Genomic DNA, 244,997 nt, shown 5'->3' with positions numbered 1-244,997 from the left:
AGACTCATTTCGGATAACAAGTGTGTCCTTGATATTCTGTTTCAAAGACTCATTCTGGAAATGATTAAAAGGCCCGTTTTGTTTTGCTTGACCACTTCCTTGGGCTCTTCTGTCTGTGTCTCTCACACACACTCACACAGTCCCTTAGCAAGTGTGTTTCCTCCAAGTAGTTGATTGACCTGACCCAAAGAACTGCTAATGCTTGACTGGAGAGCAGCCAGTAAGATCGTCTCCATCAAGAATCTGAACTAAGCTAGAGCGACTTGCCAAGAAGTTGAGAAGTTAGCGATGATCATGCAGACTTCACACTGGGTATCCATTTTTAGCCACATGCATGTTGATGAGTACAGAACCAAAAGAATGGAGCAAAGTGGTGGTCTTAAGAAACCACGTGGTCTGAATAATGAAAAGCTGTGGGGAGTAGCTGCCTGGGCCTTGAGTCTCTTCCCAGTGCCTACTTGCCCACCAAGGGCCAGCTGTGTGTCCTTACAAGCACATGTTCCTAAAGCTTTGTCCTAACAATCCACCTTAACTGGAGCTAATAGCACTATTGGGTCGGCCAGAAAGTTCATTTAGTATTTTCCGTAAAATAAAAGACACATTTTTCATTTTTACCAATAGCTTTATTGCTTTAGACACTTTGAATATGTTGGCTATCTCCCACTGTTGGCTTCTAGTGGGCAGAGGCCAGGGTTGCTGCTGAACATCTTCCAATGCATGAGACAGCTCCACAGCAAAGAATTATTTGGCCATGATGTCAATAGTACCGAGAAACTTCGCAAACCACTTTTGACGTGTTTGATCAGTTGCAGCACCTTCTCCATACACTGCACAAATCTTTTTTTGCGTTTCAGTTGTGTTTTTACCTTTCTTGAAATAATAAAGCATAATATGCCAAAAGTGTTGCTTATTTTGTTCCATCTTCAGTATTAAAATGGCTACACAAGAATTCACCGATTTTGGTAAGTTTTTTAAAAAAATGCACGCTAGTACGACAGCTGTCACAATACAATCTAACAAAATTTTTTCAAATGAAGTTAAAGACAACTAAGCGCTACTAGAGCCATTGTACAAAAAAAAAAACTGAACAAACTTTTTGGCCAACCCTATAACAAGCAGTAATTTCTGAACCAAAGTGTAATGAACAAAATGGTCAATAGATTCAGAAGAGTATATGTTCATTTTATCTTTGCTGAAAAGTCCTAATTTTACCTCTTTTGAGGTAAAATTATACATTAGCTGGTGCCTCTTACCTAATAGAAAGCAGAGAGCCATGACAGCTGCGAGAGCTTTCCCCCAGGGGAGGGAAAATTATGACACCCCCATCCTACCACCCATCTGATAAACCTTAAGTGGTGTTGTGACGCCAAAAATAGAATTATTTTGATTACATCATCGATCATATTCGTTCAGGATATTGGATGCATAAGGACATCCCCCAAACTTGATCTCTAGCCCTGGGAACTTTGTCAAGGAATCACGAGAGACACAGCTCAATAGCTCGGTGACCTTGGGCGTGTTTACTCCTATTTCTGAGTGTCTGCTTCTTCGTCTATTGCGTTGGGTTCGTTTGGTGTTTTTCCATATGATACATATGATGGCTCTAGTAGCGCTTGGTTACCTTTTATTTCATTTGAAACAGTTTTGTTAGATTGTGACAGCTGTCATATCAGCATGCATTTTGAAAAAAACTATAGAAATTGACGAGTTTTTGTGTAGCTATTTTAATATCAAAGATGGAAGAAGATATGCAACATTTTCAGCATGGCATGCCTTATTATTTACCAAGAAAGTTTATACCAAGAAAGGTATAAACACAACTGAAATGCAAAAGAAGATTTGTACAGCGTATGGAGGAGGTGCTGTGATGGATTGAGTGTATCAGAAGTGGTTTGTGAAGTTTTGTGCTGGAGATTTCTTGCTGGATGATGCTCCATAGTTAGATAGACTGGTTGAAGTTGATAGCAAATCAATTGAGATGTTAATTGAGAACAATCAAAGTTATATCTCAAGGAAGATAGTCAACATGCTCAGAATATCCAAATCAATAAAGGTATTGGTGAAAATGAAAAAAATGTGTCTTTTATTTTACAGAAAAAACTAAAGGGACTTTTTTGGCCAACCCAATAACAAAATGAAGTGGTGGGAGAGAGTGGTGGCTCTCAGACCCGACTGCACATCACAATTCCTTAAGAAGTTACTGTACTTTTTGAACTATAATACTCACTCCCTATAAAATTTGGGAGAAAATGGAGGCGTGTCTTATAGTCCAAATGTAACCCGTCTGGCTCGCTGTTGGGGGGAGAGCTATGTTATTTATGTTATTAAATATTTTACCACATTTTTTTTGCTTCAAAATTCTTTCCTATTTTCCTCCTCCAAAACCTAGGAGCATCTTAGGATCTGGTGCATCTTGTAGTCCTAAAAATTTTGTAGTTATAACCATTCATAGGCCCCGATCTCTAGAAGGTCTGATTCAGCACATTTGAGGTAAAACCCAGAGATAGGTATTTTTTTAACAAGCATTACATCAGGTGGTTTTGATCCATGCACTGATGTCTGGGCACCTAAAACCACTTTCAGCTTTAGCAGTCAGTGGTTCTCTATTCTTCACCAATTGCTGATATCTGCGTGCAGGGCTTAGGTCCTAAATATGGCCTGGTCAAAATTATACATGGAGATCTCTCAAATTGCTCCTGCACGCTTTCGCATACATAGCCCTCTTCAGTAATTTTTACACATACTAAAGTTTGGAAGCAACTGGGCAAGACTAAAAGGTGGAACAAATAAAGGCAAGCCCTTACTGTTGGATGCTGGCTCCAGAAAATACCGGCAAAATAAGCTGTGGAGAAGGCAAAACTGGGTTCATCGTACACCGTGGTAGGCAGAGCCCTGACTTCACAGTCTTAGTAGCATCTTGGGCTGAGGATGGGCAATGGCAAAGGAGGGGTATTTGTCAGGTTTCAGAATCTGGATGAAGGCAGATCTTTCATAAGTTGGTGCTTAGTTAATTTTGGCTAAAGATTGATAAAATGGTTTCGGAATCGTGAACAGGAGCCAAGGCTTTCAAAGAATTTTAGAGATTAAATTGTCTTTTTAATGCTCTCTATTCACAACCATTATGGAAAACAGTATGGAATTTTCTCAGAAAAATAAAAATTGACCTGCCTTTTGACCCAGCAATTCCACTGCTAGGATTATACCCCAAGAATCCTAAAACATCAATTTCAAAGAACCTATGCACCACAATGTTCATAGCAGCACAATTTACAATAGCCAAGAGTTGGAAGCAACCTAGGTGCCCATCAGTAAATGAATGGATCAAAAAATTGTGGTACATATACACCATGGAATTCTATGCAGCAGAGAGAAAGAAGGAGCTACTACCTTTTGCAACAACATGGATGGAACTGGAAAGCATTATGCTGAGTGAAATAGGCCAGGCATTGAAGGACAAATACCATATGATCTCACCTTTGACAGGAAGCTAAAGAATAAAACAAACAAGCAAACAGAATAAAAACAAAGACGCTGAAATAGAGAACAAGTGGGCAGCGACCAGAGGGGGAGAGGGAAGGGAACTTAAGGGGAAAAAGGGGGAGGGATTTTGAGGAACAAGTATGAAAGACACAGAGATGAGGACTGAGGGGGGGAATGGGGGGTGGGGTGGGATGGGAGAAATAGATTAAAAAAAATGTACTTGAAAAGTAACTAAATAAAATTTAATATTTAAAAAAAAAGTTGAAGAGTTTTATGTTTGTTTCAGTGAGGTTTGAAGGGAAGTTTCTGAAAAGAACAATAAAGTTATTGGTGCCCTGACTGGTGTGGCTCAGTGGGTTGGGCGTTGTCCTGCAAACCAAAAAGTCACTGGTTTTTTTTCCCCATCAGGGCACAAGCCTGGGTTGCAGGCCAGGTCCCAGGAAGGGGGCATGTGGGAGGCAACCAATTGATGTTTCTCTAGCACATCCGTATTTCTCTCCCTCTCTTTTCCTGTCCCTTCCTCTCTCTCTGAAAACACATAAAATCTTTAAAATATATATGAAGTTATTTTTAACTTTTATCATTTATCTACTCTGTGGAAAAGTAAAAGTCATGTTGATAAAGACGGGGGAAGGTAAAGTCCTATTACTGTAGACAGTGAATTGTTTCCAGGGTCTCAATATTATGCAGATGTCTTGTTACTCAAATCTCTCTGCCTACAAGATCACTATTATTCTGTCTTGAAAGGCCAAGGGGAAATGGGTGGTACAGTATAAATCACTGGTACTCAAAGTGTAGTCTAAAAACCAGTATTGAGCAGCAAACTGTGTTATTGGTTCTCAATGATATAAATGTAGAAACTGAGCGTGTTTATAAACTTTTATAGCAATTGAACAATGCACTTTTATATTGGTTTAACTGAATAAAAATTGGAAGCTTATATTTCACCTGTCTTATTTTTCTAATAATTCACTTTTATCACATTTTACCAATGGTCTATGAGAGAATGATCCTGCCGTGTAGATTGTTTGAAAAAACATTGCTCTAAATGGCTCCAATTTGCTTGCAGAATTTATATACTCTCCTATGATATTATGTTTTTAGAGTCCTTATGGATATGAAGCAATCTGGATTTTAGTCAGAAGATTAAATAATGTATAGGGGAACACCTTGCACAGGACCTGACCCTGACTGAAATGGACTGAGTCAAAATGGAATTTAATCAGAAATGAACACCACACTCTGTTCTTTGATGAAGGGCAGCGAAGACCCCACCTTGACCTTCTGCAGTCTACATAGGTGTTTACCGTTATGGCCCCAATAATCAGTGTCCCCTCTTATGCCTGGTCATTACTCTCATCTTACCCAAGGCTTAATGGTAAGAACATCTTACAAGGTAAGTGTGTGTTACATGAGACTCTGCTGCATCTCTGCGTCAGTCTGTCCTTGAGATCAAGGCCCAGACAGACTGCACCAGGAGAGAATTACCCCAGGTTCCGGTCCTGACTCAGGAGCTGGCTGACCTTGGACAAACCTCTGCCCTTCCTGTACTTCCATCACCATCATCAGTAAATCGAAGCCAAGGCAGCACCACATGATCGACAATTACAATCTGGGTTACACCCAACAAATATAAGTACAATCGTACACCCAGATGCACATTTTAGAAAGTTCACAGAAGCACCATTCAAATGACTATGAATGGCTAAATCAATAAATAATTGTAATAATCACACAATGGAATGTTACACAGTGATGAGAATGAATAGTTTGCAACTATAAGTCATGATAAGAATGTACCTCACAAAATAATGTTGAGTGAAAAAAATCAGACACAAAGAACATATACTCTATCATTCTGTTCACAGAAGGTTCAGAGACAGGCCAAATGAGTCTGTGACGTTAGAAGTCAGGATCACGAGGAAATGAGTATAGCCTTGGGAGGGGCAGGGACGAGAACTGGGCAGAGGGGTGGGGGGATGAGGGAAGCTACTGGAGCTGCTCACGTTCGGTTTCTTGATCTGGGTACTTGTTCTGTGGGCATATTGATAATTCACAGAGTGTGCACTTAACAATTTGAGCAGTTTCCTGTATGTATATTATACTTCAGTAAAAGTGTATAAATGTATCACAAAACAGATTAATTTTTAAAAATAAAGCTGTGGAACTACATATACTGCAGGGTCCCTTTTAGCTCCATGGTCTCCTTCTCCTGGGTGGCCCACGTCACTCAAAACCCCACAGATTGGAGGAGCGTGGTGGTGCGGGGTGTGGAATGGAGACAACTGAACTGGAACAATAAAAAAAAATGTGGAAAAAAATCCACAGGTCCTGAACTAGGCCAATTCTGTCCCCAGTCTGCCCTTGGGAGAGCTTTTCCTTCTGTTTTCCCCCATTTTTTAATCAATAGACTATATGCTCCCCTCGGCCACCCAGGATGGTTCCAGTCCTGGTCCGGTGCCACCTTCCCTCAGCAGTTCCAACACACACAGGGTTTGTGATTTATAAGCTGCGATCATGCCATGGTCAAGGTGCGGGGTTCAGGTCAACCCTCTGCAACCAAGTAGCTGTGTAATCACATGCAGGTTAAGCTCTCTGCGCCTCAGTGTTCTCATCGTAAGATTCTTGGGAGGGCCAAGAAGTTCGTATAAATGAACTACTCAGCCCAGTGCCCAGCAGATAACAATCCTCAGCTCAATAAATGTGCATTGTTAGTTTTTCACTTGAGACTCATAAATGATGTGATCATTATCTCCATCATCACAGATGAGTGACTTGAAGCTCAGAGAGTTTAAATAACTTCCTGTAGGTCCCATGAACGGCCAATAACGGAGAGACTAATACTACAGCCCCTAGAATCTGTTCTCCCAAATATCCACAGAACCCACACTCTTCAGCTAGGATGATGGTCCCTCAGAATAAAGACAGTATTTTCCAGCTAGGTGTGGTCACATGATCCAACTTTGCCCACTAGGATGCAAGCAAAGTATAATGTGACTGCTTCTGGAGTCTTCCTAACAGATAGGTGGAAAATGACTGTTTGGCTTCTTGTATTGTTGACTATGTACTAGAGGCCAACCCTCCCACTGAAAACATTTGGAAAAGCTGGACACAATGTAAAGATACATCTGCTCGAGAGCACTGGAAAGCTAATGAAACGTGTTAAGGCCAAGATTTGGGGGAAGGAGGAACCCCAGAGAGGTGAGCCGGTCCCTTGGGACTCCTTTGCCTGTCCGTAGGGCACCTGCCACTCTCAGAAGAGGCTGCTGAGAAGCTGAGAGACTGAGCAGGGCAATTGCCAAGCTCACAATGACAAGTCCACAGAAGTCCAGGTGCCTTCAAGCTGGGGGTACCTGGTAAACTCCCCGCATGTGGGTTTGGGAGTCCAAAAGACTCCACTCTAATAGAGAAAAATAAGGGCATCTTTAGTAAAAACAAACAAGCAAAGAAACAAAAACAAAACTAAAACATTTGGCAGATGGAAAATTCTTCCCGATGGGAGCCTAGTGACACTGGGAGGAACACAGCACAAAGAAAACGGCACATATATGGCTATATTTAAAAAAATTTCACTGCACAAAATAACAATAATAATGTCTTAGAAGGTTTAAAAATATAATATATAAGAGCAAAAGTGTTCAAATTGAGATGTGGAGGTAAGTGTTCGATGGCACTGTCTGGAAAGAAGGAAAAGTAACGATTTCCATTAGACTTCGATAAGTCAAGGAATCATGTCGTAACCTCTAGGGTAACCATTGAAACAGTAGTGGGAGCAACTATAACTCCTTTGATAATGGAGAGAAAATTGGAGTCTGTGCTCCATTCAGACGGGTTTCATAAACTGCATTTGTAATTTATATCAGTCATACTTATTTTTTGTGTTCTGTTTTCTCTTTAGTTTGCTGTGTTACTTTTTTCTTTAAAACCCAGGATCGAGAGAAACCAAGCATTTCAAATCAAATTAAGGTAAAACTCAAACTGGAAGAGGCTTTACTGGGGAAAGTCACATTTCCAAATGTGAGTACCATCTGTTACAAGTTGAACTGTGTCCCCCCCCAAAAAAATTTGTTGAAGCCCTAACCCCCAGAACCTCAGGATGTGACCTTATCTAGAAATGGGGTCATTGCAGATACAATTAATTGTGTTAAAATAGCATGTTGGATCATGCTAGAGTAGGACAGGCACCAAGTCCAGTAAGACCAGTGTCCATGGGGGAAGAGAAAAATGTGGATGCAGACCTGCACAGAGAAAGGCGGTGGCCACAAGAGTGACAGGAATGCCTGGGGCAGCCAGAGGCTGGGGAAGACACAGCGCATGACAGACACCTTGGCTTTGGACTTCTAGCCTCTGAAATCATGAGATAATAAATTTCTTTTGTTTTAAGCCACCTAGCTGGTGGTACTTTGTGACAGCTGCCTTGGAAATGAATCTACCACCCGAGGAACAAAACAGGAGCTCCTGCAGATCATGAAGAAGCTTTTGCAAAGGGTCCGGGTTCCAATCACTAACTGGCGATTGTTTTATCACATCAGAGCGAGCCAGAGCCTCGTGGGGATCTCTTTGATCCCGGAAAGCAAGGTGCGCTTCTCAGGGTGGGAAGAATGTGTGAGAGATGAAATGGCTCTGGAGTGAGAGTCTTAAGTGAGAATTCTCATTGCATTCGCCCTTGGGAACTCTGGGATACTAGCAGTGGCCTTCAAAGGCCAGGCTGCCGATGGGCCTGTCCGTCAGGAGTCCTGCTTGCCTGGAATAAGGCACCAGCAGGCAGGGGCGGGCAGAGACGGCATCAGGGTGGGGGGAAAGTTGAGCAACCTCAGCCTTATGACGTGGTGGACTGAGGGTGGGGGCGTTTTTGAAGACCACACCGGATGATGCCGTTCAGATGGTTTCCAATTCAGCCAAGTTCTTTGAGACAGGTGACCTGCTTACCTATCCCTCAGAAGCCTAGTAATGAACTGTAGACATTAGCGGGAGGGTGGCCTTACCTGGGCGTGACAGCTGACTCAAGCCAGTTATACACGAAGGGGAAACTAGGGACAGTGGTTCTCACTTGAGGCAGCCAGCAGAGGAATGAAGAAGACTCCCGAGAAACAGCAGCAGGGACTGAGCTCTTAAGGGTAGAAAGGAGCCGTCAGCTATTTCAGACCCAGCAGGGCAGCGGTACCTGGGGTCCCACCGATTCTGCTGGTGTGTGGTCCATCTCAGTCCACTGAGCTTCCTTCCAAGGTGCCCCTTCTCCATTCCCAGACCACTGTGGAAGGTCTTCTTTGTCACAGTCATAACCTACCTCCCACGCACACGTACCTCCAGACTTGTGTGCCCCAGAGGGGCAGGAGTCTCACTTCCATCTTTGCTGGGAAGGATATTAAGGTGATTCCTACTTCCACGGTTTCCTTTTAGGGAGGAAGGGCACAAGTATTACACCTGACAAGTTGCAACCAAATCACCAGGGCCAGATGGTGTCTTCAGGGTGAACTTGAAGAACCACTGACCAAAGGGGTCTGCAAGAGACTGGCCCTTCGGTGGGCAGAGGCCAGCCCAGAGAGGAAGTCCCAGAGGGAGGCGGCAGTGCTCTGAGAAGTGCGTTTCCGGGCCCAGTGTACTGCTTATACCTCCTCTCGTGGAAACTTGCCGTTCTTACCGGTTCTGCTGAGATTTGAAATGGGTTTTTTTTTTCTGCTGTTGGAATTTGAAGTTTGAGATTTAATGTGGTCATTCCAATTACAAAGTTATGATCTAGCCAGTTTCTTTTTAAAATTGGAACCCACGCACAACAGACTGACTCTTTCAAGGAACCTGTGAGGAGAGGGGGAGAGAGGGGGAGGAGGGAGTGTGGGGCGGGCGGCCCCACTTCACAAAGACACACGCTGGGGCCCAATGGAACTGCTCGCTGTCACCCAGTGAGCAGCGGCAGAGCCGGAATAAAGGCCCCGCCCGAACTAGTGACTCTTAGGCCAGTTGACTGTGTTCAGCGTGATTAACGAATTGGTTTTTTTCTTGAGCTATTGATTTTTTTTCTTCCAATCATATACTTACATGTTTGAGACTACTCTCCACACACATACACTTCCCCCAATTCCTATGGAAACACTGTCTGTCATTCTGGGGATGGGAAGGGAACTGACTCATGTGCCCCAGCTGAGGCCCAGCACCAGGGTGTCTGTTTCACGCGGGACCACGAGTGCCATTCCTGTTTCCGGTGACTCTTGTCCTGCTCCCCACCCTCCCTGCCCCTCCTCCCCCACCTCTGCGGGGTGGCAGAAGCTGCCTCACTCTCAGCCTGTCCCCACAACACTCCCTCCGTCCTTCCCCTTCCATCCCCACAGCCCTGTGTTCTTGGTTCCTACCCTTGGGACTGGACACTTGATTATGTAATGCCATGCTTTTCCATTTGGGGCAAAAAAATGTGACCTGGGGGGGTTCGTGGCCAGGGTATCAGGGGCACTTGGTCATTCTGAATAAACAGGGTGCACCTTCCTAGAGTATCATGTCTATGGAAAGATTCCTGTGAGGGCTGGCAGAGGTTGGGTGATTCACCTGTTCTGAACGATTGTTTTCGTGTTAGAGCACATGAGGCAGCACAGAAGGTAACACAAAGCACTGCAAAGTGGCAGCTTTCGCTCCTATTCCCAGGTTTCCCCTGAGTAGGGCCCGGCACTGGGGTGCTGGGGGAGGGCGACAATGGGAGCCAATCTGGGACAGGAAGGGAAGGAGCAGGCAAGCACAAGGCACAAGTCCAAGCGGGGACACGGAGCGAGGCCACACAGCCTGGTGGCCGAGGGCCTGGGCTCTGGATGCCAACATCTGGGTCCAGCCTCAGTTTCACTTCTGTGTACCTGACAGCCAGGTAAGCTCCTGAGCCTCTGTGTCTTGATCTTATCATCTCAGAATGGGGATGTTGACCCTAAGGATTCTGCTTTCAGGATTAAAAGGAATAAGGTACATACAGAGCTTAGGCCATCTCCTGGGAGGGGAGGCAAGCTGAAATCAGAGGATCGATTACCATCATCGGGGCAGAGGGCTTCCCACAGGAACCAAAACAGTGTGGGTTTTCCTTTTTTTTTTTATTTCTAGAAACGAGCTGGGAGAGAGAGTGAGTATGAAATGACCGAGTGTGCCCTGAAGGCTGAGGGACAGAGAGCTGCAGCTAACAGGTCAGCCAGAGGCCGAGAGGCCGCAGCCTGGAGACAGGAGGAAGGCACACGAGCCCCAGCAGGGGCACGGGCAGGACTCACAAAGCGCCATCAAAGGTGGCCGGCCCTCCCTTGGCGCTTTTCCCTGGGCATGTTAGCGCTTGCTAAGCGGGAGCTCTCCTCTGCACTTATGTTTACTCTTAGTGGCTGTTCTGTGGGGGGAAAATGAGGCATTTCAAATATTCCATCCGCAGACAAAAGCCTTCAAACAGTGGGGAACGTAGTGTGAGACAACAGGGACTGACTCCTTTGTTAACCCGATGTGGCCACTCGGTGTATCACGCTCTCACAGTTCATGAATTTGCACGCACTGGGGTTAAGAACAAAACAACGATGATGACAACTCAGTTCTTAAAGAGCCAGGTGAAGGAAGAGGCCAGTTCTGTGCAGAGCGGAGCATTCCTGTTGAGTGAATGAAATACAAAACCAGGCTGCTCCAGGTAAGAAGGTAAGAGGAACAGGAGGTGGAACTAGGCCAAGCCCCATCTCTCCTCCCCCCGCTCTCAGAATAGCTTTCTTTGTTGGGCGAATACACCTGAGGTGAGCCTTCCTCACTCCTCCTCCATGCGAATCCAGTGTTCTGTCCAGGTAACTCCTTCCAGGTGCCCCGGTGGGAATAAAGCGGCCACCTTAACTCGAACTCCCATGCCAAATCAAAGCTCTGCCCAGGTCCTTTCACGGAACAGACAGAAATGAAATGGACGCCACCCTCAGAGGTGCCAGACCAAGCCCACATGAAAATGTTTCAATTTCTTACACACAAACCCATTTATTTTTGGTTCATTTCAGTATTTATAGCAGCGCACATGTAACCTATTTCAATCCATATGAATAGTACCCAATTGTGGGAGCAAATTAATCTTTTATGAGCTACTCAGCAGTGAGGTTAGAAGATAAACAGTAGGTGAAATAGCACACGCTCCTCTGCACGTGAACCTTCTTATTACAATAAGCTCCCGCACTGGAGCTCACCACATCCAGCGGCTGCCGCTCGCTCTGATCATGCGGCAGCCCGAGTCGCCCCCTGCCACCTCTGCCGTGCTGCAAGAGCTCTCTGATCAACCACCTGGGTTGGACAGGCTGCCATTTCCAGGCTGGAAGAAAAGGCCTATAAATCTGCTTCCTGGGAAGACAGACATTGCTGAATTGTCTTCGGCCTCCAGAATGCAGAAAACATCAATTTCACTGCGGCTCCTCCAAGTTGGAAACACCTGCCACTTCCTTTCTCAGTTGCAATTAACATGCTGCAGCTCAGGACTGATTGATTCCAAGCAGCCTAACACAGTCAAATCGAGATTTAAATGAAAGAGTGCAACCGGATATTTTTTACAGTTTTAGAAACACGAACTTATTTGTGTTTTTATTGCCAAAGGACAGCTACAATAGTTAGGGCTATAAGTCTTTATGCTTAAGATAAATGTGAGCAGGCTAGGCTGATGCTTATAATAAAAACAGCTCTTTATCTTGGTATTTATTTGGAAATGGTACTTGTTTATCTTTGGTTTTCATTCTTTTTTTGTGTGGACAAAGTGGAGGAATAATATTATTTCTGTATCCCAGCACCTAGTGCAAGGCTGCAGAATCCCGTGGGTATTTGGAGAATGTTTATTAAACAAATAAATGAATGGATGTTTTGGGAAAGCAAGCTTAAGAACTGTTCCCTTGGTCCAACTTACGTAAAATTCTGGACTTAAGACCGTTACGAGCCCTTTGGTTTAACTTAAAAGCTGTGAGAGGCTATGCAGTATGACCTGAGGTGGGGCTTATGTCTCATTCTGAGCCCTAAACTGCTCAGCCTTAATCACCAGTGTCCCTTTAAGGGACAGCGAAGGCTGTGTCTGTTTTCACCATAATCTCACTCATATTACATACAAAGAAACTGTCTTCAAAACGTATAATATTACACATCTGAGAGACATCCTCTGTTGTGAATAAGGAATGGAATCATTTTGAATACTTTAACAGCCACAATATTTTGTGTTCTTGTGGAAATGATCTTTGAAATAGTTTTATGTACTGGTAAAACTGAAAGCCACTGTAAGTAGAAGCCCATTAAGTATGAGATTTATGTTTTCACTTGGCCAGATAAGACATAGTCTTAAACCACAGACCATAGTCTTTGAAAGAAAAAGTCAACAAATTGTCTCTCATATGTTAGCAGAAAACCAGGGCCAAGAACTCCCTTCTTTCTGGGCCTTCTTGGGAGAATCTTTTTTTTTTTTTAGATGGAAATAGAACAAATTAAAATAAGTGGCAATTAATTATTTTGTGCAAGAACAACCCAGACCCTGCACACCTGAGCATCACAACTGTGCGAGCATCCAACAAAGCATTTTTATGTGACTGACCAAAAACCCCAAACTTAAATATTTCTGAATATTCTAGAATGAAAACTGAAGTTATATATCCTCTTCTTTAAATGAGCTAATATTCCTGCACATCCATAGTCTCACCTCCAAATGCTTGATGGCTGAAAATATTAGTCTATCTCCATAAATATTTAATACTATACAACTCACTGCCATCAGCATCTGAGTTGTTTGTATGTTAAATAGCTTATTTGCCAAAATCGTAGTGATAATAGGTCTTCTACAAATTATAACACAAGGAAACCAGAATTATGAGGAAACCATGTTAGTGATTCCCACCAAATAAATAAAATAGATAAATAGCCATAAGTGACATAGTTTTGATAGATAGGTAGGTAGATAGATTGATGCCAATACATATTTCCTAATAATAGAATTCAGACACTAAATGACTTGATTCTTTAAAAAAAAAAGAAAGAAGGAAGGAGAAAGAAAGAAAGAAAGGAAGGAAGGAAGGAAGGAAGGAAGGAAGGAAGGAAGGAAGGAAGGAAGAAAGAAAGAAAGAAAGAAAGAAAGAAAGAAAGAAAGAAAGAAAGAAAGAAAGAAAGAAAGAAAGAAAGAAAGAGAAAGAAAGAAAGAAAGAAAAAGAAAGAAAGAAAGAAGGAAAGAAAGATGGAAAGAAAGATGGAAAGAAAGATGGAAAGAGAAGGAAAAAACCCTACAGCCTTAGGAACTTGCTATGCCATGGAAAGATTGCATTTGATATAACCCGAAACGTCATCTGACTCAGGAAATCCGGTTACAGTTCTGATTTCTGGCTCATCAGAGGGCCGCATTGGGGAACTCAGACGGAAGCGGTTCATGGGTCACTTACACTGAGGGAAGTCCGAACCAACTTTTGCAAAGCCCCTTACGTCCAGTGACATATTTAAGCACTTGGAGAAATGAGAGAGGCCAAACATACAACAGCAAAGGGTTCTTCAGTCTGTCTCTCACCAACAGCAGCCAGAATCTTCAAAGAATCCCATAAAGGGAAAATAATAAAATACTTTACGACCACAGATTCCCACTCAAAATCTTTTCTTTGGTTCCATGTGAACTATCAAAACATCCCAGGAATTTCACATCAGTGAACAAAATCCACCTCCCAGCTTTCCTGTACATTGAAAATGTCATTGAAAAAGATCCATGACCCCATTTGGAATTTGGTAAATGGGGTCACTGCACTCAGCTTCACCCTGAAGTCGGAAGTGGTTTTGTCCTTGTCCTGTGGGGTTCCTGGGCAACCCCCGCAGAGTCTCGCAGTCCCCTCTGTGCTGGGCTAAGAAGACCACCACTGGAACACATTGCTTACCTGGCATCACTGGCGCGTTCATTTCTACAGCAGCACCAACCTCACCCATATTTTATCAACGAATGGAAGAGTTTCTCTGTTTGCCATGTCCAACAGTTGTTTGAAAATTATTCATTTCCTAAAAAACACTTTCCAGTATGTTCCAGGGGCCACAAGGACAGTACTCAGAGAATATAAAGCTTTTCTAAGCCAACAGTATTTGGTGAAAACTAATGATCTTGCTGGTATAAAGTTAAAGTTTTATTTCCTTTCTCTCTTTCTTTTTTTAATAAAATTAAGGCTCAAATGTCCTATTAAACTCTCATTGCTTATGTATATTATATTAAGGCTTATAAATACACCTGGTAAATGAAATTCACCCTGGATTGAATTAACACCTGCTATGTGAGTTATTTGCTCTGTATAATCAGCAATCTCATGGTTTCCCCTCTTTCTCTGGAAACACAGTGTAAGTATTAACCTAATCTTTAAACTGCTGCTGCTTCCTTCTGACATTTGGAAACCAGTCATCCGTGCAAAAAAAAATTAAAAAGGGCAAATATGGATATATTAATGAAAAGGCAGCTTCTTAAAAATCTTAAGATGTGTAACTCAATGAATTGGGCTGAGAAATGATAAAAAGCAGAAGGAAAGTCAATCTCTGTGTCATTTCTAGGGAAAGCAATGCCGGTCCTCTGCCAAGGTCACCTCCAACCAGAGAGACCTGCTGAAGCTGACGGCCGGTTTCAAAAGCATCTTTGTATTTTCTTCATTATGATCTCTGGGAGGATCTGGGGCAGCTATAGCATATATAAGAGAATTTCAGTTTTTTAAAACATATTGCATATGGTATAACTTAAGTTTCAGGGATGACAAATCCTGCAAAAGGACACAGGAGTGTGTGCGGCGGGTGTGGTAGCCGGGTCTGGTCCTTGGCTGGCTTCGAGGGACAGAGCCCCTGCTCACGTCCTGCTCAGCTGACAGCCCCTGGAGAATATGAAGCTTTCAAAGTGCTGGTCTTCAGCCCTCTCTTTTATGCGTTGTGCCTCTAAGGAATCCACGAGTTTGTCCCTCTGCTCGATCACTTGCATCATCTCGGTGAATATTTCTCGCTCCTCATTTAGATCGTTCTCATCTTTCTGGCTCTCTAAAGAAAGAAAAAGAAAACATTGGACCTCAGGTAAGATTTGGCCCCGGGAGAGCTCTTGGCCTCTGCATTCTTGATTGTTCTGGACTTGTTCTGCCCTTTAATTTCCATGGAGAAAACAAGGAAATGAATTGAACACCAGGGAGCTGCTCTCAAAGCCGCAGATTAGAACGGGGAATGCTTTGTGCTGCAGTCAGCTCACTTTCCATCTTGAGAATATATATAAAGCGACAGGAGAGAACCCCTTTGTAAGAAAAAGAAGTTAATACCAGCCAAGCCCTATCAAGGTCTACAACCTCCCCTCTCCTGGAAAAAAAAATCTCACAAACAACAGAAAGGCTGTTTTCTCTAAACATGTCTGAGATACAGCAAGAAGAGTTTCTAAGTAAACTGTGCACCGGTGGCTAGTATTTCAATGACCAGAATCCTTTTTCAATTTGTAGTTAATGACAAATTGTAGGCCTTTGGGGCAAAAGCAAAGTGAGGCTACAGATGGACAACAGGAGGACATTTCCAAACTATGACTGCTTTTCCCTTTAGCCTTTTGGAGTATGTGACCTTCTTCTTAAATAGCCAGAGACAGCAGACTGCCTGGGGGAGATGAGACTTACAAAAGCAAGGGCAAGAGTAAGAAACAGGTACTGCAGTCATGATATTCTGACATTCAAAATAGAATTTTAAAGCTAAATTTAAGTCTTGTCGGCCAGATTATTGCCTTGGGACAGAACTTCACGAATTCCTTTAGCCCCTTCCTTTAAACACACTGGGACTAGTCCGAGAGCCCACCCCAGAGTGGAGAAGGGGCAACTGTCTCTCACATCAGGCCTGGTTCTGAGGCAGAGTCAGCACGAAGGCACACAAGACAACAGAGAGATAAAGAAGCACCATTCCCTTTGCAGCACACAAGAGCTCTCTCTCTGTTCCAGCCTCTCCATTATGGACCTTAGAAGCCCCCAAGGGGGCAGGAAATGTCTTATTATTTGCTAAGAATACCCAAGGATTCTTGTCTTGCCTCTTGCTTGGAACTCTGGGAAGAAGCCAGCTGGGAGGGGCCAGACTTGGTGGTTACCAGGGGGCAGTACTTGGTGGTAGGGCAGACAAGTAGGGCATGAGTGTGACTCCCCAGATCTCGATCAGCTGTGCGTGGCATGGGTGGAGCCTACAAGGGTTTACTTTTCCCAGAGCAGCCAAAGGAAGCTGGCCAGTGGGCCCCTGGGGCTCCCTGCGGATGAGAGTGAAGTGGCCCCCCAGCTGAGACTGGATGGGGAACTGTCTAGCCAAGGTAACTGGAGGACATGCTGAGGAGAGGCCAGTGAGCCAGGGAACACCGCCAGGCTCCAAGCACACCGAGAGAATGGCAGGCTGTGGGTTACACTAGCTACACACTTTAGCTGCAAATGCCAGAAGAGGGGGGCGGCGCTGGGCGGGGGCGGGGGAGATGACAGGAGATAGCTGAGAGGGGATTTGGTGACTCAGGACAACCCACGCAGATTCCCAGTGCCAGAAAGTCATACAAACAGGCCTCTCCCCATTACCCGGCCATCACCTTAGGGAGCAAAGCAGAAGGAAGGGGTAGCCATCTGCAAGATTGAACACTTTCATTCCAAAGAGACTGAGCATTTCCTACAGGGACTGTTTAAAATATTGCATCAGACTAAGTTTACCAGAGAAGGATATATAAAGTTCTTTTTTTTTCCCTTGTTAATTAGGGGGGTGAAGCTCTCGTGGAAGATGAGCTTAGGCACAGACAGAATGAAGAAGCTACATATTTTTTTGTACACCTGAGAGGAGAAAGTGTATGACCATCACTCCTTAGTAACAATTTTGTACTGAACGTTGGCTAATAAAGTCCTTGGTGGTATTTATTTTTGCACCCTGAAATGGAGGAAATTAAAATTGTTATCAGAGGTATAAATCAGACATTACTTCTCTACTATGGATTCTTAATTTAGGTGTATTCCAGTTCTAGTGTTCCTTATTTGATCATCAACAAAGAAAAAATTAAATTCCTGTCTTAATTTCAGTTTGTTGAGCCCTTTCCAAGTGTACAGTACAGCTCTATATGATTCTGTTACAAGTAGAACTCTGTTGCTATAAAGAAACCATCTACAAATCATTACTAACAGGAGAACCTGAATCTCTGGTAATTTGTTCTTTAATCTTGGCCCTAGGTTTTACCTTGAGCGTGCTTGTTAAGTGCTCAGACTCAGTTTTCTACTCTGTAAAGTGGGGATGAAATCCCTAAATAAAAATATTCACGATGATGATATCTAATAGTTACTGAGTGCTTGCCCGGTACCAGGCAATGCCGTAGGTAGGTACAATGTTCTGTCCGTGAGGTGTAAAGAAACTATTTGATTTGGTTTCTTTTTTTAGATCTAGGTCTTTTTTTTAATTAAAAAATATGTTTATTGATTCTTCAGGAGAGAGGAAGGGGGAGAGAGCAAGAAACATTGATGTGAGAGAGAAACGTCAATTGGTTGTCTCCCATACCTGCCCCCACCGGGAATTAAACCCACAACCTAGGTATGTGCCCTGGTTGAGAATCGAACATCCAATTTTTTTGTTGTACATGACAACACTCCAACCAACAAAGCCACACCAGCCAGGACTAGACCTAGGTCTTCATGTAAGAAAGCCACGCATGAATGTGCCCCAATGAACACACAGGTGCAAAACAGAGTGATTGTGCCCAGCTGGCTGGAGCCAATGAATGTATAAGTCAGTATAGCATGTCAGATGGGTTTATTTCGGTTCTTTGCCCTTCCTGGTAAAAAACTTTTCTCACATACAACACCCGAGCCCAGCCCGTGCTGGGAAGGATGTTTCCTTTGTCACCTCCTCTGTGGTCCCCAAGCACCTGTGTTGCAGCCCTCATCTCACTGCCCCATGATTACGGCACTGGGTGCTGGTCCCCACAGTGAGACCACAGGGCACAGTGGATCTTCTCCATATGCCAGGAACACGCTAGACTCTCCACAAATACTTGTTAAAGGAGCGAATGAATAAGTGAATGAATGCGTGGATAAATGACTTTGTGTTCTGTTCTGACACTTGGGATGGAGCCAAGCGCCGCTCTCATGGCCCACATGAATGAAGCTAAATAGGGATTTGCTGTGCTGGGGGTGGTGGGCAGAGGGCAGGCTAGCTCTGCGCTCCCCTCTGGCTCCCAGACGGAAGGGCACGCTGCCGTGTGACCTGCAGCGTGCCCTGCTCGGGGGGCTTTCTGGGGGGAAATGTCTTTAACAAGGACCCAAAATATATCACCATACTCACCCTCCTTGAGCATTTTCTCTCTTAATTTCTGCTGCAGTCTGCTTTGGTGATCTTCCAATTCTAATTCTTGAGCCCTAGGGATGAGAAAGCATTCAAACTTTGAAATACTAGAGATCTGTGTAGACACATTGATAAATAAGCCCATTGGCAGAAGCTACTACATTCTTTTTTCCTTATTAAAACTGGAATATCTCTAAACTGAAAGTTTTGCTGCTGTGGGGGTCATCGAAAGTACCAAGGAGGATCGCTGAGAGATGCTGAACTCAGGAGAGGATGGGGAGCAGCTGGTTGAGATGTGCCCCCAGCAGGTTTTGGGAAGGCAAGTCATGCTAACCTTTTACAGAAGGATCATAGAGGAATGACTAGAACAGCCTAGAGGTAGGGAAGCAATGACAGGCTTAAATTCTTCTCTATTTGGGGGGCAACATGGCTTCAAGTCCCCTCGAACCACTCCCAAATGTCTGATTGTGGTGGACAAGAAAATGAGAAAGCAGGAACGGGAGTGAGACGTTCTGTCCAGATGGAGGCAGTAAAGCTCAGACGACTATCTGGTAGTGAGAGCTGGGGAGAGAAGAGGCAGGGATGCTTTGTCCAGGTCAAGCTAGATTGCTGGGGACTCAGCGTCTCCACTGAGAAGAACAGCAGAGGAAGAAATGAAGTTCGCCCTTGGTGAAGGTCAGTTTGGAGCTTGCCCTTTGAGTGCCTGGGAATATCTCATGTATATCACAGAGTGTGCAAGCCCCCCATGTGCTAGGCCATGTGGAGCTCCCCCAAACCTTTGGGAATGCAACTCCGGAATTCTTGAGAGAAGTGAGGATCACAAAGAGAGGTGACAAGGGTCAGAGGTGGTGGTAGAAGTCATGATACCCCTAAAAAGGAGACTCTAGAGAAGGAAAGTTTTGAAGACAAAAGATTTGTAATGCCTACATTGAGAAGCCAAACAAAAGAGGTGGAGCCAGGGAAGAAACATGTAAGATGTTGGAAGGATAAAACAAGAAATGCTGTGTCACAGAGACCAAGAGCGATGTTTTGAAGGGCAAGAAAGAGGTGAGTGGTTCACAGAGACGTTGAAGAGGTGAGATGAGACTATGCCCCTGGGTTTGCCATGGTGCCCCCCACCCGCTGCAGCTTACATGTGTATCTGCTATAGAGTCGGGGTCATTTCACTAAACCTTATTGTTGCTCTCATTATTTTTACTACTTCTAATACTTGGGCAAAGGTCCCTGCCTTGTTTAATGTTCTACCTTTCATTATTGACACTGAACTTCTCTTGGCCCAGTGTGGTAGCCCACAGAGTTGAGCCTCTCTGCCCTTAAGAGAGAATTTTCTGGGAGGAGTGTAATGAGCTGACTGCTGCTGTAGAAGCCATTCAGTGTCATGCTGAGGCCACACAGTCCCCCCACAGGTCCCAGACAATGGCAGTACTAGAGCTGGGCCATTCCACCCAACTTCAGACTCCTCTGACGGGCAATCTTCGCTCTGGTGTGCCCCACGGCCTCTCTGATGCTTTCTCAGGGCTCTGATGCCAAGGCTCCTGCAGCCCAGTTCTCAGTCAGTCTGCTCCTTTCACAGGCCTCAGGACTGCAGTGGGGCACAAATACCTCCCTCTTACTCCTGCTGTCTCTCCCTCATCCTCCACAGGCACTTTCCCAACACCTCTCTTGTACTTCAACCCTGTTTTGGCATCTGCTTTCCAAAGACCCAGATGGACATTTCTCTTGTTTCTCCAGGTCTACCTCCAAACTAAAACCTATCCTCTAACAAAGCTCCTGCCTGCCTTTGTCAAGCTCATCAGCCCCAGTCCTTCTGTTTGGCCACTTTGGGAAGAGAAAGCTTCCCCTGCCGTGTGCTCATGGGAAGCCCCAGCCACTGAGCAGCCTTGGCAGCAGCCAGTGCCCCCGTGACTCTCCCAGGTCGGCCCTATGCAGGCTGCTCCTTGTGCAAACCTCCACGGAGCCCTTGCCATGTTTTCTTATCACTATTGTGCTATGTGTTTGCAGGTCTGCCTCCCCTGAAACCACACGAACCTAGAAGAGAGGGACTGTGGCCTCTTTCATCTTTATTTCCACAGCACCCAGCACAGTGCCTGGCACCTAGAATATAATATGCTTCATACATTTTTCTTGAATGAACTTTATAATTCAGACCTGACACCCAGGCAGATAGCATGGTTGTGTAAAAAGGGCTTTGTAGTCAGGTCACCGTGAACAAATTGCTTAGTATGTGAGCCTGAGTATGGGCATCAACTTAAAAAATAGTGATAGGAAAAACAGTGAGGACAAATAACCCCATCTTCCCCATTCCTAGAATTTTCTTCCATGTTAGTGGAGCTCAATGAGCATAACTCCTCGCCTCCACCCCGCTCCCCTCTCTTACTTACCCTCTCCCCAAGGAGGGCAAATTTGGAAAGACTAGTCTAAGTAAACTCAGCTTGCACCCTTTCTCTCCTGGGATCAGCCTGCCTGCAGCAGACATGTGTTCTTGATCACACTGAGCCCTGCCTTAGGTCTAGGGCAAGGTTCCTCAATCTTAACATTATTGACATTTCAGGCTGGATAATTCTTAGCTGCTGGTGAGAGGGGTGTTCTGTGCATTGTGGAATGTTTACTAGCACCAATGGCCTTTACTTACTAAATACCAGTAGCACCTCTTAGTTGTGACCACCAAAAATGCCTCTGGACATGGCCAAATATTCCCCGGGGAGGCAAAATCATTCCTCATTGAGACCCACTGGTCTAGTGTAAAAGCTCTGCCCTCAAGAAGTAAGTGGTCCATTACATTTTGTGATAAGTATGTCTAATTCTGGAGTTTGGTTAGCATCGTGAGTTGAATGGCGACCCCAAAAGAAATGTCCACGTCCCACCCTCTGGAACCTGTAAATGTGAACTTATTTGAAGAAAGGTCCTTGTAGATGTAGTATGTAATTAAGTTAAAGACCTTGAGGTAAGAGCATTCTGGATTACCCCAAGAACTCTAAGTCCAATGACAAGCACCCTTACAAAAGACAGAAGAGGAGAAGACACACACACAGAGAGGGCCACGTGAAGACAGAGGCAGAGATGGAGTGATGCAGCCACAGCCCAGGGACGCCTGGAGCCACCGGGGCTGGAAATGCCGTGGGAGCATGGCCCCCCTAACATCTTGATTCAGACTCCCCTCTTCCAGAACAGTGAGAGAATAAATTTCTGTTATTGTAAGGCACACAGTTTGTGGTAATTTGTTACCCCATCCTTAGGACGGTAACACAGATGACAAGCTCACCCGGACTCTCACATTAGAAAAGCCATTATCAGTAATAAAGGTCATCTTTATGTTTCATCTGTTGGCTTGGTCTTACTTCTCACCTGGTTCAGCACCCAGCCAGGGGAGAGGAATAGAATTCATTATACCTCTTCACAGACCTCTCCCCACCTCCCCGCAAAGTTACCTCTTGGGACTGGGGTGAAATCAAATGAAACGGCAAAAGTAAAAGCACCCAGTACAACTTGTGGCACTTAGTTGTTTTATATTAAGTGTTTCTTTCTCTCCATAATGGTGATAGGTATAGTGACCTTCGACTTGGTCAGAGTGTGTTGAGCTCCACGTCCACTTTCTGATCTCCAAATCAGGCTGCAACCCCCCATTTGGAGAGGACAGACAGACAGATCTCAGTCCTTCAGTTCGTTAATGCCACAAGGAATTGCCCGGGCAGCTCTCACCCAGCCTTTCCCGTGGTTCATGTTCGGAGGTCAGAGACATGCTTCCCCACTGCAGCTGTGTGATTTCAGGTGGGTCCCTAGGTCTAGGCAACGGGCATGGATTGAAAATACTTTTTCCAAATGCCCTCTAGCTCCAGACCCATCACCTGAAATTTATTTTAGCTATGGGACTTCACAGAGAGAATAGACAACTGAAGACTCTCTACACTAATGCCAGCATGATATGCAAGACATCAAATATCAATTTGCCTCAATCACTATTCTGTATGCGCAAGGCGAAAAAATTCTGGGACCGCAACCTAGGAGGGTGAGCCACCCCACTCCCACCCCGCTTTGCGTTTAGGACTCACTGTTATCTGTGTTGCCTTACTTACATGATCAGTAGCTCCGACTCATATCGCATTAATTTATTCTTCTCCAGAACCAGCTTAAACCATTCCTGCAAAAGCTGTGCTTCATCCTGTGTGCCTGAATCTGCTTAAGAAATCAATGACAAATGGGTTAGATTGGCGTTTCTCTCCACATGATCAAACTGCTTTGGAGCTACTTTAACAGACCATGTTTGTAGCAAAAAGGGCTCAGCAGGCAGCAGCTCCCTGATGGCCTGTTGATGCCTCAAGGTCAGGGACTTGGCAAATAAAACCCACCTATGCATGCTCTAAAGGAGGTCCTCTTTGATGTTTAGGGCGTGAATACTTCAATCCCAAGGTCATATACCCTTGCTAATGTCCTGCCACAAGTGACCCTTCTCCTGTCTATTTGTATGTTCTCAGTAAAACTTCTACACGTTTGTGCATCACATCCTTCACCCAAGAAAGCCCTAATAACCTGCCAATTACTACTGCCTTCTCCTCCTTTTTCTCCTCCAGAATCACATCCCACTGAGTGCCCAGGTAGGGTGTGGCTCCCTGCATGGGGCAGAGAAGCTCATTTGCTCACAAAGGAATGGTGACTGTCATTTAGATCTTTTGCAAATGACAAGGCAAATGATGGGAGGGGAGTGTTACTAGCTTTCAGACTCATAAGGAGAAAGTTATATCTACATATTCTTACAACTTAGATTACAATCTTTATTAAACAGAAGAATAACCAGGAGAAAATAGACACTGCTTTTAGATGATCAGTGTTAGATGCTAAATGTCTGGATACCAAAATGTTAAAATCTGGGCATAACTGAGAAGCAGCAACATGGAGATGGCTTTCTAGAATTTCACCCTGAGGGGAGAACACAGGCTGTGCTGCAAAGCTCATAGGCATTCTGGGAGGATTCGTCCTGGAGGGTCCAGTAGGCAGAGTGCAAAACAAGGCAGACAGAAGATATGTGTGCCTTTGGGCAAGACTTTTGGAGTCTCTGCTTCTTCTCTGGTTAAACTGAACAATAAGATATACAGCTAATATAATAATAATAATAATAATAATAATAATAAGCTACTGTTTATTATGCAACTCCTATGTGCCAGTCTATGTGCCTTATAAGCAACATCTCATTTAATCCTCACAACAAACTCACCAGTAGAAAGTATCACCCTTATGATCCCCACTTGCCACCTGAAGAAATAGAGGTTTAAGAGATTAAGTAAGTGGCAGAGGCAGAGCCTGAACTCCAGTGAGCCTTGCCCTAAACCGGTGCTATTTCCACTGCGTGCGTGGCACTCCCCCCTCTTTCTCCCTCCCTCTCACCTCCTCATAGGCATGTAAGGTAACTAATGCCCCCAGCACATTGCCTTGCAGATACCATAGCAAGTCATCCATCAAAATGAGTTCCCTTTTCTCCCTGTCTCTTTGACCACCTTTTTATTGATAGAGAAAATGGGGTTCAGAGAGATTTATATACAATGCCCCCAAATTATATACTTAGTTAATGTGCAAACTGGTGCTACAATGCAATCTTAACCTCTGGTGAATTCATTCATTCATTCATTCATTCAACAATCCCTATTTATGAAATAGGCATTGGGAACTGTCTTAGGTACTTGGGCTACAGTGATATATGATGCTACATATCACAAGAAATTTGGAAATAATAAGGCATAGTACCAGCTAAAAAGTGTCTTTACTGTTCGATAATCTTTTGGATCAGATGGGCACAAAGAGCTGGAATAAAATAGAACATTAGAAAACTGTCACCACAACAAAGCAGCAGGAGAGGACTCCGGGAATAAACAGAAGGGCAGGTTTTCCAGGTCAGGGCATGAGGATGGGCTTGAACTAGGAGGTTGAAAAAGGGATAACCCTTTGAGAGGAAATAATGAGGATGACAGATGTCTTTTATAAAATGAGGGAACAATATGAGTAGAGATGAGGGGATGGGAAAAGGTGGTAGGCACAGAGATTGGGAAGGGCTGAGGAGGCGAGGAGGGGTGGATGATACGCCTGGGGAGTGTGTGATGAGCTCCTCATAGAGGCCCCTGGACATCATGCGAGGGCTCGTGTACTCTGTTCTACTCAATACAAAGAGACACTAAAGGTGGCTGGATAGGAGAATGATATGTGAAGTTCTACACAGGAAAGATTAGAGGGGGAGAGAGAGGAGGGAGATAAGTAAGATGTCATTCTTTCCTAAGTTTCTTGACTGACTTAATAAATGAATGAATGTGTGAGCAAACTTATAAACATGTGGAGTACCAACATCTCCTAAGCATTGGTTGTGGTGCTGAGGGACAGGGATGAATAAGCATTGATTCCAGCTCTTCGAGAAATTGGGAGCTTGCAGTCCAGTGGGTGAAACCATCACTACATGGCCAAATAGAATATGATGTGCCCCTTGCTGTGCAACACAGAAGAGAAACAATTGATCTGGTGTTGGAGGGAGTGGGGGACAACCCCAAAGAGGAGACAGCAGGTGAGTTCTGTCTAAGTGGATGAATAAGAGTTTTCCAAGGAGAGAAGGAGGTCAAGATCAAGGCATTCCAGGACATTAGCTGATGAGCAGAGGAATGAACTATATAGACTAGGAATCACACATAACATAGAAGTTAAGAGCATATATTTTGAACTGAGACCTGGGATCAAATTTCCACTCTTCTACCTACCACTGTATAGGCTTGAGCACTTAACATAGCCTCCCCGAACCTCAATCTCCTTCTCTGGTATGAAGAAGCAGTGGGACTGTCCCCACAAAGAACTTAATCCAGCTCTGGTACCTGGTATAAGCTTAGTAAAGGGTAATGGTCATAATTCAAACAATATACCATGTGTCATGCAGCAGCCCTAGGAGTCATCTGTTGCGTATGCAGTCATGCAGGAGTTCCCTGCCTCTTCCCAGCCTGCAGCCTCCCACTCCTTCCACTGAGGGTGGGACTCCTGGCTGTCTGAGAAGCTCACTGCAGGGCACTGTACTCTTAAGTACTGAAAACTTCTTTCTGTTGGAATTTGATGGGTTGGCTGCTAGCCACCCGGTCCAGTTTTGCCCTCTAGAGGAACACAGGAAATACGTACTGTCTGTTTTACATGAAGGACATCCGGACATTGGAAGACAGATCTCACGATCCACAGAAGTGTTCTTTGTTTTTCAGAGACAGCACCTCTAGGTTATTTATCATAATTTTGTCATAAAAGGGCTGCCCTGGTCTGCTTGCCCTGTAACTTTCTGGGATACATCTTAAGGAAAATGAAGAAGCAAAATATCAATAGCCCAGAGTGGAGAGATCCTCTTGTGCCTCTGCCCTGTGCCCTGGGATTGCAGAAGCCTTGTCTTCACTGGATTCTAACTGGCCTGCAACCAAGTGCGGTCTTTCCACCCCAGTGGTGGTGGAATCTGACAAATGGCTCTGCCTTCTGTTCATGCCACTGATCTTTGGCTTAGCCTAATTCAAGACTTTCTATGCATCTTGCTTAATATCTTGCTTCTTTTGTTCCATCAGGGGAAATCTTTTGGCCATTTTATCCACCGGACACATCTTCCTGGATTTGGGATTTCTGTGGAATTGATAAATGGCCATGCTGTACCTTTATGTGGTGCTGAAAACAAAATGTCAGATGGGACTGGACCAAGGACAGAGCCATCCGACCCACTGAGTTACAAAATAACTTCGCGGGGTCTGCCACGTTCACCAGCCCCACAGACCCTGCAGCCGCACTCAGAGAAGGACATGACATTTGTTTTTCATAGCTTCTCAGTAAACACCAGCAGTTCCTCAGTAATTGTTAAATTACTAAATATGTACAATTTAAAAAATAATCCTATCCGGAATTTTGACAAGGGCTCACAATTTATGTTTCCTTCCCATGCAAAGAGTACAAAATGCACTTATGGGTAATCTTTTGGCTCTGGACTTCTCCGTGAGTTTTCAAAGACTGAGGTTAGACCAGCACATTTTTTTCCCCTCCAACACCAGAGGGTTAATTTGGTTTGTTCAACAAGTTCTGATTGACTAATGTCACATCCAAGACTTTATGTTTGTATCATCTTTTACCGAAGCTTAGAAACCTGAATTCATTGCTTTCCTGTTTTTCTCACCTATCCAGATTCAATTTTCCCTTCTAGATGGTTGTTTAACATTTCTAGATTGAGGACCATTTGCTTCCATGAAGAAAACAGAAAAGCTGAGAGCTGAGAATCCTGTGGCTCCCCCTCATGTAACATGACACCATCTGCCTCAGCCCCGCCCACCCTTCCCCTGGCCCCCACCCAGAAGAAGCAGCTCTGTTTTGCCGTCTTTAGAGTATTTTTTTTTGTTGTTTGTCAGATTCAGCCTCTTTGCTACATTATACTCACAAGCTCTAGCCAGACTTTTATCTGGGATTCCATGTCCCTTTGTCTTTCTTATGTGTCCTTCTAAACTCTGGTCCATTAGAGACTTCCCTGTGCATCTCACTGATTTCTATTGATGCTGGACTCAACACCAGTTGAACCGAATTAACTGATTTTTCTTTTTTTAATGGAATAACTTGTAATTCTATAGCCTGCAGTTCATTTTTTGCCAGTCTTCCTTTCCTCAAACATCCCTTTTGGGGACCTTTGAACACGGACGCATGTGCTGATTCCTAGGAAATCCGCCTTTCCAGTGACTGCCGAGCCGGCTTGCCTTGCTCTCCACCCCAGCCCCGCACTGAGACTTCACTCCACGATTTCCCTCAACTCACTGCCACGGTCAGATAGCTTCCTTCGGGTCCCGATGAAGCCCAGACCAGCCTCGCCCTCGTGTAGATGCAGTGGGGTGAGCGGCAGAGGGCCTGGGCTTTGAGATTGAGCAGACCTGGCTCAACCACGTACGAATGTGTCAACTTGGGCGAGTAGCCTCTCATGTCTCCACCTTGCTCCCTTCCTGTGAAAAATGGGGATGATGGTAGTACCTGTCTCGTAATTAGCTATGGGGACTGCATTAGATAATGCATTTAAATGCTTACCATAGTGGTGGGCACACAGGAAACATTTAATAAATTGCATTATTGTTCTTAGTACTTGTTTCTTCTAGTATCTACTTCTATACAGTTCCATGTCGATTACTTTCTGTTCACCTTCACAACTCAGCCAGAAGGTAATCCCTGACTTCATGACGTATGCCTAACTTTACCTTGTAACCTCACCTGAGATTAATAAAAACTCTTGACTAGTTCTCTTCTTTTGTCCCCACCGAAATGAAAAGGCCATGTGGCTGGCCAGATCTGCAGCACCTGCTGGGGAAGACCTCAGTGCTCTGTGCCCACACGGATGGTTGGCTCGGCCACTTCTCCATCTGGTCCCGTGGCTGCTATTGAACTGAAAGCCTTTCCAGGGCAGGCATGGAACTGCTACATCTGGGGACCAGGATGCAGCTGGAACAGAGCTTCCAGAAGGCGAGCAGCCGCTGGCTATGACTGGAATGACTCTTACCTACCCCTTGCAGCCACAGTTACTTGTGTTTATCATCAACTGGCTCTTCGTGAGCTCCCAAGGATGCATATCATGCTTTCTTCTGGATGAAATGCAAGGTTCCCACTTGCCCAGGTGAAGCAAAGCAATCAAAGCTCAACACAAAACAACTTTTCATTAATGGAGTTATTTAAATTGACATGCTCTTCCCCGAGTTCTCAAAAGTACAAAGCAAATTCGGTTACTCCCTACTGAAATTCTCCAATTGCACTCCACAGTCGAGTTCAAATCGCCTAACCTGACAACACTTAGTCCTTGCTTGCGTTACAGGGACTTGCACTTAATGGTCAATAACTATTTTCCCTGTGAATAACAATAATACATGAACAATCTAGTCTTTCAAGTCATGGCTTTTTAACCATTTTCTTTCATTGGTGATGCTGAATACTTCTCTGATGGCATATTGGTGTGTGGTTTTGTTTTTTAACTATCCAATACCTTAGATGTGATTCCCTGCCTCCACAGAATCTGGGAGAAGTCCTAATTTGGTGCTTGCTGCACATGTGTCAAAGCCTTCAACATCTTCACTGACAATCTGAGGCACACAGGGCATTGAAGTATAGCTGCAGCTGGAGCCCTCGGTGGGATGGCGCGGGGCATCTCCCCAGAAGGGCTGGGTTTCAGCCTTTGTTTCTTGTTCTCTGGCCTCTGGTCAGCTCTTAGCACCTGTGCTCATCCACAGGCCTATTTCATTTAAATCTCTAGGCAGGCCTTCTCTATCCAGCTCTCTGGGCACGCTGGCCTCCCACAGGTGCCTTGCATAGGAGAGTGATAACCCAGAAACCTGCACTGTGGGTCTGGCCTGATTCAGCCTTGACAAAGCCAGGATGCTGGGGGGGACCGCGTGGCTCCATGCAAGGAGCTGGGGGCTGCTGCTGAGACACAAAAGATCTAGTGTCCTTCCTTTTTTAAACACTTTTTTTTGTTTTGCTTTTGGCTACATATCTCTTCACTATAAACCAAGTTTTTCTTGCTTTAGAATATTATTGAAATATTATACTACATGTAATCTGCTAAAACTTGCATGTTTTGAACTCCATATTACTGCATTTCTAAAATGCATCCATGTTGCCGATCATTTTTATTGCTGTGTATGTCGTTTTCAGTATATGCCACAGTTAGCTGGCCCACGATTTACCCATTTCCTGTTAACGGGTATCTAGGCAGTTCTTAGTGTTTTGCTATTATGAATAATGCTGCTGTGAAAAGTCTTGTATAAATCTTCTGGTCCATGCAGGCAAGAGTGTCTCTGAAATATATGAGGAATGAAATTCTGGAGTAGTAAGATATGCAAATGTTCAGTTTCACAGCATGAAGCCAAATTATTTTCCAAAGAGTTGTGACTCTTTACATTTGCACCAATATCAAATAAGAGCTTGCCTTATTTCTCATCCTTGCCAAATAATTAGTATTATCACTTTTTATAAGTTTTTTTCTTTTTTCATTTTTGTTTTTATTTAATTATTGTTCAAGTACAGTTTTCTGTCTTTTACTCTCATTCCAGCCCATCCCCACCAGTGCTCCCCACATCCCTCCCATTCCTCCCCCCCACCTTAGTTTTTGTCCATGTGTCCTTTATACTTGTTCCTGTAAATCCTTCCCCTTTTCCTCTGAAATTCTCTCCCCTCTCCCCTCTCCCCTCTGGTCCCTGTCAGCCTGTTCTCTATTTTAGTGTCTTTGGTTATATTTTGCTTTGTTTGTTTTGTTGTTTAGCTTCCTGTTAAAGGTGAGATCATATGGTATTTGTCTTTCACCGCCTGGCTTATTTCACTTAGCATAATGCTTTCCAGTTCCAACCATGCTGTGGCAAAGGGTAGGAGCTCCTTTCTTTCTGCTGCATAAAATTCCATTGTGTATATGTACCATAGTTTTTGGATCCATTCATTTACTGATGGGCACCTAGGTTGCTCCCAGCACTTGGCTATTGTAAATTATGCTGCTATGAATATTGGGGTGCATAGGTTCTTTTGGATTGGTATTTCAGGGTTCTTAGGATATACTCCTAACAATGGAATTGCTGGGTCAAAAGGCATATTCATTTTTAGTTTTCTGAGAAAACTCCATACTGCCTTCCACAGTGGTTGTACCAGTCTGCAATCCCACCAACAGTGAACTAGGGTCCCTATCAAAACTTTTTTATAAGTTTTGATAATTTAATAGTTTAAAATAGTTTTTCATTATAGTTTTAATTTGCATTTTTCTAATTACTCATGAATATTTTACTGTGAGTGTACGTTTATATCATTTGCCTATTTTTATACTGAGTTGTTGCCTATTGCTGATTTATAAGAGTTTTTTACATATTTCAGAATATTGATAATTTTGGTTATATTTGTTGCCACTATGTTTTCCAAATTAGTAGGTTAGCTTTTCCTTTGTAGTGTTATAGACTACCAAGTTGAGATAAAAAAGATTCTTGTTAACTTTTCAGTTTAATTTTTCATGTTAAAGTCTTTAATTTTTAGGAGACATTTACTTGCATGGTGTAAGGTAAGACTCACTTTCGCTTTTCCCCCCGAACAGAGCGCCGCTTGTCCCAGACCACTTGTTTCCTGTTTTTATGCTCATGTTAGCAATATCTTCTTTGCTATTTCATTTGTTATTCTTTTGAATCCTCACCCATGGCCATGTTCATTGGTTTTAGAGAGACAGGAGGAGAGAGAGAGAAACATCCGTGGGAGAGGGAGACATCAGTCAGTTGTCTTCTCTACACACCCCAACTGGGGGGTTGAACCCGCACCCTAGGTATGTGTCCTGACAGGGGATCGAACTCACGACCTTTTGAAATACAGGACCGGTGCTCCAATCAACTGAGCCACACTGGCCAAGGCCATTTTGTTATTTCTTTGTCATTCACTGGATACTGAGATACAGAATGCAATTTCTTTTTTACATTTTGATCTTCTATTCAACCAACATCATATAAATTCTCCTTATTTTCAATAATTTATTTGTACATCTTTTGGGTTTTCCATGTGAATAATTCTATCCTCTGGAAAAAAAATTTTTTGTTTCTTCCTTTCCTAGCTTCGTGCGATGTTTTTGCTTTGTCATACAGTATTGACTAGGGTCTCCTGTACATGCGGGATAGAAGTGATGATGGAAAGCATCTCCCTCAGATTCCTGATTTTTAAAGAAACATTTCTCATATTTTACCATCCAATAATGATGCTTGCTTCAGGGTTTTGGAAGATATCCTTCAAATGTAGAACATTCTAGTATGTTCTATTCCCTTTTTGCTAAAAGTTTTTATCCCAAATGAGTTATTGGACTTTGTTAAAAGATAGTCTCTTTTTCTATTAAAAAGACCATACGGTTTTCCTCTTTAACTTGTTAATATGGTGATTGTTAAATCACCCTTAGATTGTCAAGTTTTGACTGTAATTAATTAAATTATATGTTCATTATATTTTTGTATTTTTTAAAATCTTTGCTATATTCTGGTTATGTCTGCCCCTTTCATTGCTAATGTAGCTATTTCTGTCTTCTATCTTGTTTTTTAAAATCAATTGAAGAGATTGTCTCTAGTCTTTCATTAGTCTTTTTAAAGGACCACTATTTGACTTGTTTGATCCTATTTTATTTTTATTGTCTATATCATTTACTTCTGCTCATATATTTATTATTTTCTTTCCTTAAGCTTATTTTGTTTCCTTCTTTCCAAATTAAGTTTAGACATTAATTTCAGCTCATTCATTTTCAACCTTTCTACTTTTCTAATAAAACTGTTGAAGGCAGTACTTCTAAGAACCACATTTGGTGCCTCTCATGAGTTTGATCTACTGTTTTCCTTTGCTTTTTTAGTACATTTAAATTTCCAAGTATTTTTTAAATATCTACTTTTTTGATTCATGAGAAACATATATTTTTACTTTCTATATGCATGGTTTTAAAACATATCTTTTGTCTGTTGTGTTCTAAGTTAATTACACTGTAACATAGAATGGAGTCTATATACTATAGATCCCCTGAGATTTACTTTGTGAAGTTACAGTTAATTTTTGTAAATCACCATGTGAAACTGAGAAGAATATACATCCTCTAATTTGAAGGTGCGGGGTTTTTTAAGTGTCCATTAAATTAAGGCTATTAGTTGCATTGTTCAGATTTATACTCATGTTCTGTCTGCTTGGCCATCATCACCTGAGAGACATACTAAGTCCTCCTGTGATAATAATAGAAAATTTTCCCTGTGGTTTCATCATTTTTTGGTTTTATATATTTTGAGCCTTTTATAGTCAGTACATACACATTTAAAACTGTCATACTTCTTGGGGAGTTGATCATTTTAGAATAATGCAGTGATTCTATTTATCCCTATCCATGGTTGTGGCAGTAAAAGCTGTTTTACTGCTTTTAATATAATTACTCCAGCTTTATTAATTGAGTATGTATTTTGCCATCCTTTCCCTTTAAAACTTTCTGTGTTTTCATGTGTCTGCTAAACAGCATGTAACTGGGTGTTGTTTTGGTCATGAACTGCCATTGCTATTACTGAGATATTTGGGCTTGTTTCTTCCATCTTTCTTTACGCTATCTTTTCATCTTTCTTTACACTATCTTTTCATCTTCTTTCCTACACTTTTTTATTGCTACTTAGAATTGAGTTAGAATTTTTATTTGGCTGATTATTTTTTTTCTTATTTCTTCTCCCTCTGTTTCCCCAAACTGATTTGAAATGTATACATTTTATTTCTATTCTTTTGGTGACTACACTTAAAATTTAAATAGGCATTTTAAAAGTAGGCTAAATCAAGCCCTGGCTGGTGTAGCTCAGTGGATTGAGCGCGGGCCTGCAAACCAGACAATCGCGGTTCGATTCCCAGTCAGGGCACATGCCTGGGTTGCAGACCAGTTCCCTGCAGGCCAGTTCCCAGCAGGGGACGCATGAAAGGCAACCATACATTGATGTTTCTCTCCCTCTCTCCTTCCCTTCCCCTCTAAAATAAATAAAATATTAAAAAAAAAAAGTGGGCTAAATCAACACCTTAGCCTACTTTTAAATAATATAAGGACCCTGAAACACTCTTCCAATCATTCCACTTCCACTTACATCTATTTTATTTTTTATTTAAAAAATTGTTTCTTTTTTAAAAATTCATTTCAGAGAGTGGGAAAGGGAGGGAAAAGAGAGAGAGAGAGAACAATCAGTATAAGAAATGTCAATCGGTTGCCTCTCGCACGTGCCCTGACATGTGAGGGCAAACCCGCACCCAGGGTTTGACGTGCAAACCCGTTACTGAGGTGTGTGTCCTAACTGGGAATCGGTCCTGTTACCTTTGGGTTTACGGGATGATCCCCAACCGGCTGAACCACACCAGCCAGGGCCCCACTTACATCTATTCTAGTGACAATATATCTTTCTTATATATCACAGCAGGAAGCTCATGATGTTAAGTTTGATTATGGTTAAAGTGGGTTAAGTTTAAGGTGGTGTTTGTTGCCTGTTCGCTTTTACAGTGTTTTTCTGCTTGCTCATTTTTATATGCAATTTTCTATTTCTTTAAATATTTCACACATAGACATGGACATAGTATTTTCTGTACTTAATAATTAATGTAGTTGAAGTCCTTGGCCATCTAAATGTGTTGTTTTTGCTGACTCTCATTCTTAGTGATTGACTCCCCTGTGTTCGGGGTGATTTTAAAAATTATTATTAAAAAGTCATAGTTTACTGAACTTGATCTGTCAGGATCTCAAAAGTCTAACCCGAGGCATGGTTTCTTTAGAGCACAGGTGGCAAACGCAAGGCCCACAGGCCCAATCCAGCCTCTACTTTGTTTTATCTCACCCGGCACCTTGTTTCTGCCCATGGGCAGCGCCGAGCTCTTGCTTCACTGTTAAGAAGTAGTTACACTTACATAGTCCTACAATTACATTCGGCCCTTTGAAGGCAACCTCAAGGCTGATGTGGCCCCCCTGTGAACATGAGTTTGACACCCTTGCTGTAGAGGACCTATAAGTGGTTTGGGGGAGCTAGACACTTGGCTTACAGGGGGAAGAATCTCAAGGTCCGCTCCTTAACTTTTTGTTAGTTCCAAGGCCTAGACTCTAAAGCATTGATATTTACCCCCACGGCCGCCCTGGATTTCTGCTTTTGCACTTGCTTCTTTCCCGGCACATGTGAGGTTCAGCACACCTGCTTCTTCTTCTTGACCCTCAGAGCTGTATCTCACTTACTCAAGTGCATAGCAAGGGTTTGACAAGAATGCTGGTAGTGAATGGGCTTTACAGTGCCCCATCCAGCACTGTGCGACCCCATAGTCCTCAGGAACCTCATGCTGGGTCTGTGGCCCAGGCAGCCTTCTGGTTACTTGGTTTTACACATTTTTCCAGGTAAAATAATTTTCATGAGTGGAGTCACAAAATTAATTTTATGGGTTATAACAAGCACTAAAAATGGGGCAGAATAGGAAGTTTCAGTCTTTCAAATGAAGCAAAATTCAGTATTATTTCTTGAAACATTTATTCTATTACACTTTAATGTGGACTGATTTGTGAGATAAAATATGCTTTCTTGCTGCTCTCATGGTAATTTTCTGTGTGCAAAGCAGTGCTCTGAGGCATATAACCCTTGAGGCCTCAAGGATGCTGGAATCCATGCAGTGAAAAGAACCCAAGTCTTCTTCCAGGAGACAGTCTTAGTCTTGTCTGCACTGGGCCCATCGCTGTTATAAGGCCATTGAGGCTGCTGAGGCTGGAGACAGGTTACCGGTATGTGAGTGAGGCAGTCTGCCGTAGATGTTGAGCGTCCCTGGGTCTTTGCTGAGTGCGTCAAACTGAAAAACCTAACAGCCACCCTCTGACCTTGAGCTGTTCCTACAACTAGTTGGGGAGGCAGTTCTGAGAGGTGGGTCAGGATGCCGCAGCAGGACTACTATGAAACTCTTTCTCCCTGGGAAAGGGGGCTGGTGAGTTGGCTGCTTGCTAGAAAAGCTGCTGACTTCTTTGCCCTGAGCTCCTCAGGTGTGGTACAATCCACTGTGTGCACAGCTACCGTCTGAGCCTATTAGGTCAAGCCACAGAGCCTGGGGACAGGGCAACGCATAGCATGCGCCCACTCCTGCTGCTTGCTGTGCTGTGAGTGACGAGGTCCCTGCTGGGATGCAGTGCACCTCGGCATTCACTTTGGCACCTGCAAAGTTCCGGCAAACCCACCCCAATGCCTTGCTTCCTTCACCATCAACTTTGCAGACTACCTTATTCCTGGCCATTCTCTGTGACGTTGAGTTCTTTCCTGACCCTATTCCGTTGTATTATGTAGTGAAATAATGTTACCTGAGTTTCCAGTTTTATGGCCTCCCCGTATTCGTACAGTCAGACTCCTTCAGGATCACAGAAGGACCTCAGCCTTTCCCCTCCTCTGCTGACCTTCGAGAGCACAGCCGCCAGTCACTGTGATGGCTGACAAGCCTTGGACTCACTGCCTCTTAGCACAGGCAGGGAACAAATCTCTGTGGAAGGTTACCCAAAGGATGTTCACTCCCTGAAACTGACCCCCAGATTATGGCATGCCGTCAGAGAGACATGCCACAGAACCAGTGTTTGGTCCTCTTTGCTAATCTGCTTTTCCTGAACTGTTTTGGGGGCGAGGGTAACAGCGTGAGTCTATACTGAGATCCTAATATGCACCAGGCATGTGAGATTCATGTGTTTTTATTTATTTACACACACAAACTAGTTTAAATCTCTTCTAGGGGGTGTAGTTATAAATGAATGTGAAGCAATGAACAAATTAAATGCAATCTGAAAAACGGTTGCCCATCCAGCTGTGATTTATAATGATAGGAGCAGGAAAGAAAAGAGGAGGTATGTTTATTGCAGTGTTATTTATAATCACCAAGATTTGGAAGCAGCCCAAATGTTCATCCGCAGATGAGTGAATAAAAAAGCTGTGGTACATTGCTAAATGAAATACTACTTGGCTGTAAAAAAAAAAAAAAAAAAGAAGAAGAAGAAGAAGGAAATTTTACTTTGCAACAGCACGGATAGACCTGGACAGTATTATGCTCAGTGAAATATGCCAGTCAGAGAAAGACAAATACCATATGATTTCTCTTATATGTGGAATCTAATGAACAAAATAAACTAACAAAAAAAATAGAAACAGACTCAGATACAGAGAACAGACTGACAGCTGTCAGAGGGGAGGAGTTTGGGAGCTGGGTGTAAAAGGGGGAGGAGTTAAGCAAAAACAGAAAAAAAGAAGGAACTAATTTTTCTGAACACCAATTGTATGCCAGGCAGCCTTTTTAGGTGCTTTACTAACACTATTTCATTTAGTTTCTTCTTCATATCATCCCTGTGAGGATGGTATGATTAGTCCATTTCACAGGTGAGAAAGTTTGACGAAAAGGTCCTTGTTATCTAATGGCTATTTGGGGTTCAGACTCAGGAGTGTCCTATTTCAGCTGAACCATGGAGGTGTGGCAAAGTGACCCATATTCTTTTCTTGCTTAGCCATCATTTTGGAGGCTTGTTAATCCTTGCCATTCTCTATGAAGGGTGTCAGGAGTTCGACTCAGGAGTGCCTGACTCGAATATCTCTGTCCTTTTCAGGAAACTTCGCCATTACATTACCCAGAAAATTATTATTCCTTCTGTTCCTCAGCAGCAGTCAAGATAAAAAACCACAGTGTGAACCAGAGTACATCCCTCTTCCCACTTAAGTTTTCATTGCAATTTCTAGTCATAGTGTGTGCTCCTGCTGCCACCTGCTGGCAGCCTCACACACCCTGATGTTCTTTGCAAACCCCTCTATAGGATGGAGGAGCCCTACAGCTCCAATAATAATAATATTTTTTTTTTTTTTAAAAAAAGGACAGGAAACTCAATGCAGACAACCAGCTGGTAAATGCTCCCAGAAGCTGGTAAATTCCTAAGGGAGGAATAATTCCCATATACTTCTCTTGGGGATAAATCCTTTCTCTTTCAAAAAGTCACACATTTTTTAAATCAGATTTCATCTGTCTCTAGGTATTAAAAGAAAGAACAAATTCTGTTATCCAGACCATCTAAGTTTGAATGGCAGTCTCTTGCTAAGTGGGGGTATTCCAGGCCCCCAGCACAAAACACTGAGCACCACGCTGACAAGCAAGCAACTGATAGGTAACAGGGTCCTGATTGAGAAAAATCTAAGTGGCCGCCTAGGCTGTGGCTGGCCCCCTGACAGAAGGTGGGGCCCAGGGCAGTGGGGACTTGGCATGTCCTGGTCTGTTACTCCGGGCAGCCAGGACCCGCGGGGGAGTTCATTCCCTCGGACAAGGACATCCGTGTGTAATGTGCACATGCACATGCGTGCACTCTACAGAACATAATGACTTGTCTTCTGGGGCGGATTCCTGGATTTTTGTTTTTCTCAGTTTCCCCTTTCTTGAGAAAATGGGGAGGGAAACCCTTCCCTGGGGGTGGGGAAGCTTATTTCTGACCGTTGGGGGGGAAAAAAAAGAAAGCAAGAATTGTTGTCCCGACAATTAGGAGCTCATCAAAGCCTCATTTTGCTCATCAGCCATCAGTGCCCTCCGCCCTGAACCCCCGCATGCTCCTCTAATTCAATGCCTGCCTAATGAATAACTCCGGAACAAAAGACCCTTTCAGGCTGGCTCACATAATTATTGGAGGAGACTTGCCTAACCGGCACAGACGACTCATGTTTTCAGGCCTGTCTCTAAATTTGGTTATTCACAACCTTTATAGCTCAATATTATTGCCTAACTGTGATCATTTTCTAATTATCCTAATAATACCTATTAAATAATTCCCATTAAATTACTTGAACCAGAGCAGCACAGGCCAGCTCCAATATAACTTAACCTAATAAGCATTGGTCATTCATTAAGCACCAGGGCAATCCCTTAAAGGGGCTGGATAGAATATTAAACTGGAAAGGAATATTATTGTTGCACAAATGTTATTACAAGTCAGAGTGTATTAATTTTGGTGCCTGGCTTGCAAATCTCCCACACGGTCCCCTTTGGGGCTGTTCTCCGTGACTTGACTCTTTGCATCTTCTGTCCCTGGTTGACTTGCAGTCATAACCCACACGGGGACAATCCAGGAGGAAAAGGGGAATTGAGTCACAAAGGACGTGAAGAGAATGAATGGAACCCATTTCTGGCCAGGCCAGCACACCTTTGAAGACAGCACAGGCTGCCTGGGCTTCTTTAGCTCATAACTCAAAATAGCCTTTCTTCACATTTGGGGTGAGGGAGATTTTCAGAAGTGTCAAAAATTTGGTTTTTAGAGTTTAAACCTGAAGTACTGAAGATCAGAGAGACAATTGTTAAAAGTGTATGTATGTGGATATTAATGTCTTGAACAATAATATCAGGTAGCATTTATCACCTACACTCTGGGAGACACTTTGCCCACCAATACCCTTACTTCTCCAAATGACCTGGTACTGGGGAGACGATCCACCTTCAGGGATAGGAATATGGGACCAGGGAAGTTGAGTGAGTTCCTAGGACCAACACAGCCTGAATGCAGAACAGAATTTGAACCCAGTGCTCTTTGATGCCTATAACTCTACCTCCCCCACTACCTCCCACTTCCTCCCCAGCAAACTGAAACATGCCCTAGCTTTACTGGTGTGTCCTTTTTTATTTCTAAGGCTCTCCCTGGAATCGGTGGATTCCTAAAGAAAAGTGCCAGAGCTTTCTTAATTGGGAGTGTGACCAAATGTCAAACAAGGGCAGGTGGCTGTGCCAAAGGCCCCCAGAGCAGCTGCAAAGACAGGCAGTGACTCTCACACCCAGTGGCCAGAAATAGTTACCACTTTTGCAATGAATCCTACTTCCGATGAGTGGACTTGGGTTTTCTTTGCAAAAAAAAATGCGTAGCGTATTTCAGTAAGAAAAGGCACAAGCATTTATTACTCATCTATCCCATCCATCCCATAGTCAAGGCACCATGCTAGAGCTTCCATATACATTGTTTCAGCCAATCCTCACCACAAATCCAAGAAACAGATGTGATTATTGCTCTTGCTTTACAAACATGGAAACTAAGGCGCAGAAGGATAAAGTCAGACTCCACTGTCTCCCTGTTCTCCAGAAACCAATTTACCATATGGCTCATACATCTGAAACCACGGGCCCTCACTTGGATGGACCCTTGCAAGGCTCTGGGAGCCGCCCACGCGATATCGCATGCACGACATTGTAGGCACTTCGGGGCTCACAAAACCTGGGTCCGCCCCTGCCAGTACCATCACTCGCAAATAGCTGCACTTTTAAGAGAAGTGAAATGCTAACCTCGCACTCTGTTGTTTAACAAGGAACACATTTTCACAGCTGCACAGAGAGAAATGTGTTTTCAGTGTTCGGTTTTTCACAGTTTATATTCAAAATATAAAGGGTTAAAGGCATCATGTCACAAAGCTAAAGAGACAGCACTTTCCACAAACTCTAAGGACCCCCTCCAATTCACTAGCCACCCAGATGCCAGGTGGTTTCCCAAAACGGGGAAGGTTTCTGGAAGTGATCCCGCCCCTCAGAACCCTCCATGGGCTCCTTGTTTGTTAAGGCATTTAACATTTTTTTCACATATGGCCTTTGTAGGGGCTGCTCCCTCTGCCAGAATAATCTCCTCACCTCCCCGTTAACCCCTGTTCCTCTTCTGGTTCTCATCTTAATAGGTCACCCCTTCCAGGAAGCCCTGCCTGACTGCCTCTCCCCCAGAATCAGTTAGGGACCCCATGATTCTTTTCCTGTGCACCCTACAGCTTATTCCCATCCCAGCACTGGTCCTCCTGTGTGGAGGTTTATTTCTCTACATGTCTGGGCCCTTCAGTGGCTATGGACTTCTCAAAGGCAGAAACTGTGTCATTTTCATCATTATAGATACACTGTCTTCATGGCCAACACATAGTAGGTCTTCACCAGATGAATTCTGTTTGGATCTGAGAATCCGAGGCTATCAGTAGAATAGCTACCATTGAGTGCTTTATCTGTGCCAGGCAATGTGCTAATTTATATATATGTGTATAAATGTTATTTATATGTGCACATGTACAGATATATACATACATATCTAAATGTACACACACTCATATATATAAATAATTTATCCTCCAATTTTTACATCAGTTCTATAAGGTAGGAAACCACTATTATTTCCATTGAGAGGAGAACACAAAGTTCATAAAGATGAAAAACATGACTGGCCCCGTGTTGCACAGTGCGTAAAGGGAGAGACCGGGATTTCTCCTTTAGGTCTGGGCTTTGAGTCTCTACCAACATTGCTTGAAGGCCCAAATGTTTCTCCCGAATTTATACTGAGCCCTGAACGGCAAGGAACACGCACACAGCAAACCCCTGGTGGACTGGACAGCCAGTGGCCAGGCCCACAGGTCTACCTGAGCCCCTTGGACTTTTAGATGAGGCCGCCAGGCTGACTGTGAAGGTGCGAAGTGGTTGTGGATTTCACACTGTCCACTGACGCTGACAGAGGGTGACAAAGTCTCACTGTTTGGGCCGGACCGGCTAGACCAGCTCTGTCCTCAGACCACGGCTGCAGGGTCCCTCGGGACGCCTACCTGCTTCTCCTCGCAGCGCCTTCTCCAGCCTCACGCCCTGGATCTCAGAGGCCCTCTGCCGCTCCTCCACCTCCTGTAGCTGCCTCTGGATGGCCTGCAACGCCAGGGTCTCAGGTCACATGGGGACTCCCAATGTGCAGAGTCTCACACTTCCAAAGAGGAAGAAGCCCCTTCTTGTGGGATGTCACCTCCTTGATGAAAGGGGCCAGGACCTCTGAGTTCCCAAACAACTGTACCTGGACGTCTCCCTTCTTTAGCATAAAGATATAAGGCAAGGGGTCTGTGTGTCAGCTCAGTTTGTCCCGAACTAGAAGGTAAAACGGTCCCCTTCAACCAGGCCGGTCACACAGACATGCTCTCAGGCAGAGGCTGCCGGGCCAGGCTGGCGGAGACTCAGCCCCCAACTATGGTCTTGGCAGAAGCGCCGGAGCTGCAGCCATGACTCAGAGCAGGACAGGGGCTCCAGGGGCAGACACGGAGCATGCTCATGTTCCATTTTCCCAAGAAAACCCAGAGGATCCCTCCGGAGAAGCTGGTGTGGAGCAGGAGTCCTTGGCCAGCTCCTGGGGGCAGGGTGTCCTTTCCCCATCAGTCTGGCTGCCGTCCTGAGCTACAGATTGTACCTCTTCCTTCACTGCACCACGGGGCTGATGCTCAGGGGCCTTTACTGTGGCCGTGTATGGTAGCATTGCTACTAGCAGGTTATTAACATACAAGATGTTTATCCCATTAAGGAACAACTTCACACCCTCCTTGAACTGACTATCGGCACTTATTAAGGTTTGGGCTCATGAGTGGATTTGCACTTTCATTCTTACTTTCACTCCTAGCTTCTTCTCTTTTGTGTATATGAGGAAGGAAAATTAGGGGAAAGCCTTTCCCATGTGCATTCTATTCGTCCCATCAGTTTTCTCTGTTTTCAGACACCTTGCTGCCAAAAGGCACACCTCTGGGCAGAGCAGACTTTGCACCTGGCAGACCAGGTAAATTTAAGGAACAGGCAGCTGTCAGGGCAGACAGAATGCGTGTGTTCTTCCCCCTCTGCACTAATTACTCCAACTTTGTCTCTCTCCCCTTCCTCCTTAACTCCACATCTTTGTCCGGCTCCCCTGGATGCAGGGGTACAGCTGCCAAAGCACCTCCAACCTGGTGGAGAGGCCGGAGCAGGAGGGGCCTGAGCTGCCTGCCACCTGCTTCCTCTTGTGCCAACTAAACGCGCTTCAGCCCCAAACACAAAATCTGAAATAGATGGGAATTACAACTTGTAATTTCATGCCCCCTTCCTCTCTGTCTCTCTTTTAAAGATAATTATATCTTTATAAATCGGTCTCTTGCTGGCATGGTGTAGAATTGCAAAAGGAAGGAAAACATTGAAATAACTTTATTACTGATTACTTGTGATTTTGGCTGTGTGGTTGTTATGGAGTTAGCGGAGCCTCCTCCCACACCTGCCCCCCATTCATATGTTGAAGCCCTTACTCCCAAAGGGAGTGTACGTGGAGACTGGGACTTTGAAGGAGGTAAATAAGGCTATGAGGGCGGGGCCCTAACCTGATGGGACCTGATAGGACTGATGTCCTGATAGAAGAGGAAGAGGAGGTACCAGAGATTGACCTCTATTTCCCTGCATCTGCACAGAAAGAGAGGGCCACGTGAGGACATAGGAAAGCAGCTCTCTACCAGCCAGGGAGAGAGTCCTCACCAGAAACCCACCCCAAGGGCAACTTCATCTCAAACTTCCAGCCTCCAGAACTGGGAGAGAATACGTTTCTGTTACCTGAGCCACGCACTCTGCGGTACATTGTTATGGCAGCTCAGGCTGGCTGCTCTAATGGTCATTCTTTAGAAACTAAGGACAAAAATCTCCAAGATTAAAAAGGAATGCAAATCGAGACTCAAAAGGCCATTGTAATTCTTCTCTTACCGCCACCTATTGTCTGGAGTGAAAACAGGAGGAGGGGCCATTGCTGAGCTGGCCAATTCACAGCACAAAGACTTACCTTGTTCTGAGGAGCGGAAGTGGAAATGCTTCAAAGAGACCTATTTTAGAATTTGGGAGAGGACAGAGGACCTTGACAGGAATTTTCCCTGTCTGCTCAGTGAAAGGGGCAGCTCCCAAGTTAGTCACTCTGAAGGGTAAAGGAGGGTAAATTAAATTTACCTCCTTCTCAGAAACAACTTACAGGACCACATGGCCAGATCCAGGGAATAACTGGAGAAAGGAAGGTAAGGGTACATTGGATTAATATGAATGGTCATTCAAGGCCTTTTGTCCTAAAACCTAACTGTTCTTCAAGGCTAGCTCTGGCTCCCCAGGGAGACGGGGAATGCCTTGCCTTTCTGCTTCCTTTGCTGGTCTGTGGCAGAGGTGGGCAGATCAATCTGGGCAGAAATGTTTGGAGTAGGCCGGGAATCTGTATCAGAAAGCTGGGTTCTTATGCTGTCAACTAATTTGGAAACAGAGGCAGCCCCTAATAGTTGTCAGTGCAGCAGAGTCACTGGCAGAAAGTTGAGGGAAGGTCATGCCCTCACAGAGGACACACCAAAGACCACTGCCATGCAACCGTCAAGGCCTGGGATGTTCCCAAGGCCACGTGCTGGCGGTCATTTCAGGCTCATTTTGCTGGGAACATGCCTGCAGGTGGAAAGGTGGTGGGAAGCCAGATCAACACCTGGGCTCTCCAAGCCCCCAGAGTGCCACCAGGGATTGAGCCAGCACCTTCAGCATTGCCACAAACCTGGTTGCTCAGAGAGGAACTGCCTGTCTCCAGCCCACCTCCCCGATGCAATACAGACTCCCAAAGGGCTGCCAGGTCCAGATCACCAGGCTCCCAGACCCACTCACTGATATCCAGTTTGTTTTCTGACCTGAGCTTTATGAAGTCTTTTCAGTTCTTCTTGCTTAACCAATTGTTGTGTTGCTTTTTCCAGCTTCCTTCTTCTTCTAAGCATCTTCCTCTCCTACAAAAGCCAACAGAGAAGAAAACAATATGTTGGAGAAATGGGGGTTGAAACTTACAAAATACCCTCATGGGCTTCTGCCCCCTCTGCAACTGAACCACTGCCTAACTTCTAGAACAATGAAGGTCCGATAGAACCTTCTGCTATCGCGGGCATGTTCTGTATCAGCAACTCTCTAAAATATGGAAGCCACCAGCCAGGTGGGCACTCGAAATGAGGCTAGTGTGATTTAGAAGTTGAATTTTAAATTTTATTTCATTTTAATGAGTTTAATAGCCACGTGTAGCTAGGAGGCGCTAGATTGGGAAACTGGTGTCTGTGGTTGTGTTGGGATGTGTGTGTAGGTATGTGGTTGGGAGTGGCTTTATAGAGCACTTGGTTCAGTTGAAGGTAGAAATAATGCAAGAATTATACTCTCTATGGGTGCTACCGTAAAGCCCAAAGATGATGAGCCTAAAACACACACACACACACACATAAGTACACTACTTGAAAACAAGTCCTTTAAACAGTCCTTAGGTTCATTCTACACTGCCTAATTAAACCTGAGAATACAAGAGCAAATCAGAGGAAACGTTTTCTTGGCTGGAGAGAGGCATAAGATTGCTTCTCCTCCTACTTCACATTGCTGTACAAATGCATCATTCATAGCACTGGGTTCTCTGTGTGCCTGGGCTTGTAAAATACAGAACCTTCAAAACTGATGCATTTAAAAGAGGTGTCTGGATCCTGATGGTGCCATTTCCGGGTTTTAGACACCAGAGAAAGGGTGGGGGATGCCGTGACCTGCTCCACATAGTGGGAAGTTCAAGGGACACTTCTGCCTGGAGAAAGGGCAGAGGGTAATGGTTGAGCACAGAGGCCGGAACCTTGCAGAGCTGGCATCAGTTCCCAGCTGAGCTGCATGCACTTCAGTGCAGCGCATACTTTCCAAACTTCAGTGTCCTTTTCAGAGTGATAAGAAGGACTTCCTGCCTACTTTGTAGAAATGTATTAATCCTTTAATAAGGATTAAATGAGATAAGGTGGGTAGAGCTCTTTGCAGAATAATTGAAAGAGATATAGGACAGAAATTCAGTACATACTATGATTTTGATTATCAGCATTATTATTACAAATGAGCACTATTATAATTCTTCACTAAAATCTATTATTTTTCATCTATTACATGAGTGAATGTATGTAGGAGTATATAATTATACATATGCATACACCCTGTATTCACAAAGAAAGTGTTCAAATTGGGCCAGTTTTACTATGAGTTTGCCCTCTCTGAGCATACACATAAGTTTTTCATAACAGCATGAGGATGAGAGTGTGCTAGAGACTCCTCTTTAATACTGGCAGAAACAAACGAGGAATGAAAAAATTATTACGGTGAGGCTGGAGCCTGGGTATTCAATAACCATGGCTGATTCGAAAGTTTGCCCATTAAAAGGACAAACTCCAGATGGACGCATCCACAACTGGGAGTAGACCTACCAGGCCTGACCCTAGATCCTGCCAGAGGAATCTGGGTGCATAACAGAGGTTACAGATTGAGTCTCAAAAGCCTCAGCCTTTCCAGGGTTTCATAAACCCTTGTCATTTGGACACCCATTCATTGGAGAGACCACTACACCCTTTAGAAAGCATCCAGGTTTTGGGGTTCTGAACATCTACATATCATTGGTGAAAGCATTTATCTCAATATGAAGCTTGGTTTTTGTAGAATTCCCTTGAGGATCTAGAATCCTAAGGGTCTCATGCTCCCCTTCATCCTTGGAAGGAAATTCTGGCTCTCAGAACTCAAATTTATTCCATATCACATCATTTTTATTTCTAGGGAATGACTTCCCGATTGACTGTCAATCACTCTGAACAGAGGTTCCTGGCCATTGGAGTGGGGGAACCCCACTATTAGGCCACCAGGTCTTTCTGGAAAGGCTGGGGAGGAGCATGGTGGAGATCACTGGTGATTGTTAACCACGGACTGTCTAACTCAGTCTGTGAAGAGTCAGTTCATTTAACAACCATCTCTGGAGCTTACACTCTCCTAACCTACATAAGAAATCCCAGCATTTATTGAGTGTTATGTGCCAGACACTGTGCTGATTACTTCACATGTATCATCTTGACTATCCCTCTAATTGGACTTATTTGGCAGGTAAGGAAATCAGAACTCAGAGAAGTTAAACTAACTTGCCCAAGAGGACACACTTAGTAATGGGCAGGGCCAGGACGTGAGCCCAGGTAAGCTGAATCCTGCATCCACATTTTCATCTGTCTGGTTCACCTTTCCTGTGCCAAATACTGTGTATGCACAAAGAAGACTCTTGCTTTATAGAAATGGCGAAGTTTTCCCCTGAATTAGGAGCATTTAATACAATATCAAGGGAAGATGCTTCAACAGCACTTCCCAGCAGCAAAGCTGCTGCCCCGCAACTGCCTTCTCAAGAATTGGCACAAACAGAACCTACAGGAGGAAAGAAAGTCCTTTATTGCTTTTTATTAAAAGACATAGGTATGGAAATGATGGATGATTTATTAATGCTCAGATGGCCTCACGAAGTGTCAGGCATGGTTCTTATGTCCTCAATGACGGTGATGACATACGGAGAGGAAAAGGAAGAGACTGAGGGATAAGGAAGAAAAAGATAAAGGACAGAGAAAGGAGAACCCTGGTAGGATGAGGACAAGCTGCTTGCCCCAGTCTCAGACCCAGAGCTGGTTTGGGAGCAGAGCCAGCCAGGAGGGGCAAAGCAAAAGGAAGACCTGGAGTATGTACATCCCGTCTCCAGTGTCCTGTGCAAAGGTTCCTTTGAGCTGACATGGGTTCTGTGCCCCACATCTGGGGATGCACCTGTGTGGGGCAGAAGAGATAAGGAAACCAGAGGGGGAACCTCCCCTTGTTCCTTCATCGTGAGCCCAGGGGGAGTCCTTGGCCAGCTTTCCCTCCTGTGAGAGTGGTCACATCAGCAGCCAGGTGAAGCAAGCAGGCTTTACCTCGCTGTGAGCCAAGCCAGAACTGGCTCTGTCCTGGCGCAGCAGGAGGACAAAGAGCTACTTGCAAAGCATGCCTTAGATATCATGGCCTTGCAATTTGGATGTGTTTGGGCCATGCCATTCTTTTATTTGCCATAAGTGTCAGGATGGCTGATGCTCATTTGAATACAGAAGTAACTTGGAACCACTCAAATAGATGAGAGGGGCAGTAAGGAAACCCTAGAAGTCAACACACATAGAATTCATTTGTGTTGAGTAATGAACTAATCAGCAACACCCACAGTTGCACAATTAGGACTCTAGACATAGCCTCTCATTCTTATTCTTTCTCTCACTCTCTCTCTCACACACACACACACACATGCACTCAAGCCGTCTCCCAGCCCCCTCCTGACTTGCTCCAGACTGGGCCTTGGGGAGCTGGAACCCCTGAGTGACTTGAAAAGACGCCAAAGCTCCTAGTGCCAGATATGGAAAAGTTGAGTCTCAGTAAATAAATCTGGTTCTCTCCCTTTCTCCTCTGATCCTCAGTGCTCCAAAAAATAAACATGGCCAGAGCAGTGAACTGCATCTCCATCCACCAGGGAAGCATTTTAGGTCCATCCATTTAGCACGCTGCCCCAGTGAAACTGCCCCAGCCCCAGTGGACAAAAAAGAAAAAACAATGGTGGGCTTATGTCATGGGATGCGTGTCTCTGTGTTTGTGAAGTACAGCTGCATTTAAAGACATACGACATTTGTGCTCTTTAGTGGGTATGGGAGTTATTTAAAGCGGTCTCCAGAAATATTAATGTTCATGAGGCAAGGAGTGGGGACTGCCATCTCCCCCATCAGCACATGACTAGTCCCTTCCACAGCGGGGCCCTCGGAGTCTCCATACCTCCGTGCAACTGCGAGGTTCATGTCATATTTCTAATTAGAATAAACACAGCACATTGTATGCGACCTGTCTCGAGTGCTTCTTAAATGAAGCTGTGCTTCCCCCAGGGAAAGAGGCATCTGCGTGTTGTGATTTTTTCAATAGTTTGCTTGTTGGACCACAAATGAAACCCACTTTTAAGAGCTGCAGTCACCAAATGGTTCCAAGTAGACACGTCAGGTTTTTTTCCTCTCCCCTGTTTTTACAACTCTGACAGAGGCAAGCTTACAAAAGTTAACAACAACAACAACAACAGTAACAAAGAGATAATTCTCGGGGTATTTCAGGTAAAACGAGCAGTGGCCGTCAGATGCAATGACACGTGATCCTCCCAACGAAACCACCGCAGCTGGAGCCCACATTGGGTCTCAGATCTGGAGGGTAAACAGCCCTGCAAGCCAAGGCCCCCTTTGGTTTGCCAAATGTTTTTTACCTTCGACTGCAAGGAAAGCTGGGGATCAAATTCTTCGTCTGCAGAAGAGGAGGAGGTGGAAGAGGCAGCCCCTGTCACCTGCGCCCTGCTGGGGATGTGCTTGGGACCTGAGAGGGAAACAGAAAAACTTGCTGAACTCTAGCTTCTTTTCTCACTTAGCGACCCAAAGCCGCCTCTCCCTTCTTCCCTCCACGCCCTTCGCTCCCCCGCCCTCCCCTCACTGCACCTGCCAGGAGCATGAGGAGGCAGTACCTAAGGGCAACTGAAAATTTGGCCCTCCACGTTAATTACATTTCTGGGTCCCTGCCAAGGGCTTTGCAGCTCTCTCTTCACCTTAAAAAATAAAGGTATTATGCAGAAATCAATTAATTCCTTAAACACCATTTATACGGTGTGTTGCTTGAATGCATTCAGAGATGAAATCTATTATTAAAATGCTTGTCTGAAGTTAGCTGAGTTACCTAAATGCTTGTGTAAGGTTTGTTCTGCAGAGTAATTGAATGCAAAAAAAAAAAAAAAAAAGTCAGAGCCAGCTCTTAAACAAATCGCTCTTCTGCGGCTCACAGCATCTGGTACCCATTTTTACTACATGACATCTGCTCAGTGTAAAAGAGCTGGCGTCAGAATGTCTGGTCATAGAAAAAAAATCCCAAATGTAATCAGAAGCAAAAGGACTCTAAGCCTAAGGTTTTATCACATAGTCTCATGCAACATAAATATTTCATTAATTATGGCTAAACAAATGCCACTTTTATTTTCTCAACTTGCAGATATTATCACATCATCGAAGTGATGATTCAAATGCCAGGAAAGGCAGTTCAAGATAGGGAGGGCTCGGCGACGCAGGGCCCATGGGACAACCAGAATCGAGGGGATGTGCTGGCCTCCGGCCAAGAGGTGGATGGTGAGAGGCAGCAAAGTGCCTGTGCTCACCAGCATCTCTTTGTGATCTGGCTGGGGACCATGTGTGAGAAAGTCTTCCAGGTGCCACAGGAGGCTTTTATTCCTCTCAGCAAGAACATCTGCCCCTACAAATCAACCTGATGCAGAGTTAATGATTAGTAGCTGTATTAACGCACCCTGGACACTGCATATCAGAAGCAGGTAGGACTGCCTCCCTGACAGGAAATTCACTGAGTTTCACTCTGCTGTGGCAGCTTATAGCTGAGTAGAGATATGTGTTGGGTGGGGAGGAAGGTAGAGAAGCAGTTCCAAGCCAACTAACATTCCCTCCCATCTGCCTTTTTCTCTCCATAATTTTCAACTATTTACCTCATGGGAGAGGCCAAGTTTATAAAAATAAAAATAATTTTAACCTCTAGGAGCACATTTACATATGCTGTCATTTGAGTCAAAATAATGCAAAACAACTATATAATAACACAGCCTCTCTGGGGAGGGAGCCGACTGTTTTTCCACTTTAATTTGCCAGATGGGAAAGCTCAGGTGCGGAGGGAATCAGGGAGCAGCGTAACAATGGAGGGAGGCCTTGTTCCCGGTGAGCTGAGATTGTTCCCCAGTTGCAGCAGTAAATTACCACCACCCAGTAATTTAGTCTGAGTGTGTGAGCCCGAGGAATTAACTTTTACCTTCCTGAGTTTCTGGGAGTCATGATTTTCTAACGTGCAGATTGGTGCTGCAAGGTGAGGAAGTGTTGCTGTGACGAGCCTAACACCATGCTTGGTTCACAGGAGGTGCTTGTGTGTGTGTGTGTGTGTGTGTGTGTGTGTGTGTGTGTATGCTGTTATCAGCAACAGCAACAGCTGCAGCCTCACCATTGTCATTGATGAGAATTAACAATACTGCAGTATTAGTAAAACTGCCTGATTCACCTTCATTCAATGGAAAAACTATAATAAGCTAAGGGTAAAACACTTTTGAACTCTCAGAAACAAATTTAATACTCCCACTGAATTTCATTTTGAAATTGAGGAGAAAATGTTTCCAAATATAATATATTTCTCGAACTTCTGGCAAAGTTCTACAAAGTGATAGAGGTGCCTCTGAATCTCTTCGCCTTTACCCTGTTCCTTTATAGAAGCAACCATTCTAGGCATCAATTCACTTTTCATTTGCAAAGTTTAAAAAAACTTGGCAGGGTTGTTTCACACCGGCCATAATGGAGGGACTGATTCTGGGGTTGATCTGCCATCTCAAAGCCCTAGAAACAGCGGTTTCCAGGCATTGGACAATGGGAAGTGCAGAACTGTGATAAAGGTGAGGACAGGAATAAACAAGGTAAGGCCTACAATCCCAATAGCTTCCTCTGCCTAAAGGCACTTTCTTCCAGATCCCAGTGCTGGTGGGAAGAACCCTAACAGAACAAAGTTATTGGGCTGAGAAGACAAGAGATCATCAGAGTTTGCAAAGGAAATGTGTGAGAGAGAGTACTGGTGAGGAGGGAGCTATGCAGAAAAAGAACCTCAGAAATGGGTGTAGAGGTCCCCTGGAGTCTATTGCTTACTCGTAAATTATCGATGCATGAAGAGAAAATGCATGAGGCTGGGCAAATAACTGCTGGGGAGTTATAGGCTAAGTAAGATCTAATGCTTCTGCAGGACTGGGGCACGTTCAAGTTCCAACTCACCAGGGAGGAGCAAGCGGATGGGGCAGTAGTAGACACCACGGGAGAGTCCCACTTTAGTAATAGGAACAAACAAGCCCTAGAGTAAAGGTTATTAAAGACTCATCTTAATACACTTGCAAACAAGCCTTGGAAGACATGAAGTGATCTGCAAGTATTTTACTGACTTTCCATACACTCTTTATTGTCTTTAATATTCTTTAAATAAAGAAAGAAAACCTAGACGCAAAATCTAGCAGCTTAACCCAAACCCTAACCCTAACCCATCCTCACACTCAGAGGGTGTTGAACCCCACTCCACAGAAACAGAAGCCCCTGCACTTGGGACCCTCCTTAACTTCATCCTCTGTAACTCTTCATCAGCTGCTCATCTGTAGTCTTTATCACAGCCTTTATAAGTGTGGGTTTTGTTTTGTTTTTTAGTTCTGTGCCATTCCAGCAAATTATTGAACCAAAAGAGGGGTTATGGGAACCCTGATTTAGAGCCAGTTGGTCAGAAATAAAGATGACAAACCTATAAGGATACACAAGATTTGAGCAAACTCTGCTAATACATTTGACTTCGTTGATAAGAATATGTAGAATGACACCCCCCCAAGAACTAGAGAATATACATTTTTCCTATCTACAGCCCATGGCACATTTACTAAGTTGGTGCTATGGCAAGCCATAAAGTGAGTATCAACAAAATTCAAAGGACTGAAATCAAATCTAGTATGTACTCTGATGACAGTGAGATTAAGCTAGAAATTAATCATAAAAAATCACACTAGAAAATTCCAAAATGAGATTGCCAGATGAGAAAGCACAGGTGAACCAATACTTCTCTAACAACCTATCGGTCAAAGAAGAACTAAAAATAAATTTAAAGTGATTAGAAAGAGTAAAGCAAAATGACTAGGATGCAGCTAACATGATGATTAGGGGGAAATATAGAGCTTTAGTTGTACAGATTATGCAAAATAAAAGTTGAGAATTAATGCTCTAAATTCTATTTCAAGAAGCCAGAAAAAGAACCATTCAACTCTTTAGTTGAATGTAAAGAAACTAAAATGGAGAAAATAATCAAGAAATTATGAAAGCCAATAAAGACAAAGAAGAAATAAAATAGAAAATTAACAAAGCAAAAATTTGTTTCTTTAAAAAGACATAGTTGATAACCTGCTATAAAAAATGACTAAGAATTCCAGTCAAAATGGAGGCATAGGTAGACAGGCTTCACCTCCTTGCACAACCAGAGAGAATTACAACTAAACATCAAACCAAATAATACCCAGAAGTGTCCAAAAATCGAACTGTATGGAAGTCTAACAACCAAGGATTTAAAGAAGCCATATTCATTTACCCAGCAAAACTATCATTCAGCATGGAAGGGCAGACAAAGTGTTTCCCAGACAAGGTAAAACTAAAGGAGTTCATCATCACCAAGCCACTATTATAGGAAATGGTAAAGGGATGTATTTAAGAAAAAGAAGATCAAAACTATGAATATTAAAATGGCAACAAATCCACAACTATCAATTACAGAATCTAAAAAAAACAAATTAAGCAAACAACCAGAACAGGAACAGAATCATAGGTATGGAGATCATCTGGAGGGTTATCAGCTGGGAGAGGGAAGGGGGGGAACGGGGGGGAAAAGGCGCAGGGATTAAGAAGTATAATTGGTAGCTACAAAATAGGGGGATGTTAAGAATAGTATAGGAAATGGAGAAGCCAAAGAACTCATGGACATAAACTGAGGGAAGGATGGTTGGAGGGAAGGGGGGTATCAGGTAGAGGGGGAAAAGGGGAAAACATTGGAAAACTGTAACATCATAATTAATAAAATATCCTTTAAAAAAGAATGACTTTGAAAAAAGAGACAGAACACAAATTAGCAATATTGGAAATGGGAAGCTATTATATAAACTATTTTATGACAGTAAATTTGAAAATTTAGATAAAATAGATACATTTATTGAAAATTACCAAAACTGACATAAGACTAAAGACAATTTGAATAATTGTATCTATTAAAGAAACTGAATTCAATATTAAAAAACAACACCCTACCAAAAAATTTTAGGCTAGATGACTTGATTTGTGTTCCAATGTTAAAAAAATAAATAATATCAATGTTAAAAAAAGAAAAAGAAAAACTCTTTCAGAGAATGGAGAAAAATGGAACTCTTCCCAACTTGTGTTGTGAAGCTAGCATAAGTTTGATAACATAACTAGACAGGGATATGCAAGAAGGAAAAATTTCCCACCAATATCTCTCATGAGCATACCTGCAAGAGTACTAAAAGCAATTAGCAAACCTGATAACAGTGGTATATAAAAAGGTTATACATTATGGCCAAGTGGGGACTCCCCAAGAACTCATTAGTGATTTAACATTTCCAAATCTATATAAAAATGCAATCAACATAATTCAGCACATTATTAATTGAAGTAAAAAAATATGATGATCTCAATAGAGGTAGAAAAAGCACTTGATTTAATTTATAATTTATCATAGTAAAAATTCTTAGTAAGCTAGGTTACAGTGAAATGTAATTCTATCAACAGCAAAAAAATACTTCATATGCTTAATAGAAAAATATTTTATACTGCTTCAGTTTTAAATTTAAATCCATTAACATTAAATAAAATGAAAAACTCAGTTCTTCACTCACACTAGCCAAAGCTCAATTGTGAAACAGTGGTTACTATATCAAATAGCACACTTCTAGAAGGTAACATAAGACATCTTTATGATCTCAGAGTAGGAAAAGATTTCAAAAACAGAATACAAAATCAGGAAAAAGGATTCATGGACATGGACAACAGTGTGGTGATTGCTAGGGGGAGGGGGCATAAGGGGACTAAATAGTAATGGAAAAATATAGTAAAGACTAAATTAAAAAATAAAGAAAAATATTGATAAATTTTGCTCCATAAAATAAGTACTTCTTTTTCTCAAAAGACACTTTCAGGAAGTGAAAAAGTGTGCCAAAGAGTGGGAAAAGAGATTTACAATGCACATATCTGACAGACGACTTATATCTAGAATCTACACAGATTATAAACCAGTAAGGAAAGGACTATCTACACAATAAAACCATGGGCAAAACACTTGAATAAAGACTTCATACAGGAGAATATTTAAATAAACATGTGAAAAGTAGTACAACATCATAATCAGGTAAATGCAGATTTAAAACCAATAACAAGATACCACTACACCGCCATAAAAAGGGTGGCATTAAAAAAATAAACGAAACCCTGAGACTACCAAGTGTTGATAAAGATGTGGGTCAGAAGGAGCTCTGATTTCCCGCTAGAGGGTACATTCATGGGTAGAATCACTTTGGAAAGTGGTTTGACATTGTCTTCTAAAGCAAATCACACATGCCTGCGCCATGGACTATAAATCCCACTCCCAGGTACATATGGGGTTGGTGAAAGTAGGTTTACAGTTGTGAGTGCACAAAACACCGTTTATTCTTGTATTATTTATTCAGTATGGTATTATTTTCCATGAGAACAGCTGTAAACCTACCTTTACCCACCCCTGTACTGACAAAGCTTCTCTCTGTGAACAAACTTCAGCCAAACTCCTCTGAGCCCTTTTCTTGACTAGGCCTTAACCTTGGCTTATAAAAACTACAGACCCTCGATTAGCTACGAGCTTCTGGCCAAGATGGAGAAGTAGGTAGATATGCTTCATTTCCTCACACAACCAAAAGAAGGATAACAACCAACTTTAAAATAAAAAAACTACCAGATCTGCCAGAAAGTTGAACTGTATAGAAGTCCAACTAAGGAGTCAAAGAAGAAACATTCATCCAGATGGGTAGGAGGGATGAAGATGGGCAGCTGGGGCGGAGAGGACGTGCAGTGAGATGGCAGCTGGCTGACTGAGTGGTCCCATATTCATGGGCAGATAAACTGGGAGGAACAACTGGGGAGTGAGACAAACCCTGCAACCCAGGGTTCTAGTGTGGGATGGGAAAGCTTCAAACCCCCTGACTGTAAAAACCTTTGGGGGTTGTGGCAGCAGCAGGAGAAACTCCCAGCCTCGGGAGAGTCCTTTGGAGGGACTCATGGGGTCCTAGAACTATACAAGCCCACCCACCTGGAATCAGCTTCAGAAGGGCATAATCCATCTGTGGGTAGTGGGGAAAGTGACCAAAAATGGGGTGAGAGCTGAGCAAGTGGCATTGCTCCCTCATTGACATTTCCCCCACAGACAGTGCCTCAACACAGCAAAGTGGGTTGCCTCTTCCTGGTGAATATCTAAGGTTCTGCCCCTTAGAATGTAACAGGTACACAATACAAAGAAATATGGCCCAAATGAAAGAACAGAGCAAAACTCAACAACAAAAACCCCACAAAAACCACAACTAAGTGACATGGAGATAGCCAAGCCATCATATGCAGAGTTCAAAACACTGGTAATCAGGATGCTCACAGAAATGACTGAGTATAGCTGCAAAATAAAGGAAGAAGTGAAGGCTATACAAAGTGAAATAAAGAAAAATATACAGCCCTGGCTGGTGTAGTTTAGTGGATTGAGCACCAGCCTGTGAACCAAAATGTTGCTGGTTCTATTCCCTGTCAGGGCACATGCCTGGGTTATGGGCCAGGTCCCTGGTTGGGGACATATGAGAGACAACCAGTTCAGCTACATTGATGTTTCTCCTTCCCTTTCCCTCTTTCTAAAAGTAAATTAATAAAATCTTTAAAAAAAAGAAAGGAAAATATACAGGGAACCAACAGTGAAGGGAAGAAAACTGGGACTCAAATCAAGAATTTGCAACAAAAGGAAGAAATAAACATTCAACCAGAACAGAATGAAGAAACAAGAATTCAAAAAAATGAGGAGAGGCTTAGGAACTTCTGGGACAACTTTAAATATTCCAACATCTGAATCATAGGGCTGCCAGAAGGAGAAGAGGAAGACCAAAAAATCGAAAACTTATTTGAAAATATAATGAAAGAAAACACCCAATCTGGTGAAGGAAATAGACATACAAGTCAAGGAAGTTCAGAGAATCCCAAACAGGTTGGACCCAAAGAGGAACACACCAAGACACAACATAATTACATTGCCCAAGATTAAAGATAAGGAGAGAATCTTAAAAGCAGCAAGGGAAAAGGAGATAGTTACCACAAAGGAGTTACCATAAGACTATCGGCTGATTTGTCAAAAGAAACTTTGCAGGCAAGAAGGGGCTGGAAAGAAATATTCAAAGTCATCAAAGGCAAGGACATAGGTCCTAGAGTAATCTAAGATTACTCTATCCAGCAAAGCTTTCATTTAGAATGGAAGGGCAGATAAAGTGCTTCCAGATAAGGTCAAGTTAAAGGACTTTGTCATCACTAAGCCCTTAATATATGAAATGTTAAAGGGACTTATCTAAGAAAAATAAGAAGATCAAAACCATGAACAGTGAAATGACAACAAACTCACAACTATCAACAACTGAACCTAAAATAAAAATAAAAACAAACTAAGCAAATGAGTAGAACAGGAACAGAGTCACAGAAATGGAGATCATATGAAGGGTTATCAGCAGGGAAGGGAAGGTGGGAGAACAGAGGAAAAGGTTCAGGGAATAAGAAGCACAAATGGTAGGTACAAAATAGGGGGAGTTTAAGAATAGTATAGGAAATGGAGAAGCCAAAGAACTTAGATTTGCTACCTGTGGACATGAACTAAGTGGGGGGAAGGAGGGAACAGGGTAGAGAGGGATAAAGGAGAAAAATTGGGACAACTGTAATAGCATAATCAATAAAATATACTTAAAAAAAAGATTTTATTTATTTATCTTTAGAGGGGAAGGGAAGGAGAGAGGGAGAGAAACATCAATGTATGGTTGCCTTTCATGCATCCCCTGCTGGGAACTGGCCTCCAGGGAACTGGCCTGCAACCCCGGCATGTGCCCTGACTGGGAATCGAACCGCGATTGTCTGGTTCGCAGGCCCGTGCTCAATCCACTGAGCAACACCAGCTGGGCAAAATATACTTTTAAGAAAACAAAAACTACAGACCCTGAATATAGATGATTTAGCCCACTCACTCCTCCCTACATTAAAAGACACTAACACACTTGTTGACAGTCACGTCCCTGGGATGGTCATACATGGTCACATCCCTAGGATGAACCCAGCCCTGTTTAAAGTAGCTGAGAAAACTCAAGGCTGACAAAAAAATTTACTGTTCTAGCCAGCACCTTCAGACAGGCCCCTGGCTACCCACCCTTTGTCAGAGTTTCTTAAATGACTTCCAATTGAGAATCCTTCCTCTGTCCCTTTGAGATAAACGTGTATCTGCTACCACTGAAGAGTGTCTTTCGAGAACCTGTAAGCCGTTCCTTTAAAATGCAGTCATCATGAGGAAGCATAGGGCCTCTGTCTCCCAGTCTCAGTGGCAGGCTAGAGTCCTAACATCAGTAATAACCAGCTAACAGAGGCAGTATACTCTGTAACTTTTTTCACTTCCCTCACTCTGCTGATCTCCCCACTTGGCCCCCTCCCTACCCCCTCATTCTCCCTGTAGAACACCATGCCTCTCTGCAAAAATCAAAGCTGAGTTTAGGCCATGCTAGACTCTCTTCCCTACTGCAGTATTATACTACTAATTAAAATCTATCTTTATTACTTTAAGTAGTATCTGCCTTTGTTTATCTTTGACAATACCCAATAGAAAGAATACGTATGAGTGCTCAAAGCTGCATTGCTCACAATAAAAACAACTGAAAAGAGCCTAAGCACCCAGCAACAGAACGCACAAATAAATTGTGGCCCGTTCACACAAGGAAAAGAGTGAACCACTGCTGCCTACAATAACTATACAAATAAATCACCCCCCACCACACACATAGTGTTTAATGAAAGAAGTCGTGCCCCAAAGAGTGGATACTTGTATTAGTTTTATAGTGTTGTGGAAGCAGCGAACACAAATTTAGCAACTTACAATAGCACCCATTTATTATTGCACGGTTGTGCAGGTCACACGTGCAAGCGTGGCTCAGCTGGGTCGAGTGTTCACTGTCTCCCAATGCTGCAGTCAAGGCCAGATTCTCATCTGCAGCTCAGGGTTCTCTTCCCGCTCATTCAGGTTGCTGGCAGAATTCAGCCCCTTGTGGCTGCAGCACACAGGGCCCTGCCTTCTTGCCTGCTGTCAGCTGGAGGTTGATCGTAGCTCCTAAGGCCTCCTGTTCCCAAGGCCCCTCACAACGTGACAGGTTACTTCTCCAAGGCCAGCAGGGTCATGTCTCTCTCACACTGCAAATATCTGACTTCAGGAATGGTCCGCCCCCTGTTAACGGCTCACCAGATGAGGTTAGGCCTACCTAGGATAACCTTCCCTCTGATTACTTCAAAGTCAGTTGGGTTGGCACTCAGTTACATTTGTGAAAGCCCATAACCTAATCGCGGGGGTGGAGTCCATCATGCCTACTTCCCTCCATACTCACGGAGGAAGACAGGATGATCCCAGGCAAGTACACCAGGGGTGGGAAGCAGGGGGACCTCTTAGAATTTTGCTTAGCCCAACACTGAATGATTCGATTTTCATCAAGTCAAAAAACCAGAAAAGAAATCTATGATGATAAAAGTCAGGTGGTAAATGCTTTTGTTTGGTGGCCCCTGTATCTGGGGCGCAGCATGAGCGAGGCTTCTGGGGGCTGGCAGTGTTCTCTGTCTCCATCTCAGAAGTGGTTCCACAAACGTGCACTTTGTAAAAATCCACCATGTGTGTACTTAGTATTTGTGTACTTTGTTGTATGTATGGTGCACTAATACTGCAAGAAAAAAGTTCATGCAAAAATAAAAAGGAGATGTTCTCAGGGTACCTTCTTTAATTATACATAAGAATAATAATTAGCATTAAAATTGTATAAAATAGACACTGGTAAGTATTTGAAATAGGTATATATTCCTAGGTAATTTAAACACCTTGAGTTTATGTATATTATAGAAAGTTGTGTTGCAAAAACATAAGAAAAATTAAACTTCCAGCTGGCTCTTATTCAAGGGATCACAAATTCAAGGCACTTCAATTGGAACAATTTTTGAAAGTTTCTCACTTTCTATTTGAGTAGTTTTTTTCTGCTCCAGTGCATGGGTGTGCACAAGTTAACTGTGGAGAGAGCAGTGTCTGTGTGTGGTGTGTTTGGTGGGTTGGTCAGCAGTAGGGAAATAAAAAGAAACTAATGAGTTTAATCTGATAGGGTAGGTAACACCATAACATTGTTACGATATTGACCTAAACTCATTGGAGAGAAACAAAGGTTTCCTACCAGATGGGCCCAGACGCTATTCCATCCCGGGTCAGCCTTACCCTAGCTCCATTCTCTACATTCCCATTCTGTCCCAGCCAAGGAAGTCACAGGGTTTCCTAGTGAATATAAACAAAGGCAACCAGCTGGCCAGAACCAGATCAGGAAAACACATGCACCCCAACTTGCTGTGATGAGCACAAACAGAAGTCATATGTGGGAGGTAAATGAACTGAAGGCTAATCTTACTAGGAATTTGATACAACAATCTTAAAATATTAGAAAATAGAGAAGTATATTGAAACAATAAAACATCATAATCAAGTGGTATTTATTTCAGCAATGCAAGGATATTTCAATATCAGTAAATCTATTATATAATTCATATTAATCAAAATAAGAAAAAAATTACATAGTCATCTCAAAATGTGCTACAATGACATTTAATTAAATTCAACATCCATTGGTGATGAACAACATAGTTGACCTTGATAGGGGCACCCAGCACCTTCCTACACAGTGGAAATTTGGCGTCTTACTTAAGTTGACCCTCTGACACTTGGATTCCCATTTACCAGCTGACCCTGGAACAACATGGGTGTGAACTGCTTGGGTCAACTGAGAAAATCTGCATATTAGTGAATCTGCAGCGCTCCAACCCCTGTTGTTCCCGTGGTGTTCGAGGGTCAACTGTACTTTTAATAAGATATGACTAGATGGTTCCTTTCCTTAAAATGGTTAAGGATATATATCTGGGCCGACCCAGGGGCCAGCATCGTGAGTAAATGAGAAAATGTTATCGTCATTAATGAGATGCATTTCCATTAAAGTTCGAAATGTAATGATGAAATGATTATCACTTTTTTTGTTTAATATTGTTTCTGAAGACCCTGGAAACCAAAGAAACTAAGGAAACAGCACAAATAAGAGGTACAGGACTTCAAAACAAGAGGTGAAATTGTCACTGTGTGCAAATATTATGATTGTGTATTTTGGGGAGGACCCAGGGGAATTCACTGGAAAATTTTACAAGCAAAGAGAATTCAGTCAAATGGATTATGGTATAGAAATTAATAACTCTCATGTACACAACCAATAGTAGCAAGGTAAAACTGAAATATTTTATGTACAACAGCAACAAAAATTAAACAAATCTAATAATAAACTTAATGATAAATATGTAAAAGCTACTTCATTTACAGTTTAGGATATTCCTGAGGCTCACAAAAGTATAAATAAAAAGTAAATTTATATCATAAGGTTATAAATTCTTTCAAGTTAGTTTGTAAACTTAACTCAATCCTGTAACAGTCTTGGTAGGATTTTTCTTTGTGGAACATAGACAGGCCGAGCCTCAATTCATACAGAACATCAAACAACTAAGCAGAACCAGGACATTTTTCAAGGAGATCAATAATGGAATATTCTTTTTATCTGATAGTATGATATAAAAATTTCAAAATAGATATAAGTATAAAGTAAAATAATTAAAACAGTGTGGTACCAATACATAAAAGACAACTCAATAGAATACAATAAATGGTGTGGAAATCAATCCAGGTACTGAAATCTGATATACGATAAAGATGTCCTCTCGCGCAAGGGAGGAAAAAGATGAATTATTCACAAAATTATTTAAAGATAACTGGGGAAATACCTAAAAAAATAACGTTGGATCCATATCTCATATTTTACACTAGGAAAAAGGTAAATATTTAAGTGTAAAAAATTAAAAACAAACAAAAGACTAAAAGAAAATTCTTCTGTAAACTTGGATAACACTCCTTCTGAACTACTATGTAAAGCCCAGAAACCATAAAATGAGAAATTGCTTACAACTACTATATAAAAATAAAACTTTCACAAGACAAAAAACCACCATAAATGAAGTTAAACACTAACAAAACACTGGGAGAAGTATCTGTAATTCACATCACACAAAAAAGGGCTAAATTTCCCTTTGAAAATAGTCCCTACATATCCTTAAAAAAATACCAACAACCCAGCAGAAAACTAGATAAAGAACAGAAACAACAGTTCACAGAAAAGAAAATATAAATGACTATGAAAAACACTTGCCCTGGTCGGGTAACTCAGTTGGTTGGAGCATCGTCCCGGTAAATCCAAGGTTGGAGGGTGATCCCTGGTCAGGGCACGTAGGAGAATCAACCCAAGGATGCATAAATAAGTGGGACAACAAATCGATGTTTCCCTCTCTGTCTCCCCCCACCCGTCTCCCTTCCTCTCTCTCTCTAAAAATCAATAAACAAAATTAAAACTAAAGATGCTTAATCACCTATAAGATTGGTGAAGATTTTTTTAAAGGTTGGGTAACAAGCTTTATAGAAACAGCACTCTCATACTGCGCTGCTGGGAGTGCGAACCACACCCCTGTGATGGAGGGCAATTTGGTAGTTGCCATCCCCATTCTCAATCCACACATCCTTTGTCCCAGCATTTCCATTTCTGGGAATTTACCCTACAGATAAACCCTACAGATACATCAAATGGCCTAAATTCTCCATTATTGTGTGCAGTTTGCAATAGCAGAAATTTGAAATGACTTAAACTTTCCACCATAGGAGACTGACTACTTAAACTGTGGCACGCACACACACACACAACGGAATACCATGTCGCTATAAAACAAAGCAGAAGGCTCTCTAGGCACTAATATGGAATGACCTCCAAAACAAAATTAAAGTAGAAAAAAAGTGTGTACAACATGCTAGCATGCTAGTAGTTGTGGAAAAAGGAAAATATGTAAATTTGTGTATTCGTAAGTCCTGTCTGGAAGAAAGCCAAGGAACCTGGTGATAATACCCAGCATCAGGGATGGGACCTGGGCGGCTTGGGGACGAGGAAGGAAGATAGGACATTCTGTGCCTTTTGCACACTTTTATTTTGAACTATATGAATGGATTATCTACCAAAACATGTGCAAAACACATTCAAGTTCATGCTATGATATATTGGCTGTAGTTATATTTCAGCCTGTGCATGCTTATACTGAACTTGGCTGGAAATAAAATCTCTCATTAATCTATGTAGCTTTTGGGCTAAGTCACCAAAAGAGATAAATAATTTTTTGCTTGAAAACCTAAGTTCTAAAATAAACATTAAATAAGAAAAGGAAACATCAAAAAATAAAGAAAAACAAAGTTGCTCCACAATAGGAATAGTAGATTCACAGTTTGTTTAAAGCAATCAGACAAATATCAACAGCAGAAAAGAAGTCATGTGTTTAACTAAACTGTCTCTAAGGAGACACATGCACACAAACACACATCCCCAAAACTTTAGCCAGGGAGTGTGAGAGAATACAAGTTACTTTTTTGAGATAGTTACATATTGTTGAATTGCCTTGATTCCTTAACATATTAATTAATTTTATAATTACAAAATCATACAGCTTTTAAACACAAAAGCCTAAGGTTCAACTGGTAAACAAATATAAATAAACATGTTTTAGCTAATAATAAAAGAATACAAGTTTAAAAGTGGCACCATTAATAGAAAATTGGTTTTCGCTTACAGCTTACATGCAATGTTATTTTGAGGCACCATTTTCTGGCTGGTAAAGTAGGAATATTTGAAACCTATGATACCCAATGCAGAGTGTGCTGGAAAAGGTACTTCCCCACTTTAGTGGTGGAATACAAATTGGCACCTTTTCTAGGTTTTAATTGAAATTTATAACATGCGGTTGTAAGAAATAACACAGAGAGATCCCACGTATTCTTCACCCACAGGGTTCTCTTTTAAAGAGCAATTTGTCAGTGCAAATTGAGAATCTTAAAAATATTCACATTTTCATCCAGAAATCTCATTTCTTGGAACCTATCCTAAAAAAATAATTCAAAGGAAAGGAAAGGCTATATGCATAAAAATGTCCGCCCAAGACCATATATAAGTATATTTATATGTATAATTTATATATATATCTGCAAGTTTAACCATAAAAATCAGTCCATTAAATAACACAGCCCCTAGATAGACTGACTATTCTATATCCACTAAATCGTATTTATGTAAACTATGAGGTAATTGGCTTAATACCCATAATATAATGTTGATTTAAGAAGATGCAAAATGTAATGCATCTTTTATACCTATAAAATTTGTATGTGAACAGTGAGTGGGAATGTGCTGACACCATGGGTAATTATCTCTTCCAAAACCCTATAACCTAATTTCGAATTTTATTTTTTCATATTTTTCAAATCCAGGTTTTTCTACTTTTGTCAGAATTTAATTTGAGAAGCAAAACAAAGTGCGAGATGCCCGTTTGTGAACCCAGGAACGGACACTACCTGCCCGGCGCAGACGGTAGCCTTTGGTGAGGAAAGAGCCACTTACTTGCATTGAGCTCTGGAGAAGGAGGACCGGCCCGCTGCCCCAGGTGGCCGACAGGTGGCACCTGCTTCTCCAGGGCCGGGGCATGGTCCATAGGCAGCACCTTCCCCTTGGGGAGGCTAAAGAGGTCACGGAGGTCCTTTCTTTGTCTGGAGTCTTGGAGGGGGCTCTCAGAGGGTTTGTCTTTGAGTCCGAGAGCCGAGAAGAGTGAGATTTTTTTCTTCGGACTCCTGGAAGCATCTGGGAAGGTCTCCTGCAGACTTACTCTCTCAAGGAGCACGGGGACATCTTCCATCTTGTTGCAGGGCGGGGACGGGAACGCAGGGAACGTCCTGGAAGACCGGCTGGGCAAACTGCGGGAGCGGAGGGCAGGGTGAGGAAGGCCAGGGGCGGAGGTCTGGGCAGCTCTGGGGGGCAGGGTGCCGAGGGAGAAAAGCGCTGAGGCCCTGCTTGCCATGTCTCTCCTGGGGGCCTGCTGGTCCCCGTCTTTACTGGGGCTGGTTTTCCGAAGGCTGAATGAGCGAAGGCAAGCTTGTGGCTGGCCGGTGGGCAAAGCCGGTGATTCCGGTTTGGTCCAGGGCCTCCTCCCACCTTCGGAGTTGGGGAGGAGGGGCTCCAGCGACCTTCGGATGGCATTGGCAATGAGCCTCAGTGGGGACTTGGGGGGAGCCACGCTTCGCTCCCCTGGAGTCCTTTCAGCTGGGGTCCCCTCCTTCTCCTGAGCCTCCGCCGGGGCTGGAGGGGTCTCTCTCCCCGCCCTGGGGAGCACCAAGGGGCGGACTGGTTTCAGCACTCGGCCTCCTCTACCGTTCTCAGCACTCTTCTGGGAGAGTTGCGGCCCACCTTCCATGTGCAGGCTCTGGGGTTTGAAGTCACTCCAATCCAGCAGCCTGGTCTTCTGCTCCTGAGTGAGCGCCAACTTCTTCAAGCCCAACTTCTTGCCCTCTGCCAGCTCTGACCCACCCTCCTCTCCCTTCTGGGCATCAGCATTGCCTTCCCCTGAGTTCTCTCCAGCCCTGGGAGGCAGCTCTGGGTCTGGCAAGCACCCATCCTTCCTTGCAAGGACGTGTGGGCCTCTGTGGATGCTCCTGGGGTCCTGACAGCCATCGGAGGCCATCTCTGCAGGGCTGGGTGGCCTGGGGCCTGCAAGGCCCTCTGCACCAGGCCTCACGGGGCAATATTCTGCCCGCTCCAGCACCCGACCGTGAGGCAGATATAGAGGGATTTTCGTGGGTGCTTCTTGGGCTCCGGCTCGCCTCAGAAAGGTTGGGGTAGGACTGAAATGACCTCTTGAGACCTGCTGCGGGGAAAATTGCAGGGATTTAGAAATTTCTACCATTTATTTTTATGAGGAAGGTACAGCTCAGTCTATAGCCCCCACACTCCCTCTTTCCAGGTCTCAGATATACAAAGTAAAAAAGAATTCTGCCTAGGATGATTTCAGAGGGCAGCTCTTCATTCACATGGCTACCTTGGGACTTGCTGGGATCTGCCTGGAGCCCCGTAGCAGCACTGATCAGAGGCTTTCCTAGGTCTTGGATCAGGTGGTTAGGAAGCCAGAAGGTAAGACAGAGAGATGGACAAGCTCCCGGGCCAGTGATGGTGGGGCCGGCCTGGCCCCTTTGGGTGGTCAGGCACACAGGCTTGGCTTGCCCAGCCAGGGTCCCTACCAGCAGGCACGCTCCATGCACAGGTAGGTTCCTCCAGCTACCAAGAAACAAAGACTTCCTCCTTGAAGCCCCCCTGGGCTGCAGCTACAGAAGCAGGATGGCCGTTACAACCTTCCCGTGACTTTTTACCCCAATGCATGTTCCTGCCACTGAGAAAGTAGTCATTTCTAGCTTGCAGAAACTTGGCCCTTGGCAAAGGCAGACCACAGGTGGACAGTAGAAGGCGTGGCTGTGCCCTGCCCAGAGCCGTGGCTGAGGGGTGGGGCAGGGGGCAGGGGCTTCGCAGGAGCATGCGCTCTTCTGCCTCATGCACTCTCCTTCCAGAGCCCAGAGCAGGGGCCAGCGGGTCCAGAGGCCTGATAAACTCACGTTAAAGGAGAGTCCAACTTTGCATTTCTCACAGATGCCATTATCTATACAAGGGAAATGCTGCTTCCAAGATCCTCAGCTCCTCCCAAAGGTACCCTGAGGTCTGCGCCTGCCCTCAGCACCCTCGGGGAAGGAGCAGGGTGAGCTTCTGGGAAAGGGACTTGGAAGGAGGCCCTGGCTTTGCACGTGTGGTGAGAAACCTAACAGCACTGACAAGCGGGAGTTAGGTGTCGAAGTGGAGGTGCAGAGGCAGCTCACTTTCCTAACAGGGCCCTGCGGGGCGCCTACCTGGGGCAGGGAGGAACCGTCCGAAGCACTGCCTGTGACGCTGCCCAAGGAGGACGCTGGGGACGTCGTGGCAGAAGAGGACGAGGAAGGAGAAGCAGAAGGGGAAGCTTCCCGTGGAGGTGACGCAGTTCTTGTGTGGTTCACTGGCGTCAAACCTACCAAGGAAAGAACACACGCTCGGTTAGAGTGGTTATTACCTTATCTCATGGTGAAAAGAGGAGGCTGGGAGCACCAACTCTGCAGGTGCAGAGGGAGGAGGAATCAGAGATGGGTTCGAGGCCCCGAGGCCCACGGCCTGAGACCTGCAGGGACTCGAGCAGGACTGGCAGCGCCTGCGGGCGAAAGGGGTCTCAGGAAGAAAAGCCTGGGAGCCTCAGTGCTTTGTTCTCCTGTGAGAACAATCCCGAGAAGTGAAACAGGAAGTCCCGCCCCTGGTGTTCCTTAGAAATGCGCGGGCCACTGTGGCTGGAGACTGGAGCCGAGGGAAACCACTTGCTCAGTAAACCACCCGCGGCCTCTTCCTACAGGAGGCTGAGGCTGAGGCTGAGGCTGAGGCCGCACCGCTAGCGGTGGGCACAGACAGGATAGGCAGTCGCCGCTTGTGAAACAGCTCTTATTTCTCACAGGGGTGCCAAGGGGCTCAAGATGAGAGGGCCACTGTGGGATTTTCAGAGAACACATGGGAGGGAGGTTATGATGAGTATCAGATCATTTGAAGCTTATGGAGTGAGGCTCGTGCTAGGCCTCTGTTGGTCCGGGAACAGATGAGGTGCAGTGGATGAGCTCAGAGCAACGTGAGAAAGGAGTGTGGACAAGGCCAAGAGGATGAGCCTGGTTCTGCGGGGGATGGAGGTGGGGGGTGTGTGAAATTGACTCCTTTAGCACCAGCAGAATTCGGACAATGGTAGCCTAGAAGGTCAATCTTGTTCTCCCGCTCTCACCTTCCCTTCTCTCCTGAGGGCACACACCCGCGCACAGACACCCCCTAGAATCCCCACACCTAAAGCTGCAAGCATCTCGTTTCCATACTGAGCCATCTCAGGAACATGCCCTCAGAGAAATTCAGAAGGCACCATGCCTCGTTCGGATTCGCCCGTCACTGTGTGACCCTGCAGCCGAGCCAGCTCTCCCACAAGCCCTCCCAGCATGCAGGGCTGCCCGGGGTCACGGTCTCTCACTATCCACTCCTGCCTGGCTCCCTGCTGACCCATTCCCACATTCCTCCAAGGTGCCGGCCTTCCTATTTTAGCTCGCTTGCTAACTCAACACAATCCCCTGGCTTCAGTGTCCCCAACGCTGTGGGTAAGAACGGGGTTCCTCCTCCGGGAATCGCCCAGGCCAGGCCAAAGCCACGGCCTGACCCAAGAAGCATTCCTTTCGGGCCCAGCTTCACAGGGCACCAGGCGGGGGGATTTTGGCATTCTGTCCTGCTTTGCTCACACACATGTGCAAGCCTGTTGGAGCAGGTTCCCCAGTCCTGGGCTCTGGAAAGACGGCCACTGGGCACATGCAGTCAGGAAGTCCCCAAAGGGAAGCCCTCCGGAATGCTTCAGTGGGGAAAGGCAACTCAGGGGAACAGATCTGGGGTGGCAGGAAGGAGCTGCTGGGGAGAAAGACTGCTGGCTGCCCAGAGCTGACGCAGGGGAGGCAGCTGGCCAGTTACCCAAACCCCCGTCTCAGCCCACGGTGAGATGGTTCGAACCTAAAAAGGCAAGAGTTGTGAGCTGTTGCCCAGCTCCCTGTGCTCGGCTTGCCAAATTCCTTCTCCTCCTCTTCCTTGCCCCTCCGTCTCCTCTCTCTGCCACCTTCTGACTCAAACCCTGAACTTGTCTCAAAGTCCCCTCAGCTCAACACATGGCCTTTTTATTCCACCAAGGAGCCTTCTGGGAACCTTCTGACACAGCGCCAGGGCCACCGCGGCAGCCGAGCCCAACAGGCAGGCCTCGGGGTGCACGAGGTCCCGACCCGGCAGCCGCTGCCTCTCTCTGCCTTTCTCTAGTCCCCACCCTTGCCCAGCTAGTGGGGTCCCTTGCCACGCACATTCCTCACACAGTCTCCAGGAGAACGTGGGGCAGGGGGAAGAATTTGAGGAGATGGGCTAACAAAACACCTGCCGTTCTGGCCTCTGCTTGGGAGGTGGGTGCCACCTGGGAGAGGAAGGTGAGGCCAGAGCAGAGCTGAGCGGTGAGAGGGAATCTCACCTGCCCGAGGTGGCTGATGTCTTTGGGTTCCCTCAGAAAGTGGTAGGGGGGAGCCCGGAACCTCACCTCCTTTACATCCACACCAGCTTCCTGACACTGAGCAAGTTTCTTAACCCCCCACCCCTGTTTCCCCCACCGGTAGAAAACAAGAAGTCTACTGCTGCTTCAGGAGAGACTGAAGGGATAAAATGAGATAGAGATGCCCAGTGCAGGATGCAGAAATGCTACATGCTGGCTAACCAGTAATTCCATCTGCCCTCCCTTTCCCACGTACACATGTGGTGTCTAACAAATACACCACTGAACACTGAATGGCCGACCGGTTCCAGAGGGCGCTGCTCACCCACCACCGCCGGGATTTCTCTAACCTGTGCACCCACTAAGTCCCCATTCATCATCTCAGATCCTTCTCTGCCAGCCCTATCTTTTCGTTAAACCCTGGCATGGGCCAGCCAGGGTGTCCTGCCCTGAGCAGGGGCCTTAGTCCTGGGTGCTGCTGGTCCTTCCAGTCCCTTTGTGCAAACAGGGCTGATGAGCCTGGGTCGCAGTCCCACAGCCCATCTGGATCAAGTGCCTGTCCTCTGGGCCCTCTGAGTCCTTGAGGTCATTCAGATGAACATGGTCACCTAGAGGAGGGTGCCAAGGGCAACCACACAAGGGCAACCAGCCTTATGAGGGCAGTAAATGAACAGAGAGGCTAGTTCCCCATGTTTGCCTCCCTTTATGACAGGACTAGACTTGCCCATTGAGGTTTCCTCTTGGGGAATATGAAAATGACAACAACAACAAAAAGATAGCTCTAGCAGCTTTCAGCTCTGAGGATTTTAAGAGACTGGGGCTGCAGGGCGTACCTTCCCAGAATTTGGAGCTCAGGTAATGGTCCAAACGCTCCCAAAGTCTTGGAGCGCCCTCTAGGGGCAGCAGCCTGCACAGGCCTCAATGCCTGTGCTTCGTTTCTGCACTCAGTCCAGCCTGCTTGTTCCCTGGTTTGTTCATTCATCTTCACTCCTAAACTCATTCATTCATTCATTTATTCATTCAGCAAGGAAGTACTTGGCGCCTCCTTTGGGCCAGGCTCATGCTAGGCATTAGGCCCATAGAAATGGTTCAAACTCAAGGCCTGCCCTCAAACCTCCTTCTACCAATACCTGATACTCCTGAGATAACTAAAGACAGGCTGAGGTCTCCAGGCCCATCCCAGCAACCGTGCTGCTGGCTCCCAGTCCCCTCTGCTGGTACTCAATACAGATGACTGGAAGCACTGGGTTGGAATCTGCACCCAAACGGACCCACCCATAGAAGCAGAAGTCCCGTGACTGGGGGAGGGTTTGTGGTGGGGGTAGACGAGATGGTTTGTGGAAAAGGCTGGGCCCAGGTCCTCAGGAAACAGTCCTTGGCTCCTTCCCCTCACTCTTACTGCCTGGGGCTGTAAGCTGATCAAGTTATTTTAGGTTGTCTCAGGTGAGGGGTCCTACCCAGGTGTGCAGCCCTGATCCAGCCCCAGAGGCACCCACGTCCCCACCTGACCCCAGTGGAAGAGGCAGCAGGTCTGGGGGTTGCAGGGAGAATGACTCACTGGCGCTGACTCAGAAGGAAGGAGTCAGCTAAATTAGCACTCTGTTCCAACTTCAATAATGTTTCATTTTTAGAAAACTCTGTCTGACCCAAGGCTTTCCTGGGACCATCTCTCCCAGAGCAAGGTCCGGAGAGGGGTATAAGGGCAGGAAGAGGTGGGAGGCAGCTATGGACTTGGAATTGGAAGAATCCCTGGCCCTTTCTTGGGCTCAGCGAGGAAATCCCTGCTCTGTAGTTGCTGCCCAGGGAATAGGGGCAGCCCTGGGATGCTAGGCTGTGGTCGCTGCGCCCCCTAGTGGGAGCCTGCTGCTTTGGCAACCACCGCAGGCCCTGGTCCTCATCCACTCTGCTCTTCTAAGCGATTTGCAAGACCAACTCTCTGAAAAACGGAGCAGGGCAGTGTGTATTTGCGCATGTGCGCACACTTGCTTGCAAGCACCTATGAGTACGCCTGTGTGTGTGTGGCTTCCTTCATTGCTTTGCCTATAACCGAATGAAGTTAAGCTCCAGCTCAACTCCAAAGTACTGAATCAAAACATACAGTGACCCAGGGCCTCAGAATCCTCATCGGTGCTTCAAAAAGCCTGGAGCTGATGCAATAAGGTCTCTTCCAAGTGGAACTGAGTTCTAAGGCTCTATGACTCTGGAGTGGAGACCTGAGGGGGAAGGGAAGGTCCCAGATCCCTTGGGAAGTGCTTCCTCTAGTCAGCAGCGGAAATAGGGTCAACCTTGTATTCCTGTCCTTGCCCCTCACATCCAGAAGGCCAGGTCAGAGAGGCCATGTAAGGGATGAGAACAGCTGTCCCTGAGAATGAATCAGAGAACTCTCCCCCCCCCCCCCACACCTCCACCCCCAGAGAGCTCATTACTCACTCGACTGGAATTTTCTTCTCCAGTTCTGGTATCTGCTGGGAGAGGGAGACTGGAAGCTGCTGGCCCGCTGCAGAGCTGTAGTGGAAAAAAGAACGGGGCAGGGAAGATGGGGAGGGAGGAAGAATGTTAAACATGTAGGAAAAAGTAGAAAGTTTTCTCCTCCGGTTCATTTGCCAAAAGTTAATCGGTTAATGATCGTGATTGACTTGTTGTAGACTGCTCTGCCTGGTTTTAGGAATTGTATCTCGACCCCTTGTGGCTAAGGGCAAAGGATGACCTTTGGAATTCTAACCACAGGAGACAAAGCTTGTCTCTGGTGGCAAATGCTGCCTCAGTTTCCTCTCCCTGCCCCCAGTGCTTGGTCGGAAGTCAATGACGGGTAAGACCCCTCACAGCGGGGGGCAACCTAAGCCAGATTTGATCACTTGGGAGGCCTTCATGGAAGGACTTGGGGGGCTGCAACAAAGAGCAATGGACTCTCACCCCCAGCTTTGTCAAAGCCCGAGTCCCCATGTTCTCTGGGAGAAGCGCTTCCTGGTTCTAATCCCCTTCAGCCTGAATACCTGATGGGGAGGGATGCAGCTCCTTGCCTGGCCAGAGTGTGCCCTGGGGAAAAATCTGGCATCACAAAGACTTGCTGATAAACCTGTGAAATCTGCTCTGCCAAGAGTGCTTTCATTCACATGTTAAGGGTTCGAGCAGGAAACCCTAAAACTCTGTTCCTAACAGACTCGGACTCACAGTAAGCACTCAGATCTCTTTGAAATGTTATCTACTGTTTGATCCTTGTTGCCCTGTATTCCTGTGTATTACAACCCAATAAAAGGCTATGGAGCAGGGGCTCCTCGGAGATACTGGCTGCAGCTGGCCTTTTTCCCTGAGAAACTGGCCACTGCTCACTTCTCCTCCCCAAGCAGATCACATCATGTCTTGGTCGTATTCACTCATGACTTGGCACTTGGGGGTACTTGCGAGAAAGTCGCTCCTGCACTGACTGAACCCCTTCCTTCCTTCACACTGCACCTTCCTGTCCCCACAACACGCACCTCCAATTTCTCACTCACTCATGCATTCATCAAATATTCATTGAGACCCTGCTATGGGGCCTCAATAAATACCAGAGGTCCTGCTTGAAGTGCTGCCACCTTGCAGAAAAGGGCTCATATTATGAGCCATCATTAATAAGCATACATATGTATACATGTTTATTTGCCTACATGTATGAGCCTACACATGCATGCCCACCTACATGCACTTACTTGTTTATAGCAGAGCTGAAGTCTCACATCAATGCCCCGTATTTGCAATAGATAAAAACAGGGCTGCTCTCACTGAAACCTGGAAGCTGCAGAAAGCTCTAACCTCTTTCCCCCTTCTCAGAGCCCTGGATATCCTCTGGGGACCAGTTTTAACTGCATCTCTGCATCATCCATTGTCTTGAACATCCCCTTGGCCTTGGTTCCAATAGGAACATGCACAGGAGGCTGTGGGTTATGCACTGGAGACCCCCCTGCCATCTGGGCCTTGAGAATTAGCCGAACAGAGCGAATACCACATGGGGAAGAAAATGTCCACACTGGGCCCTCAAATTTGGCCTCAGGCCCCAGGTCCCTGTGGTGGTTCCTTCACAGCCTGGAGAGAAAGAATGGGGGTGGCGAGCTGCAACGCTCACACGGGCGCGGCCGGGAGGCATGGGAGGAAGCGAGGCCCAGGGAGTGCTGTGGGTGTGGGAGAATGAGCGTAGGGAAGCCCGAGTGCGGGATGCTCTGAATCCGAGGCCCAGCTGGCACAACCCTGTCTCTCTCGGTACAAAGTCCCAATGCGACTCCCCAGCTGGTGCTCAGAGCTGGTGTCAGCTCTTCCCAGACGGGCTGTGCAGCACGGGTGCCAACCACTATCCGGGGCTGCCTTTCCTTGGGACAAGACCCTTCGGCTCCTGACACCCCTCCCCCCCTTACTCTACTCAGAGAGGCCTGGAGTCTGCTCTGACTGGCGGGTCCCCACCCCACAGGCCTGCTTCCATAATCACACCCACGGGTCGAGGGCAGCCTGTGGGGACAGGCACAGGGTGCAGGCTCCCCATCTCCCCATCACAGGGTGAATGGTCCGCCTAGAATTTTGGTCCACTCCCTCCCACCAGTGCAGGTTGGGGTTTCCCAGGCTGGGTGTTTGGCACAGCTCTGTCCTGCTAAGTGAAGTTGACCTGTTCGTCAGCTAATGGAGGAGCTACTCCAGGAACACAGAAGGATGCTTTAAGCTCTTACTGCTTCTCCCTGGCTTCTAACTCTGTAGACAGGAGCTTATGAGAAACGGCTAAAGTTCATGAGAAGGTTTCCTTCTCTGGTGCACACAGGGCAGCGCACACACATTTTGCCACAACAGGAGCAGCAGGGTGGACAATGGTCTGACCTGGTAGCTCTGAGCGGAGTAAAGCAGGACTGTTCCCCCACCCCTGCCTTTTTAATTTTTTTTTACTATTCATTTATCCATTCACTCATTTATTTATTTAATTTCTTCATACCTATTTTAAGGGAGTGCTTTTGGAGATCTTAAAGGGTATTGTGCCATATGGCGCTGATGTCATTTTATTGTTACAAACCAGGAGTGCCCTCCATAGATGGAATTATTGTCAGAAAGATACCAAATTCTCTAAATCAGAGTAATTAGGGGGCTGATGTCCTCCTAACTCTAATTGGTTTATGTCCAAAAGCCCAGGGGGGCTACACCAACCCATGTAGTTGCTCAGGCGTGCATTTTTACCACGAGCTCACCCAGCCAGGCCTCTGGGAAGTTTCTCTTCTGAGACTCCCATAGCGGGGGACACAGCCCGCCTGCTGGGAAGCCTCGGCCGGTCGACAGAAAGTGCAGGTACTTGGCCCTACTCTAGACCCACTGAGTCTCAATTTCTCAAGGCGGGAGGATAGACACATGCCTTTTAAACAAGATTCATTCTTAAGAATGAATAAGTTAGGTGTTATAGGAGAGCATGGCTGAGAGTTTCCTCTGGCCTCCATAACTCGGGGCTGAGGTTCTGTTTCAACTGTCACCCTGGGTGTGCTCTGTGCTGAAGAGCTTTGAGGAGGTGCTAGGTTCCTTGGTGAGCTGAGGTAGTCCCAAATTGTGGTAAATACATGTAACACAAAAACGACCATTTTAGTCATTTTGAAGTGCGGAGTTCGGTGGCGTTGAGGACCTCCATGTCGTGGTGCCGCCACCCTACCCTCGGTCTCCAGGAGTCTCCCCTCATCCCGGGCTGAACCTCTGTGTCCATTAAACAGCTCCCTGCTGACCCTCTCCCCCGGCCCTGGTAGCTCCGTTCCACTTTCTGCCTCCACGAATCTGACTATTCTTGCCACCTTGGGGACGTGGAGGTCACACCACATGTGTCCTTTTGTGTCTGGCTTATTTCACTTAGAATGATGACTTCAAGACTCATTCACGTGGCAGCGTGCGACAGAATTTCCTTCCGTTTGAAGGCTGAATAACATTTCCTTGTGTGGATGTAACACAATTTGTTTATGCATTCATTCACCTGCTGACGGACAGGTGGTCATTTCCCCTTTTGGCGGCTGTGAAGGATGCTGCCGGGAGCACGGTGCACCGACAGGATTCTTTGTGAAGCAGTTTATCTCGCTCTGGTCCAGCATTTCCCTGGCTGTCCTCAGAACCATGGATCCGATGAACACTGTGATCCATCCAGCTCCCTGACACCCACAACCTGATGCTAACTCTACATTATCTGGCAAAAGGATGCACTCACCACAACCAGCAGCACACAGCACAGCACTTACACCACACTGGAGGCTTGGCCCTTACAACACGGATGGCTTTGAGGTGATCAAAGCCCTTACAGGTGAAGACAAAATTGATGGAAGATGGTCTGAAAGTCACGTGGCCTATCCCCTTCTCTTTCTGCTCTACGTTTCTTTCCGGATTAAACTGGACTGTCAGAAACACAATGCTTTGGCTGCACGGCCCCGTTCTCTCTGCCAGCCCCCGTTCCCCTGGGAGAACTGCTCCCGTTGAGCCCTGCTCTGTGGCCAGGCCCTCAAGTCCCAGTGAAAGTGTGAACGGAATGGCTGGGGCAAGGACTCTGGCTGCGCGGTTTGCAAAACCACTGTTGGGGACGTATCCAGTGCATCTCTCAACATCCTCTGTTGATGTGAGCTGGAAAATTTCTCCTGGGCAGAGCGTTAGTGGCGCTTGCTCTGAGACCTGCCGCTGCAAACCAACATGCTTTTCCCTCCTGAACAATGAGAATAAAATCGTCTATTTCCTTGTTAACGCTGGCCACCAGGGAATCTGGAATCAAATGTATGATCCCACTATACCAACTGTTTAGGATTGTGATACTCTCTCTGAGGGCTGTACCTTCTCAATTGATTTACCAACCCTGATCTCGAGGCTTCGTCTTTCATGTATACAATACATACATACAATTTTGCTTTATGTCTATCTTATACGTTGCCTGAAATCCCCTGGCAACTGAAGGGAGAGGAGAAATAGGGGGAAAGAATAAAAGGCAGGTAGGCTTTATATTTATGAGTGAGGAGGCTGGAGCCCCAGGAGGCATAGGGGCCAACCGAGGCCAGCAGTGCCCAGACAGAGGCAGGCTGCACCCAGCTGGGCACAGCTCAGCACTTGCTCCACTGCAGGTGCTAAGCCTTTTTTGAACAGCTCCACAAATGATACTTAGCAAATGGGTCCTTTAAAAAACAGAGGCTCACGGAGGGTGGTAAATTCAGAGTTTGCAGGATTCAGGGCCTCAGCCTTGGTCTTCCTGGTGCACCACTTTCAGGGTTTCGGTAAAACTAGCCCCCACCCCCATGAGAACATTTCTAGGATCAGGTGGAGAGTCTGCTCTCCGCCACCAGAGGGCAGTGCAGGACAAGTTGAGCTCCCACTCTCCCAGGCCAGCCTACAAGTCCTGCTCCTGGCAAGTTTCCTCTATTAGCCGGTTCTTCCCACCCAGAGGATGCATGTTGAAATCCAAAATACCCATTGAAGCCACCTTTCTGAAAACAAGTTGGGTTTCTAAGGACAACTACTTCTTAGGGTGCGGAAGCACCCAGCATTGGACCACACTGCTTACTTGCAAGGAGCCCCCAGGAAAGCAGTCGGTCCATTTGCTCACCTGTGCCCAGGGCGTCACGACACTTACCTCACAGGGTCGTCCGAAGATGGCCCATGCATGGGGCAAACCCCTGCCTGTCCCAGGTACTCAGTGAAAGTGTGTTTATTGTTCTGTAGGTCATTCTCCTGCATCCCACAAGCCCCAAGCACTGGTACTGGCCCTGTGCTGCCCCCAGGTCTCCCTGGGGAAGCTGCCCTACCTGGGGTGGCATGTGCTCCCACAGCAGCTGAGCCCACCCCCCTTCCCTTGTGGAATGACGGAAGGGCCCCTCCGGAGATACGGAGGAGGCAGGAAGGAGACTGCTCCAGGCAAGAGGGTCCTGGGGCCTCCTGGGTCAACCGAGGGCAGCCAGGCCCCTCGGCCATTTTCCTAGTTGAGATTCCAAAGCTTCCCATGAAGAAGGAGGTGGGCCTGGGTTAGCCCGACTTGCACCCCAGCCCCTGAAGTCCCAGCCTCACTGCCTCTGAGCCTGGGGGTCACATCGCCTATCACTGGGGCCGCCCGTGCAGGAGGGCTCACTGCTCACCATGCAGAGCTCTGGGCTCCTCGGGGCTCTGGGCCGAGAATGTCCTGGTCTGGGCCTCCCTCAGGGAGCTGTGGCGAGTGAGGGGATGCGTCAGGGGGGCGGGTTCTGGCCGAGGGGGTCTTTCCTCACAGGGCTGTGCGGTGGAGGCCTCGCTGCTGCTGCCGCCACCAGGGTCCGACTCTTCGTCCGAGCTGGAAGGAGAGGAGAGAGGGGGTGACGGAAGAGCCCTGCCGTTCACCCCCCCAAGGCCACAGTGTGCCCTGCCCACCACCACCTCCAGCAGGCCGTGGGGTTCAAGGGCAAGAGTGGGGTGGTTAGTTAGCCCTGCACCCAGCACCTGCCTCAGGCTTTGTTGTGGGCTGAACTGTGTCCCCTCCCCAGATTCATATTAAGTCCTAGCCCCTAGTACCTCAGAAAGTGGCTGCATTTAGAGATAAAATCTTGTAAAATGTACTTAAGTTAAAATGAGGTCATTAGGGTGGGCCTTAATTAGTCTGACTGGTGTCCTTACAAGGAGAGGAGATTAGGACTCAGCTGGGCAGAGCAGGAAAGACATGTGAAGACAGCCGTGTACACACAGAGGAAGGAGAGGAGCCTGGAGCGGGCCCTTCCCTCCCTGGGAAGGAGCCGACCCTGCCCACACCGTGACCTCACACTTGCAGCCTCAGAACCGAGAGGAGAAATCTCTGTGGTGTAAGCGGCCCGGCCTGTGGTTCTCTGTGGCAGCCCGAGCAACAAGTACAGGTGCGGGTCAGGGCAGGGGAAAACGGCCCGCAAATGTGCGGCGAACTGTTGGTCCTAACCCTTCCGACCTTTAAGTACTGCTTCGGAGTGGAAGGGGGAATGGAAAAGACTGTCTGGGGGTGGGGGAGTGGGAGTGTTTAACCTGGGCTTTAAACGACTGATGACCAGCCCAAGCACGGCCCCAGGGTGAGAAAGTGACATGGTAGTAAATACATATCTCACATACTTCCTCTCTCTCTCCATATATATATACATATACACACACAAATATATGTATACACATATATATGTGTGTGTCTATATGTATACTTGGTCTGTGTTTATGCATATGAGGCCTATCCTTGTATATTTGTTCTCTCTCTCCATATATATGCACACACATGTGTGTGTGTATATGCGCGTATACATCAATATGCTTCTTTTTACTAGGTCGCTGCCCCTCATCCATCTGTGGGCTTTGGTCGGCTGCCCATCCATCAGGCTGCCCGAGCCTGCCCGTTAACCCTCGGGAAGCCTGCCTTGAAATCCCGGTATGTGGACACGAATTGCCGGGTGTGGGCTGAGGGAGGCCCGCACAAAGAGACGGCCTCTCTGTGGGCTGCTGTAACGCCCCGTGTGGAGAGGCTACAAGGGACAGCAGCTACCCGAGGCTCTGGCTCCATCCTGAAGTGGGTACCACCCTGCACCTCCCCATCAGATGGACCAATGTATTCGCCTTTGTTACTTAAGCTAGTTTGAGTCGATCTACACAGTCTGCATATTAATTCTTTGATCTTATGCACTCTGTAAAACAGGTGCTGCGATTGTCCCCATTTTACAAACGAGAAAGTGGTGGAACAGAGAAGTTGTACTGTAAGTAAGCAGGGAGAAGACCAGCTTCTGTTAACACCCCCCGCCCTTCCCAGCCCATTCCGCCCCGCTCCCGCAGCGGCCCCAGCACACCTGCTGTCGTCACTGGTGACGAGGACACACACAGCCAGCACGTCCTGCCCGGCCACATCCTCCCCGGGGCTGATCCTCACGGAGGTCCACTCGGCAGGTGGGGGAGAGGTGGCTTTGCCTTCCCCATCACCAAGCTCCGGCTCCTGGACGCTCTTGGGCTTCTTGGGGGAGGTGGGCTCATCTGCTGAAAGGAGAAGAGGGTCTAGGGAGAGGCGGCATGAGCAGCCCCGCAGGCACCTGTTCCTCCGGCAGAAGTTTGGGTAGGCTCCCGGCCGGGGCTGGAATCTGCCCCTGGCTCCACACTCCCTCCCTGCAACAGAGCTGGGTTTTGCCCTGTGACCTTGTTGTTTGTCGCACCACAGAGCTGGGAGGCACCTGCCTGCACAATGGACTTGAGGCTTGACCGGGAAGCTTGTTTTGATCAGTGAAAATCAGTGGATGCAATGTGACTGGCGGCTTTCAGTGGCCTTGCTGTGTGGTGTGTCCACCCACACTCCTGTTACTTGGCCATAAGAAGAGCTTGTTCCAGATGGCCACTGCCCCTCACGCCTAGGTCCCTGACTGTGGGCACATGGAGCAGGTCTGGAGCCAACCTGTGGCCGGAAGCCTGGCCAAGTCCATGAGAGCCCAGGCCTCCCTTAGACCTGCAGCCTGAAGTGGAGCCACCCAGACAATCTGCAGACCAGTGGGCAAAATAAAAAAAAAAAAGATGCTACAAGCCACGGAGATGTTGGAGGCTTTTACACAGAATTACTAGAGCAGAGACCTGACTCCGTGCGTGGCTCATATCTGAGCTCACGTATGTGTGCTCGTGAGCTGCTTGTACAAATACTTATACATTCAACAGATGCTACTGCTCCAGGCCCGTGCTAGAGACTTGGAGATGAATCAGCCATTGTCTCATGTATGTGTGTATATGCGCGTATACATCAATATGCTTCTTTTTACTAGGTCGCTGCCCCTCATCCATCTGTGGGCTTTGGTCGGCTGCCCATCCATCAGGCTGCCCGAGCCTGCCCGTTAACCCTCGGGAAGCCTTCAAGGACCTTTCGGTTTCACAGGGGAGATGAGGCACATTCGCAAATGTCTACGTTAGAAGGTAGACCACCTAAGAGTGAAGCCGAGACAAGGTGGAAGGAGACAGATCTGACTTTCGTGCAGCAAGGCACCAGTTTAACTCGGTTTGAGGAGGAATAGGATTTGAACACACAGAGCAGAGAGAGGTGGTGCTCCAGGGGTGGTCTCCTGAGAGCAAAAGCAACGTGGGGAAGCCCTGCCATCTGCGTGGGAACAGAAAATAAGTCCTCGGAGCTGGAGGGCACGATATAAAAGGAACCAGATGGAAATGATGGCCTCCACGTCAACCCAGAAGGGCCTTGAGGGGCAGGGTGGAGGGTGCAGTGACTGCAGCAGCAGCAACCAGTGAGAAGTGGAAGGTGGGGGTGGACCGTGTCGGATTTGCATCCTAGAAAGACTGTTCTGGTTGCAGAGTGGAAGCTGGACTGCAGGACACGCGCGGAGCAGCGAGAGAGGCTGGTGGGGAGACTAGGGGCGAAGAACGTGCAGCTGGAGGAGGGGAGTGAGGGAGCCAAGAGGGGTGAGGCAGGATGGGGCCGCAGCAGGCAGAGGCCACCTGTGCCTGGCTGCAGTGGTCCCTGCCCCCCTAGGCCCCTGCAGCCTAGGGGGGCAGCCAAACCGGCACAGAACATTCCTGTCCAGTAGGGCTGAGAGGTGGAACAGGGTGGGGCCTCTGAGCAGCTTCCTGGGCTTCTGGAGGTCTGGGGACATGGCTGACTGATGACCCCCTGAGTACTGCATGGTCAGGGCCAGCATCTCTCACAGCAGAGCCCAGACATCAGTGGAGGGGCTGGGTGGGGGAGTGGCCACTGGGAGGCAGAGACTTTGTGGATAAGAAGCTGGTGCTTTCTCTGATCAACACCTCGCCCAGGCAAAGGGCCTCAAAGGAGGCCTTGCTCTGCCCTCCCTTCTGCCCCATGTTCTGGACCACAGCTGGGTTCTCTGGATTCAGTGCCGGCCCTCGAGCTTGGCCTTCTAGACACTTCCTTTTGTCCCCCAAGGCTCCTGCCCACATGCACACACCCCGAGGGCTAGCCCCAGTGGTACTGGTGGGGGTCCTCGCAGTGACCTACAGGCAATGCCAAAGCAACACCAACTCATCGCCCAGCGCCCACATGCTGGGTTAACACTTCGTGTCCATCACCTCCAGCATCCTGGCAACTGAAGGACGGGATTACCATCTTCGTCGCCTGGGTGGAAGAACACGGAGTCCAGAGAGCAACTCAGCCAGGTCCACCCAGTGAGTCAGCTGGATCGGCCACTGCTGGGACACGGAGCGGCCCGGGTGAGGGCCCAGAGTGTGCCCTGCCAGGCCACCTGCCCCAGGCCCGGCTGGACTTTGCCTTATCTGCAGGCATAGGGGCTGCCAGGGGAAGGAGGTCCCATCCCACGCCACCCTGGCCAGCTGCCCGGCCTCCGGGAGGGAAGCAGGCCCGGTCAGAGCTGAGCATCGCAGGCTCCTCCCAGTGCCCTGGCCGAGCACTTGCTCCCTGGTGAAAGATGAGGCCGCGGGGGCAGAGCCAGGCACTGCCCTAGGAGGTGTCTGTCCTCACACACCACGCCCGGCAGCCAGGCCCTTTCCGGACTAGGCCCCGCTGCAGAGTCCGGGTGGGGACCCTCGTCCCGGTGCCGCTGGTGGGATTGTTCTTGTTTCAACCCAACTCTGGAGACCCTTCCGCTCTCCCCCAGAGCCAAGGGGGACAACATGTTCTCCTGTGTCTTGCTATTAACCCCATGTTACAGGTTAGGAAACTGGAGATTGTAGCCCTGGGAAGGTGAAATAGAAGCAAAATCAAAATCCCCCTCTCCCAATTACTCAAAGGGCTCAGTGGAGGGGGCAGGACAGGCCATGTGAGGGTCCTGCCAGGCTCTTCCTCCCGAGCCATGAACTGACGTCAGCCAGCCCTTCCCTAGCCCAAGTCGGCCACAGGCACCCCAGTCTGAGGTCCAGGCCAGGAGGCAGGGCCTGCCCCTCCTTTATTAACTCTACAAATATTTATCGAAGGCCCCATATGTGCCAACCATGGTGCCATCTGTTGGGGTTATGAATGGTCAAAAGAAACAAAGATTTCTGGCCTTGAGGAGGTTGTGTTCTAGCAAGAGGAAGAATAAACAATGTACATAATCGCTAAGTGAATTACATAATAGGTCGGAGCTGATAAATGCCACGGAAAACTGTCTCCCCAGGAGAGCTGGGGGTGCAGGTTGCAGTGTTAAAGGTGGCTCTCACTGGGAGGGAGACACGGGAACAGGGACTTGAATAATGGGCAGGGTCAGCCACGTGGATGCTGGGGAGGGAAGGGCACTCCTGGCAGGGGGAACGGAGCACAAAGGCTTGAAGACAGAGAGGGGCCCAGCGCGGCTGGGACACAATGTGTGAGAGCAGGAGGACAGCAGGCCCCAGTTACAGGGGCCAGGCCACAGGGAGCTGAGTCCATTGCAAAACTAAAGCAGAACTGAAACACCCGCTGGCAGATGGCAGGAGGCAGGAAGCAGGAGGCAGGAGGCAGGAGGCAGGGAGGGTTAAATATTATCGGCAAACTGGAGACAAACAGATGGTGCCTCCCAGTGTGCACGGAGACCTCTGTTTAGTTCCCAGCCCAAGGTGTTGCGTCAGGTGCTCTGAAGCCCCGCCGATCTAGAATGCCCAAGGGAGTCTCCCTCAGGATATGCCCTGCTGTGAAGACCAGGAAAGTGCTAGCTAGAACTCAGCCCGAGAGCTCCTGCTGCCCTGTGAGTCTGGCAGGCGTGCTCACCAATTCGACCTCCACGGAACCCTGTACTGCTGAGTCGGCACAAAGGCTGAAGTCCAAGTCCAGCTCTTCCCACGTGCCAAGGCTGTTCTGAGAGCAGCACCTGACTCCTGGCCCAGGCCCCTGGGACTCTCTGTTCCCATACAGTTGAAGACACCACTCCAGATGACCTCGCTGGTATCGGTGAACTTCTCTAGTATCAGTACCGGCCTCCGGGGTGCCACAGGGAGGTGAAGAGTTTATGAGATGCCGCACATACAGCGCTTGGCCCCATGCCTGGTGCAGAGGAAATGCTCAGGCGGTAACAGCTGGCCTGGGGCTTCCTTTACTTGTTTAAGGAATTAGAGAAAAAGCTGTAAAAGTGAATGAGTTTGCAGAAATAAAGGAGAACAGCCCACCCACTCTGCTTGACCTGCTTCCTCTACTTAACATTCTGGTTGCATGGAGATCTGTTGCTTCGGCTGGGTTCTTTCTTTAGGACCAGTTCCCTGGGGCAGGATTACTGGGCCAGGAGGCCAGCGCCCTCTTACGGATCTCAGTGATCGTTGCCATATTGCTTTCCAGAAAAGATGGTCCTCATTTGCTTGTATTCGATTCCAGTTACTCAGTTCACATACATTTTTTTTACCATCTCTTTTACTTTTTTTCTTTATTAATTCAGTGGGTAGAGCATAGTGTTGACATTCCTCTTGTACATGCTTATTCTTTCTGTTCAGCGCTTACTTTTTAATTTGCTCAAGTGTGAGCTGCCCAGGCCTGGCCTCTGCCCACCTAGCATTGGGTTTTAAATCAATGAACATCAAACCGACCAGTGACAATGGTGCCAGGTGTCTGGAAACACCTGCTTTGCCTGAACATTTGAAATGTCACAGCGAGGTCCTTCTTTGTTATCACATCTAGTTCAGAATTTTTTCTCTTTCTGACTGCCTGTTAAATATTTTCATTTTTATTGTTCCATATTAAGTTTTAAAAATGGACATAGATTTGCGCCATGTTTTTCCTATGCAATTTTTTCTGGCAGGGGTTTTAAAGCTTGGCAAGTTAGCTCCCCAAGATATAATCAATGCTCGGTTCTACTGAATTCTGTTGTTTTACTTTTTCTTGATTTTAAGTCTTTAATCCAATGTTTCAGGAATGAAGAATACTCTAGTAAATGCTTATGTAAAGTATAATATGCAAAACAAAAACTCCCCCCAAACAAACACACCGATTCAGTGAGGTGTGGGGAAGCCCGCCTGACTGGAGCTCATTGAGCTCCTTTACTAGAGAACTCGTCAGGGACTTGGAGGTGCCGACAGATGGAAACTTTGGGAGGACTGGCAGGGGCGTTGTAAGACATTTCTCATACTGTGTGACTATGAAACCTTTTACTCACAAAAGCTCGTCTTGGAGCTGGTGATGTTCCATTGCCACACTTTGGAAAACGTTACTTTAACCCACCAACATCAAACGAAAAAAAAAGCAAAGCCAAACCGTAAGCTCCATGAGAGCGAGGCTGTATCTGTTTCACTCCCTGCTACAGACCTAGCACGACGCCTCAGATGCTCAGTAATGAGTTGAGTAAACAAATGAGCACACGTCAAATGAGGCAAGCACATCAAGTCTAGTCCATAATACTGGGATACAAACACTCCAAGATGCAGGGAGAGGCAGGGGCTGTGTGTGGCTCACTGCTACATTCCCAGGACCTAGAATATGCCTAGAGCATGGTAGACATTCAGCAAATACCTGACCAGATACATGAATCAAGGGATGAGTCTCTCGCCCAATGCAGCTCCTGACTTCAGTCCCTAATACCCTTTCATCCATGGGATGGGAAGTGTGTCTCACCTTGGTCATGACCCCAGGGAGCTCTGAAGCTGCTTCAGGAGCCTGCAGCTGGGCTCAGGGGCCCAGGGGCCTAGAAATGCCCCCTTGGAAGTACAAGGGCCCTTGGGAAGTTCACAGCTGGGTTTTCACACCATGGTCAGACGCCCGGAAACACTCAGCCTGGCAGTGGCAGGCGTCCCCGCCCCAGGGAGGATGAGGACCAGACTCTGAAGGCAAGTGGAACTCCAAATCCTTCCTTTGAGGGCATCCTGGAGTTGGACCAGAGTCGGCCATGAAACTGTCCTCAGAGAAGCCCCATGACCAGAGCCCTGCAGCCTAAGACACAGAGTCATTGAGCCTTTGGGGGCAGGACAGGTCTCTCAGGATCACAACTGGCTCTTCATCTAGATGAGCACGCCTGCCATGTTCACTGCCATCCTGAAACCGGTGTGTGATCCTGCCTCCTGACCTTTTACCTACCACTCAGCTGGGCCAGCGAACCCCTTTCTGGAGCAAACTTTGCTACACAGGAACCTAAATAAGCATACAGTTCCTAAGTACCGCCCTCCGACAGGTCCATGCTTGGATGTATGGGGGCGGTTAGGGTGAGTAGCTATTAAGACAGTCTGTTCCTTTAAAAAAAAAAAAGGAAAGAAAGACAGTCTGTACCCAACAGCTGAGGTGACACCGGCCCTCACCCGCTGTGTCCCACATCTAGAGCAGAAAAGTGCCATGAGAAACAGACCCCAAAGCCTGGCCCAGGAGCAGTGGTGTCTTTTTCCAAATATTACCCCTGGGTAATATTTACTTTCATAGCGCCCAGCACAGTCCCAGAGAGTCCCGGTCACCACCAGTGCAGGTCCCGCAGGCAGTTTAGGGAAGCCTGACCCCTAACCTAACTCCCATGTTTTAGGTTGGAGCAGCTTCCATGGCAAAGAAGAGAGGAAACAATGAGCTTTAGAAAGAACCATATTTATTTTCATTTACAGCATCAAATACCATAAATAAAGCTAAACATTGGTTGCTGTGTGCGAAATACAGGGTTCCATGTGGCACTGTAAATGACTGCTAAAGGTCCCAAACATGCATTGCGATGGGTGGGGCAGGCTAGCTAAGGAGGAGGCTGAGGGGGGAGGAGGACACTCTTTGGTTGACATTCTATAAAGGGAGGGAGACTCTGCAAGAGAAGATAAGACAAGAGCAATGACTTTGTGCTGGCTAGGGTCTGCACCGATGCAGGGGGCGACGCAGCATGCAGGGTAGTGCAGATGGGCCTAGAGGTCAGCGTGGCTCTGGGCCCCGTGCAGCCGCATGCACCACCTGCAGCCTGAGACCGAGAGGCCTGGCCTACAGTAGCTCCACGGTACTTGGCGTGGTGTTGCTCTTTAAAAGCATTTTGAATGTCCTGCTGCTCCCTGTAAAGAGTCAGCAGGGAAAGTGTGCTCTGCACAGAGCCAGGGGGCCATTGCAACTGGCCGCTGCGGGCCTGGGGCTGAGCTGAGTCTTTTCTCAAAGTCATCCCTGAACTGTGACGTGATTGCTCTCGCGGAAGTTTCTCCTCATCTGAGACTCTGGGAGCCAGGGGACATACGAGGGGCCACGGCCAAACCGTTGGATCTCTAGTATAGACTGCAGCAGAGGAAGGATTTGCTAGGGAAATTGTAACGATGGGTTCAAAATTCAGAGTATGGATCAAGCTGATGATGAAACCTGGGAGTATTTTTTGAATCTCTCCAAAAAGAGACACTTCTGGTTTTGATCAGTGACATTAATCATCTTCATGTTAGAACAAGTTGAAGAAGATGCTTGTATGCATGTGCTTTTTCAGAGGCTCCAAGACAAAGGAGTTCTTTTCCAAGGTGACAGAGCCCACCCCCCGGTACTGTCTCACGCTCAGAGGTGACCCTCCCGGGGAGGCAAGCGGCTTTGTAAGTGCAACTGGAGAAGCAGAAGCGCAGGCCACAGGGGAACAGAGGGCAGGCGGGCGTGCACCTGGCGTGGGCCGGGCTGCCAGCTCGGAGGTAAGTGGAATCAAAAACACCTTTTGAGCTGGACACCACCCCACGCTGTTCACCCCCCATGCCCCTGAATGAGTCCGTTAGTACACAAGACACTGCGGTTAGCACAACCGATGCCACGGCGGGGAGGACGGGGTGCGGAAAGCAGCTTACAGGTTAGTCCCATTCTCTGAAAATTGGCAAGAAAACCAGTCACCTCAGAGCAGAAGTGTGTCAGCCAAGAAGTGGGTGTAGCACTGGAAGGCTGAAATGGACTGACGGCCACAGTGTAAGGTTGGAAGGAGAGAGACAGAAAAGAGAGCTTAGTTTAGGAGGAGAAAAGGGAAAAGACGGACAACAAGGGAAGACACAAGAGTTGACAATAAGGCAACCATCAAACAAGGGGAATCCTCCCCAAACGAGTCATCACTTCCTTTGGACAGATGAACCTTTCTGGCAGTGAGCAGCCCCTCAGCTCCAAGAGCGAGGGGGTGTGGTTTGCATTTGCAACAACCCCCGGCTCTCTACTCAGAGCTCCACGTGCCCTTCGGACCCCAGGCCCCCAGTAGCCCTGACCCCTTGCTGGCCCCAATTTTACTCTAGAGTCTCATATTCACTTGTGAGTCCATTGTGGAGGCTTAGAGGCCTCCACCCCCAGGACCCACTGTGTGTTCGGTGCTGCCCACCAGGAAGGTTCAAGGTCTCAGAACAGTATACACATCTCAGGCTTCAGATGAGCACAACCTGTCTCACCAGAGCAATTCAAACCAGTCTCTGTATGGCCACAAATGACATCCTCAGAGATGCTAACTGGGGCTTCGCGGGGCGTCCCACAGAGCGTCCCAGATTGCCCCGAGCTGATGTCAATGACAATGGCACAGCTGTGCTTGTGTTCACATTATGACCTGCAGAATTTACTTTCTGGAATCAAACATAAGATGAATCAAGGGCTCCTCCAACCTGCTGAAAATTTGGGAAAATGCAACGCAGGTTGTTGGACTAAGAACAGCTCCAACAAGGACGGACGTGTCAGTTCCCATAGACTTGGCCACAGCCGTGCCCTGTTCTGCCCAAGGACTTTGGGGAAGTGTTTCTAAAAATGCCTTTCCCCTCTTCTCATCATATAGAAACTTGTCATCTCAAAGCTCTCAGGAGCTCTGGTTCCAGATGCACACCAGGCTGCCCCCTTGCTAGATCTAGAGGAGGTCGCTAGGGTGACAAGTGCATGGAGCTGTCTCCAGTTGAGCTGAGCAGGGCAGAAGGCCTTTTTCTATCAGCCTCTCCATTGTTCAGCCCGACTCGGCAGCTGCGGTGTCCAGGCAGGGAGTGGGGGGAGCTTTGGCCTCCTCCAGACTCCCGGAGGGAAGAATGCAGGTAGGCCAATGCTTGTTTTTGTCCCGAACAGGGCACATTTCTTTGCATCAGTCAGTAAACAGCTTCCACTCCCAGTTTCCCCTGCCAATCAAGATACAGGGGATCTTCCCCCTGGAGGTCAGGCACATTCTTTTGCTAGGACAGTGTGAAAATAAGTGGTCTCTGACAGTTCTGACCAAATAAGCACAGCGGCTGCGTGGCTCAGAAGCCAGCATGTCTGAAGCTGTGCTCACTGGGTCAGCCGTGCTTCCCAGAAACATTACCCTGAGCTGTGAACAAATGCCCTCAGTCCCAAAGGACGTGAAATGGGAGGGCAGATTCTTCCCTCAGCCTGACAGTTATGGACCCTGAGTGGCCTTGGCTCAGACTGCAGCCGCAGGGGACACGGCTCCTCCTCAGCAGGCGCTGCGCAGGCTTGAAAGGGCCCTGCGTGGTCTGGTGCCACGGGCTTCTGCTGCCCTTCTCACTAGTGCCTGTGTGTAGCCGTCTGTGTGAAACCCCATGGTTCTAGGTCATTGGGCTACGATCTGCTATGGGGCTGAGCCGGGGGGACATTAAGCTACTATTTTACATCAGAGCAAGAGAGCAACACAGGCTTCCTCCCTCTGGGAGGCCATGCGACAGCTGAGTACACACTGCTATGTCCTGTGTGATTTTTAATTCTGCTTTGTTATTCTGCTCTGCCACGCTTCTACTGTTCTTCTGCAGTTATGACACTTCCACCGCTGCAAAGAAATTGCCCCCTCTCGACAAGTGGCCTCTTGGTATGCAAATCGGAAGGCACTGGTCGGTAGAGGGCGCGCTCCCTTCCTTTATATAAAACCCTGATCACTGACGTGGCTGACTGGGGCGTGGAAGGGGTTTGTAACACCGGTTAAAAACTTCAAACTCGTGTTTAAAAAATTTGACACACAGGATAAAAAAGCTCTTTTTCTTGGCTTATCAAAAGTTAAAAATTGAAATGTAAACCTAGACATACAGCTCACTTTGGTATAAAAGAAATGCAAATCTATAAAAAAACATCCTTCATGTCGTGCTGGTCCCAGCACTGTGAGTAGACGGTCGCCCTGACCAGGCCGGGGCCTGTGGCCAACTCTTCGGCGGTGAGCTAACTGGTTCAAGGATGCCCGGCTTCCCGACCAGCGCCTTAGCTCACAACCAACAGGAGACCATCTGCCCTGGAAATGTGAAGGCCCCTGGGGGCGGCGCCCCTCAGTGGAGCTTGACCGGGAGGTACCGCAGCACCCGGTCGCGGATGCTCTCCAGGGACTCCTCGGACTCCCGGTACATGGAAGCCAGGACCTCGGAGAGCACCCACAGGAGGGGCAGCCCGAGGCTCAGGAGCTCGTACGTGTAGCAGTAGTTGTACGCATTGTCCCTGAAATGCAGGCCGACGGAGCGCAGCAGTCCCCGAATCCGGTTAAGCAGGCCCCGGGGGACGTGAAGCAGGCCCCAGGACAGCCTGAGAGGCCAGCCTAGCGCCTTCCTAAAGGAGGATGTGGGGATACCTGGGGGGCTGCCCGCCGGCGGGCCGAGCGCGGCGGCTGCACAGGAGCTTTCCGTGGGAGGGTCTGGCCGAGGGGCTTCTTGCTCCTTCCACATCTCCTTCTCCTGGGAAAGATCAAAGGAAGTGCGGTTAGTCCAGGATGCTCAGCAGACCCCTCTGATAAAGCAGACGAAGAGAGCCACTAAAAATAGAACTTGGCAGACCCAGCCCCACAGAGAATCTCAGCGCCCTTGATGAAGCGGGGCGGGACTGGGGCGGGACTTGGGCGGGACTTTCCTGGGGGTAAAGTGATGGAAGGACTTGCTGTCCTTCAACACACACACCCCTTGATTCCAGCTGCATTTCCGGTGATCCATCCTAAGTGAGTAATTCGAAATATGGATACATATGCACGTACAAAGATTTTCACTGTAAACATAGTTGTGAGGTAAAAATATTAAACAATATAAATGTTCGACAATATGGGACTTAATAAGTAAATTATTGACCACTCTTTATAAGCACCAAAGATTATGCTCCAAAGGAATTAAAAAAAAATTTTTATTTTTATTTTAGAGAGAGTGGAAAGGGGTGGAGAATTGGAGTGAGAAAGAAACAGCAATTGGCTGCCTTCTGCACGTGCACCAGCTGGGACCCAAAGCCCACCACCCAGACACCTGCCCTGACTGGCGTCAAATGCGTGACCTTTCAGTTCGCAGAGTGACGTCCAACCAACTGAGCCACACCAGCCAAAGCACTTTGAAGGAATTTTTAATGTCATGGGAAACTGCTGTTTCTTTTCTTAAATTATATTTTACAGATTATGCTATTATGGTTGTCCTGATTTTTTCCCCTTTGACCCCCTTCACCCTGCACCCTCACCCCCTCAGGCAATGAATGCCCCCACCATTGTTCATGTCCATGGGTCATGCATGTAAGAAAATTGTCCTTGATATAATGCTAGTAAAAAAAAAAAAGAGAACAGTAATAGTGATAGGATTTTTTAAAATATATTTTATTGATTATGCTATTACAGTTGTCCCATTTTTTTCTCCCTTTTATGCTGCTTCGCCCTGTACTTCCCCACCCACTGACATTCTCCCACCTTAGTTCACATCACGGGTCGTATGTATAAGTTCTTTAGCTTTTCCATTTCCTATACTATCCTTAACTTCTCTCTGTCTATTTTCTACCTACCATTTATGCTTGTTATTCCCTGTACCTTTTCCCCCATTCTCCCCCTCTCCCCTCTGATAATCCTCCATGTGATCTCCATTTCCGTGATTCTGTTTCTGTTCTAGTTGTTTGCTTAGTTCATTTTTCTTTTTGTTTTTTTAGGTTCAGTTATTGATACTTGTGAGTTTGTTGTCATTTTACTGTCCATAGTTTTGATCTTCTTTTTCTTAGATAAGTCCCTTTAACATTTCATAAAATAAGGGCTTGATGATGATAAACTCCTTTAACTTGGCTTCATCTGAGCAAGCACTTTATCTGCCCTTCTATTCTAAATGACAGCTTTGCTGGATAGAGCAATCTTGGATGTAGGTGCTTGCCTTTCATGACTTGGAATGCTTCTTTCCAGTCCCTTTTGGTCTGCAAGGTTTCTTTTGAAAAATCAGCTGATAGGCTTACGGGAACTCCTTTGTAGGTAACTGTCTCCTTTCCCCTTGCTGCTTTTAGGATTGTCTCCTTATCTTTAACCTTGGGTAAGGTAATTATGATGTGCCTTGGTGTGTGCTTCCTTGAATCCAACCTCTTTGGGACTCTGAGCTTCCTGGACTTCCTGGAAGTATATCTCCTTTGCCAGATTAGGGGAGTTCTCTTTCATTGTTTTTTCAAATAAGTTTTCAATTTCTTCCTCTTCCTCTTCTCCTTCTGGCACCCCTATGATTTGGATGTTGGAACTTTAAAGTCTTCCTGAAGGTTCCTAAGCCTCTCATTTTTTTTTTTTTTTTGAATTCTTGTTTCTTGCTTCTGTTCTGGTTGAACATTTATTTCTTCCTTCTGGTCCAAACTGTTGGTTTGAGTCCCAGTTTTCTTCTCATCACTGTTGGTTCCCTGTACATTTTCCTGTATTCCACTTTTCATAGCCTTCACTTTTTTCCTCTACTTTGCTACCATACTCAACCATTTCTGTGAGCATCCTGATTACCAGTGTTTTAAACTCTGCATCTGATAGGTTAGCTATCTCTTCATTGCTTAGTTTTATTTTTGGAGTTTTGATCTGTTCTTTCATTTGGAACATGTTTTTTTGTCTCAGCATGCCTGTTACACTGTAAGAGGAAGAGCCTTAGGTGTTCACCAGGGCAGGGTAATCATGTCAATACGTCATAGCGCTGTATATGGGGAGGAGTCCCAGAGGGAATAATACCATTTTCTTGGCTCTCAGCTGGTTTTCAGTCACTTCCTCTACTACCCACAAGCAAATTGGGCCCTTCTGATGCTGACCCCCAGGAGGGTGGGTTTGTGTACATTCTAGAACCCTGTGGGTCTCTCCAACAAACTCCTGTGAGGCTAGGAGTTCCTCCTGCCACCTCAACCCCCACAGGTTTTTTCAGTCAGAGGTTTTGAGGCTTTATTTTTCCACACTGGAACCCTGTGTTGTGCAGTCTGATTCGCTCTCCAGTTCTTCCTTCCCGTTTATCCACGTGCAAATGTGGGACCGCCCAGTCCTCCAGCCACTGCCTTGCCGAGCATCTTCTCTGCCCCGGCTGCCCATCTCCACCCCTCCTTCTAGTCTGGATCAATGTTTCTTTAACTCCTTGGTTTTCAGACTTCCATATAGTTTGATTTTCTGGCAGTTCTGGTTATTTTTTGTCTTTAAATTTGGTGTTCTTTTTTTGGTTGTGCAAGGATGCAAAGTGTATCTACCTATACCACCATCTTGGCCAGAAGTCCTCACCATCTATAGTAATAGAATTCTGACTAAGATAAAGTATATTCATATAGGAAGAAGTCTAGAAGGAAATGTTTGTTACAAAATTATGGTTTTCTCAGGATAGAGTGATGATGAGTGATTTAACTTTCCCTCATTATATATCTTAATTTTTTTATGCACTTGTCTACATTGAGCCTATATTAATGTGTAATAAAAAAAAAGTTGTACATTGTGGATCTTTGCTGGTTGTTGTGATTAGTCAAGCCATAGAAGGTATTTACTAAGAGCTGCCAGAGGGGGCACTGTAACTAACTGTCCACAGGCCCTGATGGCTCATCCCCTTGATGACATCTAAGGACCAGGGGAAAGGACTTGGAAATCTCAGCAAAGGACAGCCCCATACCAGGCATCCCTACAAACAGCGCCCAATGGTCTCATGGTGAGGAGCAGTGGGGAGAAGACAGGACTCAGAGGACCATGGGAAGGTAATCAGTAACTTTTGCATTCCTGGCATATGAGAAAGCTCTTCTGGGCTCCTCATGAGAGGCCAGCATGGCCACTCACCTGGGAACTGGCATCTGGTGGGATGTACCCAAGGGGCTGGCTGAACAGACGGAGGCAAAGGGACCCTTGACACCAGGGAGTAGAGCTCTCTTCTCCATCTGTGGGTGTCGGTCCTTCTGGGGTCAGAAATGTTGGCCTAATGTGGAGGAGCCCTTGGAAACCTTCTCCCGTCTAGGGGCCTTCCCTGTTCCAGCAGTTCTTTCAAGGCAAAACGTACCTCTCTTTGTTGCTTCAACTCTGCCCGCCTCTTTCGTTGCTGGCTATTGGTTTTACAGTGAATGAAATGAGCCTTGCAGAAGAACTTGCCTGTAAAAAGAAACACACACACACACACACACACACACACACACACACACAAATGTTTTCTCCTGTAAGCCAGAGCCACAGTAGACCTGAGCCAAGTGCCCACCACTGACTAGGTCAGAAAACACCAGTAATAGAAACAAACCCAGGACAGTCACCCCTGGGAAGGCATTTCTGTCACCTGCCTTGAAGTGGCCATGAGATGAGGCACAGGACCCTTTGCTGCCTCAAGTCAGGGTGTAGAAATGGGGGGCTCCCAGGCATGGGGCCAAAACCCTCAGATAATTCAAAGGCCAGGTCTCTTCCCATGACCAGTTGTCAAGCAGCAAAATGGACAGCAACAGCATTTCTAGCTCCTTGTCCTTTCTGAGGCCCTGGGGGTGGGAAGGGCTGTAACTGAGGGCAGCAATGATAGGTAGGAAAAGCCCAGGTGAGACACACACTGAGCCACTGGCTACTGCCCAGGACCTTGGGCACTTTCTAGAAAAGCCTTCTTTGCTCACCATTACATCAGTAACAATAGTGATGGGAATAATGATAATAGGAAAAACACATCACATAGGACTCACAATATATCAGGCACTATTCTAAATGCTTCCCATGAATTAACAACCTTATGCACTAAGTACTATTATTATCTTGATTTTACAGATGAGGAAACTGAGCAACCAGGAGGTTAAGGAACACACCCAAGGTTGCACAGCCAGTAAGTGCTACAGGCTAGATTTGAACCCGGCACTTTAGTGTGAGGGTCTTAACCTAGGAGCGCTGCACTATACTGTCTCTCATTATACCTGACAGCGCAAACATCAAGGGCTGAAAACTGGAAAACAACCACACGTTGTAGTGCAATTCCTTTATCCACACCCTCTGATCAGCCACATATCAGAGCAGATGTCATTACAACGTTCCTATGCTGTCATTTACTGAGCCCTTATTGCAAGAGCAGCATGGTGCAGAGCCCACGTCTCTTGACCACACAGGGGGCGTGGAAGATGGTGAGACTGAACGAGAAAACATGCACAGAGCACAGAGCACACAGCACACAGCGGGCGCCCTTCAGTGCCAGAGCTCACCAGGTGCGGGCAGCTTCCTCCTCCCTCGGGGGCCCCTGCCCACCACAGGTGGCCCCCTCTCTATCCAGAGGAGCTCCAGGCTCCCTGAACTGTTTCCAGATGACACTGTGCTCCCTGGGAACTGTCGGGGGTCCCAGAGCCTCTAGAGGACCAGGAGCCCAGGCCAGACACCAGCACTGTCCCTGGGGGACGGTGGCTACCTTCGTCAACATCAAAGGCGTAGGCAGCCAGGCGCAAGGTGGTGGCACAGACGCTGCAGCGGAAACACTCCCGGTGGAAGAAGTGGCCCTCTGCGCTGAGCCGCTCCATCACGTACACGCGCTTCTTACAGAAGTAGCAGGTGTCGCTGCCACCCAGGTTCAGGGGAAATGCCTTTCGCATCGTTTCCTGCAGGGGACAGGGCAGCAGGAGAGAAGAGCAGTGGGTTGGGGCTTACACAGAGTCTTCCAATGCAGGGCTGGGCTTTCAGAAGTTCTGGCCTGAATCATGGGGATGCCATGGGCTCCTGTTTCCTGCTCACAGCACTGCAGGTGCTGCAGCCAAGAGTGAGTGTGGGGAGATACGCCCCCAGCACAGGCCCCAAAACTGCAGGGGCGGCTGTTAATTTTATGCCCAGGCAGGCTAGCCGCAGGGTGGGCCCAGGATGGGCGGGCTGTCCCCTCACCTGGCTGCTCTGGTTTTGATGGTAGTGATGTCCCCTGGTTTAATGGAGTGGGCATCTTTTACAAACACGCCTGCCCAGTGACACCCTCTCTAGGAACCTGTCCCAGGGGTTAAGTGTTGTCTGGATGTGGAGTGAGCTCACTGAAGGCATGTTTTCTACATCCTTGTCCCCCTGCAGTGACTTAAGTCAGGCAAGGAAGACAAGGAAAGTCTGTGGCATCCAAACTGTTTAAGAGAACTGCAGGAAGGGAGAGGCCGTGCACCATAGCCCACCAGGCTGCCAGGCGAACCCCCAAATGCACGGGGTTGGGGGAGAGGGAGCAGGAGGCCAGGGTGATTCTAGGGGAATGTGCCAAAAGGAAACCAAAGGAACTGCCAACTCAAATCCCTGGTGACGGCAGAGAGTGCCCTTGATTGGAGAAGGGGAGACCCAGAGAAAAGGGATGTTCCTCCATTACTGAATGGTCAACCTGGTACAATGGGCTGCTTAGTTAGGACACGAAACATTGACAGTAAGGCATGGCCGACTGTGTGGACAGCCTCGCCTGGGTTTTCACTGAGATCCCCAGAGCCCCAGGCAGGCTAGAAGAGGCTCTGCCTTGTGAAACAACCCCAAGGTTGCCAAGTGAGGTTTGTCTTTAAGGAAATGTACCCGCTCCCACCCTGGCCCGCACTCTGCTCTGATCCAGCCCATTGTCAGCCCCTCTTGTCCACAGGAAGGGGCACCTTGAGAGAGGGCCAGGTGTCCCCTCTGCATCCTAGGCGCCCTCACTGGGAGTCCAGGGCCGGAGCCTGTGGGAGAAAGCTGAGGGATGTGCATTCTTACCAGGTCTGGAGAGGTAGCCTGGGCCTTAGGTCTGTGATCATTCATGTACAGATTGACCAGGACTTCAGCTGCAGCCCCTATTCCGCTGGACACTTTCCCTACCGTCAGCTACCCAAGAGCAGAGGTAGAGGAGACAGAGAGAACAGTAAGGCCAGTGAGCACCGAGAAGGAAAACACAAACAGGTTGGATGTGGGAGAGGGCTCCACACCCACATGCAAGGAGCGCCTGACAGGCAGACCCAGCCAGGAGCGGGCAGCAGGCACTCCGGAGATGCAGCAAAGGCCGGAAACAGAATCCTGTGACCCTCAGTGAGCCAGGTGACTCTGCAGAACTACATACCCTGGGGGTGCGGGGCCTTCAGTAGTCATTGAGCTTCTCAGTGCGCAGATGGGGTGAACTAATCCAGAGAGAGGAAGGATCTATCCAAGGCCACTTAGCAAACAAATGCAAGATTCGGGACCATACTCAGGTCTCCTGACCCCACCCCTGCTGCACAGATGCCTCCCCACTGTCATTCTCCTCAGTGGCTGGGACAACTTGAAATGGGAGTGAGGCCGCCCCACACTGGACAGGTGGAGGGATCGGGAGGAGGAGCCTCACCGCAGGCTCCAGCAGCAGTGCCCAGAGGGCCCGGGGCTACTGCTGGGCAAGGCCAGCCCAGAGTCGAGGAGGCGGCCATTCCACTTGGGCCCTAGGACCCCCGCCTGATGATGGTGATGACACCCCAATGTGTCAGGGAGCCGGGGAAGGGTGGGAGCTGACAGCCCAAGCAAACGGGGTACAATCATACACACACTGCCCCCCAGAAAATGCAGCCTGATCCCCCTTCCCCCACCAGCTCTGCAAGGCCACCCCAGGAATGCCACAGCCTCCTGTGCAGGGCACCCAACATGCACAGCATGAGATTCTGTAAACGCTGTTCCTGACCCCATGACCCTGGAGGGAGGGAGGCTCCAGGCCCTCCCCCAGCCTCTGAATCCAGCTCCTGGGAGATGTGGCCAGAGACAGCTGTGACTTAGGTTGATGGCCCTTGGGCACAGACTGACAGCCATTGGGAGAACAAGTAACAGGCACTTGTGTGGAGGTAGAACACCCTCAGTCTAAACCCAAGACTGCTTTTGAGAGGCTATATCTAATCCCAGAGCAGTAAACCTCTAACACACAGCAGGAAGTTCAGGGAAGAGCTGCTCTTACAGCTCCCCACCCCCTGTAGCGACACCCGCCCTTGAACTGAGTTGGATTCCAGCAAAAGCACAGGCACTACTAGGGAATGAATGGGAGGGGCCGCCACACAGGCTGGAAGAATGACACTTGCCCCCTTCTCACTAAGGTAACCTCAACCTAACAGCAACCTTGGACCCACCACTCCAGCCCATGTTTGTGGTTCTGGGGCTTGTAGAGAAAGAGGCGATGGGCACCCCACCCCACGACTCAGACAGATGGGACCTCTAGCTGCCAGGCTGTTACTCCGCTCCCAGCCCCAGGTTCCCCTCCCCTGCTCCAGCTGGCCAGGCCTAGGAGAGATTAGGATTCTGCTTTCAAGCACGCTTTCTGCAACTTTCAGGGTTTCACAAATGCCAAAAAACTTGGCTCCCGCTTTCCAGAAAGGTTCAGGTGCACTGGCTGAGGACAACCTGCCACTGTTTGCCTGGTGTTCCATCCCCTGCTAAGTAAGGCCCCCAGGACAGGCCTGGCAGATAGGGGCTGGAGAATACTAACCACACCTCCTGGGTTTACATCAAAATGAAGAGAGGAAGTCAGATTTACCTCCCTGCGGCCACCTCCCCTGGCTTCTCTGGAAAGGCACGGCGGTGCTGCTGCTGCCATGATAACCACGTGCAACTATACCCCCCACCCCTGAGTTAGCAGAGATGGAGACTGTGCTTCCTGGGGCTTTGCATACGAGTCGCTAATGAGACCTTATTAACCACTTAGCTAATAAGCATTTCGCATCACTGCGCTTCTGCGCAATCACGACTTAGGGAGCAATTAAGGAATCATGCAAAGGCCTGGGAGGCTGCTGGGGGTGCTGCTGAGGCATTTCTGTGCCATTGTGAGCCTGCTCAGTTGCTGCACGAGCAAAGGGCACCGTCCAGTCACCTGGACAGGGGATGCAGGGTGAAGACCGCACCTGGTCACTCATTATGAGCCCCAAAGGCTCATTCTCCCAGTTGCACCCACTCCCTACTCTGTGACAATGGCCTTCTGAAGAATGATGGAATGAGAGCCTCCTTAAGGGAGGCAGCAGTGGGTCGCCGACCCGCCCTTCCCAGCCTGATGGAAACCATCCCAGAATCACCACTGGTCATCCTCCAGAGGTGGACGGGGACTTGCTGGAGAGGTCGCAAGGAGACCAGGTGACAGAGACTAAAGGGTGAAAGGGGGCCCATGAAGCACACCCCAAAGACCAATGTGAAGGTGACTGTTAAAGTGGGGATCACAGGTTATCTTCTGTTTTCTGACAGCAGGACGCCTTATTGGCTCCCCGAGAGTACAGGTGAGCCCGGCCAGCCCTGTGCTGGCTCGGTGCTCCTCAGACTCTCAGTGGTGAACGTTTTCTTTTGAATCCCTCATCCCTGGTGGCCAGATACTTTGGAACACGATAAAAATGAATTAGCAGAAACGCGATCACGCACGTGGGTGTGTGGCGATGCCACATTGCTTTGCCCGAGTCTAATGTGTCCTCTCACTGGCTGTGCTCCCTGAGTCACGGACTTGCACCTCCCCGGGGGCCACGCGTTAAGAAGTTGGGCTGCTCTACCTGACCAAGGAATTACCAGGCTCTCTGGACCCGGAGAAAGAAACGGATGCTCAACTCGTGGGGAAACTTCCAGAAAACTCAGCCTGGTATGGACCTCAGAGTAAGATCTGGAGGTTTTCCACGTGGAGCTTCGTGCACTGAAAGGGACCGTCACCAATGGGCCATCGGGGTGGGAATAGTTTGTCAGATGTGAAGGTGGGTAACTGAGGGTGTGACCAACGACGATCACGCCCCCATCTCTGGTCTTTTAAGAGTTGTTGATTTTGGAGGGCATGGGACAGTTTTTCATAACTGTTTATGTGTCTTTCAGTATTCTTGTAAAACTACAGAATTGGGCTACTTTTCACCCCCTTTTCCCATTGTAAAGTCTAATTATTTTTCAGCAAATTCGAGCAGGCTGGAATGGTTAAAGAATCTGGGGACTCCATCGTCTCACATGACATTCGATTCACCTCACACACACCACTTCTCTCTGTGAGCCTTGCTCTTGACTCTGTACAATGGGGAGGCCACCACCATCCCAGCAGGGCTGCAATCGGGGGTCATCAAAGATCCTGGGCTGTGCCTCGCACGGCCCTGGGCTCCTGCGAGCCCCTGGAAGGTAGTTAATGAGTCCAAAGCAGCTTCACATGTCCATATTCTGGGCCTTCTCTCCTCGCTAGGCGGCCATCACTGGGAGAACCCCTGGTTGCTTGGGTTTCCTCCTCTGCACGAGTAAGAACAAGGGGCTACCTGGGATGAGCATCCTGGCTTTGCTCAGCCCAGATGCTAACATGGTGATGTACCTGTTGTGAGGTAAGAAGTTCCACCATGGGCTGCCCAAGATGCCTGGACCTCTGCAAAGAGGCATTCCTGAGGCGATCTTATCACCCCAGCTTGGGATGTGATGTCGCTGCCTGGCTCCTGGAGCCTTTTTGACCTTGCTCTGAGCCAGCCTCTCTCCCCTGTGGCTGGCATTCCCCGATGTCATGACTCTGTCTCATTTACCTCTATACCCCTGGCTCAAGGCAGATGCTCTGAATGAAGGAGGAAGCAGGCACCTGAGACCTTTCGTGTGCAAATAATGGTACTGACCCACCCTGGGCCTGGAACTCTGCCACAAATACCAGGTGTCCAAGCTTTGCTTCCCTGCAGAGCTGGGCCACCTGTGGCCACCTGGCCTGCTTTGAGCATCATAAAGACCACACGGGTCAGGCAGGGGGGAGAGTGAAGCTTCCGGTGCCTCAGCCCTGGGGGCTCATGAGATGGGGAGGTTTCCACAGGCAGGGCCAGAGGACATTCCTCACTGAAGAGTCCCTGCCTGAGAAACATCGGACAGCAGGCTGGTGGACCTGCGTCCTCAGCCATATGCCCAGGGTAGGAAAAGGGAGGCCAAGGATTGAGACTGCCTTCCTTGAAGGGGTCTGGATACTACATAGTCAGAGCTGGGACACAGGCAGGCCTTTGGGTCTGTCACCTGCCCTCCCTCCAACCAAGGGGAGCCCATATCTGCGCCTTCGTCCCCTCATGCCAGGCTGATCATCATATGCATTTAACACTCATGGCCTGCAAGGTGGGTCTTATAATATGTCCCCCCCCTCCCCCCTGCAGCTGAGAGCAACTGAGGTCCAGGGAGTCACCAAACTCACTGGATGCCTCACTACTTCTCGGTGGCTGGGATGGAAATGAAAACCTAAAGGTGACTTCTTTGCCTTTAGAAAGAGAGGAATCAGCCTGCATTTTAGGTAAATAAATTTTTTTCTAGAAGTCTCTACTGGGGAAAGAGCATATTCATCAGATACTTCAGGCATTTTTGACACAGGCTATGCATTGCATTATTCCAATCACCCTCCACTCTACAGGCTACAACACTAAGGGCCTGAGAGGGCCACTGACTTGTCCAAGGTCACACAGCAGTTGGTGCATTGACTGCAAGTGTGACTCCGAGCCCACATCCTTCTCCCTGCAGCACCCTGCCCCCCTTCCCCCCGAGACACACCAGCACTCTGCACATGACAATCCCCAGGCTGGACTGCACAGACAGCACGTCCACAGAGCCACCGCGCTCTGTCCCTGGGATAGGGAGGACGATGAGGTTGGAGGCAGCCTTGAGAACTGTCTTGTATCCTTGGGACAAAGGCGGATTGCCCCTTCAGATTGCCCAACTTCTCTCTGATATGCAAATCTCTAGAGTAAACCCGGCAGATCCAGTTTTAAAACTACCTGCAAGGGTAGAGGAAGCTCCCTTTGCAATGCACCTTGCTTTTTCAACCGGGAGGACTAACCCAGTCCCCAGGCCAGTGAGGCCGTCCCTCTTGCTCAGCTGTGCACCTGGCCTTGGCAAATGGCGAGCAGCCAGGGCAGAAGTCAAATGAGCAGTGGCCTCTCTTCTCAAATAAGGAAGTTAACTAATGAATGATAGGGGCTGACACCACTACAGGTGGGCTGGTTGGAGGGGCTGGTGGAGTCAAATGGTGCGGAGGATGTAAGAGAGGGCGTGGCTCCACAGTCTAAGGTCTTGAAAGACAAGACTCTGGGGTAAGAATCTGGGCCCTAAAGGAGCAGACCTCAAGGTTCTCTGTAACTGTTCAGTCCAAAAACCAACAAATGAACCAAGGAACGCCCAGCAGGATCACTCTGAAATCGAAGGCGGAACATGGATCTGAGAGGGTGGGCTCGTGCGGCCTGGAGGCAGAGTCGGTGACCCAAGGTTTTGTCCCTGTGAGTAACAGAGGCTCTTCGTGGCCCGTTTGGCAAGGTCTGTTCCCCAGACCCTCAGAGTTGCAGTGTAGGGCTCTAGGGCAGGGACAGGGACATGCCGCCTGCCCGGAGGCTGCTAAGGACCGAGCACCAGTTCCCGAGGGCACCTTCCTTCCTCGGGCTCCCCTGACCTGAGGCAAACTTGAGTTGCTGGGCAACGAGGGCAGTTTCTTTCCAGTCTGTTGGAAAGGAACATGAAGGCCCCAGGCTCTCTCTGGGAGGGAGGCTCCTTGAGCCGCACCCACACAGAATGAGGTTGTTTGTCCCCAGGTTGTCACCTGCTTTAAGGGACAGGCAATTCTCTTCTCAGAGGAGACCATCACTTAGAGGAGATTCTGCTTGTGCATAGCTGAATCAAGGGTCGGGTGTGGTTGGGGAGGGAGGGAAGTTGTGGAGTGGGGGTGGCGGTGCAGCTGGTGATATCTTTTCCAAGAACCTCACCACTCCAGCCCTAACTGCCTACGAAGGCTTCACAGTGGATCTGGAGGGGTCTGGGTGTCAGGTCCAACCTGGGTCCTTTTCACAAATGGAGAAACTAAAACACAGAGAGGGCAAGTGGCTGGCCCAGGGTCTCGTGGTGGCCCTTTCTAAGAGCTCCCCAATCATTCCCAGGCACACTGTGAAAGGCACATAAGGGTGGAAGCTATCAAAATACCCCAATTACACCATCACTTGATGGCCAAGGTTGGCTAAGGAGATGGGGTAAGAAAAAACAGGGCACCATTGTTCTAGTACAACTGGGGAGAAATAAGGAACAGAGCTGTAGAGGTGGTGGCTGGGGACTGGGGCTGGGCATCCCAAAGGCCGCCCCACTGGCAGCCATCCCTGCGCCTGGGTGTGGAGCTCCACACGGACGCAGCCTCTGGGCTGCTCCTTCTGAGGAGCCTCCATTCACACAGGCCTCTGTGGGAGAGAGAAGAGAAGGCCGGGCTGGAGCCCGGAGCCCCGGGCACTGGTCTCGTCCTGGCACCTTGCTTTCTCTTCTGCGGCTCTGCTCCTGCTCAGGTCACACTCTCCCAGGAAGAACCTCCCACTGCCCCAGTAAACGGCTCCTTTTCCCTTAGATGCCGAGTCCCTGCTATCCGCTAGTTTTCCCATGGGAAGGTCATCTTAGCTTCTGGCATGTTATGTAACTTACTTCTATATTATATGATTGTTGGCTGTTTACTTCCCCTGCCAGGCGGCGAGCCTCATCGGGGCAGGAATGTGACTCCTGTTCACTGAGGCACACCCCAGGACCTGACACGCCTGACACCAAGCTGTCACTCAACAAATATTGTCAAATGAATGACTGTCTACCATTGGCCTAATGAGTGACTGGTACTGGGTAAAGTTGATTGAAGAGCCCATTGGAGAAGCAGCAGCCAGGACCCCCTGGGATGACGTGTGGTGCTGATGTGACAGGAGACATGCCCAGTGACCAAAGTGCCTGGGGTCAGATGTGGCTGTCAGACTCTAAAGGCCACACATGTTCCCAGATGAGGCTGCCTTGGTCCATCGCCTGGAGAACTAATACCAGGGACTAACACCCGCTGGCAACCTCACCAGGGAAGGCTGGGGAGCATAATGACTTTACCCCCAATGCTGATAAGGCGGCAACCAAGCCAGGCTGTCCTGAGGTCAAAAGAAAAGCAGGGGCAAGAAGGAGCCTTGACCAGGTCCAGCCAGAGGGAGGCCCGGTCAGAGACGGCCAAGGGGAGGGCCCACTGCCCAGGCAGGAAGGAGCACGAACTGCCTGTCTGGGCCCAGGTGCCCTCACCTGTGTCATCCTGTCAAGGGTGACAATGACCTTTTCCACAGCAGGAAGTACTCCCCAGGGAAGGGCAAAAAGGCTACTCGGAAGCCTTTTAGTGAGAATGCTGACAAAAACGCCAGTCTCCACCCACACAGCTCGCTGTCATGCAAGCCAGGAATCACTCTCTTATTGATGAGAAACGTTGGCCCAGCAGGTCGGGGCACTTAAGATCAGACACCGACCAAGGGCTGACCTGGGACAAGACGTGGGCCTCTCAGCCTTGGCTGTTTTCGGTGAACTCGAAAGCAGAAAGTGTTTGGTTTCTCCATGTCACTTCCTGCTGCCAGTCCAGAGATGTGTTGGGGACCTTGCAGGAGGTGGGGCTGATAAGATTCCTTGCTCCTTTCTTGGAGACCCTACCCTCGCCATCCTTTCCACAGCAATGGGCATCAAAGGGCGTGGCACCCCCACTACACAAAAGGAGGCGACTCCTAATTCCCTACTAATGTAACAGCAGGGAGCTGGTTTGTGCATCTGCCTAACAGCATGGAAGCAAATGAGCAGTAACCGTGATAAGGGGCCCTCAGCACTGCCCACCAAGCGGAGCCCAGGTGGCAGCTGGACAGACTGGATGTGCTCAGAGCAGCAGAGCCTGCGGGGAGGAGACTCCGAACCCACTCCCACGTGCAGCAGCGGAAGTGGGCTTCCCGTCCATTTTTAGGCTCACGCGTTCCAGGGGCCAATTTTCTCAGGGGCTGCCCCTCTCCCCGCCCAGCCTGGTAGTGTTCTCAGCATAGCAGGTAAAAGGAAGACAAGGGAAAACATAAAAGGTGCCCCAGAACCCAAACCCATTGATTGCTCATGCTGCATTTCATCATCAGGTTAAGTGGAGTTGGTGCCCGGCCTCCTCCCTCCAAGCCGAGCTCTGCACTGCTGCCTGAGTCCCGCTGCTGGAACACGGAGAAGAGCCTTCGGGGGCTCTTCGTAAGAGGCCAGAATGAAATTCCTTAGCACAAAAAGAGTGGACTCATGTTCATCCTCATGCTCTCTGCACCCCCATGAGTACTTTCACCCCCAAGTTCAAGTCACACCAGAAGTCTGACCTTCCATTCCTGCAAGTCCCGTCTGCCTTCCTTCGCACATGCCGGACCCTTTCTAACGTGCCCTCACCCTCCACTTCCTCCAGCACATCCTGCTGTACAGCCCTCAACTCTCAGCCCCCTTTTCCCTGCTCTGTGATTCCTTCCTGGCTTCCCCTTCTGGGTTCCTACAATCTTGCCTTTTACATCTGTCATAGAATTAATGGATAGGATTGTATTAGGTTCACCATGTAAAACTGCCCTAATGTTAGGTCAAAAGCAGCCAAACATTGGCAATCTCATATGGTAAAAAGTTACGTATTTCTATTCTAATGTGCTGTTTGCCACCTAAACTGTACTGAGAAAACCGTACCACCTCCTTTTTAGTTCCTTGGCGTCTGGCACTGTGGTTGGCACACGGCGGGTACCCAACTAATGACTGCTGGGTGAATGAGCGACATTGGACAGGTTTTTCTGTGCTGCCTGTTCCGCTATGTTGCTGGGCCCAACACAAACACAAAACCAACTCCTGTTGTGAAGTATCTGACAAATTTCATCTCAGCCAAGCCGGAGCTCCCGACATTGGTCTGTGCTGGCCGAGCAGGGCAGGGGGGGCATCTCAGAACATGCAGGAAGTGGGGCAGCAAATTGTTCAGGACGACTACCTTTCTGGCAGGAGAAACAGAGTCAACAGTCGATGGAGAGGAAGTGGCAGCTGGACCGGGAGATGGAAGGCAGGAGGGAGGAGACGGAGGGTGAGATTGAGACAGGTCTTTAGAGAGTAACTTATTCTGCACAGAACAGAAAAGAGGAAACTGTGGTTACCCCAGGAAAGGCACAGCCACGCTCGCCTCAGCACCCTCGTGCCCACGCACTCCAGGAGGGGCAAAGACATCCAGGCCCGCCTCTCGGGATCGAGCAGGAGCCTGTGTCTTTGGAGCTCAGCAGGACTGTCTGGCTCCTGGTTACATTTTCTGCTACAACTATTCCAGCTCCCTCCTCCCACTCTAACAGCTGGAGCAAGTCTATCTTATTGCTGCCCGATGTCTGCCACAGGCGCCAGTGCTGAGTCCTAAAGCCCTCCCTCTAGAGCTTGGTGCAAAGTGGCAGGTGCAGACTTAGGAAAGGAGGATCCTGGGCTACTTGGGAGTGGGTGACCCTAGCAGGGGCCTCTGTGGCTGCAGACAACTGTGCCAGCCTCCCAGCAGCTAAAAATGAACCGAGCCCCCTTCCCACATCAGTGACTCTGCTGAGTAGCAGAGGCTGCAGGTCTGGAGGAGACTGAGCGAAAGCATCAGGGGAGGTTGGGTTTTAAAGACCAAATCTGATGCAAGAGAGTGAGCGCCTTCCACATACATGTACTCCAGGACCTCACGTCAATTCCTTCATCTCCTTGCCAGCACACGCTCTTCTTTAGCAAGTTTCTAAATGAGCATCTGCACTTTGTACTCCGAGGCAAAGCCATTCTTCTCGGCTCCATACAGAGCCAAGGTTATGGTCTCTGGTCGACTTTTTCAACAGTGTCTCCCCGATCAAGGCCATGAGGAGATTTCTCCATCATGCCCCCAAATGGCTTGCTGTCACCTTAAAGGCACCGTGATGTAATTCTTGAAACTGACCAGCTCTCCCTCTTTGTGTTGGCCCCAAGAAAGCTCCCACCCAGAAGCTGTCTGGGATCTAACAGCCTGCGTTTCTGTTCGGTAACGTCTTCCTTTGATCTGACCTTACTGTTCTGAGCCTTGGTTTTTCCCTTTGTCCTGATTTATCTACTTATGAATGTCCTCATTTGCATATTTTTAGATAGCACCTTGAAGTCTTTAGCAGTTTGAAAAATGAATTGTGCCTCATGCTATTAAAGCAGGAGGAGCTCCAGAGACAGAGTTGAGGTCACTTCACTGGCTGTCCAATGCCCAGGTCCCTGGGGGGCTCTGAAAGCCCCGTTTACCTGTGGGAAATCTCCATGACCAAACATGGAGGCAAGGTGAGCCGCCTTCTCCTTAATGTTCTTTTTGTGGAATTCCCTGTTGGCCAAGTTCTGAGCCCTCTTCTGCAGTCAAGGCAAGAAAGGAGAGAGAAAAAAGAGGCAGTGACAGAGAGTGGGACGGTGGGATGCGGTGGGGCAGGCGTGTCTCACCGTCCACACAGCAGGCAGGGGACAGAGCAGGGGATGGGGCAGGCGACAGGGCATGCACAAATGGGAAGAGGGGGAACCCAGCCCAGGCAGGCAGAGGAAGAAGGGGAATAGGAGGCTCCCCAGACACAGGCAGAGGCAGGGCAGAGGGCGAGGCTTTCACCTGGAGAATCTTTTCCTCCACTAGCTGCAGCCTCCGCAGCACCCCGGAGAGGGCCAGTGCCCCCTGGCGGGAAGGAGGAGGGGCAGCGCGGTTTTCTGGCCCCCCCAGCTGCAGGTCAGACTTGGCTCTGGCTCTCCAGGGCCGGCTCGGGCACCCTCCACCAGCAGACACTTGGTTTATCTCTCGGAGCACATGCCCCGTCATAACCACCGTGGGGAACTGGGGAGAAGGAAAATCAAGCTTCCTTTCCTACTACGGCCCTTTCATAGCCCCCACCCCCCACAGAACGTGAGGAACCCCCAGGAGGACCAGGGACCAAGGATGTGCCAGGTGCTGCCTGGAGTGAGCATCCAAATAAACCTTAGGTGCTGATGTTCTGTCACCTGCACCAGAATCACCTGGCATCTCCTTTTATTTATTTGTTTTTAATTTTAAACATATTTTCTTTTTAAATTAAACTGCCTAGCCCTGGCTAGTGTGGCTCAGTTGGTTGGGTGCCAGCCCGCAAACCAAAGGGTTGACAGTTCGATTCCCAGTCAGGGCGCATGCCTGGGTTGTAGACATGGTCCCTGGTCGGGGGCATGTGAGAGGCAAGCCATCAATGTTTCCCTTGCACGTTGATGTGTCTCTTTCTCCCTTCCTTCCCCTCTCTTTGAAAAATAAAATACATAAACTAAATGGGGAAGAATAGTCTTTAAAAATTAAATGTATCAGGGTAACGTTGGTTAATAACATTACGTAAATCTGACTTCTCATGACCATTAGCCCCGGGCCTCCCTCCACACCCACCAGACGAGGCCTGGGTGGCCCTGGTTCTCCATCCTGGGTGCACACCGAAGCCCCCCAGAGTGCTTTCCGTGAACAACACAGACTGGGCCTGACTTCCAGGGGTTCTAATTCAGTTGGTCTTGGGATGGGCACCAGATATTGGTATGTTTTTTAAACGCCCTCTTTTTAATTGAAAAAAAAATGGCTCTTTAATTCCTATATACTCCGACAAAAACTCTGCTTCATATCCACACTGGCCTCATTCAACTCCCACTGCCTGGAAGCAATAGAGAATTTCTTATGCTGACCAGACATCTTTGAATGCTGCGATCAATAAAAATGATGCTGTTCAGATTCTAAACCCAGAGATGCTGGCTGGAGAGAGCCACAGTCCCTGGCTGCCAGCCGCCTCCCTGCACACCGAGCAGCTCCTCGTCTACTCAGGCACCCGGGGAGGGCAGCACCACATCCCATCCTTCAATGCATGTGGCCAGTCAGCCACCTGAACGCATCCCACCATCGCTGCCACTTTTCATTAGTTTAGAAACCAGCCTCTTTAAGTGCTCTGCAACAAAAGCTATGTGTTCCAGGGGCATCAAAGGAGACCGCAGACCACGTGGTGTGGTCTGTTTTTCCCCAAGCAAACAGAGTACCAAGCCTATAGCAGTTGGTCATTCCATACCCCTGATTGGCTGAAGGGTCAATGGCATGTATTTCAGGATGCTGCATATTTGGTTATGCTTACTTATAAGGGTGGGGACCTCAAGTTGTGTCTGCCTTCCCAGAGAACCTATGATCAGCCCTACTTAGGGTATGCAGGGGGCCCACGGAGCCCCCCTCCTCTGCATCCAGGTCCCCTCTGGCTTCACCAATACCCCATCCACTGGAAGGAGCCCTACCTGCCTTTTCAGAGGAGGTGATGGGCTGTTCGTGGGCTCTTCTGGCTCGAGACAGCGAGAGTTAACAGGAGGGTCAGAGGACGAGCGCAGGACAGGCTTACCTATCCCCGAGACGCTGACTTCCTGGGAGGAGGAAGGTGAGTCCCCAAAAGCAGCCGCAGGAAACATGAAGGAAAAGGCTGAGTCAGACTGAGACACTCAGAGGGGGGAGAGTAAGAGAGGCAGAGAGTGAGAGTTTTCAGGTACAGAGAGAGACAGAGACAGTGCCCTGGGCTGAGCTTAGGCTGGGCCCTGCCAGGAAACCTGACCCCTGGCTCTCTGACCGTGAGGATAGCAAGTCCCAGAGTCCTCTCCTCTGGGACAACGTGTGAATTCAGGGAGGCCGTGCTGTTGGCTCAGACCCGGGGCACTGGACAGGCACTGCCGGAGCCCATGCCAGGCCTGGGTGGCTGGCCCCGGAGTCCTGCTGGAAACAGAAAAGCTTGCTGCCTACTAGGGGACAGGATGCTACTGTCCATCAGCAACACTTGGGGGCTGCAAGGACCCAAGCCGCCAGAAGAGGCAATTGAAAAAGAAATTCAGAGTGACAAGTCTCAGGAAAATGACCCCCTTCAATAAACCTGGCTTCCTGGGAAGGTCTTTTTCTTTTCCTGGACCAGGAAAACACCTACGATTACCTCTAAACACACAGTTAACCTGACTCTGCCCTCCTGCTGAGAGGAACCTAATTCCGTCACGTGACAAGTGTTCTCCAAAGGAAAACCAACTCCTGCCCTTGCCCTTGGCACTGTGACAGCTGCACCCCAGAGGAATTAAGGGTAGCAAACCAAGCCACACAGCGCAGACCCCACCGGAGTCCAAGAGAAGTGAGCTCAGTCTGCCGCCTCGCCACGGCGCTGACCACTGGCAGACGCACCGCAGGCTGGTCAGACACGTGGCCCTGCCGCCTGACCCGAGGGAACATGGGGTGGGGGCACCACAGCACTTGGGAGGCCGGTCCCCATTCCTGCGGGCCCACGTGGGGCAATGACCCATTTTTCCCATGTTTGGTTGGGGCTCCCACCGCGAACTCAGGGCTCCCCCAGGCAGCAGAACCTTCCAAGCTCCCTCCAGCTGCACCGTCTCATAGGTGGGTGCAGAGCAAGTCGTGGTTGCAGAGTAAAACCAAACTAGGGGAAGGGTTTCTTTTCTCATGCAGAACAAGCATGACAAACTACTGTCCTTGGGCCAAGTCTGGCCTGCTGCCTGTTTTATAAATAAAGTTTTACTGAAACACGGCCATGTGTATGTGTTTACGTATTGTTTATGGCTGCTTTCGTGTTATCACGGCAGAGCTGAGTAGCCACAAGAAAAATCAGATGGCCCCCCCAAGCCTGAAGTATTGGCCATCTGGCTCCTTTTAGAGAACTCTGCCGACTCCTGGTCCAGAAGAAGGCTCACCTGGGCCGGGCCTGGTGGGCATACCTGACACCCATCCCTAGCCCAAGCACTTCTTCTGGCTTCTCGGTTCTTGGTCGCCAAGGAGGCAGGTCCAGGGAGCAAACGGTGGGACTCACCTGCTTCAGGAGTGAAGGGTTCCGAGAGCTCTCCTCAAACTTGGCCAGCAGCTGGCTTGCCATGGACTTGACTTTGTTCTGATTGCCACCTTCTTTATTGCTGCCACACTCTTGACTGGAGCCCAGACTCCGGCTGGAAAAGGTGGAAGGCTGCAAAGGCCAGAGCAGAGCATTGGTGGTTGGGTCCCAGAACCCAGATATCAGGGAGGGGATCTGGGGTCTGTGGATGGGGCAACCAACTTCCCGAAGAAGGAGACCCTCCGTGTTCTGAAGAAGTGAGACACAAACAGAAGGCGATGCCCAAGTGGAGACAACACCCGTGGGAGGGTCTGCGTCTTCCCAAAGGTGGGCCCGCCCAAGCTGGAGAGCTGGAGAATTAGGGGCTCGGTCCTGACTCTTTCACTTTCCAGCCCAGTGACCTTGGCAATCGACTTCCCTGAAGTTTCCTTCCTCCTTTGTGAAGTAGGAGCATAACCTACTTTACACAGTTGTTGCAAAATAAAATCAAATATAGTAACAAAGCAGTGAGCGAAATTATTTTCAAAACACATCCTGAGGCTTCCAAGAGGTGAATAGTGCGAGGAGGAGGGGAACCGGAGACATGTCGGTCGCGCTCAGGCTGCGGGCTTCTCTCCCCTTTCTCCTCTGCACCCCACTCCCAGCTCCGACCTGTCTGGCTCTGTTGTTGCTGTTGTCTTTTAAAAACAACTTTAATTCTGAAACTGTTTTAGAGTCCCAGAAAAGTTACAAAGATAGCACAGACAGTTCCTGCACACCCTTCACCAGGGGCACGTAACGTCAGCATCTGGAGTAATCATGAAACCGTTACCATAACTAAGAAATTGAGGCAGGACGCTGTTAACCATGGACTTGATTTGGACTGCACCGCTTTTTCTGTACTTGTCCTTGGGTGGCTCCAGGATATAACCCAGAATCCTACACTGAATTAAGTCATTATTTCTCCTTGGTCTCCTCCCACCTGCAACAGTTTCTCCATCTTTCTCTGTCTTTTGTGACTTTGACAGTTTTGTAGGGGACTGGTCAGCTACTGTGTGCAAAGTCCCCTCACCTGGGTTGCTCTGGTGCCTCCTCATGCATGATCAGACCAAGGTCATGGACTTGGGAGAAGGGTGCCTCAGAGGCGAGGTGCTCCTCTCTCTGCTGTGTATCAGGGTGCGTGGCACCAACGTGCCTAATGACTGGGCGACGTGGGCTGTGATCACTCCGTTATGTGTTTTATAAAGTGGGGTTCCCTGCAAGGCTTCGTTAGCTCACTGGCCAAACGTAAGACTTGGAGAACGACCAGGGTTCATGGAATGTCCGTTCCCCTTCCACAGGATCTGCTCCACAGGCCTCGAAGTGTAAAGGGCACTGTGATGTCAGGGAGGCAGCCTGCTTTCCCCAGGAGACAGTGAATCTCCCCCACAGAAGCGGAGATTCTCAAGACAAACAAAGATGTGTTCACTGAGAAGAAATTTGTGGGAAGCAGCAAGCTAGAGTCAATGGTTTTAAAAAAATATTCCCAGGAGCAGCAGCTGCATGGGAAGCCTTGTGTGCACAGCCACTGCGAAGCGCTGGGCAAACACCGGCCGGAGTCACTCCCCACTTCAAAGTGGGAAATGCAGCTCTCATAGCAACGCAGCCTAGAGTGCGCACAGGCGGGTTCACTGGAGCGGCCACTGTTTGCCCAAGGTCGAGGCTGGCCAGGACAGCGGGTCGTGCAGACAGCACTTCCCAGACATGAGTCCCAGGGGCTCCTTCGGAAGCATATTGGGTTCCGCTGTTGGTTGGGGTTGGGCCTTGAGACTCCACATTTTTAACCGGCTGCCAAGTGATGAGAGTGAGACTGGTTTGGTTAAATTTGACTTGGAGGCAAACCAGCTGGCCCAGAAAACAGCCCAGCGCCATCTCAGAAGGGGCGGGTGCTACCAGATTTCTTCCCACATTCCACTCCTATGCGGTCATCAACAGAAAGAACACAACCACCCCCCCCAGCCCCCCAGGTAAGCCCTGGATGAAAGGCAGGGGGAGACTTCCCTGAGAAAACGTGCCTGCACGGGAAGCTCCTGAGGTGGAGGTCAGAGCCGATCACCGGTGGTGAGTGCCAGTGCCCATTGCCAGGGAAGTAGGACACCTCTCCTGCCCTGTTGTTCAGTCTCTGCTTCCTCCTCACTCAGTTACCAGCATCTCCCTATCCGCTGGCTTCTGGCTCACACCAGAGCCAAGAGACAGGGAAGCAAGCACTCTTGAAGGGACCACCCAAAGAAGTTCTAGAAAAGGTTCCAACAAGCCTGAGTGGAACTCATGGGATAAAATGAGTTCTTTTGTGCTCATTGTAAGACATGAATTAAACTCCAGGCTTTTTAATATCAGCGCCTCCCTTTGAGCATCCCAGGAAATGGGTTGAGCGATAGGCAGCTCCCCTTTTGCCCAGGGCGGGGCTTTGTGGCTCAGCTGTTACAAAGTCCAGCTGTGAGAACCAGGGGCCTGACTCCAGCCAAGGTTTCCACATGCAGTCAGTCCCAGGTGTGAACAACAATGTCACAAAAATATACAGCAATGAAACCTCTTCGACCATGTAAGGTGGACATCTTCTCTAAGCCCCCTATAACTCAGGTATCAATGCATTATGCAAACCAGACTATGCCATGTGCTTCTACGTCATAATTATGACAGCAGCCACCAGGTGAGCTGAAGCTGGTGTCCCGCAGCTCACTGACAGTCTCTGGGCCGGCTTTTGAGGGACGAGAACGGCCTTTTCAAGTGAAGGGGGTATCTCGGGTTTCTTTAAAGAGCTGTCTGGGGAAGCAGAACTGATACTCTCTTTTTCTGCTGATCAATTTTTCAGTAGGAGGAGAGAAATTCGTGCTTGCTTTTGACAAAGTAGCCTGTAATTTTCTTCTGTCACCAGAAGGTGGCACTTGTGGGCACTGGGACATTGTCCTTACAGACTGAAAGTGCAGAAAATACAAATAAATGGTAGAAACAACGTTGAGGAGATAAGTGGGTCAGCTGGTGCCTCTTTACAACTCGCTATTAATAGTGGTTATCTATTGATTAGCATAGGTGCCATTTATCATGCCCGGCGTGCTATATAACATCTTCTTAGTTAATCTTTAAAAATCCTGCCAAGTTTCAGACATTTCAAAGGTATCGTTTGTATTTTACAGGCATGAACCCCACCCTGGGAGGTTCTGATTCTCAAGGTCGCAGAGCTGGGAAGTGAGTGGAGGAGGGACCAGAACCCGACCGTTTTTCCATCACGTCAAACTTGGAGCAGAGTGGTTCCTGAGAGGGGAAAGTCAGGGCGGGCCTGGGCCTCCGGCTGTCAGGCCACAGCCTTTGCTGAACCTGACCCTGTGCACACAAACCTCATCCAGGTTGTTGAAGCCTTTCCGCCTCCGCTTGTTCATGTCATTATTCTCCTCGGTTTGGCTGTCCACCTGCAACAGCCAGGAAAGCACAGTGAGTTCAGGGCACGAAGGACTGTGGTTCTGTGGACAGCCCTGCACCAGCGCTGGGCATGCCCAGGAGACAGGCGGACGTGACCCACCCCACGCCGTGACCCATGCTGCACAGAGCTCTGGCCAGGAGCAGTGCAAGATGCCTCACTCCACCTGGAAGCCATGCCTGCAGTAGGGGTGGGAGTCACACCCCAAACTGTGCTGAAACGTCCCAAAGTGCAAAGACTCCCTGTGACAAGGCAGGGGTCATCCCCATTGTGGATATCATCTTGGGCTCAGGGCAGTGACAGCCAGGCCTGCTGGAGCCCCTTGGGGTGCTGCCTTATGGGACCACCTCCTACAAGGCGCTGACACTGGCTCACCTCATAGGCTGGATTCTTGGGACTCAGCAGCCACCCAAGGATTTGATAGTGAATTACATCTGCCATTCAGGCACCACCTCAGCTGTATTTTAACTTCATGATGTTTTAACTCCCACAAAGCTCCAGATTTTCTCTGAACACTGCCATGAGGATAGAACCCAGTGTGCCCAGGAGAGTTTTGATTTATTGCTCTTCCCCCCTGGCATAATATAGTGCTGCCTTTCACTCTAAAAAGCACCCAGGTTTAGAAAATAAGTTAGATGGTTGCCCTACCAATGCTCTTCCATAGTCTACTTTCTGATACCGGAATCCGGACATCTAAATCGCACTACCCAAGCCCATCACATCACCCCTGTATGGACCACCCAAGGCCACCCACTGGCAGGCTTGATTCTCAAGGGCAGGAGTGAAACCGCACAGGCTGTGCTGACGCAGTGGGCTGGGATGGGTTGGGGGCTGAATTTTGCACCTCCTCCGCATGTCCTCCGCACCCAGCGGGGGCAAGTCCATTCTCAACACTGAGGTTAGACCTCTCTACCACCGTGCTCCAGCTGGGGCCTTTGCCAAACTGCCAGCCCCCTGAGAACCACAGAATCATCCCCACCAACTAGATATCCCTCTTGCTGGGGGCCTCCCCGCCCCACAGGGCCCTCCCTCATGGGCCCAGATTAAACCTGGCCTTCGTTCCACCTTGGATGCAGCAGCAAGGGCTGCTAGCCACTCTCTCCCCTCAGCCCAGGCCTGGAATCCCATCTGCCCCATACAACCTAAACTTGCCCAGTCACAAGAGGATTCTTTTATCTCCCAGTGGTTCTGGACCAATACTAATAATTTTGGATGTTATCATAACATATAATAATGCACTATATATAACAGTTAACAGCAATAACACTGGAGTCCCTAGCACAGTCTGCTGTGAACTCACCTGCTTCCGACAGAAAGCACCCGCTTCCCCAGTTCTTACGCTCCCCTCACCCCCGATCCCTCCCCGTATTTACCAGAACCTATACTATTTTTAAAGACAAGATCAGCCAGAGTTTAGTCACTGATATTTGTTGAACACTCTGATCCTCCCCTTGCCCAGGCAGCAGAGAATCAACAGATCAAAGGGCCCTGCTTTCCCTTCCACATTTTCTTCAGCTTCCAATAAATCATTATTCTGTGAATGGAAATTCTTTCAGCCCCGACGCTTGGGCAAACATCAAGAGAAACAGATGACCTTATTTGCAACAACGCCGGGTCTTAGAGGCACAGGCCGTCTGGGTCCCCAGTCCCCCGTCTGGGAAAGCCTCGCGGGCCAGGAGACGGACTGCGGTCTGGGAAAGGACAGGCTGTCCCCGCCAGCAAGGACTCTGGGTGCATAATTGAGCATTTTCTGTTGGATTTTTGTTGCCGCCTTAAAGGAGGACTTGGCTTTTCCCTCAGAGAGCAACACATCTTCTCTCTTTCCCATTAAAAGCCCGGGTGTGCCTGACTGTTCCGACCCTCAGGGCCTGGTTAGGTCCAGACCCAGGATGCTAGCCTCAGCCCATGGAAAGCACTCCTGGGGAAAGTGTGTCCAAAGGCCCCGAGGCCTTCAGAGGGAATAAAGAAAATGCGGGGGGCAGCCGCAGCTCCCCCACTTCTGCCTGACCCACAGGCGGTAAAATGGGGTCTCTGAGGGGAGGCTAGCAACAAGCTCACCAAAACAGGCTCTGCTCTTCCTGGTGGGTTTATTCACTTGATTCTCAATTAAGAGCCAGGTTAAAATGAAATGGTGGAGAAAACACAAACCTAGAAATTTACCGATTATTTTCTTCTCTCGGGTATCTATCTCTATTCGGGAAGTAAGGTTGCCTCCGCACCCCCATCTCCTTGGGCTCTATATTGTTCTACCAAGAACTGGGGTGCAAGGAGGAGGAAAATACTTACTGGGCCCATTCAGACAGAGCATGAGACTAAACCAATAACTCACTTTGTTTTCCTATTAATTGTTCCATCCCTTCCACCCAGACTCTCACCATGATTATGCAATGATTTGTAAGAGTCTACATACCAAGACTCATTTATTAAACTAATTGGTATCTCCATTAAAAAAAATTAGATATACACCTGCCAATGTGGTCATTTATTTGATTGACACAAAATAACCATGTTCCCATACTACCTGACATAATGTGATTTTAGCCTGAAGCAAACACGCTTTATATTTAGTTAGCTGGTACTGGAGAAATTTAGGTCAGGGTCACAGGAAGAGAGTTGGCCATTGTAGGCATTGACCGGCTTGAGCAGGGGGCCTTCAGGAGACACAAAAAGAGGGCTGGCCACACTGGCAAGAGAGCTCTACTCTTCTTCAATGGCAGTAAGAAGTCAAGGGTTCAAGTTCTGACACTAGTGACTTCCTGGCTGTGTGACCTTACGGAAATCACCCAACTTCTCTGACTTCAGTTTCCTCATCTATAAGATATGACACTATCTAGCTCATGAATTGTTGTAGCAACGAATAAAATCATGTACGTCAAACACTTCTTATAATATAAAGTACTGTATAGGTGTTAGACACCATCACTTAGGTTGATGCCAGTTAGCAGAAATTAGAAAATCTGAATTCTAGTCCTGACTTTGACATTCCCCACCACATGACCTTGCAATTTAACCTCCCTACATCTGAGTTTCCCCATCTGCAAACCTGGGGTGAGAATACACGTCCTGCCTTCCTCCAAAGGCGGCACAAAGGGCAAGTGAGATATACAGGCAACTGTTCATCTGCTGTAAAGTGCTTCGTAAATCATGATCGCAGTACCGAAGCAAGTGTTCAATCCAGCCAGTCCCACCCGTCTCTTCAGAAGATGCACCTGTTCATTTAACCAGTGCTCACAAAGGGCACGGCCCATCATTTCCAGAGCCCCTTCTGTGTGCCAAAGAATGTGCTCCAACTTGCAGCAGACATTTATTTATGGTGTCTTCATAGCAATGTGATGTTCATAATTATAATCATTCTTCATACAAGCAAGGAACTTCCTGAGAGGTTTAAACGTGTGAATCCCCAGCAGACCTAAGGCTTCGACACGCAGGGCCATTCTGTAAGTCAGCACAGGACCTCGGGCTGTGGCTGTGCGGGGGCAGGGGAGACCAGCCCGCAAACCACAGGGGCTGGGGGCTGCTCAAGGGCGCTGTACCTGCTGAGCCAGCAGCATCAGCGCCTGGTCCTCCTGCCTCCCCTAATCCTTCTTCTGATCTCTGACTTGAGAGGCACTAGAAAGCTCGTGGGGGGCTTTGGCTGCTGGGTAGGTGGTTCTGAGAGACTAGTCAGAGAAGGGGAGTGAGAGAAACTTAAGAAGCCCTCCAGAAGGCCAGGCCCCTTGGGCAGGGCCCCTGCTGGTCTTGTTCCTGCTCTACTCCCCAGCTCCGAGAAGAGAACATGAAATAGGCACTCGGTGAGTGTGTGTTGAACGGTTGGTGGAGGGAGCACTTTCTTGCAGAGCAACCCCTGGCTCTTTGCAGAGTATATGTGCAGGGGGGTTCAGGGGAGCAGAGTTGGGAGGGAGGCCCCGACTGTCCAGGCCAGACACTGGCATGAGTCCCGTGCACTCCGCTCTACCAGGAGCAGTGCTGGAGATGGGCCTGGGTCAGGGTCAGTCCGCTGAGCAGGATGAATATCCTGGGGCTGCTAGGCTGGCTTCTGGGATGGGCTTTTCAGGGATGAGGGACAGTGTTTACGCTGCCTTGTTTTCCAAGGAATGGGCTCACGATGGAGAAAAGATCAGGTACCCTGAGTACACGTGTAACGTAACGCGTGTAATGGCCGAAGTGGCCGCACGTGCAGGCACTGCCCACATGTGGCAGGTCCAGGAGAGTGAGGACAGAGACCATATGTGTTCAGGTGTCACCTGTGGTGCATGGAGTCCCCAAGGATTGTTGCTTGTCCTGAGGCTTTTAGATCCTGACCAGGATCTGAGGCAGATCTGCGCAAGGAGACCAAGGGCTTATTCAGAGGAAAATATAGCCCTGGCCAGGTGGCTCGGTTGGTTGGAGCATCATCCTGTGCACCAGAAGGTGGCAGGTTCAATTCCTGGTCAGGGTACATACCTAGGCTGTGGGTTCAATCCCTGGTGGGGGCATATGATAGGCAACTGATTGATGTTTCCCTCTCACATGGATGTCTCTCCGTGTGTATGTGAGTGTGTGTATGTGTGTCTCTAAAATCAGTAGGCATGTCCTTGGGTGAGGATAAAAAATAAAAGGCATAAATATAATCTCAAGCTCTTCTTTCACAAGCCTGGACTGTCCAGTCTTCAGAGCCAATCAGTCAACTCCATAGTTACCACTCACTAGGACAGCCCTCTTGGTGGATGAATGGGAAAATGACTCTAAACATCAGCATGGTCCTTGGTGGAGGAAAAGTCTTATTTTCACTAATGTTGGTCAGTCTTGCTGGGATTTTGACATTATCAGCCTCAGGGATGAGAGAAAAATTTAACACAGTGAAAACTGTTGAAGGAGAGATATTTTTACAACTGGCTTAGCAGAGAAACGATGAAGCTTCTTCAGGTTAAGATGCCTCGTTGTGAACAAACGTGGGCTGTTCAATTCCCTCGTCACAGTGCAACCCTGGCGGTTGGTGGGAGGAGTGCAGGGAGGAACGGGAGAGGTCGAATACAGATGCACCTCTGTGCAGACACTGTGGTGCACCTACGGGGGAGAACCATGCAAGCGGGGCCAGCCCTGCCTCTCCAGCCCACAGGGCACATGAGCCGGGGCATCGAGGGTTAGAGATGTAATTACCCTGGCACAGAGAAGTGGACAATTGCTGTGATGACCAAGGGAGCGTGTGACCCACTGGCCTTGCTAACTTGCCATCCCACCCAGAGAAGGCAATTAATTGGTTTTAAGAGAGGACAAATAAGAGACTTCAATGACCTAATGGTCTCTCTCCCTATCTGAAGAGCAGGGCACATTGGGGGCATTAAATGGGGTTGTGGGGGGATCGGATCTGTGGCTCTTCAGTTCTCTCAGGATGGATGGCCTCTGGGCGCACCCTCGAGGAGGCCGGACATGGTTCAGAATCAGTCCAGGCTGGTCAGGCAGGGCGCCCCTGCTACCCTGCATCTCCTAGCAGAGCCAGCAGACAGTGGAGCGAGGCCCCAGCAGCCACTGAGGGCCTGGCTGGCCTTGCTGACTACTGACCTTTGACCATCCCCCCTCCTGAGCCAGAGCTGGCCAGGCCCTTTTGTTTTGGTCACTCTTTAAACAGAGGTGCGGTGTGTGCAAGGTTTCAGTAGTCCTCTCTGGTTCCCCCTGCTGTGCCCAGTTGTGGTGGGAGAAGCCAGGTGAATGGAGAAAGGCAGTAAATGCTTGGCCCAGAGAGCTTCCAGAAAGGCTACGTCAGCTTCCCTGGGATGGGGCAGCCCAGAGTGGGGTCCTCGGGCTTCAGAGGAAACACGAGTGGCGTGGGGTGAAACGGGCCTATGGCGGCCCCCCAGAAGTCAGTTCTCATTGTTGGGACGTGTGGTAGGTGACGCGGCCCTCACACAGGGATGGGCAGCATGGGGCGCAGAGCAGGACAGAGCAGCTGGGTCTCAGCCTCTCAACTGCCCTGCTGGAAACCTCAGCAGACCTGCACACACGCCTTCCTCCCCAGGCCTGGCTTGGCTCGCCCATCCCCTCCCCGATCTAGGGCGTGGTGGGGCATTAGGCACCGACCCACTCCTGGAGTTAGCACAACTGCTTGCAGCCTCCCAGGGAGTGCAGACGGCAGTGGAAAAAGTGACCACGGCACACACAACGGAGAGAAAGGGAGGAGGCCGCACGGCCCCGGCCCCACCCTGGGCGGAGGGGCTGGCAGGACATGGCATGACCGGCCAGGGGTTAGGAGACTGTCTGCAGCTCAGAGAGACTGAGACATGCACAGGCCTGCCGAGCGAGGGAGGGCCACCCTGCGTGCTGGAGAGGGAGGGAGAGCTCGGGGCCACCGACCATCCCTGGGCCTCCTTTGTAAAATCTGCACCATGAACACAGTGAGCAACGCAACTCATGTTATCCGTCCACAAAGATGCGGTCGCTCAAATGAGGTTATGTTTTCTCAGTAGGCCCATACTCCCCAGACCGGGTACCAAGGCGACCCCTGGTAAACTCACAGCGGAGCCTCAGAAAATTGTAAATTTTCTTGGAAAGCATGGTGAAGTCTGTACATACCTTGCAAAATACCCCTACTAAGTTATTGGAACTTCACTACTTAATAAGAGGAATATCTAGGTATTTCTTTCAATCTAGGGGCACTGTGAACAAAGATTACAGAGACTCTCAGGTACTGTAAGTCAGGAGAGTTTGGGGACCTCTTTCTTAGGTTCTGAGCTCTTCAAAGGCAAGGCCCGTATATTATTCATCTCTGTATATCTTCTCCCCTCGTCGAAATCAAACAAGAAGTTCAGCCCTAATGGTGGCATTTGGTAGGACTCTATAAACATTTGTTGGACAAATTTTAAAAATGGATAGAACAGACTGGGAATGTAGCAACACTGTACACACCTGCCACTACATGGCCACTGTGCCCCTGATTGGAAGAAACTGCTTAACAAAGTGACAAAGTGTCTCCTCCTCCTCTCCTAGGAGGTGGAGCTGATCTACCGTGACCTTCCCTATGACCACTGTCAAGCCACTGAAGCTGGGCAAGCCAGAAAATGCCCGGGGAAACTTCCAAAACACTCAGTTACTGAACCAAATCTCACTCGTGTCTCCTGCGAGCGCTTTCCGTGTGACTGATCAGCGGAAACAGACCAAGAGCAGGACTTTCTCCAACGTCCTCGTCCCGGGCGTGTGCACAAAGAAAAGAAACAACAGCCAAGCCCAGACTTACCCGTGGGGTCCTCTTCCTTGGAAACGTGAGGTTGAGATAGTTGTGAGGGAGGGATGATTTGGCCACGCCGAAGTCAGCATTTTCTCCATAGTTTTTGCCCCAAGAGTCTGTTAGGAAGTAAAAGTATGACTGAGTTTGGGATCCTGCCACGGCTACCCGAGGGCTCAGAAGTGTCTTTGCTGCAAGCTCCCTCCAAAATAATTCTCTCCCCCAACTAAAGATGTAAATGGCTTGGATTGGAAGCTGGTGCAGCTCTGTCAGAGACCTCCCAAAGCAGGGGCAGGTGCCCAGCGTCATGTGGCACCGCACACAGACAGACCGACATGCATGGGTCCAGGTGGGTAGGGCCCACCCCATTTGGCCTCACGGCAAAGGGAAGACGTGAGTCAGCCCCAGAAGACACCAGTGTGAAGAGCAGCCAGACATGGGCATGGAGCAGAAATGACTCAAGGGCAGCGTGAAGCCTGGTCCAGAAGCAGGTCCTTACCCACAGGCCTCAGCGGGGTGCCCCGGAAGAGCTCGTAGAACTTGGAGAGGTACATGACCATGCTGAGCTTGTCAGGCTCCTGAGCTGATGCCATCTCCTTGCCTGTGGTCACTGGGGGGATGCCAAACTCACGCTCGGCCACATCAAACGCCAGCTGGTTGTTCTCCACAGCGTCATCTTCATTCAAAGAGTCAAAGTTGCTAGAGAATCAAAGCAAGGTGGCAATCAGGCAGGGGAGGCAGAGATGGGAGGTGAAGGAGCAGTGACCCCAACCCTTGTCCCAAATCACACCCCCTACCTCGCGCCCCAGGAGGCTCAATCAGAAGATGCTAACACTGTCCTGCTCAGGGTGGGACAAAACCAGATTTGGGCCATGACAATGTCATTGTTGCCTGGGCCAAAAACCATCGGAAAATGATTCACGCCACGTTGGGAAATGTATGAGCTACTTTACTTTTAAATAATTCCCTTATGTTCTTTTTCTTTCCATTACAAGAGCAACGTGGGCTTCTTGTAACAAAAAGAGTCAAGTTACTTATAACATGTAATCAGTGAGAGCCTCACCCCCTTCTCAAGGCGACCTCCCTTCCTAAAGGCACTGACTGATAACCCTGTGGAAGGTCTCCTCCCAGCCCTGCGGAGGAATGTGCTCCTGGGTGTGAGGTTACACTGCACACGCTGACTTCAATGCAACATCAATGGGTGCATTGTGCTTTCAGCATCACAAGGTATTTCCACCAACATGATTCAATCTTCCTAATGAACCTGACATTATTCCCAATTTATAAATGAAGAAACAAACTCAGAGAAGGTAGTGGCCTGCCCAATGGTACGCAGCTAATAACTCTGGGTCTCAAACCTAATATTTTGGCTGTAAACCTCGACATAGTCCCCCAGAAGTAAGTCTTGCCCATAACTCCTGCCTCAAGGGGAGAGCGCCCTGGTGCAGATGCTCACGTTTCCCAAGTGTGGCGATGGAGGGGGCGGGGAGACAAGTACAACCGCCTTGCCTGGGTCACTTTTGCTCCTCACGTTAAGAACACAGATCACATGAGCTGTGGGCTGATTAATCAGTGCAAAGGGGAAAAAATGAACAAGAAAAAAAAAACAAATAAAAATATGCAGAGAAATTGTGAACCAAGTTCTGAAGATTCTGCATCTAGTACAACAGCCCTGGTTTCCCTTGTCTCAGGCGCCCTCCCCCGCCCCGCCCCTGGAGGAGCATGGCAGGTCCGGCCCGGGCCCCAGACTCACATCAGCTCAGGCCGGAAGCGGTGGATGACGGCACACAGGGCCAGGCCGCTCCGCCAGGAGGTGGTCAGGTCAGTGACGTGGACGTGCTGGTAGCCCTCGGTCTGCTGCTGGCACCAATTTAAGAGCTTGCTGGGCCGGATGTCTGACTCTGCAGTAAGGAGAGATAGATAGTGTAGTGCTCTGGGGAAACCTCGGGGTCCCCTCTCCAACTGCCACCGTGGCTGGGGACCAAGAGGAACCAAGGCAAGAAACCCTGTCAAGAGCATGGTGGGAGGGCGGATGCTGGAAGAGGAAGCATGCTCTCCTACAGCGAAGAGTCCCTAAGATGCCCCTCTGGAACACAGCGGTGAGGACAACATGGACTCTGCCAACATCGCACCCCGGGGGGCAGACACAGAAGCAGGTGACAATGACACGGTGCCGCAATGACAGAGAAGCGGCGTGCTGGGGGAGCAAGTGAGCAGGTTTGCCCTGAGTCTGCTGCAGCTGGGGCGCTCACCAAAGAGAGTCACAAAGGAGGGGCAGTTGAGCTGCTTCTTGAGGGGTCTAGTGATTCATCAGACAGAAGAAGGCATTGCAGGAAAACAGAAAGGGCCGTGCCATGGTACAGACTCGAGGGAACCTGCCGCGTTTGTGTGGACCGGCTGATGGCCGGGTGGCAGCAGGGGAACATGGGTGTTGCAGGGAAGGGAGGGGGGCTGGTAGGCCGAGTTGGCCCAAAGGCAGGGAGGGTGCAGGAGAGCAACCTGGGCAAAGCCGTGGATACCAGGGACTCATACATGTGATCATCCCTTCCCTTTGCTACTGAGCACCGGCCTTGTGCCCAGCACTATGGCAGGCCCTGGAAATCAGCACATGGCCGGTGTCCAGCTGGGGAGACAAGACCCCCATACTGAAAATAAAAGGGAGAGAAAAGCAAGTCCCAGGAAAGCCATTCCATAGCTCACTTTAAAAAATATTTTATTTATTTATTTTTAGAGAGAGGAAGGGAAAGGAAAGAGAAAGAGTGGGAGAGAAACATCAATGTGTGTTTGTCTCTCATGTGTCCCCTACTGGGAACTGGCCTGCAACCCAGACGTGTGCCCTGACTGGGAATCGAACCAGCAACCCTTTGCTTCACAGGCCCATGCTCAATCCACTGAGCCACACCAGCCAGGGCCCATAGCCCACTTTAATGTACCAGATGCTCAACACATTTTCGCCCCTTTATGATGAGTATGCTGTAGGGGTGTCACTGTCCTGCTTTTGCAGAAGAGGAAACTGGAGTAGAGAGGCCTGGCCAAGGTCACCAGGTCATCGGTGCAGAGCCAGGCCGGCTGCAGGGCCTGTGCCCTCTTCCCCACAAAGCCGACCCCAGTGGCCTCCCTGGGGTCCCAGGAGGTTGCTTACCGCGCCTGGAGAGGCCCACAGATCTCCTCATTGAGCCCAGCCTCTTGAGGGGGAACTGGTGCAGCTCCGTAGTGATGTACAAGTGCTTCACCTACAAGCAAGAGAGACGGCACAGCTGCCCACCGCTCTCCCCCAAATTCTAGCCTCAGGGCCTCTGAACCTGACCTACTCTCTACTCAGTGTCAGCCACCCTTTTCCTCCACTGCTGGACCCTCAGCGAGGAAACCCAGGCCGCCTGAGACACGGAGCAACAGGTCTCCATCTCCCCCCATGTGGAAGCACTCAAGTATAAATACACTTCGTTGGCTCATTTTAAAAACCCACACCACTCTGCTATTGACAGAAGAGGCTGTATGGCTCTCGGTCAAGGGGAGAAAAACAATAAATGCGAGGACGGTGAGGGAAAGGACTCAATATTCAGCCAAAGATTTTGAGAGAGGTGTGCTTCCATTCATGTGGGGCTTAGCAACACACATGAATGGTGACAAAGAAACACATGTAAATATACGCACAAATAGGAACATACAGATGTGTTTCATTTCTCTCCTGTAGGCCAGAGAGATGCTGACTCTACGCTATTCTTGTGACTGCTCTAGAGAGGGGAGCTGGTCTCACCTTTGGGACAAGAGGGACTGGTGGCCAGGGTCCCAGGGACGTGCAAAGATTTCAGGCGACCCCTCCTTCCCACTGCTCAGTGCTGGGTCACCCAGAGGAGACCCCAAGGAAGGACTCACCTGATGGGGCCGGACACAGTGGGAGTTGAGGTTTGGGTACCGTGTGCCTGGGTCCAACGTGTACTGATCGAAGTTCTTGTTGATATTCTCTGGGGTCGTTTGAGGTAACAGCCGGTAAAGACTTTCTCTGCAGGGAGGCAGAGCTCCGGATCAGAGATGGCTCTTGAAGCCTGAGGCCCTTGTCCCACCCTCCCCAGATGCCCCTTCTCCTGTTCTCGAGGGCTTCTTAGATGTGCTTGTCTACCCCGCCCCCCCACTGCAATGCCTGGCCCTTGTGGTTCTTGAGATCTGCAAAGTGGGGAAAGTTCAAAAAGGCAGAGAGAAGGCAGGAAGGGGTCAGGAGGCTGGAGTGGGAGGCAGGGATGCTGGCCACCTCCCCAAGCAGAGCTGGCAGCTCAGTGACCTATGGTTTTGTTATAAACGCCACTTAGCCATGTGGCCTCCTGTGGCCTATCTCTCGTGACCGCAGGCCTCCACGCCCAAGACCAGCCAAGGCCTGTCCCCACCCACCAGGCCTGACTTCTCCCAGCCCACCAGCTGTCACAGCCACGTGGCCAACAGCAGGGTTTTGGGAGGAAGCCCGGGATCTTAGCAGCAGAAGAGGCCTGGGGCAGGGTCAGGGGCAGGGGGGACGGATCAGAGAACCCAGCATGCCACAGAGCAGGGCATTCGACACCTGTATGGAAACTTCCCCTAAAGCCCCTCAGGCTCCTGCACAACTGAGCCGGGCCAGACCCTGACTCCAGGGCCACCCTGGACGAAGATTTCTCCTTGGCACCTAGGACCTACAGCCCCCAGAGAAAGTCACTGAAGGGGGTAGATCACGATAGAGAAAGTTTCATTGTGGGCCCTGATGACCAAGCCAGCCACGTGTGAGCTTGGAGAACATCTTGGAGCACATCAGAGAACATCTGAAGGCAGATGAGAGGAACCCGAGGCTTCCTGTAGGTGCCACCTAACAGTCAGCCACACTCCCTGTTCCGCCTCAGCCGCGAGCCCGCTGCCCATACTCACCTTTCAGCCAGCAGCTCCAGGGGAGGAGTGCCCTGGTCCCAGTTTTTCACCATCCACGCCGTGTCGAAGGCAGCCAGGAAGCCGCGGGCACAGCCTGTGCCCATGGGCCAGAAGGGCTGCAAAGGAAGACACGCAAGATTCAGGTTGGTCCTGACGACTCCCGGCCTGCCGTCCCACTCTGCCCAGCCCGCCCCGACTGCCAGGCCCGTGCGAAGCACTGGGGCGGGGATAGAGAGGTGATGGGGGGCAGCCCACTAAGGTTCCCCACAAATACAAACGCCTGCAGCACAAGCCTTGTTTAAAGGGTCCTACGACACAGGAACAACGAACCTGCTTTGGGGCCCGAAAGAGGCAGAGGCAAATTCCCACCTTGGGGGAGGGAAATAGCGAATACGTCATTAAAGAGGTGCATTTATGCTGATTTTAAGAATGGTTAGGATTCTCATTTTAATCCATGCACAGACAGGAGGGGGAAAAACAGTGGGTGGAGTCTTGGTGGCTGGAAGATGATGGAGCCCGATGGGAGGTGAGTCCGTCTCTTACGGAGAGGGAAGAGATCACGGAGGAGAGCACCGTGAGATAAAGCTGAGAAGGGGGTGTGGGGGTGAGGTGCGAGTGCTGGGCACTTAGGTTGCAGTCCACACGCAAGGGTGAGCAAGGGTTCATTCACCAAGCTTGGTTCTAACTCAACTGTCCCATGCTCACCCAAAGCAGGGTTTGGAATTTGATACTTAACTTGGGATAAATACATATAAACGCATTTTGGTTAGTGCTTACATTAAAGATGGAAATGTATCCCTTCTGAAAGTATTTAATTAACCTAAGGAGCCTAGCATTTATTGATTTTCTGGGAAGAATTTTGAGCAGGGGGATCATGAACGGAAACTGGACTTTGGGCCCATGTGTCTTTCTTGCATCCGACATGATCTCAGTGTTGAAAGGCCACAGAGATCCACCCACGTGAGGAAGGAATCTTGGCCCAGCTGAGGTCCCACATGCTCTGAGAAAGACGGCCAGGAAGGGCAGACCGGGCCACCTCAGTTTGTACTTCAACAAAGAGGGCAGCCCAGAAGAACCCCGAGGTGGACCAGAAAGCTTTCTGGCTGATACAGAAAGAACTGGCTCCTCTGAACTCAGCACCAGGGCAGGCTCTGAGGCCAGAATGGGCTTGGCAGCGTCCTCCCAACTGGCGGAGGGCCTGCCCTTCCCCAGCGGCATGACGGCAGATGCTGCGGACAAACACAAATGCAGGGATCTATCTTCTAGTAGGAGCGAGGGGGCTCCAAATGCAGGCGGTACCTCAAGCAAGCTGTCGCCCACCAGAGCCACGAGCAGCTGGTGTGACCGACGCTCCCGCACCAGGGCTGCATTCTCTGAGGCGTACATGGAGGTGAAGTCGAACATGGCCACGTCGGGCTGCCCGTAATGGTTCATGGCGAAATCTAAAGATGGCAGCTGGTAATTGGTGGCGAAGTCCGCAGCTTCGCGGGCGTAGGAAAGCAGGTTGTCCTGGTTCACGTTCTCTGCGCACAGCAGCATCTCCGTGTCGATGTAGTCCTGGGGGGAAGAACAGGGGCACAGTGCAGCAACCTGCCCTCGGCAGGGCAAGGATTCACACCCACTTCTTTGCACAGAAGGCCTTGGAATGGGGTTTGTGCAGTGAGGCTAATCAAAACAGAGATTAGAAAATCGGCCAAGGGAAGAGAGAGGAATGAAATCAGCTAGCCGTGAGGATTAACAGAGTTGTGATTAAGCATGAAATTTGGCATTGAGCTTCCTGGCACCCAGGGTAAAAGGGTAATGTGATGTATTGCAGGGCTCTCCTTATCAGAAAGAAGGAAGCATAGAAAGTCTTTAGGGAAGGCAATTTTTTCCTGGCACTGAGTTCTGAGAGAACTGTCTCACGGAGGGATTTCAACAGAGAACACTGTGTGGTAATATACACATAATAATGGTCTTGCTGCCGGCATAGAGGCATATTTTGTATGGTTGTTTCTCATGATAATTTCAGTTAAATTAAAAGAGAAGAGAGCGACTTTATAGTGAACTAAGCTAAGTTAATGTGGTCCAGACACACTGTGTTTAGTGGTCAAACAAGATCAGAGAAGAAATGGGTGCTGGACATAATTCAAACTTTCTCTCCAAAATCACTGACCCCTTTTCTCAGAGGCCGAGGGCATGCGGAGCCCTGCTTTGCTCTCAGTGTTGACCGCTACACTTCCTGCCAGGGGGTGAGAAACCCGAGCCTGCAGGACTAGGATCCCCATCCTGGAGGGACGCTGGCAGTGAACTGTGGGACACCTGGCTCCCAGGCTCAAATGCGCTCATCCTGTGGGACTGAAAGACTATTTCCCAAAAGGTGACCTAGACAGTGCACATCCCCAGGAGGTTGTGGGGTCACAGGGACTCATGTGTACGAGACCAGCACAGCCCCTGGGGTTGCTGAGAGCAACAGATCTAATCCCCCCGCTGCTGTTTACTGACTATGCACATTTGGGCAAGTTATTAAACCCTTCTGATCTTCTGTTTTCTTACTTGTTCATAAGAATAACAACATATAGTTCACGGAGCCGTGTGAGGACCGAATGAGACTATAAAATCCACAGCCTGACGCCTGGCACGTTGGAAGTGCCCGATGGATGGGACTCCTGTCCTCAGTGATGACGACAGGAAAGGCGGCGTACGGAGATGTGCAGCCCGGACGCACCCACTGCGACAGCGAGAGCATCGCAAAGCTCTGAGAAGGCCCAGCCTCACCCACAAGCACCGTGACCTACTGGAACCATTAACCGTGATTTCAAGCACCTTGCTCCAGGAACGCTAATATTTCCACACCCAAACCACGTCGCTCAAATTGCATCAACACTGGCCCAAGAGCCCTTTGTCAGGTCACGTGTCCAGGCTGGAGCACCTGTTATGTGATTTCCTTTCTCATACCTGTGCCTACAGTTCCGTGATCACTTCCTCCCCTTGAAGGTGTGGCGATAAGATAGGGAAAAATGAATAGACAAGCCTCAAAAAGCCCCCTCTTCAAAACATGCTACAAGCACCCCTTGAGGTGGATCAGGTGACAGGTAAATGTGGACATGGTGGCTGGTGCTAATGCCCCAAGTAAGAGTGTGGGACCTGGCAAAAGGACAGGCCCCCAGGATGCATTGGGATGAAGGTCCCCGTGGCCTGGGCCTGCTGGGAGGAGCCGTGGGCCTCGCAGGGCAGCAGGTCCCAGGTGAGTGGGTGGATGGCAGAAGCAGAACCACAGTGAGGGGTTGAAAACAGGATGAGAAAGAAAACAGTGGGAACGAGGCTCTCAGGAAAGTGGCAGGCCTGGGGAAGCAGTTCTAAATTCAGATGATAGTGGGGAGTGAATCTGGGCCCCATTCTCCATAGGGCTAGCATACTGAAGGGAGGCTGAATGCTGACGTCACAGGTGAGGCAGTAGAAGGAAGCAGCAAAAATGAGCAGAGGTGGGTAATCAGCAGGAAGAACAGTCACGCCAAGTGTCACGCTGGAAAGAGGCTGTAGGCCAGAAGTGAAGGTCAGACAGTGCCTGCCTGATACTTCAAATGAGGGTGGACTCAGCCTTGGAACAACAGCTCTGGTGTGCGTCCACCTCACGCACCTAGCAACCAAGCTCCCATCGTGGTGAGACCAAGCCCACCGCATCCTGGAATTCTAGCCTGAGTGTGTGTGGGCCAGCAGAGGCAGGGCCCTGGGGGGTGGGCCACCCTCCCTATGGGGAGAGCAAAGTGGACACACTTGGGAGCCCAGAGGCATGGTTTCTTGAGAAACCTTCCTATCCCTCCAGTAGCCATAGAAAGAAGCCCAGAGATCAGCAGGAATAGATGGGGAAGCAGTTTGATCAGTCACTCAACAAACATGCTCTCAGCACCTTCTGTGTACCTCTGAGATGAAGTGGACCCATACAGGGAGAGGGAAGCAGAGAGGATTTGCCATTCCTCCAGGAGCAAGATGAATGTTAATTCAAGTGGCTCAGGATAGGCGGTGCAGCTCCCAGCTTATGCAAATACTACAGAGCTAACCACACCCCTGGAGACTCAGGCCAGAACTCCTGAACCAAATGGGTGTCCAGTTCTCCCCTATCCAGCCATGGCCCTCAATTTCTAGATAGGAGTTCATGTCTTATACCTAGAGGACCCTCAGCACCAGCTCAGAAGATGCTTCCAGAGTCTCTGAGGGAGAAGAAAGGCCCTGGTGAGGACAAGCGTGGGCTTGAGATCTGCTCCCAGTGCCTCCGTGGTTGTGATGTGTGGGCCCAGAGTGAGTCACTCTCACCCACCTGTGCCACAATGGAGAGCCCCAGATGGGAGATGGAAGGACTCTGACAACTGCCAAGGAATGGAGTCACCTTAAACAACATGCTGTGGCCTGGGTAAATGCCCGGGGATGACCCAAGGCCAATGCACCCCAGAAGGCTGGAGTGCTCAGCCAGTGAAATGGGAAACCCAAGTCACATGTGCCTAATGCCCCAGAGGCTGACACAATACCCACCCCCCAACCTGCCAAGGTGCTCACTGCACCTGCACCCAGGAGCCCAAAATAGTTCTCTATCCAGCACCAGCATCCCACCGGAGGTCACAACTTTGGGAGAAACATCTGTGGAGCAGAGGAAAGACAGGGACACTGCCTTGCCTCCCCCAAACCAGGTCACCAGTAGGGTACCAGATGCCAAACCCACCACTCACACATTTGCTTGTGGCACTCAGCCAGCCTCGTGCAACCCCCCTCCCTCATTCATACCTCCCATCCAACAACTTCAGTTTTCAACTAAGACCTGACCAATGTGGACGAGGCCCAGGGGAGGGCTGGGTTACTAATGCCAGCCAGCCGCTGCCAGCAGGAGCTGGCGAGGACATAGGCACATTCTTCTCTGACAAGCAGCAGTGAATGGTCACCAGGCTGTCCGGGCTATAGGCCAATGCCAGAGAGCAAGTTGACCCTGGACTGCTCGATCCTTATCATGAGGCTCCGGCAGCAGCAGTGGCAAGAGCAGGGGCTCTGGAAAGGTCGGACACCTGGCCAAACAAGCTTCCAGCCCAGGGCCTGCCTCTCCATGCTCCCTCCCGCCAACCCTGCTATCTGGTTAAGCAGGAAAATGCAGAGGCAGGAAGCAGAGGCCAGGAAGCCAGCAGGACAAAACAGCAGGTGTCCAGAGTGGGCGGAGAAGTTATCGAAAGAATCTACAATCCACAACATGCTAGGCAGGGTGCTAGATGCTCTGTATATAATTTTAAATGTGCTCTTTCAAACCGCCCTTTCAGACAGAAACTAATTCCTTCTCTGCAGGTGAGAAGACTGGGGTTCAGAAAGGTTAGGCGGCTGAGCCATGGTCCTGGGTTAATAGGTGGCAGAGCTGGGATTCAACACAAAAAAGAGTTTTTCCCTTGCACCAGGACAAGGGGGCTACAGCGTGGAATTCATAAGCGAGAATGTCTCTGTCCTGCTACGATGGAGAAGCTCTCGTCTGCCTCCAAATGACGGTGGCCTCCCAGAAAAGGGGGCATGGCTGAGTAACTCATGGGAAAGAAGACGACTCAGGTGACCTCTCGGGGGTCAAGACCCACACTAACACGTGGGTCAGGGCTCAGCCCCACCCCTGCCCCCCAGGTCTCTGCAGAAACACCTCTGGGTGTACAGGTGTGGGTTCATTGATCCAACACTCACGCAAAACCAGGGAGAAGGAAAGTGGTGCATGGGGGTCCCTGCCTCTTCCCCCCTTGTTCAGTTTCTGGTAGGGCAGTGCCCCCCCTGCACTTGCTGGTGCTGCCAGCGCAGGCCCCAGAGGGAAAACAGGGCGTAACAGCTAAGAGGTACGTACGTTGATGATGACGCCTTTGTCCAGGAGGCTCTGCTTCTTGGCGGTCATGACAAAATAGTGGGTGCAGTCCTTATAGTAAACAATGTTCTCCAGGTCAATCCCTGAAAAGAGAAGCATTCCTGCACTCAGTGCTGCCCCCTCAGTGCCTAGCTCCACTTTGTGCCAGGACCTCTACTCTGCCCCTTTATGTACCTGCAGAATATTCACACTGGATGAGTTTTTGAGACATACGAGGCTGGAGAAGGTGAAACCAAGTGCCAGCATTTACCCAGGTGAAGGCAGCTAAGTGATGTTTCTACCACTTCTTGGCTGAGTCAACACCCAGGGTCCCTGGGAGGAGCAGCTCAGGTTAGAGGGCTAGGTCGCATCTTTCCTCACTTTCCACCCATCGCAAAAACACTTCAGAGACTAGATTTCTGCATCTAAAACAATATTGTGAGATGACAGCTTAGCTCAGTGGTCCTCTAAGTGGGGACGCCAGCCAGAAGCATCAGCATCACCTGAGAACTTACTGAAATGCCAGGGCACAACCCAGACCTCCTGGGGGGCACGGCCAGCAACCTGCGCTTTAACAAGCCCCGCAGATGATTCTGATTTGAGAAGTGCAGGCTTAGCTCCTTCCAGTGGAGGGGAAGGAACAGATGTAGAAAGCTTATCAGCAGTCAACACTGAGGCATGCTGGGTAACCACAGGAACCCCTTTATTGCTATTAAATAGGAAACAGCCATCAATGCAGAGGCCCCCCAGAGAGTCGGGGGAAATTCATCGCCCTTGCTGTGTGAGGGGCAGTGTTGTGAAACAATGGCCAGAGGTGATGACCACGGCAGAGTTTAAAGGAAGCTCATTCAAGTTCTTGGAAAAACAGACTGAGTGTCCTAGCACCAGTTATATTTGGTGGTTTATTCAAGCATTTATTTTCTTGTTTTTTGAGGGGAAGGGAGGGTAGAACTCTTAAATCATTCAAAGGGACATAATATGCGGGAAGGAAATACTTTTTAAGTGAAATATTGCAACTGTGCTGAATTTCAGAGGGTCATGCAATGGGCACCCACCATTGGGACCAGTGAGAGGCAGTCCCATTCCTAGAATCCTATCTTAACAAAATAATCCCACCGAAGCAGTTTCAGCTGCAGCACTAACTGAAAGGCTTGCACGGGAGGTCAGCACGCTGTCTCTGTGAAGGGCCGACAGTCAGTGCTGTGGGCTCCGTTGCCGCTGCCCGTGGTGGGGCGGCCGTGGGCAGCAACAGGAACGGAACAGCATGCCCGTGTGCCCACGGCCCTTTATTTTTAGACATCGAAACTTGAATTTCACATAACTTTCAATTTGTCAGAAAATATTCTTCTTTTGGCTTTTCCTCAGCCATCTGAAGACGTTCAATGATTCTTTGCCCGGAGGCAATGCCAGAGCGTGCAGGCGGCCCGTGCACCAGCCCGTGGTTCAAAACACTCCAGCAGAGACAACACGTCCACTGAATGCGCTGCTCTGCTCAAGCTGACCGTCAGGACGACGGGGTAGCACAGGGACAGTGTCTAAAATGTCAGGCTGACTGAGAAAAGCAGAAGAACAAAGAGTGTTGGCACTAGGAGAGCCGGATCCACGTAGAAAGTAGGCGTGCAGGTGAAAAATTACTGAGAGAAGTATATGAAAATGAGGAGTATTCTGGGCTAGGTGGTGCTAGGTATGGGTGATTTATTTTCAGGGTAAAGATTTAACATCGTTGTGACACTGTCTTTTCAAGGAGAAATGTATGTATTTTCAAATTGGGTTAAAGAGGAAAAAATATTGGAGTTCACTTAATTGGGAGCAGGTGTTCCATCCGTCACTTTCCCCTCACCTTGCTTTGTTCCCCGCTCTCCACCCCGCCCCCACCATCCTTAGAGACCATGTGTTAGCTATTTTTTTATGGATGTTCTCTTTCTACAGCACAGGCACTCCGAGAGTAGGGTTTTGCTTGTTCGGCCCACTGCTGTATCTCACCCTTGAACAGCCTCCGGCACCCAGTAGGCATTCAATACCTATCTGTTGAGTAAGCAGATGAATACTTTCCTCAAGGCCATGCCTGGGGGACAGCTGACACCCCTGGGTGAGTGTCAAGCTCCCCGGCATCTCTGGACATTCCTCGGGAGGAAGGGCTCCTGGCACAATGCATAAGCCACCTAGATTTCTTCAGGGACCAGCCACAGGTTACTGGCTGCCCCTCAGAGTGCTCCCTGAATCTCTCGCTGATCCTCCACCAGACTGACCAGCCCACCCGAGGATGGGTAATGTGGGCGTCCCTCTCTGGACAGGCAGCCACTTCAGGTGGGGACCATGTTGGCCTCGGCTGCGTATGCCACTCTAGTCAGTACCTGCACACAACGGGCACTCGGCACGTGTTTCCTGAGTAAACAAATGGGCGTCTACAGTCACATACGACATGTAGAACTGTCCCTCAAGAATTCAGCTTGTCCTCGAAGATAAGGAGAAATCCCTGATTCCACTCAATTACAGCGAGCATCCAGGTTGCTCCATGGGGCACTTTAGGAAGTGACGATGGCCTGGTCTGCAGAAAGGTGACAGTCTTACCTGTTTCTTCCTTAAGGTCCTGGAAAAATTTCTGATTGAAGATGAAAGCCACGCCACTAATCTCTTCCACCTTGGCCTCAGCCGTGCTGTTTCTGTTTATGAAGTTGGTGGTGATGGCGATGGCCAGCTTCCCACGGAATTCTTTTCTCCTGAACCCTATATGAGGGAAGGGGGAGAAGTGGGTCTTTCTTCTGGATTTGGTGTGAAAACTGAAAAAGATCATCGAGGAAGCTATTCTCAGATGCCCCATGGGTCAGTAAAAACAGAATTCTGGGTCTCTAGGGGCCAGGGGTAGGCAGCAAGGCTGAGGTCTGCACCCAAAGAAGAAACGCATCACCAGAGGCTTTTCTACATCAGCGAGACGTGTTCCTGGTCTGAGAGCAACAGGACCCATCATCCTGGTTCGGCTCCAGCAAACAAAAGGCTAAAATGATTTCCAACAGACAGTCACAGGCACATCCTGTTAAAGATGTGTTAGGCATGCTGGCCAGATACCTCCTGACAGACCCACATGCACTTTAAACTTATGCAATTAAAACTACTTTGTTAGCATTTTCATGTTTTTCCCCTTTGAAAAATAGGATTATGAGGTTGAATCCCTGTGGAACAGGAACATTAACAAATTTCCTTTCTTATCCCCAGTCCAGGGACCAGCACTTAGTACACACTCAGTAAATGCACAATGAATAGGTGGCATTCTAACTTCCAATTAACGCAGTACAGTGTATTTCTTGGGGTTCTTATAGATTTCAATGGTTTGTACTGAAATGTATTTTTAATGGCAGTAAGAATTCTGTACCCAATTACACAGTGGGCTTTCCTCCACACCAACAAGCAACCGCAGAACACCAGCTGGGGGCTCAGCGATTCATCTCAATTCTGGCACTGTCTACCCAGATGCACCATCAGATTCTACAGGTGAAGGGCTCAGTCCCACAAGACTGCCCTCCCCCTCAGATGCCTCGCAAACCCATGTCTCTGACCGACCAGCAGCAATGGTTTGGAAGTTCCAAGGAGTCCTTGCTTGGGTTAGATTAATTTCCAGAGCTCACAGAACTCAGAGAAACACTTTACTTACTGGTTAACTCAGGAACAGCCAGATGGAGAGATGCATGGGGCAAGGTATAGGGAAAGGGTGTGGCGTGTCCAAGCCCTCTTAGAGCATGCCATTTTCCCTAAATATCCACCTGTTTGCCCGTCTGGAAGCTCTTCGAACCTTCTTCCTTTTGAGTTTTTTCCGAAGGCTTCATTACTTAGGCATGATTAGTAGATCACTGGTGATTGAACTCAATCTCCACTGCCTTATCCCTCCCGGGAGGTGAGGGGGTGGGACTGAGAGTTCCAACCCTCTAGTCCTGTTGTTGGCTCCCCTGGCAACCAGTCCCCTCCCCATCTCTGGGTGATTTCCAAAAATTACCTCATTAACATAAACTCAGGTATCATTGAAACAGGCCTGTTATGAACAAAAAGGCACCCATTTCACCTTTATAGCCCTGAAGATATTTCAGGCACTAAGAACAAGAGACCAAATATTATAACAGAAGATGCTCCCATTGCTGTTATCACTCAGGAAATCCCAAGGGCTTTTGGGAGCTCTGTGCAAGAAAGGGATGAAGATCAAGTATATGTGTATTCCTTATCATAAAGCCACAGTCTCACAGGGGGTTATAGAGAAAATCACAAGCAGGTAGTCACATCTCAACAGACCATTTTCTAATCCCCTTTCTCTTTATCATCAGACTGTTCCTTGAGCCCTGGATTTCCCTTCTGCCCCAGGCACTGCTGTTCACTCTAACTTAGGGTGCTCATCTCACAAGCAGACTCATGGGACGTAACCTTGGTCTCCAGTCCCCTGTGGGAATTCCCCTCACATCCCCTCTCCATATAACCAAGCCTTGCGCTGATTCCCAAACTTCCTTGTTAAAAATCCTGTTGACTAAAAATCTTGTGTTTCTACTGTATACCTACTCCTTTGAGTCATTGTTCATTAGACCTTTGTCCAAAATGGTCAGAAGTGGTCATTATTCTCTAGTCTAGCATTTCTTAACCAGGTGACTTTGCCCCTCAGGGGGCATTTGGCAAAATACCGAGACATTTCTGGTTGCCACAACTAAGGGTACTACTGGTGACTAGTAGACAGAGGTCAGGGATGTTGCTAAGGATCCTACAATGTCTTGGGGACAGCATGCATGACAAAGAATTACCTGGCCCAAAACACCAACTGTGCTGATTGAGAAACCATGCTTTACTCTACTTTCTTGGTCCCAAGTTGCCCAGTGGCCCCTCCTTACCACCTGGCCCTTCATGTTCATGAAATGCCAAACTACTCTCGAGCTGAGCATTGAGCCTGAATTTTCAAATATTCAGACTTATAGTCTCCTCAGACCATTCAAATGGCCCATAATCTCTAACAACACAGCACCCAGGTTGGCAGCTTAGACATCCTTTGTCAGATATTGGTTATGATCGAGGAGGTAGGGAATAGGCACGGAGGTGATGAGAGAGAAAAGCACTGTTTGCCCAGCAGGTGGCAAGGGCCTGAGCAGGCCAACCTCATAGCCTGAATTCTCTATGATCAGCCTAGTTTCAGGAAGTGTGTTCCATCCTCAGAGAAGGTGCCTTCCCAGTCAGACCTCTGCAGCCTGTAGCCCTTGAGCAGGGCAAGCTCTAAAAGCAGACCTGTCCCTAGTCAAAGAGATGCCACATGGAACCACTGTATCCACAACCCATGGCCTCAAATTAGCACAGGTAGTGCAAGGTGGGGCTGGGTGGAGGTGACTGAAGGCATTCCCTGGCAATGTGGTTCCTTTCTCGACCTAACTAGATCCTAACCCAAGAAAACACATTGTGCTTCCAAACTACGAACTCAGAGAAGCAGTTTTGTACCTTAATAGCTTGGGGACAACTCATCTTACTGCCCAGCAGTGAATGTACTTAAAAGTTATGAAAAGAGATAGGGCTCCTCCTTCTAGAATTTTATCCCTGACAGTAAACTGATGCTATAAATAGTATAAAAATGCTTATCTTAGATGAAGTATGAAAATGTTTAGCACCATGGTTTGAACACTGGCAGGTGCTCAATACATGTATGTTGATTTTTTCTTTTTATTTCTATGGCACTTCACCTTCATAAAGCATTTTTGCATAGGAGTCCTTCCCCAGCCCTTATAACAATGTTCTTAACAGGGTTCTATTTTCCCTGTTTTATGGTTGGAAAAGACAAGGTTCAGAGAGAATTAAATGGCTGCTCTTTAAACGCTCACCTCAGGCAGGACAGGGCAATCTGCCCTTCTGTCGAGACCCCATCCAGCTTTGGCATCTATCGCCTTGCCCCCTCTTCTCCATACCCTTCCAGCTACACTCCCTCCCACTCATGTCCCCATCCTCGGCCCCAGGAAGAGTCTTCACCTTCCAGTGTGTTCCTGCGGCCATCGGCACCAATGATGACGTCATATTCAAATTCCGACAGAGGGTGGTCTGCAGGGAGAAATTCTGCTCGCCAGCCAATTTCTACCGGGACAGAAAAATGAGGTGAGTTGGCACAGAGACCAATGGGAAGAGAGAGTGATTATGTCACCCGGTGTAGGCACCCCAGGCAGAGCCTCCAGAGGAAAGACCGAAGCTGTCCAGATTGACACTGGAACCTGGAATCCTTCAGGCTTTAGTTTTAGTTCAATCCAAAACCAAGTAAACCAGCAGCGCCAACTCCGTGCTTGGTTTTACTGGTTTCTATAACGGCTGGGAGTCTACCCTGAAGGATTCTCAAACCAGTCTCACCAGATTCTCCCATATTCTCTTTACATTCCCCACATTTCTCAATGCCCTCCCATTGCTAAACAGATCCAAAAGGATGTGCAGGGTGTAATGAAACCATTTTGAAATGCTACTTCATTAGGCTCAAGATATTCCATTGTGCAGCACACAGCCTTTTATGAAACCACTTTCAGGTGAAACCCTGATGGTTACTCATAGTTAGAATTTAACACCTACTGGAGGTCTGGGGAAGATTAAGAGCACACAGGTCTCGGAAATTATGCCTCCCCTAAGTTCTCAATATCCTGGGCTACCAGAGACGGGAGAAATCAGAGTTGTAGCCTATGTGTGAAACTACGAGTTCTCCAACACTATCTGGCTCAAGACTGAAAGCCTGATCCAGGCAATATAAAATGTTGATAATAAGATGCAGAGGCATCATGAGTAAATACTCTGACCATGTTGTATACAAAATCAGAACTTACATAAACATACTCAAAAAAGAGGGGGATTACTAAATAAGATATAACTACAATGGGTGAATTTTATGATTTGTAAATTATACTTCAATAAAGCTTAAAATGTTATACGCCAAATAATATTCTATATAATAACACTATTTAATTTTATGTTAAATACCTAAATATTTAATTATTAAATATTAATCTTTATATATTTAATATTTACCGATAAAATAATATTTAATATTTGCTGTAGACACTTCCTTTTCCTTACTAGATTTTAAATATATCATATGGGTACAAGTGTATCTATATATCTGTGTGTGCACATAAACATGTTGAAGAGCATATGAATGAACTTTATCAGACAACCAAATCTGTCTTCCTGATTTGATTTCATTTGTCAAAGTACCACCTCCTAGTGGCAGAGTAATCAAATTACAGGTTTAATGGCTTAACAATATATCCCCTGGGAGCTGAAGAACAAACCTAAAGTGACACCAATGGTCAAAAAAAGGAAAATATTCATTAATGAAATTATGCCAAACAGCCCCCCAATAAGAGTAATTGTCACAGAAACATCCTCTGAGAGCTGCAAGTATAATTTTCATTTTGCTATCTGGTTTTTAGACAGAAGAGGGAAGTTATACTGTACTCTGATTTTCTTGATCTTCAGGAGGCTCTAGAACCTTTACAAACTCCACATTCACATGGATTTCAACTCCCAAAATCAGGGCCACCTTGAATAGGATGAGCTGTAACTGACGAATACCTGTTAGAAAGGAAGGGAAAGAAAGATGAATTGTCGAAAGCAATGCCTAGGTGCGTCCTGTATATAGAATACTGTATAGTCACTGCTGAATGATCTCTGAGCATTGCAGTGTATCAATAATGATCATTACTGGGGGCTAATTATGTGCCAAGTACTCTGTGTCTTCTCATTTAACCCTTGTAGTGTTTTCTCATTTATCCCTTACAGTGGCCCTCCGGGATAATTATTCTCACTTTATAAATGAGAAATTGAGAGTTAAAGAAGTTAAGTGACTTGCTCAAGGTCACAGGGTAGTTAAACTAGAATGTAGACCCAGTTTGATTCTAAGACTGTACTGTGGCTGTTAGATATACTATAATGAGGAAGGCTCTCTCTTCTCTGGGCTGTGAGTTTGATAAGATAAAGATGGAAAGAAGGTGGGGGAAGAGAGGAAAGGAGAGAGAGAGGGGGAGAGGGGGAGAGAGACCATCAACTTGCTCAGTCTTTGGGGATGTTAGGCCTAAACTCTCAGCCACCCCAGGTAAGGTGTGGGAAGTGGAATTCTCTCCACAAAGCTGGGTTTTCGATTCTCTACCTCTGACTCACTCTCTGAAATTCCCCCAATATGTGGCACCTTGTTTCTTTATTTTGTCCCCTACTATTCAGCAAAAACAGGTTTGCCTCCAAATATATTTCTGTAGAGTACAGCTTCAAACTTCCTTTGGGTCCCTTTGTATTTTGTGGCTTTGTTCACCTAACACTTATTGAATATCTATAATGTGCCAGGTGCCATGCTAGGTCTGGGAGATATGAAATACCCCCTCTAATTGAGGAAACACAGGTAAACAGGGTGGGGCGGGGCATGGTGGTTGGGGGGAAGAAGAGTAGCAGAACAGGCCTGAGCTGTTGTCCTGAACGCCAAGAGAGGATGGACCAAGAACACCACATCCCACCAAGAGATTAAAGAATAGGAAGACTGTAGGAGGCTGGGGCCCTGGGAGTCAGGGAGCTTCTGAAGACCTTGGTGGAAATCTCTTGAGCTCAGTGGTAGGGGAGAAATCATACTGCAATGGAATGAGGCATGGGTGGAAAGTACAGACAAAGTCTACATCTCTTCTTTCTAGAATAAGTACTATGAAGTAAGGAAAAGTAATGGGAAATAACAAAGAACTGGAGGAGGAGTGTGAGGTCAGAAGGAGGAAGGCTAAGTGATGGGGCAGCTGAAAAAGAGAGAAAGAATCCAAGAGAGACTAGAGTTGGAGAGGGGGTGGTCAGCTCTGCCTCTGCCTTTGGGTTGAAAGGAAGGAATGGTCCCTTGGGTGGAGGAGAAAAAAGGGGGGCAGGCATGGGCAGTGCCTGCCAGTGTCTGCTCTTCCCCAGAGCATAGCAGGGAGGCCATCTGCTAAGAATGAGGAGGCTGTGGTAGAGGTTTGGAACACCCACGGTGGGAGCTGGAGGAAGATGCTGACACAGGACAAGTTGAGAACTGCTGAGCAATGCTGAGGTCCGGAACACAGCTGGAGCTGGAGGCCTTGGTTAGTCAGAAAGGAAGCCAATTAGCTGGGGCTGAAATAATCCAGTCTACCTCCTGCTTGGAAACAGGCATTGGAGGAAGCCTGGCCTCTCCCTATAGTTTCAAAGTTCCTATATGTTTCCAGCACATAGTAGGTACTCAATAAATTCTCCCTGCTTCTCACAGGTACTGGGGCTGCCCTTGACAACGATCACTATGAATGTTTGAATCTCAGTTCCGTAATCCTGCCAGGGTTTCTGCACACTGGGATGTTTCCGAGGATGACAAGTTCATTGGGAGCCCCCTCAATGGGGTGTAGAGGGGCTCCTGGCCGAAAAGGCAGCCCAATAGCCCTGGGGCCCTCACAAGGGCCCCCTGTGCCCAGCTGTGTCACTCAGGAGGGTCTGATGAGAAAGTGGTGCTCAACCTTGCCCTAAATTGGTAACCAACACACATTCTCCATGGGTGGTAGGGAATGTCCTAGAAGCTGACACTGCAACTTTCTGGAAAAATCTAAATTACTTTCCAATGGACTCATGGAATTTCCTCATCTCAGAGTGGGAATAAACTCTGGAGTCACTGCTGCTAAGTTCTCCTGTATCTGGCACTAAATTACACTCTGTGTAGCTTACGCTCTGTGTAGCTCCCAGTCACTCCCACTTGAATCCCATACCCATTTCCTATTAGTTCTTGTCCTCATAAACACATAGTTTTCAGGGTTAACCTCCCACCTAAGTTTCACATTCTGAATTCTGAAGCTTGGGGACTCTGGCTGCTTCTTGCTCATTGTACATCATGAGATGTTAAGCATTTCCTGAGTACCTACCACACACCAGGCACAGTGATAAGCACATTAAAAAGCTGACCTCAGTTAATCTTCTCTGCAGTCCTGGTAAGCAGACATTAATCACATTTATAGGAGACAAAACTGAAGCTTGAAGAAGGAATTTGACCCAAGTAACACAGAAAAATGGACGAGACAGATTTTGGACCAAAATCTGTTCAAACCCCTGAACTCTCCCCACAGTGTTAACCTCCCTAGCTTTTACGAGTCATGGTTGCTATATATAAAGTGGCTAAAGCCCTCCATCCTTTATGGGAGGAGGAGGCTGCTCTTCCAAAATCCAAATGTGGATTCTGCCTCCAGAGACCCAGGCTTGAGCATGCAGGGATGGCCTAGGACCTGAAATCCATGTCCTCTCTTCCCCGTCCTTTTCTGATTGCAATCCCATCATGATGCCCTCTCTCTTATGGAAGCTCAAGGAAACCTAGTATGGGGTCTGTCTGGTGCATCATTCCTCTGTTCTAAAAGCTGCTATGGCTCCCCAGAACTTGCAGTACTCCTTTGCCCAAGAGGCCTTCAATGACCCATCACATTTAATGGTTTTGTGTGGCTCCCTCGTCTGAACTCCTCTAACAAGTCTGACTACTCTATTAAAGCACATTTTGTTGTTGATAAAAGCTTGGTGAGTTCTCTAAAAGTGTAGACTATGTTACTTACCTCTACCTCACTTTTCCATATTTCATTCATTCATGCAACAGGAGTTTATTGAGCATCTACTACGTGTCAAGCACTCTTTTATGCTCTGGAGATACTCTGGTGAGTAAGACATGCTACAGTCTTGGACTTCAAGGTTCTTACAGCCTGGTGGGACATCACACAGGGCCTGGTCCATGGCACAAGGCAGGCCCCTCACTAAATATCTGCTAGTTGTATGTGTGGAGCCCCTAGGGACTTTCAAGATGAAACATTCTGGGGACTCCTCAGTGTGGACAGATGCTTACCAAGGTCAGCCCCCGCCCCTCATGGGGTGCCACCATTGGCCCCACTCACTGATATGGTCGATGGAGCCAGCACAGAACTTCCCATAGAACTTCTTGGCTCCCAGGCCCCTCAGGTCATGGATTGTGAAAGGCCAGAGGTGCAGCACGTTGTTCCGGGAGAATGTGTCCCTCTTCTCCACCACGACCACTTTGGCCCCCAGGTAGGCAAGTTCAATGGCAGTGCGCAAGCCACATGGTCCTCCCCCAACGATGAGACACTGCAGAGGTGAGAGGGAGGAGAGTTGCTCAGTGACCTCTAGCACTGTAGACACAAGCCCATCGTCAGCAGCAAACCCCATTCATACAAGGCAACCAGCAAGTGCAGATTGAGCACCTGTTAGGACCTGCCATTCATCTATCCAGTGTTCATTACCTGTGGGCCTACTGGCACTAGGCACTGTGCTAAGCCCCGTGAGGGACGCAGAGGTCAAGGGACTTGGGGAGAGGCACAGTTAGATATACGTGAGGTTTAGAGTCAGACTGAACTGGGCTTACATCCAGTGCTGGCATTTGACTTGCTAGTTTCCACATCTGTGAAATGGGTCTGCTATTTATTCCATGCAGAGTTGTTAATTAAAATAAGATTGCTTTCAGAAAGCTTATGGTGTGTCTTTGTGACCTAGATTAGGCTATGGTTTCTTAGCTATGATTCCAAAAGCATAAGCAACAAAAGAAAGAGGTAAATTGGACTTCATCAAAATTAAAAAGTTTTGTGCTTTATAGGCTACTATCCAGAAAGTGAACAGACAATACACAGAAGGGAAAAAATATCTGCAAATAATATATCTGATGAGGAATTATACATTATAAAGAATTTTACAACTCAACAATACAAATTGAAGAATGGGGAGACAATTTGAGTAGACATTTCTTTAAGGAAGATATATCAATGGCCGATGAGCACATGAGAAGATGCTCACCATCATTGGTCATCTAGGAAATACAAATCAAAGCCACAACAAGGTATCCCTTCATACCCACTAGGATGGCTATATTCGAGGAGACAGAACAAGTGTGGGTGAGGATGTGGAGAAACCGGAACCCTTATACACTGCTGGTGGGGACATAAAAGTGTGCGGAGACTTTGGGATAGTCTGCCCACACCCCTAAGAACGATAGACAGGGAGTTATCACATGACCCAACGCCTCTACTAGGTTTATACTAAAGAGAAATGAAAACACATGTCCACACAAGAACTTGTACATGGGTGCTCATAGCAGCATTGGTCACAATGGGCAAAACAACCCAAGTGTTCATTAATCAATGAATATGTAAAATGTGGTAGATCGTCACAATAGAGTATCATTCAGCTATAAAAAGGAACAAAGTGTCGATGCATGGATAGACCTTGAACATTATGTTAAGTGAAAAACACCAGGCACAAAAGGACACACACTGCATGATTCCATTTGTATGACATGCTCAAAGCAGGCAAATCGGTGGAGATGGAAGGCAGAGTAGCTGTTGAAAGGGAACGGGGGGCGGGGATCGGGAAGCGGCTACCGATGGATGCAGGGCTTCTTTTCATGGGACTAACGCGTTTTGGAATTGGATAGTGGGGTTGCACATTGAACCGTACACTTTAAAAGGGCAAATGTTATGGCATGTGAATTATATCTTAGTAAAATAATTATATGAGAGAAAAGCATATGGTATCAAGTTTGACACATGCTAATATAGATTTTATTCTTCTTGATGGGACCTAGACTGAGAGTCCTAGGAACTCTCAGTCTAGGTAGACTCAGACTTGTGAAATAGATCATTAGGATCCCATGTGGTTAGTTCTCTTTGGAGCCCAGAGGGGAAAAGTTAAGCCCACTTAGTAAACTGAAAAAGACTTCACAGGGAAGGCCTTTAAAAACCGTCATCACCACTACTATCATGCCCTCCTCCTCCTGCTCCATCACCATCACCACCATCATAACCAGCAGCACCACCACCGCCATGACTACCATCGCCACAGCCTACATTTATTGAGCATTTACTATGTGCCAGACACTGGTCTAAGTAACTTATGTGTTTTTGCTCTTAATCCTCAAAACAAATGTAGGAGGAACGAGTATTGTCCCAATTCACAGATAGAAAAACTGAGGCACGAAGCAGCTAAGTATTTGGCCCATGGCGTCACAGACTGAAAGGGGCAGAGCCAGGATTCAAACCCAGGTGGTCTCACTCCAGAGCCCACCATGCTGTATTGATTCTGGTTTGCCAGGAATAAGAAGAAGAAACAACATTTCAGTAGCGGCATGGCCCATTCAAAGGGAAAGGAAGAAAAGCTCTAGTTGGATGGAGAGATGGATACTTTGGGGGAAGGGAGGAAAAGGAGAGAAAGCTGAGAAGTTTGCTGGAGCCATATGCTGAAGGTCTTAAATGGCAGGCGTAGGAGTGTGGCCTTGGTCCTCTACACACTGGGGCCACAGTGAGCAGAGGTGACAGACAGGATTCTGTGCAAGTCCCATGCTAGGTCTTAAGGGACACTCTGGGGGTGAGCAAGGCTTCCCCAAGGAAGCTACAGTCATTTTGGATAGAAGAGAAAACACAAAATGACCTAGTGAGTTACATGGGGCAAAACTCCTTTATTCAAACCAAATCTTATGAGGAGCACCAATATGGTTTAAAAAAAACAGCAGAAAGGGCAGCCTTCTGGCAGAGACGATCAGACAAGACAGCACACTGCCCTGAGCCCAGGCAGCCCCTGCTGCAACTTCCCGAGGTAGCAGTTCACCTAGGGAGTCTAAGTGCCCGAGCAAGGCACCAGGGAAGGGATGTGCACCCCTCCTCCCTGCTCCACATCGCAGAGGCATCCAGAACCATCCCTCCTGCCTGCGATCAAACCTCGTCTTAAAAAAACACACTCCCTTTCCCCTAGCAAATATACCGTCATCCAGTTATCACTCATCCGGGGCCTCCCGGGTCCCGAAGGGAAAGAGCAAACAAATGCATCAAAGCTCCCTCACCACAATCAGTGTGGCTTACTAGTTGGAACCTTCCAGAGAGTTTTTGGAAACCCCATCAGGGGAAATGAAGTCACTGCTGAGATACGGATCACTTCAGAGGTGTGGGGAGCTGGTGCATACATCCCTTGGCCGCTTTTCTGGTGGGAGCTGGCGGGAGAGGACCAACTCCCCCAGGCCCAGCTCCACTTCTTATCTTGCACCCGCAACAGCTCCTCCAGCTCGGACATAGCCAGACCATGACAGGCATTTCAAAGCACGACTCCAAACCCCAATGCTTGTGAGGTTGGCTTTGGGGTTAAGTTTGAATTTGCTGCATTTCTTTGCAGTTAGTGCATCTTTTCCTGTTTGCCAAGCTCTGTCACTCCAGGGCCAGGGATGGAGCGAGGGTGGGGGGATGTGGGGTGAGGAAGGGCAGGCAGAGAAGGAGGGGAGTCCTCCTGACTCCTTCACCCCAGCAGGCCAGGCCCAGGACAGCTCCCAGGACAAGGCAGGACATCCCTTCCCACCGGCTGGGGGCTGCTGTGCAGTTTGGGTGCAACCGGTAGCTGGTGGCCTGCTTCTGACCTCACCCTCTCCTGCTAAACCTGAAATCCCATCAGTGAAAGCTCAGTTTTTCCCACTCCCTTGGGCCCCAGCATATATCACAGGCCTGAAATTTCAGAGACACCACTCGTACCATAATTTAAAGTCAGTAAATACCAATGGGCCTAATTATACAAAGGGAGAAAATTTGGTGCAGATGTTATCAACACAGGAGAGAACGCTTGTTGGCAGGGGCCAGGCCAGTTCCTCTCAAAACACACTTGTTATGATTAACATGGGAACTCGGAGTTCTGACAGGAGGCCAAGTGCCGAGGCTGCTACACAGCTGGGCAGAGGAGCAGGAGGGAAAGGGGCATCCCGGTGGGCCCGGTGGGTGCTCTGGATGCTGGGCACGACGCGAATGCCACAGATGCAAAGGTGTGATAACTCAACACCAAGGAGCTGTCCACCTTTCCCAGGCCTGGCTGGGCTATCACTGCCGAGGATTATTGCCAGGAAAGAACACTGTTCCTCAACCCTGAGGCCTTTTTTTCTTGAGCCCTGATTCAGGCTCTGTCCTTAGGACCACTGCAAAAGGAATCTGTCCAAGCCCCAGGTCAGCAGGAGTGTCCTCTGTGTGCCCAGCACAGGGTCTAGCACACAGGAGGCCTCAATAAACACTTGATGGATGAGTGACCTTCCCACGCCCTCACCGCCCACCCAGTTCTGGCTCTCTGTCCCTACCCGGGATGCTCTGTTCACGTCAGTCAGGGTTTATGTCTGCTGATTCCCGCCCAGGCTGGGGGAGCTGGGGTCTGCCAAGGCCACCAGCATCACGAACGTCAGCAGATCTGTGTGCTCGGGGGACATAAATTCATCACCCAACGGGGAACAGGGCAGCTCCAGCCCCAGCAGGAAATCCATTGTATAGATAAGCTTGGCAGTGCTTAGGCCCTCTCGTTCTCAGAGAGAGACAAACACCACGTGGAAAACATCAGCTTTCTATTGTCGCGGGGTGGGAAGAGGGGACGCGGGTCTGGCCCCCAGTCAAAGCCCAGGGCTGGGGTGCCCCCAGCTCACACACACGCCGGGGCCATCTGGAGGAATCCCCGCAAACAGGACCCACTTCTTGACGACACATGCCTCTCTCAACCCACACTGAGTGGGCACGCTGGGGCTGTGCCAGGAAGGCCGGCAGGACTTGGCCCCCAGAGGGAGCTGCCAAGGGGACCGGGGGCCACACCAAGGGTCAGCTGTCTAGCTGTCTGGAGACTTGATTTCCGTTTCTGAATTCTGCCTCTGATTTCCTCGGGACCTCTGTGTGTGGACCCCCCGGTGAGGCGGGTGTGGGAAGCCAGTGCTCGGAGGCAGCAGGTACGTGAGGGCTGTGCTCACTGGCTTGCTTCCCCGGGCTCTGCACCTCACCAAAAACAGGATGATAGTGTCTACACTGTATTGTGCCTGCCCAGCACTTTCTACTCGCTGGGCACAGTCCTAATCCCTTTATGTGTTTTGTCTTTCTAACTGCCCTGTGAAATGTCAGAATCGTCTCCAGTTTTTAAGTGAGGAAACTGAGGCATAAAAAAGTGAAGCAATTTGCTCCAGGGACCCTTTTCATCCCCATTTGTGAGCAGAGAAACAGAGATGAAAGCAGGTCAGAAGCTTCTCCAGGATCATATATCCAGTGAGTGCTCAAGTCTGGGTTGCAACCCAGGCAGGGTGGGTCCCAGTCCTGTGCTCCAAACTGCTTGTCCTCATTGGTGTGGCCAGTGAAGTGTGGCCATTTTTTTATACCTCCCCTGCACTGAGGGCAGAACGGCTCCCTGAACAAAGCTGGGGTTCAGGCCGAGGGCACAGGCCTCTGCACGGAAAGGCTAAGCCTGCGTCTGTATCCGGGCTGAGCCTCTTCTGCTTCCCTGGGGTGGAAGTTTACAGGGAGGATGTAGCTAGAGCTCATGTAAGTCCTGGTAAACCACTGTGGCAGGTGCCACGGCAGCAGTGAGGTTGGGCGCAGGCAGCGCAAGCCTTCTCCAGCGCCCAGGCGGCAAGATGAGCCAAGCGACGAGGTCAGGCACGGTGCCATCTCCCTGGTAGCAACGGCCCTCCCAGCACGCTGATCTGCAGGCCATCTCCCGGGCATCGCTCTGCTTCCAGGGACGTGCCGCCACACTTCCTGGTGCTGTTTCTAGCCTCACGAACTTTCAGGACAAGCCGCTTATCTAAACCCAAGCAGGAAAGCCCTGACTGTTACTGGGTTACCATGAGCGAAAACAGCTCACTTTAGAACCACAGGACTGAAAGTTTTCAAATCCAAGAAGCCACCCACATGCTCTTATGTGGGGCTGGCACCAGGGGCCTGGCCTTACCGCCGGACCCTGCGGAATGGTGCTAAAGGCGACTGAAGAGAGATGTGCTCACCTGAGGTTCGAGCCACGGAGCAGTCTCCGCGAGAGGGCATGGCCAGACCGGGACTCTTTGTGGTGACTTTAAGGGCTGTTTTAGGCCGAAACCAAATCTCATCTGACTCGACACATCTCTGCCCCTGTCTAACTCTTCTGTATCTCGGTCAGATCCAGTTATTCCTGAGTAACGATTACACACCACTTACTAACCCCAGAATTTCACAGAAAGGGAGTGGAAGAAGATCCCCTTGCCCTCTGCCTCCTCTCAAATGATACAAATGCCTCTGAGAAGCATCCCATTTTTCTCTGTCCTCCCCTTGCAACCTGAGAGGGCGCCCTCCTCTTGTGAGCAACTGTAACCAGTGACCACAGGGTCTGGATTTGTGAGGATAGTTTTGTTTGCAAACATTCTGCCCCTTGGCCTAGGTACCTTCATATTAGGCCCTTGGTTGGAACTTACAAGTACAGCCCTCGAGGCCTGCCTCTGGTGCTGCTCATATCTCACGGCATCTCCCCACCTAAGGCGCGAGTTCCCTCAAGTCAGGGTGTGGGTGCTGTCCCCAGACCGGCCCGCACCAATGGCAGAGACCAGCGAGTCCTTTCACTTCAGACATCAAAGCGCGTGCAATGGTGCCGACTCCCTCCCACCGTTGGCAGTGCCTGTACTTCCCCTGCTGGGAAGAGCGACAGTAGTAACAGTGTCCATAACAGCAACAGCATTTGTAATAAAAGTCAGAGCCACCAGTGATGGCCTGCTTATAATGTGCAAAAACCTCGCTAAGCACTTTATAAGAAATGCATCTCGTTTTATTTCTAAAACAACCCTGACTTAGGCATATTCGTCACCATTTGGTAGGTGAGAAAACTGGAGTTTGGGAAGGTTAAATGACTTGACCCCAGTCACAGAACTAGGTGAGACCCTAACCTCTGAGCCCAGAGTCCCTGCTTGAGGTCACAGTCCTATATTAATTCTTCCGGGTTTCTTTGGGACTTCTGTGCTAGAGTATTAATATGCCCCTGCCTCAACTAAGACATTAAGGACCAGTGAGACCACGTAGTGGGATTGTAGAGGATGCAAGAGAAGGCTCGTGTTGCCCGAAGCTCAGGAAACTGTCCCTCTGAGGGCGAAGGAAGAAAAACGGAGACAATGAATGCTACGTTGTTTGGGATTGCCTGTGACTACGGTAGGACTCGGTGGGAGGAACGGGTTGGTGACTGTGACCAAGAGTGTCCCTCCAGGAGATGGGCCACAGGTGCAGAGTGGCAGCTGGGATTTGGAGAGACAGATAAATGGCATGCTGGGGTCCGGGCTGAGAAGGAGGGCAGAGGTTTGCAGGGAGTGGGGAGTCTCGGCCTGGCTGAGTGTTGTGCGGAGGGCGAAGGGGCGAAATCGGACAGGAGAGGAGGAGGGAGACGGCCGTGGAGGGTCCGGGATGTCAGACTGAGGTTCTGAACTCCTCCCCTGCCCACCCCCACACACTTTGGCTATTAGGGTTTGGAGAAGAATGAAACTGCTGGTTTAGGACAGCTGACTCCAGAGCAATATCAAAGGTGTCAAAAAGAGAAGGGACACTAGAGGTGAAGAAAGCAGCTGTCGCATTTGAAACCGTCGATCCGCTGTCTTGAGTCCCCTCCCTGCACGCTGACCACGGACAGCCTTGGCTGGTCGCCCTCATCTTCCTGATCTCCGCCTGTACTTGGGAGTGCCTGGGGCGCTGTCCTGGCCCTGCTCCCTCCTTGACCTTTATTTTACATCCTTTAGTTTCCTGGCTTTAAAGGTCATCTACACGTTGTTTATTCCAGCCCTGGAAACTCTCGGATGTATAACAAACGGCTCACTGACATTCCCAGCTGCTCTAACAAGCCCCTCACATGTAGGAGATCCTCAGCCAGACTTTGGTCACCCCACTCCGCCCCTCGCTCCCCCTCCCCCCCCAAAATCCTGCTCCTCTCCCAGTCGTTGCCAGCGGGGTAAATGCACGCCCACGCTCCACTTTTCCAGCCCTGTGAACCGAGAATCTGGAATTAACCTTGATCCCTTTCCTCTCACCTCACAACCAGTCCACCAATACATCCAGATGACTCTACTTTCAGAATAGATCGGGAATCCAGCCAGTTTCACCTCCTCCGTGCCGCTGCCCTGATCCAAGACACTCCTGACCACTCCCCTCCTGCTCTGATATGAGGGCTCCTACCTGGTCTCTGCTTCCACCCTTGGCCAACTCGCAGTTTATCCCCTCACAGCAACCAGAGTGTCCCTTCTGAAGTCAGATCGTGTCACTCCCATGGCACATGGAACTCCAGACCTGATCATGCCCTTGAGACCCTCCAGTTTCCCATCTGTCTTCAACTCCCACCCTGACCCTGACCCTCCCTGCACTCCATCCTCCTGTCCTCACTAAGGGCCTTTCACTTGCTTTGCCCTCTGCCTGAAACGGTCTTTCCCTAAATATATCTTTATATTCAAATAAAACAAATCTATTATAAAAAATGTATAGGTCTCATTTTATATTTCTTCATATTAACATGCAGCTACAACTACACTCTGAATGTTTCTAAATATTTCCAGCATCTACTTGCATGTTCTGTCATTGTGGACTTTCCTGTTTTCAATCTAGTAGCTTTACAATATTTCCCCCAGCATTTTATTATAAAACTTTTCAAATACAGGGTGGGGCAAAAGGAGGTTTACAGCTGTATGTAAAACAGATTTTATTCTTGGATTATTCATATTATTAATTATCGTATTACTTTCCTTTCAAACACCCACTTTTGTCCCACCCTGTGCACAGACAAGTTGAATGGATTTTGGTGAACACAAAAATACCTGCTGCCTAGATTCTATAACTAGATTGTATTCTTGTTTTATCACAGATCTGTTCATTCATCCATTCCTCTGCCCATTTACCAACTTGTTGAATTTTTTGGTGTATTTCAAATAAATTGCAGAATCATTACATTTCTTCCCAAATATTTCAGGATGCACATTGTTAACTGGAGTTCAATATTTATTCAAGTTATTCTTGAAGGGAAAATCTGTATACAATGAATGCATGTATCTTAAACATATCATTTGATGTGACAATTCATAATATATTCAGCTTCTAAAAGCATTAGTTTTTCTCCCTATAAATGCTCTTCCTTCCGGTCAACTCCCAGTACCCTCTCCCTGGGAGCTCGTGCTCTCTCTGCCCCGGTGCTGGCATCTTGGTGCACGGTTATCAGTAAGGAGCTTCCATTCGAGGGGGCGGGAGAGAGCTGTGGCCGGCCAGCCAGCTGCCTTGCCTCCCTTCCCTCTCTTTGGAAAACAGAAGTCACAAGCCCTTCCAAGACCCCCAAAGGTGTGTATAGGAATCTCACATTCCTTCAGGAGGAACAGGGAAAAGAGCCTCCTGAGACAGGCTGATTCCAGATATAGTTAAAGCAAAAAACTATGAGGGCCAGTATAATCCACATGGGGGGAAAAATAGAGCTAAGATACACAAACAATGTAGCATCCAGAAATAGATACCCTGGCTCATTTTTATCACTTTTCCTTTTTGGTCACTTAGCAAGCTTTTGCTGTCATAAACGGTGATTCAGTCATGTAGAAGTCCCCATTACAGTGACAACAGCCAGCACTCACAGTCCTCCATCCACAGCAACCCACACCCGTCATGTCATTTTCACACCTGTAACTACTAGGAGATGAAGCCAGGATCCACACCCAGGTGCCTGGCTCCAGAGACCAAGCCTTTAACCACTGTGCCGTGGAGACCACTGCAGACAGTCGAGAAGAGGGAGGTGGTAAACTGGGAACCCACATAGGCCTCCACTGATCCATTTGTCAGTGAATAAATTACTTTTCAAGTCTGTCTCTCTGACTTCTTATGACCTCCTCAAAAGTAAAGGCATGTCTGGCTCACCTTTGCATCCCAAACAACCAGCCTGGCCCAGGTGAGCACTCAGGGATAATTAGAAAAATGAGGCAAGAGTACTTGTCAGGCCCTGAGTGGGCCCGCATCTCGGAGGGCCAACCTGGTGTGGAGGTGGTGAGAGCAGCAGGAATTGACAGGATCCAGAAGGGAAGCGACAGCCATGGCAAGGTGCTCCTTCCTGGCCAGGACTTGGGGACTTCTGGAAGGGGCCGACAGCATGGGTGACTTAACCCAGGGGCAAAGGCAGAGGGCAGGCTGAGCACCCCTAACTACACTTTCCCACCCCAAAGAACCAGCCAGGGCTGGCGGCAGCAGCTGTCAATCTACCCGATGACAAACATTTCCACTCCACCGGTGCGATGACTCCAGCTGTAGTGTTAGTGGAGGCAGTCTGGCTTCCTCACCCAGGTGTCAGGGTAGCTTAGGGAAGCACTGTTCCCATAGCCTTGAGACTGGGTCTGATAAACTGTTCCCATAACATGAAGTGGCTCGCATGTGCAGAATTATGTTATGTATGTAAAGTTCTGTCAGTGTTTTGGCTTTGTTCCCCTGTAGTACTTAAACAGGTAGGGACTCCCTGCTGGGAGTGATGATGATGAGAGACATGCAAGGGGACAGGTGCCACGATGGGTGCCACACTGGGGAGCAGGGACCACAACACGAGACATGCAGATAGACACACAGCTTGCAGCATGCGTGGCTTGCCCACCCATGAATAAAGGCATGCCAGACATCCCAATGGTTCCGTAAGTATTTTTCCATCTGCACAAATACCACGGACCTGCTTGGCCTTGAAGGGTGGCAACACACCAGCCCTGCAGCAGATGCCTGAGGGACACTAACCTATGGCCACTGTGGAAGTGTCATTGCCTTTCCCCATTTACAGTTGGGAAACTGAGGCTCGGGGCTGACACAATCAGAGAGCAGGCATTTGTTGAGCTGTAACTCTGTGTCAAACACTGATCTAGGTGTTTCACATGTATCAATTCGTTCAAGCCTTACAACATCCCAAGATTAGGTATCCAAGGCCCAGAATGTTCAGTAGAGTAACCAAGTTCACACCACAGTCAGGAAGAGGGAAATGGCATCTGGACCCAGGCATGTAGCGGTGAAGTACAAGCTCAGGTCTGCCGTGCTACACTTGCCTAAGATCACACGGCTAACAGACGGCAGAGCCAGGAGTCATTACCAGGCCCTGTGACCCGGCATCCAGCTCTTTCTTCTACATTGCCCTCTGTGCCACCTTTCTGCCAACTGTTAGGGCCTTTCTGGCCCCTTTTTTTTTTCTCTCTCATGGGTACTATGACTCCTCTACTGGCACCACCTCATCCCATAAGCACTCGGCTGCAGGCTAGGCCGACCCCGTCAGTGGACAGCAGGCTCGCCCAGGGCTGGCCTTGACGGAAAGGCTGCTACGTGCCTGGTACCGGATGTGCAGGAGAGGAGGCCAGGCGTTCCTTCCAGGTTCACGAACTCCTATTGCTCTGAGGTCAGCAAAGGAGAGACTGCACCTGAGCCCAGCAGCTGCTTCTGCAGCCAGCCCAGAGCTGGGCGGAGGCCCCAAAAAGCACAAACACCCTGCCACCCCACAGCCATCCCTGGTCCACCCTACCGAGACCCCCGGAGCAGTCCCCAAGGAGGAGTTGGAAGGTAAGAATACACTTCGAGAATTCATGTAAGAATATGCTGGCCTCCTTCCTTTTCTACTTCTATGGAGTCTCTAGCCCCATAAGGAGGTGCTGAATAAACACAGCTTAGGGGTTTAAGCACAGCTTAATTCAGGCATGAAAACAAGTAAAGACTCACCAGCCCTTGATGGAATACTGAGGGGAATCAGTACCTACAGCAGTGAAGGGAGGGGCTGGGCTCTGAAACAGGCGGGCCATTTTACCAGCTGTGTGACTTGGAGCCACAGCCTCTTGGTACACTCTGGTTACTTGACCTTGCTTTTCCAGAGGAAACAGGTATTTTTTACTAACTGGGGTTGCTATGGAGATGACACCAATAACCTGCACAGTTGTTCATTAAAGGGCCCAGAATAACACATGCTGAGCATTCAATAAATGATAGCAATGATCAGCATCTCCTCTGCCCTGTCCCTTCTTCCTGAGAAGGAGTCCTAGACGGCCTCCTTCTTGATGGCCAAGAGCACATGGCCCAGTCCATCCAGGGATGTGGGTGCTGTGATCCCACCAGTTCAAAGGCTGAGGGTTGCATTCCTTGGGGCAGGTGTCCTGCTTTTCTTGGGGCCTCTTCAGCTATGGTAGAGGATCCCCAGCTGGACCCTGCACCCCAGGAGGCTGCTGGCTGCTGTCCCCTGCACCAGCCTGTGCCCTGAGCTCACAAATGCATGCACTGTCCAACCTAGAAGAGACTTTAGATTGTGGGTTGACACACTTTTTCTATAAAGGGTCAGACAGTAAATATTTTAGACTTTTTGCCAACTACTAGCTTTGGTCATCCTGCCTGACACTCCCTTCCTGGTAACCCCCTGTCTGTAGCGGGTCCAGGGAGGTATTCCTGGGAGCCGAGGTCATTTTCAATGATCTCCCAAAGTCTGATGCTTTCCTTCCTTCCTGCTGCCTGGGATGCCCTTCCCATATATCACAGGTGGCAAACACAAGGCCCGCAGGCGGAATCCAGCCCTCCACCTTGTTTTATCCAGCCCAGCACCTTGTTTCTACTGGGCAGCAGGGCTGAGCTCTTTGCTGCTAGTTAAGAAGTAGTTCCATTTCTACAGCCCTGAAATTACAAAGAAACTGCGGGGTTGATGTGGCCACCAGTGAAAATGAGCTTGACACCCCTGCCCTAGATCTTTGTAGTTGTTCGACTCCCTCTCACCACTCGGGTCTCAGTGCAAACAGCACATGACTTGAGGTACCTTCCCAGCCCCACCCTGTATACTCTGTGGTATCTCCCTGTTCATTTTCTACACGGTGCTTATCACATCCCCAAAGCCCTGTTTGATTTGTTAACTAGTTCACTGTGTGTCTCTCCCTCTGGCATGTGAGTCCCACCAAGGCAGGGACCTTGCCTCCCTTATTCCTGCTGTATCCCCGGGGGCCCAAATAGTCTCTGACCCAAATTCATTTGCCAAGTGAACAAATAAATTTAAATCAATCACAGCTTTACCTCCAATCAGGATGCACAGGGAGGCGAACTGAAATATCACAGCTGATATTTACTGAGACACGCTGTCTGGGGTTTTACACACATTATCTTATTAAATGAGGCAAAACTAACTTATGAGATAGGGAGTCTTTTATCTCCCTACTTCTGACGAGCATGAGTCTAAAGTTTAGATCCCACTGTCCAAAGACTGTTATCTGGTAAGAGGCAGAGCTAAATTTTGCACCTAGATCTGCCCAACTCTGGGCCCCAAGCTATTATCCACCTGTCTTACATAATTTTACTTGGTATTATATCAATTTAGTTGGAACCCAGATTATCTGTGGCTGATTAGCATTGCTGATGGTCAGTGACATACCTATGGACCTGTTAAGAGTGGAGGGAAGATATTATCTAATATACAAGGGTGGGCAAAGTAGGTTAAATGACCAGTCATTATTACCTAAAAAATAAATGATAAGTAAAGGTGTAAAATAATAACAACAACAACAACAATAATAATAAAATAGACAATACAAATCCATAATGCAATAATTAATAAAAATAATAACACAAGAATAAACTGGTTTGTACACTCACAACTGTAAACCTACTTTTGCCCACCTGTGTATGCAAGCTTGTCTGCTAAACAGCTTGTTCTGAAGCACAGGTTTGGGGAGAAGTAAGGGAATCAAGGTTGCATGAAAGCAGGGGTGCTCATCTTTTACCAGTGAAACAGCTAGGCTCAGGGAGAGGAAACAACTCAGATGCCACCAAACCAGTTAGTGGGGATGGCAAGCCCTAAAGTTTCCCGAGGGAAAATCCATTTCATCATCACACCTTGATCCAACTCCTGGGGATAGGATACACATCTGGTACCAACCCACAGAAGACAGCTGTATAGGAAAGTCTCAAATCCAGATGTGGTCACAGCTCAAGAAGACAAGCCCCAGTGTATTTATACATAGACACTCCCAGCAAAGGAGTGAAGGCCTTAGAGATAACAGGGAAAAGTGAGTCCCTTCTAGCATCCTTCCAGGGCAGGGAACCCATTCTCACCGGTGCAATATAGCTTTGACTTCGCTTGCAGCTGCCACAAAACAAGTGAGCACACTTGCCTATAAGCCCTTGATAACTTCCAAGTGGGTCACGGTACACTACAAAGTGGCTTGTAATTAAAATATTTCAAAACTGTGCCTAGATCACAGTGTCTAGACATGGGGAGACTCCAATCCTACACCATCCTGCCCAACCATGATTACAACCTGCCAAAGAACATGTTTTGTTGTCTTTATCAGAGCATCTTTAAGGGCATGTTTCTGGAAAGCCTCTCCTCCAACCTGCTGGAGGCTGCTTGGGGATTGTTTCTGCCACCAGGAGGAAGACGTGCCTGGGCATCTTGAGGACCTGCTCTCTGGAGGCAGGCCTGGGCCCGCAGATGGGCTGTGGCATCGCCCCAGGTGAGGAAGCCCATACATGGAAGGTAGGACTTCCGGGACCCAGGGGCATCGCATCCTGGCGGCAACCCTCCAGCACAGCAAACACACTCTTTCCCCAGCTCAAACTTGGGAGGGTGCTGGTGGTAAGGGGGATGCAGGAAGAGGTAGAAGACATGGTTTAAGCTCTGCTCAACTAGTCCAAGGAAAATAAAGCATAAGGAAACCACTATCCCCACTCTCTGTATTCTACCTGATTCTACCCATGAGCCAAGGAGAAAAGGATACCTATCATTCATTTGTTTATTCATTCACTCATTCATTCATTCATTCATTCATTCATAAAGCACTCAATAAACATCTTTCTTTAAGCATCACAATGGGTGCTGAGGAAATAGAGGACATGTCACGTTTTCTGCCCTCGGGTACTCCCACTTCAGTTAAGAAAAAAAGACACTTCAGGTTTCTGAGCAAGCTGAAGTTCACCAACCACACACCCAGGGAGATCAGAACAGAGAAGAGGAAGGGGGGGACCTGGCAGGATGCCGCTCTCGGGCTGGGTGAAGAGGTCCCATGAGGTGGGAATGAAAAGGAGGGTTGCGTGAGACACACTGGCTCCCTAAATGCGAAAGGGTTACAGGTCTGAGTGAGGGGGAAAGAAGCAGGAAGTGGAAGTGACTCAGATTCGCAGGGTGGGAGGGTGCTGCCACTGTGTACTAAGATTGAAAGTCAAAAAGGAGAATAAATTTAGGGAGTGGGAGGGGAGAGGAAGGGTGAGATTAGAAATATAGTTTTCAATCTGTTAAGTATCAGGTGTCATAGAAAATCTGGAAAGGCATGTAGAAATCCCAATAGTTGATCCAGAGAGCCATCAGGGTAAAAGATACAGATTTCTTTTAACGACAATAGTAACTTCTATTTAGTGGAGGTCTAGTGTGTATTAGGTCTATATATTAATCTCATGTAATCCTAACTAGAAGCCTGCAAAGTAGGGATTATCGTATCCATTTTACAGATGAGGAAATAGAGGCTCTGGCATGTTAACTAACCTGCGCATGGTCACAGGTATCTGACTGTGGGCATTTGTGAGTATGTCCTTCCTACTGGTCCTGGGGCGTCTGATTTTGGAGTCATTGCCCATGAGACAGGACTGCAGCGTCCAAAATGAGCGTCCACCAGAGCCTGGCTTCTCACCTTTGGCACTGTGAACACTGGGGCCGGGTCGGTCACATTTGTTGCAGGAGGCTGCTATGTGAATTGCAGGATGTTTAGCAGCGTCCCTGGCCTCTCCCGAATAGATGATAATAGCAAGCCCGCCCCCAAAGACAATAAAAGTCTCTCTAAATATTGCCAAATATCCCAGGGAGAAGGGAGAGCAAAATTTCCACCAGTTATGAAAGAAAGACAGTAAGAGAAATATAATGATGTGAGCCACACATGTAATTTTTAATTTTCTGGTAGCCACTTTTTTTTTGGTTTGAAAAAAGTAAAACAACAACAACAAAAAATAAAACAAATAAACAGGTATAATTAATTTTAGTAATATATTTTATTCAGTTCAATTTAATACCCAAACTATTATTATTTTAACATGTAATCAGCATGAAGGCTACTAACAAGCTATTATTCAATTATGTTTTCATACCGAGTGTGCAAAATCAGGCGTTTACTTCACACCTATGGCACATCTCAGGTTGGACTTGCCACATTTCAAGTGCCTGAGCCATGTGGCTAGTGGCTCCCATAATGCACTGCACAGATGTAGGAAGGAAGAAGGGCTCACCCACAGGTGGGAATGGTGGAGACAGAGGAGCAAAAGGCAATGCTGGACAAGGGTCAGAAGGTCTAGCAGACAACTGCTGGGGATGCTGGCAATTCAAGTTTTTCCTTTCCCCTCCAAAAACTGCCCCTCCCCACCAACAACCCACTACCCCATGGGGTGGGATAGGGGGTGAAGCAAATGGGGAGGAAAGAAAGGTAAGGAGAGGTGGAGGGGAAACCAGAGCGAGAGCCCAGGGCCTCCCACACAGACAGTGGAGAATTACAGAGGCTTTCAGGAAAGCAGCCATCAGGCTCCAGCAAGGGAGGCAGAGAGGCAGGAGAGACGCAGACAACTCATCCACAATCAGGAAGCACCCGTCACCTCTACCAGCAGCTGCTGACGCAGGGCTGATTCCAGCCCTGTAACCGCGGAAACAAGCTCTCAAAACCACAGTGTCTGAGTCAGTCTTGAGTAACATCCAGAAACATCAAGGCCCCTGCCTGGGACCACTAAGCAACAATCAACACATCTATGGATAACTTGCACAGACGGGCTGGGGTCTTGCTGCTGCCTGGACTCCATGTATTCACTCATTCTTCCATTTATTCACTCATTGATGCTGCCCTGAGAGCAGCATCATTGTCCTCGGATGGAGACACAGGACCACATTTTGGGTTGTAGCCATGATGCATTACTAATTCTTTTAAAACTTAACTGAAGCATTTAATGCAAAAGTAAAACTTAGAGATGGTCCCCTCCTTGAACATGAAATCATTTAACTAATCGATGTTTACATAAGGAACTGAATACCCTGTACAATTAAAAAGCACACAGCTCCATGGGATTAAGAGGAAGGAAGAAGACACAGGGAAGGCAAGGTGCAGGAAGAGGAGGTGATGGAGACCAAAGGAGCAGGGCTCCAGCCTGGGTAGAAGGCAGAGAAGTGCTGTCCCCCTCTGCTCTCCCGGCCCGGCTCACTGCTCTCTCAGATTCTCTGACATGAAGCACTGCTCACCACAGAGGCTCCACCTGATGAGAATTAGGACAGCGGTAGACCAGGGCCCCTGCACATCTCCTTGAGAATTGGGTTAAGGGGGCAGCCTGTGCACAGCCTCAGGCTCTCCTGCCTGGTCCAGGAAGAGGCAAATCCCACCCTCCGAGCCAGCAGCTCCAGGGGGGAAACTCCCTTTGGCTGATGTGAAGCGCTCCTGTCACCTGTGCTGGGCACCCTGAACTGCCTGACCCTTGCAGAGGCGATCAGCTCCCACTCTCCACCGGGCACCTGAGCAGAAGAGAGGCATGTTCTCTTGCTGCACCTGCCCTAATAGCAGCTCTCACCCTCATTTCACAGGTGGGTGCACTGAGCCCAGAGACTGAAAGCCAACTGGTCTTCTTTCCACTCTGTAACAGGCAAAATAAAGAGGGGTGTGTTTGTACGTACATGTGTGTATGTGTGTGTGTTTACTATAATAACCCTAAAGGGGAAGGATACCTACAGTATTTATACACACACACACACACAATGCATGTGAAAAGGGCTTTGTGAACTATAAAGCCTTTTTACAAATGAGAGTTGTTATCATTAAATTCACTCTTACTACAGAGATCATTGTCCTCTAGACAAGCTCATGGCCCTCCTTCCGAAGGGACTAAGGCTCACTTATGAAGTTCCTTCTAGTCTGTTCTTCAACCAAGTTCCTCCCCCCTGCCCTCAGAAAGCCATGTCTAACCTGTCCTTCATCCCTGCATGGGCAAGGTCTTGTTGGTTTTTCAAAGCCCACTTTTTAAGCACTGGAGAGCTCTCCACCTCTGGGCAGTTTCCAGTAAAAGTGCAGGTTCCGGTCACTCCCTGGCAGCCGGCTAGAGGGCTTCCACTTCCCACGCGAGGTGGGGAGGACAGAAAACCCCAGCCAGCGCTAGAAACTGGGTCCCAGGCAGAGCACATGGACCCTCCTCCAGTTCCAGTACTCCTTTGCTAAGCACCTACTATGCACCTGGTAGGTATACAGTGTATGTTGGAGAAGGAAGAGAATTTCAAAGTGTCTGGCAAGATTTGGGGAATATGACTGCAGACAGTGGGGGTGTTCAATCTGAAGAAGTTTAAAGGAAGCATGGCAGGGCATAGGGGTGCTACCCAGTTTCCCCTGGGCCTTTGAGGTCCTAGAGCTTCCCCCTTTTGACACCCTGTGTGCAGGCCTGGATGAGCCTCTCCTGGAAGAGCTGAGCACACAGTCAGTCTGCTCATCTATGGAATGGCACCAGCTACGTATACACACGTTGGGTGGCTGCCAGGAGGCTCAGATTCCAGCCCCAGGCAACACAGCGGGGGATCGCTCCCAGAGAGCAGACCCTGTCACCTGCACTGGAAGGAAACACAGGAGAGGCTTAGAACCGAAGGAAAGGCCCGGCAGGCACGGAAGGTCTTCTGTGAGGGGAGGTGCTCGGGGCTGGCAGAGCCTGAATATTTCTTCACTCGTCCCTCCAGCAGTAAACAACATCACGGTTTTTACTCAAGCAGCCAGCGATGACTGAGTGCTGACTGCTTTCTCTGACCCTGCCATCGTGGATCCTGTGCGTGTGTGTGCATGTGTTGAATGAAAGGGAATCAGCGCTCCAAGCCCTTTCCAAAGAGCTTGTCCTATAAGCAGGAGGAACCTTGAGGGAGGCAGGTGAGGAGCCCCTCCTTTGACCATCAGCCTTTTTACGGCTTTCTAGGCCACGGGAAGCCCCCCTTCCTCCTCCTCCATCAAGCAGGAGAGATTCAGAAGGCCCACCTAACTGGGAGGCTGAAAGATGGGAATGGCCACACCAAGTGCTGAGGCTTCACAGGCACTGAAGGCTCTGGGGCCCAGTGTGGACTAGTTACCAATGTGATGAACCTCCAGACTGAACCCCACCCAACTCCCGGCTCCCAGCACACTGCAGCGAGGGACCCCTAAAGTCACTGCCCCGCTGAGCACAGCTGCGTCGGTAGGAATACAGAGTCCCGGGAGTGGGCTTAGTTTAATTCGACGTCTGGAATGTATTTGTGAAACCTCTCAGAGAGCCCAGACAATTTTATCACAAAATCCACATGTCAGACATTCTCTGGGACAGATGACAGGGCAGGGCGCTAGGAGCTAGGTAACCCGAAGACAGACGGGAGACTGGCCCAGGCCACCTTTCCTGGGCTGGAATTTGAGAGAAGCATCTGGGCGCCAGCTCCACAGCCTCCGGGGTCAGGTACACCCGTGGTTCGGACCTGCAGAGGAGCCCTCCTCTGGGACGCAGACAGCGTGCTTACCCCCTAGGGAGGAGGTCAGCAAGGAGCCGCTCACGGGGCAGGAGGCAGGCAAGGGATAAAGAGGCGCACTATTCCGGTCCTTTCCCCCTGACAAACGGGAATAATGGCCAGCGGGTGTCAGGCACTGTTCTAAGTGCTTTATAATATCTGCTTATTCAGGTCTTACAATCGCCCAATTGGTTGGGTACCATTATCTCCCCCCGTTTTACACCTGAGGAAATGGAGGCACAGAAAGGTGAAGTAACATGCCGAAGGTCACACGGTGTGAGCGGGATGCAAGCCCGGGTCGGTCTGACCTTGAAGACCACGCTCTGAGGCACAGCGCCACATCCACACCACCGTCCCACAGTCTTGGAGTGAAGAAGTGAGAGCCATCGGGCAGTCCCTCTCAGTGGTACCCGGGGAACAGCGAACTGTCCTGTGTCCTGGGGCAAGAAGTTCCCTCCCACCTCAACAGTCCCCAGCCAGGACCCCACCAGTGACACCAACGACACAAGACACACCGTCAAACCCTCTTGGCTGATCTCTGGGAAACATTAGCTTCCTCCCACCGCCTCCTGAGCGGAGGGGTCAGTCCTGGGCGTGGAGCTGGAGTGGAGGCTCTAAGTCTGGGCTGGGACATGGGAAGGACAGGCAGGGTGTGGACAATGGCCCTCCCCTGCTACACTCCAAATGGATGTCTGCTGGTGAGACTCTAGCCATCATTTTGACAAATAGTGCAGTGGTCAGCCAGGCACACCATGTATTTTCACCTACTCTGGAAATTGAGTTGGAGTAGAATGTGATTCCAAGAACCAGGACAGTTAAACAAGCCAGTAATGACAAAGCCTTTTTTGATTCACAGCTTAATTAAGAAAAACCAAAAGGAACAGGATATGGTTTCATGATGGCATGGAGCCATCCACCCCCTGACTCCCAGCTTCCTGTGCAACGAAGCATGCCGTCACTTTAGCACCTTCTCACCGAGATAACAATGGGCCCCATTTTTTCCACCTAAGAACAGTCAGCTTGAAACAACAGATGGGGAAGGAGCGAGAGTGGATGTGGGTCAGCAGGGCCACTGAGGACAATGACTAATGGTTTTCCCAGGTCTGCTATCAGCTGTTCCAGATGCTAAGTGCGGGGACTGTTCTTAGAACATGTTCCTCCGCAGACCCACTCACGGCACTCCGGGAGCGGGAGATCAGCCTGTGCATTCCCCACCCGTGAGCTCAGGCTGGAGGGGAGCCCGGGAGACCCCAGGTGGACAGTGAAGGGCCAGGAGGTCTGAGAGCCCCGGTTCTCACTGCTGCTCCAAGGAAGGAGCCTGGCAGGCCATGGACGTGAAGACACCAGCTTGGCCTGGATCAACGATGGACTGTCTGATTTGACTTCAATTAAAGGAGAGACACAGGATACAACATATAAGAGAGGCCATTACATCAGAGTGGGGAGGAAGGGAGAGCGGAATTTATGCTTTTGAGGACTTCCGATGAGAGAAATGATTCTTTGTGTGTTAGCGTTGGTAAGATAGGCCTTAATATTGCTGCTTTACAAAGGAGGAATTTGGGACTCAAGCCACTAAAGTAACTGACCCAGAGTTACAAACCAGTAAGTAGAGGAGCAGAGATTTGACCCAGGAACCTCCCGGGCTCTTCCCAGCATACCCCATGGCCACACAGTGGCATCTCCCCCGCCCTCACTGCTCCTGACCCCTCTGTTCCTAGCCATTTCGTCAGACCAGGGACCCTTGGCCATTTCTGTGCCACAGTCACTCAGGAAACCAGGTAAAGCCTATGGACACCTTCTCGGAATAATATCTTTAAGTGCATAAAACAAAATTGTGAAACATTTAACGTAATTCATAATACATTAAATAATCAGGTCTGGTTGCAGGTCTAACACCTTATGGAATTTCCAGATAGTAACAGTGTAAACCAGAGGTATATCACTACAGCTTTAAGGACAGATGATTTCTGCTGGTGAGCCAACAAATGCAGGCTCTCCTAGTGCAGGCTTGCGGCCCACATTCGTGATCGGGGACATGCTACATGTCAGTTAGGGCTTGGTGGGAGTAAAGAGTTTTCTCCCATCCAAGTTCCCAGGCTTCTAAAAATTAAAAAGAAAAAAAAAAGAAAAAATGATACAATCACCAAAAATAACAGCATACCAGACCGGCATTGCCTTGAACCCCCAATAAGGAAGAATAGTTGCAAACCCTTTCTTTAAACTGTAGGGTCACCATGTACTGAATGCTTACAACGTTGTAGGCTCCCCACTAAGTGAACTGACAACTGACAACTCAATTTACGAACCTGAAAATCTTGGTTTCGAAGTCCAATCTTAAAGCAAGTTAGATACATCTACCTAGTGCACATTTGAGTTTCTGGGTGATTGTAATTGGGAAGATTGCAAAGCAGGTTTTAACTTTTTTACTTGAAACTCTCTATTTTAAATATATGTGAACAAAATAAAGTAAATGAGGTGCTAAAGCTGATATAAGGCGCAAATGCCATTCTTAACATTTCAACGTACTACATCCATGAAAAAGCTTCATGGTACTAGGACATTAACTGAAAACATCTAATAGGCAAATACTCAAATACAAAGTTCTAAAATCATAAATGCAAAGTAATGCTGTTTTCCACCTTCAACAGTGCAGGCAGCACGTCTTTTGAAAATAAAGGTAAGGATAATGTCTGAGCCCCTGTATGCTTAGCACCCAGTACTGCGTGTGGAAAACACTGTGTGGCTGGAGGCCCCACGGACTCCGGATCTTCCTGAGAGGCACTGCCCACACTGACGTCCTCCCTCAAAGGACTACCACCTGGATGCTAAAATCTTGGACCCCTGGTTTTATTGTATTTTTATCCCTTTTATCACATATAAGCTTTTTGTTTATTTAATTTACCTGTATATGTTGTTTTTATGCATTTGCAAGTAGGTAATAAATGTAAAGCCTTTAATTTTAATACATAATTAAATCAGACAATGTGTCTATAATATAGAATTTAGCATTCAAAACTGTAACAAATTTTCTGCTAAACAGACAACAATTGATCGGATCCCTGGTTTTAAACATTCTTGCCTTCTTCCCTTTAGCTCCCAAAATGCCTAAATTTATTGCTTGACATTCCAGGTAAGTCCTAACATCTACTGAAATTCCAGAAATCATTGCCTAAAATTCCAGGCAAGTCATTTATCCCAGTTAAGCCTCAGTTTCTTCATCTGTAAAGTGGGGATGATAATGCCAGCCCTTCTACCTTGCAGACTTATGATGAAAAGCAAATAAGACACTAAATGCAAAACTGCTTTATATGCAAAAAAGCTTATGCCATTGTGATGCAAATTCTAATGGCCGCTAAAGTCACTCAGTACATCTGGAGCCCCAGAGCAAATCTGAAGGGAAAACTCCCAGAGGCTCCTGCTGCACCAGAGGGGATCATAAATCCACGCCGCCCACACCTGTCGCCAAGGTCAGCAGCAGCAGCAGAGAGCCCAGTGACGTGCTCTTTATGGAAAAGCTTCCTGCCAAGAAAACATGAAATCACTGGGAGAGGTCAAACCTGTTCATGCTCAGGTTTACAATTCCTTGCAAAGGAACATAACCGGCATTCTCCCTTCCCACAAGGACCAGGGCTCATGCCTACCCCTAGGTACCTCTCAAAGGAGAATGATTTCAAGGAGATAGTAATTTTTGATGTCCAGTGTCTGAAGCGATCAATAGACAAGGAGGCAAAAGTAACCATGGTCTTGGCTTGTTCCAAGGCCCCCAGAGACCCCCCAAAAAGGCATTGCTACTGGCACGGCGAGAAGGAAGCCAGGGCACAGAAATGAAACTGTGGGAGCAAGGAACACAGACATCATCTTCCCCCAGAATGTGGTCGGGAAGGAAAGAAGAAACAACGCTGATGACTTTGGTTTTTGTGAGAAATGGGGTTGCTCCTTAAAGGGACAGGCTAAAGGGCAGAGAGGCAGATAAAGGATGGCAACAACTTGAACAGAAAAACAGGCTGGATTTCCTTACACGCCTGTCCTGGCAGCACTAAAAGAGGCTCAGCATTCAGTCATCAGAACTTGGTACCGAGGCCATCCTGTTGAATTCTGCTATTTTCTCCAGCAGTGGCAGCAGGCAGCCCTCCAGGATGGCACTGAGTCTGAGTCAGACCTCCCAGGGATGTCAGGACATTGAGAAGCTGCAGGAGAGAACTGCACATGCAGAGCCCAGGCTTCAGGCTGGGTACGTAGAAGGGTAGAAAAGGGCGGAGCTGGCCGAGGATGACACCTAGGCTGGCAGCAGGTTTTGTGAGAGTAACACCAAGACAGAAGCAGCAGCACAGAGCTGTGGTTAGAGAGGAGCTTTCCAAATGAGAGTCTAGGTGGAGCAGTTCTGGGTGGGGGCAGACTCCTAGGTGTGGCCCTCGGAAGGGTTGCTGGAGGTGCAGAGGTGGAGGGCCTCGGAGGAGAGGGTGCTCAGTTGGTTAGACACTGGAAGTGTGGGAACAGTGGCCAGAGACAGGGAGGAGAAGAGGCTGAGATCAAGGAGGGGAGTGTGACTAGTGTAGGGCATGTGGGAAGAGAGCCTTGGAACACAGAGCTGGGGAGGCAGGAGACAGGAAGTTCAGACAGGGCTACAGGCCAGGCTGAAGGTGGAACTGCAACTCAGCACAAGTGCTGGGGAGCCGGGAATCTAAGCACAGAGCCACATTCTGTGTTTGGAAGAGTGACTCTGCAGGGGTCGGCAGCTGGGCTGGAGGGGAGGAAAAGTGGAAAGACAGCTTGGAGACTGGTGACTGTGGTCATTTGGGTAGGAGATCACTGCCTGCTCCAAATGGGGGCAGTGAGAATGGAGAGAAGGAGATGGATATGAATAAACCTGCAAAGGAAGGTGCAGCAGGACCCAACAGTGGATTATATGTGGGGGTGGACAGCAGATGAAAGACCAAGGTGACTGCAGAGTTTTGAGCCTTCGGGACTTAAAAAAAATACGGAGGAAGAAAATCAGGTTTCAGAAAGAAGAGGGTGACTGTTGTTTAGAGGTGCCCAAGGGACATCCCGAAGATGTCCATAAGGTGCCTAAGGGTGGGGTCAAGGGGCACAAAAGAGAAGAGCCAGAGATACGAATGTAGAGTCATCTTCATGGGGGGCGGGGAGAGTGACAGCTGAGTGTAGCTGAGATTTCCCCTGGAAAGTCATGCCCCGCAGAAGCAATGGAGTCAGAGACAAGCCCCCTGAGGACACCAAGTACGGCCTCTGGAAAAGGAGAGAGAATGAACACAGCTTTTCAAAATGAGTCAGAAAGTTGTGTCACAAATCTAACAGGATAGTTTGTTGTTTTTTTTTAATATCAGGGTGTCAAGGTGTTCTTTTTTTTTTTTAAGATTTTTATTTATTTATTTATATTTAGAGGGGAAGGAGAGAGGGGAACATCAATGTACGGTTGCCTTTCATGCGCCCCCTGCTGGGAACTGTCCTGCAGGGAACCGGCCTGCAACCCAGGGATGTGCCCAGACTGGGAATTGAACCGCGATCCTGTGGTTCACAGGCCCACGCTCAATCCACTGAGCTACACCAGCCAGAGTTAATAGGATAGTTTTGATAAAGGAACTCAAGAGCTAAAGATTTTAGCTTCAGTCATAGTTGATAAGCTTAAGTGATTAATGCATGTGAAAAGCTGTTATTCCAGGGACTGGAATGCATTTCCTACTGACTCCAGGAGGTCAACAGGCAATTCAACCTCTGTGACCCACAGGGTCTGCATGGATTGAGATGGTATCTGAGCCATTGTGTTCCAGGGAGGAAATGTCCCTGATGCAGATAAAGAATTGTCGATCACTGGATAAAGTACTAGGAAAATCTTTTTCCAAACCCCTTACCTGCCTTTTCTCCTTAGAAAAAGGCCATCAAGAGATGAGAGGTTAAGACGGTTATTGAGGGTGTATGACCTACCATCTCCTCAGATTAATGGTATCTGAATAAAGCACCCTAAAGATTCAATCCTTGTCTCTACTTATTGATTCTGGTAGTGACAGGCAGCAGGAACACCAGCTTTTTGGGTTTTGGTTGCAAGGAGAAAGAAGTAATTAATGGCTACCAGAAGTTTAAATGTTTTATGGGCATCTCACACATAACCTTTAACCTAGCCTTATGAGATAACTATTATTATTATTATTATTCCTACTTCATAAATAAAAAGATAGAGGCTCCATGAGGCAAGATCAGTTGGCTGGCACATTGTCCCATTCACCAAAAGGTTGCAGGTTCGATTCCTGGTCAGGGCACATACCTAGGTTGTGGGTTCAATCCCCAGTCAGGGTTTGTACAGGAGGCAACTGATCAATATTTCTCTCCCACATCAATGTCTGTCTGTCTGTCTCTCTCTCCCCCCCACTTCTCTCTCTCTAAAAGCAAATTAAACATGTGATCAGGTGAGTTTTTAAAAAATTAGCAAGGTTATAGTACTTAGTAAGCAGTGGAGCTGCTATTCAAAGACAATTCTTAAAATAAAGCATAAATTTGTTACAGCGGACCACATGAAAGGCCCTACAATGATCTGCCCCCTGCCAACCCCCCTCCCTCCTTGTCCACCTCATCTGGTACCACAGTCCCCTTTGCTCACTTCACTCCAGTTCCCTCTTGGCTGCCTGGCTGCTTCTTCCAACCAGCCAAGAGCTTTCCCACCTCAGGGCCTTTGCACTTGTGGTCTTTGTGGTCCTCTTTGAACAACAAGCTGTTTGCTGCCTGGTGGCTTCTCATCTGCGCGTCTCGGCGTAGATGTCACCTCCTTGACACCCAGTCTAGAGTCCCCTCCTTCCAGTTCTATCACATCTACAATACAATGTCCTTCTCGGGACGTCATGATAAAATTATCTTTGCGTGTTTCTTTTCTTTCCTGACTAGATAGAAAGAAAGCTCCACGAGTTTGGGGGCCTTCTCCGCGGCCTTCACCCTTCTCTCTGGTGCCCACAGAGAAATGGCATTGAGCAGTCACTAAAGGAGTGAATACATGAACACATTCATTTTGAAAAAAATACTCTTTCCTGGGTAGCGTTAAGGGCTGTGGGCAGTCTGGAGGATTTTTCCTCCCAAGAAGACTTTAAACCAGAATGCCCAGTTCTGTCCTAACCTAGGCAGCAAGCCTGGTTTCAGCCTGTCACCAGTCTGCTGGTCTGCAGGGAAAGAGTGGCAGCTCCTTGAAGACAGGACAAGCACAGGAGGTGACAACTCCATGGGCCTGACACAGCTGTTTTTGCCAGATGAGAGACTCCAGTCCACCCTGACTTTTTCAGCCCTGAGATTTCACAACATTTTCCACGAGGAAGTCGTATCGTGTGACCTCAGCCCAAAAGCCTGCTATGACTTTACTTCTCACTCAGAGTAAAAGTCTCTCCCATTGGCTTCACGGCCCACACACCTGCCCCTCCCCCACTTCCTTCCTAGATCCATCTCTTCTCACCCCAGTCCCATGGGGCGGGCGCCTTGCTGTTTGGGGACTCCCTGAGCACACTTGCTTGTCAGCATCACCGAGCCTGCTGCTGCGTCCTTTGTTTAGGCTCGTCTTCCCTCTGAGAGACATTCTCAAGTGCTCACTTCCTTTAGGCTCCTGCTCCCATGTCATCATCTCATAGGCGTCTTTCCAGCACCTGCAGCCCACCTGTGCTCGGGGCACCCACATCTCCCTCACCTTGCTTCATTTTCTCCCTAGCAATTTCTGCTACACACACACACGCGCACACGCACACACACGCACACGTGCACACTCAGACCACTCAGACCACTCAGACCACTGAGAAGAATGCAGACTCCAAGAGGGCAGGGATTTTGTCTGTTTTTATGTTTTCTTTTGTTGTTTTTTTACTGCCACATTCCCTGGTGCCTGGCATATAGTAGACACTCAAAATGATTCTATGAATAATTGCAAAAAAATTCACTTAGAGATGGCGATTTGAAAAATATGAGTAAGTGTGTCTACAGCCATACCACCCTGAACGCGCCCGATCTCATCTGATCTCGGAAGCTAAAAAATATGAGTAAGTGTAATATATCTGAAGATACCTGAAACACTAGTTTGAAAGAACATAAGCACCCCTATGTTCACAGCAGTGTTATTTATAATCGCCAAGACGTGGAAACAGCCCGAGTGCCCATCAGTAGATGAGTGGATAAAAAAGCTGTGGTACGTTTACACAATAGAGTACTATTGGGCCATAAAAAAGAAGAAAATCTTACCCTTTGTGACACATGGATGGACCTGGGGAGTATGATGCTAAGTGAAATAAGTCAGTCAGAGAAAGACAAGTACCACATGACTTCACTTATGTGTGGAATCTAATGAACAAAATAAACTAACAAAATAGGGACAGATTTATAGATACAGAGAACAGACTGACAGCTGTCAGAGGGGAGGGGGGTTGGGTGCTGGGTGAAAAAGATGAAGGGATTAAGAAGGAAAACAACCTCATAGACAGACAATAGTATGGTGATGACCAGAGGAAAAGGGGAGTGGGGGCAGGTAGAAGAGGGTACAGGGGGATGGATGGTGGAAGGAGACTAGAGTTGGGGTGGTGAACACATTACAACACATGGATGATGCATTATAGGATTGTACACCTGAAACCTATATACTTTTATTAACTAATGTCACCCCCAATAAATTCAATAAAACATTAAATAAAATAAGAGTAAGTGGAGCCCTAGCTAGTGTAGCTCAGTGTATTGAGCACTGACCTGTGAACCAAAGGGTTGCCAGCTCGATTCCCAGTCAGGGTGCACGCCTGGGTTGTGGGCCAGGCCCAGAGTGGGGGGCACATGAGAAGCAACCACACATCACTGTTTCTCTCCCTCTCTTTCTCCCCCTTCCCCTCTTCCTAAAAATAAATAAATAAAATCTTTAAAAAAAAAAAGAGTGCCCAGTGGAAATAGCATGGTGGTTCCTCACGAAGTTAGACTCGGGGTTACCATATGACTCAACATGTCTACTCCTGGGTATAAACCCAAAAGAACTGAAAGCAGGAGCCCAAACCAATGCTTGTTCACCAGTGGTCATGGTAGCATTACTCACAATAGCTGGAAGGTGGAAACAACCCAGGAATCTGTCGACAGATGAACAGATAAACAGAATGTGGCACACACATACATGGAGTATTATTCAGCCTCAAAGAGAAAGGAAACTCTGACACATGCCACAATGTGGATGAACCCTGAGGATGTTATGCTAAGCAATAAGCCAGTGAAAAAATGTGGCTAGTCTCGAGTGAGATGAGCTGTGAAACATGCACAGAATTTCAGAGACTTAATTCAAAAGAAAAGAATGTAAAATATCTCAATCATTTTTATACGTTGAAATGACAGGGTTGTGGATATATTAGGTTAAATGAAATACATTATTAAGATAAATTTCACCACTTCTTTGTACTTTTTAATGTAGCTGCTACAAAACGTAAAATTACGTATGTGGTTTGCATTATATTTCTACTGGACAGCACTGGCCTTGGGAATCACAAAGAATAAATACAGCCACTGAACCTTCAGCCACCACTTCCCCCATGATGTCTGGATAGAGAACAAGCCCCTATTTTCTGGAGTCTCTGCAGCCAGATTTCAGTTCCTTGCAGCTGAGTGCAGTCCTTATTGACTCTCAGAGAACAAGCGGCTGAGTTCGCTGACCTGCCCTGGACCTGTCCTGTGGCAGGAGGCTGAACTCAGCCTGGTGCCCTACCCATATGAGTAGGAGGTAGACAGATATATTAACACTAGGTGAAAAAAATTCCTTGCTGTGGAATACACTGATCTCTAAGATATTTTTTTATCATAAAAAGCAAAGCAGAGAAAGAATCTCGAATGAGAAGGAAAGAGGGCAGCCAGGGGATTCCTCCCAGTCTGGGAAGCAGAACATGAAACGACTTCATTTCCTTTTGTCCTGCCCCGTGGTACACATTTATTTGGATAATTTTAGCCAGAGATTCCCTAAGGCCTTGTGCAACCCTGGGTGGGCCAGGAACTGCAAGAGGGTTTTTTTTTTTCTCCAGGAAAAAGAAAGCCCAGCCCTTCTGCCTCCCAGGCCTGTTGGCTGATTTCCCTCTCCCCCTTGTAAACACCGCAGTAGCCAGATGCTAGTCAGGGTCCAGACAAGACTGTGGTCATCATCCCCACACCACAGGAAAAGGATGCTCAGGGAGCAAGGCTCCCATGAAAATCTGGACAGATGCTTAAATAAGGAAAGAAAGGGATTGGCTCGTACTGGCTTCTGCTAACCCACTATCAAGGCTAGGAAATACAGGACTCACCCAGTGCAGCTCCAGAGAGAAGAATGGTGGATGTCATATAGTACACTATTTGTACAGCTCCAGAAAGCCTCTAGAGCTGCATGCAGAGTTCATTCACCCAGTCCCTTAGCTGCTACCTTGTGTCGATCCCAGTGCTGGGTGCTTGAGACTCATGGGTGAGCCAGAGATGCTCCCTGTCCTCAGGCTGCTTACAGTCAGTGTGAAAGAGCGCCCCCCCCCCTCAAAAATAAAGCAATCAACGAAGGGTACTGCTCAGTGACATCTAGTTGGACCAGAGTCTAGGAGCTTACAACAGGCACCAAACCCAGACTAGGGATGGGACAAGGAAGGCCGAAGTAGAGAAGAGATCGGGAAGGGCTCCCTGAAGGAGATGGTGATGTTTATTCAACTCGGTCATAAAGAGAAAAAGTTAGCTAAGTCAGAAAGAGGCCCCATTCAGCATAAACAGTACAGATCCTTCCTGGGCCAGAGCTCCAAAAGCTCCCGTTCTTTGATAAAATTTTTAAGAGGAAAGTACATGCTTGCATTTGTTCTTCCCTTGAATAACATTCACCTTCACCGATAAAGCAAACTTCTTAATGAAATCATGTATACCCACTATGTGAATGTTGGGTGCTAACGGTAATGAATTTGCTGTCACTGTCATTACTAGAGGGGTGGCACTGGTCCCTACCATTGTCCTGCTGGACTGTTCTTCTCTCGGTGGCTCTTTTCAAGGCTGCCAGTTCAGACTCCGGGACTCAGAGGATGTCCATTCCAATGCCTCCTCAGTAAGGCTTCGCAACAAAATCCAAGTAGCCAACCACCCGCCATGGTAGCTCCCTTTTAAAGAGGGACTCTTCCTAACATTCTCTGGCACTATTCGTGGGAGTGTCCACAAGAAGAACCTCCAGGGGCGGAATTTGACCATGCCTGTAATATCGTGAATGCAGTGCAGATCCTTTGACTCCGGAATTCTCACAATCTATCTTATAGCTATGATTTCAAGCCCATACAAAGCATGTATGAGGAGACATGCTGCAGCTCTGTTTAAAACAGCAATAGACTGGAAACAATCTAAGTAGTTAAATAAATTGTGATCTAGCCATAAAACGGGAAGTCATAAAAAGCTACGAAAGTAACTAAAGGATTAACGCCCCATAAACTGATATAAAACAATCTCTAACATATATTTTTGAGTGACAAAAAGATACGCAACAAATATGTTCTTGAAGATCCACTAAAAATAAGGGAGGATGCGCACACCTGTGCACACACCACAGCGACACATACACGCATGCGCATGGGGAGACTTTCAGGAAAGGTACCCAGGAAATGGAACAGTGGCTGCCTCCAGGGAGGGGACCTGGTGGCCCAGGGGAAAGAAATTTCTTTTCACAGCAAATTTTCTTGTCCAGCTTGAATTATTTTTCTATCACAAGTGCGTGTTTCTTTTTAATTTAAGAAAACGAATCATTTTTTAAAAGACAAAGAAGTCTTTATTTGCCAATGTATTAAAATGAACCACAGTGAACTCAGATTAACCACTTCCTATGAAGACAGCCAAAAAAAAGAGTCGTTTCAACTCAGTTTAATATTGTGGAGAATTGAATTTACTCAAGCTTGAATATAATATCCAATGCAGGCATTCACGCAAACCCACACACAGCCTGTGGAATTTTGGTGACAAGTGTAATAGTTAGCACAGCCCAACTGGTAATCCAAGCTTGGCCATGGCTAATGGAGCAGTGCCAGGGGTCCCTTGTCAGGTAAGTAGAAGAAAGCAGAGTTCACCCAAGCTTTTTGTTCAGCTGGAACAGAATTTCACACCTTGGAGACCATCTTCTGCTCTATTTTCACGTGTCCATATTAGGCAAAGCTGTACTTGATATGGCCCAGCCGGTGCAGGGGAGCCTGGCTTTGGGGGCCATGGTGGTGATTTCAGAGGTCTGGAATGTCAGATAGGCTTATCTAGGCCAGGAGATAGCAGCCTTCCGCTCCCAGCTTCACCCCTCCCAACTTCCCACCCTAGCTCCCTGCCTCCCTCTGTAGCTCAGGAACCACAAAAGGAGTTGGGCTGAGAGCAATACCTAGTCTGGGCTACACCCCCCCCCCCACCCCCAGAAGCCACATTCTGGAGCAAAAGCTGTGGGATGACCCTGGTGGAGGCTCACAAAATACAGACATTTCCCTTTCACAAGGTAATGAAAGGCTTTTATTTTACAGGTTAGCCCCTTTTCTGCTAGTGACAAGAGAATCCAGGAAACATTTCTGGTGCCCGTGATTTTATGGCAATCATATATACAAATGCCTTCTGTCCAGAATTGGTTACCTGTCATGAATGAGCCACCCGGGAGGGTTGTGGAAGGAACCCTGGATTGGAATGGGGCTCATTCCCAGCGGTCAGTCCGCCAAATGCCCTGACGGCAAGACCTGTCTTCATAGCCCGACCCCGGAGGCCTTTCTCTCTGGTCTCCTCCTGCCTCCATCCAATCTGTTCTTTCTGGCTCTCGCCCTCTCACCTCTCCCCACATGCAACTTTACTCCCATTTCATGAGCAACACACTCTGCCTAGATAATCTCTCTGCCTTGTGTTTCCTCTAGCTCTTCCCTTAGCAATGCAAGGCAAACTCCTGCTCCCCTGTCAAGCCCCACATCAGACCTCCTCTTCCAGGAAGCAGTTCCAGATGACCTAGGTCACACCTACGCCTGCAGAAGAGTGCACACACCTCTCTCGCAGCACTTAGGGTATTAATGATAATGATGGCTAAATGTTATTAATCACTTGTGTACTAGGCAGCCTCATAAACACTTTACAAAAATAACCTTACTTAATCTTCACAGTCACCCCATGAAGAAAGTGCCTCATTTTACAGAGAATGCTACAAAAAAATCAGAGATTTAAGTAAGTTGTCCAAGGCCAGAGAGATATTAAGTGGCTTATATAGTAGCTGCTCAATAATTATCCAGCTCATAAATGACCAGTGAATACGTTTCCATCTCCTCTATGGAAAGTCCAAGTAAGAATTACTTATTAGTCTTTCAGACCATATCCACTGTAGACACCTATGAACATGCAGGCCAAGGGAAATATATGATAAATAAATGAATAAAATAATAAATAAGCAAGCCAATAAATAGGGCCCAAGTCCTGTCCAGGCCACCCATTAGGTTTAGACAAATAGCTTTAGCTTGCCAAGTCCTATTTGTCACTTGTCACGTACAGTGACTGGACACAATATTCTCTCAAGCTCCTTCTAGCATTAGAGGTACATACACATAAAACAAACAAGCAGATGCCACGATTTTGTGGTTATGGTAACTCCTGCACTAAATTACATACTGCATTTACTCCTGGTTGTTTTCCCCAGAACATTACATGATTGGATGTGGCATTTGATCCAGGTACTACCCTAACACACAGCCAATAGCAGTCCTGAGAAAGTCAGTTTGGCCTGACCCTTGGTTCCTTCCAAGGTTCATATCCTTGATTCATGTTGAAACAGATCACACCCAGGGAAAGAATTGTTAAGTAACTGACAAAACGCTCATAAATAATAATCAATAACAAACAATGATCCCAAGTTAGGTTATGCAACTGGCACCTAAGCCAATGTTCTAATGACCTTGCAGGTCCTTCTCCCGGTCCCCTGGCACCTGTATCAGGGACCTTCTGCTCTAAACAGATCCTGGTCACCAGTCTCCCCACCAACATCACCAACACATACACACACACACACACACACACACACACACACACTCACCGCTGGCATGAAGAAAGCAGCACAGTTCTTACCACATAGTAGGGCCCAAAAATGCTTATGAAATGCTGAAGCCCAGGCACTGCAGAAATGTGTCCACATCGGTGCAAGGTGAAAGGTTTGGCTGAATTTCTCATTCCCACCCTGCCTAGAGCTAACCAGGAGCTTGGCTATATGCCTACGACCTGACACACCTGTGTCCCACGGCTTAGCGTTAATGATCAGTCACATGGCTGCAGATGCCCAGCATTTCTTGTTTGGCTAATGCTCAGTGTAAATGACTACACCTAAATGACTATACCTAAATGAGGGGTGTGAGCAAGACCATGTGTGTTCCTGTCGGGAGAGCAGGAGGACCGTGTTTTGTGTTCTACTTGACTCACAGCAAGGAGTAGAAGTGCCAGGCTCTCAGAGCTGAGCACTAGCCATCCATATGAATCCATAATGGAAAGGGCCTCTACCATGACCAAGCGCAAATATATAGTCATTGTAGAAGACACCTGTTGTTTTTCTGTCTCTCACCTCATGTCCTTGGAGCTCTGCTTCTCCCTCACGTCAGTCGTGTGATGCTTGAAAGGACTGCCAAAGGTGGTGTCCGGCTCCCCTGGCTTTGGCTGCGATAACTAGCCCAGAGGTGAGCTTACAGGGATCCTCCCCTGAGTTTTTTTTCAATATCAAGCAGGAAGATTCTAGCCTTTTATGTCACAGGGCTATAAAGATATGAACTAGAGGCTACCAACATGGGAAAAAACCCCATTTGCAGGGTGAAGGAATGGAGCCAAAACAAAGCAAAACATCCAAGAGACAGATGGAAGGAGGGGGGATGGGACAGACTTGGAGTGTCTGGACCTTCCTGTTTATACAAATTATGTACTGATGTCCCTGGTTTCTTTAGGGTAGTTTGGCCTTACACAGTCACAACTGTACTTAGAGTACATTTTCAATGTATTTTTCTATTCTTCAGGTTGTTTTTATAAGACAGACTATCACACATTGGAAATGTCTTTGTTCTTCCTCCTAAGAGAGGTGTGAAAATTCCTGGGCAAGAATCACTATTACTCAGCATCACTAGCTAAAGACCTTAGTTCTTCCCCTTCATATCTCAGGTACCAATGGTGACCTTCCAACCACAGGATGTGAGGGTTCTTCTATTTCAAGCCACCAAAGCTTGTAAAATAGGGACTGGCCAGACAGGCTGGGCAACTGGCTAGTGACTTCTGAAGGAAGGACGCTGACATGGTGGTCAGGCCTGCATCCCATTCCTCTGCTGGTGACTCCCTCTGAAGGTCTGTCTTCAGATCACCAAGAGAGCTCCCTCAACAGCTCTTACGGGCAACGCATTTCCTAATAAAATAAGACCTTTGAAGACCTTCCCTGAGAAAACACCCCGCAGCTCAGCCACCTGACTTCTGTGGCACCTTTTAAAAAGAAAGCCACCATACACAATTACTGAGAAGGGTAATGCTTTTAAACCTAAAAGCTTCTGCAGCCTCAAGCCTGAGCAAACGCCTAGTGAACTATGAACCATAAAATTAGAACAGCCAGGAAGGGAGGTGCTGGGTGGGGCTGGCACATAGGATACTGGCCCCCTTCTTTCTCTCCCTCTCTTTCTGTACCATTTCTACCTCCTGTGTGTAAGGCTGAAGCTTCGCAGGTTGTGGGCAGGCACTGCCTGGATGGCCAGGATGCTCTGGGCTGAAGCGACTGATCCGTTTCACCCTGATGCAGCGCTCTTCCCATCTTCCATACAGTTGTGCATCCCAGCCTCAGAGAAGCTTGGCAGCTGTCTCCCTGGGGGCCAGGGAAAGCAGCCGTATCCCACAGTGGACTCAACGGCTCCTCATCACCAAAACAAACACACAACAGTCCCGATCACCATGGAGAGTTCAGTCCTCTTGTCTGGGATTGGCACCGACTAGAATTCCAAGGGCTCTGGCCGAGCTCTCTCCTGTGAGGTCTAAATACAGAACGCTCACTTTTAACCTAAACATCTAGTCTGGACTGGCGCCCAGGGCGGACAGCCCCCAAGGCCCAGCCAGGAAGTCTTGACGCCTGAGTGTCCATTCAGCGGTGGGCATTGCAGAACTATCTGAGACGTGATGTGCGGGTCAGCCCCGCCTTCACAGATGTTGCCTATGGCCAAACAATGGGGGAAGTAATCAATCAGCTTATGGAGGGTTAACCATAAGTGTGATCCTGAGCAGAGAAATACGTCCTGGGGAAGGAGGTGGAGAGGTAGAAAATGGGAGGTTGAGGAGGAAGAGAGACAGTGTGTGAGTGGCAGTGGGGGGGGGCAGTAAGGACAAAAGACCTATTTCTCAGCCAATTAAAGTCTGGGCATCTTTCTAAAATGTTTGCTCCCATGAGAACAGAGCAAATGTTTGTTCTGATTATGCCTATCCACAGAATTTAGGGCTTGAGCACTAGACGCAGACCAAGGTTGCCTTCCAATTGTATGAACTTGGGCAAGGTAATTGACTTTTCAGTTCCCATATCTCTAAAATGGCCCAGTGGACTACCGTGGGTATTCATTGAAACCGTGTATATGAAGTGCCCAGCACACAGAAGTTGCTCAATAAATAGTAGCTACCAGCAGTCGTAGTAGCAGTAATAATAGAAGTAACAGTGTCAAACATGTCCTTGTTTCCACTGTTTAAAAAAAAAAACTTTTAGACAGAGAGAAACATTAGTCAGTCGCCTCCCGTATGTGCTGCAACTGGGGATCAAACCCACAGCCTGGTAGGTGCCCTGACCAAGAATCTAACCTGCGGCCTTTTGGTGTATGAGACAATGCTCCAACCAACTGAGCCATTCAGCCAGGGTGAGCACGCCTTTCTTTTTTCTGCTTTGGAGAGGGCACAAGAATAGTTGCTAAAGCCACCACGATAAGATAGAAAGGATAAGCTGTGCATGTACATATGGACAAAGGAGACCTTCAACCGAGCAAGGTGATAAAACACACTCACACCTGTTAGAAACCTTAGAATGTCAAAATGGCAACAGCTTCCTGCCTTCTCAACGAGTCAGCCCGGGTGCCCTGCAGGGGTCAGTACTGTCCACGTGTGGATCCCCTTACCTTGGTGTTCATACACGACTTTCCTCGCTTATATTCTTTGTGGGATCCACGCTTGTCCAATTTGTACCACAAGGCTTTGGCCTTCCAGGTGGTCACTTTGGACTTGAGCTTGGAATAGAAGTTTCTATGGTCCAGAGGGTCGAGGTCCAGGTGCCGTGTGAGGATGTTGAAGGCTTGGAGGGTGCCTTTGCAGGTGGAAGCCTGGACGAAGTTCTCAAAAACCTGCCCGGCCTGGGTCTGCTTCTCGTCCTCGTTTTCCCCCATGTTTCAGGAGCCACGTGCAGCAGATGGAGGAGGACAGCATGAAGCACCGGAGAAACGTCACACCTGCAAAGGCAGGGGGAGGCAGAGGTGAGCTCCAAGGGTGGGCAGAGGTGAGTGCTGAGAGATCGGATGAATCTCCTTTAACATACTAAACATGCTACTTAATACTAAACATAAGTAATCTGTAGAAAATGTCCAACCGTGCTGGTAAATGGAACTTGGTAAATGCTACCTGCTGGCCATCTCTCTCCTCACTCCTCCTGTGACTGACACGAACCACAGAGAACTCAAAGCTATTCCCTGGCTGATGTCAGTGTTACCTGATCAAATCCGCTGTGTGACAGATGATTCCAGAAATAGTAACTAGCAAAAGGGATAAAACAGAAAAGCACTCTAGATGTAACACCATTAAATACCTATAATCCTTGCTACAGATTGCTTGACTAATATGAGGTACCCTAGCCACAGGACACTGGTACGCAGGCCAAAGACATCCAAGCGCTTGCCTCCCTAGGCTCCATGACCAGCTCACCTATGGCTGGACACCAATCTTTACGTCTTTTCTGTTGGTTACCAGCGGGCAGGTCTTTCTCCTAGACAGACAACAAACAGCGACTTCTCAAAACTTCACTCTGTTCCTGGAATCTGCTGGAGTCACCGCATCTGCCGCTATCAGAGATGCACGAGAGGAGCCTGTGCTTTGCAAGCTCACGCTGTGAGCCCTTTGGAACAAGTGCTTGGGCTGGCGGAAGGAAAAATGTAATGGGTGTGCATTCACATCACGAAAATAGCTTGCCTGGGTTTTGGCCATCGCCCTTTCTCTCCGTACCACTCTAACCTCAGGCATTTCTTGGGAAAGTCATTTAAGTTTCAAAGGAACAAAAATAAATGAGAGCTGATTTTCCAAAGCACTAGATATTTTTTCCAAAATCCAAAGCTAGTGCAAGAAGACCAGCATGGAGGAGATGGGGCTGGCCCAGCTGTCAGGAGGGCTTGCAGGGGTCTGTAAATGAGAGGATACAGCACACAGAGCTCCCCAGACAGAGGCCTGGCTGCAGGAGGTCAGCAAACAGCGACCAGGCCCTCAAGCTGGGCAGCTTCCCACTCTCCAGATGGGAATGCTATTATGGGTGCATTTGGATTGTGGGCCGGCTTTATAATACTACAAGCAGAGGGTGAGGCCAGTGTTTATCTTTTTCCTTAATCCTTTACTCATTCATTCAGCATCAATAACTAGTGTCTTAGCCAGAGCCATGCATCACCCTAGGTGCTGGGGATACAGAGGGGGGGCCTGACAATGGAGAAAGGCACAGGAAGAGCTGATTACAAGACAGCAGGCAGGCACTTGTAGAATATAAACATGGTCATGCAAGCCCAGAGCAGGAGGTGGCCAAGAAAGCCAGAGGAGCCATGAGAGGCAAATGCCAAAATGCTGCAATTTTAGGAACGTGGTAGATTTCACTAGAAAACTGGGGAATGGACCTTTCAGTCAAAGGAAATACCATACAAAGGTGTGAGTGTACAAAGAGCCAGTATGCCTATGGAATGACAGCAAGTTTAATGCATTGAGAATTCGGGACCCCTAACGTAGTGTCGTGGGGGAGCCTAGAGCTGATTGTGGAGAGGCCTGGCTTCTCCAGGGGAACCTGGGGTGCAGGAGACAAAGCAGCACCTGGGACAAGTCTTTGGGAAGATGAATGGGCAGATGGTGGACTAGAGAAGAAGGCAGCTGTGGGGCTGCCCAGGCAACAGTGAGGAAAGCAGTGGGGAGAGGAAGCGGGGAAAGCTCACCCATGAACCTTGCATGGCAGCCGGAGGAGCACCACCTGTAAGGAGCAGCCTGCTGGGGGCAGGCACACCCACTCTCCAGATGCTCAAATACGGACAAGTGAAGGGGGCACCCGCCACAGAATAGGACCCCACCCTCCCTTCCCACTTTTCCCCAAGAGCTCCTGCCACACCTGCACCTGCACCGTACTCAGCTGAAGAGAGAATAGCACATTTCCTGGTCCAGGGCTAACCAAGTTCAACTTCTCAGCCAAGCCTCTGTCCTCCATGGGAAGGTATCTGGCTGCTCTGATCCCTGAAACTCAACAAGTCCCACAGCCTTGGAAAGCTGGCTCTAGGTTGCCTGGCACTGGGAAGACATGGAGCCCTCACAGATGTTCTCCCAGCTTCTCCGCTGTCCACAGTGCTCACTTTGGCATCACTCACATAAACACTGCCTCCTCCTGTGTTTCAACTTCCCCCCAGTCCAACACTTGCCACCCAGAGAGCATAAACAGAGAACAGGACTCGTATGCTTTTCAGAGAGTATTAATATCCTCGGCCTTTATCTTTGGAAACACTTCTCTGCCCAGCATTGAACAAAGGATGTAGTCACTGATTGATGAGTAGAAAAGTGCTTGAATTCAACTGGTATCCTGCAGTCTCTTCTAAGGATGGGCTGGTGGTGCAGAGAAAACCACAGGCTTTGCAGGTATTAGAGTCCAAAGCTCAGCTTGGCCCCTCGCTGCCCACCGGGCCTCGCACAAGCCACAGAAGCCTGTTTCTTCCTTTGTAAGAGACAGGTTGCAATCTGCACCTGGCAGGGTTGCTGTGAAGGGCCAGAAACACATGTGACGGCAGAGCCTGGCATTGGGAGGCACTCGGTAGATGTGGAAATGTGTGCTGCGTGCACCACATGGGATGGGTTTCTCTCTGGGGAATGTACCAACTTGAAAATCAATTCTCCAAGTTGCCAGCTCCTCCTCATCTGAAATGGCGAAGTGCTTAGAGGTATCAAGCCAGACCTGGCTGCCAAGAATCATTTACAAACTGGAAGAACCTGTCTCCTCCCAACCCCAGCTGCCTCCTCTCCTCACTCCCAGAAGAATAATGAACAACTTAATCTTGGGCCTCCAGTGGAAAGACCCAAAGGTGGTGTTGAGGGTGCTGGGTGGGCGTGGGAGCTCCAGGAACCAGCTCTTATCTAGAGTGAGATAAGGGAGGTGAGGGAGACAGCCAGACAGAAGATAAGTGCTGCTTTGGACTGAACCCCGCAGCCTGTACCAGGCTCAGACCTGCCTTCCTGCATCTACAGGGTCTGGTCTCAGCCTTTAAAATCAGCTCTCTGGTTGAACTCAAAGACCTTAAAAATGACTCTAATACCTGTGATGTAGGTTTCTCACAGAAGAACATCAGAATCTTTACAGAGACTAGCAAACTTGGAGGTGGACCAGGTCACATGCCCTTGCTAGCTGCATGACCCTAGGCAGGTCTCTAATCTCTCTCAGGTGTTTTCTCATCTGTGAAGTGGAAATAATAATACTTCACAGGGCTCTAAGGGTTAAATTAGACCTTGTAGGTGATGCATTCAGCACCTGGTGGCTACATGATAACTAGCACTCATTACTATTCTTCAAATGCCTCAAACCTTATCAAACCAAAAGGAAGAAGAAAAAGGGAACCTAATTGATAAGCATTAGAACTAGCTTTCCAGATCAAGGAATTATATACTTAAAAACTAGAGGCCATGGTCTTTCAATTCAGATCAATTCATATCGGGGTTCAAATCTACTTCCTATCTGTGTCTCCTTCTACACCTCACCTAACTTCTGAGTTTTAAGTGCTCCATACACACACACACACACACACACACACACACACACACGGTGGGGAAGGTTTGAGTAATGAACTGAAAACCTATGTAGTACAAGATGGTTTCATTAATGAAATAGAAAGGCTGGCTTAGATGGAGTCTGTGAGTCTGAGTTGCAAGCCTTTTCTTCCAGAAACAGAAGTGTAATACTTTTGGTGGCTACCACTCTCCTTCTTCTAAAAGAGAAGAATTAGTTAAGTCAGAGGATCTTGGGTAATAGCTCTTGTGAACGTCTTCCCTGTCAACCACCACCCAACGGTTGCCCTTTTAGAGTTTGATATGAGATATAAATAAACTAGCTACCCAAAAATATGAAAGGTTTCTGTATTTTCTGGGAAGAAACAAGATGAGATGCTTTAGTTTCCAAGAATAGCCTTGAAGCAATTTGGTTTTTGCCAACTAAAGTCCCTTATTTGTGGTTCTGCCTTATACGTGACTTCATGAGTCACAAAGCAATTCCCTTTCCCTGCCTCTGGCTGCCACAGACTAAAACCCAGGGCCTCAAACTGCTGGCAGAAGCACTGGTAACGGGCCTGGCCCATGGCAACCGGGAGACAAACCTAAGGTTTGTGCAGAATCCCTAAGTACCTCTCAAATTAGAGAAGGGGCCTCCTGGCCCGAGAGTGGCCAGTGCACTCACATTTGGGACTGTCACACCTCCTGCCTGCCCTGAGCCTCGTCACCTGTCTAATACCGTCAAACAGTGTGAGCAGGTAGTGGATAAATGGCAGAGTCCTATCAAAACTTAAGGAGGACTAGAAGGACACTGGACAGGATCTTCCCACAAAGCAGCAATTCGGCTCAGGAGAAAAGCTCAGCCCTGAACCCCACCGCCAAGGCATAAGATGAGATACCTTTCGAGGTAAATGCAATCTAAAAACCAAACCCTCTCACTATTGGCACTCCCAAGCTCCCCATTCCAACTTACCAGTTCCCAGGTCTACCTCACCAAAAGGCCACTGGGCAGGGCCAGTTTCCTTAGCAATAAAATGGGGTGTTTGCCACCATGCACTCACAGACTGGCTGGAAGGACTGGGAGCTCCAGGTCTGTACCTTGAACACAGAGGACCTTTGGTCATGGCTACCTGGATCCAACACCTGAGATAAGGCAGGAGCTGCTCAGGGCTTTGGCAACGGGAAATCTGCACCCCCACACACACATACACACGCTGCATCGATCTCTACAGACCCCAGAGTGGGCACCTAGTCTACTGGCAATACCTACAGACATCATCTTGTCAGCAGGCCCAGGGAGGGCTGGCTTTCCATCTACAGGGCATGTGGCAACCGACCTGAATCAAGGGGGTAACTCTCAGAGTTGGGAAGGGACTGAAAGTGCCCCCTTGTCCTTCCAGCCAGGGGTCCCCAGACTTCCCTTGGTCACCTACCAAAATGGAGAGCACACCGCCTCCGGGAGCAGCCTGCTCCACCCTTGCCTCCTCGCACTAGAAGACAGCCTCAGTGAGATCAGTCCTGCTCTCCAACAGTTCCCGGTTTTAGCCTTTGAGATCACCCACAGGAAGTCAGAGCCCTTTCACGTGGGCTGAACACAGACGTGCATGCAGTCTTCTTATACACGCTATTTGGGGCCCCACTAGGAAAAGCTGACGAAAACACCCAGGAGATGAACTGTGAAAGCCCAAACAGGTTCCCAGTCTGCAGCGAAGTCCTATACCCTGCCCTTTGTCTACACTGCCCCAGGGTAGGGAACTTAGGAAAGAGGCTCCAGGTCCACTGCCAGCCTGGGCCCTCTGTGCTGCTCCCCCATTAGAGCCCAAGGTCATGTGCCCTTGCCCTTCCAGACCCAGCCCTCTCCTCACTCTTTCTCAGCAGTGAATTAACTCCACTGGTTTGTCCTCAAGTGACCTCGGATGCTCTCCCTCCCTCAGCTTCACCCACCTCCTCATAGAAGCACTCACAGTAACGGATCCCCAGATGACCCCCTCCACCCCCACAATGACACAGAGACCTGTATGCTGACCAGTCACACCGCCAGGAAGAAGGCCAACACCATCAGAGGCCCATGACAGGCCAGGATTTTTCACCTGCGTTGTCCTAAGGAGTCCTCACGACAAATCTGTGGGGTGAGGCGAGGTGATGTTCTCTCTCGCTCCTTTCCTTTCTGTTCCTAGTCTGTAAGAAAGACCTTGGGCATAAAAAGTCATTCCAGAACTTTCCCAGCTTGCTTTTCTTTAATGCAAGTTTGCCATATGTGGTTCCTATCATGTGTGTAGACGTGTGTAGATACAACTACATACATGTATGCATATGCAGCATATACATGTGTGCACATACAGGCTCGTGTGTGCATAGACGCATAGGTGCATGTGTGTACATGTGTGTGTGCATGTGTATATGCACATGTGTGTGTGTACACACATTTTTAAACCCTTTCCATAAGGATTTCTGGCCAGTGCTCCACACTTCCACTTGTACCTCTAAGCCTCTCTTCAAGAAATTTGTAGGAGAACTGGAGGTGGCAGAGCTCTGGCCTGGACACGAGGAGGCTGAGCTTGCCCCTTCTCACTGCCCTCGTGAGGACAGTGACAGCCGCACTGCTCAGCTGCTCACACTGTGCCAGCCCCTCTCCCTGACCCATCACATCCACGATCTCATTCAGCCATTGTTCTTTGACAGAAGACAAGACAGATTTACAGAGGTTAGTCAGCTCCTAGATATGCCACAGGTAACAAGTAGAGATGCTACGAAATGAACCCAGTTCCATGTCACTTCCAAATCCACACTCAGTCACCAGTCACTATGAGCCACATAGATGGAAATACTACGCCCTGCTGCTCTGCAGCCATCGGGGCAAATGAAAAACTGGGCTCCGTTCTGTGTCTATGAGGTGCTCTCAGGCTCCAAGTCTACAGATGTCAACAATAGGGCGTGGTTTCATGAGTTACAGTGCGACCAAACAATCAAGTATTAGGCGCTCCTTTAAAAATAATAGTTATAGAGACATTTGATCCATGGGGAAATGCTTATGCCCTAATGCAGAGTGAAAAGCAGAACATGATTTCAGGTTCTCGGTGAGACCCAACTCCATAAGGTAGTATCTGTAGGAGAAGGAACAAGCCAGACGTGCGCAGTGGTTGTGTGTGAAATGGTGCTTCAGACGATTTTTTGTTTTAGCTTTATGCTTTTCTGTATTTCCCAGATTTCCCACCAGGAGCATGCATAACTTTTACAACCCTCACCTAGACGCACATTGCAAGCCCACAGGTCTTCTCTCCCTGACTAAACTGTGGGTCTCAGCCACAGGAGGTGAGCTCCTGTGTCTTTCCCCCAGGCCCACCACACTGGCAGCGCCACTGTTCTCCAGAACCTTCTCTGCAGTGCCATCCTGCAGGGAGCCCTGACCAGTGCAACTTAATGAACTGGCTTACAGTCTGGCAGGGCAGGACCAAGGTCCCCGAGGCTGCCCTGCTCTCTGAACCTCAGGCCCTCAAGTCCAGTGTGGCAGACCCTTTCCCACAGAGCCATGCTGGTGAACAGGAAGACAGCATCTTTGACACAATCTCAGCTGAATGCCAAGATCCTTTGCCAGTGAACCCACAAGAAGGAAACCTGTGTATAAGTTTATGGGCCAGGATGTGATGAAACAACCCATTTCAACACACACTGAGCCCATCTTACCAACAAAACAGTCTCTCTGCATGTGCCCCAAATTATCTCAATCACGTGCTAGGTGCCAGGAAAACTGAACTCTAAATTTACATTTCCAGGAGGCCAGCCTATCTCAAAACTAATGGTGGGAGGTTTTACCCAGAACAGGCCAATTCATTGGCATAGAAAGTATCCCATACTTAGCTCTATTATAAGTTCTGTGTTGAAATTAATTTTTTACTTCCCTACTCCCAGTTCCTAGCACAAGGCCCTATGCATATAGTATGTGCTAAACAAATGAATGAATGTTCCGTCCTGGGGAACATGATCATCACTGACATTTAATGAGCATCTATGAAGTCTCAAGCAGTGTTTAAAAGTTTTATATATATCAAATAAGTTAATCATAGTAACAAATCAAGGTATAGTTATATACTATTATTATTCAAAGAATTACAAAAGTTAGCAACTTACCCCAGGTCACATGGCCAGAAATGGTGAACATGTTATTTAAAGCCCCATCGCCAGAGTTTGGAGGTCACACCCTAAGCCACCATATCCACACTACTCCCCGGCCAAGTGGACAGAGACACACAAGTGCTCGCTCGCACACCACATCAGGGACTTGGTCTCTGGTCTAGACCCTTTAATTCATGATATTCTTCTACCTTTATCCCATCAAATTCAAAATACTAGGACCTGGAGTAGTGAGATCCCAATGCAGTATCAGATGAGGACAGTGGCTATTAAATATACCAGTGACACTCAGGGGAGAGGTGATTTTCAAGCCTCAGTGGGTATAGCAGAGACAGGCTATCCGAGCACCTAACACATTGCTCCTTCCTCCTGGGCCCTTCTCGGCAGCTGTGCGATCCCACATGACCAGGGTCTAGGTAGCAGAACATGAGCAGCAGGGCCCCGCACCACTTCTAGGACAACCCATGAGAACCACCCCGGCCATCCTCTGTGTTCATTCCACTTCCGCCCGAGCACAGCAGCCTAGAAACACATGTCGCACGAAGATGGCAAAGCCATGAGGAGAAAGGAGCCAGACCCCCTAGATGCCCTTGGAGGAAAGCCCTCAATGACCAGGAACGTTTGAACTCTACATATGTGAGAAACAAACGTAGGCAGGGTCACTGAGAATCAAGGGTTTATCTGTCAGGCAGAAAACCTCGTATTAACTGACACAGTAGAGAAACCAGAGCGCGGTGGACGTGTCAAACGTGGTCCATGTCAGAACGTACTCCCTCCGAGAAGAAGGTCGGTCACACAGGAATTAATATCCCAAACAACCAGTTCTTTCGTGTTCTGTCTTCCCTTCTATGAGGATCTTGATGTCCTGGAAAAGTTGCTTCACCCCCAGAAACAAATGTGCCCATCACCCGTTTGTTTCAGTACCACCGGGTACTGAAGCACCCTGTGTTGAAAAAGCATATCCCTTCCCTGTTTGCAAATGGAATAAGACAGGAGAACGGGACAACTAGGCCAGGGCATTTCCAGGGCTTCAATACCTCCCTGCATCCTCGGCTGAGTCCCTGGAAGCCTGTGCGGTGTGATGGAAAAACATGAATTTATGAGTCACTGAGCACTCCCTGAGCAAGTCACGAACAACAGAGAGTCCTGTGAGAATTAAATGAAGGTGCCTCTCATATCGGGCTCACAGATGTGTCATTAAGTGATGTTCTGGCACAGTGCCCTGGGGACAATTCCCACTATGTTGAGATATCCCAAGCTAAACCGAGGCAGAAACCAGTGCATTTTCCCATAGCCGGTGAGGGTGATTCATTCTCTTCTTAGCCAACCGTATGCCGACAGGGGACAGCCAAAAGTTTATTTCCACCCGGTCTTTGCCCAGCACAGCCTTAAAGTCACTTCCCAGGTGAACCTTTGTATCAGGATGGCACTACATCTCCTGACTTGCCAAAATTAGGCCTCAGGGACTTGAACCCTAGTAATTAGTCCGGAGGATGGAGAGGAATGCTGGAGGAGGGATAGAAGTCACGGCAAAGTGAGTTTGAAGAGGATTTCTCAAAGATGCTTGCTCTCTCTGCACAGAGCCCTTCATCCAGGAGCCGGGACGGCCAAAGAGCAATGAACCTGAGACACTCACAGCCCACCTGCGTCTCATGAATTTATCTTCCAGAAGCCTCCCTCCCCATTTTGAAGAATTGTGGCAAGCGACCACATTTTTCAAATTTTTTAAAAAAGGGAGGGCCCTGGCCAGTATGGCTCAGTGTGTTGGAGCATCATCCTGTAACCAAAGGGTTGTGGATTCAAATCCTACTCAGGGCGCTTACCTGGGTTGCAGGTTCAATCCCCAGTCTGGGTGCATACAAGAGGCAACCAATTGATGCTTCTCTTTCTCCCTTCCTCTCTCCAAAAATAATAAGAAAATATCTTCAGGTTATGAGGATAAAGAAAAAAGAGGGGGATTCCTTGCCTGAGTATAGTTTTTCTGGGGTTTTTTCTGATTTGTGAATTTACCAATATGAAGTCCTTCTTTACAATGTGACAAATATAACCACAGTTAGAGCCATACTTGCTTTTGCTGGAGAAAACTAAATGGCACTCTGCCTCCTTTTCTTTCTCACCTCCACTCACCCTTCAACCCACCACAATCTGGTTTCTGCTCACATCCATAGCCCATCCCCGGCACTGTGCCCAAGGTCACCACCAACTCTCTCTGTTGCTAAATCCAGTCATCACTCACAGGACCTTATCTTGCCCTGGTGTCTGCCCATTGTCAGCCTTTGCAAGCTTGTCTCTCTCTACCTGACTCTGAACTTCTGCTGTGTTCCAAGTGTCTGATCTTCACCTCTTCTCACTCTCAAGGACCTAAACCCCGATGCAGTTCAACCAGCATCTATGTCCCGATGGCCCCCAAGCTATCCCTCCCTGAATAGCTCCCTGCTACATTCCAGGCCCTACGTCACCTGCCAGTTACATACCTCCTCTTACAGACCTCACATGCAGTCCGTTTGCCTTTCCCCTCATGTGTTCCTCCCCCGAACCCCCAACCTCAGTGAACAGTACCATCTGCACCTGACTGTTGATCCAAACCCTTGGAGTCACTTTCTCTGGCCCCTTTCCCTCATCTCACAGAGCCAGCCAGTCACCAAGTCCTGCCTCCTTGGTAACCTTGTCCACCGCCTCCCACCCTGTGCTTCCTTCTTGCTCTCACCGGATCTCTCGAAATCGCATGAATGCCTTTCCTGCTTCTAGATCACTTCCCTCCAACCCACCAGCCTGTTCCTTGAGCTGCTGCCAGAGAGACCTGTATGTCAAAAAGGCACACTCGGTCAGGTTCCATTCCTGTTTCAAATCCTTCAGCAGTTCCCTGACAACTTTCAGGGTGGAGTCCAAACATCTCAGTGAAGCAAACAAAACCCACCATGATTCACCCCTTCCCTGCTCTGCTCTACAGCCTGCTCTCTCTCCACTCCACCCACCCCTCCTACTTAGACTTACTGAGCCAGCCACAGTTCTCAGAGAAACCCAACTCTTTCACGCCTCCCTCCCTGTGCCTCTGCTCATGTGGAATGCCCAGCCAGACTCTGTTCACTTGGTGAAATCCCAGTCAGCTTTAGAGATGAAACATCAAAGGTGGCAGAGTGTCAGGGGTCCCAGTTTAACTTCTGGAGTCAGGCAGACTGGCTGCAAACCTGACCTGCCACTTACTAGGTATGTGAGCTTGGACTATTACCTAACCTCTTTGAACCTCAGTTTCCTCATCCATAAAATGGGTATAATAATAGTTCTGACCCTGTTGGGTTATACGAGGATGAAGCTCAATGATGCCTGGCTAGGTAGTATTCTGGGCTGCACTGTTCCCCTTTGAAGTCCCACCTTGGCCTCCTCTCACCCCCTTTTCCCACACTGTATTCTGTGGAGCTACCAGTGATGGTTTCATATATACTATTGCCTTGATCTACTTGTAGGTCTGCCTGCCTCATCAGATGGTGAGCTTTCTGATGACAGAGGGCCTGGCTCCTGTGCCTCTAACAATGGTGGACACTCGGTAACTGCTTGTGAGTAAAATCTAATCAGGAACAGCACAAAATTCAGGTCATGTGCAGCTTGGATTCTGACTGCCCTCTGTCTGTAACCACCACCAGAATCACTGCAGGAGCCTAACTAGTATCGACTTCCTATCACCCACTTCCCACCTCTCGGGTGCTGCCTTCACCCTGCTCACAAAGCTCTCAGGGCTCCTTACGCCCCACGGCGGAAGTCCAGACTCCCTGGTTGGGCTCATCAGTCTTCCCCAAACATCCCCATTTCCTTGATAGGTTCAATTCCCCAAGGTATTTGGGATCCCCTGGCAGCGCCCATTCAGCGCTCCACGTCCAGTGCCTGCCTGCCTTCTCCCACCCCACTCAAATCTTACCCATCCATTGAAGCAACATCAGGCCCCCATTGTACTGATTGAAGACCTACTATGTGCTGCCTCCCATTACAAGCATCCCGGCCTATTCAAGGAATCAAATTCAAATTAACAATCTTCAGCAAGAAGTGCAGCAGGAATGGCTACCAAGGCGTGTGGGCTCGAGATGGGACCTGGCATGACTGACCGTCTGGAGAGCAGTTCACAGGAGTGGCACCGGAGCTGGATCTTAAGGAGGTGGGCTGGAGTTTCAGGCACAAACCTTTCCCCTCTTTTACTGACCTTTTCCCCCCACACATTTGTCTAACTCCTGGAATCTATGCCAGATGTCACCAAATCTGGCTCTGCAACAGATTCACCAGGAAGTGACCAGAAAGACGGCTTCCCAGGAGCACTCCCAAACAGAATTTCTGCGGCCTGAGAGGCAACGAGAAAACACTTCCAACTCTGTGGACCAGCCAGGTTTGGAAATTACTAACCACCTTCAATTCCACTCACTGCTTTTACTGAGGACCAACACTGGTCCCAGGACCTCGCAAGCACTGTAGCTACAAAGTGAACAAACTCCATGCCCCCAGCTTCTGGGAAATTGCTGTCTGGTGGGGAGACAAAGTTATAACGTGAGAGTCATACAGGGCATAGCTCAGACTGTTTGGCACTTCATTCAGCCTCAAACCCAGCCCATTTTTCATACATTAGTCTAGTCTGGATGATGGGCGTATAAACCTCAGCAAAAGCCCAGTGCCTCTTCTACTCCCCAGAGCACTCGGCTCCACGCTGGGGGAGCAGCTGGTGTTCAATCAATAGTTGAAATATAAATAATTCAACTCTTCATACTGTGTCTCTTTTTGACTAACTCACCCATTAATAACTTGTCCACTGATCTTTATTGTCATGATTTCAGTGCTAGCGTAGTGTGTGCTCCTAGTCGGCAATTAGTATGATTGACAGACAGAATGTTTATTGGTTAAAACCTGTGTCAGGAGGCATGGAACCGCTTACATGGCGCCACCTTTAGAGTTCATTTATGAGACTTCCAAATTTACCCTTTGAACTTTAGACCTTTCATTTTAGGATTAATTTCCTGATATGTAATTATACAGGCTTTGTTGTTTAGATTGCCATTAACGTTGTCAACAATGTAAATAATGCCTCCCTGGATCTCAGCAGTCGGTGGGCAGAAGGGGAAATGCTTACCCATCCCTTCCTGGAAGCCACCCACCCACCAGCCAGCAGTCCGGCCAGCCATGCCCTGTACCCCAGACTCTACACAAGGGTCTACAAACTGCACTCAGCCTTTATGAGCAGGTAGGTGCACCTGCACGGGCCGGTGAGCCCTGCCAGTCAGAGAAGCCTCATGTTCAAAGCCTATCAATGTATCAGCATACTCGAGAAGCCAGAATGTATGATTTCAATATAAAATCCCCTATTGCAGAGAGAAGCAGCATGGCAAAGCAAGAAGGTTCTTGGGAGACATGTCCAAGCATGGGACACTCAGCCAAGTGGGGGTTGGACGGCGGTGGGCAGGGCAGGCCGGGGAAGCCAGCAGAATGGACTCCAGCCTGCCTTCACTTGGGCCACAATCCCAGCGATTCGCAGATGTTGTTTGCCTGTGTGTTTGTTTCAAGTCACCGAAACAGAACTCAGTCTTGAGGAGCAAAATTTCTGGATGTGGATCAAAGATCACCTGGCCCTCCCTGCAGGCGCCAACCTGGGAGACATGAGGTCTGGAACCCCCTTTGCACCGAGGACCACAGGGACCTTCCCTGGGGTGCAGGCCGGACCCTGGACAGCATGCAAGCAGCACAGCCTGAGACCTGTTTACTCCCATGTTGCTTCTGCTGCTTATCTATTTGTTCATTTATTCGTCCCACATGTACTGATCACCATGTGCCGGACAATGTGCTAAACAAACACAGCTTCATGGTTTTCAGATTCAGCTCAGGAGTGAGTAGGCCAGGGACTGACAGGGCCAGGCAGCTCCTGAGAAAGCTGCTTTCACCTCACCAGGACCCGCCCAGGGGGACCTCTGCCCATGTCCAATATGCAGGTACCTGGAGGCAGTTCAGAGGTCTGAGCAGAAGTGAGAGAGAAGGACCGTGTCAGCCACTTCCTTATTGTACAGAGGAACTAAAGTCTCCTAGAACTATTTTCCCCAAAGCTCTGTGAAACCAATTAAGATTCCAGACAGTAAACAGAAAGGCCTCTCTGATAAGACATGGCAGAACCAGTCCCTAAAATACACTCCACTGCTGAACTCACTTCTGGGGAGATTGTTGGCTTGACAGGTTGCACTTCACATTCCAGGACTAGGCGTACAAGCCCGGGTTTGCCAGTCCTGTAACACTGGCCTAGTGGTAGCGTTATGGAGGGCAGTGTGGACCTGTGTGGAGGGCGGCAGAGGTCTGAGCAGAAGAACGCCTGGCTCCCTGGGCGGCGCTCAAGGCCAGGTTCCTGTGAGCTTAGAGATGCTTGGACAAGCACTCCAGGACCTGTGACGGCCGGGACCGTTGCCCCATTCAGTGGGCCAAAATGCCACTCACTGCCCCAAACCTAAAAAAAAAAGCAGCTGCAGGGGAGAAGACCGTAGAAGGTGTGAACAAGCCAGTGAACCTTCTGTAAAGGTCAGGATGATCTCGCACTGCTCCTATGTACTAAGTTGGCACTGGCTGAACAGATGCAGGGTTCTTCTCTCGATGTTTGGGCTTACATTCTGAAAACCGCATTCACGGAAATAAGAGGCAGCAGTCCCCAAATTTTCTCTTTCCTCATAAAGAAATGAAGCCCGGGGGCTACAAGACATGGACTGTGATACAAGACTAAGAAGCCTTTGACTTTAAATGACTCTGGGCTTTTTGTTGCCCTCCTCCCCAAGAAGGACGAGCCGGCTCAAGGCTCGGTTTCCAAAGTGGATTTCCTGGGACAGACCTCGGCGAGGAATTCATTAAAGAGGAGGAGACCAGAGTTTCTGCAGGGCTCCATCTCTTCACCATCTCTCTTCCCACCCGAAGGTTGAGATCTGTAAAGATTCCAGCTCACCCCTATGCCAAATAATCTACTTCCTGGATACTTTTGCCTTGCAAATATTGTTAGCAACAGCTATGTCTTTCATTGATCTTTATTTTTCAGTAGCCTTCTCACCCCATGCCCGCAGCTCCAATGGAATTATTGTGAGACCCTGTCTGGAACGCGAGCCCCTCCCGAGAGAGACAGTCTGCACATGCACTCACGAGGGTGTCTGCTACCAGCTTATTTGGCAAGAGGAATCTGAGACATTTTAAATACGAACTGGAACATGGTCCCACTCCGATGCCTTAGCCATCAGTAAACATGTCCCCTGGTACGTGAGATGCACAAGGTAGAAAATAAACACGCACTGTCTGAAAACCAGCCCCACCCACATTTCTATGGGGAAAAGTACTTTAGGTGTCTAGAGAGTTCTATCTGGAGGAGCTTGGCTGGTCTCCACTGATGATTCTTTCAAGGCCTCGCACATAATTAGCATTTCAGAAGGACTTTGACAGTTGGGTTCCAAAGCCCCCTCCTGCCCTGGCTTATCTCTCCGCTGAGTGCACCACTCCTTACCACTCCTCAGGCCTGTCTGCAGAGAGGAAGCATGTACCTAACCCCTCCTTACTTCCTAATGCTGAATCGAGCCTTTTTGTACCACCATACACATCTTTTACTTGGGAGACTCTCTGCCTCCTTCTCTACTTAGCAACGTCCCATTCATCCTTCATTACCCAGGTCACACAGCACCTGCTTAGTGCAGTGTCCCCTGTGTGACATGCACTCCTCTCGGTACTTCCAGAACACTGGGTGTGTCCGTCTATGACACTGCTTAGAACAGTGACTGTGATCCTGTACATGTCTGTCCTGCCACCAGGACCACAATTTCCTGGGAATAAAGGGACTCATTCATTTTGCATCCCCACAACCAAGCCCGGAGCCTGGCACTTGAAAGTCCTGTAATAAATGATTCCTGACTCAATGTCTGGCCCACTTAGCCCTAGCACCCCCTTCTCTGTGGAATGAGAAAGGCTTTGGAGTCGGACACCCTGTGTCTTGTGGGACACGGGCAAGTTATTGAACCTGTATCTGCCTCCATTTTCTCTTTAGTAGAAGAAATACCCATGCCTCCCTCTCAGAGGGTTACTGTGCGGAATAATCAAGGGAAAACAGGTAAACCCAGTGCCTGCCCGCTGGGAAGACCTCAAGATACATTTCCTTGAGCTCAGTAGAAAATGCTGAGCCAAATGGAGTCCTACTGAAAAAGTGAAATGGTTTCTGTCTGGTTCACACGCCATCAGCCCAGGACGGGGTGGCCAGCCTCTGCCTACATTGTCCTCCTTCAGAGCAAGGGACAGTGCCGACTGCACAGAAGACATGCCCTTCCTTAGCTTGAGAGTCTCAGAAGAAGGCCTGCTTAGCAACAGAGGTGATTTTTATCTGAATGATAAGCTCACGAGAGCCCACTACTGCTGAGGTTGGGCTATCACCTCCTTCATTTCCTGTCTGGAATTAATCTTTCACCCCAAGTCATACCATAAAACGGAACTATGCTGACTCAACAATGTTAAGTCACCAAGCACAAAAAGCCTTCCCATGAGAAGCCTCAACCTCTCTATGCTGCCGCACCCAAATTTTATTAGGCCTCTACAAACAAGGAGGGGGGAGCAGTTGGGGCCCTGCTAACACCTAAGATAATCAAGTTCAGGGTCAAAGAGAAGAGTGGAAAGTGTGGGCTGAACCCACACGTGGGCTGAACCCACGTGAGGAGGCGACTTGGCACTGGGGAACGAACCATCCATGTGATGTTTATAAGTCTCTGATGGTTGGGAATCGGGAGACTGGATTGCCACCTCAGTTCCACCACTGGTTTGCTTTATGGTTTGGCTAAGTTGTGGCTCTGGACCTGTTTCTTTACCCATAAAACAGGAGGGTTAGATGATCTGGAAGATCTTTCCAGCTTTAATGCTCCAAGGTCATAAGTCTTGGAGACAGATCTATCTTCCCCATCTCTGCCCCTTTCTGTGTTGTTGTCTGTGTGAGATATCTTTTAGCTCCCACTGAGCCTTCTATCAACACTATGACCTTTTGCTGCAAAGTTTCTGGTCACCCCTGAGCAAAAAGCCTGGCCAGAGAAGAGAATAAATTTGGGGCCTTATTATTAAAAACTTATCTAATACCATCTGGTCAAGCAACTCAACAGAGTCCAGGTTTGTTGGAGTATCAAGAGTTTGGATATCCCAATGTGGACCAAAAAAAGGGGGTTCTACAGAAAATAAACTCAGAGGGGCGACCTGATCATAAACTCCCAACTGGGCAGATCATGATGGGTAGTTACACTCCAGGCATACAATTTCTTTAAGTAAAAGGCTTCTCTTAAGCAAGCCCTGTCCATCTGTGTCTGTGTATTCAAGTTAACACACCTCTGAAATGCCTCTATTCAGACCCCTCCTTCTAAAGTGTGACCACCCTCAAAAAAGTATATAATCTTAACTGTCTTGTCATCAAGCCCCACCCCCACCCCTTTCCCACGACCCCCCACCCCACAGCCTCACCTTCTCCCACCTTCCTGTAATCTTGCTTTTGTTCTCTCAGTAATTCCAAACACATAAAAGAAGCTGCAAACTGTCATTTCCTGGAAGCATTTATCTCAGTCTGTTGAAATCTTGCTTTTAGGCACATCTTCTATGTGGCTCAAACATATTTTCACAATAATTCTCTATAGGTTTGGACATTCACACATCAATACCAACAACCGCTGATCCTCTGAACTAGCTTCTCTCCACTCAAGGACTTTCCCACTCACCTCCTACACCATCCAGACCCCATTGGTCCCTAACACTCTATCATAGCAGCAGACCTTTCCCCAAGCTGCTTGAAAGGATCTAAGACAGCCAAGGCAGTTCTTATCTGCTCTAGCTTGAGGGTGGACTGGAGAAGAGGTGGCAAAGCTATAAAGGAGAAAAGTATTTTCAGAAGCAAACTCTGGCCCCATGAGAAGGAAGCCAGGGGAGGAGAAGACAGAGCTAACCATGAGGACAGAGTGGGCTTGGAGAACCACAGAAACCCAAGAGGCTCCTTTAAGATGCCACAACCCTTTATGCCCCCTCTTATTTTATTGATAACAAATCTGAGGACAGGTAAAATTCTGTGACTGGCCTAACTAAGCTTTGAACAACCAACACTAGAATGTGGGTCTCTGGTCTCAGCCGACTCTTTTTTCCACTCTACACTGTTGACTTCAGGAATCTAATTAGGTTGCTCTAATGAGGCCAGCAGAATCCCCTGCAGATTCTAAGCAACATGACCTAAGTGTCACTTAGGGAAAGAGCAGGCCCAGGAGATATTTTGATAACTACCTCCCCCACCCGATGCATTCCTTCCCAACCTGGCGTGGTCCCCTTGTTCTTTCTCCAGCCCTTGCCTCTGGGGAATTGAGAGGTCAGTGAAGAGGGACAGGTAGATCTCCCTGTACCTATAAAACCATAAATATCTAAGATAACCCACAAGATCCTCTTCCTCCATCTGGAAGAGGCTGGTGGAGAAGAGTGGCAGGAAGGGATCAAATTAACCCGAGGGATGTCTGACCTGATTAGGCCAAGAGTATCTGTTATGGGCAGTTAGATGGGTTATCTGAAGGTTCATGACAAAGGGCAATAGGATTTGTATCTATCAGGGACCTTTCAAAGATCAATGTTGGCCCTGGTCAAGTAGCTTTAGTTGATTAGAGCATCATCCCCATACACTAAGGTTGCGGGCTCGATCTCTGGTCAGGGCACATACAAGAAGCTACCAATGAATGCATCGGTAAGTGAAACAACATATTGATGCTTCTCACACACACTTTCTCTCTCTTCCCCCCTCCTTCCTCTCTCTCTAAAATCAATAAGTAGAAATTAAAAACAAAGAGATCAATGTTGAAGGGATTATCTCAGCATCAGGAGCAGAAAGCGCTGAGTAAAAGATTCAAGGAATCAATTATTTAGTGTGCATGACCCAGTTCCAGGAGATAAGGCTGGGTGAGAAGAAAACTCACCGGTTCCTTATCATAGCAAGAAATTCAAATACTTCACAGCATAGAGTTCCCTTACTGCCAAAGAGGATCCATTTATGGTTAAGTCAGGCAAAAAAAGGGGGGGATTAAAACAGCCAAAGTTCACTTATTCAACAAATATTTACTGAGCTTCTCTTAGGTCCTACACCCTCCAGGGATTTACATATGGTTGGAGCATAGTAGAGTAGAAAGATTATTGAATTTGTAAACAGGAGGCTTTAGCTATGTCCCATCTCAGGCCTTAGGCAGCTACCTTAGCCTGGGCAGGTTACAGCCTAAGTCAAATTTCTTACCTGTGAAATGGGAGTAAATTTACCTGCCTTGTTACGAGATAAAATGATCTTTGTAAATGTAAATTGCAACATAAACTTAAGGTGTGAACAATAATGATACAACATCACACACTTTCCCTGCCCTAAAACTTTAGACGTTATAACCTGATCATGTTCTGGAAAATAATCCAAGGTACCTATTAGGAAAACATCACATTCTCTGTAATTTGGGCAAATTGTATGTCTCAACCTGCCAGTTGGGATGGGGCCTGTGGTCAGTCCCAGCCCCTCAGTCTGTATGCACAAGAAGGGGCACAGTAGCCAGCACCTGCCCGGTCCTGTATCAAGCCTGGACTGAACAAATGACCCAGGACAGCCCTGAGATTCAAGGGGTGGGGAGACCAACTGGAAGTGTAGTTGATCAAAACAACAAAAGAAAAATTCACTAGAGCACAATAGGGATAAGCCAGCCAGAGATGCACACACCTCCCTCTTCCTACACATTTCAGACAATGATGGGATTCACTGTCCTTTGCCTGACTCTCCTCTGTGGACATACTCTACATTGTGTTTCTCTGGGAACCCGGAGGGACTCTCGGGCCACAGCAGACTGGCTAAGTAGGACCTCTTTGCTCAGACAGTACAAGTCAGCATTGCTGGGCAGCTTTCCCCTTGGTCCAGTCAGCCTGCCTCATTCTGCTGGTCAGCATTCCCAGCATGGACTCCCCACCCCCATGGATCCTCCACGCCCACCAGGCCAGCCTCCAAATGCCCAGATGTGCCTGCCTGCTGCCCCTCCCTTGGGGCCAGCACCAGGCTCCCACCTCATTGGTCAGACCCTGAGGCTCTCCCCTCACGCTTTCCTCTCCTTCCTCCCTCTCCCAACACCCTGCCCTGGTCTCACATCTCTAGGGAAGCTCCTGGAGCACAGGCCCAGTTTTATGCACTTCTGCATTTCCTCTCAGGGTGGTCACTAAGTTCTTGCCCCTCCTGTCCACGGAGAATGATGCTCCCAAATGTTCTCTGATGGTTGTATACAGGAGGGAGGCAGAGGAGGGGTGGGGAGCAGTGGAAAGAATGCTAGGCTAGAGGTCCAGAATCGGCATTACTATCCTCCGTTTGGTACCAGTTAGTTATGTAACCTTGAGAAAGCATCTTTAGGCCAGGCCTCAGTTTCCCTATCCAGTAATGAGGGGTTTGTTCTAAATTATCTCTTGGGTTCTTTTATAATTATAATTATAAAATTTGGTATTACAGAAACCAGACTAGCCTGGACCACAGGAGATGTGGGTCCCAGTCCTTATTAGGCTACAGCCTGGGGCGAGCTGGCTGACTGCTCAGACTTCAGTCTCCAAGTCTGCAAAACAATGAGAATGATATGACCTCCCTCCCCAGGGTGCGAGGCTCCCAGGAGACATTGAGATAGAACTTTGTCAATCGCAAGCCCTGAAGAAACCTCAGGCTTTGAACTCCTCGAGTTAACAAACAGCTGTTGCCCCCAGTCAGGTGCCCGGTGCTGGAATGCTGGAGGTGCTGCTCGGCTCAGACGGGAAGGTCGGAGGGCAGGTGTGTGCCCTAAGGCACTCACAGCTGGTGGGTGAGATGGACAAGGGACCAACCCTACCTCAGCCAGTGATGCACCTGAGGTCTGGACAGAGTGCCATGGGAGTGTAGAGGAGGAAGAGGTGCCACCTTTGCCTGGGGCCTGAGGGAAGCTTCTCACAGGGAACAGGGAGTCCCAGAAGCAGAGATGTGTTCCAGGAGTCGGCGGCCTGGAGCCAAGGCAGACAAAAAGGGGAGGCAGAAAACAAGGCTGGACTGTGAGGCTGAGGCCTGACCGGGGAGGCCTTGAAGGCCAACAGCAGAGGGCTGGTCAGACAGGTCTTCGAGGGAGGAGGTCTTTGGCAGCATTGCCAAGGACAGAGCAGGGGGACGGAGCAGAGCTGGAGGGGACAGTGGGAAGGCTCTGACAATGATAGTTCATGAGGGTGACTATGTGACAAACACATCATTACTGATTTCTGCCTATACCTTAGCCTTTTAGACCCTAAGCCTCCATGGACCCGCAGAACCTCCATAAAAATGTAAACAGGTTCATTCTCCCCAGAATGAAACCCAAGCTGAGGAAGATGCTGCAATCACATTTTTAAACCTTGGACAAATGGTCTACAGTGCTCTGATGGCACTCCCTACAGAAGCTGCCCAGCCAGATTCTTGCCTTGGCACCCATCAGGGCCAGCAGCAGACTGAAGCATAGTCGGAGCTTGGACCGGAGTCAGGACGGATGAGCTGCTGGGCTTACTTAGGGAAAGAAGGGACAGAGGATGCCCAGTGTCCACTGAGTTAGGTCTTTCCTGTGCCCAAATACATCTGCCTCTACCCCTGCCTCCCTCCCTCCTCTAACAATCTCCTTGTGCAGGCTGAAGGCAAAAAGAGAGCTTTTTCACTAGCCATTGTTTTTCAAATGGGCTCATATTAACTTGGGCATGTAGGAAAAGTGCAACAAGCATCTCTACATTTTCCAAAGCCTGAAGCCAGCCCCTCAGGAGCCACTCAATGGCTCAATAAAGGAACCCCCCCACACACACTATGACGTACTCACTTGATTCTTAGGCATCGCAGTGAATGAAGTTGCTTCCTTCCAGGGCGAGCCTCACACAGATTGCCATGTTCCTTTGAAAACAAGAGCCCCACAATGAATGCTACGTTACCTTACGTTACACCCTCCTATCTTCTCCCCACCAAGAGGGGCCATAGCCTTGTGTGCTTTGCCCCTTCGTAATACTTGTCCCAACAGGAGGAAAAGGTAAAGAGCTGTGAGATGGTCAAACAAATTCTATTGTCTGCAACTGTCTGGGCACCCTAAAGGCTTTGCACACCTCTGCACAAGGGCTTGCTGAGAAAGTAAGACAGTATGAGAAAAAGTGCTTTATTAGGCACTTCAGTAGAGTCAGAAAATGCCAGAATTTCTAAGCCTTGGACCTGATATAAGTCAATTCAGCCAATGTAAACACCTCATAACAAGTCACCAATGTGAAATGTGTCCCATTTCCCACGATGCAAAGGTCTAAAACACTGAATACACTAGGAAGTCATACAAGTGAGCCATCTGTTCGTGGCCAAGTTTCTAAACAAATTATTATTTCCGCTTCTGATGACCACCCAAATGATTTGGTTACATCTACTGCTTCTGCAGACAATGCCTCTGCACCTGTTTGGAAAAGGGAACCCAGAGTTACAAGGCATTTCTCCCATCCAAGTACTAACCAGGCTCTACCCTGATCATTTCTAAGGGTTTACTCCCACAATTCTAAATTTGGGAAAAAGAGGTGACCTCAGGAAGACAGAAGCTCATGCAGACATGCAATGTGAGATCTGCAAGAGGTAATACCCACACTCCTGGGACGTACACACTCTTGTTCAGCAGGGTGGTAAGCCTATTCAACCACATAAACACACATGTTCTCGCTAATATACAAAGATCTGCATTTAAAGCCCAGGGCTTGGGACTCGCTGTTCGGAATTTTCAGACCATTCATGGTAGAGAAGCTACCGTGTCCTGAGCACTGGCCATGCGTGGAACCAGCACTGTTAAAGACTAGACCTGCTTTGTCTCAGTGGCTCCTCACACACAGGAACACAGGCTTGGAGAGCAGCCAGCCCCACGGCATGGCAGCCCTAGAGCCCAGGCCTTGGCTGACCCAGGTATGAGGTGTGCAGCTGTAATGGGCCCACACACCCCATGAGTGGCCTGGCGGGCTTGAGGACAGCCACCTGGGCAGAAGCTGCCATCATCTCTCATCATCATTATCAAGCCACTCCTCCCCAGCCCGGGGCAGTTGACAAACAGGCTGGCCTGCCTTGGCCACATTCTATCCACCTGAGCTGCAGGCTCTGTGTAGTCACCTGTAGCCAGAAGTCAGGGAGGCTGGAGGTCTCTACTTCTCTGTCCCCTGCTTCTCCAGGGAAGCTTCTCAGTAGAGTGGGTGGGAGATTACTGGACCATCACTGGTCTTATCAGGTTCGAGAATCAGGGACCTCCCCGTGCTCCCTTGATCTCAGGAACCGAAGCCCTTACCCACCCAGGGGCACAACTAAGACCCGCAGCAGAGAAGCATGAGCTCTCTGACGTCCTGCATGGGTTGTCTGCATTGTGGGTGCAGATGGGCATTTCTGGACCAGCCTACAGAGGCTGACTACCGGTCAGATTCCCACACAGGCCTGAGTACATGGTGATCTAGCCACTCCAAGTACCAACTAAGAGCTTCTGTCTGACCAACAGCCAAACATGCTTTGAGCTCCCTTTAATTCCACTAAAACCGGAAGGTCCTAGAGCCCAGGACCATCCCTCCCCTAGGGAAGCCTCAGTTTCTTCATCTGTAAAATGAGAAGCTTGACCTAATTGGTGATTTCCTCATTAAGGACCCCTTATAGCTGTCCTCCTCCATGGGCCCTGATTTTTAGAGACATCCACAAAACTAGTCAGTCCTTTAAAGGAAGGACAGGGGTTAATCCATGTGCAGGCATTGCAATGGGTGGTTAGCATTTGCTATTTCAGATACTCTTTCCAGCAACCTGATAAGTCAGGTAGTAAAGTCATGTCATGGCAGGGGGGGTGCTGGGGCAGGACTGAGGCATGGTACAACCTGGAGACTCACTCAGCGCTGACCACAGTAGCCTGGGACTCATGGCTGAGCGACATGGGGCATGTCCTGAGTCCATGCCCATGCTCATTCCCTGACACAATGCTCCCCTTTGTAATCAATCAGAATGAACAAACAATTCTCCTCTTGAACTTGCTGTCATGCCAGCCCCAAGCGAAGGAGCATGAGGTCTCCAGGCCCCTGTGGGCCTGACCTGCTGTGCAGGAAAGGTTTTCTGTGAGCCTGAATGGATCTCGAGGAGCATAGCAATTTGGAGGGACCAGGACCTTCCTGTCTGCTGTCCTCCAAGCCTAACTCCATAAAGGTGAGGTCTTCGCTACAGGACCCCAAGCACTTGGAACAGGGCGTGGCACCTACTGGGCACTTCATCGATATTTGACATATGGAGAAATGAAGAAATCCAGAACTCTGATGCACTGAAAGCTTATTCAGGACCCTTTGGTGTGAGTTAGTGTGAAATACACCAGGACGAGCTCAGAATCACAAAGCCAGCCCCTCAGCAGCACACACCAAGCAGGGGTCTCCACACCCATCTCCCAGACAGAGAAGATAAAGGTACAGATGCTGAGTCAAGTCTGCTCTTCCTTGCAGTCACCAGGGGAGCTTCTAATAGAGCAAGACAAGAGTCTGAATGCAAAAGCTACCCACTGAAGTGGTCCTGAGTTCAGGCCCTGGAATCAGGCAAACCTGGCTTCCTACCCCAGCTCTGTCTCTTTAAGTGAGTCAGGTGACCCCTGGATAAATCACATAATCCACATGAGCCTCAATTTCTTACCTAAAGATACGGATGTTAGTGCCTACTCCATAGGGCTGTTCTGAAGATGAAAGGAGATAATGCTGTAAAGGACCTAGCCTGGTGTGTAGTTCAGAGTAAGTGCTTGGAGCTGACATCTGTTGTTATTGTCTGCATCAGAGTGGGTGGCTAAGAGCACATCTGGAGCCCTCTGCTTGGGTTTAATCCCACCTCTCCTATGAGCTAGCTGTGTGGCTTCCGGCAAATTGCTTAACCTTTCTGTGCCTCATTTTCCTGGTATGTAAAATGGGGTGGATTGTGAAGATGAAATGAGTTATACAGGTAAAGAGTATAGAATAATGTCTGGCACAAAGTAAGCACTCAATAAAAGTCAGTATTATTCTTACTTATTAATAATATTAGTGTCCTTCTCCCTTTGTTCTGACAACAGATTTTGCCCCACCTTCCACTCCCCAGACAGAAAAGTAGGCATGGACTCAAGGTAGGTTCATCAGAGTATTTTCCCTCCTTGTCCACACTCATGGGTACAAAGGGTGGGCACATGCTTCATGCTGGGAAAAGTTTCAATCTGAAAAATCCTAGGGGAGGCCTAGTCCACTGGAGACGCGTGGGGGGTCTGCTGGGAGCTATCTGAGCCCCAGGCCACTGAACAGCAGGAGCCATTCCTGGGGAAGCCGAGGTCACCTGTTCTCTTCCTGGGGCTAAACTCGAGGGGAGGCCTCCTTTGCGCCTCCCCTAGAACATTCCATGGTACCTCATTTTTGCTTAAGTTCATTCAAGTTGCGTTCCTGTCACTTAACACCAAAAGATTCCTGACCAACAAGAGCACTCAATGACTAGATTGACTGGATGCTTCACCATCACTAAATGCCACCCAAGGAAAAGCCAATGTGCGCAGCAAGGTGTCTCTACAAACTGAAGTGAAAGGAGGTCACTTCAAGCCCCTGGACCAATCCCCTTCCTGAGAGGGGAAGATGCTGAAACCGAAACAATGAACAGCGCAGTCCCACGATCTCCGGCTGGGAATCCAGCCACAGATGTGAATTCCTACTGCCATGAGAACTAGGAGAGGGGAAGAATTGAAAGGAGACTGGAACTGAATTCACTGCGTTCACAGTGGCCCAGGAAAAAATCCTGTGGAAGGACAGTGGGTAAGGGAAGAGAAATGCCTTGTCTGAGCCCTTCAATGTGTACCAGACTCTCTCACTGGTACAATCACACCTCACCTTCAGCACAGCCCTCGGAGCTAGAGGTTCAGCCAACCCATTTTATAGTTGAGGAAACTGAGGCTCAGAGAGCTCAATAACTAACTTGCAAGCTCATATCGCTAACAACCAGTACGTGCCCTGACTGTCACGCTGCCGCCTCGGCACACTGATCCCTGAGCCGGAGGCCTCTTCCTCACACGGGATGTCTGCTGCCACTCACACCTGTGCTCAGACCCACCCAAGGGAGAAGGGGACGTGCTGCTGCCCCTAATCTACAACAGGCAACTCCACGCTACCCAGAGACGGCCTTCAGAGGGAAGGGGTTGCCTTGAGGAAGCTCTGCGGACACCCACGGTGCATCCTGGGGCACGGACATTGCACATTGTCTGGACATGGGTAATTTTAATCTCCGAGAGTGTCAGCGCAATGTTAATGAGGTGGCATTGAACTGGATATGCCTGTCAGAATCCCATGGGGAGATTTTTCAGAGGTTTTTGTTCATTTTTGTTTCTTTCTTGGAAGCTTAACCAGAAGATTCTGACTTAATAGGTACAACAATGCCTGACACATAGCATTGTGCTTAACAACGTCATCTTTGTCTCATTTCTCCTCTTTCTGGGCCACCACCCAAAAGTGGTCTGTTCCTACACCCCCAGGCCTTCTAATAGCACCCCCCTCAATTCCCTCCAGGAAAAGGAGCTCTACCTTCAGGTGTGTTTAAAGGATTTTAGAGAAGCAAACCCCTGGCCTGGCAACCAAAACAAAGAACCAAACCACACTGATGGCCTCCCTCTCCTGCAGCCGTAGGCATGGGGCGGACACTCCGATGAGCTCCCACAGCCATCTGCTTCCACCTGTCCCTGGGGCCACACTGAGGTCTGCACAGGTGTAGGCTGAATAACCAGTGGGGTGAGGATGCTGCGGACACACACTCAGCCGGCACCAAAGGAGACTCATCCAGAGAAGAAAGTGGCAGCTTCCAAAGTTTGCTGGGGGAAAACTGGAAACCACTATCTGAAATGATGGGAAAATCTCCCGACCGCAGTCAATCATGTCAAGAGCAGCCACCCTTAGCCAGGTGCGGGCTGTCCCTGTGGAAGGGCAGCAGGAGTTCAGTAAACCATTTCAAAGCAGCCTCGCCCCATAACCCGACAGGACACACACAATGCCCCACGCTGCCCAGAGGCCGCCTGCCAGCTAGTGGCTTTTCTCTTTGTTTCCCAGCAACTGGGTTCAGGCCAAGGCTGCACGGTCACAGGGGATTAACCAGACAGGTATTTCCCTTGCTTTTCTTTCTTTCTTCATAACTTCATGCTCTGCTCTTTGAAAAGGAAAGAAGGAAGGAAGGAAGGAAGGAAGGAAGGAAGGAAGGAAGGAAGGAAGGAAGGAAGGAAGGAAGGAAGGAAGGAAGGAAGGAAGGAAGGAAGGAAGGAAGGAAGGAAGGAAGGAGAAAGAGAGAAGGAAGGAAGGAGAAAGAGAGAAGAAAGAAAAGAAAAGAAAGAAAAAAGAAAAGAAAAGAAAAGAAAAGAAAAGAAAAGAAAAGAAAAGAAAAGAAAAGAAAAGAAAAGAAAAGAAAAGAAAAGAAAAGAAAAAGGAAAAGGAACTGGCTGGTTTCTCTTCAGGGCACAACCTGGCTTCATGTGACCTGGGTGCAAGACCAGTGCCATGCTGTCCAGCACTGTCTGGTGCTGGAGTGCGTGAGGGGCTGTGGCAGGGAGCCGTGGGCAAGCTGATCAGCTTGAAACCTGAAAGAAGATGGAGTGCTCAAGGGGTCCCTTTTCCTGCAGCGCCTTCCCCGCAACTTGGTTCTCTTTAAACCAGCCAGGAAAGATCATTCACTAGGCAGCTGCTGAGTGTCCTGACCAGGACTATGAAGAACATCGCATGTCATGGGGAACAGAGGCCCAGCTTAGGAAGCAGAGGCTGTAGGAAAGAGAGCGCTGCCTCAGGGCCGGCCAGCCCGCTGCCTCCAGTGTCCTGAGGGACAATGACCTGTCCTTGGACAAGTCATTTTGGCACCAAGGCTCATTTGCTCCCTTTTGGGGGATGATGTGTACCTTATCAAGCCAGGGTGTAGATCAAATGGACAATACATGTCACAGAGTAGTCTCGGCTGGCATGCTGGTGGCTTACTAGGAGCTAGGAACTAAGTGGTAAGTGCATTGAGTGGATTATTTCACCAGATCCTCACAACTCCCCTATGAAGTAGGGAAGGGTAGGGGTCCTCAAGTTCAAATGAGGAAACTGGGGAGCTGATTAGATTTCCCCAAGCCTCAAAGTTACACGGCTCATAAAAATCAGAGCTAGAAAGTACACCCGGGCCAGACCCCACAGTCCCAGTCTCTGCTCAACCGCCTGTGCCTGGTAGGCGCTCCAAACCCATTATATAACATGTAAATGCCGAGCTGGGGGCTGCTGGCCCTCCACCCAGGAGGCATATGGGAAAAAAGAGGGGGAGTTTTGGCTGAGAGACTTGTGGAAGCGTTTCTGAAGCAGGAAGGGCTGAATCTCAGTCTTACATGGTGAAGATGAAAAAAGACAAAAGAGGAAAAGGAAAGCATTGCATACTGTTAAGAAATGATGAAAGAATTGGAGGCAGGGATGACCCGGGCAGGCAGGCAGAGACTGGCCAGGCTGGAGGAAGAAAGAAGGGGGCTGGCCTGAGTGACAGATGGGCCCCCTGATTCCTTATTTTGGGAGCCATTCTACCTAGGGTATTTCTCACCCACGCCCCAGAGATGCTACTGCATCTGCCCTGTTAGTCATACAATAAATAACCACAGAGAGAATCGAAACTATGGCTGTAAAGACCCAACAGCCCCTTTCTTCCCACAGCAGGCTTAGAACCCAAGTCAATGAGCAAAGGGTTTGGCCAGCCCCCAGCCTGCACTGCCATGCCGACGTGCCAGGCCCAGATTCCAGCCCCCTCGTCGGGATGCCAGGAATCTGCATGCTCCCCTGTGTACACAGTATCACCATCACCACCCTGGCATTCAAGGCTCCCAGGAGAAAAAAAAAAAGTAAAAATGAGGCCTTAGGACATGAGCTCCTCCCGTCCAAGTTTGTTTCTCACATTCCTCGCCCCTCCTGGGACACTGGAGGTACCTCCTCAATGACCTCTTGTTGTGCTGAACTTCAGAGAAGATTCTTCCACTTGAGGAACTATTCTGGAGTTTGAAGGCCTGAAGTAAAGTCTGTCCTGGAGCCTGTGGTTTAGTCCCACCTTAGCCGGAGGGTTCATCTGCCTGTTCGCCTTCTGCAGAGGAAGTGTCCCTGCTGCAGTCTTTGCTTTGGCCTCCCAGCAGCCCCCGGCACCCTGGACAAAGTTCAGGGCCCCACACCTAGTACCTGCCCTCCTCCTGGCTGAAGGAGTGGGTGCCAGCCTCCTCCACCTCCGACTGCAGGTGACCCCGGGCACTGCCGTGTTCACACACTGCTCCAGATGCTTACAGCTACACTGTCTCTACTCCCCACCAAACCCAGAGGGCAGAGTCCCAGTCTAGGCCTCAGACCCACGGAGAAGGGAAAGTGTGAGTGGAGATGATTTTAGCAACTCTGATCATTGGCTCAGTTCAAGCCCACCATCATGTGCTTTTTTGGAAGTAAGAGAACCTGGAGGTGGGAGGAAGGTAAAAGCAGGACTGTAGAAAAGTCTGCTGCTCACGGGGGCTCCGCCCAACCCTCTGCAGCAGGACAGAGTGGAAACAATGAAAAGGCTTTGGTGGGATGGACAGTCTGAGCCTCCAGACCGCTGCCTCCTGTTTCATGACCTTCCACTCATGAGTCTGCAGGCAAACTACTTGGCTCTGCAGAGCCTCCGTCTCCTCACCTATTAAACGGGGATAATCACTGATATCCCACACGAAACGGTTGTGAAGACTGAGTGGCCTATGAATGTGCATGTGCTCAAACTGGAAAGCACCCTTAGAAGTATCAGGCGTTTTCCATAACCCTGGGAGGTGGGGAACCCAGGTCAGAATATGTGGCTCGAAGGGAAAAGGGGAACTAGGAATCCATTCCATTTGTCAAACTTCCTTCAACACCTTCCAAGACCAGACACAAGTCTCGAGGGACATAAAAAGCAGCGATTGAGACCTATTTATTTCCCTGACCTCAAGCATTCAGTCTGGTAAGGGGGGAGCTCCACCCATATTTCCGTAATAAGGCAGAACAAAATGTGTTACTGGAGGAATTCTGCAGAGAGGATGGGACACTTTGTTCTGGCCTCACAGGGCCTTACAGCTATACTGCCCTGTAATAATATGATATAATGACTATTAGCATAACAACTCGGAGTGCTTGCCACAGGCTAGGCAGTTCTAAATACTTACAAGGTCCATTCCCATTTAATTCTCACAAACCCCGGGGAATGGGTTCACAGATGACAAAGAAGTTCACCCCCATGTTGGCCTCACACATCTGGGACGTGGTAGGTTGGCATTTAACCCCCCAGGCTCTGCTCCTCCAGCACCTCAGGGGCTGGGTCAACCAAGACCGACCTCAGACAGACTCTGTGTGGCTGAAAGGAGCTGATGAGGACTGTGGGGATGAGTCACGGAGGGCAGGCACTGACTCACCCCCAGCCTCTCCTGCCCAGGGGCAGCTGACTGCTGGCCCAGGTCTCCCCTCTGACACTGCCCAGGTCTGTCCTGAAAGTAGGCCATGCCTCCCCACTCCCAAGGCTCTGTGTGGGCACCAAATACCAAGGGAGTCTGATGTAAGAAGCTGAACATGGATGTACATTTACATATAGATCATTCATGGAATAGTTGTTCTTACTTTAAAAGGTAGTTCAGTGTTAAAAGAAAACTACAATCAAATCTCCACTCTGCTACGCAGTGGCTGTGTGACCTTAGGCAAATGTTAGCTTCTCGGAGCCCCAGCTTCCTCAGCTGTGGGATGTGGTTAACAGTGTTTATCTCGGGCGGTGGCAGCAAAGATGAAAGGAGATAACGTGTCCAGTGCAGCACCTGGCGCACCACAGGCCCCATAAATCGTGGTTGGATCAGATGACTTTACAGAGATTTCCATGGGAAAACCATTTTCTTTGTGGGAATATTTGGTGGCGATGGTACTTTTCACTGGTATTCATCTGCCACTAAGGCAGATCCGGTACATGCATTACCTCATGCAGTCCTTAAAAGCACCACTTTCTTCATTGGACTCAGCTTCAGGACAACCAGGAGGGTAACGTCCAACATGTTCATTTGACTCACGCGCACACACAGGTGTGGGGAGAGACGGTCCCACAAGCTGACATTCATTAGGCCCTCCCTATGTGCCAGGTGCTGTTCTAATCATTCTGCATTCAGCAACCCATTTCATCCTCTCCAAAACAGGCCTATAAGCTAGGTATTATTTTGTCATTTTTATGTTCAGATGCGGGGCTTGAGGTACAGAGAGTTTAGGTAACCTTCCCAAGGTTACTTAGCCCAGATTCAGACCCAGAGCCCACATTCTTAAGCACTATGCTCTACTAAAATGATGCAAGAAAAGCCACAGTGACAATGTGTAACTGACCCCTGGGCCCCAGACTCTAAGTTAAACTCCAGAACGCTGCTTGTCAAGCTGCCTCCAGCCGAAGGCCTACCCTCATTCCTTCTCTGCACAATCCGCTCCCATCCCCAGCCCCGCACCACCACACCTGGGCAAAAAATGTCAAACCAGGGGGTTTTTTAAAGCCCGGGTCATCTCCTCCTGGGAACTTAGCCTCAGCCCCCACATTCCACCCTCTACAAAGCTGCTAGGGACATCTTCCCAACATGGTGCTCCTCTGCTCAAGAACACTCAAAGGCTCCCTGTTGCCTAGACCTGAAGACCCAGTGGGTTGAAGAGAATCGCCTAGAACTCAAGATTCCTGCATTAATTGGACTCCTCTCCTTGGCCCCAAAATTGCTGGCCCATGAGTCTCAGCGACAGGGTGAGTCAGTGAGGCCCTTTCTGACCACCCTAGGGTCAGGAAACTATAGCCCGCCCCCCAACCAACTGCTCCCCTCCACCCCACCCAGCACAGCCTGTCTCCTTCCCTGCAGTATGTTCTTCACCCGCCTCTCATCACCTGCCCTCATGCATTTCATTTACGTGTTTATTATCTCCCTCTCTGTGTGACAAAGCATTTTACCCCAGTTTTCTTTTTCCCTACTGTAAATACAGCACCCAGAACAGGTTCTGGCACACAGTAAGAATCATAAATTCCTGCTGAATGAATGAATAAGCATTTAAAATGCCTGAGAAGAAAATGTCCCAACAGAACAATGGGGTGGGGGGAAGGGCCAGTATGCCTCTGGCCTCCCTCTCTGCCCCTGAGGACATTTCTGGAGGACAGAATGGAGATGCCTTGATTAAAATGCCTGGGGGCCAAACCCTTTTTGGCCCGTCCTCCCTAGGGTTGACAATAGGAGCTGCCTTTGTGACTCTGGGCCCTTATCCTCCCATCTCTATTCTGAACTTACGCTTACACACACACACTCTGGCTCTCTGCGGAAAAGCCCGTCTGCCTGGGTCCCAGACGCACCCGCTCAGCCTCAGCTCCCTCTGCCCACCCCCAAACCAGGCCGTCTCCCACTTCCTCGCTCGCACCTCGAGGCCCACTAGAGATGCTCTTCCTTCTCCTACTTATCCATCTGCCCTACGACTGCACTTTGAGATTTAGGTCAAAGGTACCCTCCTCCTCCCCCCCCCTCCTCCTCCAGGAAGCTTTCCAGGCCCTCCCCAGCCCCTGGAAAACACTCCCCGCACCCAATGCTCTCTCCACCAGTCATACAGAAATTAGTCACGGACTACCTTGTCACTTGACTTCTATGACGGAGCTGAACTGTTACCAAACTCTCTTGTTACTTAATTAAAAAACAAACAAACACACGTCTTGTTTTCCTAAACACATTATGAACTCCTTGGGTGGAAAAATGGGTCCTAGCCACATCGTCAGCCCCGTAGCACAGGGCACACAGTAAGTGATCAATGTATGCTTCTCAATTAACTGCCCAGGATAAACGAGTCACCTTTCTAAATGGATCACTTCCTCAATTACAGGTCCCCGGAGTGGCTTCTCCCAACACCCTGAATTTTTTCTTCAGGCCTGCTCTGGCCTGGGTTATCTGCAGAGCCAGGCATGGGCTTGTTTCCAAAGGCTCCTAGACCCACTCTGGTGGCACTCCCCTGTGCTGAGCAGGCTCGACTGGGAAAGAAACGATCTGTCAAGCCCCGCAGGTGCGGAAAAGAGAAGTACACAGTTGTTCCAGGCGAACCCAGACATTCAGAGTGTCTCGATTTCCTTAAATACCGGAGTTCGACAGAGGGGGTGGGGGGAGCCCTGGTGTAAGTGTTCTGTGCCCCGGCTCTAAGTAAACTGAGATTACCACAGAAGCTAGCAAAATCTCAAGTTACTTCTGAGCTTCGGAGAGAGGGTCAGGGAGGAAGGAGGAGGCCCTGCTCTCTGCAGACGCTCCCTGGGGGCAGCCACACAGGCTCTGGAGGAGGGTCTCCTGGTGTCCCCACTGCGAGGTGGGTCCGCTGCCCCTGCTCACACCTGACACTGAGGTCCCTGTGGCGGCAGGAGGCAGAGTGACGACTCGATCAGGTGGGTCATACTTTTCCCCACAGTCCCCCAATCAGGACTTGTGGATTAGCTAGGCTTTTTAAAAACTTGAATAGGAAATACAGACAGTGGGTTCAAAAATCAAAAAGTACAGATGTACACAGGGAATGTGCCCCATCCACCCAGCCTGTCCCCTCTCTGAAACAGGTACAAGTTACTTGTGTCTTGTCCCTGACCATGCTTATGTATATCCACGCAAATACACATATGTATCTTCTTTACATACGCACATTTCTCTGTGACCTGCTTTATCTTCTGAAGGAAAGACTTAGAATAGAGAAAGAGGTAAAGTGTCTACCAAACACGAAAGATGCGCATCTGTGGGACAAGCCCAGGAGACAAGGAGAGGGGAGGAATTCTGCAGAACACACGGGTGGAGAGAGAAGAACCGAGGCAGAAAGGTGAAGTGGCCACGGTACCACTGGCCTGCTGCTGACCCGATCCCAGGCCAAGCAGAGAAGAGCTCTGACAGCTGTGGAAGCCCCACTGGCTAAATAAACCCTCTGACTGGCCTCCCCGAGCATTTCATTTTCCAGAAGGCAGAGGAAGCATCCTTGGAAACAGAACTAACCCAATTCCCACTGCAGTGCCAAAGGGGTAGTGACCAGGAACGCACAGGAAGTAACTATAAAGGAAAAGCAATCGTATTCTCTGAAATTTGTGACAACAAGAAGGGGAAGTTGGTGTCTGAGGCTCCAAGAAAACCGACTACAAATGGCTAGGAGAATAGAAGGTCTCTGGGACCTGAGATTGAGGAAGTAAATGATTCAGACTCTCTGACATGCGATTCTAGCTCTGCAGTGGCAGGGTGGGGAGGGGTGAGAAGCAGGGGGATGGGAGGAAGAGGCAGGAGGAGGGGGAGGAGGAGAAGGGAAGAGGGGGCCTTTTAGGAAGCAGAAAACTCACTATCATGATTGAAAGCTGAACTAAGGGGCAAACTGACTAGATTCTGACTCACCCTTTTCCCCTTCCTCACTATGACATTTTGAGCAAGTCAATTAAACCCTCTGGGTCTTAATTCCCTCATTGGTAAATGGGGATAATCACAATATCTCGTAGGGTTGGCCCAAGGATTAAATGAGTTAATATTTACAAAGCCCTTACCCCAGTCTTGGCTCACTGTAACTGCTCTGTAAGTGGTACAGAATAGGAGCCATGTGGTTGCACAGGAAAACCTTGTTAAGAAGCCCAGTCTCCATCCTAGCCAGTGTGGCTCAGTTGATTGAAGCATCATCTCGTTGGCCTAGGGGTCACGGGTTTGATTCCCGGTCAGGGCATGTGCCTGGGTTGTGGGTTTTTCCCTGATAGTACCGCATGGTGAGGCGATCGATGTTTCTCTCCTTGTCTCTCTCTCCCTTCTTCCCCCCTCTCTAAAACTGGGGAGCATGTCTTCAGGTGGGAATAGAAAAAAAAAGGAGCCCATTCTCATCACCAGAAAAAGGATGTAATCAAAGAACCCCTGAGACAGTGATGGAAGACCAACCCAGAGTGTCGACCAGAGGTCACTGCCCAGCTGAGGCTGCACAACATGCCCATGGGCCCTGGAAGGTGTAGGGGTGGGAGGCTGGTCTTGAGCCAAGTGGTCTACAGGCAAAAAGGGTCCTGGGAAATTGGGCCTAGGCTCCCACTCTGGGTACCTCATGGCCATTGCCAAACAAACCTATTCTTAGCCTGACAAGTAAAGATCCAACATTGAGATGAGACTGGAAGCTGAGAAGGGGAAGGAACTTGATTTTCAGAAAAACATAGTTTTAATGACTTCAAGTCCCCTGGCCCAGAGCACTGAAACTTCTTACAGATGAGACCACTGAACTGCCTACTGCATCACTACGGGGCAGCACAGAGACACTGGGAAAGAGCCGCAGAGCCCCCTGGGAACCGAGACCATGCAACATCAAGGAGGGCTCATGCTGCCTGTGACAGGGTACTTGATGGTCAATAGACAACTGCAGTAAACTTGGCACATCTAGATTCAAAACGGCATCTGGTCACAGGTCAGAAAAGCTGAAGGGCAGGTGCTTAGGCAAGAGGACTGACTACCTTTCCCAAAGCAATCGGATTAAAGGTCCTGTCGCCTGAGGGGACGACTCCGGCAGCATGCCAGAGGCCTCTCTCCTGAGAAGCATTTTATCAGTGAGGTGGGTAATGCTGTAGAAGACACACTTACACAGGATCCTGAAAGAGGTCAACAGAATGGGGCTGCACTGAATTTGACAAGGTGTAACAGGAATGGTCGTCCTGAATCAGATGGGAATAAAACAGAGGCTCAGCATCTACATTCAAAAGCCACACAGTCTAGGCCAGGGGAGAAGCAGCTTAATTACACCATGTGTTAAAAAGATCTGGTCAGGGATCATGTCAGCAAAAAGCATGTAGCTGCCAGAAAAGGGGATGCAATCTTGGGCTGCATTAAGAGGAGTAGAATGACCTGAGCTAGGGAGGTGATAGCTCCCTTTCTCTGCCGTGGTCACACCACAGATACCATATGTGGTCTGGGCATTGCCCTCCTGGCATTTGAATACGGACAAACTGGACTTTGTCCACACGAGAACCAAGGGCGGGCAAAAAGACCTGGGCCTACTCCGTGGGCTGCTGATCTGGAAGAAGTCCCAGGAGAGAACTAAAGGGCTGTCTTTCAATATCATATTTCACCAATTAGAAAATGCAACTTTTTTCATTTATAAAATGTCTGAAAGCAGAAGATATCCTATAATCCCCTAACATCTAACAAATTCCCTGGACCAGGATGCAGCTGTGGCACAGTTGTCGTTTTGCCTCATTTCGATTGTCATATGGAAATTCGACTGTTGACATATCTAGACAACTGCCACCTTCAACATTTCAGGAGCTGAGACATTTAAGGACTGTTTGAGAAAGGAGTATGAGTCCTGGTCACGGACTAAAAACCCTTCATAGACACCTTCGGATAAAAGTCGAGAAAGCAACACCGTCAAAACTTACAGAATGGGTATCAGCGGTTAGGAAAAACAATCCAGAGACAATAAAGATTAAGAAAGACATTGCTAATTTACCAGAATATAACACTATGTAAAAAAAATATACATATATAAAATGTATGGGTGACTCTTGAGTCCAACAGTAATTCAGAAGACTTGGATTCTGAAAGTGAAAAAGTTTTCGAAATACCATAACCCATTTATTTTTGCACATGCAAGAGTGATATGGAATGACAACATAGGTCTAAACTCTAAAGAATTCCTTCCGTAAATATAACATAAACATTTTAAGTGGTAACAAGGCCGGGCTCCACAGTTGGAGTGGAAGCGTGCTTTCTTTCTTCCAGATAGAAGGATGGCATACTTCTAATTGAGGGCATTGTAGATCTGATTTAAAAACAGTACCTGAAGACCTGCCATGCAGTGAAGAGATTAGACTCATTCTCTGTGGCTTCAAGGAGGAAGAACTGGAACCAAATGCCAGAAGCCATGGGGAGCTCTCAGGGAGGTGACAGGAAGAGCCATCCAATGACGGAACAGGTCACCTCCAACGTGCAAGCCCAGGCTGGACCGGCCCTGAAGTTCCCACGTCTGGTGGAGAAGACCTCTCCGTGAGGAGAAAGGCATCACCATCTCTGTGTGGCATGCATAGGGGCTTTGACTGAGCCGTTCTCTTAGAAGTCACTAGTTTAGGGTAAAAGCCACTCAGGGAACAGTGCTGAGTGGGAGGCCTGAGGCAAAGATGAACGCTGCCCACATCTGGGCCCTGAGCCTCCTGTGGGTCAGTTTGGGAAAGGGCCAGAGGGGAAGAGGCCGCCTACGTGCCTGGCACCGTGTCAGGTATGCTGCGCACATCGCCCCATTTAATCCCCACCGCCACCCTGAGAGATAAGTATTATCACTCCCATCTCACAGAAGAGAAACTTGAGGCTTAGAGAAAGTAAGTGGCTTGCCCGGGCCTTTACAGTAACTCTGAAAACCATGCTAGGTCTGCGGCAACACACTTCAAATAGAAGAAACTCCGTAAGTTTTGATTGGCAGAATGAATGGACTGATAACTTGACCAATCAATCAACGAACCAACTTGGTCTCGTTTTGGTAGAACTGATAGTAGGGAGAACAAAAGGAAAGGTAAGAACTGTTTCAGCACCCCACCCCCACCCTCCCCCATCAATAGCTCCCAAAGGCACTAAACTCATGACATTTGCTGCTTGCAGGAACAATTTATTCCATCACAGAAAGCAAGAGTGTTTCTGAGACATCTACGGCAGAGAACAGGTGCCAGCAGCTCTGCTCAAATGTCAAAGCCACAAGTGTACCAGGTTGCCATGCCTCCCATCTGCCAGTTTAATGCTGGTGCAAGCAGAAGCTGAACTCAGCTTTTGTCCCCTCCCCGTGGCCAGGATGTCCATAGGGCTGGGGAAAAGGCTGGAAAACAGCCAACCCTCCCAGTGTGTTCCAGCTGCCTGGCGACATCAAGTCCCGCCTCAGTCCACCAGCATGCGCCAGCTTCCTCCCACTGGGGAGGTAAACCCAAAGTGTGACCAGAGGCCCAGGGCGGGACCTGCCTGCAGGATGTGTTCAGCGTGTTACGAGACCACGGAAGGGAGAATCAGTCATTTCAGGTCCTAGCCCACAATGCCTGGAGCACGTGAGGCCTGCAGAACCCATTCTAACAAAGGAGGGGGGGTGTCATTCGGGTTCCTGTCCCATCTCAGCTGTGGTGGGTGCCTCATCCCCATGCAGACAGGTAACTCCTGCTCCTGACCCAGGGTACCCACCCCCACAGGGGCTCAGCCCCTAACTTCCTATTTTTTCCCCTCAAACTGACCCTGAGGGAGGGGCATGGGCAGCATGGAGGGCTTAGCCTGCAGTAAGATGGCAAAAAGTGGGGCACTGACCATTTTCTACTGAGGACAGAGCTGCCAAAGCTCCAAGCAGGCACACTTGGTGGCCCAGAAGGTGACAGATGTCCCATATTCTAAGACCCTAACTAATGAGCGCTAAAGTGGGCTATTCTCCTTCTAAACAGAAAGGCAGGCTGCTCACGCTGACTCCCTTCACACAGAGGGGTGAGGGGCAAAACAAGGACACAGACGAGGCCTCATTTGGGCCCAACCTTAACTGCCCCCCACCCCACCCCTACTCCCCACTCTCCCCACACTCCTTGGTCCTGATAAACAGTTGCTGCCTGGTGAATGCACACATCCAAAGCGCGGAGGGCAGATCGCTGACAGATCCCTCCTTACTGACTCCCCCACGAGCTGATCTGCCTGAAGGACAGCTTCGACCACCCCTCTGCAAAGGCTTCCCACTGCCGGCTGGGTCAGGGCCGCATGCCCACCCCCAGCACTCCGGGCCTAGGGAACCTGGTCCAGCCTGGGCTTCCATAGGTTCCTAGGCAGCCCCCATGTTTCCACCATGTGGCTCCCCAAACATACCCTCGCTTTCCAACATCTCTTTGTGCTATACCTCTGCCCACCTCTGCCTGTGGAAATCCTTCCTATCTTCTAAGGTCCATCTCAATGACAAAGTGCCACCTCCTCCAGGAAGTCCCCCCTGGTTCCCCACACTGCAACTCTCCAAAACACATTCCATACTCTGTCTCAGTGTGCAGGCATCAGTGAGCCTGCCTAGTGCACCTCACTTCATGAGTTAGATGAACTCCATTTCTGTCCTTCATCACAGTGCCCCAGCATAGAAACAGTGCATTGTGAACTAAGGAGCCTTGGCCACGGTGATACATGCTGGCCCTGATAACACCCTATTTACAAGCCTTTCTGATGCCCTCCTCCACCTATTCCCAGCTGACTCATCCCCCATTCTCTCAAGGTTCAGCTCTGAGCTGACAGCTAATCGGAGATAACCTAATCTCTGTTGCCCTTCCCAGTTAAATTGCATGCATATATATATATTTACAAAGGTCCTCTGAAGGCAAGGGCTGAAAACAAAGGTAGGAGTTTCAGGCGCCAAGGTTCTGGGGGAGGTATTTTTGATAAGGAAAGATCTTGCAACACGTGGTTATGCTAAACAGGCTGCACGTGTATATATCGTAAATTCAAAGAATGCGAGAGCAGTTAGAAAGAGGGTGTGGGGGTGAAGCTCTGTCCTTCAAAAGGGAAGGCCAACTGCAAGCAGAAGAGCAGCTGGAGATGGTCCTGGGATCATGGCCTGGCAGAATCAGTGGATGGAGAACATCCTTGATTCAGACCTGGCTGGGTGACCTTGAGCAAGGAAGTACACTTCCTAGGCCTCTGTTCAGTATCGAGAACCCCCAGAGTCTCAGTTTCCCCATAGGTAAAACGAGGTGGCAGGAGTGAAATCTGGATGATGCCAGAGGGCTCTTCCAATCTGACACTGACATCCCGAGATGACTCGTGGTGTTCATCTCTTCTTCCCTCCCAGGAGGTCAGCATCATTTGAAACTACCCTAGTTCCATTCCCTCCTTACCTTGAACCTCCCCAACATCAAAGGGAAAGGAACTGGTAAAGATATCCCAGCCAATCAGGACGCAGCATGCAGGGGGTGGCCTCTCCCACCACAAATGGAAGGAGGGCACAGAAGCAGAGAAAGTGATTGGTTTCTATGGACACAGAAATGCTACTCTCACTCACGCCGTCTGTCCCAGTCCAGAAAAAGACGGTCAGCTGGTTGCCTTTGCTTCTCTGACCTACCTTTTTAAGAGATTACAACTGCCTGCCAAATTTAAGTGCTGTCCTAAAATCAGGACATATAAGGCCTCTCTGACTGGATCTGAAGGGTTTCAAATGGGTAGAGAGTGAGAGCGATGAAGAAGGACACTTGGAGGCCATCTAGGCCAGATGGTGTGGCCACGGCAATTACAGATTTTTAAAAATAGCTTCTCTCTTCTTTCATGCAGGAGGTAAAGATGGTGAAGTTTCAGCAATAAACAGACATCTGCTGGGAGCTTCTGAAAAGATCACAACATAAACACCCCAGAGACAGCGGGAGACGGCCCAGAGTCCTCTCCAGGCGGCCAGCAGTATCCTGCGCACCCACGGGCTTCAGGGTGGGAGGGCAGAGGGACCCAGCAGGTGGTGGTGCTGAGAGGCTGGGGGGGATGGAGGTTTCCCCACAAGCAGGAGGAGGTGGGAGGAGGAGTTCAGTTTGGTAGGAAATGCAGAGCTGGCTGCCTTCCGCAAGGAAATAAAAGCTCGGGAACCTGCTGAGAGGATTTCCAGGAAGCCATCCAAAGGATTCCATGCCAATGTCATTCATTCTGAAAATGGGTCACTCCTCAGAAGCAGGAAAAAAAATGCCCTGACATTTTGGAGTGCCTACCTATACAGGGCTCTTCACAAATATTTTAATTTCATCTCTACACCTAGAGAGACAGGTGTAAATACCTCCTTTTTATGGACTCAAATACTAAGGTTTCATTGACTTGCCCCAGGCAACACGGCTAGGATTTGAACGCAGGTGTCTCTTAGCACATGTGTTCATTTGCTTTGGTCTCTCTATCACAAGCATCCAGAACATTCCTCTGAGGTTTATTCTCAGTCCCAGACTCTCTATACCCACAAATCTAACACAAGGATATTTCTAAAAGGGAGAGGTGACAAAGTGGGGTGATAGCTGAGCTGTGGCTAATTCGAGTAACGGCTGAGTCTCAGCAGTCCTGTGGGCCTTGTTGTTTCACATCCTGGGTGCTTCCCGGAGGCCTGAAGAGGGGCAAAGGGGAACACGGACACAAAGATATGTCCCAACTCTATCTGGAAGGATCCACAGGAGACTGGGGACAGAAGATGCCATCGAAGAAGAGGACTGAGGGCTGGAGGACAGAGGAAGAAGAAAGGTTTACCTTCCATTGAATCCCTTTGCGCTGAGTGACCATTTTAAATGCATCCATGTATTGTGTGTGGGAATGAGTACCATGCTGCTATGCACGTGTGTTGGGGGGGGTTGAGTACCATGCATCTATGTATGTTTGTAAGGGTGAGTACCATGCATCTGTGGATGCTGGGGAGTGGGGGGAGAGTGATACTCTATGCATTTATGTACGTGTGGGTGGGTGAGTCATTTTATCAGAGTCCAAGATGTCAGACGCAAGATAACAGACCCACCCAAACTGGAGGTGGAAACCAGGACCAAGCAGGAACTTTTGGGTTCCCTGGTTGCAGCAAGCCTAGAATTGGGAGGAAGCCTGAGATTCATCCAGAGCCTCCTCCCTCCTTCACAACAGGAATGTGCTGCAACTTCAGGCAGGTGGCTGAGAAGCTCTCCCGGCACGAACCCCATAGTTCCCAAGGCTCCATCTGGTCCCAGGAGCCCCACAGAACACTTCCTGAGGAAAGAGAATGACTAAATCCTCTCCCCGAGAGTCTGAAAAGAGGCCTTCCGGACCCCCCATTCTGTTTTCCCTTTCATCTGGCTCTCAGATTCCTCCCTCCTTCGAGCAGGGAGATTTTTGACTCATCACCTCTACATCAAGTTGTGCAAAGGCCCAGCTGTCCTGATGCTGGAGTGTCAGTGCCCCGACTCTGTAGCAACCACAAACTCCATTCACCATACCTCAACCCCCACCGGGGTCAGGAGCTCCGCCATGCCCCTGGCAGACCCTGGGCCCTCTCGGTTCCAGGGAGCATCTCTCATTAGTGACCAAAAGTCCGACTTTTTTCCAGGCACTTCTTCATCTTTTCTAACACCTCATCCAGGTGTTAGAAAAGACCTAGGCCCGGGTACCAGCTAAACTCTGAAATCCTGCAGATCTTTACTAGATACAGTCAGTACTCAAGAAAGTAGCCCACGCCAGATATTCAGTCATGAGAGCAAAGAAGCTGTTTCCATATCTTAACACAGTGACACCACGGTGGCAAGGCCAGAACGGGATGTCCCTAGACTCCCAATCCTGTCTCCAGATTGGCTAGGCTCCTAGACTGGGTGTGTCAGGAGCTCAGGCCTGCAACTGTCCCCTAAACCTGCTGCTGTGGCAGCTCTGTGACCAGGGGCCGCCTTCCAGCTCCTTGCCACCGATTCTTGCAGCCAGCAGAAAGGACGTCTGCGCTGGACATCCCCCACTGCCCAGGAAGGAGAAAAACCTGCGCCCCAAACCAGCAGGAAATGAGGCCTCTGGATTCCCCAGAGAGAACTGTGACCGAGTCGTGGAAAAAATCCAAGTGCTGGACAGCCCCTGGGAGGAGGGGATTTAGGGTGGGAAATTACCCTGACTCTCAGGGGAGAGAAACATGAGTGGAAATAAAGCGTACACTAAAAGCCCTGGCCAGGTAGCTCAGTTGGTTATAGTGTTATCCATATATGCCAAGTTTGCGGGGTTGATGCCCAGTCAGGGCACATACAAGAATCAAACAATGATCCTGTGAAGGACACAAGAACAAGAACTAAGGGGGGTGGAAATGGGAGGGAGGTGGGGAGCACAGGGCGGGTTGGGCTGGGATGGGAGAAATAGACAGAAAACTGTACTTGAAAAATAAATAAATAAAATAAAATAAAATAAAAAAGAAAAAAAATGGTCCTGGCTGGTGTGTCTCAGTGGCTTGAGCACTGGCCTGTGAACCAAAGGGTTGCTGGTTCCAATCCCAGTCAGGGCACAAGCCTGGGTTGTGGGCCAGGTCCCCAATAGGAGGTGCTCAAGAGGCAACCACACATGATACTGATATTTCTCTCCCTCTCTTTCTCCCTCCCTTCCTCTCTCTAAAAATAAATAAAAATCTTTTTAAAAAAGAGAATCAAACAATGAATGAATAAATAAGTGGAACAACAAAACTGATGTATTTGTCTCTGTCTCTCTCATTCTCCCTCCCTGTCTCCCTGCCTTCTTTCTTTCCTCTCTCCAAAGTCAGTACATAAAATTAAAAAAAGGAAAAAGAACACACTGAAAAATCCCAGCCCTAAGAACATCAGCAGCATGCACACATACCACCTCCTGCCAGCCGCCATGGAGACAAGCGTGTCTGTGATGAACTGTAGTAATATTTAGATGCATGGATGGGTACAGAGCAATTGATTTAAGAAGATCCATACCTGATATTTACAAAAGGCTCCTCATCTGGGGCTCAGGGATAGATGCTTCCTCAACAGCTGGCAGAGAAAGGAACCGTCTCAAAAATCAGACTCCATGGTGATGCAGTCCTGCAATGGAGGTCTGTTTGTGCCCGGAGGGCCCACGTTCCCTATCCCCCCACCAGCTCTGTTTCTGAGATGAGGCGATCTGTGCTTCAGAAAGGAGGAGCCTTATCAGCACAGACCAGCCATGCCTTCTGCCTCTGGGGAGGATGCACCAAAGAAAACAAAATGGTGAGGGGAGGGGTCAGCCCCCCATACACACAAAGTGAGGTGACCAGGGTGGTGGGCAGTCAGGCACTTTCTGAAGAGGACAAGATAGGACATCGGAGCCTGAAGCTTTGCCCTGCCGACCATGTCTTAACACAGTATAACATGCTGTCTTCCTTCGATAGCTCAACCTACATAAATGAAAAAATCAAAATCAGGAAGCTAACATCAGAGCAACTGCATGCTGGGGAAATGAAGTGACATTCTCGGGAAGGAAGGGGAGGAAGTAGAAGCAGAAAGAGAGTGAGGCTACACGGGTACCACGGCTCCCCACCTCCTAAGCCCCAACTTTATTTTCTAACTTTTAGGAAGCCCAGGTATGTTCTTTAAAATAATATTATAAAATAAAATAACTAAACATCAAAATTCCTGTGCCTCTGTGACCTTATCCACATGTATAAGCTATACCAAATGTTTGTTTAATTTTGCCTACTCCTCCAAATTGGTCAAAGGACGTTCTCTTTTTTTCTTAAGGAAAAAACACAAATATTTGGGTTTTCCATTAAAAATGATATTTTTATTATAAAATTTTGGAAAAATACCGAAAAGGAAAAGATAAAGGGAAAAAAAATCAACTCTGGTCCTGCCATCTAGAGAGAAAGACTTACATTTTGTTATATTTCTGCCAAATATAACAAGTAAAAAAGGCTGTCTATGATTAAGAAGAATAATGAAGAGGAGGAGGAGGAAGCCAAGGAATAAAAAAAGAACCTCCTTAGTTGGGGGCTGTTTGCAAAGGCAGGTCCCTGCTGGGTGGGTGAGAAGGGGACTATGAGGGTGCCCGGCACCCCGAGGAGACTGAATGAGGACTCAGCTGGGAAGCTCCTTACTGAGGAAGGGAAGTGCACCTTTCCCTCCCCTCTGAAGCCTCTGGTCTGCCTTGTGGGGACTCCCACAGTAGTGCCCGTGGTGGTGCCACCTCTTCCCCACAATTCAGACAAGACACTGAACAATCAAGCGTTCGTTTTTCTGTCACCGCCCGCCAGCTGCAGTTGCATAATGATTTGAGAAAGATTCCTCAGCTCGCCCAGGTGTGAGGCAGGTCAGAGAAGGCTCATGGAGGCACCAGGGAAGAAGCACTGTCCAGAGAGAGAGGACAAAGAAAGAGATAGATAGTGTTCTCCTTCAAGTCTGAATGCCAAGGGTCTGGGTCATAACGTGGAATCCCTGTGGATGAGTAAGCCAGGATTCAAAGCTCAGGCAAAAAGTGACCTCAGTCCCTGTCAGCACCACACGTGACGTGGGGGAGACCAGTTGCTGATCAGGGCACAAATGTGGCTGTCTGGGCTCCCCACCACAAACCAGAGCAGCTTGGGTGAACGCAATGAACAGTTCTATTATTTCAGGATGTTTACAGACTGACGTATGCTGAGGAAAGTTGACACGCAAGTCATCTTTTTAAAAACCTCTTATCTAAACACGGGCACAGGCAGTCACACAAAGCCACGACAGGGTTCATTCATTCAAAATGAATTCCCTGACTGGCTAGGGCACGAGTGGACAGATGCTCAGGGAGCCTCCACCCCATCCCAGACACTGAGATCCAGCATGGCAGAGACGCCAACGCCACTCTCAAGAGGCTCACTGTCCGGTGGGGGAGACGGGCACTTAAAACAGAGAGTAATAGCTGACTAAAAGCAGGGTTGGGCGGGGTGGGTGCTGCTCCAGATTAACATAGGCAAAGGGTCTAACAACAAATCCAGTACATAGACTTTGTCTGGATCCTGATTCAAACAATCAGGGAACTCTGAACACGGACAGATGAGAGCAAAGAACTGCTGTTAATTCTGTTACATGCAATAAGGGCCATGTGGTATGAAAGATATCATTCTTTCTAAAATAGATATAAGCTAGATTATTTAGGGGGAAATGACATAACATTAAAGAGTTGCTCTAAAATACCTAAGGAAGAAAAAGAAAAGGAAGAGAGGGAAGAGAGGGAGGGGGAGGGAGGGAGAGAGAAGAAGGGAGAAGGAGGGAGAGGGAGGGAGAGGGAGGGAGAGGGAGGGAGAGGGAGGGAGAGGGAGGGAGCACCAGCTTGGCATAATCTTGAAATCTTGATGACTGTTGAAGCTGGATAATGAGTATATGGGGCTCATTATACTATTCTATCTCTCTGTTTGAAAATATTCATGGCATTTTTAAATAGGCTGCAGTACATCATGTGTACTGCACATATCCTTTATTAGGATATCCTAATAAAGACAGGCATAAAAACCAAGGGAATACAAAACAAAGAGGATTTGTGAGAACTAGAAAATAAACCTGCCAAGTTTATGAATATTTTAAATGATATTTCCTAGTGGGGTGGGAAAACACATTCACAAATAATTACAGCAGGTTCTTGAATAAGGTCGTTTCATTCCAAGTAGTTTTGTTGCAATGTTGATGAGATGACATAGGAACCTAACTGTTCCTTATATCAATTAGCTTGCAGCACATTTGTTTCACTATATATTATTTCACTTAGAGTCACAGAACTGATCAACTGCATTGAGCAAGGACAACTATACAGTGTAAGGTGGGAGACAGTGCGCACAGCAGGGGGCTGTGCTCACCAAACCTCCAGCGTTCAGAGGATGGCCACAAAGTCTCCCTGTTCTCCTTGGTGTCTAATTCACCACGCAGCCCTCCCTCACAAAGTCAAGTCCAGGATCCTAGCATGGTTGCTCACCAGTTGTGTGATAGGAGCAAGATGTAACCTTTCTGAGTCTTAGTTTCCTCATCTGTCAGATGGGAATAACTCTACCTACTTCTTCAGAGGGCTAATGTGGGTACCTAAAGATATAAAAAAATGAAAAGTCCCAGCATGATAAACAGTATTCTATTTCTTGGCTCTTTAAACACCGGAGACCCTTAGTCTGGGGAGGGCTTCAAACATTAGCAATGTTCAGTCCAAATCTTGCACTCCTACCCCACCCCTCCCTTCAGGGTCAAGCCTCTCCACCAAGATGGCAGGACCTCTATTGTCAGTAGTAGGGAGTAAAAGGGGCAGGCCCATGACTGGGAGGTACATCCACACAGGTGTGTAGACATGGGTGGAGAGAACAGAGACACACCCCATACCAGGCAGAGAAGGATTACCCTACCTGTTCCTCTGCTCCTTGAAGCTGCAGGGAATGGGTTTGAATGACCATAGCTACAAACCAGCCTGATTTATGCTAAAGTGTAACTGGTTGTGTTATTAAAATAGTCACAGGGCTATAAAGTACAGCAAAAGGAATACAGTCAATAAATAATATTGTAATAACTATGTATGGTGTCAGGTGAGTACTAGGCTTATTGGGGTGATCGTTTCATAAGGTATATAAATGTCTAATTACTATGTTGTACAACTGAAACTAATATAAATAAAACTGTATGTCAACTGTGATTGAAAAAAAATGTTTAAGTCTTTCACTAGGTTGCCACCCCTAATACACACACACATGCACACGCATGCACACACGCGCACACACCTATTGTTAGTCTCAGGCCTTCTCTGGAGGGAGGGAGGGAGGGAGGGAGGGAAGGAAAGAAGGAAGGAAGGAGGGAACAAACAAACCAACACAGACTGGTAGTAAGCTAATGGTGACTTTTTTTAGAAGGGAGGGATGGATAGAAAGCCAGAGCCCTGGTCCTGAAGGAAAGTGCAGAGATAAAAGTAATGTCATTTCTTATGAAGGTGTGCTCAAATTGTAATTTTCAGTCACCTGATAACCGTAACTGGTACACTCCAACACATTTCCTCCCTCCCAAAAAATAAAAACAAAACTGGAATCAGTCCTAAAGTAGAGGTTATTGTAGCTAACACGGTTCTCTTTGACCATCCCAGAAGCCAGCTCTCAGAGGTGAGATCATATCCATGGCATAGGCGAGCTTTGCCTCCAAATAGCACCCAAACACCAGCAGTCGATCCCTTCCCATCATAGCATGACAGACACCAGCCATCACCCTTGACTGGAGGACAGGGTGGGGCAAGGGGCCACAGGATGAACAATCTGGGCTAACCTGGGTCAGTTCAAGTGCTTTACCAAAAAAGCAGCCCTTGAATCTTTAGACAGAATCTTTTCAGAGACCGGGAGCCTCCAGTCAGGACATAGCAGGGCCATGCACATGCAGCAGGACACAGGATCGTGTAGCAGGGCACACCATATCCCACAGCCTTGGGGCAACAAGAAAGCGCTGGTCTTAGCTCTGGCAAAGCTAGGCCTGGTTTAAACCCTGGCTCAGCCACGTTCTGTCTGACCATGGGCACTCATCTGCCTTAGTTTCCCCATCTCTAACATGAGGAGGGCAAAACTCTGAATTTTTGGAGTAACCATGAAATTGGCTGCAAAAGTACCACACAGCAGGACCTGTCCCCTGGCAGGCACTTAATAAATCTGTCTTCTCTCTGCCCAAAGGTGAGTTCCTACTGCCATTAGAGTCTCCAGAGCACCAGATGAGCAGCCCTGGAGAATTGAAGCCTGCTTGTTGGGTCCTTTTCCCCTGGGAAAGGGACAGGAATAGAACTAGCACAGGTGTCAGGGCACCCAGGAATGCAAACGTCCGCAGGGCCAACCTGCCGCTGGCTTTATTCCCGAGGAACCTACCCAGAAGGGGGCTGGTTAGTGATTTCACCCTTCCCTTAAGCCACTGAAGACTGTAAGTGGGCAGGCAAGACTGACAGCGAGAGGGTCCGCATGCTGCTGAAGGACCCCTACCCTATAGAGCCCAGTGAACCTCCAAATAAAAGCTTTTAGGGTTTAAGAACCCAGGCTTCAGAATAAACAACGTGGAAGGAGGCACACGTTTACTCTGGTTTCAACACGCCTCTTCCCCATCCAACAAAGGCAGTTCCCAGCTCTGCCGAGAGGCTAGGCTAAGATAAATTTAACCCCACCTGCCCCAGCCTGGAAGCCAGATCAGCGGCTGGAGAGGCTGCCGGCAAGACCCTACTTCTCCCAAGGGCCAGTCGGGCACCGCCAGGTGGGCACTGCTAATGCCCTGGCAGGGGTGCTTTCGGGCCTGGGGCGAGCGCGGGCTGCTGGGGGGCGCGCGGCCCCTCGGACCACCGCTACAGCTCGGCCCTGGCCCCAGACCAGAACACTGACATTTGACCCAACTTCACTTCCTGTTGTTAAGGAGGGAGGGGGAGAGAGGAGGACCGTGAAAAGCCAGGAGAGAATGTGAAAGGCACGGAGCCCAAATTTTCGGTAGCAAAGTTTGGGGATAATCTTTCGCCCTGGTGGCAGGAAGATTGCACCCACTGGCGCATTGCACCCACTCCACGTTGACGTTCGGGGATTTTCTGGCTTACAGTTGCCTGGGTTCGGGTGTTGGCGGGCAGAGTAAGAGGTAGTTCTGGGCACGGAACTACCTTTTTATTTCGTTCTAATCTGTTCAGAGACTGATAGCAGCAGCCCTGGCCTCCTGGATGGAGCCACCTGCTAGACAGGCGCCGATGGGTTTGAGGCGGAAGATGCTGCAGCTGCACCTGACCCTCCGGGGTGCCGGCTGGGGCGCAGAGTCCAGGCTCTGCTGGCACGGCCCCCAAACACGCCTGTCCCGCAGCCCGCCCCGGAGCCCAATGCTGTCCAGCCTTACCGAGAGCTGCGCTGGCCACTGAGCCTAGAGCCAGCTCCTGCCTTCGCCTTGGGTAGCGGGCGCAGCAGTCAGAACTCGCAGGCAGCCTGCGGAGCTAGGAGCTAGCAAGACGGATCCGCACAAGAGTAGCCTGGGCGAGCGCCCGCAGTTCTGCGCCGCGCTGCCCACGGAGCTTGGCGCCTCCCCCATCAGAGGCGCTGCCAATGACAGGGCAACGGGCCTGGGCTGCGACCAATGGCAGAGCGGCGCGGGGCCCACCCCCGCACCCCACCCGCTCCGCCCCTGCGGGGCCAGCTGTCACAGCGGCTGCTGCTAGCGCACGTGGGCTACAGCTGGGGCCAGAGCTCAGGTAGCCGCTTACGCTTCCACCCTGACCTGTGCAGGTTTGAGACCAGTGGGGAGGGCCTATGTGGGAGGGGCATAGTGGCGCTGTGAGATGAAAACCCAAGTGCTGGTATTATAATGTCAGGGGAGAGGCAAGGGCTGGGCCTCAAGCTCCTGAGTCTAGGTAGCTGGAAAGCAAGCCCCATCGCACCCTTTGGACTCGGGGAAGCACTTCCAGTATTGACTGTGGGCCTACCTCTGTGCTTTACCTCCTGAACACTCTGGGCTTCAGCAAGTCCTACTAGCTCGCTCACTTGGACTGCCTTTGCTTACGGTAAAGCTGGTGGGAAGTGGGGAAGTGACACAGATCACCTATGTTACCTAAGAACCCTCTGTTCTTAGCTGTTAAGTGGGGACTCTAATCTCTGCTCTGCCCCTCCCCAAGCACCATTCACAGAAAATACAGTTCCCCAAGCACCATTCACAGATAACGCAGTGTAAATGGGGTGAGGCCTAGTGGTGTGTGAAGCGGCTTTGCAAACTGTAAATACTGCAAACACCTTGGATATGAAACAAAGGTCACAAGGTCAGAAATTATGTCTTGTGCACCTCTAGGGCCCAGGGCTCATCACAAGTTTGACGCAAAGTAGGCATCAAATAAATGTCTTTGGAACTGAGCTGACACAGTAGGGAGTAGGACAGGCAGAGTTGGGTGATGAGAAAAACAGTATTGTGACTCTAGGCTGCTGGAATTTCCCCAGCACCAGACCACCCTCTGGAAAGACTATGTTCTATTGCCAGGCAAGTACAAACAGAGCAGTTTGTCCCCTTCAAACTTGGGGCTTATAACTTTGCTTGTTTGTTTTTCTCTACTCCTTACCAATTGATGCTACTCCAGGCCTTTTGGATTTGCCCAGGGATTGTCCACCCTGGCAGCTCTCTTAGTATCCTTAAGAGTTTAATCTCCTGCAGATGAACTTTCAGTAAAAGCCATCCCTGCTTAGTTTGCAAGACTGCCAGCAGTTACTCTCAGAGAGCAGCTCTCGACTCTGATGGAATTTTGCTTGTGATGTCAGTTGATGGGGTGCTTTCTGAACATTTTTCTCATTTAATCCTGACAATGGATCTGTAAGGCATGCATTCTTATTATCATCCCCTTTTACTGATGTGGAAACTGAGACTCAGTGAGGTACAGTAACTTGTCGAGGTCACATGGTTAATAAGAATTAGAGTCTGGATCTGAGCTCAGAGCTATCTGATTCCAGAATCGGCATGTCTAACCACTGGGTACTGGGGCCTGCACAGCCCTGCCCATACCTCTAGAGTGCCAGACAGGCCAGGTCTATTTCTGAAGGAACTGCAGTGGGGCCTGGCCTGCCCAAACATTCTGTTGACCTCAGGTCTGGGCACTGTCAGAGACAGGAGATGAGACCAGCAGGGCCCTGCCTTACTTACAGAGTGATACAGGAAAGCTGAGACAGAGAGGAGTTTCAGGAAGCAGTATTACCTCTGCCCCAAGCACAAGGCCTCACTGGACAAAAGCCTCTTGCTTCTGGCCTTGGCCTGAGAGACCCGTGCTGGTGATAGAGATGGAGACAGGTCATTCATTCAAAGCACAAATGCTACTCTGAGCTGGATATGATTCCCGTGTTTGTAACTTATAATGCAGCTGATAAAAAGAAGTACATGAAGCTGTATTTTCATTACTTTTAATATTTATAATATCTGTCACCTTATCTATAGCACAGTGTTCTCCAAATTAAACAAATTTTAGACTATTTCGGGAACACTGTGAGCCAACCAAGTTTTATAGAGATAACATTGCTCAACACAGACGTTTCCATAGCTCAAAAACTAAAACTTATCAATGGGTTCCCAGGACTTCTGCCTCCTCCCCCTATCCCACTCCCAGCATTTTTATCTCAGGAGGCTCAGGTAAGAAAACCCTTTCTACGTGGGTCTCAGGACTGAGCGGTGAGCTTTTCCTTGGATACGGGGCAAGCTGGGAGGTGATGGACTGCAAGGAGGGAGATAAACCCTGGGACCGCTTGAGCCACTGCTCAGAGTCCCTCCCCACTACACACAAGCCACCTTTGCTGGCCATCTCCTTGGGGTGGGGGTTGGAGAGGGATGGGGACACGAAGTCACAGCTCCCCCTCCTCTGGACAGAGCAGTACCATGGGATATCTTTCCATACTCTGTGTCTGGGAGTTTATACAACTAAGATCTTCCAAGAAAAAAAAAGATTGTGCAATGTTAGAGTAGACCTTAGAGAAAACATCTAAGCCCCTCACTTAATAAAGAAATAAAAAATTAAATGGAGATGGGAAGGCACCTGTGAGCATCACAGAGGACAGGAGTGGGAGCCAGGTTCCCAGCTCTTAGCGTGCCAGGCAAACTCAACCTCTGTGTGCCACAACTCAGTATTCTGGATTTAACAGCAACCTCCACCCCAGCCCCCTCTTCTAGGATGGTGGATGTGTGCTTGTGAAGGTTGTCTGGGAGATGCAGATGGCCACATTAGCGTCTGAGGGAGGGAAAGAAGGAAGACTCAGACTCGTCCCTAAAAATATCTCCATCTCAGACTGGAAGCGATGGGTCTCAACACCACCATGCGGTCCTCCCTGTGAAAGAACTCCAGGTGGCGACCTTCGTCACCACTGGTTACCCACCTGGTGGTGTTCCCAGAGGACTGCTGGGGTGTTGGGCCTGGCTGCTTTTTATTTCCAGCCCAGCAAGTGGCTTGCAGAAAGGTAAAGGTTGAACCAAGTGGGTTCTTGATACAGTGTTCGGTAGAGAAGCCGAAGTGCTTCTCACAGTATTTGAAAGGCAGGGGAAAGAGTCACCACTGTCTCACCCCCTCCAAATGGCAAAACGTCCAGGCCCTCGGACCTTTCCCTCACAAGAAATGTTCCAGGAAGGGGTAGAATAGTGAGCATGGCTCTCACTAGCTTCCTCCTCAAGCTTCTATCAAAGGGCTTTGGACTTTTAGAAGGAAGAGAAAGACTGGTATCTGTAGAGTCCAGTGACCTTGTAAAATGATGAGAAATGGCTAATTGGCCTCAGGCCACCTTGGGAAGTATCTTTGCAGAAGGACTTTTTAAGCCGGGAAGTTGAAACATTTGTACCTCCTGGAGGAAAACAAGCTCCGGAATGTGTGAGAAGCAAGATTCCCCTGGGTCTCATTCTAACCTGATATCCTGATAGGCCCCAGAATGCACTATTTTTCAGGGATAGAACAGAAAAGTGGTCAAAGTCTCTTAGGAATTTATCAGGCCTACCCCACACACAGTGGGCTTTTCAGAGAGAGTTGGGGGAAGAAATGGCACCTGTCGAAATCAGTAATGCCCTCAGAGGCACCGCGCCACGGCGCTTTGGGGAATGTGTGCACATTGGCAGCAAAAAGTCAGTGCTGGAGACACTGAGGTTACAGGCAGGAGGTGATGCACTAACCAGAGCACAGAGAGGGACGGAGAGCACATGTGCAGAAGGAGGGAGGAAGAGACACGGGGTACTCTAGCTCCAGCCCCAGATAACCTGGTCAGGTGCACACACACACAAAACACTCAAAGCCAACTGTGAAGTCCAAAGGCATAATTCTAGAGAGACTAAACAATGCCACAAAAACCACTGCACCCTCACAACAGACTGGGCCTCGCCTGCAGCCCAGGAAGACTTTTGTTCATGCAAACTTGAAGCCCATTCTAGAATACACTACTGTAATGGAATGGAGCTGGGTGGGGCAGCTCCCAAACCCTCCACAGAGCAGCTGGCTGGGGATATTCTTCTCTGTTGTAGCTCATAGAGGGGACTCACTCAAGCTCATGTTTATCCACCCATGATAGATCCACCCCATAAGTATGTACAGTGCACTTATTCTAAGAGACGTCATAACCAGGTAACTAGTAGCACAGACTCTGAAGTCAGGATGCCTGAGTTTGAACCCCAGCTCTGCCACTTACTGGGTAACCTTGGGCAAGTGACTTCGCTTTCTTGGGAACAGGTTCCTCACCGGTGATAAGGGCATCGTAAGAGGGAGATATGTTTTATGCACATATCTCCCTCTTGTGATGCCTGTAACTGCTGGCAGTCTTGCAAACTAAGCAGGGATGGCTTTTACTGAAAGTTCATCTGCAGGAGATTAAACTCTTAAGGATACTAAGAGAGCTGCCAGGGTGGACAATCCCTGGGCAAACCCAAAAGGCCTGGAGTAGCATCAATTGGTAAGGAGTAGAGAAAAACAAACAAGCAAAGTTATAAGCCTCAAGTTTGAAGGGGACAAGCTGCTCTGTTTGTACTTGCCTGGCAACAGAACACAGTCTTTCCAGAGGGTGGTCTGGTGCTGGGGAAATTCCAGCAGCCTAGAGTCACAATATTGTTTTCTCAATACTGTTGTGCATAGAACATACCTCCCTGTTACATAGTAAATGATTTATAAAAATTTTGAATAAAATAAATTGGGGGCTGATATTGATAAAGGCGTAGGGAGCTAAAGTCAGTAAGAGGCATTGTTTAAGCAGCTCCAGGTCAGGGACATGGCCACTTCCACCACCAAACTTGTGTGTTTATCTCTCTGCCACATTTTGAGGTAAATACTATTATCACTGACACCTTAGCAATGAGAAAACAGAATCCTGGAGAAGTGAAGTCACTAGCCCAAGGTCTCCCAGAAGCCAGCATATAGTAGGGTGGACCTAACTGGCTTGATCTGAACCTGTGATCTTCATACCCTCCTCACTACAAGACTGGGCATCGCCCCCAGGGCTAGCCAACCGTGTAGCTCCAGTGGTGACCGGTCCAATACGCATGCATGTGGTCCAAGCAGATTTCTTCTTCAGAATCAGCATATGTATACACTTGTGAGAGAAGTTCTCTTTTTCCACAGAAGTCAGGGCTTCCAGAAAATGTGTTCCACATGCAATGGAGGAGACCTGACTATAATAGAAAAGAAAGAAACTCCTATAATGAAAGGGCCCAGAAGTAAAAGTTGCCCTTCTTTGCAATTCTCTTGGCTCTGCCCTCCTCTCTGTCTTCAGCCTAGTTGTCCTCATCATAGTCAGTGCTAAGAGCTCTTGTTGCCACAAGCTACCTTATCCAAAAGAAAACATTTCTGACCCAGAATTCCAAGCAGGGGTTCTGAGATTCACTCTGAATAGATTGGGTCAACGCCCACTTGAACCCCTGCCACAGCAGGAGGACTGGAATGTGCTGGTTGGCCATGACTGTCAGGGACCCCGAGTAGAGCTGGGGTGGGCTCGGCTTCCCCCGAGACTCACAGGCTGCACGGCAGAGAGGTGGACGCCTGACCAAATACTGAGTATGGTTAGGAAGGGAAGAGGAGGGAGAGATGGCTATGCGCTGGGCAGGAGTAGCAGACGCTGCGGTTGCTCTGTGTGCATGGCTTTCTATGGCAGGCACCCGTGACTGTGTGCCTGCAAGTTTTCTCTCGCTTCAGCAGCACACTCAGACAATGCAGAGGGCCGGCCAGAGTACCAGAAATTGAACATCACTGGATCAACCTTCAAACGAGGGTGGGCAAGGGTTGGTGGATACATACACCAATGTCTCAGCACGCAGGTGAGGTATCTTGGAGCTGTGTGCTCTCTCTCTCTGCCCCAGACACCTCTAGCAGGACTGACTCCCAGATGCCCACAGAAGTAACCTGCTCATTAACATACTCTGTATTGGTTTCCCCCCAGCCACTTCCCAGTCACACTTCCCCAGTCCCATACTGGCACTTCCCGAGATTACTTCCCAAATAAACTGCTTGCACTTAGTTCTTATCTCAGAGTCTGCTTCTGGAGAGACCCATCCTAAGACAGTAGGGTCAGACAGTAGAGTCAGCTCACCTGAGCTTCCTGAAATGAACAACAGTGTGGTGTTCGATGTGCATTGCTTAAATAGCACCCCGCACATAGGAGTGTGGAGCCTGCTTAAAAAACAATCTACTAAGCAAGGTGTTTGTAGCATCTGCCCACTGTTTCTCCAATGAGCCTGGACCATAGCTGTAGACATGGGCTCATATGAACTCACAGAGGAATTTTTGCCTTTTCCCTCTCAGAAAGTTATGTTACCCTGACCTCTTTTGCTCCTGTTGATTTCCTGTTCCCACCCCACCTACAGATAACCACCCACTCCTCCTTGGGCTTTTCTCTAAGTTCCCTGCCTTTTGTAGCAGATAAATACATTTTAATTAAAATAAAATTTCTGCACAACCTCTTTTCTCTTCAAATGTTTTCCCTAGAAGCAGCTTAGCTGGCAAGAGACTACCCAGTGCAGCCCCGCCTCTAACCCCTTGTCAGATGAGTGGGGTCTGCGGAGCCCTCAGACCATTACCAGGATGCAGCTGGAGCCCCCGAAGAGAGGAGCCCACATCACCTCCACCGGTCAAGTGCTTGTGGAAAGCACTCACAACAACCTGGGTTTCAACCTCTGCTCTCCGTAATGGAGTGACTTTGAGCAAGCCTGGCAAGGGAGAAAATAACCCCTACTTTGTGAGAAGAGACTGTAAGATCAGATCACATGAAAGCATATTATTGGCCTCTATTAAAGGTTAGTTGCTTTCCCCCTATCTGTGAGTACAGTGGGTTTGTATTGTAGTGACTTACTAAGATAGAACTGGGTTTCCCAGAACTCCCTTTCCCAGATGGTTCCAAGTTAGGACTGGCCACAGGGACATTTGTGTGAGATTAGGATGGTGGAATTGACAGCTGGCTGTGCCCTTGACAGGGCAGGGCAGTGCAGGGCCCGGGCACTGCTGTGGTGCATGCGTGTTGTTGGCGTGGGGCAATAGCCAGGCATCTAGACACAGCGCCCACCAGCCCACACAGGTACTCCTCCTTCCACTCACATGAGCCCAGGGCCCATATGTGTGCACCAGTCTGGGGAAGGTACACGTTGCTTCTAAAGGTCCCTACTTGTCAAGGGTAGAGTTAGTTAGAAATAGACACCAATTCCAGCTTCTTCTCAGGGTTTCCACGTTGTTTGCATTTCACTTGCTCTTGGTTTCACCCACCTCACATCCAAGTTTTCTTTTCACCTGCCAGCCCTGCTGACCGACCCAACTTCGGGCCCACCGAGCACAGGGGCAACGGTGTCCATAGACCTCTTCACCAGCTCCCACAATTGTATGAGCTCTAATTCCTATAAAACTCTCTTATTCCCACACAAATGGCCCTGCTTCCCTGATCAAATCATCACTGATGCAATAGGTAGATGAAACAGCCATTTCTCACGTGCTTATGATGGGCCCATACATTACCTTATTAATCTTCACAACACCCACACAGGATTACTCCTGAGGATTACTGATTGAGATCATTAACTCTATTTTATATTTGGTATATTAGTGTAGGTTCTCCAGAGAAGCAGAACCTTTAGGAGATTAGATAGATAGATAGATAGATAGATAGATAGATAGATAGACAGACATTTATCATGAGGAATTCACTCATGTGATTATGGAGGCTGAGCAGTAGTACAATCTGCCATCAGCAAGTTGGAGACCCAGGGAAGTTGGTGATGTACTGAGCTCCAGTATAAGATCGAAGGCTTGAGAACTGGGGGAACCAGTGGTGTGAGCCTCAGTCCAAGGAAAGGAGAAGATCAATGTCCACCAAGACAGTGAATTCCCCCTTCTTTTGCCTTTTTGTCCAGTTTAGTCACTCAAAGGGTTGAATAACCCCTGCCCACTGGGAGAGGGCCAGCTGCTTGATTCTGCCTACAGATTCGAATGCTAATCTCATCAAGAAATACTGTCACAGACACAGCCAGAAATAATGTTTAACCAAATATCTGGGGAGCCTGGTCAACTTGACACATAAGATTAACTACCACACTTGAAGAAACCAAAGATCAAGGAGTTTAAATACTGTGTCCTAGTAACTGGCAGAACTAGGGTTCAAAGCCAGCTCCGTCTCCCTCTTCTGCCTAAACTCTTGTTACTTAGTCACTGTGAAACTTATCAGAAACACATATCTCATTAATTCTAAAAGTACTGAAAATGTGACCTATACTTACTAGAAATAGGAAAGACTGTGAGACAGGCTGGTTTAAAATGTTTAAGACGCCAAGGACATGGCAAAAAGGAGATGGACATAACTCAAAAGATGTGAGAACACTATCAAGAGGGAATAAATTGTAGGTCATAGAGCAAGTCACACATTAGGCAAACTGGCTGAGGCCACGTGTCACTGATGGGACTGATCTCTCTCTGCACAGGCATGTCTGAAAGAAATTCGACTTCAGGCAGAAAGAAACACATCAGTTGTCCTCTGCACAGTGCAGCCCTCTACACCCTCCCACTGGCCAACAGCCTGACAGTCCGACTGGGAGAAAATCAAAGACGCGATTGAGTGAGGGCTCCTCTGGGTTTGTGCCCAGGAGTCACAAGATCCAGGACAAAGTATGAAGGCATGACCACAGCGGCCTTCTAAGAATGCCTGAGAGGCCAGTCCTCAAGGTTTTCTATTTCCCTGAGGACAGAGGGAAGCGTCTTAGAACAAGGCTGTGGCTGCCCTGTGGACAGCATGCAACAAACAAATTTGTGTCGCCTGCTTCACTTGGGGCGGAGCAAGAAGAGAGGAAGCCAAGAGAAGGGCAGAGGGGATCCAGAAAACAGGCACCACGAAGCATCACCCCACTGGATCCAGCCTGTCTCTCTGCGTTTCCGCCCCACCCCTCCTGGCTTCAGGGCATCATCGTGCCTGCTGTTGCCTCTGCACGAGCCTCCCTCTTCCTCCCCACACAGTGAGGACTGACCTCCCTCAGACTGTGGTCTAGGTCACCACCTTCAGAAGTCTTCCTGTTGCCTTGGTTCATGCTCCTTCCATACTCTGCACTCACCTGTGACAGTTTACATCCTCTCTAGTGGTTTCTTAGAGGGCTGTACCTCTAAAACATCAGAGAGGGCTGGACCTCTAAATTTTTTTCTTCCATATATTGAGGTAAGCTTTAACCTATTTTAATCAAAGCTATGCCCAACAAAAAAGAAGAATATACAAAACTATTGATACTTTCATCACCCTGAGATTTGGGGCATCAATGCCTTGGTAGATAGGAATCTTTTCACATTAGAGGGGTTCAGAGATTGGGCTTTGTAGTTAAATCAGCTTGAGTTGAAATCTCAAATCTGTTTGAGCTTAGATAAACTAGTCTCCCTGAACCTCGGCTTTTTCTTGTGTAAACAGCAACAGTAAAGTTGCCACAAGGTTTTTGTGAGGATTAAATGATATGATCCACATAAATCCCCTAAGCAAAGTATACAAAATGTGTGTGTTTGTGTGTGTGTGTGTGTGTGTGTGTGTGTGGTAAGAGACACATAAAAGTTCATCATTTCAAGCATTTCAAGGTGGAAAAGTCAGTGGCATTTAGTAAATTTACCGTATTATGCAACTATCAGTATTTCCAGAATACTTTTATCACCCCAAAAGGAAACCCCACACCCATTAGGTCGTCACTCTCCATTCCCCCTCCCCAGCTCCTGGCAACCACTAATCTGCTTTCTATCTCTATGGAAAATCACTCTCTCTTCCGCCTTTTTCTCTCTTTTAGTTTTTTCCTGACAGCTTGGTCAAATGTCTCTCATCAAACAAAAAAAATCGAACTTTAAAAAGGAAACAAGAATACTACTACAAAACACACATATAAATGTGTTCACAGATTGGAAGAATTAATATCATTAAAATGTCTATATTACCATAAGCAATGCATAGATTCAATGCCATCTCTATCAAAATACCAATGGCATATTTCACAGATATAGAACCAATATTTCAAAAATTTATGTGGAACCATAAATAACCCCTATTAGCCTCAGCAATTCTGAGAGAAAAGAACAAAGTAGAAGAGATCACAGTACCTGACATCAAACTATATTATAAGGCAACTATAATCAAACAGTCTGGTACTGGCAGAAGAACAGATATGTAGATCAATGGAACAGACTAGAGAGCCCAGAAATAAACCCATGGCTCAATGGTCAGTTAATATTTGACAAAGGGGGCAGGAACATAAAACTGAGTAAAAGTAGCCTCTTCAATACATGCTGTTGGGAGAATTGGACATGTATATGCAAAAAAATGAAAGCAGACCACCAACTTACACCATACACCAAAATAAACCCAAGATGGATAAAAGACTTAAATATAGTTGTGATGCCATAAGTCCTAGAGGAGAACTCAGCAGGAAAACTTCAGATACCCCATGCAGTAATATTTTCACCAGTATGTCCCCTAGAGCAAGGGACATAAAGAATAAACAAATGGGGCTACATCAGACTGAAAAGCTTCTGCACGGCCAAAGAAAACATCATGAAAATGAAAAGGGAACCAATAACAATGAAGGACAGGTGAACAAAACCAAGGGGGGCTGGAATCAGGGGAGGGAAGTGGGGATGGTTGGAGTTGGGGGGAGTGGTAAGGAGAAAATACAGACAACTGTAGTTGAACAACAATTAAATAATTCAAAATAACATTTGCCAATGATACCTCAGATAAGAGTGATCTCCAAAATATAGGAAGAACTCACACAACTCCATACCAGGAAGATAAGCAATCCAATTAAAAAATTGGCAAAAGGCCTAAACAGACACTTCTCCAAGGAGGACATACAGAGGGCCCATAGACACATAAAAAATGCTCAATATCACTAGCCATTAGAGAGATGCAAATTAAAACCACTATGAGATACCACTTCACACCAGTCACATTGGCCTTCACTAGTAAATCAACAAACAGCAAGTGCTGATGAGGTTGTGGAGAAAAGGGAACCCTAGTGCACTGTTGGTAGGAATGCAGATGGGTGCGGCCACTGTGGAAAACAGCATGGAATTTCCTTAAAAAGCTAAAAATGAAACTGCCTTTTAATTCAGCAATGCCACTGCTGCAATTATAGCCTAAGAATCCTGAACCACCAGTTCAAAAGAACCTATGTACCTCAATGTTCATAGCAACATTATGTATGATAGGCAAGTGCTGGAAAGAGTCTTAGTGCCCATCAGTAAATGAGTAGATAAAAAAACTGTGGTACATTTACATAATGGAATACTACACAGCAGAAAGCAAGAAGGAACTCCTACCCTTAGCGACAGCATGGATGCATCTGGAGAGCATTATGCTAAGTGAAATAAGCCAGGTGGTGAAAGACAAATACCGTATGATCTTACCTATAAGTGAAACCTAATCAATAAAACAAACAAATGAGCAAAAGAGAACCAGAGACTTGGAAATAAAGAACAAATTGACAGTGACCAGAAAGGGTGGGGAGAAGAATACGGGGGAAAGAAGGGGAAGGGACAAGCAAAGGAACATGAATAAAGAACTCATGGGCATGGCCAATATGGGGGGGTTGACTGTGGGAGTCGGGGGATGGCAACTGAGTAGGGGTGAGCAATTGGGAAAAGGCTGGACAACTGTAACAGAACAACAACAATTAAAAAAAAATGATTCGACACATCTCCTTGAGCCACTGTCTTAACCGTTTCATCACCAGACTTGTTGAAGAGTGATGGGTCTGTGCTTGGTTGATTTCTATCCTTCAGCTCACTTACCCTAAACCCTAAAACCTGGCTCTTGTTAGGGTGACAGGGGCCTCCCAGTTGTCAAATCCTTGTCCTATTTCCAGCCTTCATCCTTCTTAATTATTCTGTACCACGTGAAGCTGTGGACCACTCTCCCTCCTTGAAACCCTCTTTCCTTTGATTCCAAAGCCACTTGTCCCATCTCTCTGGACACTGCACTTCAGTCTCCAGTGCTGGTAAGTGCTCCTCAGTGCTCCTCTCCCTCCTCACCTCTCCTTGTGTGGTCACATCCATTGCCCCTGCTTCAGCTACCACATGGACACCGGTGACCTCCATCTCCCTCCTGAATTCCAGATTCAAATGCCGACCTGCCCATTGGACTCCTGGATGTCCTCCAGACATCTCAGGTTCAACATGACCAAACCAAATTGTCCAAAACCCATTTAATGATCTAGATTGCTAATCTCACTGGTGGTGTACAAACTCCTGAGTTTCCCAAACTGGAAATTTCCCAATCATCTGTGGCTCCTCTCTTTTTCTAATTTTTCTTTCCCAACTGGATAACAAATTCTGTCCATATAATTCAGAAGCATTTCTTGAGTCCTATTCCTTCTGTCCACCCCTATTGTCACTCTCTTAGTTCAGATTCCCAACATCTCTTCTCTCAGCAGTGACATAACCTTTTCTTTGTAGCCACGTATGTTCCTTCCATAACTCTCATAGATATATCCTTAAAATACAAAAGTAGGCATGTCGTTGTCCTATTTAAATATCTCCCTCTCCTAGAAAATAGTTAAATCCCTCACTCCACCGCATCTGGCCCTGACTAACCTTCACCCTCAGTGCCCACACCTGTGAGGACCTGCCACGCAAACCCTCCACTCCCCGCCATGGGCTTTTAGGCCAAGCTGCCTCCAGTTCCTGGCTGCAGAGGTGTGGCCCATGGCTCGGATGAGCCAATCTCCACCCTTCTGGCCTCAGTAATTGGTTCAGACCCAAGTCAGAGCCAATGAACACGATTCTGGGCTTTTTTTGATCTTTGCACTGTACATGAAGAAAACCTCACCCTGGTGACATCCTCTTGGATCAAACCCTACCCCCAAATACATTCACTCCCAAATACTACTTCTTTTTTGCTTAAGATAGTTTGAGTTGGATTTTGTGTTACCTGCATAACATCTGGGGGTGGGAGCCAATCATCAGTAGTATTTAGAGATCTCAGGTGATTCCAGTGCATGGTGAAGACTGGGGACCACTGCTTTAAGCAAACCAAGCTGCTTTTTCCACTGATGCCCCAGCTCCCTGCCCACCAACTTCCCAGAGCTCTTTTTGCACCATATTATTGCCCTGCCTCCCTCTTGGAACTCAGAGCATCTTAATGCCAGATTCATGTCTTTATTCCTCTGCCTTGAAGATGGTAAGTCATCAGTAAGTGTTAAAGAATGAATGAGTAAATAAGACAGACAGAGAGAGAGAGAGGGAGACAAGGCCATGCCATCTTCTTGTGTATATATTTTTCAAGGTACCTTTTACTGAGTACAAAGTATAAGGATGTTCAGGCTCTGGAGACAGCACCCTTGCCCAAATCCTGGTTCAGTGTCACGCCCAGGCAGAACTCAACTGCTCAGTGCCTTCTTTCCTCATCTATAAAATGTAAATAACAATAGCGCTTACATCACACTGATTTCGTAAGTTAACATATATAAAATTCTTAAAACATTGCTTGGTACATAATAAGCACACAGAAAATATCAGCCTCCTCTTTCCTTCCTCCCTCCCATCCTGCCTCCTATTCCTTCCTACTATTCCTTCCCTCCCTCCTTCCCAGGAAGGGAAGGAAGGAATCCTTCCTTCCTCCCTCCCTCCCCAGATGAATCTTAAGCATAGAATCCCTTGGCTAACTAAGAGATGAATGGGAGGTGAGGTGGGGCAAACAAATAGTATCAATAACTCCTTGCAAAGTCTCACATGACTGGAAGGGGATGCCCAGTAGGAAGAGGCAGACCAAACTGTGGTTTCTGGTGTTGTCATATTTTTTGGTTAAAAGCCTTATTTAGATGCTGAAAGAAGAGCCAGGTGGAGAGGGAGCCACTGAAGTGTCAATAGGCGCAGATTCAATGCCCGATAGAGCTGGATGCAGGAGCTGAAGCCACAGACCAGAAGGACACTGTCTCTCTTGAGACTAGAGGAACCACAGTAAGGGTACAGAGGTATCCGCACCTGTCTGCACTTTGGAGGTTGTTTTGCTTTGTGTGCAGTCTATTAATTTAGGGGCATTTTGTGCAGGTGGCTGGAAGTTGACTAGGTTGGGGTAGAGAGCCAACTACTGCCTGGTGGCAGCACAGAAGACTTGTTGGTACACTCCTCAGCACTGCTGGGCTGGTCCTGCCTCAGTGCCAGTGGCACACAAGCAGGTGTTTTCAGAGTCACCTGAATAGAGAGCCTATTACCTGGACTGACGTCAGGTGAAGGGCTATTGTTTTGTATTATTCATGTCATAGCATTTGGCCTGCTTTAAAGGAACTCTTCCTGACTACGGGGAAGAGAAAGTACTTTCTTATGAAGAACACAGCTTTATAATAGAATTTGTTGTGACGGCACTTCACCTGCCCAGGCTTTGTCTTTAAAAACCTATGTGCTTATAAACTTGGTAGCAGAAAGGTTTGAGAGGCAGTAAGCAACCAGCTAAGGATGTTATTGAAAATGTTACTGTCCCTCTCCAGCTCTCAGTTCTTATCTGCACAAGAGGGAGTGGGTCTGGGGCCTGCCTGCTTCCTTCCTCCCTCCCTCCCATTACCATGCATGCTTCCAGCTCCTAGCAGATGCAGGGTGCAACTGCAGGCCCTGTGGGTATGCAGAGATAGACAAAACCCAATTAAACCGTTGTTCCTACCCTCAGTTAATCTGCAGTTCTGCAGGGAAACTATAATTCAAATCACTGTGCTATAGTTCAGGTTTCATCACTTTGAAACACTTTCAGCATCTTCCCCACCAGTTCCCCTGCCTTTGTTTGTTTTCATCTACCACTTCCAGGAGGATCTTTCTGAAGCCCATGTCCATTCTGTATGCTGCTCTTCAGCCCCATAACACAACAGGCACTCCCATGACTTTTTTTTACTCATGCTTTCCTCTCCTTATACTCAGTGTCTCCCAATTCAATTTTCAAGGCCCAGCTCCTGGCTTTTCCTGCACCCATTCCCTTGGCGGACTGAATTGCCCCTTCCCGCCATGCTATCCACGCCTCAGTTTTAGCATTTATCAGGGTATGATTATCTACCTACCTGTCTGTCTCATCTAACAGCCTACAAGCACCTGTATTGGGGAGGAACAGACCTTAACTATTTGGTTTCCTCAGTGTCTGGCACTTAGCTGGTGCTGAATCAATGACGGTGAAGTCACTGAATATCATAGGTGAGGAGTGAGTTAGGAGAGGCACAATCTCTAGAAAAAGTGCTGGATATAAATGTCAGGGTGAAAACATTTCTGCCTCTACTCTCCCAAGCCATAGCCATGCATTTGGAGGAATCCGAGAGACCAAAGACCTGGGTTTGTTGTTTGTTTTTCATTTCAAACATAAGGAAACAAAGCATTCAACACCAAACACTCATGAACCCACCATACAGTTTAATAAATCTTGTCATTTTGTCATACTTACTTCAGATATTTTTTTCTTTTTTAAAGACATATTACAGGTAATGCATGCTCTGCATCCCAAAGGGATCCATTCTCTTTCTTTGTGAATTTGATATTCATCAGACTGATGTAGGTTTTGACACCTTTATTATATAGGCATGTATTTCTAAACAATGTTTTGTTCTGCTTTTCATATTTTAAAACATATTCACTTGATATTGATTCATACTAAATGTATGAAATTGCAATTTGTTTCCCCCTTAATATTTTTTGAGATGTACCCGTGTTGATATTTCAGATTTAATTATGATAATATGCTAATTTGTTTTGACAGTTGCATTCCATTAAGCGAATATACCAATGTTACTTGCTCATTCCCCTGCTGGTAGATTTTTTTTTTTGCTATTATAATTGATATGACAAAAACATCCTTGCATAGATGTAAGAGAGTTTTTCCCGTGTATTTGGAATTGGCATTTCTGGGTTTTAGGGAATACTCATCGTCAGCTTCACTAGCGAGCAACCTGTTGCCGTCCAGAGTGGCTGCACCAGTCTACTCTCATCCCTGCTGTTTACCCAGCATGCAGTACTGCCATCTGCACTTGGTAGTGTCAGACTGGAAAGTCTTGCCAATCTGATGGGGATAAAATGATCTCCTCCTGTGATTTTAATTTGCATTTCCCCAATTATCATGCAGATGAGCTTCTTATGTTTATTGGACATTTGGGTGACATTTATTTGTGAATTTCTGATTCATACCCTTTGTTTTGTATTCTATTGGGTGGGCTTTTCCTTACTGATTACAGTTCTTTATATATTCTTGGTATAGCCTGTGACTAGTCTTATCTGGTTTATTGTGTCTTGTTTTGAACAAGTTTTAATCTTAACTCAGGCACATTTTTGTATCTTATATGACCTGTAGTTTTGCTGTTGCTATTATTCTCTCTTTAAAAAGTATTTTCCCAACCCAATATCATAAATGTAATCTCTTTCATTTACATTCTCTTTCAAAAAATCTTAACATTGTACTCTCATGCATGTTCCATCTTCAAAGTTAATTTTTCCACATGGACAATTAATACCCACACTGTTTATTGGATGGCCTATCCTTCCCTTATTAACACCACCTCTGTCCTTTATCAGGTGTTCATGCATATGTTGGTCTACTTCTGGGCCCTCTGTTCTAGCCCATTGGTCTATTTGCCTACTCCCGCACTAATTCCTTCATATCAATGGCTCCATAACAGGTCTTAGCTGGCAGGGTCAGTCTGCCCTCCTTATTCTTCAAAATCACTTAAGCCATTCTTTGGCCATTTTTTTTCCATACAAATTTTACAACCAGCTTGTAAATGTCTAGGAAAACCCTTATGGAAATTTTGATAGGTTTTTTATTAAATTATATATTAATTTGAGAGAAAGTCTCATATTTATGGTACTGAATCTTCCAACCCATGGGCCAGATAAAGCTCTTCATCTATTTGGGTTTCCTTTTGTGCACAGGACCTGACAATGACCCCAGAGCATTGTTCCCAAAGGAATCCCCAGTGAAAAAGCAAAGACCATCTGAGAAAGCTATCACACTGGGTGTGTGCAGAGCCAAGCCAGCAGGAAATGAAAGCAAGCTGTCTATACTGACTGTTCAAGCATGGCTAATCCAGGGATGGTAAGTAAACTCCCGCTTCCTCATCACACTGAGGCAGGTACTGCTAGTCCACCATAACAGGTCCTCCATGCCTGGGGCCCTCCACTTCCTTCCCAACCTGTGGCATGCAGAGTAAAACCAAACCAAACCTCTCTAGGCAGACAAGCATTTGCTGGGACATTCTGACAACCCAATATTGGTTGCTCCAAGGGACTTCACAGGCCTGCACAAGGCTCTAAGCTTAGTCTTTAATAAATAGAAGTGCAGGCACATCAGATATGTAACCTTCTATTTTAGAGATTGCTTACCCTGGAGAAATGGTAGATTATAGGCAAACCAATTAGCTGAGTTGGCTGAATGGAGACATTCTTTGCTGCAGGATCTGGTATGAGCTTTTCATTCCAGCCACCAAGCTACTCTGTTTCTATATATACAGAGCCCTTGAAGTCTGGTCCCTGAATGCTGGGCAGTAGAAGCTCTTTATGGTTCCTTACACCTTTTATGGAAACAAATCCTTGACAATATAGTATGGAAAGATTACAAGAGAGGCATAAAGATCTCCGCCTTGCTCCCTTCTGGGCCTTTGCATCCAGCGCACAGTAGGTACTTGTCTGATGCAGGTTAGAGTCAGATAATATCCATTAAGTACTTATCATGTGTTAGGCCTTGGGTTAAATGCTTCAAAGATATGAAGCCATTCTGTCCTCACTTCAGTGGTATTATCTCCATTTGGAGATGAGAAACCAAGGTTCGGGGAGCTGAGGTGACTCATCCCATCAAGGTCACACAGCCAGTCAATGATCAAATTGTGAGCAGAGGTCTACCTACCTGTGACTGTGGAACTCAGGTCCCATGTCAGTGGAGGAAGTGAAGAAAAGGGAGAGAGGAGGAGAAAGAGGGGCAGGGAGAAACAGTGGAAGAAAGAGACAGGAAGAAGGAAGCTAAGAGTGAGGAGAGCAGGCTGATGGAGTTGAAGGCTGCAGGCCTCCCTCTGATGCAGACTCACATCCTGGGGTCCTGTGAGTCCAGAAATCTCATTGTAGCAGTCTTACCAGAATGCTGTGTTTGTCCCTTGGAAGAAGGAGAGAAGGAGGTCAGACATTCACAGATGAGGATCCTCTCTGAAGGGGGAGGCACAGTTCCTTGAGGGCTGGTGAGGGTAGGGGAGAATCCTGAGCCCAATGACTGAGATAACCCCACCCTTTATGATGGGGACAGAAAAGCCATAGCAACCTCATGACCTCTGTAGCCTAGAAGAGGGGCTCAACTAAAGACCAAAGGGAGCACCAGAGAGATGATCAAAAGACTATAATTTGGTTAAACATTAAAAAAAAACCTTCATCCCTGACTAGGTGGCTCAGCTGGTTGGAGTCTCGATCCATACCAAAAGGTTGTAGGTTCACTCCGCAGTCAGGGCATATACCTAGGTTGCCAGTTCAATTCCCAATCAGGGCACATATAGAAGGCAGCCAATTCATGTTTCTCTCTTATATAGATCTCTCTCTCTCTCTCTCCCCTCTCCCCCTTGCTCTCTCTCTCTCTTTGAAAGCAAAACAAAAAACAAAAACATATCCTCAGGTAAGGATTAAAGA

At 48.3% G+C, this 244,997-nt stretch overlaps 1 protein-coding gene and 1 long non-coding RNA gene across 6 annotated transcripts in view; both read right to left on the bottom strand.

Moving 5' to 3' along the window:
• Window positions 1-13,663: 13,663 nt before the first annotated feature.
• MICAL2 (microtubule associated monooxygenase, calponin and LIM domain containing 2) lies at window positions 13,664-226,452 on the bottom strand. Of its 5 annotated transcripts, XM_053673113.1 has the most exons (36): window positions 226,289-226,452; window positions 198,831-198,901; window positions 176,994-177,320; window positions 140,535-140,742; window positions 137,092-137,208; window positions 135,631-135,732; window positions 132,223-132,378; window positions 129,655-129,755; window positions 125,118-125,375; window positions 123,819-123,934; window positions 122,805-122,931; window positions 122,071-122,161; window positions 120,682-120,829; window positions 119,428-119,627; window positions 118,941-119,047; window positions 111,651-111,722; window positions 108,280-108,429; window positions 106,724-106,846; window positions 105,057-105,275; window positions 104,708-104,809; window positions 103,428-103,553; window positions 94,448-94,555; window positions 93,159-93,345; window positions 91,797-91,885; window positions 88,160-88,262; window positions 77,642-77,825; window positions 75,956-76,146; window positions 70,296-70,370; window positions 65,647-65,801; window positions 63,323-64,619; window positions 48,128-48,234; window positions 43,698-43,790; window positions 40,830-40,923; window positions 22,812-22,911; window positions 18,739-18,812; window positions 13,664-15,462 (listed from the first exon to the last, which is right to left on the bottom strand). In XM_053673113.1, the coding sequence occupies exons 3-36, from the start codon at window positions 177,255-177,257 to the stop codon at window positions 15,278-15,280; spliced, it is 5,829 nt and encodes a 1,942-aa protein (XP_053529088.1). In that variant the 5' UTR covers window positions 177,258-177,320; window positions 198,831-198,901; window positions 226,289-226,452; the 3' UTR covers window positions 13,664-15,277. The 5 variants fall into 5 exon arrangements, with proteins under 5 accessions (XP_053529088.1, XP_053529089.1, XP_053529091.1 ...); XM_053673114.1 differs by lacking the exons at window positions 94,448-94,555; window positions 103,428-103,553; window positions 104,708-104,809; window positions 105,057-105,275; window positions 106,724-106,846 and having other exon boundaries at window positions 22,812-22,914; XM_053673116.1 differs by lacking the exons at window positions 13,664-15,462; window positions 18,739-18,812; window positions 22,812-22,911; ... (6 more) ...; window positions 75,956-76,146; window positions 77,642-77,825 and adding exons at window positions 84,236-84,457; window positions 85,495-85,552.
• Window positions 226,453-239,662: 13,210 nt separating this feature from the next.
• The window catches only part of LOC119050312 (uncharacterized), a 6,134-nt gene continuing 799 nt past the window's right edge, over window positions 239,663-244,997 (bottom strand). Inside the window, exons 2-3 of the long non-coding RNA XR_005082728.2 lie at window positions 244,234-244,476; window positions 239,663-239,774 (exon numbers count right to left, since the gene is read on the bottom strand). This is a non-coding gene — a long non-coding RNA (uncharacterized LOC119050312). The remainder of the gene's footprint in view (window positions 239,775-244,233; window positions 244,477-244,997) is intronic.

This window comes from Artibeus jamaicensis, unplaced genomic scaffold, assembly GCF_021234435.1.
Source record: "Artibeus jamaicensis isolate MK-2021 breed Jamaican fruit bat unplaced genomic scaffold, CSHL_Jam_final contig_797, whole genome shotgun sequence".
In the NCBI taxonomy this organism is placed as follows: domain Eukaryota; kingdom Metazoa; phylum Chordata; class Mammalia; order Chiroptera; family Phyllostomidae; genus Artibeus; species Artibeus jamaicensis.
The sequence above is the reverse complement of the archived record's forward strand: the minus strand, read 5'-3'. Positions and strand labels throughout refer to the sequence as shown.

What these genes read in the sequence shown, in the direction of transcription:
- MICAL2 (XM_053673113.1), bottom strand. Translation starts at nt 177,257, where the DNA reads ATGGGGGAAAACGAGGACGAGAAGCAGACCCAGGCCGGGCAGGTTTTT. An exon ending in TGTGGGCCTCTCCAGGCGCG is followed by an intron (nt 120,830 to 122,070) that starts GTAAGCAACCTC and finishes TCCTTACTGCAG; the next exon opens with AGTCAGACATCCGGCCCAGC. An exon ending in GAGAAGAAAATTCCAGTCGA is followed by an intron (nt 65,802 to 70,295) that starts GTGAGTAATGAG and finishes TTTCCTTGGTAG; the next exon opens with GTTTGACGCCAGTGAACCAC.